This window comes from Astatotilapia calliptera, chromosome 7 (genome assembly GCF_964374335.1).
Source record: "Astatotilapia calliptera chromosome 7, fAstCal68.1, whole genome shotgun sequence".
NCBI lineage: Eukaryota > Metazoa > Chordata > Actinopteri > Cichliformes > Cichlidae > Astatotilapia > Astatotilapia calliptera.
Window position 1 is genome coordinate 4,790,714 of NC_137428.1, and position 266,237 is coordinate 5,056,950.

The window sequence follows — 266,237 nt, forward strand, 5'->3', positions numbered from 1 at the left end:
TTCGCTGTAGACCTGGTGATGCTGGTGTTTCAGATCTGAAGTGATTTGTCCTGCTTCCCTCGGCTTAAGTCTGACATGCTCACATGTCCTCATCTGCATATTCAAAGCCGTTCTAAGAAAAGTGGAAAAAAAATTATAAAACAAATATAAGGCAACAGGAAGTTTGAGGGGCTCACCGCCACTCTGATTGTGTGATAGAACAAGGTCAGACAAACCACTCATTCTGCAAAGCCTTTGCATTGTCTTTACATCATACATAGTCATAATGTTTCCACCATTAAACCTCTAATGTTGTTTCATAACTGTCACCAATAGTCCTTAATCATCACTTTCTGAGCCTTGCAGTGTGCAGGTTACAGTGATGGTCTGTGCGAGAATCATCAGGCAACGCATACAAGCATCTGCACACGAAATGTATTTAGAAATATGTTTTTTATTACTAAGCAGTTTTTTGTACAGTAACATAATAACATTTCTGAGATGCATGGAGTTTCAGCAACAAAGGTATTCTAGGTCAAATTTGACACAGGCAGGTCTGAGTGTTTCAGAAACTGCTGATCTGCTTTTTCCCACACAACCATCTCTGTGGTTTACAGAGAATTCTCAGAAAACATAAAATGTTCAGTGAGCAGCAGTTTTGTGGGAAAATATGCTTTAATTGATCCCGAAGGTCAGAACAAAATGGTCAAACTGTTTCAACTAATAGGAAAGCAACAGTTACTCAAAGGACCACTCGTTACATCGTAACCAATGTATGTAGAAGAGCATCTCTCGGTGCACCATATGTCAAAATAGATGAGTGAAAAGTTGTTCCCTGGTCTGATGAGTCTCAGTCTCTGCTGTGACAGTCAGATGGTAGGGTCAGAATTTGGTGTAAGCAGCATGTAAGCGTGGGACGAGAGAGAGCAGTGAGCACGGGGAGTGCAGAGACACAGGAGCAGAGAGCACTAAACAAGGACTTTTTGGGAAGAAGACACGGCACCGGAGACGAGGGAACTCACAGGGATTTATTGTTATGTAACTTTTGGCTCACTGTAAATAAACACACTGCTTTCTTTGCACCAAGTCTTGCGTTTGGGTTCAATTTCCCCCACATCCCCACGGTTGGCCAGCACCCACCGTGACATTTTGCTGTTTCTCTGGTTATTATCTCTGAATATCTTTTACCATTTTTACAGATTCAAAGAGTTGTTCAAATGAAAACAAGAGACTGAGAAACACTGGATGACAGTTTTTTTAAGATCTGTATTTAATGAGTTTATAAAGATCTTTTTACAGCTTTGAGCTTGAGGCAGCAGAGTAAAAAGCACTTTTGTATTATTATTTCTTTACAGTTCTTGCCCTGCACAAAACATACCTAACACACATCTGATCAGTCACATAAACGTCTAACAGTCTTTTCAGAGAACTTGCATACATTTTTTTGTTTATTTTTAAGCCAGTTTTATGAAAATACAAATACAAAGCGAAGCCATAAGGCCTTAAAAAAGCAGTCAATTATTAACTAAAGCTGATAGCTGACGATCTTGGTGGCGGCTAGCTGCTGCCTTCAGTGTTGTGGAGCCGATACATGTCCTGAGCCCACTGGAAGCTCTGAGTGTAGCAGATCTTTTTTCCTCTGACAGTGTGGACTCTGCAAAACATGCACACAAAAATCGTTTTATTCACACTGCTTTGATTGAGTTCTTGCAGACGGCCTGTCTAAACTTCACATATCCCTTTTTATACTTTATTCATGACCAGTCCTGTTTGAAAATATCAAACTTACATGTACGCCTTCTTGGGACAGGAGCTGTGCGTCTGGGTGATGAAGGACACCAACTTCACCGGTATTGCATTTATTTTAAAGTTGAAGCAGCAGGTTCCAGGAGCTGTGCTGAACTTTACGCCTTTCGCTGAGAGCAAGGTAAAAGACTAAAGTCAGTATCAACATGTCAGCTGTAAATTTTCAAGCAAATGCAAGGAGTCATAAAGATTAAACACTCACGGATGGCATCATAGCAGCAGGCTGCAAGCAGCAGCAGTCCCAGAGAGAAGCAGAGAGTCTTCATGATGCTGAGAGAGGAGGGATGAGGAGGATCTTCTTCGTCGTGTTTTTATCTGATATTGACCCATTTCCCCAAGCAGATGGGGAATACACTGACTCACAACCCAAATGCAGAATTGCAAGTCCTTGAGTACCCATCACTAGGCTCGGCTGGTTCTAAAATGATTTGCATGACATTGAGTGAAATTTGAGTATTTGATCCTTTACAGCCCAGCCACAATTCTGACTCCCACAGACTGGCTCTGTGCACATGTAGGAGAGGTCATGAGGTCAAGAGGTCTATATTAATGAATTTACTGGCTAATAGTGTGTGGCTATGGGCTGTGTCCTTATTCACCTGGCAGTCAAAGGCTATAATAATAATAACCTTATGCTCCTGTACAGTTTAAAGGGGGACCTGCTCACATGTCCTCATCTGCATATTCAAAGTCGTTCTAAGAAAAGTGGGGGGAAAATTATAAAACAAATATAAGGCAACAGGAAGTTTGAGGGGCTCACCGCCACTCTGATTGTGTGATAAAACAAGGTCAGCCAAACCACTCATTCAAGCCTTTGCATTGTCTTTACATCATTGTTAAGTCTAATTGTTGAATGTTGTCATTGTGGTTCTTAAATTTGTAAAGTCTTAGTTCAATCTATAGGATCAAGACATTCCTTTGTCTCTGACCACCTCTCCAGCCACTCTGTGCTGGGAGAGGTTTTATCACAGACACATCCCTTGTGAAGATTCTGTTTGATGTTTGGTAAGCTTCCTGCCCTTTGGATGTCTGTGAAGGTTCTCAGTCATCCAGGTCATCGTAGTCAAAGGAGCTTGCGAAGAAAAAGCGTCTGGACTTCTTTAAGTTGCTTGAAGACGTTTCACCTCTCATCCGAGAAGCTTCTTCAGTTCTAAGGGTCAAATGGTGGAGAGTCCCAGATTTAAACCTAGTGGGAGTATCCCTCCACAGAGGGACAAAAGGACCCCCTGATGATCCTCTAATCGCCTGAGCCAAGGTGTGAAACTGGGTGTGGGTCCCAATCAGCCAGAGTTTCGGGTGAGCTCATTGTGGATTGGGCTCAAAGATGGTCGCTCGTCGTTGAACAGAGGCGGTGGTTTACGACACCAACTGTCTGCCATCTATAATCCAGTTTTGAGTTCCCTCCCCAGACGCCTTAACGCCCACTCACATCCTGGGCCATCTGACTTCAGGAATTCGCATGATAAGGTGGGGCCAGGTTTCACAATGAGCTCACCCGAAACTCTGGCTGATTGGGACCCACACCCAGTTTCACACCTTGGCTCAGGGGATTAGAGGATCATCAGGGGGTCCTTTTGTCCCTCTGTGGAGGGATACTCCCACTAGGTTTAAATCTGGGACTCTCCACCATTTGACCTTAGAACTGAAGAAGCTTCTCGGATGAGAGGTGAAACGTCTTCAAGCAACTTAAAGAAGTCCAGACGCTTTTTTTGCAAGCTCCTTTGACCGCCCTTTCGATGGCTTCATTGTTTTCTGCATGGTGAAACATATATTGGGTGTGGGGGAGATTACCATTTTATGACTAAGGATGTTGTTAGAAACAGTTGGAAGTCACGCACACAGAGAGACACACATTCTCACACACTCACTCAAACACACACACACACACACACATTCTTGCACATGCATACACGTGCACACACACATACACACACATAGTGCCTTGCCTTTGTCACCAAGGGGGGTTTTACGGAGGGAGGTGCTTTTGCTGTGATGTGTACTGTAACAGTTTGTCAATAAAAAGGCTACGAGGACAGCTGCTCTTTGAAGGATTTGGGTTTGGAGTCAGGTGAGGAGCGTGAGCTCCAAGAGCTGGTTCTGACCCAAACTTCCCTCGTTAGCGAGTTAAAAAGCCGGTTGAAGATGTTCTGTCTTGTTTTCCGCTCTTCCTGAGGAATAAGTCTCTAAACTAGCGGGGCATGTGGAAACACAGACCCAACAATCATACATAGTCATAATGTTTCCACCATTAAACCTCTAATGTTGTTTCATAACTGTCACCAATAGTCCTTAATCATCACTTTCTGAGCCTTGCAGTGTGCAGGTTACAGTGATGGTCTGTGCGAGAATCATTAGGCAACGCATACAAGCATCTGCACACGAAATGTATTTAGAAATATGTTTTTTATTACTAAGCAGTTTTTTGTACAGTAACATAATAACATTTCTGAGATGCATGGGGTTTGAGCAACAAAGGCATTCTAGGTCAAATTTGACACGTACCGTATTTTTTTTTTTTTTTTTTTTTTTTTTTTTATTAATATTTTTGGATGGACAGAAACATTAATAAATAAATATACAACTGCAATAATCATACTGTCAGTTCTCTGTCCGTTTCTAAACAAACAAACAAACTAAGACAAGCAAACAAACAACACACTAACAAACAAAAAAAAAAAAAAAAAAAAAAAAAAATTACATAAATAAATAAATAAATAAAATAAATAAAACCCAGGAGAAACAAAATAATACACCGCCTCCTGGAAAACATCAGCAAAAACAAAAACAAATAAGGGTAAAACCCCCTGGTGCAAAAAAAAAAAAAAAAAAAAAAAAAAAGACAACAACCAAAATACCAATGACACATGAAATATCCCTCTAAGAGACCATTTATCATAATGTCTAAGAGACATTGTCAATGTACCGCAAAAAGGGACCCCAGACCTGCTCAAAAATATCTTCTCTTCCCTTCATTCTATACATAACCCGTTCATATGATGCCATCCTAGACGACACGTACCGTATTTTTAATCAAATTTAAAGACATGAAGTGTAAAAATGTTATTCTTTTCCTTTTTTGAGACCACAGTGATCTCGACCCCTAACCAAGAAACCACATCAAAGGATGGCCAGCCAGATGCCCACCCTGTGTCTGGTTGTCGGGGTTTATTCATGTTCACATAGCAGTATCATAATAAAATCCACCTCAAAATAAATAAAAAAAAATTTCATCTTTAATTTATCTCTCTATTTGTTTAGCAGCAATTTATTTGCAATATGTAAAATGTCTATTTAACTTGTGTCTTCTTTCCTGCCCTTTTTGTGCAACACCTTTTTCCCATTACTCATTAATCTCTTTAGTCTGTCTTGTTATAGTTGCACTCCAGCATGCCTGTGATTCTCATGTTTGCAGTTATTATTCTGTATATGGATATTTTACCTGATTTTTTACCTTACTTTTTTGTCAGGTCTTTGCTCTAATATTATCACCTGCTAATGTCTTGACCTGTGTCTTGGGTTAAAGATTTGGATTTTATTCTTTCTTGGTGTTTTATGTCCTGCATTTGGATTCTTTCTCTGTGGTTCATTATGCAAAGATGGTGGTTTTGATTCAAATAAACCCTTTGACAGTATTAACGTCTTAGAGGCTTCTTCTCCATTATCGGGGTCACTGGGGTGATGTGACCTGCTCCACTGCTCTATATAATTTGATTTCCTGAAAGGAAGCAGCAGAAGAGCATAAAAGCCAACTTCACCTGCTGGTTTAGGAAATTTTCAAGTCAATGCATTTAAGTAAGATGGCTTGCTGAAGTTCAAACTGAGCATCGGAAAGTTCACTTTAAAAACTTTGAAAGTGGCCTGGTTGTTGGTGTCAGGCAGGTCTGAGTGTTTCAGACACTGCTGATCTGCTTTTTCCCACACAACCGTCTCTGTGGTTTACTGAGAATTCTCAGAAAACATAAAATGTTCAGTGAGCAGCAGTTTTGTGGGAGAATATGCTTTAATTGATCCCGAAGGTCAGAACAAAATGGTCAAACTGCTTCAACTAATAGGAAAGCAACAGTTACTCAAAGGACCACTTGTTACATCGTAGCCAATGTATGTAGAAGAGCATCTCTCGGTGCACCATATGTCAAAATAGATGAGTGAAAAGTTGTTCCCTGGTCTGATGAGTCTCAGTCTCTGCTGTGACAGTCAGATGGTAGGGTCAGAATTTGGTGTAAGCAGCATGAAAGCATGGCTCCATCCTGCCTGATATCAATGGTTCAGGCTGCTGCTGGGGTAACAGTGTGGGGAATATTTTCTTGGCACACTTTGGGCCCCACTTTGGCTACTAACTGCCCATCTTTTAAACACCACAGCCTCCCTGAACATGGGATGTGGTGGAACAAATGAGTCATGGATCAGCTGTACATCATGGATGTGCAGCTGATCAACTGTGTGATGCTCTGTTGTCAACACGGACCAAATTGTCTGAGAAACGTTTATTGCAGTTTCCTAAATATATGACAGGAAAAATCACAGAAACTCTGAGAGCAAAAGTTGGTCCGAGTAGCATATAACTAATGAATATTAGAAATATCCTGTCTCAGAGTGACGCTGAAAAACTACTTCATGCATTTATTACTTCCAGGCTGGACGACTGTAATTCTTTATTATCAGGATGTCCAAAAAACTCCCTGAAAAGCCTTCAGTTAATCCAAAATGCTGCAGCAAGAGTCCTGACAGGGGCTAGAAAGAGAGAGCAGATTTCTCCTGTACTGGCTTCCCTTCACTCCCTGAGCCTGGGTCTGCTGTAGGTTTCTTCCTGTTAAAAGGGAATTTTTCCTTCCCACTGTTACACCTTGAGGAAACTCTTGTTGTGATTTGGTATTCTAACTAAAATGTAACTGATTTTTATCCATATTTTGTATATAGAACACCTTCTATTCATTTCCAGATTGATATTCCTAAAATCTGCTAGAGGACTTTGATTGAATCACGGTACAAAATGTCGTTTAGGAAGCATGAGCTTTTATTTCACAGAGACTACTTGTACACACACCTCGTTATCTGAAACCCTCTTCTTAAAAATGGTAAACACAGTCCCTTTATGTAGACTTTCAATATATATATGACAAATAAACCTTGTCTTACGTTACAAGTGTTATAAGCCGTTAACTGATTGAACTTTTTTAATTACGTAAGTGTAAAATTTTCTTCATCTTATAAGCGACCTAGATTGGGGTGGTGGGTGTTATTGTTGCCCAGCTGCTTGCAGTAAATTGTGTTTGAAGATTGAACCGATAATGCTGTGTGTTGCACTGCAGGTCTGCAGCCTGTGTTGATGCTATCAGTGAAGATTGAACTCTAGCCATCGCTGAGGGGTGGTCACACACACACACACAGACAACGGATGACTTAAGATAAGTACACGTTAACACAGAAACAAGCGCAAGAGCTAAAACCTCACAGATGTTATCACAACGACAGATCAGCTTGTGGTTTAACTACGTTCCGATAAATGCAGACTGGTGCAGGTCGTCTTTGTTCGTTTCAGATTAAATCCCCCTACATGCTTTCTAATGTGCTTACGAATGTCAGTGTACCCCAGAATTACACATGAGTCATGGCATACATGCCAGTAAAATGAGCTAATATAAATTTCCTAAAGGTGACTGCGAGGCCTGTGGCACACACCAGCAGTCACTGTTGGGTTCGTGATCTTTGTATCTTTCTTCAGCTGTTTTTAGTCCGTGGATTCAACGTAAAGATTTTACTTGGTGTCAAAACAAAAAAAATCCTCACAGGTGTAAAAATTACAGTTTCAGAAGCTGAAATGTACCGAAATAACTTCGAGTGCAATGTTTACAGTCGTGCCTAAAAAAATGGAGTAAACCTGATGAGGTTAGTAGATTTATATACTGTATATTGTATGGCATTATTAGACTAATACAGAAGCATTAATTGATTGATTCAACTGAATTTTGCTCCTTCAGGTAGAGCACGTTTTGATCATTTTGTATACAATTAAGGGATTTAGTCAGGTTGTGAGCAAAAATTTGGTCCCCGGTTGAATCAGCACATGCAACCATCTTTTCATAGAAGTTGCTCTCGCGTCTGCTGGTGAAACTACTCAAACCTGCTGAAACGTGGGCTTGTTTTAAAAATACACCAAGGCAGAAGTGGTGCTGCACCAACCTGTTTTAAAAGGTAATTCAGTTCTAGATTTTGCTGTTTCTCTGGTTATTATCTCTGAATATCTTTTACCATTTTTACAGATTCAAAGAGTTGTTCAAATGAAAACAAGAGACTGAGAAACACTGGATGACAGTTTTTTTAAGATCTGTATTTAATGAGATTATAAAGATCTTTTTACAGCTTTGAGCTTGAGGCAGCAGAGTAAAAAGCACTTTTGTATTATTATTTCTTTACAGTTCACAAAACATACCTAACACACATCTGATCAGTCACATAAACGTCTAACAGGCTTTTCAGAGAACTTGCATAAATTTTTTTGTTTATTTTTAAGCCAGTTTTATGAAAATACAAATACAAAGCGAAGCCATAAGGCCTTAAAAAAGCAGTCAATTATTAACTAAAGCTGATAGCTGACGATCTTGGTGGCGGCTAGCTGCTGCCTTCAGTGTTGTGGAGCCGATACATGTCCTGAGCCCACTGGAAGCTCTGAGTGTAGCAGATCTTTTTTCCTCTGACAGTGTGGACTCTGCAAAACATGCACACAAAAATCGTTTTATTCACACTGCTTTGATTGAGTTCTTGCAGACGGCCTGTCTAAACTTCACATATCCCTTTTTATACTTTATTCATGACCAGTCCTGTTTGAAAATATCAAACTTACATGTACGCCTTCTTGGGACAGGAGCTGTGCGTCTGGGTGATGAAGGACACCAACTTCACCGGTATTGCATTTATTTTAAAGTTGAAGCAGCAGGTTCCAGGAGCTGTGCTGAACTTTACGCCTTTCGCTGAGAGCAAGGTAAAAGACTAAAGTCAGTATCAACATGTCAGCTGTAAATTTTCAAACAAATGCAAGGAGTCATAAAGGAATAAACACTCACGGATGGCATCACAGCAGCAGGCTGCAAGCAGCAGCAGTCCCAGAGAGAAGCAGAGAGTCTTCATGATGCTGAGAGGAGGGATGAGGAGGATCTTCTTCGTCGTGTTTTATCTGATGTTGACCAGCCGTGCATCCAATATAAATCCTATGCCTTTTCTATCTCTGTGATGTCAACCTTTCCGCCCCAAACTCAGAAATCCCCGACACGAAAGCACACTCAAACCACCGCTCGTGCAACTGCGGAAGAAAGTTAGAGTAAGGGGACATTTGACAGATTAGAATCAGCGGAAGTGGGGGAGAGTGTAATCAGTGTTTATATCTGTACAGGTTACCTCTAGTTTACAGGTTCTTTTACGGGGTTTTAGTAGACAAAGGAAACTGATCACAATCATGCCTGACATTTTGTGTGTGGTTTTCACAAAATTAGTTGTGTTTCCCCAAGCACATGGGGAATAGACTGACTCACAACCCAAATGAGTACCCATCACTAGGCCCGGCTGGAGGTCAAAAAACTCCTGCTGCTTCTACCACAAAGCTTAAAATTTGAGATGTTTTATGCTTACCACAATTAGTCAGCATGTACTGATCTCACTGAACCTGATAAAAACTTACTTAACTGTAGTTGTACCAAATTTAGAGCTACACAAGTGAAAGTGGGGCAACTGACTGTTCCACTGAAATTCTGAGGAAAAAGAAAGAAAGAAAATTATTTGATTGCCGGCTAAATTTGTAGGTTTGCTCACTTGAAATGAAAAGTCTCTGATTTTTATGATAGTTTCATCTTAATGGAGAGAGACAATTAACTGAAAATAAAAAAAACACACACATCACAAAAAAGTTCTAAACTGGTTTGCATGACACTGAGAGAAATGTGAGTATTTGATCCTTTACAGCCCAGCCACAATTCTGACTCCCACAGACTGGCTCTGTGCACACGTGGGAGAGGTCATGAGGTCAAGAGGTCTATATTAATGAATTTACTGGCTAATAGTGAGTGGCTATGGGCTGTGTCCTTATTCACCTCTGTACAGTTTAAAGGGGATAGTTATGTAAAAAATCCCTTCATGGACAGATTTTGTGAATTTTGTTACCAAGCTTTAAACTTTATAATTTCTGCTGTAAAGGTGGTTATTTCTATTTGCAAGTCTTTGGAGGCTGAATCATAGAAACAAGCTTAGGTTATTACTCAGGGCAGTGCAGTCTGAATGAAGCATTGGCTTCATTTCCAGCTCCGGTGATTGTGCTGCTAGATACTGTTAACATTGCTGACATAGGGAGGGAAATATACGTTAAGGTTATGTACACAGAGCCTATAATATCGGCTAGAAATTAACTGCAGAACAAGAAACAGTAAATGAGGCTTCAGAGGTCAAATCTCTGTGTCATGGGAGCTGAATTTATTGTAATTGTGGATTAGACTGTCTCGGTCCTACAGGCAGAAATATTTGGTTTGGATTTCTACTTCAGTGATGTTGCCACAGAGAACTGGAAAAAACAACACTCGAGAGTTTTCTAAGAAACTGTGCTGTTTTTACTGTGCAGTTCCACCACATTTTCACTTTGTACTCTGTAGGCAGAGAGCTTTGAAGGTTTCATAACATGACTATTTTCAGATATAGAACTTCTTTTCTGTTGGGTAAACTAGCCCTCAAACCGTTCTATCTCCTTGTGTAAAAAGTCAAAGTTCAGGGTTTCTTAGCTAAAAAATTTCATCCAAGCGCTTACAAACAAAGAATAGCAGCTAAAGTTTCTGCCTCCTCCAGGGTGAACTACATTACAAGCACAACGTGACTCAGTTCTCCTCTCTATGCAAATGTTTCGTGGTGCAGACTGAAGTGATGGAGATTTCATGATGTTCCCAAGATCTTATCAGTGCTGCTTTTAGATGTGTACAAAACCCAGGTTACAGATGCACCCGTAACCTATTTAGATGCATTTCATGCACCTACTTTCAACCGTGCCAGTTTGCAAACCTCAATTTAAGAAACACGTGTTGCCATTAAACACATGCATGTGACACAAAAAACGTACTGTGAAAAAGAAAATGTATAGTGTTTTAATGACGTGTAGACAAAATACATACGCATCAACAGTTTGAAACCACTGTGTTCTATTTTCTTGTCCAGATATACAGCTAGCTGACGAACTTTGTTTGTTTTTTAAGATAAAAGAGTGACTTAAATGTCATTGCTTTCTGATGCATCACTTGTACTTATTATAGAAAGGGCAAAGGATTCTTAGAGGGAACCCCACAACAGAAAAGCAGAGGATGGATGAGTAAAATTCATCCAGTGCAGTGACAGAAGAGACTTACAAAAATGCACCTGAGGGTGTTCCCTGTTATGAAAGGTGTTTTTTGTATGTATGTATTATTCCTTTGAATGACAATGACTCCTCTGATTCCCTTATCAAATCTCATTGGCTCCGCTTTGATAGTCACCACCATCTCTTAGCAGCATATGAACCACATTACATTCATGCAACCTTTTGTGCAGATCAGAGAAGTTTCCCGCATTCAGATAATGCCTTTGTAAACGTCCTAATATGTCACATTGTGCACATTCACCTTCAACTGCTTTTATTGACACATTTTCATAACCAGCATACTTATAAATTCCAAAACAAAGGCCACAGCATGAAAACACCTTTACATTCACTGTCTGATGGCGTCGTTCAGCTTTGTGAAATGAAACTTTAATGAAGAATAAAGCAAAATAATACAAGGTGATACAAATGCTTATATAAATGGCATAGTGAAAGTAACTGATAAACCTGGATATATTGAAGCCAAACACACCTCAAAGCTTTGGAGAGCTGCTTAAAGAAAGCCTAAGAGTGCTGACTAAGATAAACTTTGCTTATCAAATGAGGCTCTTTGAGACACAGTCACATCAACCTGGCTCAACATGGCTTAAGGGGAGGTAGGCGGTGTGGAATACTATATGGCCAAACGTATGGGGTCACCTACACATTACACCTACAGGCCATGAAAACCCACATCCCAATTTTAATTCCAGAAGAGGAACTCTGGAGTTTCTTAGTCACCAAAACATTGGAGACTTTTTCAGCACTCTGTCTTTGCACTCACTAACCCTGCCATCTAACTTTATGTCGTCTGGCACTTCATGTGGTTCTTCAATGCTCCCATCTTACAGTAAGAGCACCTTCAGATGATTATGGGATATTAATGAGGGAAGACACTTTATCAACTGAGTTTTACATACTGGATTAACATAATTCCCAAATTATGAAGTTGATATTGTGATAATGTAAAAAAAAAATAAATGTTCTCTATATTCTGCAGCTGTAATTAAGCAGGTAAAGAATAAAGGGGTTAAAATTCCAGCAACAGTTTACAAAGTAACTTTAAATTGACACATTCCACAAAGTCACATTCCAATCTGCATATTTATTTATTTATTTAGGACAGTGCATGTTAATGAACATAAATGTAAAAAAAAATTACATGAATGTAAACATACCAGATTATAGCCAAGGGCTAATTTCCATCTGTTGTCCTTAAGCATAAAAATAGAAAAATATTGAAACCAGAACTTCACGGTCTCAAGATATCTGATAGAACAAGCCCAAACAATCAACTGTCTGTGTCTGTATGTTATTCATATTCCAATGTGTGATATGGCTCCTGCACTGTGTCCTGATAGAAAAAGCTACATTTCCTTTTCCCTCCCTCCAGGACGCCTACTGCACCCACCTCACCCAAAAAGCCCTCTGCATTACAGGTGACTCCACTCATACGTCCAACAACTTTTTCAGTTTGCTGCCATCGGGAAGGAGACTGAAGAGCCTCCGGGCTAGAACCAGCAGACTGAGAGACAGCTTCATACATCAGGCTGTCAGGATGCTGAATTCTCTCCCTGCTCTGTCCCTCTCAACTCTCATGAACTCCAGACCTGCATTCACCTCTTCCCCCTGAACCCCCCAGACATAAGAAACTCTGAACCTTCACCATCGCCCTTCACTGATTCCCTCACCACACTTGCACACAAATTCTTACCCACAAACACCCGGACTGTGTTGAACACTGTTGTTTATATAAGATTGTATTGATCTTTTTATCTTCCTGTTGTTTTAGTGTAACTCTGAGGGCCGTGGCTTGTGTATGATCTGTACATGTGGTTTTTGACAATAAAGCTGACTTTGACTTCTTCAGTACTTTAGTCTTGCTAGCTGAACAGAACTGGAGTGAGCAACAACAAAAAAGAGTAGTGCTTTTTTATGTTAAAAAAAAACGTTTTCAAAAAGTGGCAGGTAATTTCATATTTAACGTTTCAAAAAGCTCAACAAGTGACATTTTACATTTTACAGGTAATGAGCTAAAGTAGTGCATGATTCTAGTACATGATTAGAGAGTGTTGCATAACTTGAATAATTTTTCATTTTCATAGTTTGGGGTCTTTAATTCTTGGTGAATGTATTTGAGTTCAAAGTTCTGCTGAGGTTTCACTCTAAGTGAAGGGTCAACTTGTTTGTTTACTTTATAATCTGTTATATTGGTCTTCCTGTTAATCGTCATATTCAAGGCTCACCTTCAGGTAAAGTTGGCTTCCTGCATTTGGATCCTCATCCTTACTCTCCATCCGCCCTGAAAATTAACTGCTTAGGAATATTTCTGGTCAGAAGTAATTAGACAAACTAACTGTAAATATTAAGCTTCCCTTTAATCCTTTGAGGAAAATGTCTACCTGGACTCTAGAACCCATGCACATCAACAAATGCTGCGTTTCCTCCGTTCAGGTGCTCAGCTAGGCCATTACTGCAGCCACCTCCAGTTTCTACCTTAACCTCTCCTGAGTGTCCTTGTTAGACTTTCTATCACAAAGAAGATTTAAATTGAAAAATAAAACCTTTGATAGAATGAAAATGAAAAATAAAATACCTCAGTAGAGCTTCAAATTCATGATATTTTGCTTCTGAGCCCATTTCTGCTCCTCCTGACCTCACTGACTTCACACTCAAATTCAGTTCCCTGGGTTTATGCTGCAGACATCGGGGACAAGGAAGTGATATTTATAACACTGCAGTGCATTCATCATGGAGGAAAAGACACAGAAATTCAATTTAAATAAATGTAAGTAGCTTAAAAGGGTTATTTATTTTTTAAAACAAAGTCTGTGTACAGTCATATAAATTACTGGGTTATTTGTTTATAACCACGTACTGTATCAGATTAGTTTTTACAATAACAAATATCGAATTCCTTCATTATAATATGCTCGTGTATATTTCTCACTGTGTAAGAGATGGTCTGACTGGACCTACATGGAAAGGTCAACATTTGTCCGTCTGTGGTTTGGTTTTTCATTCCACAATCAGTTTCGAGGTGGGAGGAAATGAATGTAACTCACTGTTTGCGGTTGGAAACGTGCGCTGTGAGTGCACAGGAACTGTCTACAAAGTGTAAGTGTGGAAAAACATACATTTGAAGCATTGTCAGCAGAATCATTTCACACGTCACTGGTTTGCTGTCGGCTCTTGGAGCAAGTTACTTTACAAGGGAAAAAAAGAGCTTTTCACTATAGAGAAAAGCTTGAACTGACTATCGCCAAAATAACTTCACCCAAGTACAACAATTCCCTTTTAAATCCAGTCATACTGAACTGCTGAGGAGAAATAATTTAGAAACTTCAACTAATTTGCATTATTATCAACTTTATAAGCTACATCTTCACCATTTGCTGATTCAACATATGGGTTAAAGTGGAATTTGGTAGTTAGAGTAGCAGAAATCCCAAGTTCTGGTGTAGCAGGGCAGGGTGGACCTAAGGCTCCGTTAGAAATAGGTCCCATGATTTCTATGGTCTGCTGCTCCGAGGGGTGCTGCGTTTTATGGATTTGAACCATCAGGGTGGAGTTTAGCAAACAGCATCTGACTTTGAAGCTCGCTTACTTTGCACACAAATATGATTCTACACGATTTCTCCTTTGCAAGTTATACTTTTACTGCCATCGTTTCAATTCAGAGTTCTTTGTCTCTGCCCATTTTAAATTTCACTACTGTCGTGCTGAGGTGAGATGTAACAAAGTACAAATACTCTGTTACTGTGCTTGAGTTCAATTTTCAGGTATCAGTACTTTACTAGAGCATTTATTTTTCTGGCAACTTCTCCCTACATATATAAACAAAGATCTGGACTTTCTCCTCCTTACATTTTTAAAACAGGCTTCTTGCTTTTGGTTTAACACATTTAAGGGGAGTTATTGTTTCATGTTGCTGCAGGCCTTCAAATATCAGAAGATTTGGGCCTAAACAGTTTCATGTCAAAGGCAATCATGTTCCTGTATTAATCACCATGGTCAGGAGATAACATGCACTGGTGTTTTTCGTATTTCTGGCATCACCAGAACCAGTGCAGTTGCCCATAAGTGACGGATGCGGTACTAACTTTACGCAGAGGTGGAAAAAGATACGAAAGACAGAACAGGAAAGGAGGAGGAGAGGCTACACTTAAAGGTAAGGACTGCTCAGTAGTATCTGATCAACTGAAATTTTACATATATGTCCTCATGTTTTTATATTTTCATGTTTTATTTGGTCTTTACATGTGACATTTTTGTATGTTGTGAATCATGCTGAAAAACAAACTGGGGTATGCTAACTTTGTGTTATTTAAAGGTTGCACAAATATACTTTAGTGCAGGATAAACAGGTTGGTTTGCTGTGCTGTCATGGGTTTACACTACACTACACTACACTACACTACTGTGTGACTGGTGCACGGCAGCTGTGATGCTCATGGTCAGGTTACATCAAGTGTAGCACAGATTCATTAGCTGATGATGCTGAGATTCATTCCATTCATTCCACCTTCATACCAGCTTTATACTGTGTCTAGTATGAAGTTTTCTGAAAGTTACAAAGATGCTCGCCAAGCCTTACCTTTGAAAGCAATCTGCGACACCTACTGGTCATTTTTGTAACTACTCGTTGCATGTATGTCATAGAGCTTTATAATATTTAACAACAGAGTTGGCTGTCTGCAGGACATCAGAGAAATCACATAATAATTAAACGCTGTTCATATATATAGGTGTAGCTTAGATATTTTAAATGGAACCTCAACAATATCAATCAGACAACATACTAGAGACGAGCTCTGAGATCATATTAAGCTAAATATATACGACAGTTGTGTAACAGCAAAGATGTGGTACACTTCATAACTTCCAGGAAGGGAAAGCTTATTACAACCTTATTTACCAAAGTCAGCAACCGTCCGCGCGTTTACTCTGTTTTTACCGTAATATAAACACCTAATTTCACAAAAGCCGTTTTTACATCAACTAGTAGGAAAACAAATATGTAAATAATCATCGGTGGGTATTTAACTAAAAGAGTTCATCTACTATTTCTGGAGAATGGACGCAGTATCAGATTTTAACGCCCCACAGGAGCCGCACGGCAAAGATCAGATCGGGGCTCTTTATGAATATTTACGGTACTGCAATCGCTCGTTCCTCTGACGTCAGAAGACCCGCTGAAATTCAAAGTTAGAAGAAGAGAGCAAACAACGAGAGGACTGTTTCGTGGTTTCTGTTAGTTAAGGTTGTCCCGTGTAACACCTGTACTTTCTTACGGATATCTTCTCAGGTAAAAAAAAAAAAAAAAGGGGGGGAGCCATTTAGAAACAAAACATATAGAGACAAACTCGAGCTACCGGTCTAAGTTTCTGTTGATTAAGTTAACTAATTGGAAGCTAAACTAGCATTAACTTTAGATAGGTTAGCTTGAAAAGAGCTAGCCAAGCTGACCCAGGGTGTGGATGCGTTCAGCGTGCTAATCTAGTATGTTTTAGCGTGACAGGTTGTTCGGAGACGAGAAGAAAAACTTGGCGTAGATAACTAAGTTGTCGCTGTGTTAAGTAAATGCTTCAGTTTTCGCTGAAGAGCGATGCCAATCAGCCAGCAGTGTTTTTGTTTTTAAAAACGAGCCAAGCTGAAACGGGGCGTTTTCACGTTTAGTTTTAGCTGCGGTAATCTGTGTCATTAAATAATAGAACATTTTTAATTTTGCAAATGTATTTAACTTTGTTGTAGGCAGATAAATGTCACTGAGTTTACTGACCTGATTTTCGAAGCAGGCCTGGTCGGGAGTGAAGCTTGATGGCCATAGACAGGATAAAACTTGGTTATATGGCGGCTATTTGGAAAATCGGTAAAGGCATTAGTCACTGTTGAAATTACAAAGCTAGATTCAATCTGGCATGCAGTTATTTCTTTGGATTTTGATCAGTTTTTTTTTCTGATGTGGCTTGTTTCTATTGAGAAAGTAACTATTGCTAGCTGATACCGCTTTACTCTTTAGTAAATCTGTTCATGGTCTTCGAGTTTTATCTTCAAATCAGTGAAACTGACCTCTTAAAAATACTTATTCAGTGCTTGATGTTTTTGAAGCTCGATATGGAAGCAGGTGAGGAAAATGGCAACAATATGGGCTTGAAGAGACAGAGAGCACCGCTGTCGGATTCAGAGGACAATAACTGCTCAGCACCAGGTTTGTTTGTGGCTTAAACCAATGTCAAGGTTCCTTCTTCTTTATATTTACAAAATATACATATATTTACAAGAAGGAGTCCCTTATGCCTGTCGCCTATGTCTTACTGTGTCAGAGACCAATGACAGTCAGAAGAGGCGCCGTCTGGAAGCGGCCGGTCAGGAGAACCACTGCCCTGAAGCATCTTCCTCTGGACGCCGAGCAGAGCTTGAAACCAAACCCGACACACCAATAGTTCCCTCAGTCCGGTCACGAGTTCAACAGCTCACCCAGAGAAGAGATGGTAAATGACTGTTTTCTGCATACAAGTTCATGCATGCTGAATATGTGACAAAATACTTGACTGATCTGTACAGTACAGTTGTGACAAAACCTTCACAAAGGTGGAATTTATTGCACTACTGGCTTTGTTTGGGTAGCTAACAAACTTCTCTGTTTTTTGGCAGCATTTCAGGTAATGCTTCAGATAGCAGATCAAAAGTCAACTAGATTATTTACAAGCAAGATAAGACCTGCTGTCAAGATGTTGAGTAATTTCTGTTGAGCCCGAGTGACTGTGTGGGAGTTGGATCATTCCTGTAGTTTGTAACAAAGTGTGTTGTATTTTAGGAGGAGCTCCTCCTGCACAGCGGTGCCTCTCGGATCCAGGCGGGGACAGCAAGGGCCACAAAGAGCCTCTCCTTGGTGAGATTACATATGAGCACACCTTCAAAAACCTCTCTATCAACATCACCTGTTATTAACTAACTACAAACAATTTCAGTCTTAAAGACTGAAGCCTAAATAGATTGCTTACTGTAATGACTCCATTAATTAGAGTGTATTACAGAGGGACACAGACTGAAGTTCAGTCCTGACATTGGCCTTACTGCCCGTCCCTGAGTTTGCAACACCCAGCTGCTAAGTTCTAATCTAAAATAACACAACATGTGCAGTGACTGTATGTCAGTAGTGAACATGACAGGTGTTTCTTTTTATGATACATCTGGCTAACATGAGTTATGGAATGATTTAACTCAGAGTTAAATAATTTGTTTTTGAGCAGTAGCTGATTTCCAATCATCTGCTGTCATTTCCATTCATAAATATTTTCTTTTGTTACTTTATATTTAAAGCATTACTGTTATTTGCATTATATCTATGCAGTGTTATGGGAGGATGTGCATGACAAGCGTCTATTTCTCATGCACTATTTCTATTAAATTGGTCTTTAGTACCCCACCTTTGACTTAAACACTGTCTGAAATATTTTCCAGGTGAGGCAGAGTTCAATCAGCGGATGGAGCGATTCAAAATGGCCTCTTTCCAGAGTAGCCCCACCAACACCCCAAGCCCCGCCAACCAATACCCCCGGACACGCTCCAGCTTTGTATCAGTCATCCAACAAAAACTCCAGGGCTCAACTACACCCAGCTCAAAGCAGGTTTCTCGCATCCGCCAGGTTGGTTTAACAGCTTTAATCACTGAAATGCACATTCAACACTCCCATGTGCTGGTTCTTAAGGGGGGAGATTTGTTATTTCTGTTTGTTTATTTATTATTTAAATCTAATACTAAAAAAAACATAGAAAGAAATAATTTTTTTGTAATATTGAAATACTGGATAATTGATTATGCTTGTGATAAATGTCTAAAATCTGATATATTTTCACTGGTCAGGAGCGGGAGCATGAACTGAGTCAGGTGCCGTTTCAGCCCATCGCTGAGAACGCCTGGCTGAAACGGAGCAGCTCAGATTCCGCTTTAGCAGAGGTGAGTTTTCAGACCCTGACGTTTCACCTACAGAGCTCCGATAATAAACTGTCATAGTTTATTATCTGTTATTTTAAAATCGATGGGTAAATTAAAGCTTCGTGCTTGAATTGCCATCAAGTATAGCAGTGTGGATTAGTATCACAGCTGTGAAACAGTAAATAGTAATTGATGCACACAGTCAGTGTCAACAAGAATTCGGCACGTCCTGCTTTGACTAAAACTTTGTTCGGGTTTTAACTCGTTTTTGTGGATTATAGCTTTTGTAAACTGTACTTTTCATTTTTCACTGTTGGTTTTCATAGATTTTTTTAACATGACAGTTTATATAAACAGGAGAGGACTCCTTGTGGCCCTTCAGGTCCCTCCTCCAGTGTTCCTAGATCAAAAAGGAGAGTGCAGTGGCCTCCCACATGCCTCTGGGATGTGAGTCAGTAGTGTAAAACCCTGCGTTGTCTAGTCACCTGGTATTATGGGCCACATAGACTTGGGCAGAGATCAGTTGATTAAATATGTCTTGAAGCACTGCTGGAGACAGAATTTCATTCCTTACTCTGCACCTTCTTTTCTCTTCTATGGTTTTGGGGATGTTGGCTTGTCACTGCGGTAACAAAGGTCATGTTTGGTGTGCAGTGGTGGATTCATGCACTTCTTGTACATTTGAAGATTGTACAGACTTGCACTGTTCAGCATTATTGCACCCTGTCAATATTTTCTTGGTTCACTTTGTTTAGGGGCTGTTTTTTCTTCCTGTGAATTTTATATTTCATGATTTTTAATTTTTAGAATTCTTTTACAATTTTACTGTCCCTTAATTAAATTAATTTGTTTTTATCTGAACTTTTATTTCCTTTTGTATGTAGTCATCAACATAGTATCATTATAGTCAATAAAACTCCTTCTTATTCTTTAATCCTGTTGTTCTTGATCTTCTGGCAGGATCAAGGTGTCGCTGATGTGAAAGACGGTAGTTTCACTGAACCTCCGACGACAAATGCAGACAGCGCATCTCTTAATATGACAGGTAAGGCTTTGGGTGTCATTTAGATTTAAAATTGAAGCATATATTTTTCTATAATGTGAAACAAAAACAATTCTAATTAGTATTGGACTTCATATGCAACATCTGTATTGGGGCAAACGCATTCGAACAGCACTTATGTACCAGGGATGTAATCTCAGGCCACTTGCCATTTGTTCAATTTGTTTTCGTCTGACCTCATTTTTAAGGAGAAAAGTTTTACATTTCAGAATATTTTGTAAACTCTTGTGTCTGTTATGTAACCAATAATTAGGAATAATGCGACTAATAGAGCACGTTTGATTACATCTTGCAAATTTAATTAATAAAAAAATTTAATTGCAAGTTCATTTCGCATCTAAAATGGTATTTCTTTTCAGTATCAGTACAGATTTTGTGCTCTTTATATAAATGACTCAGTATGTTCAGTAACTGCTCTGAAGGTTTAACAAGTATAAAGCTATAAAAGGTGTGTAGTGATGAGATGCGAGACTCCTGTTTCTCAACAGGTGAGATGACATCCGGTCACTCTGAAGCTCCTGCAGCTTATTCAGAGACTGGAATGCAGAAACGGTGTGTTCTCAGTGAAGAACCCAGACAGACGCAAGAGGCTCTGTCTGCTAATGAAGAAGAGCAGCCAGGTCCCCAACAACCAGAGGGCCAAACTGTGTTAAAGCTTTCTTTTAGCGAGGATCACAGTTTCTTCAAAGCCCCCTCTGGTGAGGATCAGAACATGTCTGACTTAACTGCATCTAATGAGCAAAGCTTCTCAGAATTAACTCTTCCACATGAGTCAAACGTTAAGGAAACATCACAGGAGTCCACAGTAAGTGAACAGGGTAGCTCTGACATGCTGGCCTTTGAAGACGATGAAAAGATGGATAGTTCGTGCTGTAGTGACGGGGAGATTGAACCATCGACAGATGAGGAGTTAAGGATGTGGCGATATCCTCAAAGCACAGTGTGTATGGAGGAAGAATCCGCCATAGATGAAGTACACGAAGCATGTGTGAAGGACGTGCAAGGGGAATCATCCCAAATGAACAAAGAGAAAACAGATGAAAATGAACCCACTGACATCCAGGATGATGGTCCACGTTCTGATGTCTCTACTAAGACCGCTGGCTGTTCTGAAATACAAAAAGATGACAAATCCAAACCAGAAAGCTGTTTAGAAAACTCAATGAGAGGGAAGTGTACTTTAGACCGAGACAAAGAGAGCATGGAGTCATGTAAAGAAGGTAGTCAGGGTCTACTTACAGCAGATAGTGATGTTCTTACAATAAAACAAGAGCAGAAAGAAATGGAACTATGCAGTCACGATGATGATGCAGCTGAACAGTCAAAGGAAACCCAGACAGTCTGTATAAAAGAAGAGTCAGACAGCACATGCTCAGATGGAGGCAAACGAGCATTGCCTACTTCTTTTGAAAATGAACAAAATGAGCATGCGGGACTAGAGGGAAATCTAGAAGATGAGGCACAACCTGTGGTAAAGCCCAAGGGCGCATTAACAGAGGCTGATGGAGCTCAGACCTCAGCAGAGATCCAGCCATCTGATCACCTGGAGGTGGGGCAGGAATCTGTCGATGAAAGGGTGAATCTTGACGTTAGTCTGACAGAAGACACTCACAAGCGAGGAGAGAGCTCAAAGAAGGTTTCCTTTATTCTGGAGCCCGAGTTCATCAACAGCTCAGGGGTGTCTGACAACAATACCTCTACAGAAACCGCCCTGTCAGGTGAGGGCAGTGTGAGCACCTGAGGACACTTTAGGAGAGGTGGAAACTCACGGGTGAAAGTCTGTTGGACATGAGGTGCATGTTTTGAAAGATTATGGTATTGGTCCATGGTGCACAAATACACGGGTGGTTTTTGTCTAGATTGAACAATTACAATTATTTCATCAGAGCTGTGCTGAGAAGAACGTACGAAATGATTTGTTTGATGTCTAAAACACAGATTTGCTATTTGCACAGAAGCATTTGAAGTGTCAGAAAATGATTCAAAGTGATTTCATACATTTGTGATATTTTTCAGATACTGAAGTGAGCTTTCGTGAGGAGACCAACACTGGTGAAATTATCGATCAGATGTTCGAGGAGGTGCTCGAATATGCTGAAAGGATGGAAGGCCCTGAGGATCACGACAGTGGTATTGGGGCTTGCTCCGTCGAAAATGATAAGATGGAGACGGAGAAGGAAAAAAGTGAAGAAGAGGGAGAGGCCAAAGAGGAGAAGAGTGATGAGAGTGATAAGGTTGATGGCATCAGGGATGAGCTGCTCAACTTTCCTCCCACTGGCATCCTCTCTCCTCTCAGCAAGTCTGTAGAGGCTGTGGTCACCCCACTGGTAAGATTTATTCCAGTCTATAGAAGCTACACTCAGAAGCTGAAAGAGTTGGTGTCCTCCACTAGCAGACAGCATTAACGAGTGCCCTGTAAACAACACAACTTATGACATGTGTGCTAATGTTCCTACAACAGCGACTGGCCGCAAGCCAGGAGCCCATCCCTCCTTTGCTCCTGACACCAGAGGAAACTAGCGCCCATCCTGCTGAATCTGCTCCCCTGTACAGGTAATCACAGCAGTTACATGGTCATACACAAATACAGGTTATAATAAATCCCAGCTGTTATCTTTTCACAGTCAAACTGTTGCCAAACGTAAAGAGTAATAGTAATACATCCATCCATCCATCTATTCGCTTCCCCTTTTCAGGGTCGCGGGGGGGCGCTGGAGCCTATCCCAGCTGTCATAGGGCGAAAGGCGGGGTACACCCTGGACAGGTCGCCAGTCTGTCGCAGGGCCAACACACAGGGACAGACAACCATTCACACTCACATTCACACCTAGTGACAATTTGTATTATCCAATTAACCTATCCCCACAAGCTGCATGTCTTTGGACGGTGGGAGGAAGCCGGAGTACCCGGAGGGAACCCACGCAAACACGGGGAGAACATGCAAACTCCACACAGAAAGACCCCGGCCTGATGTTGGAATTGAACTCAGGACCTTCTTGCTGTGCGGCAACAGTGCTAACCACCGTGCCACCGTGCTGCACAAATGTAATAGTAATACATTTGTGTTCAAATTGTTTAAAAACCCAAATGTTCAGAGCTTTGAGATACTCCAAAAGATGCTTACAGAGTTGGCTCATAAAATATAAAGTGAGCTCTGAAGCTGTAAAGCAGGGGTGTCTAACTCCAGGCCTCGAGGGCCGGTGTCCTGCAGGTTTTAGATATCACCCTGGGTCAACACACCTGAATCACATGATTAAGGAAGTAATTTAGCCATTTAAATCAGCTGTGTTGGATCAAGGACACATCTAAAACCTGCAGGACACGGGCCCCCGAGGCCTGGAGTTTGACACCTGGGGTCCGTTCTTCGTACCTGGCTAAGTAAGTTAGCTGGATTTGATTGTTGACGATTTCGTGTGATCTTGGATCGTTCGGTTCCCCGAAGCTCATCCGGGACTTGCTGTCATAGCAACAAAGCGTAAACCTGCTCGGGAGCAGGCTCACTTTATGTAAACAAGATTAGATCGCGGCCACTCAGGTATGTCCGCTTCATTTATACGAAAGCAACAGCGATATTTTACCACTGTTTTACCATAAATAAATAACATCAATGTAACTAAAGTTAATGCAGCACTTGATCCTTTTATTGATTTCATACAGATACATACAGGTCATTTCCTAAAAAAAAGGGAAATATACTATTAATCATTCTATTTCATGTATTTGATTATTTCAGATGTAATTCACAGTTCAGAGTAGTAATAGTAAATTACTTCATGTAAGCAAGATGACCACGGCTATAAAAGCGAAGGTGGATTTGGGAAGCCTGTCGCAGCCATGTCCTGTCCGTATACGCGAGCAGCCCATTGCGGAAGGTGCAAGATTGATAAGGAGAGTCCTCAGAATTCAGCGTATATTGCGGGACAGACAGGATCCTTTAGCTCAGCGCGACAGTGTGCTCATTGAGAGATATCGATTTTCCCGTGAGGGTATTATTTACTTAACCAACTTGTTGACGAGGGGGTGCAGGACCACCACCTGTCTTTTTTTTTTTGCTCTGCCCTTTTCTTGGTTGCTGTTATAAACAAACAGATTATTTCAGGGTCTCTTTTCAAGAGACTAAAAGCAATATAAGTGATAAATATTACCATTCTGTAGAATTTTCTTATATTTCACTTTTACTTGTTCCCATGTTCTAGTGGGTCCTGTTGTGGCTCTAATGTGAAAGAGGATATAATGTAATATAATATAATAAATTTACCCTACCGCCTACTGGTGTTGGCCAGAGGGGCCGATGGCGCGATATTGGCAGCCTGGCTTCTGTCAGTCTGCCCCAGGGCAGCTGTGGCTACAACCGTAGCTGCCTCCACCAGTGTGTGAATGTGAGAGTGACTGAATAGTGGCATTGTAAAGCGCTTTGGGTGCCTTGAAAAGCGCTATATAAATCCAATCCATTATTATTATTATTAAATTACTTACAAGTTTAATTTGTCAGCAACTTTCTGCCAGCCCTCTCTCCTTGCTTTTGCAGCCTTTGCAGTGTTCCCTTGCGTTTTAATTAAACTCTGAAACTCCTGAAATCCCTCACTCAAGAGTTCTTGCTCTGCTGCCGAAAAATACTGAGCGCGCTCCTTCGACATTTTCGCCGACCAATCAAAGGGTTGCCGATCAATGTTTCTACTATCGATGCGTAGCCCCTGTTAAGCCACCCAGTGATCTCACATTACTTCATCCAGCTATACTAATCGTCAACAACAGGTGTGTTCGGAGAACCGGAATAGCGAGCTCAAAGTTAGCGCGATGATTTGATCTTGGATGTAGTAAGCGAGGTATGAAGAACGGACCCCTGTGCTGTAAAGGATAGAAGTTTTTGTTTGTTTGGTTTTTTTTTTACAGCCTTGGCAGTAGTCACTAATCTCCATACACCACTCTCTAGTTCCTCATAAAATGGGATAATTCCTCCAAGTTATTAAAACAGAAAAAAACTATCTGATCCAAATTCAGGATCATGAACATTTTATCAGTTTACAGCAGTTACACTGCAATAATATCATTATCAGATCTCACAGTGGGCTCATTTGCACAGTCTGAGGTCTGTTAGTAAAAACGACTGAGTCAGTCTGCACCAACACATGAGATTGTGCTCTTCAGCAGTCTGGTGGGGTTGTTGGTGCCTAATGTGTAACGAATCAAATCTACATGTTGTGCATGTTCAGAAAGCTCCATGATGCTTTACCCACACTGTTCTGTGAACTCTTGAACTGTGCCAGCACTCACACATTGTTTCTCAAACATTGTTTTCCTTATGTTAATGTTTGTTTGTTCTCTGGTTGTCAGCATCGATGCCTACCGCACACAAAGGCAGAGTAAGCTTCCCATCGTTCAGAGCGTCACTCCGGGGGTTCAGAGACGGGCTGAAGAGACGCCCAAGCCTCAACCGCCTGTCAACATCAAGGAGAAAATAACGGTGTGTAGTTTGCTTTGACTAGTTTAGAAAAACACTGATATTACGGAAGGCTAAGCTCAATATTGTCCAACAACTTACCTGTCCTGAAGTTTACACAGGGAGTAACAGAAATTTGAAGTCTTTCTCCATTTCAACAAATGGAGCAGGACTAAATCAGTAGAGCAATGAATTTAAAAAGCTGAAATTATGTTTAATTATGGAAACTCGACATTCATCTGGTCTAAATTTCAAGCATGTGGAATGTTTTAATGGAGACTTTTATGCAGAGGAACTTAATACTTTCGAACGTGATCGCCCCTCATAACACTCTTATGTTATTTGTATCTGGAACTGTAGTGCAACAAAATGTTTCTTAAAGAGTGAGAACCCCAAAAACTGTGGAACCTTTTGAATATATTACATGTATCAGTGATGCTCTGGGTTTGGTCGATTGTGTCCAGGCTCTTAATGAAGAAGCTGGGAAACTGCAGACTGTGATTAACCAGACGCTGCAGGCCCTGAACTGCTGTACGGATGAGGAGCACGGGCGAGGCTCACTGGAGGAGGCCGAAGCCGAGAAACTGCTGCTGGTCTCGTGTATGTAGACTGCAAGATTTTAAACCACCGCATCTTTGTTCAGCATAGAGTCAGGAATGCTTCTTCACATAAGCCACTTTCATTCCTGTCATCTAAGCTTCTTCTCTGCAGCCGTTATTGGTCATTCATTGGTCTTTAAGATTAGGAACCAGTCAAAACTGACAGTGTGATATCCACAACTGTCAATTCTTTGCTGATATGTTATAATATTTATCTATTTTGTCTTCCTTGCATTTATGATACATTTTCTGTTTCAGGTGAGAAGCGCTCTGCCCTGCTGGCTGAGGTGGCCAGACTGAAGGAGGAGAGGAGCTCAGAATCTGGAGAGGCAGCAGTGGAGGACAGTGAATCTATTTCCCAGCAGCCCTGCAGAGGCACTGTCAGCATCACAAACATCCAGCTGCCGCTCAAGGTGGAATATGTCTGCTCCTCACACAACCGTGCAGGTACCGCAGCTGAGAAGATTTCTGCCTTTGTTTGGTTTTTAATGGCTTCACTCTTAACATTCACGATGTTGTTTTTGTTTGTCATTTAGGTCGACCAAGTCACTACTTTTTTGTTCTTATCCGCTACGGACCCTGCAACATCGTCGCCACCCCTCTGGCCACAGCTGCAGATGCTCAGAACGGAGACACCATCTCCTTCCCCACATCTGTCACTATGTAAGCTGCATTTCATCAACTACTCTTAAACTGGAACAAATGTTTGTGGCCTTTGACCTTATGTGACGTTTCATGTTGCGGCTCTGAAACAGCATTTTGATTTCTCATTTTGTGACTCTACTAAGTGGTAATTGATATGCAAAGTATCCTAATGCATTGCATTGCTTCGTCTTAATGTTTCAGGAAGGATATTCGCTCATCCTTTGAAATTGATGTGGAAGTCTACAGCCTGGTCAGTCACAATCTATAGAGCTTCATTTTCTATGACTATTTACATTATACACGTTTTAAATCATTATAAACCTTTCATGTGCGTTAACTGTGAACTGGTGATGTTGCAGCCAGATGTGCTAATGTAATACACACATCTGTAGTGTATCTAATGGATTAGCTGAAGAGACTTGGTTGGATTGTTTGCTGCAGCATTGCAGGCATGTCTCTGTGGTATCTGATGGAAGGCTGTTGTAAGCTGGCGTGCTGTTAGTTGGCGATCCTGTAGGGAGAGGGGCCGTCCTGGAGTCCTCCCACCTAAATACAGAAGCCACTGTTTTTTCTTTATGTGACAGCTCATGAGATTTACTTCAGTTATAAGTTCTGAAGCCAGGGGAGACTAACTAATGCCTATCAGTAATCGGAGTGTAGTTGAACAGCTGTGGTCGTTCAGCATTAGCAGCAGGATTGTATAAGGCTCTGGTTAGGCTGCCCTTTGCTTGGGTGTGTGCTGGTTTTAAAGGCAGTTTAAGGTGTGCTGCATTAGGCCTAGTGATTTGTTTTTTAATGACCTTCTTACTGCTCAATATACCAAATGTGTAAAATATGTATTATTTTTGTGTTTGTGTTGATTTTAAATGTGGAGTGTTGTTGTCTAAAACTGAAATTACTTTATATTTTTATTATGTTGTTTTTCTGCCATCTAGTCCCAAACCTCAGCCAGTAACTGCACCATGGAGCGGGCCTCCACCAAGCCACGGGTAAGCTGGTCATTTCTGAGCTCACTGCATGTTTATATATACAATGTTTAAATTCATTAATGTTGCCTTCTCATGTGCAGGTCACTCCAAGAAAGCTTCTGAACACTCTCACGGTGAGGTTTCAGTTTTATTTTTCATCAAATCGTGGTTATACTTTGAGTTTTACTCTTATTTATTCATTTGTCTTATTTTCCAGCAGAGATCTAGCGTCAGTTCAACATGTAAGTTGTTTTATTTTGGTCACTAATTTATTTTATTTTGTCAGTGCATAAAGAGCAGCATGGTTACAGGTCTTCAAATGTCTTAAATGCATATTTATAACCAAAGGCCTTAAAATGTTTTATATTGGCTTCAGTTGGAGTATAGTTTCCATTTTCTTTAGTATTTCTTTAGCTGGATCCTAAATTTTATTTTCATGGAGTTCACTGTTAAGTCTTAGACTGAACTTGATTTTTAGCTGTAAGTGCATGCTTATTGGGGTGTATTATTATCTATGTTATTGTAGGGTCTTTATCTTACAATATAAAGTGCCTTATGTTTTGTTGTGATTTGGCGCAATATCAATAAACTTGACTTGAAGCATAAACACCCCGATGAGGCTTCAGTTCGTCCTGTTTCACTCTTTGAACAAACTGGCACAAAGATGGTTATAATGGTGGTTGGTGATATACTTCCAGCTCTAAGTGTTGCACATTAGTCATGTTTTTGCTTTTGCTCCTTCAGCTGCTGCTCCTCCTCTCATCACCCGTCGCTCCAGTAACTTTTGTCTGGTCGGCTCTCATAAGATCACGTTGGCCTCACTGGGACACAGCAAATTCCCCCTGGATAAGGTAAGATTGTGTCTGTTGCTGGGGTGAACACTGAGGAGGACTGTTGGTGAAAGCCTGTTCAACATTTTTACAAATATTTTATTATTCAGCAACTCTGGAACCTAGTGGAAATGTGAGTTTTGGTAAAGAGAAATAGGACTTGGCGATGGAAACTTGTCTTTGAAAGTTTGAGAAGTAAAAAATAAGATGAATACAAATGGAGCTTCTTTTGTCTGTGTAGTTGTGTAAATGTGAATTTGCTGATTGAGTGATGCAGCTGAATAAAAGCACTGTCTTTGGGATTTGCCGCTGCCTGAGAGGAAGAAGCACAGTGCTGCAAACACCACCCCGCATGCTTTCCCCCTTTTGATTTGTTATTACTCCACACATGCACGGGCCCACTGGTGATGTAACGTGTCTGTGTCCCTCCCCCTCTTTTCTTGCTTCTTTCACTCAGATGAAACTGGATGGCAAAGTCAGGAGGCTGCTGGGAGATGAATTTCAGGAAAAGGTTTCACTTTTTCACAATTCTGTCACCCCTCCACCTCTCTGAAAACTCACCTATTTCATAATTCATAAAAACCTTCGAGGGTTATTTGTAAATAACTTTGCTGTCACTTTAGATAAGAAAGAACTTGAACGAATCTCAGAAATTAAAGGCTATCCATTATGTTGCCATTTTGAATGTGAAACTTGTTCTTAAGGACATAAAGTGATCTCAACTCGCTGATACATATTACTGCATGTGTAGTCAGTGTACATGTTCTTACATTTCTCTCCTATATTCTTGATTCCTGCAGATTGAAATTATCTTTACTCCGTGGAAAACGGCAGCATTCGCTGTCGAAGTGACCACTGCCGGTCATCTGTTAGATTATGTGTAGAAAAGCATGTTGGGATGTATTTGAAATGCTGTTTTCTGTTACCACCATTTAAAATCCTGCCAGTCTGACACTGTGTGCCCCTCCCTGTCCTTTTCTGGCTTTAGGTGCCCTTTCTTTCCCCTCTAGAGGGCAACATCTACCTGCAGCTGGAGAGCAAGAGCCACTCTGACGTCCAGCACCAAGGCTTCCTGGTCAGGAATTTTATATATTTTTATATTAAAGAAAAACCTGAGTATGTCACAGAGAGATTTATCTTAGCAGGATATTTTCTTGGGTGTTTTACTTTATTCTTCCATTCTCACTCACACTCCGTCTGCCGCTCTGTAGCAGATGCAGCTGGTTCAGTGTCACGATGCTGAGCTCACAGAGGCTGCAGACCAGAACAAAAACTCCTGTTTCCAGCTGGCAGCTATGATTCATGTTAGCATAGGTGGAGACTTCCTGAAACTGTGCTTAAGCGCTTTGTCTGAAAATGAAAAAATTCTCTCATGCCATTTAACAACTAGTTTCTAAGCCAGCCACGCAGATGAATCACGAGTGTGATCTGGAAGCTTGAAGCCTTCGTTGCGTGAGCATCAGATAATTTGGACCAGTGAGTCAAATCAAAGACAAAGTGCCAGGCACACATTAATGTTCCAGATATCAAAGGGGAAAAATTTTGAAATTGAAGTCATGTCTCAGTTTCTTAAAGTCACATTGCAGGGAGTGCAGATCCTGCCTCAGCTAAATTTTACACACATCAAATCATTTTCCTCTAAATTTAAACGCCTGTTTTCACTGCATTGTTGCTGTGTTTGTGTTCCCAGACGATGTTCGAGTTGATCAGTGGGTATGGGGTCTGGCATCGCTGCTTTTTTGTCCTGGAGGAATGCAACCTGTACTACTGGAACTATCCAAATGACAGAGAAACAAAGGTATGAACGAGCAGGTTTATTACATAGATGTGAAATATGGAAGTTCCAGCCCATAAAAATCAAAAAGCATATCTGATTTAAATTTTGCCATCTCTTCAGTGTCATCTTCTTGTGCATGTCTGAGTAGCTTCTGGGGGTGGATGCTATTTTTAGGTTTCGCAGTGGAAGTTTATGACTGTGCTACTGCGATGCCTGCTTGCTGCAGTGTCAAAACTTTTAAACGGACTTTTCTGTTTTCAGCTCTAGCTCCAATCAGCAGTGGTTAGCACCCTGACATTTTAAATCTAAGAAACTGTTACATTAATAAAACGTGAATAATTAGTTTTAGGGACTGCTGTTTGTGGCTCTAACTAGCAAGGTAAGCAACTTAAATGTAAAAGTTGACCACCTGCACAGGCACTCATGAGAAGGCGACTCTGAAGGGCATACCCTGTAACTGGCCAAGTTTAATTGTTGCCATCAGTGACCTTAAATCGGTCTTTTGTGTTCAACTTCTAAGGAGGCAGAAGGCAGCATCTCTCTCTCCAGCTCACAGAGTCAGTGCGTCAGGCCTGTCAAGAGGGAGTTGTGTGCTCGACCTTTCACCTTTGAGCTGGTAAGCAGCGTATCGCAGCAGGAGCAAGACCTCAGCCAGGATGCCGCAGCCAAGTAAGTAGGAATTTAACGACCCCGACTCCCTGAAAATGAGGTCTTTGCTTGCACAAACAGACAGAAACATTAGAGCGAAGTGTTTAATGTGTTGTTGTCAGCCTACTTTCAGTGTGAATCACAGCTGCAAACGGACTTTTTCACTTTTATCCAGCAGGAAAAGCTCAGGTTTAACTGTCAGGACCTCTGTTCTGTGCATGATGGCTCGTTTTGCTTGCTTGTTGGAAAAATTAAGAGAATTAAGGCTTTGCTCACAAAATTGAGCTCATCTACTTTTCTCACTGATTAATTTTGTTTGACTGGTTTACACATTTAAGCCAGTCTATTCCACATTTGTTTACAGTGAGCATGACGCATGACGTTGCTCTTCTGGCTGCACCCAGCTAGTGATGTCACAGTGGGTGTTGTGTTTTTGACAGCTGATGGGAAACACCTTTCGGTGACACCACTCACTGGGTGGAGGCTGGACACTAATAGCTGCACACAAACTGACGAAGGCCTTTCCTGTTTCAGGTGTTGGTTTTCGGCAGACACCAAGCAGGAGAGGTTGGACTGGATGGAGAAGCTCAACCAGGCTCTTTTGGACTTTCACACGTGGAATCGAACCCAAACAGAGAGTCAGCAGGCAAACACGTCCAGCAGTGGGAACCTGAGGGAGAGTATACTGTAACACATCACTAAGACACCTGCTGGGATGTGCTTCAGGGTTTACTCTTCATCTCAGAGTGTTTGCCTCGCTGACATGTGTCTCGTTGATTTATCTTTGGGAGATTTTTTTTTTTTTCCTTGTATGTGTTTCTTTTTAACCTGAATCCAAACACTTTTGTTTGGTTCCCAAGTCACAGCTGTCTGAGTATTTACATTTTTTATATATATATATCTATGTTTTTGTGGCAATCAGCTGCTTCAGCCTCTGCTGGTAATAATAAAGGGCACTTTCAGTATCTGAGATGACTCTTGCCTTATACCCTCATATATGTTTCTGCTATAATTTGCATTTATTTGGATTCAGATTGTATTTTTTGTATCATTTAAATGGGAAGGCTAAAATTTATATAGAGACACTAATAAATATATACAGGTATAAATCTTTAACTGTAGTAATCTGGGATTTCGTGTTTGAAATGGACAGAAACACTAATAATTAAAACTGTAGAATTAATTTTGGCTGGTGTTGAATGGGAGTAAGTAATGTAAAATCTATTCTCGGCAGGCGTTCAGACCTCTCTACTGACAGATAATCATCTTGGGATTTTTCCAAAGAATTTGTGGAATTCTATGGAATATCTACAGGAGATGAAGTCTGTATATAATTAGTTTTAATATGATGTCGTGCTGAAAACCAGGGATGCACCAACATATATCATAATCAATCAAATACTGGTAAATCTGTAAGCATCTGTATTGGTCTTGTTCAAATATATCAGCCAATCTGCCTTTTAGTAAGAGCAGTAGCTGTTGTTTACCCTCCATATATCCATATGTTTGGATACAGTATGCATGCATTTCTCCTCCTGGCACACAAGAGGGAATAAATTAAATGAATCTAAATGATAAAATGTGTATAAATACCCTGAATGTCATCAGTTATCAGCCATGAAACTGCTAGTCAGTGCATCTGTTTTATTTCTAAAAGTGTCAGTCTTCTGCATTACAAGTGCAGATAAATAAAATCATATTTTACGTGTATTTCAGCTGGGGAGGCCCCTGACACGCTGTTGCAATGAATGCTGTCTGCCTGATGTTCTGCTATTGTCCATCTCTGTCACTTTATTCTAAATGTTGATGATGTGAACTCTCATTCTATGCACTTAATGGAAGCCAAACGGTAAAATAAATGAAGTATAACTGCTACAAAAGTGTTCTGACTGATGGGTTTAAATGATACAGACTGGGATTTTTAAACAAATGACCAATTATTAACAATAAACACCATTTTTCCTACTAATGCAAAAAATATTTGAAAGCCTGTGCACAGATCCCCAAAGGTTTTACTACAATTACTCGCCTGCTCATGTATTCATATAAAAGTAGCCGTTTCAGCCGTAAACCTGCTATACATGGGACGCTTAAGAGAATCTGGCAGGAAGGCTGCTCAGGTCAGGAATGTCATACAGGAAGTAGTCTAGAATTAGACTTCCTGTTCGTCCCACTGCTCCTCTGGGTGGAGGCGCCGCTGGGTGTTACGGTGCTCAAGGTGATGACAACAACAAGGGGCAGCGGGTCACGTGATTGAGCTTTCAGGACGGCCGTACGGCTGTGTCGGCAGCCTCATCCTCTGGGTGCAGGGCGGCGATGCATTATGCCTGCCAGAGCTTTGCTAGATTGTGGGGCAGGAATGTAGAACTGGTCTATTAGATCAGTACAGATGGAAGCCAGTTCATTATTCATTACAGCTATGTAAACATGCTCGAACGAAACCATTTCTGCTCGTTAAATTTGAAGTCTTACTAGAGAAATGTGAGTGCGTCAGAGGTTTGTTTTGCTTTTGTAGCCACAGTTTACACTTTGACCTTAAACACATCATAAAATATGCTCTTGAAGAAAGGACACCTATAAGGACAAACTCCCAGAATGTGTGTGATTGTGCCTGTTTAGCAGAGCCGGGTTTTAAACAATGTGTGTTGCAACTTTCTTGAGAACCACTCATCCAAACATGAATCAATTGAAGTAATTTCAGGCAGGAAGGTGTGATAGAAAATTTCTGTTCTGTAATTTCTGTAAAGGCAAAGATGAATAAAATGAAATGAAAACATGCCCAGCTCTCTTTGTGGGCACCATCCCTTCAAAGGCCTGTTTGAGGGTTCAAGTCTGGGTTTTAGGATTAAAGTTAGAATTAGGTTTAGGTTAAACTTACAGGTAAAAGGCTCAGGAATTATTCAGTGTCAAGCAGTCAACAGTTACTGTAGAAGAAAACAGTAACAGAGCCTGATTTACCCAAAATCTAAGAATTGGTGTCCCGGACACCTCAAAGTGCTCCACTGCAACAAGCCTACTAAGTTTAAAGTTGATTGGACAAATGAAACACAGTGCAATATACTCTTATTTTTATCTGTCCCCTCACTACATTTTTGGACTTTTACCCATCTTTTAAACTCCCACACCGTCTCAGCTGGTTTTACTGGCTGTGGACCTGAGGTGATGTGAGGCAGCACTCCTCAGCAAATGCTGTTAGACTCATTATGCTGCTGAAAATTTAATGACGCTTAAACCAGATGGTGTGCTGTGCTGTATCCATGCTGGTTGCGCATCATATACACTGTTGACTATAACTATAACTGAAGCATGTTCAAGGCAGCAATGTATTGCTTTGCAACCACGAGATGGTGACATATTTTCCTCCAGCAGACCGGAAAGCCTGAGGTGTAAAGGTCTCAGTAGTAATATCTGATTTCATCCTGCAGGGCCGCTGTGAGTTCATATAAGACTCTGCAGCAGAAGGAGCGACCAAGCATACAGCGACACAGACGGAGGAAGAAACACTTGACTGCACTGAGCCCTGCTGTCAGTGTGACAGGAGCAGGGAACGTCAGGTCAGCGGCCCTGTTGTCCTTATCAGTGTCGTCCCACCCTGACAGGAATACATTCTGCACAACATCCTGGTGCGTCATCCTCAGCTCTGTTCCTTACATGGCTCTGGAGGAAACGGTGCCTGTGTGGTAAAGATACAAGAGCTGATGGTGCCCAGAGTTGTCTGGGTAGTGTGCTTAAAGTAAGAGACAAAATGAAGCTTATAATGATACCTGTAATTTATCACATAAACTTCAGTTATTTTTTTAAAGCACCTTCCAGCTTATTGATATGGTTCATCCTAATTTCTCACCAACATAATAATATAAGCTGCCCGTGGGTCCACAAAAAAACTGCAACCCAAAATGAACTTCCTTTAGTAGTTACTTGAGGCTGGTTCCAAAAGTGAATCAGTCTCATGTTAAAATCCTAAACTTGCCCAATATAGGTAGGTCTATGGTCTGTGAATAACTTAATACTGGGTGAATTTAATAATGGTATTAAAGGTATGTGGATGTACACAAGGGGCTGTGAGCTGCATGTTGTCCTTAGCACTTAGCTACTTAGCACTATTAGCAAGTGGCTATGTGTTGCACTTTCTTTTGGTGCAGCGTGCTAAATTATAAACAGGCTGGTTCTTATATAGTGCTTTCCTACAATTTTGCACTTTTATATGACATCTTATTCACATAAGCATCGTTTTATCTATGCCTAATAAGATTCACACTCCAGCGAGCGCATCGGAGAACAACCTGGAGTCCAGCATCTTCCTCAAGGATGCTTTGGCATGCAGACTGGCAGCCAGGGTTTAAACCGCCACCTTGCCAGTTAGTAGGTGACCTGCTCTACCTTCTCAGCTACTAATACCCCGAACTAGCTAGCATTAGCCAATATTTACTACTCCACCTTCTCATGCAACTATGGTCTGTTCTGGCTCCAAAGAAGTCAATATGCTGGCAGCCAAAACACTAATGTTAAAGCTTCAAAGTTCCAAAGTAGTGGACAATATTGCAGGGACTACTGCTATCTTTTATATACAGTCTAGTAGCTAATGCAAAGATCTATGCTAACAAAACTTGTGAAAAATAATATGAAACCTACGCAGGTAGTGTTTCTAGAGATCATGCAACAATGGGATGGTGTTTTTAAAGACAAACTCTCTTTTAAAGATCTGGAAGAGTTATTAGTTTGTGAAGGTTCATTTTGCATTTTTCTGATCTCAGTCTGTCGACACCAGATATCACAAGTGAGCTGATTCTGACTGAAGCATTTATTTTAAAAAAAAGTCTTTTTGGCTTGAAATGGAACCAGCTTTTACTAAATGAAGCTGATGTTTAATAAATAAGACTTTAAAGTAAGTAAAGTGGCCTTTTGTTTTCCTCATTGAGCTCTTTTTGCAATCAGAGTTTTGCCTTCTGCTGGGCATCAGAAGTAATCCATTTAAATGTCTTCCTCACTGACTTCAAGTTTCAGGCCTGGTAGCCTTTTCCATCTTCTATATACAGCTATATTCACAATACAGCTGATTTACATATATATCTCCCCTTTTTTGTCAGCCAGCTGCATAAGGAAGCATTAAAAAGTGATTTTAGTTGTAGCTCATAAACACTGCACACCAGCTATCACTCATCTCACATCTCACCAGAGATTCAAAAGAAATCCAGTCAGTTTTCTGGGTATGTGCGATTTCAGCGAACCATCAAAGAGAAAGTTACACCCACACTGCTCCGGACCCTCGATGGGCTGAGGTGGGTCAATGGAATATTTTCAAAAGCTGAGCGAACACTGAAATACCGACCCAGTGGTGACAGATTTGCACACTCTGGAGGCCATTTGTGGAAAACTTTTATTTCGAGTAAGGAAAAAGATGCTCTAAAAGGGAAGCTACTGCTTTTTTGTCTTATTGTCTTTTCTTCATCCGTGTGAACCAAAAGCTCAGACTTCAGCTTGTTCTACTTTTGACTCTGTGTGATGTCATAGAGAATAGATATATCTAATGCGATCGTTAGACCTCATTAAACTTCAGGAAAGCTACTCTAGTAGATTCAAAACATTTCTCAAGTCCACAAAGAAATGTGGCTAAAAAAAACTTCACCTGGTGCAATCCACGTCTGATTCTTTGTTTGGAGATGCAGCTCTCACACATTAAACAGGCCACATCAGTCATTCTCAGCCTTTCTCAAAGTCCGTTTCAGTTTGGTTTGTTATTCGATCTGCAGAGCACCCGTGCCGAAATGCTAAACTCGCTTGAGGAAATCAGTAATGCAGCACCAAAAGATGATGGGAGACTGTGTTTGTGCTGGCTCCGGCCACGGGGCCACTTGGCACGCTCCTCGCTGTGTTGTGAAGAGGTCCGGGAAGCTTGGAGGCGTAAACAGGGCGGCGGGGTCAGAGGACTCAACTGGTCCGCAAATAAGCAAACTGTCCTCGGGGGCAGTAGCCGGTACTGGTGAGACAGCTGCAGAGGATCAGAGAGGGTCAATGACACGTGCTGTTTTTGTTGAGTGGAAATTTTCAACACATTTTGTTCCACAACAGTTTATCCAGAACTTGACTAAATCATCTGAGACACCTACAAAGTGCCTTCCAATACAACACTACTCATCAAGGACTCCATTACTTGTTGGCTCTGTTCTTTTCCACTGGGTTGTAAGATAATGACTTGTGCATTATACATTGTTTCTTCTGTTAAGTGGTTTCCCTTTGAGTCGAGGAGACTCTCAGACTCCTGGGGGGGGGGGTCCTCTGGAACACCAGGTCCATTCGCTGTGCCCCCCCACCCCCACCCCATGTGCCACCATCTGGATTGTTTTCCTGCTCTCCTCCCCTCGTCATCTTTCCCTTGTGATGCTTTCGCGTCACATGGGACATTTTTAAGATGCCATAACAAACAATCGTTTCAGTGTTGTGACTGAAGTGTACCATGGGATACAGTGTTATTTGATAACACATGGGTTAAGCAGCGATGTGTTTATAGGTGCGACATATCACCAACAGCTGGGTGAAGCAAAAACTCTAAGTACTGAAGTTTCAGTTAAATTTGTGCATTTATTCTTGATCTTGTTGTCTTGTTTTGTAGCTCTTATCCATTTCACGCAGTACCTCTTGGTGCCTGTTAAATCTAGAATTTAAAATCCTTAATTAACACAACTCTTGAATGATTAAGCCCCATCATATCCTAAAGACCTCATAGTTTGATAGTTTCAGACTGTCCACTTCTTTGAGGTTCAAAAAGTAGAATGGGTGGCAGAGACTTTGGGTATCAGTTGCTCCCAGTTGGGTTGAGGAAACAGACAGCCTCTGTAGTTTTAAGATGACATATCAAACTTTTCTTTCTGCCAAAGTTTTTGGTTATCGCTGGTACTTGTGCTGTGATCCACTTGTTAACTGATGATCTAATGATATGTTTCCAGGTCCAAATGATGGATGTGGCCATGGTTGAGTATATCCTCCTCTTAATTTAGTTCACTGAATTTTATTTATACAGCACCAAACCACAACAACAGTCGCCTCAAGGTGTGACTCGATGTTTCATGCTTTGCTCTCTTTTTATTAGGATAGTTCATGTGATTTGGTAGTGATGGCAGCAGCATGGTGGTGCAGTGGTTAGTGCTTTTGCCGCCCAGAAAGAAGGTCCTTGATTCAAATCCATTCTCTACCTGGGTTCTCTCCAGGTAATCCAGCTTTCTCCAACACTCCAAAGACATGCATGTTTGGCAAATTAATGATTCAGAATAACAGAGAGGAAATATCTGAAGCCCTCTCCTTTGTTCTTTGTCATGTAACGACATGATCAACAGTCCAGCTGATGTTTTGTTGTGAGCCACCGTGTTTCACCAAATGTTTTGAAATATTTTAAATTGTGCAAACATGGATTTGCCTCTATCATACTGCTCGCCATGAACTGCAGTCAGTTTAACTCATTAGATAAACTTCATAAGTCCTCCCAGTGTGCTTTGTGGGATCGTACCACTCGACATAAGACATCCTCCACCTTCTTTTCACTCCACATGTGTTTATATGTTGTTATTACTACCACTTTTACCATTATGTCTCCTGTATTGTCTCCTCACCCTGAACTCCCTGAGTCGAGTTCTGTTCGACGTCACTTCCTTTTAAAGGGGAGTTTTTCCTCCCCACTATTGGCAAGTGCTGCTCACGGGGAATCTTCTAATTACTGGGGTTCTCTCTAACATCATGGGGTCTTTACCTTTAAAAAAGTAAAAAAGGTATGACGGACTGTTGTAAAAATGAAATTCAATTCTTCTAGTTGAAAGAAAACGCTAATAATCAACTATTTATTTGCAATTGTTTTGTTGGCTATAAAACTAGAAACAATCACCTCTAACAGCATTTACCATCTTCTGCACAGGCTCCTGAAAGCAGCACATCACCCTATACCCTCCCTTTCTCCCCCTCCCTCCCCTCTCTTTCCACCCTCAGGCATTATTCTCTTCCTTTAACTCCCCCTCCTTTCCTGCCGGCCTCTCAGCAGAGGATGTGTCTGGAGAGAGAGTGTATGTGTGTGAGAGAGAGGAAAAGAGGAAAGCCTTCAGTAGAATGGATATGTGCCTCCTCTCCTCTTCCTCATCAGTGTCTTCCTTCACTGTCTTCCATCAGATCTGCGCCCTGGGCACCTTCAGCACCGGCCCTCAGGGGAAAAGGAGACTCGTCGGGTGGATGGGCGGCTAAAAACTGAACTCCAATGTCAGCTGGGGATCAGAAGAATGGTGGTGACAAACCAGAAGGTAATGGGACACACACACACACACACACACACACACACACACACACACACACACACACACACACACACACACTGCTTGACTGTGGCCAACACCCACTTCTTCTAAAGCCTCTTAACAGCTAGAACCAAAACAAAGCTGTGCGTGAGGCTGCACTCTTACTTCTCTGCGAGAGAAATGAATGAACACACCAGAGGAGTTTGCCTCACACTGATGGATTGATTTGTAGTGACTGATGAAATATTGAAGAAGCCAGTGCTTGTGAGATACAGGATTCTCCCTGTGTCCAGTGTTTCTGCTGGGGGGCGAGAAAACTACAGACTCTCCAACTGTGTTTGGGTATAAAAGTTTAATTTTCTCATGACGCAATTTCAAACCTGTGAATGTTCAAATATCCATTTCACGAGGGCTTTAAAGATCTTGTATAACTGAAAGCTCCACTGCAGCTGCTGAAGTGACCGTGTGCTGTTGTGTTTAATGTCAGAAATCTCAGATATGCTGAGAACAATGACCCACAAATGTAGATGTATGCAGCCACCCGCTACATGAAGTCTACATTTTGGAGCTCTAAGTTAGCTCGGTTAGCAAGCTCCTGGCATAAACTGAATGAGTGCACAGACACAGATACCTGCTATTTAGTTATGTTATGCTAAGTAATATAAAAAACTGCAAAAAACACAAAATGCTAGATTGAACTAAAGCAAAAGCTTCTTGGACACACTGTGGGTCATATTCCTTGTCACATAATTCCATTAAAATGGTCCAAACAGCACAAACCTGGTTGAGAGTTGAGAGTTGAGAGTTCCAGCTCAGGAAATTAGAAGAGGTGAGGCCAACCTAACAGTATCCAGTCTGGTGAGTGATTTAAAAAGAAATCACTCACCATACGGTTGTTATTAAGGGGAAAGTGCCTCTTCAGATAGAGGATTGGAGTCGATGTGGATTGAAAACACTGTAGCTTCTGCATCAGCATGTTTTTGTTGTTTGTACCTTCTTGGTTTTCTTATCACACATATATGATAAGAAACAGCATCTTTAGTTGCAGCCATCTGAAAATGTCAGCTAAATTGATCTCACTCCTTTCCACTTATATTTGACTTTTAGACCAACTACTGAACATTAAGTAGCAGCTTTAAACTCATCAGGATCTTCTCATATAAAATCAGCAGTAAATCATTTTCTGCAATCTTTGCAAAATCGTTATGAATCAGGTCTGTCTAATCGCCGTCGGCAGTTAACGATCATATTGTCCATTGTGCTGCAGATCTGTAACCTTTCAACCTCCAGAGTGCCAGAAAGCCAGGCGACCCAGCGCAGCACATTGCTGTCTGCTGAGTCACTAACCAGTACATTATTCCATTAAGACCAATTATGTTGTGTAATTCCAATTGAGGCAGTCATGTGACTAACTGTGTTCTAGCTGACTCACAGATGAGATATGATATCCTGCTTACCTGACAAGCACAACACAAAGAGTCTGGGCTATAAAATAGTCCCTCCATTGGGACAGGGAGAATTGTTTGACTGCGCAGCACTTCCCATTCCCGAATTGTTGGGTAACTCGGGATATGCTGGAAGCTATGTACATTTTTAGGCATTGTCTCTTTTTACTATATACAAGGAAGACAAGAATCCTGATTCTTGTCACTTCACTGAAGTCTTGGAATCACCTGATCTTTCACCCAAGAGACAGGGGGTCATGTGTATGATGCCATTTTTAGACTCGATAGAAGAGATATATTTCACAGAGGATGATAAATGTGGCAGGAGGGAAAAAGGAAGACCTCAGACAAGCTTTGTGGAATTAGTGAAGGAGGACATGTAGAGGAGGATGTCAGGGACATTGTGAGATGCAGGCAGATGATCTGCTGTGGCCCGTTCAGTGTTGTATTTATGTCTTGATGCATGCTCAATCATCCAGTAAGGAAATCCGCCCCCCAAAAAAGTTGATTCTGTTTATCTGGACGTAGCGTTTTGTGGGAGAAAAGTTTTGTCACTCATCTAAGTGACTTCTTCAGTCTCAGCTGACTGCAGGTTTCCCCAATCGAGGTGGCTCTTCTGTGTTGTGCCATCCGCTTCGCCAGAGATTGTTTGGGTTCCTCAATGTACAAATCCTGGCAATCCTCCTGGCACTTAACAGCGTACACTATGTTACTCTGTTTGTGTCGAGGGATTCGATCCTTGGGGTGGACCAATGGTCTTTGATCAGTGGTCATGGCAATTTGCCTATTAATGAAGAAACTGACCTCACAGCCCATTGTTCCTTCAGTGGTGCTGGTTTCAGTCATTGTGCAAATGTACTCGTTATAAAGTTTGGGAAACCTGCAGAGAGCTGAGACTGAAGAAGTCATTTGGATGAGTGACGAAACGTTTCTCCTACTGAAAACGCTACGTCCAGATGAACAGAGTCAACCTTTTGGGGGATGTTTTATCTATAATTTCTGAGGGTTGATATGAAGGTTTATCTGCAAAGTGTATTGACGATAACTATATTCTAGGAAAGTGTAAATAGGGGTTAGGTTTCTCTGTGTTGGTACTCAGTTTGTTAAATTGTATCTATTATTTATATTATTTCCTCTGTCTTCATTACATTTTGATTAATAAGGCTTTAAAGTCAAAGCTGTGTTAATGGTATAATAAGCGAAAGTTCACCAGCTCTCCAAAATAAAAATCTCATAAGAAGTCTGTATTTTTCCTCACTGAATGTAATGTTCTGTGGTGGGTAGCTCAATACTGAACATTCAGAGAAAATTATGGGAGAATATTTGGGGGCAGCTTTGGGAGCCGTAACAAAATCAGAGTGTACTTTTCTTGTGCTGGTAAATGAGAAAGCGATTAAAAAAAACATTAAGTGAGGCAATCCATAATCGCTCTTGACAGGCTGCTTCCCAGCTGGGAACAAATCTCATCACTGCACATTTCTGCACGAGCATTTCTCTGAAGCAGAGCTGCTGTGACAGAAATAATGACGCTGCCGAGGGAGTGAAACTTCTCTTCTAGCACATAATCGAGCCAATTCAAGCTCCTCTGTCATGGGAAAGGTTGTGACCAGCTTTCAAAACTTCCTTCAAATGATTTTAAACTGTGACATTTAGAATCACTCGTTCACTTGGAGCCCAGTTTGTCTAAATATGATCAAATACTGTTCCCTGTAGTAACGCAGCTAATCTCATGATGGTAATAGCCCTGAACTATAGTCACACCCAGTGAGTATAAGGCGTTTAACATGTTGTCTCTGCATTTCCGCTTGCACTTTAAAGTTTTCTTGTTTTGTGTGTTTATTCCTCTGTAAGAAACACACAAACAAACACACAGTTCTTTTGCTGTAAAGAACCGCGGGATACCAGAAGTATCTTGAGTGTTGCAGGGGAAAGTGTTTTTAAGTCAAACAGAAACCTTTGACGGTACACAGCTGCCTCTGTTGGTCTGATCAATATTAAAATGAGGACGTGAGCTCTGGTTTTCTGGGGGACAAAATATACTGTTTGATCCACTGCAAGCACAAGAAAGTTATCAGAGGTAAAAAAAAAAATAAATAAATAAATAAAATAAATGTTAAAATATGTCAGATTCCTTTTCCCTCAATCGATGAAGTTAAATGTTTATACAAGTTGAATATTTTAACTTTATGCTGTATTATTTGATTCTCAGCTGTTATATGGAATCAAGCATTTTCGTTTTGTTACTGAGTTTATTGGACTCTTTAGATGATGGGTCCACTGGATTGCTTTGCCAGGTGTGAAAACTGCAGTGAAGTCACTGAGTAAGTCGTTACTCACATGAATTAAATGTCTCACTCTCCCTTTTGTTGTGGTGCTAGCGTTACTGCGTAGGAGTGAAGTTGCCTTAAATGTTAAATATTGTTTTAATCAAACATTTTGTTTGAATCAAGAAGAAATAAAGTACATATTTTTTTGCCTTTCCACTGTGATCTCTATATTGTAGATGATTCAATATGGAAAACCTGAGGGAGTGATGTTTTTCACTTGAGTTTACGGTTGTACGGCTTGTGGCTCATGGACAGTTTCTGAATATGTTTTTTTACACTTAAAGGAAGGGAAGTATTTATGTACAAAGAAGAGCACCAGCTAGCATTATTTTTTCATATAGGTACTGTCCTTGAGCTAATTAATAAACTGTGTTAAAATATTACTATCAAACGGACTTATTACAATTTTTAAGGAAGGTGTAAAGAAAGGGAGGACAAGAGAGGTCCTTTTCGATCAGATGGAGAGCAGCTTTCACTTGGTCCCCCTTGTTGCTTCCCCCCTTGCTCTGCTGTGTGTCCGCTCCCCTTGACTGTGCTGACCTCCCATCTTTAATACCATGTGACCGAGCAGACTTTTATCATTTCCTTGATTTGGAAGGTGTGGGTAGGAAGCGGTGGCATGCGGTGAGTTTTGCAGTAAGGCGAACAGAGACTTGAGTAGTATCTGTCATGGTTAACTCTCAATATTAAAATATGAATGTTGTGTCATGATCCTGGTTTTTTGACCCTGCCCGTTGGCTTTTGGAATTTTTTTAGTTGCGGACTTTTTAATCCTTTATTTAATGCCCCTCTTTGTATCCCTCTTTGTACACTCTTGACCTTTGACTTTAGTGTGGTGTATGGGTAGCAGTTAGTATTTTACTTAGAGATCAGATTATACAGGGTTTTCCTTTGTTTTTTCTTAGCGTTCCCATTAGTGACTAGTTTGTATATTAGTGTCATTGTTTGGATGTTTGTTACTTCCTGTTTTATTTTGCTAGTCTCTTATCTCATGTGCATTTTGTTTAGTTTTATTTCCCCTTGTCTCATTAGATTCTGTTTTCCAACTCCATCATGTCATGTGGAGTGTTGGCAAACCAGCTGGTTAAATTAAATACTGTCAGACATTCTCATAGATACTTATTTAAAAGCACTGTTGACACTGCACCTAGTCAACTTGCCTATTTTATGGTCAGAGCTGCCTTCCCCTCTCTACCGTCGTCACAGCTTTTCTTGCTAATGTAAGAAGTTATTAACAACTTTTTTACTCTACATGACTCATGCTGGCCAAGGTGGTTAGCAAGACCAAACTCATCACTGATGCTAAATCACTAAAGCTCATTTAGTTGCTATTGCTAGCTGTGTTTCCATATGTAGTGCATGTCATAGCTGATCTCAGAGCAGTGAAGGCTGAGCCAGATTGTTTCACACACTCCCGTCCCGTCAGCGAAAAACCAGAGTTTATCCACCAGAAAAAAATCTGCTGTCTTCCACTTGCCCAGCTCCTGCATTGTTAATGGGAGATGAGCACAAAATTAGCACAAATAGATGAGAAGCTTTAAGATCAAAGTGAAAGGAAAAATCACTGTTTTTCAATTTGCATCTATTTTTAGATTTGATGAGGAAAGCACTGCTTGCCTTGCTTGCCCTGACAGGATAACAGTGGTAGGAAGTAATATTTATTCAAAAATAAAAGTTTGCAAAAGAAAAACAATAATTGTAAATACTTAAAAAACACAGAATTAAATGTTAAAATTACTCGCACTGTATGCATAGATTTATTGCCGTTGTATCAATCAAGCATTACCGAGTGAAAGTCATGTCAATGCAGCAACACACCCGACGTGTTGTTTCTTAGCTTTGTTATTCCAACATAGAGGTAAAAAATAAAACAGAATCTCAGTGGCTGAACTGAGATGGAAATAAAATGGAACAAATGTAGAACATCTTATTATAATAAAACATACATAATAGTTTAACTAACATCCATAATTTACTACTGCAAAGCTAGAACTTCTCTGACATGTCTAATGCAGTATAAGTTGGCGCGTGCAGATTAAAACAGATCAACATAATATAATAAACGGTGAACTTAAACCTTTGTTTGTGTTTTCTTGTCCTCTTAGAGAAATGTGCAACGACAACTCAGAACAAAATTATTCCCTGTGATGAAACATTTCTGATAGTGGTCATTTCCAGGATTATAATGCCCCCCACTGATAGGACATAAGGGCTCAATGCTTTGATGAGGATGAAAATGATATGAGAAAATGAAAATGAGATTCACTAAACACCTAAGGGAGATTTTGGAACATCAAAATACCAAATGAGGGGATATGTTTTGGAAGAGTGGTGTTCCTTCCCTCCTGTGGAGTCCTGAGACTTTGAGCTTTGAAGCTGTTCTAGTGACACAGGATGGCTCAGCAGCTTACTAACACGGCTCAGTTTTTTTTTTATATATAAAAATAAAATGTAATTTTTATTCTTTACATTTTACCCAAACATGAACTTAGAACTTAGTATTTTTAATATATCTTGTGCTAGAAGCAAGTAGTGGATAAAACACGCCTCTTTGCGGTGTGTGTGACACTGACTGTATATAAAAGATGTTTGTAGCTTTGAGGGCTGAAGTTAATTAAACCTGCATTCTATCTAATGGCCAACAGGGGGTGTTTCAAACACAACAGACTGGAACAGAACAGAAAGGCCAGGAGGAATCAACCTGCTGCTCACTTCCTCTATGACTTCAGTAAAAGAGTTTATCGTCTCAGTCACAAGTTTCAACACTGTGATGTTCATGGTGTAAATTACAGCTTGAAAAGACAATAAAACAGAGTATGCTTAAGGGCAGGCCTGCCTCTTTATGGGCGAGTTGCTTCACTATATCTCCCTGCCTGATATTTTCTTCTCTTTGTCTCTCAGACATGGTGCCACAGCCTGAGGTGTGGCCTGAGGTGGAGAGGGCAGAGTGTTTGGCCCGCGGCGCTGCCCTGAAGTGGGCGTCGGGTGTTTTCTGTCGGCCTGAACATCTGGAGCGACTCAGTCAATACAGGAAGAGAGAAAGTCAGAGGACAGCGTCCGTTCACACCAGACTGAAGGTGACAACACAGTCCACAAGTACGCATCAATGCACAATAATGGAGCAGTAGTTTAAAGCAGTTTAAATTATCCCAATAAGGCACATAAAAGAAACCTAATCTACTCTTCCTTATTTTCTGTTGCATACAGTGCTGCAAAAAATATTTGCCCCCTTCTTGATTTCTTTCTTTTTTTCTTATTCGTCACACTTAAATGTTTCAGGTCATCAAATAAGTTGTAATTATAGTTATAACCCAGTTCAACAGAAAATGTGTTTTTAAAGTAATGATTTTATTTACTGAGGTGAAAAAAGCTATCCAAAGCTACCTGCCCCTCTTCTTAAATCATGAATTAACTTTGATTTTTTATCTTGGAAAGCTGAGTTCAAGTTCCGTTGCCACACCCTGGACTGATTACCACCAGACCTGCCGACTCAAGAAATCACTTGAGATTTCAATGAACAGCACATCATTCTGCAATCTAAAGAGACAAGTGAGAAACAAAGTCACTGATGTCTATTAGTCTGGAAAAGAAAGATATTTCTAAGACTTTGGGACTCCACTGAATCATTATCAACACCACTTAGAACAGTGGTGTTGATAATTACCCTAAAAGTTCGTCGATGACTCATCCACGCGGTCACAAAAGAACCCAGAACAACATCAAAGACCTGCAGGCCTCACTTGTCTCGGTAGAGGTCAGAGTTCATGATTCTTCAGTAAGAGACGAGGAAAAAAATGGCATCCATAGAAAAGTTCCAAGGAGAAAACCACTGCTGACCAAAAATCACGAAAACCTTCAGGAGGGTTTTTAGTCCCGTTACATCCAATCACAAGAAAGATGGCATGTAGGGAGGTGGAAGGACAGAGGAAAAGTTTTGCTGTTTTTCCGTTTTTTGTAAATAGACCTAACATTAACACTGCAATCCCTTTCTTTCCAGTCCATGGTCCAGTCGTACCTGGAGGGAGTGGGCTGGGGTCTGGAGCAGCTCCGCGAGGCCCGGACTGAGCTGAGGGAAGTGTCACGTGATTTGAAGAAAGCTGGACTGGAGTCTGATCAAAACACAGAGGGGGGAAGATCTCTGGAGAGACTGAGAGAGGTGTCTGCAAACCACAGTCAGCTCCTCACTGCCGTTAGCAACCTGCCACGACTTTACTCCGGTGAGAAGCAGCTGTGTGGATGAAAGTAGGATCCCATGACGAAAGTGACTAACGTAGATGTCCCTGTCATCACGCTTTGCATACATACATGCATACATTTGCCTTAATCCTGTTATATGATGAGCAGATTATTATAACTGGTTTTAATTTGACATGAAAGGACTTTAAATCTAGAGATGACATCATTTTACACAGTTTTATGCTGGAACAGGATTTCAGGAAAACTATTTGAAAGCTGACACTAACACCATAAAACATTTACATTGATGCATTTTGGCAAATTTACTGTGACTTTGTTTGTTTCTGTGTGTTTTTGATTTGAAAACATATAAAAAAGGTGTCCCACTGCTCTAATGTGTATTTTAAGGATACTGAGTTTTCCATGCTGACGCCTTAAAAGCTTTAAAAGTGTGTGAATATGACATTTACGCTATTGCTGGTTGGAAAATCCCCTTATTTTTCTGCCTGATATTCAGAGGTATGTCTGCGTGCCTAAAAGAGGTGTTCTGATTGGCTGCCCTTTGCAGCCATGTTTAAATGGCAGGTGGGTGGGCCTTCTGATGTCACCGTCAGCTATGATGACCGTATTACGGGATATCCACTCATAATGACTTCATACAGAAACTATAGCGCAGTGTAAACCTTTTCATGTTTAATAATTCTTTTGGTAATTCTTATAGTTCCATGTAAACCACCTCCACATACTCTCTATTGCCCAGTGCGTAGCATGGTGATGGAGACAGAGCGCCTGGTGGAGTCCCGGCGGCTGTTGGAGGCCCATGCCAAGCTGATGGATCTGGAGTACTTGCAGGATGATATTCTATGGCAGCTCAACAAGGCCGCAGGAGGTGCACTCAGCACTGAAGACCAGGAAGTGGTGGCCAAATATTTCTCTGGAGTCCGGCACCTGGTCGATGCACTGGGTGAGGAACTCATTAAGATATGGGAAAATCTGTTCAAGCTCAACCATCATTTTTTGTTAAAGTTCCTCTCCTAGCAGCCTAACAACACATCACTGTTAATCAGATTTACATGTTTCTGTAAAAAAAAAAAAGACCATTCATTCATATAAGTTGCTTAAAGTTGTTGAGACATGGTTTTAAATAACTGACCTTCAGGCATTTGCAGCTGTAGCAACCAGTTTTGTTCTGGAAAGAAACCTTTAAAAAATCTTTATTGATAAAAGAAAACAAATGATAACATTCAGCGATATTTAGTATGCACCCAGGATATGCAATAAGCTTTACAGTTGACTTTTCTAAAGCAAGAATACATCAAAGAAGCATGTAGAAAAAGCAGTGTCATGGAAAGAGTGCCATTGGGTATTAGCAGCTTTAATAAAATCTTTAATCCCAGCTTCTGTGGTCCTGATGATGAAAGCACAAAGTCTGCTGGTTGAAACCTGATATCTTCATACTCCACATTCATCCTGGCGCTGCAGGGAAGGAGCTGTGGGCGGTGGTGAGCAGTGCTCTGGCTCTGGCCCGACAAAACCCCACGCCGTTTGTATCCGCTGTGAGGATTGTGGAGCGGGAGGAGGCGCTGGACCAAACTCTGCTGGAGGAGAGGGGAGGCGGCGGAGGCAACAGCAGGCCCCTACCCCCTGGACGACCTCGCTGCTGGAGAGCGTGCTTCTTCAAGGTCAGCGGCACCTGATACAAACACTGTTACCAAGTTTCTGCTTTTGAATATACAAATGTATGTCTCAGTTCACTCATACTCCCAGGTACTAGAGGAGGCGGTGGCGGCGCGGTTTCGCAGTGTTTCCTATCTGCACACACGTGGTCCGGGTCTGGCAGGTCACCTCTCTGCACTGCAGCACGGCATCATGGCCGACCTGGCCACCGTACGCCACCTGCTGGAGCACTGCGTCCCGCAACAATACAAGCTGACTGGAGCCTACTTGAGGGCCAGCCACCGCTGTTTACATGCCCACCTGACACAGGTCGGTGAAATGAACAATGCCACCTCATCATGAATACTACAGATCTGTCTTCTTCTGTCCAGGTCAGTGTTTTTTTAAACACCGACCACCATCACTGTCTACATGTAAGTGATATTTGTGGCCTAGGTTAGCAGCTGGGACCTGGAGAGCGGTGAAATCTTCGCTGTGCTCAACTGGGTGCTGCACATCTACAACAGGTGAGGCTCGTGATCAGAATCTGTATTTTATCCTTTCTCTGTTACCATAAAGTTTTTTAGAGTTTTTCAGGATATTTCTAAGCAGCAGTTTGGAAGATTTTAATCTTGAGCTAATCACAAGATTGGAAGAAAGAAGAAACAAGAGATACAAAACTTTTCTTTCAAATCTCTGTTTTGTTATTACTGTGAAGTTATGGACTTTTATTAGCATGAAACGCCACCCTTTGGCTGAACTCTGCAAACCCACGTTCAGCCATTAATGTCACAAGAAGCCGCGAGTTCATTAATACTTCATTACAATGACTATTAAAGCCACTAAAATCTGAACGTGGCAGTCTTGTTTTGGCAGCCCGGACATGATGGGTCATCCTGAGCTGGTGACGGAGATGGAGAGAGAAGAGCTGAGGCCTCTAATCTCCACAGAGGGACTCGAGCAGCTGCAGAGCAAATACGTGCAGAGTGTTCGGGTGAGCACTGGATACAGTCTGCATATACAGAAGACAGATGTTTTATATATTGAAACTGTCTGTGTTGTTGCATTAAGTACACATAGTCTGTGTGTGTGTGTGTGTGTGTGTGTGTGTGTGTGTGTGTGTGTGTGTGTGTGTGTGTGTGTGTGTGTGTGTGTGTGTGTGTGTCATTGCTGCTGTAGAAGAGTGTATCTGAATGGATGCACAAAGCTCTGCAGGTGGAGCTGCAGGACTGGCAGAGGGACCAGGAGCCAGATACAGACCATGAGGGCTTCTACCAAACAAGCCTGCCCACAATCATCACACAGGTAACCAGTGCTATAAAAACATCAGATAAATACAATCACAGATCCATGACGTGGAGCAAATTTTACACATTTGAAAGTTTCTTTAATAAACCTTTAAATGAGCATCTCACAATCCTCGCATGCAGCATGACTGTGGATTCTGTCCTGGTTTTGGAGCTGGATAATGTAATCACGTGATAATGTAATCACAATGATGATCTTCATCCCTGTCCACACCCTGCAGATTCTGTATGTAATGAAATTATGTGCTTCTTGGAAATGCACTGGCAGAAACAAAGATCTCACATTCTCTGCTATTAAACTTAGTTCAAGTTCCCCACTGAATGTAGAGTTGGTGTGGACTTCTCGGAGTGTTTTATATAACTATGCTGTGTATTTTGTGTGGATTTGTGTGTCACGGTGGTAGATGCTGGAGGAGAACGCCCGGGTGGCTCTGATGATCGGCGAGTCCCTGCGAGATCAGACTATACAGATGGGACTGTATGAGATGGAGAACCTCCTGAACAGGTGTGTGCGCATGGACGTTGTGTGTCTGTGCTCCTGAACATACTGCACCCAGCTTTTGCTTAGTATTTGCTCTTTAGACCAGGTTACACTGTTTGTAGACTTCAAGTCAGATCAAGTTTTATCATTTCCTTATTGCTGCTTTGTACACTCACCAGTCATTTCAGTAGATGCTCCTGTTTAACTGCTTATTAACAAACAATCACGAAAACAACTCAGTGGATTTAGACATACAAACATGGTCAAGGCGACCTGCTAAGGTTCAAACTGCTCTGAGACTTTCAGTCACATCAAACATCAAACATCCATCTCTAGGGTTTAAAGAAAATGGTCCAAAAAGAGAAAATGTCCCAGTTTCTCTAGAAGAGAATGCCTCAAAGTCAAAGCAGAATAGCCAGTGTGGTAGAAGGTTCAGGTTAATGACTCCACTTAACAGAGGTGAGGCCTAGCAAGCATGGATCAGCTCATGCCACCTCTGTCAGGATACCTTTCAGTCAGCATGGATATGCCCCTAAATCCAGTATCCAGCTGGATTCATTAGTCTGTTGGGGTTGACTCTTTTTTTGGAGCATGCCTCTAGTGGGAAGTTAGAAGAACTACAGTTTATGCTCTCCCTGCTGCATTTTTCAGCTCCGGAGGTTTCCTTTTGCAATAATTTTGTGAATCATTACATCTACTTTAACCTCCAGGTTTCGTGAAGCTCTGGTGGAATTCGGAAAGGAGCATCGCAGGGATCTGAGCAACAGCAAAAATAAGTTCTACCTCCACTATCTGCTGGCCTCCATCAGCAACTGCATCATCCTCAAGTAAGTTTGTAGTGGAAGATCAGTGCAGGTGTGGAAGTAAGTAGTCACCACACACAGGAGCTTCTGATTGATAAATGCTCCAGGACGTGCACACTCTCAGTGCTCTCATGTTGAATCGATCCATCATTTGATGGTGTGGGGTCACTTATTATTTCTTAATATCACTTTGAAAAAACTTAAATAGAAATGGAAGAATTCCACTGGGAAGTTCTGAAGCAAAGACATCCCAGTGCCTCTACATGCAGTAGTGGTTCCTTTGCATATTTTTAGACTTTGGACATAATCCCGATGCACAGGTTGAGTCCTGATCTTTATTATGAGTTTAGCTATAAGTCACACAACAGTTAGCCATTAATAATTAACTGTCGTAATGTAATTTTCTGCACACTGGCTTGGCTCTAAAGCCATGACAAAAGAGGAAGATACAGGGTGAAGGCCACTAAATACTAATTTATCTTGGTATCAAATTAAAAATAGACAAAGAAAAACCTAACTGTGAGGTGAGAATCATCAGTAATGATGACGTGTGTATCTGGACATGTTGAGTGGCACAAAGCAAAGATCTGTGTGAAAGAAAAGCCGCTGATGGTCTGAGGAAGGGTGGAGTTTAATTGAGGAAACACTCCAGTTGAGCTGATGTTCTGCTCCACCCATCGGCATGGAAACGTTATAAGCAAGCAAGCAGACCATCACAACATGAGGGTGTATGTCATGTGAGACACAGTGAATAGCTGCGCCTGTGAAACGGTATTTGCTCTAAATGTGATTAATTTCAGGAGCCTCGAAGCACCGCCTTTCAGTTTTCCAGAGATGAAGATCATGGCACGGAATCTGAGTGTCCTAAAAACAGCTTGTTTAGTGCCGTATGAGACAGCTGTAGTGACCTGCCAGATCGGTGCAGTGAACAGTTAGATCGATTTGAGGAGCAAAGATGTGTGTGGTCTCAGAGAGGATTAATCGTTGTTCACTGTCGGTGCAGGAAGTCCACGGAGAGCCTGCAGCAGCAGCAGTCGTCCCAGTCGGCAGGCCAGTTCACTCGCACTCCTCCTAACCCTCTGGCAGCTCTGGACCGGGCGGTGCGGCGGGCGTGCCGGCTTGTCATGGATCAGCTCTTGCTGGATTTGAAGCCTTTCCTCCCAGGCCTGCTCACCCGACCCTGGCTGGCTCAGGGAGACCCGACCCCCAAACTTTGCCGCGTCCTGGAGCGTCACCTGGAGCTGTACTTGCGCGTTCGGCCTCCCTGCCGGCAGGTATCAGATTCAGAGAGCGGTTTAGAAATGTACTGTGTGTGTCGAGGGTAAAGGTGGTCTAAAGGTACAGAACCTAATAACCGAAGAAAGTGTAAATAACCTCCAAAGACAGGAATAAGTCTCATAGTGCATATTTATTTTATACATTCTGTGTGTACAGCGTCTGCAGGAAGAGGCCCAGTGGCTGATGGTGGTGGAGTACGTCAGGGCTCTGATGCAGAAGAGGCTGGTGTGTCGTAGTGGCGAGGAGAGGAGGCAGCTCGCTCAGCAGATGCTTCAGGACGACCAGCTGTTCAGAGAAATCTTCCACAGCCTGGTGGGTATAAAGTACTATTACACAATATTATTACACATGATTCAGAAAACTGTACCAGGTTATGTAACACTGAACAATATCAGTATGTTAAGGTTTAGACTTTGTAGAAATATGAGTACTACATTACTCATACTACAATAAAATGTATTTTATTTAGGCCCGTGCTGGTCAATATTCAATTAATTTAACAGATTAACAAAATACACATGACATGTAACATTATAAAATGAACAAGGACATAAAAATGAAATGAAATGGAACAAAATCAAGTGATAGTTTGAAATAAAAATGAAATAATTAAAATAAGATTAACATAAAAAAAGAGACCAAATCAAAGGATGTAAAAGTAGAAAAGTAATCATGTGAATCATGAAATTACAAATGCATAATTAGATAAACATTGACGTGCAATTTAACTCATTTTTGAACATTTAAACAATATATGATGAATTTTTTTTTTAAATTGAATAATCTAAAGTATAATAAAACTAAAATATGACATAACATAAAGAAATTGAGAAAAAAATGGAAAAATGTAGAAATAAAAATATATAAATGAAACGAACAAAGTTAAAAAAAAGATGAAACGTGGGATTATAGCTTTATGAAATAAACACATTTTTAAAGCTATATTGTGAAATAGAAACGTAATATGAATTACTGCATGACAAAATTAAATACTTCTAATACTTTTATTGTTAACTACAAATTAATTAATAAATTCATTGGTAGAACAATTATTTTTAAAGAAGTGGTCAAATAAGTTTCTTTGATAATAACACGCTGAGTAGAAAAATCATACACAAGTATTTTATTTACTGATTTATTTATTTAACATTGAGCACTTTGGGGTATTCGTATACATATAGTTTGCCGTTGTACTGCATGAGAATCGTGTTTTCGTCTGCTGCGATGTCTTAACTGAATAATTTCCACAGAATATTCATACCTGTCCGTGCGCGATCACTCAAAGCCACACGTGCATCGATCTGTCTCAGCAGGAAGGTGAAGGGTCAGCACCTGAAGTGAACCCTTTGGCCTTACTCCCTGTCCTGGCCGAATTCATCCGCCTCAAAGACCCCAACATGCTCACACTGGAGGTGTCTGGACTTGCAGCCAAATATCCTGACATCAGGTAATCAGCACCTCCTCCACCCTAACTGCTGCTCATTCTGTAAGCTTGATGTGTAAAACAAATACTGCCAGTGTTGTTCAGAAGAAAGTTGTATTGTAGACGTCATACGTCAGCTTTCAGAAACACCGTCTTTAATAAAGCTGCCACAGCCCTGATTGTCTTTGGTTGTTCAGTGAGTGAAGAAACAACAAACAACAGAACAAATTCTTCCAAAGTGAGCAGACAAAACGGGATGTTTCAAGAAGTCTTTGGGTTGTTTCTGAGGTTTAATTCATCTCATAATCAGTCAGTCAGCACGTTTCAAAGGAGAAAAGCCTTTTTTATGATTGCACGCACCACAGGAGTAGGAAAATAACTTACCTGAACAAAGCTGCAAAACGAAAAACCCAGACTGAACAGAGCCATAACACGAACTCATATATAAAACAGAATGATCAAAAGCATAAACATTGTAGAAGGAAAAGCTAAAATCAAGTGACATTGTGAAAGAAAAGGTATCATCAAAGCGATGCCATACGATTTAAAATGATCTGGCTGTAACTCAGGAAGTAGAGCAGGTCATCTGCTAATCGCAAGGTTTGCGGGTCGATCCCTGCCCAAGCCAAATATCCTTGAGCAGGATACTTACCCCAAGCATCCATCGGAGCATGAATGTGTGTGAATGTTACATAGAAAGCACTTACATAGACCTAAGAGCTTGTGTGAATGAGGTGAGTTGTGTAAGGTGCTTTGAGTGCTGTGTAAGAACCAGTCCATTTCCTTTGGTGAATAATGTAGAAAAAGATTTTGTGTTTGTTCTCTCAGTGAGGAGCACGTGTCCGTGCTGCTGGAAATCCGAGGCGACGTCTCTCGGGACATCAAAGGGGCTGTACTGGATTTGCTGGAGCAGAGCGCTCCCCCTCTTCCCGTCGGATACCGACCCATCTTCACTGACATCCTGGTGCCTCCCTCCACCATGGCCTTCTGCCTGCCAACTGCCAAGTGTGCATAGCTGCAGGGGTTTCGTGTAAAAAGCAGGGAGCTCCTAAATAAACACTTAGAAACAGTGCTGAGCAGAGTCTCCAGCTCTCCTTATTTATTCAAGATCTCGGTGATGCACATGAATTTATTTCTCCTCCAGCTTACCAGGGGTTTGAGGTGGCGACTTGCTGGTCCAGGTCTAATATCAGCTGCGAGGCAGGGGTTGTTTTGTTTGCCTTAAGTCTTCTATACTTCCAGAAGTCGCTGTCAGAGTTTTCTGCAGTTTATACAACAGAGTTAACAGGACGTGGATGATTTTTAAAGTCCGGTAACAGGACTATTGTGCACTTCATACACTCTCTGTAGCCCCATTTGGATGGAATTTATTTCTCTTTGGCAGGTTGGGTGATTTTATTATCAGTCCACACCATATATGACTTATTTTTCTCTGGGGATTATATTATGATCAAAGTGAAAAAGTATTCAGCTTCAGGTAAGTAACCTGTTCTCTGAACTCTGTTTTCCACTTTCTCAAACTGTCACATTAACAGCGACCAGACGCCCTGTAGTTCTGTTATTTCTAAGCAAATGATAGAAGATAAATAAATGTGTTCATCTATTAACATTTATTTGTTTTTTATATTTTTCCTACCTGAATGTTCGTGTCCATTACAATGAGAGCGAATTACTAAAGGTAAAGAAATACAAACAGAGAAACTGAGCGACTGGGTAAAGCAAGAAGAAATCCTGAGATTAAAGTCATACAATTCTGAGAAACACACATGTATGATTTGTGGGGAAAAAATAATATCAACACAAGAAAGAAAAGGAAAACAGAATTTTTATGATGGGAAAAACATCTAATTTAACAATTTCCAAGTAAAATGTAGGTAAAATTTATATCTTTCAATTTGTTTAAATATCTTTAAAAGGAAATGTTAGAACACAAGCAACAGCTTTCCAGTCATTAAGAGAAACAACAAACTACGTTTCAAAAGGAGTTTAAATACTGTGATTTTCCCTTAACCTTCAATAGTCTCGATACGCTGTCATATTTTCACAGACTTTAAAAAGCTGTTGATGTTATTCGTGTCCAAATGGGACTTTTGGTTCAGGTTTAAAGTGACAAACAGCACAAACAGGCCTGCACGCTGCCTTCGTTCTTCTTCATTACCCACCATGTTACTGGTTAAACGTTATTTCTGCTTCCTGTCACTTTAAAGAGTCAGCGCTGAGCATTGCTTTGACCTGCATGAGTAAAATCTCACATCAGCATAAACGTTTCTATGTGAAACAAACAATCTGCCTGGATAAACTGCACCAAAGTTTTTTGATCATTTCTTTGTGAGAAAACATTTTTAAGACTCAAATTGCTGCATATTAGATATCTTTATATAAACTAAAAACTTCCTACTGAAAAAAAGACACTTTTAAACTTTTTTTGTGGAGATTTTCTTCTGATTTGAGGGAAGACAGAGGTTATGGGACAGATTTATGATATTGGTGGGCTTCAAACATAAAAATGCTTTGAGTTGAATTTAAATAAAATTGGCTGTGCAGCATGCGTATACACATTAATGCAGCGTGGGTGTTTGGCAGGGTTTGCTCCCCGCTGAGTCAAAGTTACTATGGTAAAATAGATAAAAGGTGTAGTAGAAATTCAGATAAAGCATAACTCTTATGTAATGTATATTGAAAACCAAAGCTTTCAAAATGAAAGAAAAAGACATGAAATAAAGAAATGATCATATAGAAAGTGGCATTATGAAAGAAAAGTGACAAAAAAATAAAAGATGAGAATGAAATTAAACTGAAAATAAGAAATATTAAATACGTGGTTGGATTATTAATAAAAATGAGACACTGATGAATCATTAAATATATAAGTGACATCAAATATAAAAATATGACATGAAACAATGGCATTATGCATTGAAATGTTAAAATTAAGGTGACATAAAAATGGATGATAAATTAGGAAAGTGCATACATTAAAAAAAAGAACAAATGAAAGTGTGTATAAGTTATAGTTTATTATTTAAAGATGAACGTGGTTTCTCTTTGAGATTTCCCAGCTGTGAACATCCCACCAGAGCAGCTGCTCTGTAATCACTCTGAAACTGTGTTTTCATTTCAAGCTTGCTGTTTGTACCAAATGTTGTTTATCTCATTTTTTTAGAAAGTATTTATTGTATTTATGTAACAAAGTCAACTGTTGTCTTTTGTTTGGTGTTTTGTTATTGGTTTTACATTTCTGGTTCAAAGCCTCTAAAGAGCATAAAGTCTGTTCCATAAGTGTTTTAATAAAGTCTTTATCAAGTAAACTTTGTATTTCTATTATTAAAAGCATAAGGCACATATTAAGTATGAAATCACTATCAATCAGCAGATGCAGTGTTATTTATTTATTATGTTCTTTACTTGGCATAAAGTATTTATTTATATCTTGAACTACTGCACTGTAAATGTGTTTGACTTTTATATATTTTGCTAGAGTGTCCTTTATCTTTCTTGCCTCTTAATTCTTCTTTACGGTGTGTGAGAGAAACAGCATTTCATTTTTGCTGGATGTCCTGTACACGCAGCAAACTGACAGTAAAAATCTTTGAATCTCGAGAGAATGATGAAACGTTATTTTGATAATGAAAGCAAGATTTAGGTGTGAATTTTAATTTTATTCATTCAGGTTTTTTTATTTGCAAAGGCTGTTTCTAGTAACTAATATAGTCACTTTTGAAATCATTTATATTTTTATTTTATGAATTATTATACTGTTTCTTCTTAATATTTTTTTAGCTGTTTAAATTCCTGCTGTCTACTATTTACAGTCTGTTTGGAGCACCCACACTTTCGTTGTACACGTACAATTTCTATTCTTTTCTATTCTGTTTTTTTCTTCTCATGTTTTTCTAATATTTTTATTGTCATTTTTATTTTCGTAATTTAGCTTTTCACAAGGCCGATTATCTTTTATAAATGTATTTAATAACCAACTCCTAAATTACAACTTCAATAACGACACAAATACCAAAAAAGAAAATATCAACGACGCAAAGCGTCACGTGACTCCGCCTACGTGACGTCACGTGGCAAGATGGCGGCTTCCTTTGGAGAAACGCTGCTGCTGTGATCGTGTTTACTTGCCTACTTGTAGAGAATATTCAGGTGAAACCAGCCGTCATTCAACCGCAGAGGGGTCCGAGTGTCGTGGCGGAGATGAAGACCTTCTGCGGGAGAGCCAACCCGACCACCGGGGCTTTAGACTGGGTGGAGGAGAGCGAGGAGTACGACTACCACCAGGAGATAGCCAGGTATGCTCAGGGCGTCCAGTGACCACAGATGTGGTTTACAGATGTCTTGCGTACCCTGAAAACAAAGATCCTTAGAAACACTGAAGATATTCGCCACTCTGTGATCCTGTATGGAAGTTCAGTAATGCCGGCAAAAGAAATTGTAACGTTTGTCATGAAAATTCTCAACTTAAACGTGTAAAAATGCACAATAAAGATAAGAATATGAGATATAAAAGCACAGATAATGATATGGAAACAAACTACAGATACAGTCTCACTCTACACTGCTGCTGATCAATAAAAGGTTTTGAAAAATCAACGTTAACTGAAGTGAAAAATATCATGGAAAAAATGGCCTAAAAAATGAGAATTGTAAAATAAAATTTAAAAAAAATTATATGTTTGTCTTTCTAAATCCAAATGTAAACAGAACATGAACATATTTTTTAAATTGTACATTCATTTTCTTATTTATCTTTTTCTTAACTTTCCTCTGTTTTAATTAAGCTCCTTTGACTGACTTTGTTATGGCACATGTTCTTTGTTGGTTATGTTTTCAAAAATGATGATTTTATACGTTTAAACTGCATTAGTGACTAATTTTTATCTTTTTCTTCTTTAATCAGTTTTTTTAAAATTTACAATGATCCTTCATCGGTTTATCTTTCAGGTCCTCCTATGCAGACATGCTGCACGATCACGACAGGGTAAGACCTGGAGAAAAAGTCCCTCAGAACTCTCAGAAGTGCTTTTATTATTACTAATAATAAACCCAAATAGATGGATAACACATATAACAAGTGTCGTGTTTGACAGCAGAAATAAAAGAACAACACCGCTAACATGTCTTCCACTGCAGAATAAGAAATACTATGAGGGCATCCGGGCTGCTGTAGCCAGAGTGAAGGCTCGCAGCGAGAGGGTCATCGTGCTGGACATCGGCACCGGAACTGGCCTCCTGTCGATGATGGCCATCACGGCCGGGGCTGACTTCTGTTACGCCGTGGAGGTGAACATCACTGATCGCTCTCCTTCAGCATGGATTCATTTCCCCCTTGTGGTGTTTTAATATCAGTTAATAACTTTGTGATGCTTCCCTGCAGGTTTTTAAGCCGATGGCCGAGGCGGCGCAGTGCATCGTGGAGAAGAACGGCTTCTCCGACAAAATCAAGATTATTAACAAACACTCCACAGACGTCACTGTGGGACCAGGTCAGACACGGCAGTACTGCATCAGGCTGTGTGTTAATGAATCTCAACTTCACAGCTCACCCTAAATCAATTAAATCTTCTGTCCATATATTAACTTACTAACATCACTCTTTTCTCCCAAACTGTAACGATTCACTCCAAGCACAAAACCAAACAAGCAGAGGACATTTAAAAAAACAGCATTCATTACTTACACAGCAGTGCATCTGTTTTCATAACCAGAACCCTGTTTTCCAGATGGAGACATGCAGGTGAAGGCCAACGTCCTGATCACAGAGCTGTTCGATACTGAGCTGATCGGTGAAGGAGCGCTGCCCAGCTACGAGCACGCCCACCAAAACCTGATGCAGGTGTGTGCTGTCACACTTTTCCTGCATTCGTCAGCAGCTTCCTCACAGCTGAAGGTTTGGACTGTTTCCGGTAGTTTTACTTTCCTTTTGCTGCCCCGCAGGAGCGCTGCGAGGCCGTCCCTCACCGGGCCACCGTCTACGCCCAGCTGGTAGAGTCGGAGCTTCTGTGGAGCTGGGCTCAGCTGCAGCCAGTTGAGGTGGAGGGGGCCAGGCTGGTCCCTCCGCCCGCAGTGGGCCGGTGTGCCGGAGCTCACGCGGTGTGTGACATCCAGCTGAGCCAGGTGTCTCCTGCCAGCTTCACCCCGCTGGGTCCCGTCTGCACCATGTTCACGTAAGAAAGGAGACACTTGCTCGTATGCATCTGCAGTTATTCACATCCCTCTCTGACTGTCATCCTTTCCTTTCAGCGTGGATTTTAGAAAACCTGTAAGCAGCGCCTTCCAGGCCCACTCCTCCCAGTTTGTGGCTCAGTCAAGCGGCCGGGCTCAGGCGGTTTTGTCCTGGTGGGACCTGGACATGGACCCCACTGGGTCCATAGTGTGCACCATGGCACCCAGCTGGACTTACCAAGAGCCAAAGATGGCCCCGGTGAGTTACTGCTCTGCTTGTGTTTAAGCAGCCAGTAGCATCAGACTACAGCAAGCTCTTTAACAGCTCAGGCAGCAGTGCCACAAATATTCTTAAATATCAGAGGGAACAACACTTCAGTGCACTCACTTTATATTCAGTGAAGATGCCAGCAAAAATCTGTGACATGATTCTTTGTGGTGTGTGCAGCATGGAGAAACAGTAGGAAAATGTGCCTGGCAGTCTTCATCTTTGCATGGATTTTGTACATAATAATGAAACTGCAGTAAAATCCACAACTGACAGGATAAAGAAGCCAGAACTGATATTTTTTAAAGCTAAAATATATGAAGGTATTTTCTTAGCTTTGCATAAACAGCTGAGGTTTGACTCACTGCGTTTAGTATGAGATAAGATAAACCTTCATTAGTCCCACACGTGGGACATTTTTTTTGGTCACGGCAAAAAGTAAGTCGATAAATCATCGGTCACTGTCGTGTCTTTCAGTGGCGCGACCACTGGATGCAGAGCGTGTACTTCCTGCCTGTGGAGAGCCAGGTGACAGAAGGAGAGGAGCTGAGCCTGATGGTCTGCCACGATGACTACAGTCTGTGGTACAGCCTGCAGCCTCGCAGGTACAGTTTGCTCAGACGCATGTATACGCTTTGAACAATTTATTTAAGAGACTTCTTGAATCTGTCTGCAGCTCAACAAGAAGACATCAGTGCGATTGTTCTCACTGAATATGAGTGAAAAGATTCATGTGAAAAGCTGCACCCTATGATTCAGCGGATGGTAGAACCACGTTTAACAGCAATAACTTGAATTATCAGACATTACTCACAAACATGTCCTCCTGGTTGGGAATTGTCACAAACTGGTCTGAATGTCGATTGTTTCAGCCAGCGGGGCTCACAGACTGAGGCTCCTCCCTCTCGGCCATGTTGCACCTGCCAGGCTCACCTGGTTTGGACTCGGCCGCGTTTCGGCGAACTTAACGACAGACGGCGTACGGAGAGCTACGTCAGCGCTCTGCGCAGCGTAAGTGGAGGCATCGAGGCCGCCTGTGTAAATTCATATATTCTCAAATACGACTGCGGTTTAACGAGCTGGGTGAACTTCAGGTGCTGAGAGAGGACAGCGTGTGTCTCAGCGTCAGTGACGGGAGTCTGCTTCCTGTGTTCGCTCACATGCTCGGAGCCAAGAAGGTACGCCGCTTTCACCTCACAGATACTGTCGCTCCGTGACATCATCAGCGTCACGCCTGTTTTCACTTCCCTGTGTTTCCTTTTCTACTCAGGTGTTCGGTTTGGAGAACTCCCAAATGTCTAAACAGGTTATTGATGAGGTAATCATTCAGATCATTCTCAGCGGTGATGCTTTGAAATGTTTCAGGCACTGTATGATTTTTATTCTTGTTTCATTTTGGTAAAAAGATGATAAAATGGTTTCATATAACCAAAACTGTGTCTTATCCTGCTTGTTACGTCCTGTATATCAACATGAAAGCATCTTTCTCTGCAGGTTTTGGAAGCCAACTCCATGAAAGGACGTGTTGAGCTGCTGGAGATCAGGCCGGAGCAGCTGACCAGTAATGATGTAGGAGGAGAACAGGTACCGTCGTCTTCCCGATGCAACCAGGAAGCATCTGAATGCAACACATTTAGACTCCTTTAGAAGGATGTACCTCAAAGCAGGATTAAAGGGTTGACAAGTTTAAAGTCTTGTGTTTTCTGTGTTGACCTGGCTAAATCACTGTGGTAACACATAACCTGGTCCAGTCCAGTCAAACTGGGAGCATCTATTAATCTGTTATGACAGAGAGGATTTTACGTCAGGAGTCCCACCCACATGAGTGCTAAGGAAACTGAAATGTGTGAGGTGATGTTGGCCTCTCCTGTGCAGATCTCCGTCCTGATGGGTGAACCGTACTTCAGCACCAGCCTCCTGCCGTGGCACTCCCTGTTCTTCTGGTACTGTCGCACCGCCCTGGCAGGTCTTCTGCGACCCGACGCCAGCATCCTGCCCCGCTCTGCCTCCCTTCACATGGTGGCTGTGGAGTTCCAGGTGAGGCCGTTATGATTGTTGTTATCATCTGTATACAGGGCGATCAAACGTTCCCAGAATGGGACCCATAAACCAAAAAATCTTCTCTTTGTGGAAATCAGCTTACACTTGTTTCTGCGATGATCCTTCAGACTTTACACTTTAACCAATCAAATAAATACTTAATCAATCTATCAGATGTTGGCTGCTTATGTGAATTCAGGTCATATTCAGTGGTTAATACTTATTAGTTTTAAGCATGAAGACTGTTCACAGATGAAGGCGCTGTTAAATGTTTCATCCAAATGGCAACAAACAAGTTGCTATTTTGTTTGTTTGTTTTTGTTTTGTTCACACCAGTGAGTGAAGGTGTTAAATACTCTGATCATTTTCTGCATCTCCATCTTTCAGTTCTACATGCTGTGAGATTCCTCTCACGTGGAGGGGAATGACTGTGATTTGAGATTCAGTTATTTTAGACGTATATCCAATTATTTAACCAAAAAAATAAACGCGTTGTTTCTGTCTTTGTCCGCCTGGTAGGATTTGTGGAGGATAAGAGCGCCGTGTGGAACCTGCGAGGGCTTCGATGTCACGCCCATGGATGAAATGGTCCAGGTAAAATGAGATGATTTCACTGGATGTTAAATGAGGTTTTGAATGAGTTATTTCTATTTTAATGGCAACACTGTAACATTTGGATCAGTAAAAAGCATTATCTTAAAAACTCATTAGAGATGATCTGTAGTCGTTTTTATTGAACTTTACCGTCAGGGTGCTCTGTGCTACTTCTATTTTGTGAGTTCTATTAGCTTTTGGGATTGAAGGTGTCAGGAATAAGACAAATACTCAAACAGAGACACCTCTAAATACTAGTTTGACCCTGAGAGAGGACTTTCATGTGCACAAGCTTGCTGAATCATTTCAAACTGCTGAACTTCAGCCTTCAAAAACTGAACAGAAAACATAATGAAAGCAAAGCAGTTAGTGACTAATGAGTGATTTGGGAGATTTCAATGCAGAATCAACAGTACAGTAAAATATTGTGTCATCTGCATATAAATGTACATACCAATTTGTGACGATGAAATAATGTAATAAAAATATATTACAAAAAGAAGTGGATCTACAAATGAGCCGTGTGAAACACCTTTAATTAATTTTTGGTATAAATTCGAAGCTCATTGACTCCTGCTGATCACAACTGTAACTATCTGTGTCCAAATAAATCCTTATGTCCCCTCAGCGCTCTCTGGATTTCCGCGAGTCCCGTGAGGCGGAGCCACACCCCCTGTGGGAGTATCCTTGTCGGGCTCTCACCCAGTCCACCGCCACCATGACCTTTGACTTCACACAGTGCCTCCCTCAGCAGCCAATCAGCAGCCAGGGCTTGCTGTCTTTCATTAGGTACAGTTACTTTAATCAGTGCCAGAACTAATTTGAGACATACATGTCAGTCTAATATGTCAGTTTTCTATCATTGTGGCTGTTGTGTTATTTGTCTTTTGTTTTCTGTAGTTTGTTTTGTCTCTTCTCTTTCTCCTGAGTCCCAAATGGTTGAAGCAGCAACTCCCTGAGCCTGGTTCTTCCTGTCAAAAGGGAGTTTTTCCTTCCCACCATCCAAATACTTGCTCGCGGGGGACGTCTGATTTTCGGGGTTTTCTCTCACCCCGTAGAGCTCCTTTTATTGTTGTGTTTTGATGCTGTTAAAATACTACTGTGAGGTTTGACGTTCATCTTCTGCTTCATAGAGTTGAGTCAGTAGCATATTTTCTATGTTAAACATGCTTTTCAGGGAAGGTCGTTGCCATGGTGTTGCATTGTGGATGGAGTACCACCTGACAGATGACATCACTGTCAGCGCAGGTCTCAACGGACCAATCAATGAGCAGGTATCTGCCTCAGTTTAGAGCTTCATTTCGTTACTAAATGACTCTTTCTTTAGGCAAGGCAAGTTTATTTGTATAGCACAATTCAACAACAAGGTGATTCAAAGTGCTTTACAGAGACATTAGAAACAAAAACAAATAAAAAGCACGATTTAAAATTGATTAAAACAAGCAAACAAACTGACTCTGGGAACTGATAAAAAACCGGATCCAGATGACCTGAGGGATCTGGAAGGTTCATACTGGGTCAGGAGGTCATTGATGTATTTTGGTCCTAAACCATTCAGAGCTTTATAGGCCAGCATCAGAACTTTAAAGTCTATCCTCTGACGGACAGGCAGCCAGTGTAAGGACCTCAGAGCTGGACTGATGTGGTCCACTTTTTTGGTCTTAGTGAGGACTCGAGCAGCAGAGTTCTGAATGAGCTAACACTTAATTGCTAACACAGTGTTGAAAGAGCCGCCACCACAGGGTGAGAGGAGAGGTACACCCTGGACAGGCTGCAGGACTAACACAGAGAGACAAACAACCATTTACACTCACGTTCATACTTATGGTTAATTTAGAATCACCACTAACTGCATGTCTTTGGGCTGTGGGAGGAACCACAGGGAGAACCTCTTATCCAGGCATTCGCCAGCACTACCAACAGATGTGTAGTTGTTATACAATTTTAGTCTTCTTTTGTAGTTGCAGTAGTTTAGAAGGAGACCGGGTGTCTGCACCCTCTTAACCCTCATCGGCTGCTTGTCAGTACTCCTGGTTGTTTCTAATGTCAACAGATTTTACCTGCTATTATTTGGTAGGGCTGTTTTGTTTCAATGAGAAGAACAGTGATTATGAGTGCATATACAATACTGTAAATGAAAAACAATTAAAGCAAAATAAGTTTAAAGAATCACTAAAGATTACTAAAAGTGGTCCTCGGTGGAGCGTTTCACTGGGAGTGTGAAGTTTGGGGACACAGTGGACTTGCTGGGTTTTACAGCAGATGTTTCTCCTGCAGGGCGACTGCGAGTGGAGTCGACACAGGAAGCAGGGAGTGTACTTCTTCGGGTCGCCGTGGGAGATCTCAGGTGACGGCAGGGCCGCGGTGTCCTACAGCTTCACCTTTGAACCCAGTTTAGGAGACATTAGGATGGACTTCAGTGTCACATCTCAGTGACGTCGAGCAATCACCGACTGAACAGCTCACTTTTTGCCAAACCTGACATTTAACATGTTTTGTTCTGACTGAATCTCCATGATTAACCATAATTCAGAGTGTGGAACATGAGAAGCTTAGTGAGGATGTCACCAGTTCTATTTTTTACTTTCTGAGATGATACAGCTGCGGGATATTTTGTATCAGCTGGACATTAAAAGTCTGTTTGAAGTCGTTTTTTTAATTCTCATTACAATAAAGGTTAGTACACAAAAACTTAGAAGAGATGTAGCAGCTGTCAGTCAGCAGGTTACAGTCTAGTAAAGCCAAATGTTGTTTTGAGAGACTATTTGATATTCAGGAAATTGTTTATAAAGTTGTTTTTTTAAATTGGCGTCAAGAGTTTTTGTGAAAGAAGTCATATTCTAAAACGAGTGTTTAAAGCTGCTGTTAAAGCAAGGGATTACATTTAGATCCTGGGCCACCTGCAGTCACAATACCAATAACCATTTCTTAAGTATTTAGTCACATGCAGTGAAATAAATGGGATATGTTTAAACATTGTAAGGCTGGTTTTAGTTTATTGCAATGAAACAAAGAGAGGCAACAACACTTCTTTGCCTTCCACATACAGACCCTTCATTTGAACGGTTTAAATGCGGTTTGGTTTCGATGTCAGCGTTCGTAAATCTTAAACAGCCACTCTGTTCTTCAGCTGTTAGCGATCAGGTGTAAATGGAAGTTAAATTCAAGGAATAAAGAAAGCATGTCAGCTTTTCAGTATGACCTAGAAAGCCTTCAGGTGAAGGCGCTCTCACTATAGACTTTGTAGTCAATGATGAATCATTTCTATTGAAGCTGCAATGATGGAAACTGCAATCTAGCTGACAGATTGAAAAAAACATTTCTGTATGGTGTAATTGCACTGATCATCTTGAGAGTTTACTTTATGTTTTAAATCTCATCACAGCAGGACTCAAACATTCTCAGTGCATATTTACTCCCGTGTGGATTATAAACAAAATGGATCAGCGAGGTGCCTCACTGATCCTCGGGGTTTAATCAGAGGGAATCGTGTCTACAGGGTTGGAAAAGAGAGGAATGTCACGTGTTGAGGTTTGAGCAGTGCGCGTTGCTGAAGTTGTGTTTCAAGCATCCGTCAGTGTTTTGTTGTCCAGAACGATTTTCTCTCCCGGCTTGAACGCCGGCATCCCCGCGTACGGGCAGCTGGCACATCGGAAAGCATCGCCAAGGTAACACTGCCACAAACAGAACAAAGATAATTATTATTTCTTTATTAGAATCAGAGGAGGGATGAGGAACCAATGCAGGCTTTTGAAAGTATACACTCACACTTCCACAGGCTGATTTTGGCAGGTCAGTCTTCTGTTTTCCTTTACTCTCCTGCTCCAGTTCTTCAGCTAGCCCACACGTGCTACACAAAGATACAGTACAGCATCACGTCACATGATGTCCTTCATGCTCATGCAAAAGTTTCAGATCGCCGCAAACTTCAGATTGCTCATAACACTGGATCTGTATGCTGTCAGTGAGAGCAGACGTCCTTAATGCGGACATCTCAAACATAAATTTTATAAGTCATGAAGCTGAAAATGAGCATGAGCCCAAAGGTTGTGCATGGGTAAATCGTGTAATATCTGGTTAAAAGTGCACTGACATTTCTGAAAGCTCGGATCTTGGTCTTAAATCTCTCCAAAATATGTGAGATTTAAACAAAACCTCACCAGTTCTTGCAGGCTTTCTTCTTCTTGTCGGCTCCTTCTCCACAGGCCGGAGCTTTAAGAGAAGCTGGATCAGGTTTTTTCAAGTCATCTTCATCCAGCAGAGCATCCGAGTCCATCAGATCCTACACAGAACATAAACACGACGGACAAGAAAAACATCAGTGTGTCATTTATGTGTTGCATTACTCCAGGTTTGAGAAACTGCAGAAAAATCAGCAATTCCCCACAAACTACATCGTGCTGAAATACATATATTTTTCTTTAAAAGAGGATTTCAGTCTGCCTAATAAACGGTCACGTGTGCGTGGTTCAGCGCTTCAGTCGGTGTACAAACTCACCACATCATCGTCGTTCATGTCGTTGGCTGACAGCGTCCACATTTTCACCGTGTTGGGATCCAGAGCAGGTTTCTCTGCTGAAATCACACATTTTAACCAACATTAGCTTCACAGCACAGACAGTCTGAGGAGCTCACAGACTCACTCGTCACTTATAATGATGCAAATGCAGCATTGTTAAAAAAAATATTAAAATAAAATGTTACTGTAGTGAGGACGACAGACAGCCCGAATAGGAAATGAAGTTTCGTCCTCCAAGTGGAAATTACATTATTCATAAAAATAAAAAATAAAAAAGAAGCGATCGCAGACAAACTGGATTATTGTGTCTGTATAAAGAGTCGAGAAAGTCACTCGTCTTCTGTTGATAGTCTTTAAAACGTGAAAACGTTTGGGGTTTTTTTTCCAAATTGGTCAGCAGATTCCTAACTTGATTGTTCTTGACTTCATAGTGGTACTTCTTGTTTCTTCAGTTGGATTTTCTTTCATTTTAAACTGAGCAGAACTCAGTTTATTAACATAAAGTATTCCTAATGCCCAGACAGTAACTTCTCCTTTGTTAGAGCCATAAACAAAGCCATAAATCTGTAATCTGTAAAATTACAGATTTATGTCCCTATCATCATCAACTCAAACCTCTCTACAAACTAAAGGGAATCTGGCATCTGTAGCCTATTATATTAGATCATAGTTGACAGAGACGGTGAGCTGTGGATTCAGAGACAACAGGAGAAAGAACAAAGCGTACTTATGAAGCCTACCTGGCTTGGCTGTCTTTTTCCCAAACGACAGTTTGATCTGGCTCGATGACCCCACCTCAAAGTCGGGTTTGGAGGCAGATACGCGGACTCGAGACAGGGAGTCTCCTTGGTAACCAGAGGCTGCCCTGAGGGAGCTCAGCGCTTCAGGACTGAGCTCTGCTTTGCTGATCTGAATGACGAGACAGCAAACTGATATAAGCATGGCACAAAATCAGGGGCTGGATCCAGCCTTGTGAATACGCCCAGCTGGGAGCATTTTTTTTTCCCCACCCGTGACGTGAAGACCCACAGAAATAACGTGTAGCAGCTAAATTCGCTGCTTAACTGATGGACCCACAGTGAACTGAGGATTCCTCCATGTTCATACTAACACTCTGGGATGTGCAGCACACTCAGAGCAGCAGTTATACTGTGCCCTCCCTTATTAGTCAGCACTGGTTAAGGTAGGATGTGGCGTCATGTCGGTGTAGCACTTTCCCTGTCCCTATTACACCTGTCCCTATTACACCGTTATTGGGCTGGGAAGAAAGTGGCAGTGTAGCGTTTTGCCCAAAGTTCACGTTTTTTTAATCTCAGCAAATTTAAAAAAATTAAATAAAACTAAAAAGGTATGCAGGTTTTAGGGAAAACCCTTGTGACATGTGCAGAGGAGGGATGGTGGATATATTGGACAAAGGATGTTGAATATGGACATGACAGAGGAGGATGGCAGGGATAGGATGCGATGGAGGCAGATGATGCTCCGTGTGAATGAGGAAGCAAAAATGACCATCAGGTCAAACTATTAACAATAATTAGACCTCCTCAGTAAGGGGATTCTCAGAAGCCAGCAACTGAAAGACCCATACCAACTTCTTTCTTCCAATCATGTTCCTCACTGTTCAAGCAGCTGGAGACTCAAAATCTGTTTACAGAGACAAGCTTCCAGGAATTTAAACCCAAAACTAACTTCACAACATGTCAACCGGTGCCTCAAGTGCTCCGATCAGCTGGTCTAAGTGGAATAATGTCCTGAAGATGCATGTTGCTGGAGTACACAGTTGCAGATGTTGGGGAAAACATCCCTCTACTCCACAGTGTGAACTAGGGCTGTGCGATATGACCAAAATCTCATATCCCGATATAAGACATCCATCATCCCGATAACGATATAAATCACAACATTTAAAATTTTCTGTAAATTCCATGAATCTCGGGCAGCTCGACTTGCATGAAGTGTTTTCAGCTGGGCGTTGTGTACCTGGAGTTATGACTTTTAGCCAATGCATGAAACTATACATTTTTAGACATAAGTTGTAACGGCCGCCGTTTTCTTTGTGAATATTTATTACACGGCGTGCTGCGGGGAAAAGCCTGTTCTAACGTTTGACTCTAAGGTTTATTTTTTAGCACCTGACGGCTCTTTTTTTGCTTCTCATCCGTAAATACTGCATACTCTTTCACAGGATTTTGTTTATTTTGAAAAGCCTCAACAGGATCTTGAGCTTTATTGTGAAAGGTTAATATGCAAAACAAACAAGCAGACGGCGGAGCCACGCCATTGTTTTACCATCGTGGTTGCTAACAGCAACGCGTAAAAACAGTCGCTTGTCCATCCGTAGTGTGGTCATATTAAATATAAAAGAAAGAGAAATTTAACAAATTAATATAACCACTACAGTGACCATCAAACGATGAAAAAAATATTGCCGTAAACATTTTATTTTGCCACACTGCAAAACAAACGATAGCGTAAAATGAAACGACAGACGTTTTTATATCGTCACCCGATATATATCGTTATATCGAACAGCCCTAGTGTGAACTACTCACCTCTGTTACTGACATAAAGCCGGACAGCTTCAGAGCCGACACCAGCTTCTCAGCTGTCCTCACACTTTGTCCTTCTGATTCTGTAACACAGATATACTCAGCACATTAAAACACATCGACACCGAGGATAAATACACCTAAACTGCTGTCGATAATGCGTTTCCACTGTAACAGTGCACACTTAGGCCACTCTTGTATCACGTGTCAAACAACAGTGTCCTTCACTCTCATTCAAAGTCACGTCAGTCATGCTGCTGAAGTGAGATAAACTTGATACCTGACACTTTGCATTGCCAGTGGTTACTATTTCACCTGTCATCCTTACCAGTCACCTGCCGGGACCGAGTAGCAGGCTCCAGAGAGCGGTCAGAGTAATGGTTTGTTGTTAATGTTGATCAATGGTCATGAGAATTTGCATAATTAAGATTAAGGAACTGACCTCCCAGCCCACTGTTCCTTCAGTGGGCTGGTTTCAGTCATTATGCAAATGTACCGTTTATAAGATTGGGGAAACCTGCAGTCAGCTGAGAGTGAAGAAGTCACTTGGATGAGTGATGAAACATTTCTCCAACAAAACGCTACGTCCAGATGAACAGAATCAACTTTTGGAGAGGTTAGAGTAATGCTGGAGCTCCTTAAAATGCCCCAGTTCCAGGGGCACAGGAACCTTTTCACAGCTCTTATGACTGCAGGAATTAGGTACTAGAAGATTTCTTGGAACCCTGTTTTTTGGGGTCTCTTAGCTCCTACTTCAGGAGGTGTTTAACCTTTTAATAACTGAACAGTGATTGGTTCAGATGTGAAAAAAATGCTATTGCAGGCCAAGCATATTTTTTAAAAATCCATGAAAGTAAAAAAACAAAAAAAAACAATGACAAAATGAATAACAGTGAAGTCCCAGTGTTATTAGGATTAAATGTAACAGGTCAAAAGGATTCCATGCTGGCTCAACAAAGGGCAGCGAAGGAATTCAGAGCAAAAATCTAGAAGCTCAAACAGGTTTACACACTAGATCACAGGGTCAAGAACACTCTGATCCAGACTCTCATGAGACTCTGTAACATCTCACCATCCCTCAGGAGGAGCTGCTAAGTGGGACATCTGGAGTATCTTTTTTATCTTCCAGCAGCAAATGGATGAATGGACTACTGTCTCTTACCTGTAACTGGTTCATCAAGGACCAGCTGCCCTCCAGGTTTGAGCACTCTGGCTATCTCTGCTAGAGTCTCTGAAGTGTGGATGGAGGAGCTGTCAGCCAGAAGGCAAGAGAGCACCCAGTTGAAGGTGGAGGCCGCGTGAGAGGCTGAGGAGAGGACAGGAGGAGACAATTAATGTGAAATACGCTATGTTCTGAACTGCAAACTAAAGTATTTCACAATGGAGCAGGGGTTCAAAGTGAGACGTAGGAGGTGGGTTAACCATAAGACCCAGTGTGCAGGTGCACTGGAAGAAAATGGATATTCTTTGTGAATTCGAGTTTCCTTTGTCTTAAAGTTCTATCGATTCAGAAATATTCATTTGCAAGTTTCATCAATAACCTCTTACAGGCAGATCTGTGTTCACCAGGTACATGAAGTGCATTTTAAATTCCCGCCACCTCAGAAAGCACCTCTCTTTAACAGCTGTTCTCCCGAGTAGTTAAGTAGCAGTTACGATAAGTACTGTAATTGTGACTATTTTTAGACATTTGCACACATGAACTCATGACAGAGATGCAGGGGAATTTAACGCGTGTTGATTGTGGTGATGATGACAGTCTACAGCTGCTGTTTCAGCAGTTTTCCTTAAGAGGTTAAGTCAGAGCATGTGTTAAAAAGAAATTATCAGGTGAACTTACACAGCAGCAGCCTGTCCATGTTCTCCACCGCCACTCTACCATCCGGACCAACGACCGCTCCCAGCTCCTCTGCGTACTGCTTCAGGGCCGTAGGTGTTGAAGGCTGAGCCCACACCAGCACCACTTTGTCTCCTGCTCTGATGCCAAGGTCTGCCATGATTCCCTGGAGGAAGTGAACTCAAGTTTTTATACCTGAAAGTGCAGCATCAAAGTTTGTGTGTTTAAAGGTGTAGGTAATGACTACTGAAGCATTCCATCCTTTTGCTGCTGTGGCCTCCACCATGACAACATAAATCCCACATGTACTTGCACAAAAACAAAAAAGTAAATTTTGTTGTTCTGGGAAAATCAACAGCAAGAACTCTTTCTTCCTGCTATCGTGTAGACTCTCTGACTCTGTAAACAGCAGCCGGGTCAAAGCTAAGCTGTTCATTAGAAACAAGCAGCAGTGGAAAAAATAATGAAAAGAAACTGCAGTTTTGGTGTCTGTGGAGGTTGTAAAATTTCAACCCAAGGTCTGTAACTTGATGAATCAGCCAGGCTGCAAGAAAGGCCAAACTGGCATGTCTGTAACATTAAGACACAACAGATTCATCCAGTGCTCAACTCCACTCCCACTTACAGAGTCTTGATTCTGTATTCTGCAGAAGCCTCTTTGGCAGCTGTTAAAGCTTCAAGTCTTTTGGAACATGGCTCCACTGGATTACAGTGGGGCAAAAAAGTATTTAGTCAGCCACCGATTGTGCAAGTTCCCCCCCCCCAAAATGATGACAGAGGTCAGTAATTTGCACCAGAGGTACACGTCAACTGTGAGAGACAGAATGTGAAGAAAAAATCCATGAATTCACATGGTAGGATTTGTAAAGAATTTATTCGTAAATCAGGGTGGCAAATAAGTATTTGGTCAATAACAAAAATACAACTCAATACTTTGTAACATAACCTTTGTTGGCAATAACAGAGGTCAAACGTTTACTATAGGTCTTTACCAGGTTTGCACACACAGTAGCTGGTATTTTGGCCCATTCCTCCATGCAGATCTTCTCGAGAGCAGTGATGTTTTGGGGCTGTCGCCGAGCAACACGGACTTTCAACTCCCGCCACAGATTTTCTATGGGGTTGAGGTCTGGAGACTGGCTAGGCCACTCCAGGACTTTCAAATGCTTCTTACGGAGCCACTCCTTTGTTGCCCGGGCGGTGTGTTTTGGATCATTGTCATGTTGGAAGACCCAGCCTCGTTTCATCTTCAAAGTTCTCACTGATGGAAGGAGGTTTTGGCTCAAAATCTCACGATACATGGCCCCATTCATTCTGTCCTTAACACGGATCAGTCGTCCTGTCCCCTTGGCAGAAAAACAGCCCCATAGCATGATGTTTCCACCCCCATGCTTCACAGTAGGTATGGTGTTCTTGGGATGCAACTCGGTATTCTTCGTCCTCCAAACACGACGAGTTGAGTTTATACCAAAAAGTTCTACTTTGGTTTCATCTGACCACATGACATTCTCCCAATCCTCTGCTGTATCATCCATGTGCTCTCTGGCAAACTTCAGACGGGCCTGGACATGCACTGGCTTCAGCAGCGGAACACGTCTGGCACTGCGGGATTTGATTCCCTGCCGTTTTAGTGTGTTACTGACAGTGTTGGGACTAACGCGTTATTAAGTAACGCGTTACAGTAACTACGTTATTATTGTGGTAACGAGCACGGTAACTAGTTATTATGCCAAAATCAGGAACGCGTTAGCCGTTACTGGGATTTAGATAGGGTCGTTACTCGTTACTTCGTGTGGTGGCTATCGCGGAGCTTCCACAGATTCAGTAACATTAGCAAGTGGTGGAGGCCAGCAGGTGGATGAAGGAAAAGGGACGCAGAAGGAAAAGAGACCCGAGGCGGCCGCCGGTCCAAGTGTGAACTGAACTTCAGGTAAGAAGTTATGACCTGCAGTCTCTCTGGGTCAGATATAAACCAAGTTTAGGTGGAGTTTATTTTCGTTATTCTGACTTTTTCCTTACTGCGTGCTAGCTAGCATGACGGAGTTTCTATACAGCTGGGTGGGTGCTATGTTACTGATGTTGAACTTTATTTTGTTCATAAGTTATTAGAGTTGCCAACCGTCCCGTCTGGTATTCAGAGAAAATATTACGCGTTTCTTATTGAGGTGAAAAGGAACAGTTTGTCCCGTAATTCAGCTACAATGAAAAAGGCACAAAGCTGGAATTATTCTGTGTCTTTGCTGCACAGCTGCCTCTTCTTCTTACATTCTTTCCCCTCCCTCTCCTGTTTCTACTTCAATCATGAAAACTGATCAATGATCAGCTGATCGGCTTTTCTCTCTTGTTTGTTTATCCCACTTTGCGCCGAAAGAGGAAACCAGCGGATGTCGCGCTAAACAACAGCAGCACGTTTAAGCTTGATCAGCTGTTGTTAGAATTTATTTAATATTAATTTCTAGTATCAGCTGATGTTTGCTGGAGCCACAGCTGTAAAGCTGCTGGTCATGATATCGGTTTGTATATCTGGTGAGAGGGAAACATGAAGATGAAACCAGGAGATGTCCTTACTGGATCATCAGAGCTGTGATGGAGAAACAGTTTTACCTTTTAGGTGACATGAATGAGTTGAAGGGAAGTTATGAACTGTTTCTGAGAGACAAATGACATCAGGATCCTTTTTTAGGTACAGTGGGGCAAAAAAGTATTTAGTCAGCCACCGATTGTGCAAGTTCCCCCCCAAAATGATGACAGAGGTCAGTAATTTGCACCAGAGGTACACGTCAACTGTGAGAGACAGAATGTGAAGAAAAAAAATCCATGAATCCACATGGTAGGATTTGTAAAGAATTTATTCGTAAATCAGGGTGGCAAATAAGTATTTGGTCAATAACAAAAATACAACTCAATACTTTGTAACATAACCTTTGTTGGCAATAACAGAGGTCAAACGTTTACTATAGGTCTTTACCAGGTTTGCACACACAGTAGCTGGTATTTTGGCCCATTCCTCCATGCAGATCTTCTCGAGAGCAGTGATGTTTTGGGGCTGTTGCCGAGCAACACGGACTTTCAACTCCCGCCACAGATTTTCTATGGGGTTGAGGTCTGGAGACTGGCTAGGCCACTCCAGGACTTTCAAATGCTTCTTACGGAGCCACTCCTTTGTTGCCCGGGCGGTGTGTTTTGGATCATTGTCATGTTGGAAGACCCAGCCTCGTTTCATCTTCAAAGTTCTCACTGATGGAAGGAGGTTTTGGCTCAAAATCTCACGATACATGGCCCCATTCATTCTGTCCTTAACACGGATCAGTCGTCCTGTCCCCTTGGCAGAAAAACAGCCCCATAGCATGATGTTTCCACCCCCATGCTTCACAGTAGGTATGGTGTTCTTGGGATGCAACTCAGTATTCTTCTTCCTCCAAACACGACGAGTTGAGTTTATACCAAAAAGTTCTACTTTGGTTTCATCTGACCACATGACATTCTCCCAATCCTCTGCTGTATCATCCATGTGCTCTCTGGCAAACTTCAGACGGGCCTGGACATGCACTGGCTTCAGCAGCGGAACACGTCTGGCACTGCGGGATTTGATTCCCTGCCGTTGTAGTGTGTTACTGATGGTGACCTTTGTTACTTTGGTCCCAGCTCTCTGCAGGTCATTCACCAGGTCCCCCCGTGTGATTCTGGGATCTTTGCTCACCGTTCTCATGATCATTTTGACCCCACGGGATGAGATCTTGCGTGGAGCCCCAGATCGTGGGAGATTATCAGTGGTCTTGTATGTCTTCCATTTTCTGATGATTGCTCCCAGTTGATTTTTTCACACCAAGCTGCTTGCCTATTGTAGATTCACTCTTCCCAGTCTGGTGCAGGTCTACAATACTTTTCCTGGTGTCCTTTGAGAGCACTTTGGTCTTGGCCATGGCGGAGTTTGGAGTCTGACTGTTTGAGGCTGTGGACAGGTGTCTTTTATACAGATGATGAGTTCAAACAGGTGCCATTCATACAGGTAACGAGTGGGGGACAGAAAAGCGTCTTACAGAAGACGTTACAGGTCTGTGAGAGCCAGAGATTTTCCATGTTTGAGGTGACCAAATACTCATTTGCCACCCTGATTTACGGATAAATTCTTTACAAATCCTACCATGTGCATTCATGGATTTTTTTTTCACATTCTGTCTCTCACAGTTGAAGTGTACCTCTGGTGCAAATTACTGACCTCTGTCATCATTTTAAGTGGGGGAACTTGCACAATCGGTGGCTGACTAAATACTTTTTTGCCCCACTGTAGCTGACAGCTGGTAACTGTGCAGGTGCGGATCTAGCAAAGTTTTGCCAGGGGGCCAGGTAGGGCATTAACAGGGAGAGGGGGGCACAAAGAAATACTTTTCTTTCTTATTCTCATTTAAAATGTCTAGCTTTTAAAAAATAATTATCTGAATCTTACAACAAACGATTGATAGATTGATGCATATATACCATCAGAACAGTGAACATCACTGTCACAACAGTGTTTATTTTCATTCAAAGGCTTTATGATTTTTCCTATAATGGTGGGCCGGTCTCTAGTCAAAATGCCCGGGCCAATTTTCTGTCCCAGTCCAGCCCTGTATGCAGCTCATCTGCAGTCTGGTGTTACCTACATCTTCCTATTCAGAAGGCAGAATTTCCGAGTTCTGAGTACAATCAAAGCACCACAACTGCAGTTTTTGTGTTGGATGTAAAAGGCGCACATGACGCCGTGACGTAGGCTAGAATCATGGCAGTAGTCAATGACGGTCCAGGCGTGGGACTTGTTTTGTGGAAATATGCACATTATCTTTTCCTTTCTATTGGTAGGTGGCACAGTGCACTTGTGGCAAGTAAGCAAGCTAGAAGACTGGCAAAGTTATGGAAGCAACACATTAACAAGAGAATTCTGAGTAAAACCAAAGTTACTTTCCCTAGTAACTAGTTACTTTGAAAGTAACGAGTAACTTGAAGTAACTGAGTTACTTTTGAGAGAACTAACTAGTAATGTAACTAAGTTACTATTTTAAAGTAACTTACCCAACACTGGTTACTGATGGTGACCTTTGTTACTTTGGTCCCAGCTCTCTGCAGGTCATTCACCAGGTCCCCCCGTGTGGTTCTGGGATCTTTGCTCACCGTTCTCATGATCATTTTGACCCCACGGGATGAGATCTTGCGTGGAGCCCCAGATCGTGGGAGATTATCAGTGGTCTTGTATGTCTTCCATTTTCTGATGATTGCTCCCACAGTTGATTTTTTCACACCAAGCTGCTTGCATATTGTAGATTCACTCTTCCCAGTCTGGTGCAGGTCTACAATACTTTTCCTGGTGTCCTTCGAGAGCTCTTTGGTCTTGGCCATGGCGGAGTTTGGAGTCTGACTGTTTGAGGCTGTGGACAGGTGTCTTTTATACAGATGATGAGTTCAAACAGGTGCCATTCATACAGGTAACGAGTGGGGGACAGAAAAGCGTCTTACAGAAGACGTTACAGGTCTGTGAGAGCCAGAGATTTTCCATGTTTGAGGTGACCAAATACTTATTTGCCAGAGGTGTGGACTCGAGTCACATGACTTGGACTCGAGTCAGACTCGAGTCATTAATTTTATGACTTTAGACTTGACTTGAAAAAATGTTCTAAGACTTGTGACTTGACTTGGACTTTTACACCAATGACTTGGGACTTGAATTGGACTTGAACCGGTTTACTTGAAAAGACTTGATATTTTACCCCAAATATAAAATTTAACATGCATATTATATAGAGATTGAAAATGTGATGTCATTCAGGGGTAAAACCGCAAAGGATTCTGGGAACTCGTGGCAAGAGGTACTAGCGCACGCAGGCTTTCAATTGAAATCAGTCACACAGCGATAAAAAGAAACACAAAAATGTCAAGAAGCTGTTGTATTATTAACTGCAATAGCCGGTCGCATGACAGCCACGGGAAGCCGACGGGTAAAGAGATCGGTTGTTATCGGATTACGACGTTGAAGAGAAATTGTTCGAGCCATGTTTCCGAAGTAACAAAGACGCGACGGATGGCCTGGATTGCAGCCATTCAAAGATCAAATATAACGTCCCAGAACCCTCCAGCTCACAGGTTAGTCTGCTCCAAGCATTTACACGAAGGTCAGTGTTTTTTAGTAGTTAATACGTCATTTTCATAACATAATTGGTGATATAGGTTACAAGCAAGTCTGGCGCTGAACAGAAATTGTCGCGTTATGCTCCTTTATTTATTGTGCATAAATAGTGAATTGTCCTGACACAATATTGCGTTTCGCCTCTGTTATTATGGTACATTGACAAAAACATATACTTTTATTCACAGGATAAAACAGGTTTTTGTATCACTAATTGCCCAGTGCGATTACAGCATACAATATTGTTGTCACTGCTACATTTCTGTGATGGGTACCAGAAATTATTTCCACTACTGACTAATTACCGTTGAGCTCAAAGGTCCTATTAATAAACGGTTAACGAATGTGTATTTATGACGACGATTTGTGAGACTGGTAAACTTATGATAGGTACGATGGTCTTTCGTTCTACACGGTGCATTTCAAGGTCCTGTACCCATCCGTCGGTAAACTGTACCTGGGCTTGTTGCAGTGACCTGAAGTTACTAAACTTCATGAGTGTATGCACTCACTCCAAGAACCGTATAATTATAAATATGCATATAAATATGCTACGATGAGATAGCTGACTTCATCTAACTAGCAAATGTTGTCCAGGCTACGTTGGTGATACAGTTTTTTTTAATATGTATGATATTTTTGTCATGCGATTTTAAAGCTGGTCCTACAACCGCATCCAAGAATAACATGCAGCTTATCTCAGAACTGTCGGTGAAAATTATTCTTGGAGCTAGGTTTAATTGAGCTGCATTTTATAGAGGTGCAATTTCACAATTTGTGTATATTTTCTAAGTTCACTATTTTGTCATGTGTTGAGAAAAACACAGATTTTAAAATTACATGGTCTAATATTTACATTTAGCATATAGCTGCAACATGCTTTTTTTCGGGGGGTTTTAAAGACTCGAAAGGACTTGAAATTCAAAGTTTAAGACTTGTGACTTGACTCGGACTTTTACACCAGTGACTTGAGACTCGACTCGGACTTGCCTGACATTACTTGAGACTTGACTTGAGACTTGAGGATAAAGACTTGAGACTTACTTGAGACTTGCAAAACAATGACTTGGTCCCACCTCTGTTATTTGCCACCCTGATTTACGGATAAATTCTTTACAAATCCTACCATGTGAATTCATGGATTTTTTTTTCACATTCTGTCTCTCACAGTTGAAGTGTACCTCTGGTGCAAATTACTGACCTCTGTCATCATTTTAAGTGGGGGAACTTGCACAATCGGTGGCTGACTAAATACTTTTTTGCCCCACTGTATGTGGGAATAGTTTTAAACTGCCATCTCTGTCTTTCCACATGTTCTGTGAGCTTTAAAGGTGTATTTACCAAAAGCACAGGTACCTCATATTGTGTTCAAGCACTCATACATGACACACCATCCTCTCAGACATGTAATTACTCAGCGGTAGATGATGTTGAGGAAGCTTTAGGGGATCTGTCCTGGGCCGCATACCTGCACTGTGAAACATGTCTGACATTTTTTGTATTGACTGTAACGTTTATTTTATTCATATCCTACAAAACATTTGAAGAACAGAAGCTGACCCAAAGTGCTTCAAAGATGGGCACAATATCATTCGAGATTTCCTAAAAACACAGTATCAATATACATGAAAGGCATGTTTTCTCACATTAACTAATTATTAGTTAAAGTAAAAATCACAGTAAAAATCAAATCAAAGGGGTATTTATACAAGTGTGAATCTTAATGTAAAGCTATTCTAATATAAACGTGGAAGTGCAAATGAGTGTAATAAAAAGCCTTTAAGATCCAATCAGAGCCAAATTACAAAATGTTATTCTAATGTTATCGTACAAAGGTCTAGAAGGTTCCCTGTCGCTCTGTAAGTGACAGTGAAGAGATGTGTTTAAAGTCTGCAAAACAGAAAAAACCGCTTACGTGACATACCAATAATTAGAGGTTTGTTCTTGACTCCGGTGTTTCAGGAGCTCCGAGGAGCAAACAACGTGACGCAGCACCGGCAGAGGCTCGTAATCAGCTCCTAACGACGGCGTGAACACCAAGCAGCTCCCGCTACACGGCTACCCGCAGTATCAAAGGCTTAACGTTTGTCTACTGCTCTCCTAAAAGGCCTCTGGTGGCAGAATTAACTAAAGAAACAAAACGTAAACCGAGCCTACACGAAGACTTGCCTGCTGTCCTGATGGCAGTTAAATTCAGCTACAGTTACGTCAGAGCGTGTTTCCGGTTCCTATTTTCAAAGTAAAGTATTTGAGCCTGGCCCACGGGCCCACAGGCTGTGTGAAGGTTCTTCATACATTATGTATACTTGACTTAATATAAATTAATTTAGACGCAATAGGTTTATGCTTACCTAATACAGGATGATCCAAAATATATTTTTCAAACCTTTTCATGGAAAAGTTTTTAACTATTAAATTTATTAAAATTACTTCTTTTTTTTGCACAATTCGATGGTCTTAGTTTTATTGTAATTTACAGGCGTGATTGAGTTTAAATGTATAAACACTGAAAAAGAGTGTTCGCGTTTGGGAAATTAAATGCTCTATATGTAAATTTTAGCTACAAGTTTATGATTACTGGGACACAGACGTGAAAAACGCACACACACAAACATACACACCTAATTCAGGCGTTTTATTTTGAAATGCTCTGACTGGATTTCCGCTGTGGGAGCGAGTTGCGCGGTGGTGACGCCGCTGTGAACAGCTGATATGGCGGCGTTGCTAAGAGGTCTGCGGGCTGGAAGGGCACTCCGTGGCCTGAGCAGCGGTAAGAAGGGGTCACTGCTGGTTTTGTGATTATACCGGAGAGCCGGGGACACGTTTTCCAGAACGCGTGTCTGTGTCTGCGTTATCAGCGCCTTTAGAACGAGCGTTTTATTAGCGTTAGCTGATCGCGCCAAAGGTGATCATGAAGGACGATATCAGCAACAGGGAACTGAGTGTAGCTCCAAAAACGGGGCTATTAGGAGGTTTGTAGTGTCCGGGTTGGCTCTGCCGGGCAGACCTCACAGGTGACTGCAGGGTAAACAGGTTCCTACACCGGGAGGGGGCGTGCTGTCTGCAGTTATACAAGCTGTCTGAGCGTTTCTAATGAAACCCCTAATTATAGCTCCCTTTTCCTCTTATCATTGCAAGTTCTGTGAAACACACATGTGCAGTCTCCTATTGAAGTGTATCTACGGTAAAGCTTCAGTATTTGTTGATTAGAGTTTGCAAAAAATGTACCAAACCGCACATTTTCCACTGAAATACACACTTAAACTATGAAAGCTATCAATCGTTTGATACCTAAACAGCCTAATTTATACTGAGTTAGTATAACAAATCAATTTTAAAATCCTCCCGTTGGAATACTGGGGTATTTTTTATAATTTGCCCACATTTTATTGGAATAATTTGATAGAAAAAAAAAAAAAAAAAAAAAAAAAAAAAATATATATATATATATATATATATATATATATATATAAAATAGTTAATGAATAAACGAATAAAGCTAAGTCCATATGTCCTACACTGACAGGTCACTTTATTAGGTGCTAGCACTGTGCTAGACGCCCTTTCTCCTTCAGAGGTGCTTTAGTTCTTCATGGCTCAGATTCAGCAAGGTGCTGGAAACTTTCCTCTGAGATTTTGGTCCATGTTGACATGAATGCATCACCCCGAGACTATAGATTTATCAGCTACACATATATGAATGTGTTCTACAACATCCCAAAGGACTGGTGACTGGAGGCCATTTGAGTACAGTGAACTCTTTTTATGTTCAAGAAACCAGTTTGAGATGATGTGACGTGTTCAACCTGCTGGAAGCAGCCATCGGAAGATGGTCATATGGAGATGGTCAGCAACAATACTCAGATAGGCTGTGGTGTTTGAATGGTGTTCAGCTGGTTTCAAGAAGCGTGCCAGGGAAATTCTCCCACCTTATTAAACCACCACCAGCCTGAACTGTTGAGACGAGGATCGACAGTCATCAGACCAGGCAACATTTTTCCAGTGTTGTGCGTTCAGAGATCTTCTTCTGCTTTTCACTGGATATTTTCTCTTTTCAGACCGTTCTCTGTAAACTAGAGATGGTTGTGTGGGGAAATTCCCAGCAGGTCATCAGTTTCTGAAATATTCTCTCACAACAACCATGGCGCTTTCAAAGTCATTTTTCCTCCCATTCTGATGCTCAGTGTAAACTTCAGCAGGTCATCTTGACCATGTCTATATGCCAGTATACACTGAATAGCTGACACATGATTGGCTGATTAGATATTTGCCTTAACAAGCAGCTGATGTAGTGACCAATGAGTGTAGTATAATAAGTATTTAGTGCAGCATTCTCACCAATATTTCTCTTAAGTGTAACAGATGGGGAAATAAAGTACTTCATACCATGTGATAAATTGTACAGGTTTCACTGAGCTTGAGTTTAATGTAAATGTGAGACTTTGTACTGTGGTTTGTCACATTTAATCCTTTTTCTAAAAGTTTGGTAAAAGTGTGAACAACAACAGCACACACTGGGAGGAAAGTGACAGGCGATAGAGATTCGATACAGCACGATTATTACGAGAAATAAACAAGTACACCGTATTAAAAATGAATCTGTGGAAGTAAATCCATATATTTGTATGCTCCAGTGGTGGCTGCACCAACAGCAACAAACCCTCAGTGCGGCAGTCTGAGACGAGGCTTCCGCTGTGCAGGGCTGAGGCTTCAGGATGAGTCCAAATCTGACAAGCCTCCCTCCTCAACCTCCTCATCCACCACCTACCATGAGCACTACCAGGCTCGCTCTGCTGAACAGGACACGGCGGCTTCTGCTTCCGATCCGGCAGTCGACCAGTCTACCGATCCAAACACCAGGTCAGTAATCGTTACATTAGTCACTTCTGTCATTCAACAGGGATTTTACAAGATGCTTTCTGATGTGGGAGAGCTACACTTGGTCTCACATTGCCGTTTGTCTTTGTGAAGTTACCAGGATCAGAGCGGGGAGCAAGATGAGGAGTATGAAACAGAGGAGCAGCTTCAGGCTCGAATCCTGACTGCCGCTCTGGAGTTTGTTCCTCTGCACGGCTGGTCGATGGAAGCTATCGCAGCTGGTGCTGAGGTGAGAGAGTAGTTCAAAGACTTTATCGTGTAGCCCTGTGTTCGTATGTAAGCTGCACCGTTAACGCTGTGGTTGTTGTGTCTGTACCAGAGTCTGGGTTTGTCTTCTGCTTCCACCGGTATGTTCGAGAAAGGATCCGGAGACCTGGTCCTACATTTCATCGCTCAGTGCAATGCGCAGCTGATGGAGATCCTGGCTGAACAGCACAATCAGGTCCAGCTGGGCCAGGCTGAGTATGTATACACAGCAGCTCACTTTGCAGTTCAGCTACACTATATTGTCACAAGTATTTGCTCTCTGCTTTCACAAACGTATGCACTTGATCATGACATTATCTAAAACCTTTTGGTGTGTTGAAGCATTAAGAGTTCCTTTCACTGGAACTAAGAGGCCGAGCCCAATTCCTGAAAAACATTCCCACACTATAATCCCTCCTACACCAAACTTTACACTTTGCCGGTTGCCAGGACAGCGGTACTTGTCAGTCTGCACTGTGCTAACCCAGACTCATCCATCCGATTGCTAGACATGTAATTCATCTTTCCAGAGAACACGTTTGAACTGCTCGAGAGTCCAGTGCCATTGTGCTTTACACTACTGCATCTGATGCTTTGCATTGTGCTTGGTGATCTAACGCTTGGATGCAGCTGCACGGCCATGGAAACATATTCAGTAATGCTCTCTGTGCACTGTTCTTGAGCTAATCTAAAGGCCACATGAAGTTTGGAGGTTTGCATTGACTGACAGCAGCCTACAGGCCTCTAGGGACTTGATTTTATTTATCTGTGGCCATGGAGGTGACTGGAACACCTGAATTCAATGATTTGGATGGATGAGTGAGTAGTTTAGGGAAAACTGTGCAGATTCAGCTTGAGCTCAGGTTTAATTCAGGTCGATTATTCACCTACGCTTTAGGCTGGAAAATAAAACACTCAGCGGGACAGGTAATATGAAAAAATGTGAGAGATGTAAAGACAGATTTCTCTTGCAGACCAAAGAAGACTGCAGATTTTATAAGAGACGCTGTAGAGACCAGACTGCGCATGTACATCCCCTACATCGAAACATGGCCACAGGTACAGCATGGAACACTGAGAATATGAGCTTCTGAGTGTGCTCACAGGTCAGGAAGCTTTACTTGATATTGTCTTCTCAGGCGATGAGCCTACTGCTGCTTCCCCACAACATCCCCGACAGCCTGAAGCACCTCTCCACGCTGATGGACGACATCTGGTACTACGCCGGAGACCGATCCACAGACGTGAGTGGATCCTGTCACCCTTCTTCTTCTTCTTCTTCTTCTCCTCCTCCTCATAGCTTCCTGTCCCCCTTTCATCACCACCCTCAAAATATCCGACCTGCCACCTCCCAGGTTACTGCCCCTATCGACACCTCACTTTGTCCTTGCTGGTACACTGAAAATACTTGTTTCTTATTAGCTGGCAGGTGCCACTTGAGCATTTATATAAAAACAGCGAATGATCGCTCCAGTCAGCAGATTATATCACAGATACTGTTTAACTAACAAAGAGAAAAAGAGGGCTAACGACCTTCTCATGAGTGATCGTTTTCCATTTTTTTATTGATACATTTGTAGTAATTGGTAATATTTGATTTGTTTCAGTAAAGGTGTAACCTCGGAAAACTATTGACACCTGCAGCCGTAACACAAACTCCAGTCGTGCTTAAATTTGCAGGCAATGCATGCTCTCACACTGTGTGCAAGGACAAAATCACCACTATCACATACGTATTGTCTAAGCTGTAGCTAACTAACCAGCCCCATGTTGGCTCTTGTTGTATTTACATTTAAGTTTGCATGTTGCGATAAATCGGTGCAATCATTTTCCTGGCAAAATCTAAAGAAATGAGTGGCAGTTCAAGGCTTTTGCACAGCACTGTTTTCTGGTGCAGTCTCCTGTGTGCTCTTCTTTAAAGCTGACCTTTTAGATTAGATTAGATAGAACTTTATTAATCCCTCGGGTGGGTTCCTCTGGGAAATTCGATTTCCAAAAAAGCACAGCACAGAAGTTACAGAGTTACAGAATATTATATATATATATATATATATATATATATATATATATATATATATACACACACACACACACACACACACACACACACACATATATATAAATACAGAGACAATATAAATAAAATATACGAAGGGGATAAATAGAATAAATAGGAATAAAAATACAAGTGAATTGCACATTTCAAGTATTGAGTCTATTGCACCGTTGACTATTTACAAAAGTATTGCACAAAAGGTATTGCACAGTGAGGTGAAGAGGCACTACAGCTTAGTTGTTTTATGTGCCACTGCATCCGTTTTACTTACTTTACTTTTGAGTTTACCTTGAAATAAATGTGGACTAGGAGTAAAACTGCAGGACTCATTTCTGTTGTAGATGAATTGGTACACAAAGCGTGCGGCGCTGACGGGCATCTACAACACCACAGAGCTGGTGATGATTCAGGATTCCTCTCCAGACTACCAGGACACCTGGGCCTTCCTCGATAACCGCATCCAAGATGTAGTCAACATGGCCACCACAGCCAAACAGGTAGAGAGTGAAACATTGTTAAAGACTCACTCCTGACTTCTTTTGAATGTTTTTGCAGAAGCACATCTTTAATCGCTTTGCAGCATCACCCAGCAACGATAATAACAAATAAATGACCTGAGATTTAGCGTTTTAAGAGAAATCATGTAAAAATGAGTCTTTATGTGACACCTGAACCTGTTCTTCAGCCATGTGTAAGCTGTATGTTCCACTTTGATGTGTAGGTGCAGTCAACAGGTGAAGCAGTGGTGCAGGGACTCATGGGAGCTGCTGTTACAGTGAGTCTTTTGTGTTATATTCACCATTTAAATTCACTCTTCTCATAACTTCTGCCACAGGATTAGCGGAGATACTTAAGTCTTCACCCTCTTCTTTGATCTGTGCTCTTAACTCTCACGTTCTTGAAGGAAACTGTGTTCATTAATGTCTGCACGCCTCTTTTTCACAGCTGAAGAACCTCACAGGATTGAACCAGAGAAGATGAAGCACCGATCCCGACCGTCCACATGATGAGCAGAACTCTGAAATATTGGACTATGGCTGTTAATAAACAATAGAAGGAGCAAATTTGTTTCTGATCACCTGCAGAAACTCTCACCCGCTGATCTTTTCACTCTCCTGCTCAGATCATTTTTTCCTTTGTACAGAAGGACACAGATCTGCAATTTAGTTGTTGAATCAAGTGAAAGTTCAATAAAATAGTAATTGTATATTTAACTTTTTTTTTTTTTTTTGGTTTGTCTTCAGTTGTGAAATCAGTTTCCCACTAAAGAACTACGTTTCAGGTCAAAGTCGCTATATTTTACTAGAGCGAAAACCCTGTGCCACCAGAATGATTTGAAATGTTCTGCAGTTAAAGTTTTGTATATAGAGACTTTAAAGTGTCTGATTTGGGACGTTTGCATTAATTGTAATTGGTCTAACTGTATTACAATGAAAAAGCAATTTTGAAACGTCAATACATTGTCTGTTAATGTCTTGGTTTGCCCACCAATCTAAACGCTTGAAATATTTGTTTTAGATTAATGTGAGACAATAAAGTTCTTGCCTGAAAAGGAATATGCAGATAATGTTTGCAAGCAAGTCAAACTTGAGAGTTTGTGCTTTTGTTTTGAAAAGGGAGCTACCGTCGTCTGTAACCCGGTGGTTAAAAGAAGACCCGCCTTCGAGCCTCTTTTGACCCAATCACTGTACGCGTTTACATCTCGAGGCCAATCAGCGCCTCGTAAATATTTCCGTGGAGGTCTTCAAGCAGAAGCAGCGGTAGTGTGAAGTGTGTTGATAGTGAAACGTCTAGTTTAGCTTCATTTAGCTTCAGTAATGCCGTATGCTAACCAGCCAACGGTAAAGATCACAGAGCTGACAGATGAAAATGTCAAGTTTGTCATCGAAAACACGGATTTGGCGTAAGTACGAGTATATTTTCCCTTGTGCAGTGTGTGAGGAGGACGAGGGCGGCCATTATTCTCAGCACCAAAACACACGCTGAGTAACAGTGTAAAGCTGCTTTCGTTTAACTCGTATAACTAATATTTAATATACAATATAATTATTATTTAAGTGTATGTTAAGCTAGCTGAATGTGGAAGTAAACGCAGGTGCTTCACATTAGTTAGGTCATGTTTTTAAATGGGTCTTTAGTCTACTGTGAATGAATTACCATTTAGGACAAAGTTTCATATACAAATAACCAATAAGTAAATACATAGGCTGTAAAAATAAAGAAATATAAGTAGAAGTCAAATGGGCTAGTTTACTGCACAGTAACATTTATTCCATTAGTTTTTTATATTTTCCAGCGTTGATTAAAATGTACATTTTTCTCTAATCTTTTTTTTTTTTTTTTTAAATAAGGAAATGAAAATTCCTAAAGATTAAAGTATTTTCCTGCCTTTCCTTTGTTAGATTACCAGGTTTAACTGGCAGTCTAACAACACACCAATTAAAGCTGAGGAAACTTCATTGGACACTATCTTAAAATTTAGTTTTCTTTGTCTTGCAATTCTGTAAAATGTGTTTTGTCTGATAATTAAAAGAAACATTTCATTGATTAGGCAATCAATCATAAAAAAAATCAGCTGTTTCTCGCTAGAAGAATATTTCCTTTCTTTAATTAGTCTCCTGATTATTTTCTCACTTCAGTGACTGTTTGGCCACAGCAGATCAGCTTTCCCTCTCTAACTTTGTCTCCATATTACTCAGTCTTCAATGTCCCTCATAATTCAAATCTAGCTATCCATCAATTCTAAGCTTGTCCATTATAGTCATTCCAGATAAAAATCTTAACGCCTCTGTGACATCACAACGTGAAAATGTGGAGTACAATTTTTTTTAATGTCTGAACAGTCCAAAATCTGAAAATACAGAGTTTGCTGATGTTATGACTAAGGAATGCCTCTTTGATTAAAAACAAAAAACAAAACTTTGATCAGTAATCAGCATCAGTAATAGTTTGGTATTTTGCTAGTTGACTTATTAATCATCGTTCATCGTTCGTCACTGGAAGCCCTTTTAAATGTTTGTATAATTCAGCCCTCTCAGTTGCAGATTTCAGGTGATCTTGGACTATTAGAATTCGTTCTATGAAGCACACATAAAAACCTGAAAGCACAGTCTGGAGTTTAAGGGGGACTTTAACGGTGTGTTATTCATCTGAAACCATTTTTTTTCTTCTTCTCTTTTTCAGGGTTGCAAACTCCCTCCGCCGTGTCTTTATGTCGGAGGTTCCTACAATAGGTACAGTAGCTTTGTGTGTGTGTGTGTCGTTGCTTAACATCGCCAAGTTCTGGTGGGGTCCTCTGTACAGTTATATAAGTAAACAGTCAAGTCTCAGCTGCTGTTATGATATGGAGAGCAAAACAAAACGGATATTGTGTTGGATAAAGTTGTGTAGCTTCACCAGAACTCTGGGGAAAGCGTTCAGTATCAAACCCACCTCTGCAAGCCTAAATGACTGACTTGCACTGCACTGCTTCATTTCCAGCCATCGACTGGATCCAGATCGACGCCAATTCGTCTGTACTGCACGATGAGTTTATCGCCCACAGAGTGGGTATGTATGAGAGCGTGTGTAATACCTGTGGTAGTGCGAGAGATCAAAGAAGGCTGCTGTAAAAACCTGAGTGTTTCCTGTATCTTCAGGGCTCATACCACTCACCAGCGACGACATCGTGGACAAAATGCAGTATTCCAGGGTAAGCAGACATTTGTAGCACAGCCAACCACAGTTTCAATTTATCCTTGTTTCTCCAACGTATTTTTAAAAGCTTATCTGTGTTGCCACGCTTGCTGTTCAGGGGACACCTCTCTCTTGTTTCCTGCAAAAACTCCTCCTGCCAGATTAGAGTGCCATTCCTGCTCGTGAGACTCAGAGATGCTGTTCCTAATTTTCAGACATTTGTGGTTTCTACACACGATTTGTCAGCTGCCTGTGACAACATAAACAGACTCAGACTGGTCATTAACCTGATGGTTCCCTGGTGTGAACGATACATGATATCAGATTGTGAACAAAGCCAAGAGCTTCCTAACTTTTGAATGCGGGCGCCGGCTTTAACACCACAACGTCAAATTCTCCTGCAGGACTGCACCTGTGAGGATTTCTGTCAGGAGTGCTCTGTGGAGCTCACCCTGGATGTTCGATGTAACGAGGACCAGACGCGTCACGTGACCTCGCGTGACCTGTTGTCTAACAACCCCAGAGTCATCCCGGTGAGGCTTTTCTCCTTTTTCTAGGATCGTTAGTTGACTGGAAGCAGAGGTGAAGTTGACTGTGGTGCATTGTGGTTTTCTAGGTGACTTCCAGGAGTCGAGACAACGATCCCAACGACTACGTCGAGCAAGATGGTAAAGCTGTATTCACGAGTACATACCGACTGCTGAGGTCTCTGCCTGGTGTCTGTTTTCACATCACTTCATAAATGTTTCTTGTGCTCTGATACCACGCAGACATTTTGCTGGTGAAGCTCCGTAAAGGTCAGGAACTTCGGCTCAGAGCTTACGCTAAGAAAGGTTTTGGGAAGGAACACGCCAAGTGGAACCCAACAGCGGGGGTCTCCTTCGAGTATGACCCCGACAATGCACTGAGACACACAGTTTATCCACGACCCGAGGAGTGGTAGGTTTTCCTCCCAGTTTGGCTCATCTAAAAACTACATTGTTAACGAATAATTATCATAAAAATACTGACACCCAATGCACTGATTCCCAGGCCGAAGAGCGAGTACTCAGAGATCGAAGAGGACGAGTTTCAGGCCCCTTACGACCCCAACGGGAAACCGGAACGGTTAGCAAAGAGCTTCATGATGTTTTCTCATCTTTATTATTCTGCCCACTGGGATTTGCATTACCTGACCTTAGCCAGAAGGATCTAGGTCTGTTTTGATCCCTGAAACCAAACAAGTTTCCTGAATTATTTGAATCGAACATTCACACTAGTGTTTCCCACTGCATGAAAATGTCCTGAGGCAAGCCTATGAGGAGTGTTGCATATTTCCACCCTAAATATTCACAAAGACATCAATACACAGGCTTTTGGAGATGGCCAGAATCTACTGTCAATAAAGAAGCATGAGATGGCTGTGATCGCTTACCTTCTCTTATTTTTGCTTGGTCTACCAAAACGAGCTTGAAATGAACTCCAGACACAAGCAAAGATTAGCACGTTCAGTACCGTGCATGTGTTTTAGGCTCTGAATGCAATCCAGGAAGTTTCAGACTAAATTCTGAAGTTGAATGACTTTGACTTTTATAAGGAAACTTTGCACGCAGCTCGGCTCACATTTCTCCCTGCACAGGTTCTATTACAACGTGGAGTCATGCGGCTCCCTGCGGCCAGAGACCATTGTCATGTCAGCGCTGGCTGTCCTGAAGAAGAAGCTGAGTGACCTCCAAACCCAGCTGAGCCACGAGATCCAGAACGACGTACTGATCATCAACTAAAGGACCTTCCTCCACACCAGCTTGATCTTCACATCCAGAAATGGCTTTGCTGTGTCCTCCCTGCAGGCTGGCAGGATCACTGAGATCTGATCCATTAAAATGTGGGTTGTGTTTTCTGCTCATAATAAATAAATTGAGTCTCAGTCACTAGAAATGTAAAATTCAATGAGTTTGCGAGATCATTGCTTAATTTGGAGTTTGAGCCAAATGCATATTGATCTTTTTTGCTGTCAGTGTAACACTTTAAACTGTTATTTTTCCTTAAATGTTCCTTTTTTAAATAAATATTTTCTAAAGGAAATTATCTTTTTTCATGAAGTGTCCTTATTTCAGTTTTTCTGGGCTTGTGATAACTAACCTGCATCTGCAGCCTGTGAATAAATATGTGGTTTTAATACCAGATTTAGCTGTTTTTAAAATGATATATTTAATCAAGGTTAAATGTAATTAATTAGGTCTAAAGAGTCGGAATATATAAGTGAAGGCGTACAGTTCTTTGGGTGCTGAGTGGATGAAGGGAAAAACGTATAACTTTTTTCATATAAATTGCATCAATTATTTCCTCAGTAATGATCGAAATGAGCAGTTTCAGTATTAACAGTTACACATTTAGTTATCTGACTTAAAACATAATGTTTGGTTGGCAGGAGTTTTCTTCAAGTCATTTGGGAGAAAACTCATTTGGGAACCCTGCTTTCTATTTCCCCGCTTTTTATTTTACACCTTTAAACTTAAATCAGTTGAAGGCTTTATTCCCAGACAACTCTTTGCTTTTTATGCACAAAGTTAATCGTTTGTTTACAATCCCTTTATGGTACAAAAGAAATGAATGTTTTAAAGCGTAACAATTTCTGTAAACATTGTTTTATGTAAAATGTTTATCTTATGAATCTATTAATACTTTAAATCTGCTGTTGTGACATTTACTGTGTGCAAAATATGAATTGGATACTGGAGGAACAATAAATGACATATGTATATAAACCACGGGCTTCCGTATAAGGCACCAAAATGACAATTAATCAATCAGACTACAGGCCTTTATTTTGGCATCTCAGAAATTAAAGTCTTTTTTACTTTAAGTGGGCTTTTATTTTGAATGTTTCACAATAAAAGGATCTCGTGGCTTCACACCGAATAGCACCTCCTCAGTCCTCAGAGGGCTCAGAGGTCAGAGAAGCTCTGTGTCGGGCAGTCAGCTGACAGGCGGCGGATGCTCTGAGATGTGGACCTGGTAGAAGGATGCTGCACGCGGAGGATGACGCGGTAGGACGTTTTTCTTTCGCTTCAGAAGGTCACACCGAGCTTCTTTAGGAAATGCGGAAATTAAAAGTTTGACTTGTTAGCACCCGGTGTTACAGTGGTTGTAAAACGAGTTGGTTAGACTGACTAATGTATTTCGGGCAGCTATTTCATTCGGCGTACATTTTATCGACAAGCAGCAACACAAAAATGTAACCTCTTGGCTTTTAAGCATAAGATGCCTGCGACAACGGGTCGTTTGAGGTAGAAAGGACATCTAAAGTCTAATTTCTCATGAACTAAATGGCTTAATAATAATTTGTATGCTTGCCGAATTTTCACAAATTGAACTTAAAGCTCGGGTAAAGGCTAAAACTTTATCTTACTTAATGTTCACCCGCGTATACAAGCGATAAAACACCAAAGTGGTAATCCACTACAGCGATTTGGTTGGAATTATTTTCTAAGATGCAGTTTGCATTTAAATGATCTGATGATGCGCTCGTATTTTCTGCACAACCTACAGCCTCATTGTCTCAACATGGCAAAGATTAGAAAGACAATAAATCATTGCAGAAATTTTTAACAAGTACAGTAAACAACTGTGCAAAATTCTGGAGTCAATCTTGTGTCAGAATTCAAAAACTTTGAGGAAACTGCACAGGATGGGTAGGTGTTAAGGGACATCCTGTCTCAATGAAGGGAAACAGGAAATCTGAAATTTTTGTATATAGAAGAGTTCAAAATAGAAGCCCGACAGTGAGTGTGTACAGCCATCTGTAAAGCACGTGGAGGCTCTGTCGTGGTTTGAGCTCCATTTCAGCCAGTCGTGTTGGAGAAAACTGATGGAAATGCAGAAATGTACAATTACATTAAAATCCACCATGGAATACCATCTGGAAATCATCTGATTGGGAAAGGTTTTTATTTTTTAGCATGACAGTGATCCCAAACACACTGCAAATGCAGGAAAGCATAACTGGATATAAAAAGCACCCATTGGAACAATATCAGCTGACCTCCTCAGAGCCCAGTTTTAGGATAGAATAGAACAGAAACTTTGATATTATTTAAGCAGTGTACGTAAATAGGAATTTGCGGAGTTTGGTCTACACTTTTTTTCTTGCATGAAATTCAGATAAAAATATGACACTATGTAATATTTATGTTTATTCTTTGATCATCTTAATATTTCAAATCAAATATCTAATAAGAGAATGTTATTTGTGAGAGTTAAATAAATCTGTTTTCTGACTCTTAAAGTGGACTCAAACATCTGTAACCTCCACCTCGGTGGACTGATCCTTGGAGTTAAAGATGGCTTCGATGAGGAAGAGGTTCTCCTCCTCCTCAGTCGAAGAAGACGGTATAAGCCTCTGTGATAGCACTTCCTTTTCTACATTTGATCTAACCAGTGAAGAAGAACACCCCTACGCATCTTTGCTCTGGTAAGCTCTCTGCTGCTTTCCTCATGTCTCCATGTGGCAGATGTATGACCTCACCAGCAGATGAAATGTTCACATATTTTACTCAAATAATAAAAAGCACAAATAAAAAATTATGAATGCATTGATTTATATACGTGTAAGGCATCATATAATAAAAACTCACAGAACCCATCAGACCTGGCTGTCATTGTGCAGAAATAACTGTTCAGGAGGATAGCGTGAAACGTAGATGAGGAATAATACTTGACATCTTGGTGAACAAGTAACGACACACGTTACAGCAGGCGTGGCCATCTAATTCTGAAGCTCTAATCTCACACACAGCTTCAAAAACCCTCTCCTACGTCTTAAAAGCTTCAAAAGAAGGTGATCGGTTGAACCATCTGTCTTCTTGGTCCAAAATGTGAACACTGGCATCCTTGAATCCTTGAACTTTGGTGGTGGATAACAACTACACCGACCTCTCTGACATTGTGTTTTCGTACCGTGTGGTCTTTGTGGCCCATTGTAGAGCCAAAACACCCTGTTTCATAACTACACAGAGATCATCCCGTTAAATACTTATTCAGCACCATCATTACAAAATTAACAGTTAATGAATAGTAAACCATCTTCAGACTCTTGAGTGTCACTTTTAATTTAAAATCCTCTGAATTTGGGCTAAAATATATTAAACACACAATCAGATGTAGACATGTTTAGTTTCTTTATATCCCAGGGCCTCGTATAACCAACAAAAAACCATCAGCTGAGTGGTTTTCCATTTGTTTACCACTGGAGGAGACCTGGAATGTTTTTGCGATGCAGTCATATTAGAGCTGACAGGATAATATTTACAGGAAAAAACAAAAAAAAATAAGCCTGATGAAGATGAAAATGTGTTTTTGTGCAGCTGCCACAGCATCCAAGACTCTCTGCTGAGCTCTAACAGCAGCTTTACCGGATACAGAGGCATCCTCAACTGGATCATCATCCTGCTGGTTAGTTTCTCAGCCCTGCCTTATCATTTGTGGAAATACATTTAAGATTTTGTTGAGTTATAAAAACGCTGTCATTCTGATTTTTAAGGTCCTGACTCATGCTCACCTGTTCTTGGAGAATTTCATACAGTGAGTATAAATGGCTTCTGTCCTTTTTTTGGTTTGAATTTTCAGATTTGGTGGACTTCACATCCATCTATAAAACAGACCCTTCACCTACAAACACACTTGCTTTTTTGTAAACCATTAAAGTTTCATGTTTAGTAAACCTCCCATGCTTTACTCCAGTGTAAAATCTATATGCTGGGACTCTGCGGGCACATTTAGTGGAAGAAAAGCACGAGCACTGCGCTTCACAACAGCACAACACACTCTGAATCTAGAAGACTTTTGGATGATAATTTGTGAGGAGAAACGCCACACTGAATGTGTCACATGAACATATTAAAACCTCTTGGTCTAAAAACCAAGAATTTCTATTCATTACAGTATTTTTTCCAGTTTAAATACATCCCTGCTCTCTGTTTACTGTTTACTAAAGCTTACTTTTTTCCTCTTCATAACAGACATGGATTTTTGATAGATGTCAAAAAGGTTTTGGGACATCTGATTGAGGACAACTGCAACTGGCCGTCAGTCATCCTCATTCTGGGTGAGAACCATTGGTATCCGTAGGACTGTGGCAGAGAAACAACACATCATGAATGATACAGAATTACTTTAGAGTAGAGAGAATAGGTGTCTCCAGCAGCACACTTGTTGTTGTGAATGAATAAATTTCTTATTTTCCCAGCTGCCAACACGTTTGCTCTGATAGCTTTGCTTCTGGAGAGGTCCCAGGAAAAGGTGAGAGCTTATTATTTTCTCTTTTAGATGTGAAAGGATGTATCTTTCCAGAGAGGGACTTTTTGACACAGAAAAAATAACAAATCTTTGTTTGTCAGGCAATGCTGTCTCTCTCCAACGCACATCGTTTACACCTTACTAATCTGGGGCTGCTGGTTCTATTTCCTCCTGCTGTCATCGTACACGAGCCTGCAATGTCAACAGGTAACTTCAAACCTGCATCATATTTACTGTAATCCAGACCGATAGATTTGAGTTCCCTTATAAAATACAGTCATTGGCCACTTCATTAAGTATACCAGGAAACAGATTCAGGTCAGATTTTGATCCATGTTGACATTCAGTTTAATCCAATTCAGTTTTATTTATATAGCACAAAATCAAAACAGTTGCCTCAAAGCACTTTATAAGCCACACAAAAATACAAATAAAACAGAGAAAACCCCAACAATCATTTGACCACTCTATGACCAAGTGCTTTGGCAACAGTGGGAAGGAAAACCTCCCTTTATTAGGAAGGAGACCTGTGGCAGAACCAAACCTGCCGTGACCGGTTTGGGTGAGGGGAGGGGATGACGTGACAGCATCGCACTGGTACTGCAGATTTGTTGGACTCCAGGACTTCCATGTGTATGTGTCTCATTGTCTGAAAAGCACGTTTATGCTTTGTCCACCAGGTGGAGCATTTTTCTCTCTCTTGTTCTTCACTATTCTGGGGATGAAGCTTTATTCCTACCAGGAAACAAATCGTTGGTATCGTCTGGCTCATTTAGGTATCTGTGCAACTCTAAACTTTTCATTGACCCCATCTCAGAAGAACAGCAGCTGCTGCAGCTTTTTGCTTCTGTTTTATTTTTAGAGAAAGATCAGAATGGACCTGCATCACAGAAACACCACAATGAGCATCCGACATTCAGAGGTAACAGCTGCTTCATTTCTTTATAGTGACTCAAAGTGATGTTTCAGCATTTTTAACTCTGTCTTTATTTTCTCAGAGCTCTATTATTTCCTCCTCGCCCCCACTCTCTGCTTCCAGAGGGGCTTCCCCTGCTGTCCTAACGTCCGCATTAATAAGCTGCTTCACAGACTGATAGAAATGGTGAGCTGAACACTGGTGTCATTATTTTTACACAGTATTGTTCTATGAGAGAGGAGAATAGAAAAAGTAAAAAGGATTAATAGCGCTGATATGGATGACTCAGTTTTCTCTTTACAAGTCTAGACTTGAGCGCTCCGTGGCGTTCTTCATCCTCTGTTGGCATGGTAACAAAACGAGCGCTAACAAACCTTTTTCTTGGATAGCTTCAGGCCCTTTAATCAGATTATCTTTGAACCTTTAACCAGAAGTATTGTATTTGTAATACTTTGACACTGCACAGGGGATTTTCTGTCCCCGCTAATGTCAGTGTGACTGCTCCTGATATAAATCCTTGTTGTTTCGTTATTTCTTTTTCATTTGATTGTATTGTAGTCTCTGCTGCTCCTTGTTCCTGTCTCCTCTGTCTTTTCTCCTGTTAAATTCTCTATTGTTGGAGAGAATTCGAAACGTAAGGACTTAGCTACTACATTTTAAAGTCCCGACATCTAAGATTTGTTTTGTATGCCACATTAAATCACGTGTTGAATATTTGTCTTTTTTTTTAATGTATTTTTTTTTCAACAAAATGTAAAATTATTGTGCACACACTACATGGGATAATTAAACATAATTTTCTGTTTTTAGGTGGTGGTTGTCCAGATCATGGTTGGCATTGTGCAGCAGGTACAGCAGATCGCTGAAGTCCTTTCTTTGTTATACAGTAGCTTAGTATCACTGCATTTATGTGCAGACCTTTCAGGGAGTCTGGCACTGCACGGCTGTGAGAGCATGTTTCACTCTGGAGGTTGATTTGGGGGGTATGTGTGAATTAGGAGCAGCACTGTAGCATTTACAGTCCACTCGTTGGACTCACGAGCCTTTGTGCACAGGGCGTCAAGCAGGCACTGGGCTATGACCTCGGGAGTTTAGAAAACTGCGTCATGACTCTTTATCGTGTTCCTCAACCCGTTCCTCATTGGTGTGGTTGGACATGCCGTGCCATTATTGCAGCATTATTTGAATCAAAGTGACTTCAGTGCATTTGATTCACCTCTCAGTGATTTTAATGTCCTGTCTATAAATGGGTAAAATCTTCAGCTGGTATTTCATGGAGTAGGGAGTCATGGAAATCGATGACTATTATCTTCAAGAACCAAGTTGAATTTCATGATTCTAGAATCCTTTGTTTCATTCTAGTGGATTGAACCCATCTTCCAGAGATCAGAAATCTCATTCTCTGTAAGTGAAACATGATCTTCTGAAGTGTGCTCATTAAAACAAGGGCAGCTCCCACCCTTGCTGAATCCACCCTTCTTTCTATTTGTATACTTTTATCCAGAGCATGGCCATCACTACGAGGGTGGAGCACCTCGTGGGGCTGGTGGTTAGTGATTTCTTTTGTCCTTGGTCCATGATACTTAGAGATAAGAGTTTGTATGTGTGGCATATTGGCATTGCTAACACATACTTTCTTGTCAGGCACCGACCCACTTCCTGTGGCTCCTCTTCTTCTTTTTGACTCATTCATACCTGAACTTCTGTGCAGAACTGCTGCGCTTTGGTGATCGCCATTTTTATGGAGACTGGTGGTCAGTTGTACAGAACATTTACTGTAATTTGTGTTAATTTTGCATCTCAGAAGTAATGCAGTTTATATTTTATCTACAGGAACGCTACAACTTTGATTGCTTTCTGGAAGAACTGGAATATTCCCTTTCAGAGGTGGTGTCACAGGTATTATCAACATTTTTTGGTCTGTGTGCTTGAATGTTTGACATGGGTTGTTTTTTTTGCTTACATGTTTTTCTTTTTATGCATAAAAAGACACATTTACACTCGTCTGGTGGAGAGGAATGTTTCCCCATCACATGCCGAGTTGCTGGTTTTCCTGATGTCTGCTGCGCTTTGTGAGGTACAGTCCACTCTTCTGGCATCTTTGGAAAGGAACTATCAATGCTTCCTTATCTCCTTTGGCACAGGATACATTGCACCCTTGCTTATGGCAGTATCTGATTCTTACCTTACTGGTCTACAGTATCATATTTAAGGTGCTAGAGGACCATCGTTGCAACTATAGAGTGTAAGGCTTGAATGTCAGGGCCTTGGCTTTATTGAATTTAGTCCCACAAATCTAGCATTTAATAAACGGGGAATCCAGCATAAGTTACAGCAATCTAATAACGTTCAGACTAAGTTTGTGCAGAACTGGCCAGAGACACTGTAAAGGTGAATCAACATCCAAGGGCCAACCCTGCTGGTCATTAACCAGAATGCAGGTTTAAGGAACTTCTGCATTTCTTCCCATTTCAGACCCAGAAGTTACCTCTGAACGATCTCATATACTCCAAGATTGCAGGTGACCTTTCAAGGACCAAACATTGATCTTTAGCCCCAGAAACTTTGGTTTGTGTCCCATGTGAAGCTAAAAGTAAATGTGGAACTATTTTAGACTCTCTGAACTCGTGTTTTCAGATTTAAAAATATCTGTTTTCACACTTTGGTTAAGTTTTCGCTGTAAAACTATTTCTGGCCTTTAGGATTCTTATGAACTGACTTTACATCAGTGACAGACGCTGAAAGACTTTTTTTAAACGGGTGACATTTCTTAAGATTAATATCAATGTTATTTTATTCTCATTCAGATTGTGCAATATTACTTAACAGTATGTTATTGAATGTTTGTTTCATTCCATTATACGCTGCTACTCTCTTTTTATTCATTGCACAATACTATGTCACTTTTTTTATAAGCACCTGCACTGATTGTTATGTTATTTATTTTACTGGAATAGTTATATCGTCACTTTGTTTGAATTGTTTGATATTATATTTGCATTATGCTATTGTATACTACTGTAAATTACTGTATCCTACCATTCTTATTGTATATTATTATATATCTTTATTCCTCTGTTCCTCTGTCTGGTAATTAAGTGAGATTTATGACCTTGTTTATAACCTACAAGCTGCATGAAACAGAGCAGTCAGTGTGAGATGAGTCTTTGTAGTCCATCAGTGGGACATTGTAGTTTCACCACAGCTGACCCACGTCAGTGACATCCACCGTCGCTTTATTAGGTAGTTTGGTTTCTGGAGTTGAGTCAGACTTCACATTTTTTCTTGACTTCGTGATTTTTTTCTCCCACTGGGGAAAAGGAAAAGAGATTAGAGATTAGGATTGAATTGCAGCCCACTTCTATACAATAAAATTAAGCTGGTACCTCTGGATAAACACCAGTACTAATGAGCCGTGATGGTTCTCTTCTCTCTCCTACACAGTATATGATTGCTCTGCCACTGCATAGCTGCCGTCTGTGGATCTTTCTCATGATGGTGTTTGAGGTGAGATTATTGCACTGGTGGCAGCTGCTGCTGTATGGGGATCCAACTTTATCATTCATGGATGAATTTTATGCTCTTTTATTTAACAGTGTTAACAAATGCAAAAAGGCTTTAAATGGAGACATAGATTACACACTGAAATCTTAGTCCTAATAATTAAACCTGATCCACTTTATTGTTTTTGGCCTTCCACACCTAACACAATGCACTGTGTTATTATAATCGGGGCGTGTCTTGAGCTGACACTATGTCTTCTTCTTGCAGCTCTTGGTCGCAGTATTCCTCCGAAACTATTTCCAGGGAAACTATGGCAACGGTTTAGTGTGGCTGTTCCTGCTGCTGGGCCCTCCTCTAGCTGTGGCCACTTACTTTCACGACCACTACGTCAGCCTCCGCGTTAACCGTCAGCATTGCCCGTCACAGTCACCACCAACATCAGAGCGGAGAGTTTTCCTGCAGCTTCACTGACTGAGTGAAGGCAGTCTAGCAGATATTCCTACACTTTTGCATTTATGACTGGGCTGAGAATTCATCTGTGAGGCAAAGCTGCACATGCCTGATGTTTCACTTCAGCAATACATATTATTCTGTGTACACCAAACCTGAGTTATGCTACTATGCATATACATCATGCTGATATTATTGGAATAAATGACTGTTTAAGGTTTCTTTATTTAAATTTGTACATTCGTGCTTTCTGAATGTGGACAGCAAAGTGAGGTGGTGACTCAGCTGCAATCAATTTGTAAAGCTCTTCCTGATGTGACCATTCCTGCTGTAATCAAAGTTGCTGCTAGGACGCCGCCACGTCAACGTGTGATTAAGAGGCCTTCATTTATATAAGTTCACCGAATCACAAGAACCGCAGACTGCCTCTTCTTATGTGCGTGTGCACAGAATCTGAAGCAGAAAGCGAAGTTCAACAGAAAGTTGTTACTTGTTATCTCCGACTGAGGTTTTAGGTTTTGTCGAGGCAGCTAACACAAAGAAAGACTGGCGCTGTTGAATTTTGTTTGCAGTATACCCCTCTGATCGTTACTTGTTCAGGCTATTGTTTTCAAATAAAGCCATCTGAGTTACTTAGCCTCATCTCCTCTCCTTGTCGTAGATCCTAGATGCATATTCCAACATTCCCATCAGGTTCCTCTTCTCTGGAGGTTCTTTTGTGGATTAACATTTGCCATCTGATAGGAATACAGCCTGTTCAACACTAAAATCACCTGCTCACTTGCTGCCTGCTGCTGGAGGACACAGTTACAAATTCCCACTTGCGCAGATACGTACTGCTCCCGTTAGCTGGTTCTCAAGACCTTTCAAATGCACTTACCATCTGTCATGAATGCAAGTGAAAGCAGGTGGACTCAAAGTGCAAACTTAAACAGTACAGGTTTAAACAGTTTGTTAATCAATCAGGATATTTACAGTCGAAGGAGGAGAGTGGGAGTTGGGGTAATGTACAGAAAATAAAATTTTCAAACTTATAACTTTTCATGCACTTTCAAGATATTGTTTTCAATTTTGGGAGACGGTAGATGCCAAAAACAGCTGAAGCTGATTTAATTTTGGTAAAAAATCGGGTCATGGTCAAGATCCCACCAAATGTAGAAAGTACTAAAAGCTTTATATTACCCACAATTTGTTAAGGATCGTCTTCAAACTTCATAACAACATACTAGGCCTTGGGGGACATGAGTACAAAGGTTGGCTAAGCATTTGACCTCGAACAAACTTCATACTTTTGCAGTAGGATTAGGGTTTTGTGTCTCCTCCTGGGATCAAACCAGGGATCATTCAGAGCTTAGATAAAGATGTAAACTACATAGAGATACACAGATTTGTTAAAAAGTAGGGGCATGCTTTCCTCATTCCATATTTTAATATTTTTTCATGGTTTGTAAGAAAGCAAGAGGCCGTATGTATGTGTGTGTATATATATATATATATATATATATATATATATATATATATATATATATATATATATATATATATATATATATATATATATATATTAAAGGTGATTTAAGGTAATTGTGTGGGCTGTTTATTATTGTTTACGACCCACAATCCTTTGTGCAATGAGAACGCTAGGTCACGTGATACTGTCACTGAGGCGGAAATGAAAGTTCACTAGCGACAGCGGCGGAGCACAGCTGAAAAAGGTACGTCCAGGATCACACATAAGCCTCAACTGTTATCGTGTCAATACGTGTACCATGGCATGAGGAGAGCAGTGAGGCTGTGGGTGAGGCTTTACTTGCTGTCAGGTGATTAGAACGGGTTTTATCCGCATGTCCTTTTATAAAATCCCACCAAGAAGCTCGCTGGCTAGCTATTAGCTTCTTTTAGGTAAGCTAGCTGAAGTTCGTTGAGTCAAAGCGGAAGTGTGTTGGCTTTTCTTTCGAAATAAATGCGACTAGAGTTCGACTGAAATATTCAGATTCTTAAAGATCAATGTATAAATTGTGAGTCTCTTAATACATTTGTGTTTTTCAATAGAAGAAGCTCACCTTCGACAGTTTCTACTTGCTGATAAAAGGATTAATTTGCTGTTTTATTGTCTCCGCACTCTCAACGCAAACAAACCCAAACAAAACAAAACAGGAGATTTTATTTTGCAAACGTGACCAGAAGCGTTAGCGTTTTGGTCTGCTCTCGTTGACGGTGATGCATACAAACCTTGATCACCTTCCGCGTTTGTATTATGTGCGCAGCAGCCAAAGGTATTTTATACGGCAGCGATAAAATAGTTTGTCAGGATCATTTAAACCTCTCTTGGTTCTTGAGAAGTTCAGACAGCTCACAGCGGCCAAGAAACGCTGCGCAGCATCCAGCTTCTTTCACAAGGTTGACGGAGGATGCTGTGCGCTTTTTGTTTTGGTAGCTCTCGTCTGTTTATCTGCAGCCTTGAGACAGACCTCAGGTGGATATTCTGGCAATCCAACACCCGGTTAGTCACTCTGACTCGGACCAGGTCACCTCTGGCTGGGTTTTGTCTTGGTTTCGGTTGCAGTGCCTGCAGCATGTCACCTTCAAAACGAGGGTCCCCTTCGCAGAGCAGTGTTAGAATCGGGGTTTTATTTTTAATTTTAATTCCTTGATGCATATAGTACAGATCAGTATAAGCACACCTTCAGAGCAGAGTCCAGCCTTAATCTGCATTGTATTTGCGGTGCTTTAAATTCAGCAGGGTGCTCTGACTTTGCTCAAGGTGATGTTGATGGGGTTTGATGAAAGTCATAGCTTTTACTTAATATTACAGGGAGAACAACTTCACGCCTTTAATGTAAATTCATTAGGACAGGCTACTCAGTACACCTTTAATCAGCTTTATATACCTTGTACTCCAGTGTTGTGATAAGTAGTTAGTGTCTTACAGATCACACAGAGTGTACAAAATAGTTCAGACAAGCTCCAACTTGGGGTAGGTAATCTCGCCTATAAATAATATAGTGATTCACCCTTTAATTTCCTGAGTGTTGTTAAAGCCCTTGCAATCTGCATGTACATGAAAACAATCCGGTTTAGTTACAATAGTGGAACAAGGTTTGTAATCACACCAGGGTAAGTGAACATTATTACAGCATCCATGAATTGTGCAAACATGTGCCTGTATAAGCTGTTCATTCATGATAATGATATGAGAGGACTCCTTACTGGGTCTGTGGATCTTCCCTCCTGATGTCTGAGTTCATATATATATTTAAATACAGCTGAATTCCCAGTGAATGCGCTCTGATTTAGTGTTTCTGGCAGTGTGATCAGAGTGGAGAACAAGTATGCACACTCAACCAGCAAGAGTCTAGATGTCTCACTCTATATTATTTTTGCATGAGTGGCCCTTTTGTATAGTTTTAAAGTGTCTTGTGGCTTCTGCCAGAATATAGTGTCCTACTGATTTCTGTTTGTGGCATAGAGGGGAATCTGAGTGTGTACATGTGCTTACAAAAAGCAGTTTCCCTAATCCCTAAACAGAGTGATAAAATGGGCTGCCTCAATTGAGATTCACCTCCACTATCTTGGACTGGAGCTGGAGACGGCAGGCCCTGTTTGCTCTGTAGGCTTGGTGAGCTGTAGGGTGTAGCTTGTGGTTAAAGTGGCCCTTCAGCAGATCTTTACAGCAGTAGAACTACCTTTGCCAGGTGGAGTTCAGGAGAGAGCAGCAGACCTGTAGCGAGAGATCCTTTTTGTGGGAACAGCTGAATGGCAGTGAAGTCTGAGCCAGTTAGTGGGGGAAGCGTTATACTAGAAAATGCTGAAACAAGTCGGTGTGTATGCTTGGGTGGTCATTAACATATCTGAGCTGACTGCTGAGTTAAGTATGTGTAACGTCTGTTTTTAAGTGTTTTAATGTGACCATAAAAATAATATAATAATAAAATAACTAAAGCAATAAATAAGCTTTTTGCTGTGTTAAGAGAAGGTGGATATTTGGCTGTGGAAATCATTGAGTCCTGCTTTTGACTTGAATCTAACGCCACAGTTTTTAAAGTAAACATCGGTCGGGCTCATTGGCCTTAATGTTTGCACAGCTGCTTTGAAACAAACTCCATTTGGATGTTTTCTTCCAGATGTTTTGGCATAAATTGTCATGTCTTGAGGAAAAACACCCGTTACTATCACCACCTGGTACCTGTTGCTGTGGGTGGGGTAGCGCCACCTGTGTTCTGCTGCTTCTTTATCCTGTTCATCCCGTGTCTCTCTCTGCTGCCGGTGAATGTAGTGATACGACCTCTCCAGTCATTTAAAAGACTCAGAATTCCCTTCTGCTTGTGGGAGTTTTGTAACTGTGCAGTTATAAGTGATGCGTGATTGCATGTCATGATGTTTTGCCCCGTTGAATTAGGTTATCCCAGCTAGCTTTCTCTCTAATGCTGCGAAATGTGCTTAGACAACGTCACTTCTCACTCCCCTGGAGTGAGTGTTTAAGGACTGGAGGTGCAGTGTGGTGGGAGTTTTATGCTTTTCTGTCTGAAGGAGGAGTTATGTTCTGCTGGTGATGTTAAAATAATATGAGACAACTTGCGTTGCTTTCAAGATTGTCGTTCAAGACACTGCACATAAATCAAGCTATGTCATCCACCTCTTGCTCCAGATTTACCATCTAATGCAGTAAAATTCTGCCTCCACCACAATATTTTTTGCATAGAAGAGCTGTATCACCCAACACACACCTGATTGGAAGGCAGTGACAGTATACTGTAATATTTTGTGTGTTTGTGATTGTGTTACAGAGCTGTGATGTCATGGCAGCTGCCAGCGTGAGCAGACCTGGCAGTGCCCAGACCACTGAGAAGTCTCAGTTGACCTTGAAAGGTAATTTTTTTTTCTACTTTATTGCTCACACAGACAAAATGTTGATACCGCAAACAGAAGTGTGGTACAGGTACTTCTGTTTTTTTTTTAATCTCTTTATCTGGCTATCCCTTCTCCAAGCATAAGACAATATGTTATTACCCATAAACATATTTCATAATGTGACTATGTCCTTTCTGTTTGAAGTAGTGCTGCTTTGGTTGTGAAACCATGAATGATGAGCTGCGACCAGCTTTGGAGGGGCCAGTTTAGTGACGCGGGGCTGTACTTGTTGTTGTGCAAACAAATATTTGGGGTTTTTTTAGCTTGCTGACTTGAGAAAAGCAGCGTTGGTCGCTACCTGACATAAACGTTGACTTATAAAGCGAGATAAAGGAGGATTTTCATTCTTAATGTAATGCAATATTATCTTCTTGCCAGGATTCAGTACAGAGATGAAGATCCAACTGCAAGATGGCAAAGTTAGGTCCAAAAAGTCCCCAACTTCATGTCAGTCCAGGGTTCAGCACAATGTAAACACAAAAGGCAAAAATTTAAACAGAGAAACACTCAAACAAACCACAAAGAGGAAAAACTTTACCTGGAAAACCGGAGATGTGCCCAGAGGTGTTAACTGCCAGAAGTACAAAGGTGACCTGGCAAGAAAGAAAGGGAAACTGGGGGTTTTACCTGTAGGTGTGTAGGTGTGTAATTCGCTGTTGGAGAAGAGGCGGAAATAGAAATAACTAAAGGTGAAGACAAACAGCTGTTAGAAAATAAAACAGGAAATGAGGGGAACAATCCAGACACCCTCAGGCTTCTCTCCTAGTTTAGTTTGTTTGACTGTTTGATAAAATGTAAAGACCAGGATCCGCAAAGTTTAAAGTTCACTTAGCTCACACCTTGGTTCGTTGGATGAATTTACCTTGCACTGCAGCATTTTCCCTCCGTGGTTTAAATAAATAATTTCAATCCATCCAGGCAGTTATGCAGTCTAACACCTCTCAGCTCATCAGCTGAACACCTACATCGCAGCTGGTGCATGCATCAATGTAAATGCCACATCTACTGATGGATTTTCATTTTCACAAATCCGATTTGCAATTGAAAATATCACATATTTAAAATCCTGATCTGTACTTGCGATAATCAAGGAAAATATAGATACGGTGCACTTTAACCTGCAGAATGACAGTGATCTCCCACAGATGGTGATGTTTTGTTAGTTTTATGCATTAACCCAGGAGAAACAGAGCCAAATGATGACCTGACACTAGCTTGGAGAATAGAGGAAGCCTTTTGCTTATAGATCATGTTCACTTGAGTGAATTTTATTAATTAACGGAGGAGTCAGGAAACAAAAAAGATTCACTATAGATGGCTGTGATAGACTTTTTATGTTCTTACGACTGAGGCAGCAGGAGGGCTCGCAGCTTCAGCAGAGCTGCAGGGGTTTTAATGCGACATTTAATGCGACTTTCAAATTGCACATAAAAGATTTTGATTTGAGGTTTTGGTGGTTTTTCACTGGAGGTTAAGGTGACCAGATGAGTGTGCTACCTACAACACAACACAAAGTGCCTGTTTGTGCCTGTTAATAAATATTGAACAAAAGACTGTGTCTCCACCACTGAGAAAAAGAAAACCCATCCGTAACTCGAACTTTCGAGTTAGCTTTGCTAATGAGAGCTGTTGTTTTGTCGTTACCTGTAAACAGATGGTGCAAATGCAAACTTAGGTAGTGACAGCATCAGTATGAACAAACTGGCGCCAGGTGTGTGAGCTTTGAATGGCTTCAGTGATAACTGCATGGATATGGAGTCACTGTGTTCATGTTGAACTGCTGGATAGCCGACACCTTCTGCCTTCTCCTTCTGGATAATAAAGAAATGACGTACCTCTGTAGAGCTTCCTGATTGGCAGATCTGAATCAAAATTTCAAGTCAGGCATAGCTTAGCATTTTTGTTTCTTTTTTTTACTGATTGAAACTAGCGTCCATGCATCAGATAACTCCACCTCTATAAATCTTTCTTTGTACTATGCTGTAATATTTTAACATGAAGCTATAAGGTGATTGACTCACTTTTTGTTTTTGCATGAATCACTTGAGTCTGCCGGGAATAAAATGAATTTTCTTGCCCCTTATCTTTAAAGAGACGAAAAAAAGTTCATCAGAACTTTTTTCCTTAATTATGTCTTTGAACTGCACCAGAGTCATAACCATAGGTTTGATCATATGAACACTGACTCACCTTTTTATTTACCGATCTGCTCTCAAAGGCTGTCTACCACTCCTCCACCTCTCCCACCTCCTCCCACATCCTCCCACACTGTTGAAACTTACTTCAGTTCTTCCATTTCTGGCACACCTCCCACCTCCCCGTGTCACTTCCTCCCTGTTTCTAGAGAACTTCACATGAGTCATGTTCTATTATGCCAGATGTTCAGAAGATCTGAGGTCATCAACATGTTGCTGCCAGTGTGGATCTGCTAAGGTCTCACTGCAAAGGAAAAAGTACAGATGGAAACCCCTCTGTCTTTTTTTTTTTTTTTAAATCTTAATCTGTCACATTTATTCTTTCAGTCGGTAGTCCTGATCAGAGGCCCTCTGCGACACGCTGCTAGTCAGCATGTTCTTCAGTTTGCAATCTTGTGATTTTGTGATTCAGTGTGAAGAAATCAGCTCCTCTGAGGACTGATACATGCGATAACAAGAGTCTCAGCAGGCCTGCAAGAATTCCAAGCCTCTGAGCTTGCCAATGTCCGGATGTACACTTTTACCCCACTCCAAATGAAAAAAAAAAAAAAAGAGAACAAAAAAGCTTGAAATCAGTGGATGCAAAAAGTTTCTTTACTTTCAAATATTCATTCTACCTTAAATGGAGCATAAGTAAACAGTGCAATGTTTTTTGTTTGTATTTTTTTTTTTTTAACATGAAGGCTTTATTGTGGTCAGTCAATTCTTTTTTCCCCCAAAATTAAATAAATTAAATACGTTTTATTAAATAAATAAAAATTAAATAAATGAAGGTGGTTTCCTTTCTTCCACTAGAGGGCAAAGTTTGTATTTGTCTGATACACTCCGTGTACTTCAAATCCATCCTGAACAGGCCGTGGCACACAGCGTGTAACAAAATACTCACAACAGCCAGTATACATGCAGGAGTACACACAGTCCAAGGAGTTTCTGTTAGGGTGTTGCAGTACGCTGTAACATTTGTCCAATTTACTGAACCACTTATTTAACTTTTAACTCCAGCACCGCTGAGAACCGTTCCAGGTGACCTAAAATGAACGGTAGTGTACACCACGCTGCTTCACATTATTACATAATAAATAGAAAACAATCTCATAAAAATCAGGATCCAGAATCCTATATGTACACATCGCCTCTTGGCAGCCATCTTAACACTCCTACAAAGACTTATTTGGCCAGTTATTTTGGAAGCATTGCTGCATTAGCTTTAGTTACCATGGTCACCCGGATGAAGAAACTGCATATATACAATCACCAGTCAGTCTGATTTAAAAAGAAGGGTGTTGCCTTGTATTACACAGTGACAATAAAAACACCACTGCACTCTACAGGAAGGGTCAGAGCCGTCTGTATTGTCCGGGGCCTTTTCTCATCTGTTGGACACGCTCTGGATTTTACACGAGTCTGTTGTGGCTAGTGCCATCCTCTATGCTGTTGCATGCTGGGACAGCAGGCTGAGGGTCACGGATGCTAACAGGCTCAATGAACTGATCCACAAGGGCAGTAACATTGTGGAGACGGAGATGGACTCCCTTAAGGTGTTGTCGGAGAGGCGGATGTTGTCCAAGAAAAGGACAATGCTGGACAATCCCGCTCACCCACTGTTGGCGAGTCACAGGAGCTGTTCAGTGAGGCCCAGATGTATCACCGAACGACACAGGAAGTCATTCCTGTTGTTCAGTTCCTCCATCTAATGCACAGCATACAGTGCACACACCCTAACGATCTGAACATCCTTTACAGAGGATGTCGGTATAGTAAGAAGGCCGTCTCAGTGTCATATTTAGTTTTTTGTAATGTACTGGAATATTTGTTTATTAGAACTATTATTATAATATTAGAACTATTTGTAAGCTATTTTGTTACATCTTGTAACTTTGCAATATATTTTATTATTTAATATAATTCAGGTAGTTGCTGTTCTTGCTGTCTTGGAGTAACTGTGACCACATAATTTCCGCAGGGATTGATAAAGTGTTCTGATTCTGAACTAAAATTCTTTAGTGTGATTAGACTGTCGTTTTCCACGTGAGGATCTGATCAGCTCCGACTCTTTCTTACCAGAGCTGCAGTCAGTTAAACCTCAATGAAAAAAGAAATGCTTCTCTTTTGTTAACATTTATTGTCCTTTGTTGCCATAAATGACAGCACTGCTGCACTGCTGGCAGAGGTTTTGTCACAACCACAGATGTGTTCTTCCACTACGATACATGCTTTATGCGTGTGTGTGTTTGCAGTGGTGTCGGCGAAGCCCCAGTCCCCAAAGCTGCCGAACCGGCACTCTCGGCTGAGCTCCTTCGTTGAGGTGACTGCAGACGGCCTCACCAGTGAAACCAAAAAAACAGGCAAACGTAGCGGGCACCTTGAGCTGCAGTGGAACGAAGACCTCACCCTGTGAGTGAGCACCACACACACTCGGACTCTCATGAGAGCCAGGGTTTTATTGTTAAAACAATTCAATAGAACATTAAATTAACTGCATGCATCTGACAGTGTTTGGACTGTACTGCTGTTGTGGTAGCGCTCTAACACAGATAAAATTTAATCGAGATTTTGTACTTGTTTCCCGTCAGCTTATTTAAAGCATTTTGTCTGAGGTAGAACTTGCGTACCGTCGCTAAAGGCGATGAAGAGCAGGATGCAATAATAAAATGCAGCTGCTGTAAGCAGAAGCATTTGTAGCTGATGTATTTTTCATGCCGTTTTGCAGTAATGTGACGCCACAGAGTCGTCTGGATCTAAAGCTGTGGAGCTGCCACACCCTGAGAAAGGAGCTACTGGGCAGCGCAACCATAGACCTGCTGGACACGCTGCGCTCGCACGATGGCAAGAGTAAGAAAAAAACGCACACAAACACCCACACACAGTTTGGAGTCACCATGCATGTCGAGCACAATTTCGCTGTACGTGTTTCTCTACCTTACTTAACAGAGGTTTGTGCGTTTTTCCTCGTTGTTTTTTTCCTGGCTATTTGATGATAAAAAAAAAATTCTTTTTAATAAATTTTCTCTATATTACTTTGAGTAAATAAAATTACCTAAAAATTGCACTTGGGCATTTTTATTACAGTCCTGGTGAATTTCCAAAGCCTCTTTGGAACTGTCAGAATTACTCTGATGATATGCAGCATACCCAAACAATGTTTGCTTTCGTGTAACCAAAATTATTAGCAGTATAAGGAATTTAAAGTCTGTATACAGGACATATACATTCATATACAGAAAGGTTCTGTGTCTTCCAGAGACTTCATCACATCATCATGTAAGCCACGACCAACCATCTATGAAGGAAATTCGAAAATATTGCTGTAAATACACGGCAGACACGGTCAGAGAGAGGCTGCTGAGACTAAAATGCCGACTCCAAATCCATGTGCATTAGTTAGATTAGATCAAATAACCTTAAAAATTACACGCAGTGGCCGAGGCCTTGCAAGGAATATATAGAATTTAAATTTTTCTTACTTTTCTTTGTAGCATTGGAAGTTCTGATAGTTACTTGTCAGTTATTTTAATCAGGCTGTTGCAGCTTATCTTAACCCACTTTGACAGAAGCTCACTATCCGGTTGTTCAGTGATGACGCGACGAATCCTACTTCCGGGCCTAAAGTAGTCTGCGTTTAATATGGCTTTTGTGTTGTTAACATGTTTAATGTTTTGTATTTTCTTCTATTTGATCTCAAAAAGCTCCTAAAACAGTCAGCGACCACTGTTGACCTCCCTCGGCTTTTATTACCGCTAATCATTTATTTAAGCTCAGTTTTTAAAACCTTACGATGTAACTACAGCCCAGCCCATGCAGCAGTATATGAATGACTAACCTCGTATTGTGGATGGATTATCTCAGTTGTTCTCCTGGCTGAAGTTTGACAGCATCCTGCCATGCGATTACATTTGTTCCTGACCACCGAGAACACTCACATTAACTTGGAAGTGGAAAAAAAGTTAGCTTGTTTATATTATGCTAACATAGCTGTGTCGCTAGCGGTCACGTAGCACATCATTATATACCAGCTAGCCCAACTTCAGTAACCCTACAAACGTCACTGCTGTTTAGTTTTCTGTCTTCATTTATGCTGGAAGTGATAGCAGAGCTGTACGTTTTAATTTGTTTCCAAAACCCCGCAGTCAGGACATGCTATATTGTATTTAGATAGAAGCTAGCGAGCTAACTCCCTGCTAACTTCTAACTCCGTTAAATGTCATAAATTCCGTTTTCATGGATGCCTGGATGTTAAACTCAATTGTTACACCTGGTAGAGCAGAACGCTGATCATTTTATTAAAGATGAAAGACTTTAGACAGTTTTTCAACTCTCAGTAATGCCATAGTGATCGTTTGATATATGGACCTGCAGCGGAGTTTAGACCCAGACACGGCTAGTGACGTCAGACTGAACAACCGGATACTAATAAAAAACTTTCTTTATCACCAGCAGATTTGGCAAAAAACTGAAAGTACTCAAGCTTACAGAATAAGTTGTTTCTTTTAAAGAACGATGTGCTAACTAACACCAAGGGTGCCAGAGCCTTGTTCACATGCTTGTGGTTTTCATCCACTCAGAGGCACTTAGTGAGGTAAGGCATGCAGATGTATAACTGGCGCAACACCTGAATTTTCTTTTTACTTTCAAAGTAAAAATGTGCATAACTGTTGTTAACAGTGCTGAGACAGAGAGTTTTATTTGATATTCACACTTAAACTGAACAGTAACACTGATTGGATGTCTCAAACCTTTTCAGTAGCCTCAGTGATGGTGGCACATTGCCAGCTAAGCTTAACTTAACTTTGTTATGAACTCCTCGGAAAAGATTTCAGTGTTCTGTAACTTTTGGCTTGATGGTTACTGCTAAATAACTCCTCTGTAAGCGTTTAATATTCTTTACCCTTGCATATTTGACTGAGTCAGACGAGTCTTAGAGTTATAAGACTGTAATGTAAGTATGTCTAAGATGGTGCCATACTGGATGGATCTTGCTTATCTTGATCTCTTATCCTGTATTGGGGTAGGTTGAGCACTAGGATGCAATGGCCTTAGGCGTCTCCTGCTTGAGCCTGCACATTCAAGCTGAAGAGAGTGAACTTCCCTTTGCTACTCATCTTAAAAGATGTACCCACTCTCTAACAAAAATATCAAAGGACACATTATTACAGACATTTTATATCTTATACATGGTCTTCTTAGATGTAATTGAACAAATGAAAATATTTATAAAAACATTTTTAGTTTAGGTGCTTTGTCGTGCTTTCATCTGTACAGAGAACTTTGTAGACAATTTTTAGGCAAAGTCTAATTTGGCATATGTGTTTGAGAGCCTGATAGACACTTGTTTACTGCCTACTTCCCATCCCGGTCTTTATCTTAAGTGTAGATGGTATTAAGCCTTCCTCCTGGAGAGTGTTGTGTGCTTGGCTACGTGTTCTGAAGACCTTTTACCGTAAAAAGGATCCTGTGATTATGCACCACGTTTCTCTTTTCTTTGGATGTCAGAGTCTTCATGTTGCCAAGCTCCTTATTGTGTCCACCGATGTTCCTGTTAAACTAGTGTTCCTGTTATATCCGATGGATTTATTTTTAAAGTCTGAGGATTAACGGTTTTTGAGTTGTACTTCAACTGCAGCTGTGTTTTGGATTCACAGCGACGGCTTCCAGATACGATGGAAGCTCTATTGACTATGTGTGCGTTAGCATATGCTACTTCCGGTGCGGAAACTCCTGTGGGGAGCTTTGTTTCCGGTGTCCTATTCGCGCCCTGTTTACGGTCCAAAGCAAGTTAAGCAAATGAATGAATCAAGCGGCGATTTACATTTGCCTGTTTAAATCATAAGACCAGTCACTATACAGAGATGTGCTTCTGAATGTGGACGATGTGTCTTCTGCTGCAGTGATGCAGTTCTGCTTGTGTTGAGTGATGTAAGCAACTGATCGATCTAAACGCTTTAAACGTCAAAATTGATCATTAGATTTTTTATGACACAACAGCGGTGAGTGTTCCCACCTTCTCCTCTTTGTAACTTAACGTGATCTTTCCGTTTTCGAGTTTTGGACATGATTTTGGAGTATATCTTCGCAGTAGCGATTGACCGCAAAGTAATGTACAACCCCACATCCGGTCTCAAACCAGGAAGTTAGCATTTTCTCGTGCACAGGGTCAATGATGAAGAAATGCCACACCTGTCCTTTAAAAAAGGGAGCGGTACATGCTCAAGAGCTTTAATTCTTAAAGCCTGAACCCTTCATCTAATTTAAAATGAAATAAAGCTGCAATATATAACTTTAACTTAAATATCTTAGAGAAACATTTAAAGCAGGATGTTTTTTTTCCTTCATCCCTAGCATCCTCCGCTGTCACACCAACCACTCTGCATGTCCTCCTTTCATACATCCATGAACTTCCTCTGAGATCTTTCTCTTTTTCTCCTCATGTCCAAACCATGTTAGTCTTACCTCTCTAACTGTGAAATGGTTTGAGCATTTAAAACCCCCCAAAACCAAAAACAAAGTGGATGTGAAAGCAAAGCCTCTGAGCCCAGCAGGAAGCTGTGGGCAGATTCAGTGCATACGTGCAGTGTGGAACTTAATCTGGCAGCTAGACGACTTACTTCATGTAAATACTGCAATTAAAAACAACTTTACACACTGGACGTGTGAGGGGATCAGTCAGATCTTCTGTATATCTGTTAACATGCAGAATATTTTCCAAGTGAAATGGGGGGCGACATCTTTGGAAAACAATCCTTTTGGTATTCGGTGACTTCACGCTGTTTTCCTCTGTTAGAGCAATAACAGAGGATATCCATTTTCCTTTGTCCCTCTGCCTTCTCAGTCACTCATCCCCTCTTTCTCTGTTTGTCTGTCATTCTTCCACCCTCTAGTGGAGAACGTCCAGCTGAGTCTGGTGCTGCAGACGGAGAACAAAGGCTCGGTTGTAGCAGGAGGCGAGCTCAACGTCTGTCTGGACGGCATGGTTGTTGATCTGGGCTCGCTGCCCAACGGCAGCACGGCAGCAGACAGTGAGTCCTGCCTTTATCTCTCAAGCACGTGCACACATACACAAGGGTAAAGGTAATCGCACAGAAATGACCTGAAAAGCACATCGCAAAGCAGTCACACCACAGATGTGAAGATTTGTCTCACAGCTGCAACGTGCACAATATAAAAATGAAATAACATGCAGCACATTCAAAGAAAGCTCTCAGTCAAACATGAAGCCTTGGAGAAGCACACAGAAGTGCATGGCAAAGCTTACACCGGTCAGACAAGCTATATTAAAGTGAACAAACACACAGTTTCCCACAGAAGCCCAGACAGCTTATTAGTACAGAATACACCGCAGTATTAAAGTTTTTCTCCTCCTCTCCCTCTTTCCCCTTGCTCTTTCTCTTTAATAATTTGTAGCACTGCCAGAAAGCAAACACACACACAGATATATCTGTACAGTGAGATGCTTGTGTGTCTCGCCGCCCTGGTAATGAGTGCTGGAAAAAGCCAAAGGGTTCAAAATAGTCTAAATCGCTTCTTCTTGCCCTCTTTGCTCTCAGGTTAAATACAGTTGCTGTTGACATGTTCTGTAGTGGAGTTTTTTTCGTCATGGTGACATGACAGCTTGTTGGTACATTGCTTATGTGGTGACACCGGTGACAGCCGAATGCTGTTTTAATCTAATGTTGATTGTTGTCTTTCATTTGTATTAGTTTTTAGATGGTCTACTGAGAATCAACAAATAAGTCTAAAGATACCCACATCTGTAAAGTTATCCAGATGTGGGTGTCGACAGGAATCAGATGAAACGTTAGGCAGATGCTTAACAGTCTTACTTTATTAAAAGTACTTTAACCACTGTTTATTAAAAACAGTGGGACTGGAAGCCTTCTATGTTTTGCTGGCCTACTTTGCCTCCTGCTCTACGCTGTGGCTGTACAGTAGCATGCCTTAACATTTTACTGTGTTTAGTCTTACTAAAGACAGCCGAGTAAAAGCTGACATTGTTTTCAGCCTTAAAGCAAGATTATTTTTTTATTCTCTCTCCCTCTCTCTTTTTAAAAATGTAAGTGTCCAAAAAGCACCTTTAACCTCAGTTAATTTAACTCTAATTATTTTTAGGGAGGTGATTCAAATTTCAAAGCTTCATAAATACTCTGTTTCCCGAAACCTTGTCCCAGCAACCCACAGTCACTGAGTTCTCTACGCGGCTGCCTAAACCTTTGGAAATTAAAATATTTGTTGGTTCCCACGCAGGAGAAGGCCTTAGGACAATAACAAACGTTTCCAGGGAGCCATAACCTCATTTCATAGTGCAATTAAAAATAGCAGGAATAGTGAAGGTGAGCCTTAAGGTTTGGTAGACTGATGCAACTTTGCATTTGATTTGTCTTTTTAATCCTAGAAACAGTTTAACTGCAAAAAGATTCAGCTTGAAATTTAAAGATTCAGCAGACTGTGGTGTGATGGTGGTGCAGTGTTCTGCTATGTAGCAACACTTTTACACCAAAAAAACAAGTAAACCTTTGCTGCAGGTTTGAAGCATGAATGTTGTGAATAACCTGAAAATAAATGCTTCAATAACTGAATTGCTTTAAATTATCGAATTGTTTTAAATTATTGTTGCTTTTTTTTTTATCGGAATTTGTTTAAGTATTGTAGACTTTAACCAGCAGACTCCATCCTTTGTCAGTAGGTGTGAGTAATCAATAACTAGTTGTTACTGATGTTTTGAACATCCTATACTGTGACATTTTTCACTTATTTCATTAGGAAATACCAGCGTGCATTAAATGGATGTTTGTTTTGTAGCGACAGCGAAGGCGTTTGCGCCCTCTTCACATTTTTGCAGTTTTATTAATTATATTAATGTTAGCAGTAATAGCACTGTACCTTTCCATGTCCTGTTATTTCCATGTAAAGTATTTAACCGCTTGTGTTTGTCATGTCTGAAATGCCATAATGTTGTTTTTTATGTTTATATTGATTATATTGTTTATAGTATAATCACCATCAGTCATTCAAGCTGTAATTCCAAGTAACGTCTATCATAGAACCAGGATCATTTTGATAACCTTTTAATGTGTTGACCAGAGGTGTTACACTTATTTTATCTAACAGGCAACACACACGTTTGCTCATGTTCTTTAGTCTTTAAATCTAAAGTGCGTTGTCAAAAGCGGCCATATTGGCTTTGGCGTAAATTATGGAGAAAAAGTCAGATTTGATGGTAATTTCATGTACATTTATATGAATGAAGATTTCATTAGCTTGACAAGTAGTTTGGCCTCCTCCTGCCTCCTTTACATGCAGTAATGTGACCTGACCTGGTCTCCTTTGCAGCAGTCAAAGTAAGGTCAGCATTTTACCTGTGATCTTTGATGTTTTCTGAGAGTACAATGCTGCTTCAGATATTTCTAAATATCTAGAAAATAGAATTTAATTAATCATTTTTTTCACTTATACAAGATATTTTTGCTTGAAATAAGTGAAAAAAAATCTGCCGATGGAACAAGTGATGTTTCTCCAGATCCAAGATGCACTAAAAACAAGTTCCCATATCTCACTGAAATGTCACTCTGTAGCTGATTGTGTCTTTTTTCCAGTGTGATGAGATATTTTGAATAGAAATTAGACAAATATACTTGGTAAGATTTTGAGTTTTTGCAGTGTAAACACCATAGCATTTCAGGATTCATCCTCACAACACATACGATGAACAGCTGGAGGTGTCTTAGTGTGCAAAGTCGTTTTTTTCCACTTAGAAAAAGAGCTGCTGTTGAAAGTCAGAGAAGCACTGACATGCCTCCGTGACTTTGACATGTTTTAACATCCTTCCAGTGGCACAGCAGGCCATGGGTAATGTCATGAAGGCTGTTAAATTGATGTTGTATCACACCTCTGCACCGGATTTTGACAGCTGCTGTCTTAATGTCTTGGAACACAATGCTTCCTGGTGCAAAACACAGTAAAAAGTCTAAAAATTGACCACCACCTCTGCCATTTTCACACTTTCCAAAGACAAGCAGAGGGCCTGGCCTCCAGGCCGTATATCTGACAAATGAAAGTGTCTGAAAAAGCAGCGGCAGAAGCGGCTACGCTCTTGTTAGTCTCAACAAATTTATTTTTATTGCCCTTGTGCCAGCTCGCTTCTGCCAAAAACATCTCCACGCTCTGTCCGCCTTCTGCCGTCACATTCCCAGTGACTCAGGCTTCTGCTCATTAGAAACTCTTATTTTTCACTGAGTGCACTTTGAGTTTTAGAAAGCGCTGGATCATCAGAAAATATTCTCTGTATTGCTTTTATCTGCTTTAACTGTATAAAGATAACAGTTTTGAAGAATTTGGATAAAGCATTTGTTATGCAGTGGCTAGCTTCAGGTGTATTGTGTCATACCTGATGACAGTTACTGTAAAGTTAGACTAGAGAGTATTTATTCATTTCACCAAAGTCGGTTGTTGTTTTTAGTAGAGAGTTTAGGTGATGTTTAAATAGTGTCCCAGTAGTCTGTCTGTCCGGCCAAGAATAACAAAACAAGAATATCGTTACACTTAAATCATGATATTAAAAGAATATATGACACTGTGTAACTGTGGCCTCAGTTGATATTTTATCTTCACATTCATGTATTGCTATTCCCAAACCAATATAAAATGATTCCATAGTTTGCCAGGAAGGATTTCAAACACTTCACACACTTATTGACTCTCAGTCAACAGAATTTTCCGCTCCCAAGCACTACACTAACATTTTGCCTTCCTTTATGGTTTGGAAGCAAAGACTGGGTCTATGTTTTTTTAAACAAATACGGTGTTCTTAATCTGCTCTTAAAGCCATAGCGAGGTTCCATGCATCCATCTCCTCTCTCTGTGCAACACACACACACAAGGCTTCATAGAGCGCCACACAGAGCCCGCAGTGTATCCTGCTGAATGAACACAGCCAGCAGTGAGGCCTGAGGCCTGCCACAGCATGGGCTGCGTAAATGTGTCTCTTTGTGACTGTTCAGATGTGAAGAGAGGTTAAGAGGAGGTGTGTGAGTGTGTGCATGCTGTTGTAACATATATCTCCCCGAGAGGGACAAGATGGAAAAACAAATCCTGTAAATGGGGCTTTTCTTTGATAATTAGATAATTGTTTGGATTTAAATGCACATAAGAATCATACACGTACATGTTTTTAAGTTGTAAGGACACAGTCGCCAAAGTCCCTGCTGTTTCTGCGGCAACTCTTTCCATATTTGCATGCCAGGACTTCATCACAGTTAGCACCAGATGAATAATTCCACTAAATCAGTGTGGACACAATGAATCTAATAGTTCACGAAAAAGGAAAAACATTGTCCGCTAATATTTTGTGGACTTATCTGTAATTTTCTGACTTTTAAAAGATAATTAAAATAAATTTCTGGTGCATTATTTGTTCTTTACAGTGTTTTTCCAACATCAACCCAGTTTCCAAAAAGGTTGGTGCTCTGTGTAAAATGTGGATCAAAGCAGAATGCAATCATCTGCAAATTCTATAAACCCTGAGTTTAATTGAAAATGGTACAAAAACAGCAATGAAACAATTCATCCATCCTTTTTTTGTTTTCTAACTGCCTCTCCAGTTCAGGGTCGTGGGGTGGGCTGGACGCTCTCCCAGCATTGATTCGCTCAAAATGCAAACAGTGTGGTTTTTTTCAGCACAGAAAAATAGATGCAGCGATATGTGTTGCAACAAAATGAACAAAAAATAAAACTAAAAAATCAAAGAGATGCAGAGAATCCTGAAGGGCGGTCAGCTTTGGTGTCCTCACGTGGAAGTGAAAATCACTGCTCAGGGCTCTGGAAACTGAAAATCATTATCAGACCGCATTGCTTGTTGGCACTTTTTTTTTTTTTTTTTTTACTCGAAATATTTTTATTAAGATATACATACAGTTTACAAAAAAAAAAATGGAAACATAAACACTGGTTGCATCGAAGGCAGAGCAGAACTCCTCATAGGTAAAGAAAGTTAACAGAACACCAAAACTCGGGAGGGCCGATTAATGTTGACAAAAACCTTTCCTTGCAAAGACTTCAAGACTAAGACACGACATGAGATCAGCAAGTCACTGAACATACTGTAGGTGGGCGGGGCAGCAGCCTTCCACCTCACCAAATTTTTGGTGAGGTGAGATTGGCATCATCAGACCCGCACCTATTACAGCGGGGGCCTAAGCCAGGATAAATCTTAGCTAATTTGGGTTTAGATAAGTGGACCTACGAAATACTTTAAATTGTAATAGGGAGCGCAGAGTGATGTGGAATTTACCAGAGAGGACTGAATCCCAAACTTCATCTGACACCCAACTCTTTTCCCCATGTGGATTTGAGGCCTTCAAAGGAAGCTGAAGTTTCACTGCAAAGTTTATTATAGCTTGTTGGCACTTTTGATACTACATGTGTATATGTAAGTTATGGAGCTGCTATCTAAAGCTAAAAGAAGGTCTTGCTTTTTTCTGCAAAGTCTCACTTAAACACGTTCGGCACATTTTCCAACAGCATAACTCTGTAATAAAGCAGTTTACTAAACTGCTCTGCAGACCCGTCGTCGATCGAAAACACTTTGTGCATAAAGAACAAGGAGTCTGCAAACTATCCCATAATGCCTTTTTAAACTATCCGCCTGGTGGCAAGCCCATGCTACAAGCGTCCGTCCGTTCCCGTTTGTGCTACAGACAAAATTCAGATTGTTTCCAAAAGAAGAAAAGACAGGCTTTACAGAGATATGCTGTTTGTCACGACAGCACAAAAGCTTCACAAGGTACTGTTGGCTGAACACAGGCACAAGAATCAGCTCGGCCTAGATTTTATCATGCGTGCTTCACATGACTGTAACTCCTTAACCTGCAGAGAAAGTTCAAATGGTTCCTGAAAGGTGAGAATTATTATGTAATTTTACAGCCCAAACAACCTAAACAACCTAAATGCAGTGTTGTCATATTCAAAATAAACAGAAAAAAAAATTGAATATCCAGATCTTTAACAGAGTACTTTGACTTTCTGGATAATCCTTTCATCCAGCAGCTAGAGCTGGCTGCAGAAAGGTTAGTGGGAACATCTCATTTTTACGCATAATTTTGTAAAGATTGAGTAGTTGTGATACAAAGCCAAGCTTGCATGCTGCTCTTTTGACTTTGATCTTCTCACCAAAGTCTTGGCGTGGAAGCGAGTGAGCGCGTTTATGGAAAAATGTGGAACCATGCTTTAAAGTAAGACCATTTTCTGGATATAAACGAATGAATGCAGTGAAAACGAGGCCCTCATAATGCAGTTAAACAAGCGTGCATCCGTAATTTGAGTGTGTGTGCAGGTCAAAGGTTGACGTACAACGAAAAGAGCCCTCCACCCCCCAGTTTTCTGTTATCTGCAGCCTCTCCACACACATAATCACCAACATCAGGAGCGCTTTTGTCTAATTTGTTGCAGAGAATTGCGTAATTGAGTCTCATTGCTTGCAGCTCAGTAGTACAATCGCCTTCTGTGATCCTGGAGCAGTGTGCATGGTAGCGAGAGTTGGGGGGGTTTCCTCTTCAAGCTTGCAGGGGCAGCGATGACAAAGTTGAATGCAAGTGTGTGTGTGTGTGTGTGTGTGTGTGTGTGTGTGTGTGTGTGTGTGTGTGTGTGTGTTTCAGGGGGAGGAGAGGCCTGAAGTGTGCCCTCCAGATCCTGGGTTTCAAGCTGAGGCACTTGACTTTGTGTGTGTTTTTTATGTTGTCCTGAGTGTCGATGCAGATGTGTGGGGGTTTTGTTGTTTTGTTTTGGGTTTTTTGCACTTGTGTGTGAGCGCACATGTGTTTTACATTCTGCAGAGTGTGTGTGCTCAGCCGTATGTGAGCTGCTTGAATATACAAAGTGCATAAAGGTGGGAGTGTGTTACTTCTGGTGATGTCAAGGGGCTCTGTGTTCTCAGTCTGAACGCAGCTCTGTTAGTTTGGGGGTTTGCTCACTTCCCCTGGCAGCTTTTCTGACACACACACACGCACGCATGTGGTGGGCTTCATAAACAAACCCTTATATTTCAACTTTTGGCAAACTTTGTAACTGTCAGATTCGTACATACACACTCCACATACTCACAGCTTCCTATCCCACAGAAGCAGGAGACACATGTAAACCGCAGCACAGACACCCTCAGATTATCCGACCCACTGACTAACACTGGTCAACACTGAGACGTCACGCTAGACTGTGTTAATTAACTGGCTAAATGTGCCAGAGTTGTGGAACTCATTAAGAGCGTGAGACAGAAATTCAGCCAAAAGTGTCACTGGCAGATGTATATATTGCGGTATAGCATGTATCCACAAGAAAATGTCCATGGATGAGACGTTACAGTCTGCAAAACGAGGGCAACTATGTGATGTGAAAATCCCAGTCACTGCCCAATGATGTCTATATATAGGGACTGATATTAAAGGGTGGTGTGGCCAACACTGAATAAACAGACTGGGAAAAAAATAAAGTGATTTCATAAATGCTTAGTTAAACACAAACTGCGCATTTTGGGCTGAGATAGATTTTGGTCGTCCGACCAGAGATATCGCTAGCCCCGGGACGTCGGGCCAGCGATTTTGCGAGCCCTGTTACTTGTTATGTAGAGTTTAGGCAGTGTAGGAATTTTAAGACCGATACCAGTACCGATATTTCATGGTTTTAAAAAGCCAATATTTGTTTTTGTAGTTACTCATAAATCCTAATATCACGATACAGGTTAAAAATAAGCTCCATTTGCAATGAAATTTTATGCAATGAAGACCTGTTACGATCATCATTACAAATAACAAATGGCCAGTTGATGACCGTCTCCCCGGTGCTTCATGTAGACCAGGGACATCAAACTTTGATAATTGGGCCTTGAAGCATGAAACTACATGATAAATGTGTAAAATTACAGAAAAGGTCCCTGTAGTCCTTTGCTAAAAACGTCCTTTAATTATATAATTAAACAAACATACATTTCTGTAGTAAATTGTGGAAAAACTGCAGCTTTTCTGTAATTTAATTGTTTATCTATTATTTAATTGCCTTGGAGTAGGATGTGTGGCAAATGAGGATATTAGGGTTGGTGTCTGTGTTTAAGTTCCACTCCTTCATATTTTGAAAGCTGTCCAGTGGGCGAAATTGGAGTCTTTGCTGGGCTGATTCTTGGCCCCGAACCTTATCTTTAATACCTCTGGTGTAGACCCTCATCTAAGTGTTGTCATAATCAGTTCATTTGTCGCCCTGGCTGCAAGTTGTGTGAATGTGTTCATTTTGTGTCGTTGTTAACATCAGTGAACACCTCTGGGCTCGGCCTCATCGACCTCTTTTATTGCAGTCTTAAATCAAAGGTGTTCTCTTTCACAGGGGCTAATCCGAGTGGACACTGAGGTTAAACAAGTAAGCCAAAGCTTCCAGTCTCTCCATAGCAGCTGTGTGACTGAAATGTGTGCCCTCTGTTATTTTCACTGAAGTTTAGATGTTGAGAAGGCATACCACCTCAGACAGACACACACCAGAGCAGTAATTGGACCATTACGCGGGATGGGGGATGATGAACTCAGTGAGCGGGCTATGACACAATGGTTTCTCCTCAAGACCACTGTTTATTTTTCTGTATGTCCACCAGGTCTGCTCACAAGAAGCTCTTTCATAGCTCTAAAATAGTGCTGTGTGTGTGTGTGTGTGTGTGTGTGTGTGTGTGTGTGTGTGTGTGTGTGTGAGTCAGTGAGACTTTACCTGTTTTCTTTACCTTAGATAGCGGGATATGTAAATGTGTAAACATGGATGCCATTTGAGGCTGTCGTGCCCACGGCACGAAGGAAGGTGGTGTGTAAAGGAGAAAGTGAGTGTTAATGAAAAGCGCGTTACAGGCCTGTGGCTTTCAGTCACAGTTGGGACTGTATAGTCCCTCACACCGCCAAGACCACATACCACTGCGCACACAAACCAGCACAGACTACTCGATACATACAAGCATGAATGGTCTCTATTAAACCGCCAACTGTGCTTCCACCACCACATGTGTCAGGTCTATATGTATGGTTTTCAGGGTTATTGTTTTATTTGTGCACACAAAGCCTCAGTATGAGCACTTTGTCATTTACTGTACAGTTCTGAGATGCAGGGACAGGTAACCACCGCAAATTTCATAGTGCGACGATAAATCTGTGTCTTAGAACAGCGGTCCCCAACCCCCGGTCCGTGAGTCGTTTGGTCCCGGCCGCGAGAGTTGAGGCTCAGGTGTGAAATGTATGGTTTTCAGGGTTTTTATCGGTTTTCAGCGTTATTTTGTTATCGTTTTTATCGTTTACTCGGTTTTCCTGGGTCTTTTCAAGTGTGTTATGAATAAATCTTCTTTTTTTCGGTACGGGTACTAGTTTTATTTTGTTGTATTTATCCGCGACACCTTAAAGGCCGGTCCGTAAAAATAATGTCGGGCATAAACCGGTCCGTGGCGCAAAAAAGGTTGGGGACCGCTGTCTTAGAAGACACTGGGACTGATAATGATGATGTTAGGGAAGCTGAACTTATTGCTTAGTGAGTTTGCTTCGAGTTTTTTAGCCAGGATTGTCAATACTTGCTTCAAAGTGTGATTTTTAAAAAGTTAATTTGTCTGAAAGTTTTTCGCCTGTTATCAGCGATGGTAACGAAGTGATAGGAAACATGGATTGTATTCGCAAGATGTATCTTCAGAGTCTGTAAAGCTAAGCTAATGTGAAGTCCCTTGATCTTGCATTCTTGATAATGGCCAGCAGGGGGCGACTCAAAGTCTTTCCTTTGTGAACAGTGCTTGGCTCTTTTACTGTGTGGTGTAAGTGAACACATCCTGATGGGTTTACGGTTTTATTCACTAGTTTAAGTTTTTATTGAATGCAACTTGATGTTTATTCTGCAAACTTTGCTCATAAAGGAGAATCACCACGTGGAATCATTCGCTAGTTATATATAGTTTACTAGCAACTAGGGCTGCTCGATTATGGCAAAAATGATAATCACGATTATTTTCACTGAAATTGAGATCACGATTATTTGACGATATTTATTTAACCCTTTAAGACCTACTATAGAACCAAGTCCACCAGAGCTTATATTATTTTTTTTACATGCTGTAGTGCCATTTGTGGGAGCATTTCAAGTTGCTATACATCAATACAACTGTTATAGCCCATATTTTAATAATATGTATGCATTAAGTCCATAGTAATTACATAAATTGCAAAAAAGTGCAATAAACTACAAAAAAAATTGAAAATCGCTTTTGTTTTGTTTACATATATTTCTACTTGGAGAAATTTAAGAGGTTTATCCCTCAAAACTTTAAATACAATAAAGTTGCAAAAAATAGTTTCCCACCACAGGAAATTTATTTTGAGTGTCTTCATAGTTTTATTTTGGAGATACAGCAATTTTTATATACTGCAGGAAAAACAAAAAAAATCCTATGATGCAAATTTGCAAAGAAAACAGCATGTGCATCATTTCACTGTGGGAAGTGTTACGAATAGCTGATAGGAACGGCAAAGCGTGTTTCTGGAATATTATGTTTTTGTTCCTGCAAGCGCTTTTTATGCAATTTTTGCAAAGCTATATGTGGAACGAAACCGTGACCGAGGACAAGCTGATGGCATCAGATGTAAGTACAACTCCTCCGGTTTCATATGCAAAACAAATTATTGCGCTAGCTTACACGGTTCAGGTTCTACAGGGATTTAAAAATAGTTACGCAAAACGGAGCGTGCTGCTCTGACCGGCTTTAAAGGGTTAACAATGACTTTAAAAAAATAATATAAAATAGTGTGCAACACCACTGAAGTTTTTTTTTTTTTTTAACTCTTTTCAACCAACGGCAGTCACTCTCCAAATAACTTCTGCTTAGCTTTCCGAGCTTCCCTCGGGTCCTCTTAATCAGCGGTCTCCAACCTTTTTTGCGCCACGGACGGTTTATGCCCCACGGACCGGTTTATACCCCACGGACCGGCCTTTAAGGTGTCGCGGATAAATGAGGGAGGGGCTAATAATCGGCTCAGTCATTTTTAATGATCGTTGAAAGCCCAGATCGTAATCGTGATTAAAATTCGATTAATTGAGCAGCCCTACTAGCAACTGAAGTTTTTTTTGAGCAGCAAATCAGTTGTGTATGTTCTATTTGTATAGTTTTATGATTATTGAGATAATTTCATCCAAAATCCATCCATCCATCCATCTTTTTTTTTTTTTTTTTTTTTTGTCCAGATCAAACATCTGAACCATTCAGAGGTTCATTTGAGTGATTTGCTGCCTGTTAGCACAACTGTCAGTCATAGACTCCTATCCATGTGCAGCCGTTATAAAGAAGACAAACAATGTTTTAGTGCCAGGTTGTAAACCTCTTTATTTAATTGCTGAAAATGGACATTTTCTCATACGAGTCCATGGGGATTGTCTCAAATTTAGAGCCAGCCTCCAGTGGCCATTGGAGGAACTGCAGGTTTTGATGATTATAGTATGTGTTTGCTTCATTTGGGCCCGGCCCTGAGGATTGTCACTTGGTCCAGATTGACAGATGTGAGCCCAGTTCTCACTATAGTGTATTTATTATGGAAAATATAACATTTCTAATTGTATATTTGACATTTTATGTCTGTGAAGGTTCTCAGTCATCCAGGTCATCATAGTCTAAGAAGCTTGGAAAGAAAAGTATCTGGACTTCTTTAAGTTTCCTTGAAGATGTTTCACCTCTCATCCGAGATGTTCGTTCACAGTGGACATAGATGGCTTCTTTTACTCCTCGTTCAAACCATCTGTCTTCTCTGTCCAAAATGTGAACATTGCGTCCTCGAAAGAGTGACCTCTGACCTTTAGATGCAGATGGACATTTTACACATTTTGGGAATTTTTTGTTTGCCCTAAAACCAAGTGTGATATTTCCTGCAGATAAACAGTGGTGTCTGAGGTTAAACCTTCTGTTTTACCTTGCAGAAATATTGCGTGAATTAAATAGTACACTAAATTAATTAATTTCACACATCCTTATTTTTAGTTTCAGAAACCTTGCACGTGCACTTGTTTGGCCCTGTGACTGTTTAGTGAATTAAACCAAACCTGACTCTACATCCTCCTCTTTTATTTCTTTATTGGACTGCATTGGGTTGCTATAGTAACAGGGCTGTCTACTGCAGGAGACAGAAACAGCCCGAACTGTCACTGTTTTGTCACAAGCTAAAGGAGACTTGACTAATTTTTATCTAGTCAAGGATTCACTGCTGAACTGTTACTGTGCTGGTAGGAGCGTGATATGGATGTGTCCGTGTGTATGTCTGTCCACTAATGATGTAATCGGTCTTTGTTGCAGAGATACTTCAGTCGGATAGACCCAACCTGAGGAGGACACAGAGCGAGGAGACTCCCAGTACAGCGGGATCACAGGCCAGGTCAGAAAACGCACACAAAGACACACACACACTGTGACTGTTTGGGATTTGGGTACAGTCCTCAACAATGCTTCAACAATATTTTAATGGAGTAAAACTATGGTTAACATCCAACTCATTGTGCCGTTACACATGTAACGGGGGATTCTGGGAAATAGCTCAGTTCAAGACTCTGAATCTTTTTCTACCAACATATGTGGTGGTTAGTTGTGGTTTTCTCCACACAAGAAAGGGGATCATTTATCCCCTTCCCAAAATTTTGCGTTTGCGTCACGGTGTAATAATTCCCACCATCTGGCATCTGCATAAAACGGACTTTGGGTTCCTGGATCTGCACAGTCATCTAGGGGAAATTTGATATTTTATTTTATTATTTTATTAGAGCACGTCGTGGGATATTGTTGTTTTGCTCTCCAGCTCCTGAAGAGCTTGGGGTGACACAGCAGGACAGATGGCCCAAAAGTCTGGGATTTCTTAATTGTCATAACTCCATGGCTGTCATAATGAACAGTGACATTTAGGCTCATAAAATTTCTGAATTATAACATGAAATATAACAAGATATACAAAAGGAGGTGCATACACTGTAGCCAGCTTTCATTAGAGCTTCTTTATGAGTTATGTGGGGAATACTGTAGACTGTACTGGCATCTCCTGCGGGATATATTGCATTAGATAAGCTAAAGTTATAGCTTATGTCTAAAACATTAAATAAAAAAAAATAAAAATCAGCTCATTTTTTCTAATAGGCAATAAAACTCCAAAGAGATTCACTTTTCTGGCATATCAGGCGAGCAAAACATCAAATACAAGTCATGATTATCTCCTGTTGAATAGCTGAACACCAGAATAATAGAGTGTATTTATAAAAGCCATCATTTCAGCATTATTCTGTCTTAATGTTTATTTCCATAAGTCAGATTTTTAAAAGACTTTGTGATTCTTTATAGCCTAACAAACCAAAAATGCCTTTTCAAAGAAAAAGAGGCTTCTTTAATCCCACCGCTTTAGAAAGTCTGCAGACGTTGTGGTACAGTAAGAACAATAATAATAAATACAATGCTAAACTTTCCAAACCCGTTTCTAAAAAACTGTTTATGAAAGTCATAAACCCCAGGCGTAATTGTAATCAAAATAAATGCAGAAAAGAGAAGAAAAGGGTCGAGTGGAGGAAGCCACTCGACTGAAGCACTTATGCAGAGTGCCAGCATGTTATCCCCCCCCCCCAAGTGTGGTTTCAGACGCAGCTCTCACTGGCTAGAATGGTAGCGAGATAATAAATAGTGGAGCAGGCTGCATTTATTTCCAAGCTTTGCTGCGGGAGTGCATGGGGTCAGATGGTATTTCCCTCTAAACACTGTGGGGGGGCATTAAGCACAGTTCAGCCAAGAGCCTAAACCGCTGCTGTCATGGCGAGGCAGTCAACATCTCTATACTGCATATGAAGAGATGCCACCAACAGACAAGATGAGAGGCTTCTTATGCTGTTCTCAAGTGTTCTCATTGCATGAACATGGTCATAAAAACATGCAGACGTGCACACTGCACTGTTAGTTCTCCTTATTGAGCTGCGTAAACAACTGAATCTAGAGATCGCCGTCCAAGCTCGGCCCCAGCATTCCTCAGTCCTGGGGGGGCAAGCCATCGTGCTTTTCTCTTTCTCGTCAGAAAAGCAAAGTTATATTTAGCGTTGGGGAAAATATGATAGTGTTCAGAGAGGAAAAGCAGCTGACACCTCTGCGTGTGTGGTTGAATTGTGAGTCGTCAAAACAAAGGATATAAAAGGACGAGGTGAATAAAGTAAGTGCAGATGTTGATATGTCTTCTTCTTTTCTTTCTCTGTTTTCAGGAGCAACAGGCACTCAGTGGGGGGTTCGCAGGGTGAGTCCTCGGGGGACTCCAGAGGGAGCTCTCTGACAAATGGGGATCTGAGTGAGGAGCAGATCCCCGGACCCGTTGCTCGCCGGCAGTCCTCTAAGAGTCACGGCAGCCCCGGAAACAGCGCAGGTAGGAAAGTCTGCTCACCTCGCCACGGTGTCACGCACAGTTTAAGAACACAGGCTTTTTACATTTACGTGGTTACACTGCTGAGGAAGCTTTTAAAAGGGAGCATCCAAGAAAATAACCACGTTACACCACGCTACAGCGAATGGTAGATGTGGCTAAGATAATATTTCAGCTGTTTATTTACAGAAATTTAATCAGCAGCTTTTATATATGCTTCGTATGGAAAATGGATTTTAAGCTTTACTTTGTCACAAATGAGAGAAATTTTGGACTTTAGGTCAGAAAAAGTAGAAACATAAAAGAGATAATGGGAATTCTTCACACTTTCTACCATTTTCTAGGTGATAAAAAAGAATTATGAGGAGATGAGCTGTAGTGAAAATAATCAAAAAGTTTTTATCCACTCCTAAATATGTCACATGACAATTTTAGATATGCGTAGTGTCACAGTTTTGAAAGACGTTCAACACACTAAACAAAATTAAACAAAATGATTCAATTAAGCAACTTATCGAGATGAGCAGGCTGAAAAATATGCTGAAAGGCTACTGCAGGGGCTTCAGTCAATAAAAACATTGTATGTGTGCATCCTTCGGTGATTTTCTCACAGGCAGATAGATTTTTGTTTATTTTGCAGCCTAAGGATCGCCCACTCATTTTCGGGAATTAGAAACACCTTCCAAGTGCAAATGCCAAACTTGAAGCTTGAAATTGTGTTACCGTCTAAAGATTGCCAAACTTAACATTTAATTTAAAGGTCATTGGAAGCGTTTAATGCCTTTATTTGACAGCACTGGTGGAGAGAAAGGAAATGTGGGAAAAGAGAGTAGCTGAGTAATATACAGCAGATGCTTCAGCTACTTGTAATCAACCAATCAAAAAAAACGTTTGTTTGTCTATCTTGGTCCCAAATCATCTCTCATGCAGCCATCAGTCCACTCACTCTTAAACCGTAATTTCTTAATTGACAGTAAGAACGCATCACATCATCTTCCCAGCTTTTCTTATGCTTCTTGTTGCCCGTGTCTTCTCTCAGATAAGGTTGAGCTGACGTCTAATGGACTGGAGAACAATCGCGGCGTGTCCCTACACACGCCTCCTCCATCTTCTCCTTCGGGCAGGTCTCCAGCTGCCAGCAGCAGCAGCAGTAGCCCCTCTCCTGGTCAGCAGGAAGCCCTGGGTCCAGCTGCCTCAGTGGAGCCCAGCTCCAACACCACCTCTAGCACAGAGCAGGCCAGCAACAGCACCACAGAGCCCACCACAGACTCACTCCCAGCAGGGTAAGAGCCAGTGTGTCACAGCATCTCATAGTCAGCCTGTAGTTTGAGCAGCAAACTATAAACGATACGAAAGACTGCCACAGAAACAACGAGAGGAATATTTATTGTTTAAGAAAATCTTAAACACACACTGCTGTATCTACATGTAAAAATGCTAGCACATTAAATGTTAAAAGTAAGCAGTGATTAATAATCTGTTATTGTGTATAGATAAACTTTGTATGGATGCTGGAGTAGGCCCGGATCTTTCGTGTAAACTGTGAATGCGTCATAAGTATTTAATTGTGAGAAAGTTGAGTCCTCCCATACTAAAACATTTCATTTCCTTTTCATTCCTCATCCTGTAATAAAATGAAGTCTGCCTTCTGTATATATTTTTGCTTCTTGTAGCTTACTTCACCTATTTCAGTTTTATTCGTTTTATTACCAGCACCATATTTGCCTCTGAAACTCTGAACCCAGTCAAATCTTCCAATAGTTTTGTAAGAATCTGCGTAGTGTGTGTATATTTGCAGTTTCAACCTAAAAGTGGGGATTCATTAATAGTTATCAGATGAATAAGCACAGAATGAGATGACTGCCACCAATATGTCAGAAAAGAATATTTTACTGATAGACTAAAATGGTGTTTCCAGTGTGAGTCGTGTGTTTACAGAGGTCGAGGTGAATGATTTTTTTTTATAGAGGATAAAACTTCAGCAACACTTGTTGAGTCAGTGCCCCTAAAAAGCTTAAGTGTGTGGATGGCTGCAGGTGAGCGAGATGCATTTAGAGGTTTATTACATTAAGGGACACTCCCTGACTACTTTAAAAACAAAACAAAAAAACTTAAGATGTATTTGGCAGTCCAAGAAAATCTTGGATATCTCGTTGCTGGAATGTATTCGGTGTGATAGTAAATGAATATTTGTGCGTGCTTGTCTCTTCTCTCTTTGTGCAGCTGGGAGCAGAGGGTGTTGCCTCATGGCAGAGTGTACTACGTTGACCACAACACCAAAACCACAACGTGGGAGAGACCACTGCCACCGGGGTGCGCCCGTAGCACTTTTAAATGTGTTTTCTCCATCAGTGCACTGGTTGTTTAGGGTTACGTAAAGTTAGGCTAATGCATGTGTCAACATTCCTTTCTGTAAACTAAAGGGCATTCAGTCATCACCTGTCTGAAAATAACCGTTTCCTCTGATATCTGTGGCCACTTTTTTTAGCTTCACCATCTGACAGTAACGTAACTGGGGAAAAGCAGGATCTGTCCTTAAATAACCATTTATGCCAGATTCAGATTAATGGTCTGACATTTGTGTCTATTTGGCTACATAGAGAGGAGGATTATGGTAATTACAGAAGATACAGAGGCCCACTTGTGTGCCGTCCTTGCCCAGTGGTAATGACACTTTGCGTAGGTTGAGAGCTGATTGTGTAAAAAGTTGGCTTGTCCGGGAAAAGGAACAACAGCGGAGTTCAGCATCTAGACAAAAAAACCCCCACTGAAGATAAACAAGTGTTCTGTTCCAGGTTGAAATCATGACGTACTGTTTCTGTTCCAGGCTTGCACGTCAGCATAGGTAGACAATAAAGGCGCAGTTTGATCTCATTGCTTTGCACCGAACGGTTGAGGACATTAGGTTCAAACTGGACTTGGTTGAAATGCCCTGTGCCACAATGATTTAGGCCGACGCCTAAATCATTCCTGAAACATCAAAGTCAAAATGACAAAAAAAAAAGAATGTTTTATCAAAGAAAAAAGTAAAACTTAAAGCAAAACTGGCCAAAAGAGAATGGAGTTTATTATGACTAAACAGCAGTGGAGTGTGTGAGTCAGCAGTGTCGACGATGGAAAAGCAAGCAGAGGTGTTGTGGGACAGAAGGAAATGAGAGACGCTTTATTGTTCTGAGGCCCTTGTGAAGCACATCAGCTGACTGGCTGCTAAAGTTGACAGCGTTCTGTTGAAACGAGCCAAAACAGCCTCTGAGTTGGTGGGAGGGGCATCTGACCCCTGTGAGCTCTGATTGCAGCAATTCCATTGAAGTGAACTTGCCACAAGAATTTCAGTTCTGGGTGGACTGTGACTTTAAAATTAAAGCTGAACATATAAAGTTCCCTCCCAGTCTTGGTTTCTGCCCGATCAAAGCTTCTTGTTTTATTAAGAGCACGTTATATGTTCTCTGGCATAAACACACACATTGCAGTGTAACTGTGCCTAACGCTGCAGCTTGATCGTAGTGTTTGTGTGCGGAGGCATCGTAACGAGAACACTGTTTCTCCCTCTTCTGGAGTACAGTGTTCTGCCAGAGTTCAGCCCATTTACCACATTTTTACTTGGAGTGAGTATTGATTGATTTTCAGAGCGTTTGACTGGGTGACAGAGAGAAAGAGAGGCTGTTTTTAGGAAAAGGTTGCCCCCCCCAAACCTCCACCTCAGATTTTCCATACAAGGAACGAGAGCGTGGGGGCCCAGAGAACAAAAGTCCTTTCTTCATGCCACATGTACTTCCATCCACCACTGTGCTGGCGGATGGCCGTTGTGGCCCTTCAGAGGATCAATTAGCAAGCTAATACCGCGCTAACGCTCCAGATGTACACATCAGGAGCTGTTTAGAGGTTGGGGTAGTTAGGCAATAGTGTTTTTTAAAGAAAGCAATCCAAAGCCAGACTGAGGAGAGCTTCTCACATTGTTCTTCATCATATCATTTGCAGGGTTTGTGAGCAGTAACACGTCACAAGCTCAAAAATTTCTTTAGACCAAACAGACTAAACTGAAAAGCTTTTGTTTATATCCAGTATAGCATTTCAAAACATCAAATGATTACATCTTGACTAAAATGGTTAGAGTTAAGAAGAAGTACAGCATGCCAGACCAAAGTGTAGCCGTGATTTCCACTTAAAAAGTCAGTCTGAAAAACTTAACAAAGCCTTAAGCAGTAATCAGATCTGCGGCTGTGTTACTGAGCAACAGTATTTTTTCTTTGACGCTAAACAAACCAGAGTTCAGATTGAAGCTATCATGACCGAGCCCGGCCTGAAGCTTTAATCTCATTCTGCCCTCCACGGGAAACCCATGTGAGATTACCTTTTCTGTCTTGTTTTTTGACTATCCACTCTTTGTTGGTTAACGATACACCTAAAGGTATAAATTCTTGCATTTTAATTCTGTTCAGTTTACTTCTTTTGAATTAAATTGTATTTATAATGTACAAAATCACAACAACAGTCATCTTAAAGTGCTACATCCCCCTATAAGCAAGCACTTGGCGACAATGGGAAAGAAAAACTCTCTTTTAGAAGAAACCTCCAGCAGGGAGGGGCGGCCATCTGTTGTGACCGTTTGGGGGTGAGGTGAGGAAGAAGGAACGAAGCCACGCTGTGGGAGAGAGACAGAGATGATTAATAATAACTAATGATTCAATACAAAGAGGTATATAAACACATTGTGAGTGAAGAAGAAACACAGTGCATCATGGGAAGCCCCCAGTAGCTTAGACGTATTTTGGCATAACTAAGGGAGGATTCAGGGGTCACCTGGTCCAGCCCCAACTATATGCTTTATCAAAATGTAAACTTTGAAGCCTAATCTTAAAAGTAGAGAGGGTGTCTTTCTTCCAGATCTATACTGGAAGCTGGTTCTCCAGATGTCTGTTTTTAAATATCCTAAAAATCACAAGTAAGCCTGCAGTCTGAGAGCAAAGTGCTCTAATTGATTGATACAGTACTATAAGGTCTTTGAGATATGACGCAGCCTGATTAGTCATCACCTTAAGTGATGAAAAGGATTTTCAATTTGGTTCTGGATTTAACAGGGAGCCAATGAAGAGAATCTAATATGGGAGAAATAAGGTTCCAAAAGAGGATGCATCAAGGTGGCATCCCAGTCCCATCCCAATGCCTGAACCACCAGCTTTGGCCTTTTGATATAAGGAGCAGCGGCTCCAGGCTGTCTGCACTCCTCACACTAACTCTGAGTCCACTCTACAGAAGAAATCATCTCAGCCGCTTGAAGATGCAACTAACTCTTTCTGCTTGGAGTATAACCCAAAATGGAATCGACACTGAATGCTCATATTGTTCACCTAATGTTTTTTTCATTATTACCTTTTTTTCCCACCAATAATTCAGCAGTTTAAGTAAGTCAAGCACAGACAGGAGACGGAGCTAATAAGTGTTGCTTTTGATTGACACGGTTATAAATAATGATTGAACTGTTCAAACAAAGCTCAACACTGCACTGTGTGATCTGAACATGGTGATGGGACTGTAGTCTACAAATTCCAGGAAATACACAGAGTAGATGGTTAATGACATGGTACCATAACTGGTACAGAGCGTCAGAGACAGATAGCCCAACTGAGGAGAGACTCAGACGGGCCTCTGTGGGCTCTGGGATTTTCCTCGGCTCCAGTAAATAACAAGCCAGCGCTAATATCAGAGAGGGAGCAGAGTTTTCTTGTGCATTTTAAAGAAAGCTCAGAGGCATCGTGGTCAGACAGACTGTCCCTCCACCAAATAACTCGCTGTGTTTGCAGTCATCCGTGTTACTGAAGTGTCCTTGAGAAAGAGACTTCTTTGCCGGGGCTGTCACATGATCCTCCTGGTTTGTCTGTGTTTACATTCATGCACTGCGTCACCCATTAGTATCATATAAAATATCATATCAAGTTCTTAGAGAGCTCAGCAGTGTTTTTAAATATTATATATGTAATAGTAATTTATCTAATTAAACACCTTATTGGATCGCTTGCTTTCATTGTATTTGTTACCATTTTTTAGTTACTAACTTTTGAACATGGGGCTGCTGTCTGGTTATTAGAACCAAAAAGCCTGACTTAAAAAAGAATTTGAACTGTACTTTTTCCCCCATCATTAACAATTTAACAAGTAGATGAAAAATTATTATTGTGGGCCGGCATTAAAACTAATTATTTCCACTTACCTTGACCTAACTATGCATGTTACTTTTCAAGAAGATTGTTTGTCCTGAGAAATGCGTAATGTGTGTCTTTGTCCTAAGATGTAACCAAGTCCAGGATCTTCTGTTGCATGTCTTTTATTTTCTTCCATCTCACTGTGAGCTTGTTCTGCTGGGCACTAAAGGCTTAAATACCCAACAGATGAAAATTATTACCATTTTGTGTTATATAAATATGCAGGCATCCAATAAAACATGATGCAGCAAGTAAACTCTTAGCCTCGGTTGGTAAACTAAATCTTCCATGCAGTTCTCCTCCTGCAGCCTGAATGTGAGTTTGCATATATGCTTCAGTGCAACAAAACTGAGCCTGTTTAGAGACTCAGGTTTGCAGCGAGTGGTCCTGGACTTTAGACAAACTGAAAGGCAGCGGCTCCAGTCATACTGATTCTGTGTGAGCCAGCTACACTGCTTGTATTATGCTGATTTCAATCAGTCGTTAAGTAGCAGTTGTGCTGTTCTCCAAATATATGAAAGGTAAAAAGAAAAAATGTAGCAAGACAAGAGTGGAGGTGTGGTGCTGCTGTGCACGACTATTTATTTTCTATCTGAGGCTGTCTGTGTGCATTTGGATTTTTTTTAAGCTAGTCTGTATCTGCAGTGAGTGTTTTTAGCCTTCGGAAGTCGATGCTGTTTTCTCTTTACCAAATTCTGTTGAACTTAAGTCAGAGATACAAGAATAGCAGCAGAGCAGCAGTCGGTCCTGGTGAGCCTGGGGAGCTGGTTTGTGTGTGTTGGGGAGGGGGGCTTTGTTCATGCGTTTGTCCTCTGTGGGTCTATTCTTTGTGTGTTTGTCTTTAAGTAGACTGTCACTATCTCAGTCCAAGTCCAGACCTCCTGTCTCAGGGGAAGAATAGCATGTACATAAACAACTGAGCACTCACATGAAGGACATGGTTAGTCTCAGTCAGAAACCTGACATATTCCATTGTTTTTACTCATCATGCGTAACGCCAGGCGTCGGCTTAAGGAGAATAAACTACTTGATATTTCAGGCTAAGCTAAAGTGATAACGTACTAAAACAAAATTCAGCTAGCTTCAGTCTCTGTCTCTTACAGCTGATTTTTAGGTGATTTACTGGAGCACTAATCCAAAGCAAGATTGAGACTTTGGAATAATCTTAAAACATCCTTAAAAAGGAAGCATTAAACAGTTTTCCATCGGAAACATTCCTTATGCCTGCCTCTTTTCCTTTCCTGAATCCTACTCTCTGTCTGCCTCCTCACTGTGTTTTCCTTCCTTTTCTCGTCTGTTTCTCTTTCCTCGTCTCCATAAATAAGTACCGTTGCTATCAGCAGCTTTTCGATGCAACCACCCACTCTTGAAGCGATTAATAAAATCTTGTTGAAAGGCACAGCGCCCGTTGCTGCCCCGACTAACCCTTTCTGCGTCCCCCCTTGCAGCTGGGAGAAACGAGTGGACCAGCGGGGCAGGTTCTACTATGTGGACCACAACACCAGAACCACCACGTGGCAGAGGCCTACAGCCGAGTCTGTGCGAAACTACCAGCAGTGGCAGAGCCAGCGCAGCCAGCTGCAGGGCGCCATGCACCAGTTCAGCCAGCGCTTCCTCTACCAGGTACCACAGGGTTTTAGTGGTTTCCAGCATGCAGTACACTGGCCTTTAAAGAGCTCAGTCAAAGATGTTTTTGAATACTTTAAAAATGTTGGAACAATTGGAAAGTAACCCCACTAGTAGCATATATCCATTTAAGCTACAGTGTTGCAAGTTGAGAACAAATAACCTTGGTGGTTAAAGCCCTTAAATGTTTACAACAGACTCTTGTTATCTCTCTGATGCATAAACCTATGTGGTGACAGCATTTCCAGATAACACCAAGCATCTACTTACATATTCTGGGTTATTTTTCTGGCAGTGTTGGTCAATGCTTTGAGCCAAACCATAAACGTGTGTCTGTCCATCCAACTCCTCATAAATCTATCTCAACAGCTGATCATCTGATCGCCTTTAAACTTGCTGGTTAAACTGTTTAGGACTTAAACGAAGTGCAGTGGTGAGCAGTTCTCATGTTTTGGCTAAAAGTTTTTTTTGAGTACTGCATGCGCCACTCTGTCCACAGGACAGGGTCCACACGCACACAGAGTTTACCGTATTCCCAGATTTCATAACCCTAAATTTACACAGTATTTAGGGCTTTGCAGGCATGTGTAGATACATATCCCCTTTTTAAACCTGGAAGTTTATTATTTCTTATTATGTGAATTGTTGCAACCAAAGATACCCAGGGTTAAATTCTTTATGAACATGCACTACACTAGTGAGGTTGCAAAAATCTCTGGGTCTCTTCCACGGTGTGTTTTGCCCTCGCTGAGCCCGATTCTTCCTGTTAAAAGGGAGTTTTTCCTTCCCGCTGTTGCTGAGTGCAAAATCCAAGGAGGTCATTTGGTTATTAGAGTTTTCTCTGTTTCATTGTAGGGCCTTTACTTTACAGTATAAACCACCTTGAGGCAAATGCTGTTGTAAATTTGCATTACATAAATACAACTGAAATGAATTGAAAAGTGGCTATAAATTGGTCAAGTGCTGAGACGAGAGGGAACGCGGTAATGTATCTTGGTATGTCTGAATCAAGCTATAAGGAACATTAATGTAATAGCCACCTAGTCTCAGTAAAGCTGTCTCTTTGTGTCGTTTAGACACAGCTATCCTCCCCCATTCTGGCGGGTTTGAAATTGAGGAAAATAAAGTTGGTTAAAAACACCAGACTTTTGAGGCGGAAGATTCCATGTTTTGGAAAAGCCGTCCTTCATTTAGACTGAGGAGACGGTGAAATTCTTGAATTTGGCACAAAACGTTTGCTTTGTTTAGATTTGGACATGACTGTCACGCAGGCACCACGAGACTAATGTCTGTATGATTTGAGTAAGTCGAGCAGTCTGAAGGCGTCGTCTGCGGGGGGTTAGGGATGATATTTGAGACTTGTTTATAGTATTTTTCCAGCGCAGCCAGTTGATGTTTGGCCGCACTTCTGACAATCACAATCTTCTCCATGAAGCAGCCAAGGTCAGATTGCAGCCAGACAGTAAAAACTTATGGGGCTAAAACAACAGAGCCTTCTCAATGGACCATTAGTAAAAAAACGCCTTAAAACTCTTATAGGCTTCTATAAAAACACCCCGCCCTGCACTCCCCGTGCTGGTGTTTCAGTTTTTATGAAATCTGTGTGTTCGTCTCAGTCTTTCTGTTTTACTCTGTCTGCTTGTGGCGGCTTATTTTATATGCTTCCAGCTGCCTGATTCCTTTGTCGTGTTTGTCGTCTTTGAAACAACCTTCACTTGTTTTTTATCATCTTGTCCTTTTTGCTCCAGTCATTTTTTAAATGCTCTCATCATCTTTCAGCTCTTTTATCCATCAGTGAGTCCCTCCCTTTTTACACTTGTTTCACTCATTGTTGATTTCACGATGGACAGTATCTGTTTGACATGATCTGAGTTTGAACTTGAAGGCAAAACATTTAATGGAAAACACTGTCAAAGTTAGCTTTGGTCTTCATTGTGGCTTGTATTTTTCCTGACTTCTTGTCTACACACGTTAATTACTTTGGACTGCTGCAGTTGTTAGGGATGCATTGATGTGTTATGTTGATCAGATCACTCTGAAATCTCCAAAAAGAATGGCACGATCTCCTCATTTGACTTTTATACATAGCACAGACGAAGCAACAGCAAACAGTAGGTAGGTTGGAGATACTTTCCAGCTGCTGCGTCAGCAGTTTTCCTTTGTTTCTATGTTTGCAGAAGTTTTCAACTAAACTGAAAACAGCAGCCAAGTGAACCTGCACAGTTAATCATCTCAAAAACGATCATTCATCTGTCAGCTTCTTACGATTACAAAGCATAATGTTGTTATCAGGTGTGCACTCGGAATGAGAGCAGAGAGAGGAGAAATTAGCATGATCATAAATTACAGCCTGTGTAGTAAAGGCTCTAATACTGAGCTGAAATGAGAGAAGTGCTTATAAAGAAGGCGAATTATTGTTTATTTGGTCCTGTTCTCAGGTGCTAATTTAATTTTAATTTAATTCATTTAACACTGATATTGGATTGATGTTCTCTATCAGCAGATATGCATAGACAGGGTGTCCGTATCAAATGGAAACAGTCCTCTTTTGATTACATCACCGGTCTTTCCTTTTATTTTACTTTTTTTCACATTCTCATATAAGATGAAAGCTGTATCAGTGTTTGTTATCTCGATCTGATACTGAATGCTGTCAGATTTATTCTCCACAATCCTGTTACAATGGTGGATGGCTGTATTATACATGGTCAAAGTCTATGTGAAAGTAATCCCTTTGGCTGAAAGCCGTGACTTTAGAACGAGGATATCCCTAAGACAGATGAGTCTTTTAATTATTTTTTTTTAAACAGAGCAGTGGATTTTAACATACCGTTTCTAAATATCTTATTTTTCTTTAGAAAGCATAAATTATTTAAATTTGCACACAACAACAGAATTATTTTGGGAAAAAAATCAGGATTATTAGACATTTTTATTGAACCACAGCACAAATCACTGCTGTCCAATGATGTGCTTTGACTTTGTAATGCTCAAAGCTTGTAAAATCAAGTTAAAGCCTGACACCTATTTTACACACAGTATAAAAACCTTTGAGCTGTCACTCGAGCACATCCTGCCAAAAACAAAACAGGGGGCGTGTGTAAGACTACAACAAACAACTTCAAGCTGTTATCCAGCAAAGAGGATACACGTCTGACTATTTAGCATCAGGGAGGCTAATAATTTAGTTTAATTTGATTAATATAGTTTTTTTGATTTTGTGAAATAATTTTATTTTAATGTAAAATAAAGTAAAATAATGAAAGCAGTGTTTGGAAAAGCTACGTTAAAAATCCTTGCACTGTTTAACAGTACTTGGAAAATCAAATTTTCATACAGGGGGTAAGAGTTTTGTCATCTGTATCAGTTGTAGCTATGGGGACAGAAGCCCCACCCACCTGCTCTTCATACTTTTTAATTGCGAGGGACGGCCAATCAGAAGAAAGGGTTAAAGGGAGGAGGAAATGCAGCTAGAATAGTTTGAAGCTCCAGTGTACGATAAATGAACATTATCAAAGATTATTCTCTGCCCAGGTAGAGTTCAAGAATAAATATTTAAAGGAGGAAATGAGCAGTGTTTTTCACGCAAACTAGTGAATTTAAAGGAGGATTCGTGGTCTGCTGATTATTTGATGGCGTCTGCGTCACCTGTTATCTTCAGCACAGACGTCCTCTTCGTCTTAGCTAATCAGTGCAACAGTGCAGTGTTTTGGCTTTTTAATTTGTGCACAAATTTTTGTATATTTTTTTTAATTAAATTTTTCTAATAAACCTCAAATTCACCTTTTCTCCCTGACCTTTGTCTTGTTGTGACATTTGAATTTCCCAGCAAAGTGTATGTCTGTGTCAACACGATCAGCATCTTCAATGAGGCATCGTCTGAGAACAGACCCCACTTCTTCACCCGAGCTTGGCCCCGATACTCGATGATGTGAAGAATATTTTCAATCAGGTCCTTGAGCAGACTAAGCAGAGGCTGACTAATGGCCAACTTAGCCCATATGTAAACATTTCCAGTGATGTCAGATTGTATAAGTAACGTAAAAATAGTTGAACAAACAAAAACAAAGTTATAAGCGGTGTCACTATTCATTCAGGTTTTTAATGTCCGCACAGAAAGGTTCAGTTCGAGCTGGAAACTTTTTCTTTCCTCGCCCCTCCCTTCCTCCCTCTCTCCTTCCAAGTGTGTGAGAAAACCCAAGAGTCAGGTCTGCCCTCCGTGTTGATAGTACACTGCTCTGTCTTGGAATGCCCACACTGCTGATAGCAGCGACTATTTATGGTCCCAGTGTGTGTGAACAAGGAACACACACACAAACTCTTCATAGTTTTCCTGTGAACACAGCCACATGTTCTGCTGCCTGGCTCACACTCTCACCATGACTCCTCCAAAGCTTTCTTCCATTTTTCCCCCCCAATTACATTTTTTTTTGTTTGTGGTGGAACTTTACTGGTAAATGTCCCATTAGTCAAGTTTGCAATATTGGTGATGATATTGTGATATGGAGCTATATGATCTTGCCATGCAGTCATGTGCTCCTCCTCTGTGTGTGTTGGTGCAGATGTGTTCACAGGGCTGTAATGTTGAGGTCAGGTGCCACATTTCTCCTCTGAAGCACATGACAACTAAAGAGAGCCAAGGGGCCAGTCGCCCTCTTAAATGGACCATGCCGCTGCAATGAGACTGTGCACACACTCAAAAACATGGACTGTCTAAAGCTCCATAAACACAGGCACCAAAGTAATCATGCACTGGGTGTTGTAAAGGAGTTGGACACTCGAGTACTGAAACTTTTCAGCTGCTTACTGATGGTTTTGTGTGTCTGCCTTTTTTTTTAGAGTGGGAGGTGAGACGATTTTGTTGGTAGTGACTATAGGACACACTTTGAACTAGAGCAGGGTGATATGGCCAAAAATATTTATCACGATATATATTTGAAAATTTGCGATAACGATATAACCGACGATATAATTGATGCGAGACAAAATACAACTCCACAACATTACTAGCGCAAAAAGACAACCTTCCATTTATTTTCACTTAAACAAGAAGCTGGTTTTTATGTACATTAAAGCTTTATAAAAATGTAACAGTGCAAATGCAAATTCCTTGCTGAAAGTTTAACCAAAAGGCATTTCCAGTAGAAATGGGCTGACATATCCTGAGCATAACCATGTATAATATCCACTGAAGTTAAAAAGAGGTGCTTTGCAACATTAAACTGCAGTGTGCAGTACGCATTTTTCGGACCATAAGGTGCACGGGATTATAAGGCACATTAAGCGAAACAAAGCAGTCAGATAAATCAAACTTTATTAAACTCATTCTTCTTGCTTCCTCCACTTCTGTACCATTGATTCATTAATGTTGAATTCTCTGGCAGCTGCTCTATTCCCATGTTGTTGCAGTATATTAATGACTAACCTCGTATTGTGGATGGATTATCTCAGTTGTTCTCCTGACTGAAGTTTGGTCCGTTTACAGCATCCTGCCATGCGATTGCATTTGTCTCTAACCATGAAGAACCTTCACGTTAACTTTTATAAGTGGAAAAGTGTTAGTGTTCGTCCTCCAGCTTCACTGTTTATGTTATGCTAACATAGCTGTGTCGCTAGCGATCACGTAGCACATCATTATATACCAGCTAGCCCAACTTCAGTAACCCTACAAACGTCACTGCTGTTTAGTTTCCTGTCTTCATTTATGTTGGACGTGATAGCAGAGCTGTACGTTTGATTTTTTTTCAGAAATCTCTCAGTCAGAACATGCAATATCATGCTTAGGTAACTAGCGAAACTAGCGAGCTAACTTCCGCTAGCTTCCTGCTAACTTCTAACTCCATTAAATGTAATAGCTTTTGTTTTCATGGATGCCTGGAAGTTAAACTTTATAGTTACACCTGGTAAAGCAGCAATGCTGATCGTTTTATTAAAGATGAAAGAATTTAGACAGTTTTTAACTCTAAGTGATGCTGCAGTGTTCGTTTGACCTGAAGCATACGGAGTTTAGGACCCAGATTACTCCCAGATTTAAGAGCATCTTAGTCCGACAAATATGACAATAACAACGGCCGCTTGCATGTTCTGCAAAAAAATGTGCTTTGTTGTGTATCTGACGGACAAACACCAAACCAGTTCCACATCACGGAAGTTGCACCATTTTTACAAACCAATTCTGGTTCATCTGTTTCACTCAACAATCGGCCATGTGCATATGAAAACAAAGGCACTGCGCATGCGCGTTTTACTCCCATTCTATCGCGATATGTCATTTTCCTATCGTTGCCTAACATTATACCGGTATTACCGTGAACGGTATAATATGGCCCAGCCCTACTTTGAACAGAATGCTTGAGATTTTAAGGTTAGCTGCTTTTGTGGTATCTGCCACTTGGGCTTTTTTTAACATCACATTACTGCACGGTATTGTGCAAAAGTGTTGAGAACATGGAAAATAGGTACAACGATTTAACATCTGCAAACATACATGGAGCTACAATATATATGTGTGAAAAATAAAGCCTGTACAACTGTAACAAGTTTCAAAGTCAATATTTGGTGTGACCCTCTTTATCCTTGAACAGTCTGACCTCTCTGAGGCAGCTTTCTTGTAATTTCTTGAAGTAGTCTTCAGGAATAGTGCTCCAAGGTTCTTGAAGGACATTGAAATTTCTTATTTGGATGTTGGCTGATTTTTTTTTTCTTAAATTCTCTGTGAGCATGATCCCACACTGCTTCAGTAACATTGAGGTCCGGGCTCTGGGGAGGCCAGCCCATGACTGAGTGTTCCACTGTGTGTCTTTCTACCGAGGTTTGCTTTAACAGCATTCACAGTGTGTTTGGGATTATTTTCATGCTATAAAATGAAAGTGATATTAATCTGAAGCTTTTCTAAATGATATAGCATGGCGGGTCAAAATCTGACTGTACCTTTCTGTGTTCACAATTCCACCAATTTTCACAACATCTCCAACACCGCTGGGTTAAACGCAGCCCCAATCCATGACAGAGCACCCACTGATCTTTACAGATGTTTTTGAACACACGGATGAAATCGGATGTCACTGTCCCCACATGCCAGGGCAGCGCAGTTCTGTAGTAGAAGAGTTGACGAGGAAGCGGTCCACCTTTGCCAGTTGGGTTGTAGAGGGCTGTCTTTTTCTAGCTCTCTTTACAGTGATGTGGAAAAAACAAACAGCTTTTAAACTTTCAGTTTTCAGTGAGATCTTAACATCGTTCAAACGGCAAAAAGTTTTGACTTGATGGTACAAGAGGATTCATCCCAACCAACCAAGAGTTTGCAACAAATGCAAAAAGATATTTTAAAAAATTGCTTTGTGAGTTTTTTAACTCGAATGTGAATATTTTGTGCACTTTTTATTATCGCATGACTGTAAAAAAAAAAAGATTGTATATCTCTTTGAGCAGATTTTTACCTTCGTGATATTTTAGCCACAAAGCAGTTAGGAGGGAAAATAACTGTCACATTAATGTGGAATGAAAATAATGATTGCAGCTGCAGTCCTCGCAGTGATAGAAGTTCCAAATGTGTGTTTGGCGAGTAATTGCTGCTCGTTAGAAGCCCCAGTGAGAGTAGCTCGCAGTCATTAACTGCTGTTTTCCGGCCCTCCCCCATTTCTGCCTTTCCTTTTTATTTACCTCTACTCTTTCCTTTAACCCCTCCCCAATCTTTCTGTCGCCTCTCCAGAATCCCCCCAATCTCCCGTTTCCCTCTCCAAAATCCCCGTTTTCTGCTTCGCCTCAAAAATATCTGTAGTTTTATCTCTACTCGTTTCAGATAACCTCCCCCTTTCTTACCCTCTTCATTCTCAGCTCTCACATCACTCATTCACTCGCTCCCCCTCACCTTCCCTCAGAGGCCTTCCTCCCTCCCTCATTTCCCCCTTGCCCTCTAACTTTTGGCCCTTTCTGGCTGCAACAAGGACTCCTTAACAGCTCTACCTGAATCAGCCCTGTGTTTTATCACTTGAACAGAAAACTCACACAGTCCACATGACTGGATGTGACGTCGACTTCTGTTTACACTCAGTTCGTCATAGAGCACTTTTATAACAGGAAAGGAACAATGAACAGAGCCTATAAAACTGCACTCATGCTGGTCTTTATATCATTGTGAATTTATTCATGGAAATTAGAAGATTTAAACCAATTAGGAACTTACTGTGTGCTGTCAAATCGAGTCTTTAAGCCCTCATGGCAGTTTTCATAAGAGCTAGTGCTGTATCCTTTCAATTTCCAAAGACATTTTGGCCAATAATCTCGTTCAGAAAAAGAAGTCTTCTCAGCTTGACAACATTGTTTAGAACTAGTAATAAAAAGTAATAAAGTAATGCACTTATTCACATCACTTATTCATCAGCAACAGTGTTTCACTTTCAAGCAGAAACGTTCTTGTTTTGCTGCTTTCCTTCATCGTTTGCGAAGTTAACGTGTGGTTGTAGACTTGACTAGACAACACAAATAGATGTGACATTATAGTAGGTTAGTGTGTAATATGCTTCATAATTTTTGGAATTTAAGTCAAGTTAAAAGTCAATTAATTGAGAAAATCATTCAAATATTTTTTGGGAAAATTGAAAATAATTAGTTTCCACACTATGTACACCATTTAAAATCACAGAGTGACAACAACGTGTTTGTATCTGTTACCTATAATAACGACAACACCTCAAGTCAGCCCTACATGTCTGCCATACATCACAGTATCAGTTTATTATTGTAGGGTCTTTACCATACAATATATAGTGCCTTGAGACAACTGGTGCTGTGATTTGGTGCGATAAGAATAGAGCTGAATTGAACTGAAGACTGTCCTTTAGAAGGAAAAGAGCAGCAAGTAAGTATAAATGTTTGTCCATTTCTGGCTGCTTCACGGGGCAGTAGCAGTTTAAGCTACCTAAACTACCAGACCTCCCAGACCTCCCTGTCCCTAGCCACCTTCTTCAGCTCTTCTTCAGGGGCACCACTGTCCGAAGCCTGGGTCCTGGCTCTACTCTGAGGTCTCCTTCTATTTGGTCATACCCAAAACACCTTAATTTGCTCTTTTCCATGTGGAGGAGTAGAACCTCTACTGTGAACCTCTGAGAATCCCTCCATGAATCACGCCTTTATTGTGTTAAAGGAGCTTTGGTGATGCCAGCAGGTGTCACTTTGCCCCTGGTAGAGTCTCCCAAGGCAGATTGGTCCCGGGTGAGGGGCTGGCCTAAGGTTGATTTAGAGTCAAAGTGACCTCTGAAACAATGGACCATGTTTATCAGGCCTACCCTGGATCCAGGCGTGGGGCAGGTGCTGGTTGGCGAGCCTCTGGGGCCCTCAGCCTGAATGAGCCACATAGGCCAGCCCTCCCGTGGATTGTTCAGCCGCAGTGTGGATCAGGAGGTAGTGAAAGGCAGAGGGCTTAAAACCGGCTCCCGGGACATGTTTCACATGTCTTTGTTTATTTGTTTGTTTATAATTCAGTTTTAATCAGTTATTAAGGTTTCCTGATGAGCTTTCCCTCGCTGTCTCCCAGTGAGTCTTTTCCTGTTTCAATACGGTAGGTTCTGTTCATTTGATTAACACCAAGAGTGATGGAGCAGTGAGTGTGGTCACAGTCATAGAGTCTGAAAAATATCAATATCCAGCAGTAGGTTATTGATAACATGGCAGTTTAGCCCCATTATTACACCTACCCATGGAAAGAATGACAAAAATATGTTCGAAAGTCAGTCAAGTTTAATGTGTTGCTCTTCAAATGTTGTAGTTCTTTTTTAGCATTTTAACTTCACTGTCAGATGTTCTTTGGCATATTGTTAATACATCACATAACACAGAAAATTACATTATAATCAATCCGAAAATCTTTCAGTACATCAAGAAAAAGAGTGGTTAATCATCACTTTTAGTTTAAGGTTGTAAAAGTATCTTTAAAAATCTCATATAGGTGTGCAGCTGTAAATTCACACAGCACCATAAACACTGGACAATTATGAGCCATTAATTTGTTTGAATGTGTTAGTTTCAAAGACCCACACAGATAAAGTGTCGACTGGCTCATGAACTCCCTGACCTCAGATTTTCCCGTCTCCAGCTGTGCACACACCATCCTCTCTGCTCTCTGCAGATGTGGAAAGCAAGCAACAAGTCCTCTTTGCAACCAAAATGTGACGAAGGATTTCACAGTGCAAAAGCATTTCAGTTTTGTTTTGTGTGTGTTTTTTTTTTTGTTTTTTTTTAACTTGCCTCTGAAGTGTTAAAAGCAACCAGCTGAAATTGCCATTTTCACCTGTGGTGCCTGGCCTTGAACGAGGCCTTTGTGGCGTATTTCTTCCAGGTCCATAATACCCAACCTTTATTTCACACTTTTGTGCCAGCACGCCGCTTTTCCCTCGCTTCCTCTCCCCTCCCTTGTTTTCTCAGCCTCCTTTTCTTTTCTTCCCTCCAGCCTCACTGCGTCTGGAAGCTGCTGAAGAGCTGAATGGTCAGAGCCAAGATGAAGTCATCGTGTCTTTATATCATTATATTCTCCTTTTACCTTTTTTAGTCACAGAAAACCCATAAGGGTGGGGCGCCGGGGCATAGATTGGCTGTCGATGGGAACAACACACACACACACACACACACACACACACACACACACACACACACACACACACACACACACACACACACACACACACACACACACCCTTTAACCCTGCTATGTGCCCACTCTTGCTCCTCCAGCAGGCCCAGTCCTTTCCATCCCAGTTCCCTCACTGTTTCCATGACACAGCTTCTTTAAATGGGCACAGTCACATTTTTTGGAGGGAGGGGGGGCGGGATGGTGTTTAAGGTGATGCTGACATTCGGTGGATAGTACTCCACTTTATGGTTACTCAGGAAATAATCATTGCTTGTGTGGTGCAATATGTCTATGTGGGGAAAAAAAATCTTTGAAGGTTCACCAGCTTTCATTTGGAAAATGCTGGTTTGCCACCTTCCCTTCATAGCCAACAGAAGACAACAAAGACTACCTGTGCTGTCTAAACCCGCCCCTTAATAAACCAGTGCTCAGCCTGTTTTCTAAGAGTGTAAATTAGGTTATTTATTGCAGCTACAACTGTCCAGTTGCAGGTTTTTGAGGAACTGCTCATCCAAACATGAATGAGTGATTTGAATCATTTGACACAGGAAACCAAAGACATAATGCAATATCATGTTTGAGTTGAGAGGTTTCGTGTTAGAAATAGGCTCGGGCTCCACATTTAATTCGGTTCAATTTGCACTTGGCGGCAGCAGGAAGAAAAAACTCCCTTTTAACAGGAAGAACCTCCGACAGGAGCAGACTCAGGGAGGGGCGGGGCATCTGCTGCGACTGGTTGAAGTTCAGGGAACTGAGAGAAAAGACACACTATTATAATCACTAAACTTAGGGGTAAGAGGTTGAATCCAAACAATCCAAATCATTGATAGTTTGTCCCCTTTATAACTATTGTGTGCTGGGATGATGTAAAGTTAATGGTGTGGCGGCTGTAATTAACTGGTGGGCTGCCCAACTGCAATAGTTGGAACTGGAGCATTTGTTTAGGTGGCTTGCTAGTTGGCACAGACCTTAAAGAGGTTTGTGCTTCTGTTTTTGTGGTAGTTCATTTATTAGCACCCACACAGTCAACTTAGAATCATGCAAATGCAACAACTTAGCAAAATGCTAACATTAAGGCTTCAACCTGTATAAAGTCGCCGCGTCCATCTTTTATATACAGTCCCTGGTTTGTGTGTCATCTCTCCACACATGTTGGAGCAGAAACACAAAGTGTTTTTACCCAAAATATGACAGTGGGCCTCATGGCACTGCACATACTCACTCACGTCCTCAGCAACACACCCAGCAAGTTTGGCAGAGTGTCGATCAGAAAGGTCGTGAATCCGCCTAAAAGTTTTTCTAATTGATTTCGGGGGGGTTTTCTCCCAAGCGGAGCTTTTTATGGCTAAATAGCAGCGTTTTTATTTACAGCAGCACCACAACATGTTGTCATGAGAATGAGGAGCACTCTGCTTGGTGGTGCAGGGAATGTTGTTGAAGCTGCTTGCGACACACCTAAATCGTCCCTTTTGATAAAAATCTTCTGCTAACTCCTAACAAGCATCTTTTCAGCTGCTTTTCCACTCATGCTAATATATTCCTGTATATGTGTGTGTGTGTGTGTGTGTGTGTGTGTGTGTGTTCCCCCATAAGAACATACACTGACTGACTGTTTGTCATGGACAAACTTTCCACACCATGGCGCACACATGTTCTTTTTTTTTTTTTTCATTTTCAGTGTGTATGTGTGTGTATGAGTACAGGCTGAGTAAACCCCACAGTGGTTTCCAGGCCCAGGGTGAATAAAGGTGCCTTTTGTCAGGCGTGGGGTGGGTGGGGGCCAGGGAGGTGGGTGGTGTCCAGTCTGGAACAAGCATGAATGTTCCCTCAGTTCCCTCAGACATCGCACTTCCCTGCCTACTTTCACAGCAGCGCTAGAAGAGAGCGAGAGAAAGGAGGCGGTGGTGGAGGAGGAGGACCTCTGGGTGGGGTAGGGAGGAGGTGAGCGGGAAGCTGGTGGGGGGGTGGGGCTTGCATCCAGCCAGTGAGCTCATTGGAACAGCGTTGTTGTTTTATCCTCCTACCGAGCGTGTAGTTTTTGGAAGGCATACGAGCCGCCGGCCGGCCAGCTCTCTCAGTCGCCCCTCAGTGCTGAGGCAGAGAGGAGCTACCCCACTACCCCGTCCTCATCCACCTTTTCTCCCCATAACCCACACATACACCCTCACTTAGCCACAGATATCGCTGAGGGAGGGAGGTCGAGCAGAGACTTGGTTGCGACAGTTAGGAGCACCTGTATGAGTTTTTCTCAGTTTTTCTTCACCCACCTGAGCTCTGATTGGTTTATTCACAACATGTTGTGTGTTTTTGTTTTCCACAACTTTTTTGCGATGGTGGCGACGAGGACCGAGAGAAAACCGGAGCAAAAGCAAGCTATGAGAGGAGACACTTAAAGGTGTCCTAACCGGATTTGTTTTCTCTCTGTGTTCCCCCCCCCTCAGCCATCCGGTGCTCCGGTGGAAAATGACCCTCTGGGCCCGCTGCCTCCTGGATGGGGTGAGTTCATCTAACGCACGCACACATGCACACACTTCTGCGACTGTTAACAAACTCCAGGCAAAGACGAGAATATTCTAAAATCGTCTCCAGGTGTGCTAGATTTACAGCCTGTTTGAAAAGAGTGATTCTGCCTCCCTCACCGGTCCTGCAGGTAGGTTTGGCGACACTCAAACTACCTGACGTGAACCTTCGATTTAATGGTTCAAAATGCGCTTTCCTTATGTGTGTGCAGCTGTTAGGTGGAGGTGTTGGAAAACAGTTGCTGCACGGTGAAATTTTCCCTCCCTTTTACAGATCTCAAAGCACATTTTTGGAGATTTCAAACCTTTCTTCTGGTTCTGTGGCTATTACATTTGTCCTGAATCACTGACCTGTGAGCCAGCCAACTGTTAATTGATTGATAAATCCCTCCACTGATGGTGATTTTCATTCCCGTGTAGAAAAGCTGGATAAAGTGTCTCATGGTTTCTTTTCAGCGCTCTACTCATTTATCACTGTACGCTTTCCTTTTGCTCTGAAATCCACAAATTACAGAGGGCTGCGTTATTGATGGGGCTCTTCATCATCCACCGCTGCCCCAAAAGAGCAATGTAACCGGAGCCACGGCGAATTGTCCCCCGCACATTCATTCATAAACGAACACTGCTGGCGGCTCCCGGCCCGCCAACATTTTCACAGACTTCATCACAGCCGTGTTCTCTCCAAAAATAAAAAATAAAAACCCCCAGCTTTCTGCCCGTGATGCCTTTTCAACATGTTGCGGTACCTCAAAACCTCAATTACATCGCTGGCTCTGATTTGCTTCTCGGGTGCGCTTTTTTTTTTTTTTTTTTCTCATCTGCGGTTGCTCCGATTTGAAAAAGAGAAAGATGGGAGATGGAGGAGAAAAGAAGGGAAAGTGGCAAGTGGGGTGGTTATAGTAAAGTGGGGGGTGGAGTGAGTAGGAGTTGCAATGCGAGCACTACTGTTTCTGAACCCTCCACACACTCCTGTTAATGAGAAAAAGATGTCAGACCAGCGGCGGGAGGAGGAGGATGGGGCACCAGTGTACACTCTCTGCTGTATGTCTGTGGTCACTCTGACACACACACACACACACACATATTTTGCTTTACCCCGGTGAGGTATTTGGATCACCCCACAGCGAAATGCCACAAAGACTCGCTGCTTTTCTCTCATAGCGGCGAGATTTTTTTCTTCTTCTCCTCTCGGTCAGGTGATCCCTCTGATCCCGTCGAGTGTGGAGTTTTCCAAGAACCTCTGAGCCCACTGAGCATGCTCCTTCTGCCCCATTTGTCTCCACAGAGAAGCGTCAGGACAATGGCAGGGTGTATTTCGTCAACCACAACACACGGACGACGCAGTGGGATGATCCTCGGACCCAAGGGTGAGACAGCGAGCTGGAAAATATCTCTGTGTGCGTGCATGTGTTGGCCTGCTTGTTAGGTGGCGTGCCGCTTTGGGTGTTTGCTCATACTCAAGACGTGGTAGTCATGCACAGTTTAGTATGACAACACAGTGACTCATCTACATTATGATATAAACACGAGTAGAGTATTATCCCCGAGAGGAACATTTATTTCACAGCCTGACATAAGTTAAAAAAAAGCAGCTTTACCTCACATTATGTTGGACACAGGTCTGATGCGCTGTTGGTCATCTCGCTCACTTTCCTGATTTTCCTCTCGTCTCACCCATACTAGTTGACCCGCTGACATTTCAGAGTTTGAGCCTTCTTTGCATCTTCTTCTGGAGATTCAGTTGCTCTCCTCGGTGTGTTAGATACACCTTTGTTGCCATTCTAGATCTTTTCTAGAATCCTAAAAGCATGATTTTCTTCTTGTAAATTATTCATTTTTTAGCATGCAGCCAACTGATTATTTTCCCCTTCCCCTTTTATAGAGTCTTTGATTCAAATTTTCAGGCTAGCCAAGCAAAGCAAAAACACGTTAAAAAGACAACGTTTACGAAAAGGTGAAAAGCTGTGTTGTTCTTCTTAATTTTCATCCAAATTGGTTTGAAAAGTGAAAAACGCTGTTCCCCCTCTGCATTTCTGCAAATTCCTCGGACAACAGACAGATTTAAAAGCAGGCACTTCTTAGTAAGTAAAGTTTATTTATGTAGCACTTTTTAAGACAGGAATCTATTACAAAGCTGTATTAGCATCGTCACCTCTTACTGTGAGGTGGTGATGCCACTGTGTTAGCCTAGCATCCGGGAACACGATAGAAAGGAAACAGATTCACAGGCAGATCAGGGCGACTGCTATGAAATTTATTGTGATTAAAAAATATAGAGCATGTAAGAAAAGAAAAAAAAAAGTGGCCATAATGCGTTGGAGTGCATGGATTTGGTGAGAGACTCAGTCAGAACTACACAAAAGCATACAAAAAGAACAATTACTCAGATTAATATCACACTGCTGACACCATTTATACATCCGTATTTAATTTTAAATGATCAGGTTTTCCGTCAGTATCGTTGCACTCCTTAATAAGTGTGTGTGTGTCTGTGTAAAGTTGAAACCATTTCACAACTAAATAAAAGATCAATCAAATATCGCATTGAACAAATAAAAAAATACACTTTGTATTTTTTAAACACGGGGTGCTAAACTTTAACCTAAACACAACCTTGACCGTGACAAAAGTTTAGAGTTTTAGACCTCGGATCAACACAGTAGGTTTAAATAGAGCGACTAAAGCATCAGGGAAAGAAAACTGCTTTTCACCTTAAAGCCAAACATGCTGCTTCTGTGTCCTCTAAGCGTTCTTGTGGTTTGAAGCCACCTGAATAATCAAACCTACCATTGCCATGCTCATAGGAGGTAAACTCCACTGTGGCACACCGGCGCAGGCTTTCTGGTTTTAGCACGAGTTGGCAGGGGAAGGTATGTCAGTTTCATCCCCCGAGACGGGGCCCCTCGAGCCGGGACCGCGCTCACTGCCCTCTCCCCTGTTGCAGGATGATCAAGGAGCACCCCCTGCCCCCGGGCTGGGAGATGAAGTACACCGCCGAGGGAGTCCGATATTTCGTGGACCACAACTCGCGCACCACCACCTTTAAAGACCCTCGACCTGGGTTTGAGTCAGGGTAAATATTCTCTCAGCCCTTTCCTCCCAAAGCTGTCACAGGCCGAGGCAAAGACTTCCTAATTAAATGATCATTCGACACTTTCTCCAAAATATTTAAGTGATTTTTGCCTCGGCCTGACATAACTGCATTGAAAATATTAAGTCACACAAGCCGCTCGTTTGGTGAAAACCTGAAAATAATCTTTTTTCTAAACTCCATCATCTTTGCTGTTCCTTTTTATCCATTACCTTTCCTTTCTCTCCTGTTTTGAATATTTCTTTGAGTCAGAGAGAATCAGTGTCACAGAGGATCTCAGAAAACTCACACACACACACACACTGCTCTTCCCCTCAGCCTGTGAGTGTTTGCTTTGCCTTGAAGCAGTCTCAAATCCCAGAATGTGCAGATGTGCGACAACACATCCACTGCAGACTGCGCTGGCATCTGTGTGGGTGTTTGTGCTTTTCTGTGTTTCTGCATGCAAGTGTGTATTTGCTTGTGTGGTCAGTGCTGAAGACGTGTGTGTGTGTGTGTGTGTGTGCATCGGCGAGCTGCTTTTCATGCAGATATTTGCACGTATTTTTAGGCTGCTATTTCACAGAGGCCTCCTTCACTGTTTTCTTACACTGGATCCTGCAGGAGTGTGCGTCCGCGGCCAGCGCTCTGCTGCTGCGGTCGCCATTTCCTAACCCAAACCGAGATGTGCCTGGCAGCTCGGCAAGCACAGACCCGACGCATTAGAGGCCTCCTTCTTCTTCACTCCCCCCCAAATCATCTGTCTAACTCTACTTCTGCTTCTCAGCCTCTGTGCTGCTGACAAGGCAGATATCCACTGTGTGTGCGTGTGCGCATACAGTGGGTTGGTGGAGCTTATACTAACACAGCTGCGGGGCCAGGCTCACCTCTGTCTTTGCGACTCAGACACTCGAGGGCTGTAGAGCTGATGCAAATTAAGTATTCCTCAAAAGAGGACGCCAAATTTCTGTTGGTCAGCTGACCTTTAGAGTTCTGTTGAAACTTGTAAAATTGACCAACTTTCTCTGTTTTCTGTGTGTGTGTGTCTGTGTGTGTGCGCGTGCAGGTCACGGCAGGGCGGTTCACCAGGCGCTTACGACCGCAGCTTCAGGTGGAAATACCACCAGTTCCGTTTCCTGTGCCATGTAAGTGTTAAATAGAGTCTGTAGCCACAATAAAACTCCCCACTTTGCTCACCTTGATTATTGCAGTCTGGATCTGTTCACCCAGAGAAGGAAAAAAAAGCATAATTCACTCTAAGACTGGAAAAGTGTGGCCAAAAAATATATTTTCTGTTTTCTGGACGACTTGGTTTTCAGGCAGTTATTTCCTCTCTACATAAACTCAAGACAAAACATCACTTTCTTTATTAAAACTGCACACCTTTCCTCACGAGCTACAGCAGTATAGGGCCAAACTAGAGAGAAACTATCGTTTTACACATCACAAGCATTATTGCATAGACCGTTTAGACTGATTGGGAGTTGAAGGCTACATCTGCTTGTGCACATTCTAATACTGTAGAAAGAAAACCTGTGAGATCCTGATAATAAGGGAAAAATGTCAGTTTGTGGCGTTAGAGTGCTGCCACTTTCAGTCATTACCGTCATAGAAGCGCAGCTGTTTACTGGTGCAAGCCTTTGAACAGGAGAACAGAGTGCACGTTCAGAATTGGAGAGTATTTCAAAAACGGCAAGATTTTTTTGGTTTTAGCCTCATATAAAATCTTCGAGTCTTTGACATTCTTAACGCAAAGTTGGACTTTCAGGAGGCTTTTATTTTGTAGTAGACACGGCTTTAGGAGCATTCACATGTTAGCGGCATGTGAACCAAACCAAACTGATTGGCAAGCGCTTTATATCTGTCAAGTGACATTTCCACTGTGACTGAACTCAGACTGAGCTAAGCTAAGCCACATGATGTCATTGTGGTTACGGGGAGGTCTTAGAGGGGGAGGCATCCATGGATCCACAGACAGCTTCAGATACCGTCTCGAAAAAAGAGAAAATCTCAGGTTGCATATGTAGGCATCGTTACCAGTTTGTTTATACTTATGGTGTCTGGAAAAATCTTATTACTAGCTTCTATTTAAGCCCCCTGGATGAACTGGAGTTAGTTGGTATGCTCCAGCATCAAGCTCTTCCCATCTGTCCTGTCAGTCTTCATTTAATCTCAGTGTTCTGATTCATACTCAAGAAGATTTGATGAAGATGCCATAGCTTTATTTTAAATGTATTTGCCATTTTGTTAAAAATCTTTAAAAGTTGAACTATGTGTGTCTGTGAGCCATAGTGTTCTTCACTTTTTGCCGCTTTTTATCCTCCGTATACTTCACACCCAGCAGCCTGAGACTAAAAAGAGAAACATCAGTAATGAGATGGTACAGATCAAGCAGTGACGTGCTCTGTAAACGCTGTACCTGTTTTAAATGCTGACACATGTGAATTGTAGAAAGGGATTAGGATTGGGATTACAGAAATATCCCGAGGTTTTCTTCTCGCCTTGATGGTGGTGTTCTTTTTTTTCTTTTTGTAATGTGCAGTCTAATGCCTTACCCAGCCACGTGAAGATCTCTGTGTCCAGACAGACGCTGTTTGAAGACTCGTTTCAGCAGGTCAGAGACGGATGAAACACACTTGTTATTTTTTTTTGTTCTTCTAGTTTACATAATGGTAACATTTAATAACTACATCTTATCTTATCTCTGCTTTGCATTGGTGCTTTATGTTATATAGAAAAACACTGTGATAAGGAATAAAGGGTTTCTGTGTGGTGAATTTTTTGAGGGCTTTTAATTTGAAAGAGCTTCTTGTATCAGGAGAATCATTTAGTTACTTTAGAAGCGAGTCTAGGAATGGCTGAAAGTGAGGCCACTTCTTGGACACCATCAACGTCTAAATAACGTGCTTTGTCATCAGATCATGAACGTGAAGCCATACGATCTTCGTCGCCGGCTCTACATCATTATGAGAGGGGAGGAGGGGCTGGACTACGGTGGCATCGCCAGGTGAGAGCAGCCTAAAACTCTTTCCTGCAGCTTCTCTTTACATCTTCAAATTCTGTCATTTTATATGGGTTTGTTAAGCTTGTTATGTAATCCAGGGGTTTTTAACGTTGGTGATGGTGTATTTCGTCTGTTCCTGCTGCTTCTCAATCTTTGCACCAGCTTCCTGTTGGGTAAAAAAGCAACGGAAAAACCAGTGGTGTTTAAATGACTGCTTTTCAAAACTTGCGATTCTCTGAAAATCTTTGTTTTCTGCATTGTTCTTCCCCCAGCTTCATTGTTTTATTTTAAAAATTGTCCTCTACAATCTTTTTGTAAGTAAAGTGAGAAAGAAATTTTGTTTTTAAGGTCAATTTCCTGCAAGATAGGGCATCGTTACAGTTTCCATCCTGACCTGATGGTGGTAGCGTTGTCACCGTTATGATGCCTAAACCTAGACACAGTGATACCGATGTGTGTCTTTCCAGCCTGTAGATGCAGTAACACAATGGCGCAGATTTTAATCTGTTGTTTTTGTCTGAAATTGTTACAGCAACATCATTTTGATATAAAACTGCCTTTTCTGCCTTCTAGAAGTGCAGACGTGTGTGATAGTGTTGGGTTACTTGTTGCTCTCTCTCTCACCCTCTCACAACATTGCTGTCCTCCTCCATCTCTCCATCCGTCCATCACACGTGTCCATGCTGCCCGCTGCGTCTGCTGTCACTCAGGTCTTCCTCTCTGTACATGTTGTTATTTTTCCTCATTTTGTTCTCTTTGGTTTTGCATTGTGTCTCTGTCTCCGGTGTCACGTCAGTGGTTTTACCCTATGGTAGGTGACATCATGCTGTTCTACCACAGGGTAGAACCACGGACGGGATGTTGGGAGGTGTCTGCGTCCGTCAGTCCATACACCCTCCTCCCTAATATTCCCAAAGGGGAGAGGGCAGGGGCCTTGGGAGTGCTTGGTTCTGGTGCTGCAGCTGGTGGAGGGGGCCCTCATTCTCTCTAACGTGCATCCTTCCACAGTCTGTTTGTGTCTTTTTATTTAGTTCTACCTGGCTGTATTTATCCTAAATGTTATATGTTTTGTCTCCATGTAATTCATGTGTCAGATTTGGCTTGTAGGATGTGTTTATAACTATAAATGTACTTTCTATTCCCATCTAAACCACTTCAGAGTCATAAGAAAAATCTTCTTTTTCAGTTAAAAGAATTGATTTAGATTAATAACTGGTCAGCGAGATCCATTATCAGAAATGAACATCATCTTAAGGATCAGCAGAATAAAGAGAATTAAACCCAACCTTATTTGGTCTTCTATTTGATTTACACGAGGCATCGATGAGCTTAAAGAAATCATCGTGTCTACAGGACATCAGTATTAAGCCGTGCCAGTGGACTTTATGTTTGGCAGTAATTTTAGAGTTGAGCTTGGCAACACCTTGTAATTGGTTCCTGTCTTTTTGACAAGAAGATTAAAAGCAGCAAATGAGTGAAAAATGAAGACGCTGGAAGTTTAGGATGATAAATGTCGTAATTATATGCTGCCAATGAAAAAAAGCACCTCGTTCTCGTGTGGGAGAAATGCTTTTTCATTTTCCTGCTTTTCTTATAAACTCCCTGTGATCATGTGCTCTTCTGTTGACTGTACAGCTAGTATAGAATGTGTTTTGGGGTTTTTAAAATAAAATAATAGTTTTGAGGTGTTTAATTTCAGTGTTGTATGTTACTGTTAGGTCCCTGCAGGATGACAGCCTTGTGTCTTCCTCTCGTGCATTCACGTCCTCTTCTCCTCTTCCACAGGGAGTGGTTCTTCCTGCTGTCCCATGAAGTCCTGAATCCCATGTACTGCCTGTTTGAGTATGCTGGCAAGAACAACTACTGTCTGCAGATCAACCCAGCATCCTCCATAAACCCCGACCACCTCACGTACTTTCGCTTCATCGGTCGCTTCATCGCTATGGTGAGCTGTATTGAAATCGCACAAAAACACAGTTCTTTTGTTACATCTGAGCCATTTTTTTTCACTTGATCGCCACATACGGCAACATTGTATCCAGATGTGTTTAAAGTGAAACCTCAGTTTAATAAACTGAAGCGACGCTCACGTTGGGAAAGCCAAAATGCAGATGTGATGTAGTTGAGACATTCCTCTATCGTGTTGCGATCTTAGTAATATTGTTACTTTAGCAGCAAAAATGGATTTCACCGCACGTATGTAGGCTTTGTGTGTTTAACTAACCTTTGTGATTAGATGACTGCATTTCTAATCTTTGGTTAGCTAGTTTTGCTCACTGATATCACATATTTTGGATTTTTCCTGAAAGTGCGTCACATAAAAGTCATTCCACAGGCTGTCAGCCGGGAAAGCTCTCGCTCAGAGCAGGTTTCATTTTGAAGTAGTTTGAAGCATTCATGCACGGCATTCTGGGGTCAACTCAAAAAAATTTGTAGGTCCCAAAGCCGTCACCCTCCACCTTCCCCTCCATCTGCTACCCCACCCCTCACCCACACCATGACTTCACTGCCGCACCCAGCCCACACCCGGCAGCAGCTGCCTATATTTAGCCCTAAACTGCACATTGCTGACTTTCCTCACAAAGATCGTTGTCTCTACCCACTCCCAGCTCCCAAAGCCTCTCTGACTTTATTTCTCGTGTCTTTTCCTTACCTGCTTTGCTCTCACTTCGGTCACCCTCTGCTCTGCTTCCACAGATGCGGTGGGTCAGCAGGACAGGATAGTCTGTGACTGAGTCAGTGAGCGTCTGTGTTGTTCTTGGCTCATCGTAGCTCTGAACTCTCACAGGGTTTTTAACATTAAACAGCTCCGTCTGACTGAGTGTGCTCTCTCTGAAAACACACACACACACACGAAGGAAAGATTAAGATGTGGTTTGGAGCCGTTTGTGGTCGCTGCACATGTTTATGTCCACGTCTGAGTCTTAATGATTTGCGTTGTTCTTGTGGCTGCAGTGATTTCAGAAATAAAAGCCCCATTCATTTTTTCTGCAAGTGTGATTGGCTGTTAAAGCGTTTCTAACACTTGAATGAGCTCAAAACGGCCCCCGTGTGAATCATCAGCATGGCGCGCGTCCGAGATGAAAATATGTGTAATTTGTCGGGCGTTAATTTGAAACATGTGCAACCAGAGTCCATAAAAAAACACTAATATCGCAGAATTACAGCAGGCCAAAAATAACCTCCCTCTGTCTCTGCTTTGTTACATCCAGGAACTCAAACTTGCGCTATCATCAGCCTAACCCAATTACATTTTATGAAATGTGAGCGGTGAACACCAGGTGGCGTCTCTTATTGTGGTTTCTAATGTAATAAATCCTCCCTGCAGGCTTTGTATCATGGAAAGTTCATCGACACCGGCTTCACGCTGCCTTTCTACAAGCGAATGCTGGACAAGAAACCCACTCTCAAAGACCTGGAGTCGATAGACCCGGAGTTTTATAACTCCATCATGTGGGTCAAGTAAGTAATGCAGTTATGATTCCTCTGAATCTGTGCGCTCTGGCCACCTTATGCTCACAAGGGTAGAGGTTGGCATGTGAGTTAGTTAGTTTTAACTAATAAAAGAAATGAACAGTAGGAGTCCAGGTGAATAGGTCATACTAAGCCAGTTATATCCAAACAACAGAAACCTGGATGCAGGAAGTCTGAAAGTCTTAAAATGCCTCCCAAACCACATTGATATATCAAGTAATTGTTAAATGACTTTTAGTTGACAAACCAGCTAAAAGCTTAGCTGATAAGACTCTGAGATGCTGCTCTGTTACATGTGCTGCTGACAGTGCTGATCACAAACAGTGGAGTAGGAGCGCCCTCAGCTGGACAGACTACAAAATTTATCAGACCACCACCTAATGTGAGGTTTTACTCTAAATTAGGGATGTCAAGGTCATTTTACATCGAGGGCCACATACAGCCCACTTTGATCTGAAGTTGACTGAACAAGTGAAACTCTGTCAGTGTAAAGAAGTTTCAGTACAAATTTAATCCCTGAGATGTCTTGTTATAAGATTAGGAAGTGCAATTTCAACAATACGCCTCAGTTTCTCTACACGATAAATGTGTAAAATTACAGAAAAGGTTCTGGCAGCTGCCCAGCCTGTCCCGTATCTGTAAAACATGAAGTTTTTGTTGATTCACAGCCACTTTTATTCAATTTTATTAAGATACATTTCTAAACATGGTGAACAGAAGCATGTTTATCTGTTGCTACTTTGAGTGATAATGACTCTCAGCAGGAAAATACAGGTAAAAAATTTATGCCCGCCTTTACATTTTCTAAAGGTATCCAGTGGGCCAAATTGCAGTTTTTGCCAGGCCAATTTTGGCCTCTGGGCCTTATGTTTGACACCCCTTCTCTAAATTAACAGTATTAGTAAATACATAAAAAAAATTTTTTATATTTCTGATATTTTTATATTTTATGTATGAACTGCCACATAAAGGAGTTGGTGTCGCAGTTTGTTCCAAGAAGGCTGCTGGATTTAGGTCAGTCTTGCAGGCGACACAGAGAGGACGAGGTGCTAATGTTTTTAGTTTCATTATGTGTGCGTCTGTGTTTTCAGAGAGAACAACCTGGAGGAGTGCGGTGTGGAGCTCTATTTTGCACAGGACATGGAGATCCTCGGGAAGGTTTCCACTCACCAGCTGAAGGACGACGGGGAGAACGAGCTGGTCACCGAGGAGAACAAGGAGGAGTACATCAGGTCAGTAAGCAGAAATGGGGACAGTTGGGCTGATGAAGACGGATGAGCGTAGGAGAAACAAGGTCTGTGGTGGAGAGCAAACCATAAAAAGCAGCCTCTTTGTTCACGCAGCCTGCTGACAGACTGGAGGTTCACCCGCGGGGTGGAGGAGCAAACCAAAGCCTTCCTGGACGGCTTCAACGAGGTGGTGCCTCTGGAGTGGCTTCGCTACTTTGACGAGAAGGAGCTGGAGGTGAGGAAGACTTGTATTTATTGGTGTTTAGGCTTAAAATGTCATGAATCCAGCTGTTAGCAGCTCGTTTTACTTGTGTGTGTCTCCCAGCAAAAATCACACCACGTGAAAACGATGCTTCGTGTTTTGCCTGATCGCACCATAATGCCACTCATTTGCGCCCCAGGGTTCCACTGAGGATTTAAAGTCACACGGATCAGGATCCGTGTGACACTGATATTTTGTGAATTCAGTGAAAGCCTGAGGCAGTTTAATCTCACACCATGTACTCAAATAAAGTTATTTGAGTGTAAATGTCTCAACCTTTTACACCATTAGCTTTTCTTTGAGGGATGGACCTCCCTGCACCCTTATTGAGCCGTTTTGACACCTCTTTAGAGATCAGTAAAGACGTGGTGTGACGACCATCAGAATAGTTTCCTGGGTTTTCCCCAATCATAGCTTTAGTGAGCTGTATAGGCACAGACCCTCGCTGACCTCATATGCAAACATTTTTTCTGGAAGCAGACCTAAAACAACAGAACTCAGAAAAGAGGAACAGAAGGGAAAGAGTTCATGAGCCAAGAGAAAAACCCCCAAAACAAGCTGGTGGGGGGTAAGCTTGGACTTTTTTTTCTTTCTTTTTCTTTTTTTTGAAAAGTCTGAAATCTCATCCGACTTGAGCTGCAGGAGCCCCGTTTATCAGGAGGAAATGTGAGAATTTGGGCTGTAATCAGTAAAGTTTTATAAAGGACGTCAGGGTTCTGTACCACCACATGCAAAAATGTCTTTGAGCACACAGAGTGAAGTCACATGTGAGTAGTTTAAACTCCAAATTTTAAAGTAACCCCCCCGTCTTTGTCCTTTTTGCAGCTGATGCTTTGTGGGATGCAGGAGATCGATTTGGCCGACTGGCAGAAGAACACCATCTACAGACATTACACCAAGAACAGCAAGCAGATCCACTGGTTCTGGCAGGTATGGGCCTGTAAACACACACACCTACCACACTGATGCTCCTAGGAAAGCGCTGACCTGAGCGTTTTTTCTGCAGGTGGTGAAAGAGATGGACAATGAGAAGAGAATCCGTCTGCTTCAGTTTGTAACGGGAACCTGTCGGCTGCCCGTCGGAGGGTTCTCCGAGCTCATAGGTACTGACTGCGTTTACAGGGACAGGAGTGTCCTGGTTATGAGGATTCTCCTGGTTTTAATACTGTTGTAAATAGATCTCTGCCTTTGCATGGAGGGACCTGTGATGTTTACAGACACTAACAGGAAATTCTCAAGCAATTGTAAGGAAATTGAGCAGACATTTAGCTCCAAACCAAAGTGCTGAAACAAAAGCTTTTCCATGCTGCTCTGGGAGCTGGAAATCCCAGAGCATTTTCATAAGATATAATAAAATTACTCACTTTCTTAATCATCTTCAGTTTGAGTTTCTGCTATGCGAGTCGGCAGCATTCAGCTTCCTGTTCAGGGTTTGAGTTTTGTTTGTGTGTGTGTGTGTCCTGCAGGAAGTAATGGTCCCCAGAAGTTCTGCATAGACAAAGTGGGGAAGGAGACTTGGCTTCCAAGAAGCCACACATGGTAAGATGCTGCCTCATGTTCTGCTTCTCCGAATCATCCATTTATTCATCGTCTCCCGCTGATCTTATTTAGGGTCGAGGGGGCGGAGCCTGTTCAAGCTGTTATAGGGTAAAAAGCAAGGTGTTTATTGAAGCGCTCCTCTGAAAAACTTAAAAATAGCCTAAGACTAGCAAGGTTACAAACGAGAAGGACAGCTTTACAAACCTCACAGCGGATCACCTGCCTCCATCACCCTATCCCAACATCCTCCTCTGTCACATCAGTCCCTGCATGTCCTCTTTCCCTCCCACCTGGCAGCTCCCTCTTCCACATCCTGTCTTCAGTATATCCACTATCCATCCTCTGCACTCGTCTCTCTAACTTTGTCTCAGCCTGAGCTTTTCCTCTGATGTACTCGTTTCTAATCCCGCCCACTTAGCTCACTCCCAATGAAATTCTGAACATATTCAGCTCGGCCTCCTGTTATTTTGTCATCATAGCAGCTCTCGCAACAATCTTATGAACCTATCCTTCTGTCATAAATCACCCCTGACACCCATCTCCACCCTGCCTGCACTTTCTTCTTCACCTCTCTCTACTTAAATCACTTTCCTTAGATTACAGTCTTTTCACAGTACAGAGAGCTGCCGCTCTGAGGCTAAAATGAATGTACAAAAAGACATCTGATAGACAGATCAGCAGATTTAACTAAACGTCTTAAAGTGGACTCATTTCACTCAACTTCCAGCTCCAGGTTTTTATTCTGGGACTCTACTAGAGCAGCTTTGCATAATTTAGAATCCTTCTTCATGTTGTAGATGGTCTCTGTGCAGTCCCTCAGGTCATCGTCTGTCTGAAACGAGCAGCTATTCCTGATAAATTCACTTTTTTAAAGCCACATAGTATTCAGAACCTCCCTGACAAGAGTCACATTTTTTATGCATGTTTTACCATCTCAGGACCGCCCCTCTGTCACCTTCACCTCCTGGATTAGTATCAGGAGAAGACGCTTGTATCTTAGCTGTAACGCTTCTGCTACATTTCGAAGGGAATTCTCGTTTTAAAGGAGAAAGAAAAAGACAGTTGAAATTTAAGGACGTGGATTCGGACAGGATTTCAGCTACAAAAGTAATTTCAGCTAAAAATACACATGATCTAAAATGAATTAAAGCCACTGAGCAGGGCAGGTAGGATTTAAAACGGTTACTACAGGGGGGAAAAATAAAAATCAGGATTTCACTTCCTCTGTTTGAGCTGTGAGCAGCCTGGGAGCGTTTAAAAAAATAGATAAATGTCACCCTGAAGTTCCATCTGTAAATCCACGCTGAGGTGTAACTCTGTCTCCTCCTCCTCAGCTTCAATCGTCTGGATCTGCCTCCCTACCGAAGCCTGGAACAGCTCCGAGAGAAGCTCCTGTTCGCCATCGAGGAGACGGAGGGATTTGGACAGGAGTGAGACGAGGAGGCAGAGACGGACGACACTTAAATCGACGAATAGTTTTTTGTTATTGGTCTTATTTTGCGTTTGTTTGTTCATCACAGGGCTGAGGAGTCACCTGTCAGCTAAACAAGCCCTCCCTGGGCGAGGATCATGTTAGTGAGCTAGTGAGCTGAATCATGGGATCAGGCTTGAGGCACAGGAACACAGAAGAGTGAATGCTTACGTGTGTGTGTGTGTGTGGGTGGGTGTGTGTGTGGTTGCTCATGTTAATGCCATTGTGTATTTGCATATAAATGGTGTGTATGTGTGTGGATTAAACAGGATGACCACTCCCCCACCTCCTTACTCACTGCTTAGAACCGCACCAAAACCAGACGACATGATAGTTTTAATGTCAGCAGCGACTCACAGCGACAGCACAGCTACCCGCAAATGCAGTACAACATATCTACCAGAGAGACGTACATTTTAAGCATATTAAAGCAGCGAGACGGCAGCGTGTGAGCGGAAGCTGTTATCGTGAACTAGTGCGCCTCTGTTACAGAGGTCAGAGAGATGAGATGCGATTTTATTTTTTCTGTTGATTGTGAAATTCAGTCGATTTCTCCTGTATATAACTCAAATAAATGAGATTTCAGTCATAAGATGTTTGGGTGAGGCTTTCTTTTTAAAATGCTTAATCCAGTGTGAGTGACGTAGGTTCAGCATTAATTGGTTTACTGTGCCGTGCAAACAATTCGAGCCACCCTTTGTTTCTTTATTATCAGACTTTCTTTTTTAAAGTGCTCTTGAGCAATCGTTCTGCAGGCTTTCTGAAGGTTTTTCACAGCTTTTCTTTGGACACTGGCGGCTTTTTCACTTGAACCTGATCATTTCTTTTGTTTGTTAAGCTACTTGACACCAAACTCTGAGTCATTCAAGAATAAAAAGGCACCAAACTCAACCAGTACCAGACAACTTGGCAAAGAAACATTTTAAATGGTATCTTTAGGCACTTTGGTACTAGGAGCATTTCGCAAAGACACATAATTTGTTCCCATTTCTTTTGTTGAATTTATGAAAAATATCAACGATAACACAGTTTGACAAACACAAGCAAACACTATCAGTCATGGAGTGACCTCTCCAGAGCTCGGATCTCAATATTATTGAAGCAGTGTGAGATCATTCTGATAGAGGACGGAACAAAAAGGCAGCCGGCTTTCAAACAGGAGCTTTAAATGTCCTTCAAGGAGCTCAGAGAGCTACTCCTGAAGAGTGCTTAAAGAAATGACATGAAAGCAGCCTCAGAGTTCAATCTATGGTGAAGTGTAAAGGTGGTCATCCCAAATATTGACTTTCAGGCCCCTTAGAATTGTACAGAATTGTACTGTTTTTGCCTTATATACTGTATTTCCAGTTGTAAATATGTTTGCACCCATGAGGGGCGGCTTGAGACTTTTGCACAGAAATTACATAATGACTTACAATCATTAAAGTGTATATAACTTCTTTACAGAGGAAAATTCAAATGATGATGGAGGTTAGCAATGTCCAGATGTCAGATTTGAACTTCACAATAACAATACTGTACTGTTGAAGAAAGATGAAATGATAACCTTACTCAAAATGTATTTTTATGTGTGGTTTATGATTAATTCCCCAAAATAGAATATTTATAAAAACATGCTTTGCATAGAAAAATTCACCATGTCACAATTGCTGTCGTGATTGCCATCATTACTGTGTTTAAAAAAATAATCAACGATATTATTGAAATGTTTAGGGAAAATTTAAAAAAACGAACCATCTCTGTAGCTTTGTTTGTGGTTTTTGTTTTAAAAAAAATCAGATAATAAAAAATATTTTAAAGGTGTTTTACACTGATTATCAAGGGTAGCGGTGTCACCTTTTTACTGACAAGTTTCCTGAGACGGCTTGAGGAATGTTGACATATGTTATTTCACTGTCTTTGTAGGGGGGATTACACTCTGCCTGGGCCCCCCAGTTAGAGCTCAGCCCGAAGCAGTTTGAGGTTTGGCCGACTGGGTCACAATAATTGAAAATGCATGTTTGGATGTAACCATGCACGCAAACTTTGAGTGAATCTTCACTCTCAGTCTCCCATTGGCCGTCCAGTTTGTGGCTCTGGGCACAACAGATTATGTCTACAGCGGTGGAAAGACAATAAATTTAGTGAGTACGCTGGAGAGGTTTACTTAATCAGCCCACTGGACACAGGCAAGAGGTAAGGATGAGGTGGTTTGGTGACGTACAGAAGAGGGTTGGTGGATGTATTGACATAGGGTGCTGAAGAGAGGACTTTTATTGTGAAAGTACCGCTTCCTTTGCTGGGACCGGAAGTAACTTCTCGTTCTCATTCGCCGGAAGTGCACCGGAGTTAGTCGCAGTTCTAAATGAAAATGCCACCTTTGTAGTGTTCGGATGACACCGGGACATTAACGGTGAATTTAATCATATCTGAAATGCCTACTGGTGCTCACATCCGCCTTCCCCGTCGCTTTAATGTGGTGAGCGCGGATGAAGTCGCCAAGTTGTGCTACGAGCGTTTCAGTCAGCTTCCCCGCAGAGGGAAGCCTGAGCCGGGCAGAGAGTGGACCCTGCTGGCCGCTGTGCTCCAGATCACCCGCGGAGCTGACTCTCATTCAGGTTGTTCGGCAGGATGGACCAGTCCACTGTTCTGAAACCCCGGTTTCATTCATTTTTTCCCCATTTCTATCAAACGTCAGTGCTAAAAAGACATTTAAAGTTTTCTGAAGATGGGGAAAAGGCTTTAAATTATTCTAAATTATGTCCATAATGTATATTTCAGCGGACCTGTAGACACTGATATGAGTGAGGTATAGTGATGCGATATTTTTCTTTTTCCATCACAGTTGCTATGGAGGTTGTTTCTCTGGGAACTGGGACCAAATGTATTGGACAGACCGCCATGAGTCCCACAGGTGTGTGCAGATGGACGTTTTGTGTCTCAGATGCTGAAAGTGTCGATTGTGCAAACCAAATTTTGTTTTCCTTTTTAATTCAGGTGATGTACTTAACGACAGCCACGCAGAGGTCATTGCCAGGAGGGGATGTATCAGGTGTGTGTATGAACCCACCTGTGTCACTGCAGGCTGTTTGACTGTGCTGATTGCTTTATGTATATGTATGCGTTTTTATTTGCAGGTACCTGATCCAGGAGCTGCACGGGGCTGTGAGCGGTCGGGGCAGCTCTGTGTTTTGTGCAGCAGATGAGCGAGGAAAGTGGAAGCTTCGGCCCAGAGTTTCCTTCCTCCTTTTTACCAGCCACACTCCCTGTGAGTGTCAGCACACAGGACAGCGACAATAACGAATACAGTTACACACAGCAGAAAGTAGATGGAAAGAAATCAAACCAGATCTGTGTTGCTCACACAGAGAGTGGCTAGGTTATCAGCTGTAGTTACTGTGAGTTAATGTGAGGTAGTTTGGTAACTTACCCAGTTTAGATTTATTCTGTTTTTTGATTACATAACCCATTCTAGCAGAGTGTAATGAAGGTCTTTATAAATGATAACATGTAATAACTCCTGTTTGTGCCAGAGATGCAAACAAATAGCCTGAAAAGTCTTTCAGCTCTTGAGCTTTGATGCAGAGTTGATATGGCAACAGTTAAATATTCACCACTGATAACATTTAACATCCGCTTATTAAGCAGTAAACCTAAATATTAGTCAGCAGCGGCATTGTTAGCCCATAAATAATAAAGATGCATTTCTGATAAGGATTGTTAATGTTTAACTCTCCAACCTCTTTATGGTAAAATTAGTTCCATGAGATGATGAATAATTGAGGACTTGACATGATTATTCTTGTTTGTGAAGGAAGTCAGTCCAGCCTTTTCATGCAGAGAACAGGGATCATTTGTGATAAAGCACATTGCGCTATAACTGAGACCGGCACAGTTCTGTGGGAACAAAGAGAGAAAGTAATTCTCAAATCATCGTTGCTCACCTGCTCAATCATGTCTGATTTACACGAAACTTTTATGGTCCAAAGTTTGGACACCTGTAATGATTGCTGTGAAACGTTGAGAAAGCACCGAGTTTTTTAAATGGACTGACAATGAGGTGAAGTTGTTGCTGCGAGTAACGCAAAAGTACAAAGTTGCAAAAGCGAGTGAGAATTAAAGAATTTGAAGAAAAGCTCTCTGGAGCATGTACGGACTGATATTAAGCTTTAATAGGGCTGTCAAAAGTTTTCGCTGTCCACACTGCGACACATAAAGCACCGTTTTCAAATTACGCGTTTTCGAGAGCGTTTTCAAAACGCTGCATTTTCCATGAGCGAGAACGCCGTCTCAGTGTGGACGGGAGGCCAAAACGGAGAGAAAATGATGCGTTTTCAAACTAAAACGCATTAGTGTGGACGTAGCCTTACATTGTAGTATTTGTTATTAGCTGTGAGGCATTTGCAGGCGTTTTCTTTTTTGTTGTCTTTCAGACATATGCATTCTACCTTTAACCATACCTTTATCTATCTTGGCTTTAATCATGCAGAAGTGTGCCCTCATGCCATTTGTTTGTCCGATCTGAAACCAGGTGGCGACGCCTCCATCATCCCCATGACTGACAGCCAGCCTCAGCCCTGCCCTCCTGTCACATCAGTAAAGGGCCATGAACAGACTGATGGAGGAGGAGACCTGAAAAGGAAAGCAGAGGAATCCGGCGAGGAGCGAATCTCTAAGCAGCCTCATCTGGAGGAGACGGCAGAGACAAAGGAAGAGGACAGAGGAGACACAGAACAGCGTGGATCGCTGAACTTTAACAAAACATCGGAAACATCCTCACAAACCAGTAGCTCTGCAGTCTTGGCTCAAACTGATGGCACTGGCCTGCATCATCAGGTCTCAGACATTCACAGAACAGGGGCCAAGTGTGTACCGGGTGGCCCAGCTGACCCTCTGCAGCCTGGGGTGGGGTATCACAGTCCGGGCGTTCTCCGGGTAAAGCCCGGCAGAGGAGAGCCAACTCTCTCCCTCTCCTGCAGCGACAAGATGGCCCGCTGGGGGGTGCTGGGCTTCCAGGGTGCACTGCTGTCCCATTACCTACAGGAGGCGCTGTACTTCAGCACCATGGTGGTGGGAAAGTGTCCATATGACCAAGAAGTCATGCAGAGAGCTTTGGTCACAAGGTAATGCTGAACCGGCTGCTTTATATTTTTATTAGTCATGCGCTGTGAAAACTTCACCTAAACAGATACAGAGCCAGTAATCACAACTCGTGATAATAATAAACACCAAATAGAGATATTGAAGGTTTATGTAACAGTTCCAGTCATGACCAGCATGTCAAGGACCCTCCTTGATGTAAAACAACGTTAGGTTCAATTAGAGTAAGCTAAATGCAGCAGATATTAATGAAAGTGAAATGAGTGCAATGACTTCACAGTTCAGTTTGGTTTCTGCCAGAAAAACGACCTGTTTGCAAACAGTTGCCTTTCAATGAACGAAGACACGTCCTCTCCACCAACTCCTGAGAGAAAAAACTGCTAAATGGTGAACTTAATTCTTCAGCTATTTTGCCAACTATCTAAATCATTGAATTCAGGTGTTCTAGTCACTACATGTGGCCTTCAGATTAGCTCAAGAACAGTTTGCAGAGAGCTTCATGGAGTGGGTATCTATGGTGGAGTAGCTGCATCCAAGCCTTACGTCACCAAGTGCAATGCAAAGCATCGGTGCTGTAAAGCATGAGGCCACTGGACTCCGGAACAATGTTGCATGTTCATGCTACCCTGTCTGTAAATGCGACAGACAAGTCTGGGTTTGGCAGTTGCCAGGACAACGGTACCTGTCTGACTGAATTGTGCCATGTGTAAAGTTTGGTGGAGGGCGGCGGTTATGGTGTGGAGTTGTTCTGGAGGAATTGGGCTCGGCCCCTGAATGCCTCAGCACACCAAGACTGTTCCTGTTTGGGGATGGCCTCTTCCTTCTCCAACACGGCTGCGCACCAGTGCACAAAGCAAGGTGCATAGAGACATGGATGAGCTAGTTTGGTGTGGAAGAACTTGACTGGCCTGCACAGAATCCTAACCTCAGCCTGACAGAACCCCTTTGGAGCGAATTAGAGTGGAGACCGTGAGCGAAGCCTTGTTGTTTTAAGCAGAAGAGACGAGCTGTTCATCCTTTTGTCTCCTGGGAGACGAGCCTTACAGAAGATTGGATCAAAGAGTTCACATTTGGAATTTTTTTTGGGGGGTTTTCTCTACTCATTTTGTCATGTTTGATTATAAATTGAAGAGGATCTGGATTTCTGTTGTTTTCCTGCTAGATTACAGCTTCCAACGAATTCCACTGATGTCCTGCAGCTGATAACTTTGAGCAGATTTGGATTTCCCCTGTATTCCTCTGGGGTTATTTATGTCAACACGAAACAGAGATAAGTGCATCGTCTCACCTGGATGTGCTCATTATTTGGTCAATCTCTCTCAAAATCAAACAAAACCAGCACTAGCTTAGAGAAGTTTATTGGATACGTATGATTCAAGAGATTTTTTTGGCTCTAGTTCGCTCCTGCTAAATTGCTTTGGTAAAACATCCTGCATTCAAAAAGTCTAAAAGGTGGTGTTAGGTAATATATATATAATCTTAAATGCTTTTATGCTGATTATTATTGGTTTATATAAGAGAGGCCCAGACTTCAGTGTAAAACTAGGTTACAGGCTGACCAGAAACTGCATGTTTTTTGTAGAATATGAGGAACCGACAGAGTGGGACTAAGACAGGTTGCCCTGGCAACAGACCTTAGAAAGGGGAAGTTATTGCAAGCTGCACAAGAAGTTTTAGTGCACAGGCATATTAATAAATCAGACACAGAAAAGAGGAACTGAATAGAAGAAGTTTTGTGTGTAATGAAACTGTATGTGACGTCGAGAGGTACATAAATAACCTGGCTTCCTGTTTTCTGCTTGAGACTGGCTGATGTGAGCAGGCGTTTCTGTGTGTGCTCAGTCTCCATATCCCGGGATATGTAAGATTAAAGATCATTTTTTAAAGTAAAAGACCACTTTTGAGCCGTGTCTTTTTGGCCCTAAGAATCAAAAGAACCGTTTTTAACAGTGGACACTTCCTTTTTAACCTTGTGTGAAACCTCAAAGGTAAAAATCTGCATTTAATTAGAACGTCACTCAGTGGGTTCTTACATGTTACTTTAACCTTAAAAATGAACAGATCCTTGGGGCTTAATTTTCCAAGCTACTGCATTTAAACCAGTCAGTTACCAAGTACACAGATTTAGAGGAGAGCTGCTGGTAATGGGTGTGGCTGAAGAGGAAGCGGGCTTAGCCACCCTGGCAAGCACACCTTCAGGATCAGCATCGGGAGGGCTGAGTACCAGTTTGAGCTGGGTGAGTCTCCTCCCTTCCTCCATCTAAGCTGTGTTTGCCTACTGGGTAATGCTCATGGGATTCAGAGATTAGGGCTTTTAAACAGAGCCAGTTCCAGACCTTCCTGTATTTGGGATTCCTGGTCAAAAATTCCCACTAACACACTCCTACATTCCCAGAAATGTTGAAGCTGGTATAGTTGCAAAGGGTGGGCCAGCATCATATTAAGCCCCATGGATTAAGAATGGGATGTCACTCAAGTTCATATGCACGTGAAAGCAGACGAGCAAATACTTAAGACAGCATAGTGTTCTTGTTGCAGTGTGCATGTTGGACAGGCACCAACTGGTGCTGGTTTAAAAACCACTTCCTTGGGCCGTATAACCAGGATATCTTTCCTTTATCTGCCTTCTGACAGCCTAACATCTGTAATCGGGCTAAGTGGTTACATCAAGGTAGCTGTCAGTTTGTGTGATTATCACTTATTTACACAGACAATGAACTCTTTCACCCATGAAGATAATGCATTTTGACGCCTCAGTATGCAACAATAAAGAACTGCTTTGATATCACTTTAATCATGTGGGAATTTTCTAGCTGCTAAATTCTGTGGAATTTAGTGGAACACCTGCAGCACTGCAGGTGTTAGGCAGTGAATAGTCTTCATCAAATCAGACCACACTCAATTAAATGCAGTGCTTCTGTGCTGTCAGGTGCGCCTGTGTATCGGACCTCCCTGCCGGTTTCGCCGTACGTCCGCCCGAGCTGCTCCAGGCCACGTTGGAGTTTCCTTTCAGCCAAGCCCAAACTGAGCTCCAGCACCAGGCCGGCCAGGGCCGCATCTCCCCCTGTGGGGCAGGTAGGACTGTCCACGTATTCTGCAAATTATTTGTAAGTGCCAAAAAACTAGATGTCAACACTTGACATCAACCATGGACTATCCCTAATATAGTCATCTCAAAGAAGCCACACCCACCTGCAGCTTAGACCTTCTGTTTGTGAGGATCACCCAATCGGGAAATTGCTTTAGTTCCTCCACTTGCTTTAGTGGAGGAACTGAGCATGAGATGAGAAAGGATTTCAGATCAAGAGTATCTGCTAGACTCAGGGTGTCTGCCTCGCTGCAGGCCTCTCTCAGTTTAGGTCCAGTTTGCAGCTGTCTCTTTCTGTTAATGGTATCAGTTTTTTAATAATAATAATAATAATGTATACTTTATTGATCCCCGTGGGGAAATTCCTCTCTGCATTTAACCCATTCACTCAGTGAAGCAGTTTTTACGGTTTCAATTAAAGTTTTAATTGTGTTTAAACTGCTCCAGCACTGAGCTGCAATCTCGGCGTGTATCTGAGGTTTGCTCCCTGTGTTTCAGCCATCAGCTGGTGTAACGTAACAGAGCAGCCACTAGATGTCACCGCTAACGGCTACAAACACGGAGTCACCAAGAAGGCCCTGGGAACAGCAAAAGCCAGGTAGAACCAATCCACTGTCATCATACATGAGTACCATGTGAGTTTGCTGTGTTCTCAAACATCCCGGCGTGCTTCTCTGATTTCAGGTCTCTTCTGTGCAAATCAGAGCTTTTTCATTCCTTCTTGTCTTTGGTGTCGGCCACCGATCCCTCGGCTCTCCCCGACTCTCTCAGGTAACAAACAATTGGCTCTTTCAGAAACTCGCTGCAGCTTTTGAAAACGCTCCAACGAGAGCTGCAATATTTGAAGAACAGTGCAGCTTCTCTCAGTTTGTGCAACTCTCATTCACATAAAACTACGTGCACCAATCACTAAGGAAATGTTCACATCACTGTGAAATGTTCATTACTGGAAATCGTGTTATGCAATCTGACTGTTACGCTCGTATTAAACAGGTGGGGTTGGTTTGAATTCCTCAGTCTTAGATTTCCAGCCTGCTGTGGGTTAAAATGTTGTGTGTGCACTTTTTCAGACTTGTGTGCTATGCTGCTGCTGATTGGCTTCATGTTTACTGATCACTTTATGAAGTTATCAGGTGATTTTTGATTTTTTTTGTATTAAGCTTTCGTATTAAGGCTTCATCAAGCAGTGACCTTTAGCTTGCACTGGAGCAAGTTGTAATCGAGTCTGAAGTGACTGAGCTCAGAGTTAGCAGCTTCTCCAAATCTAAGGCCATGTGGATCTCACATGCACCAGGTTAGGTGGAGAAGGATGCTGTGTTCTGTTCCTTACCTCACTTTTGGCCATGAGTTCCGGGTAGCGGCTGGACTTCGGCAGGTTTCGGGCTCTCCTTTAGAGATGAGCTGAGGATGTGGTGTCCAGCTGTGAGGAGATTAAAGGGCCAATCCAGGACATGCTGGAGGTACTGTTTCTCTCGGCTGGTGCCTTTGTTCTGCTCTCATTTTGTTACCTGTTAAACTATGGATAAAACCACCACCGTGGTGCAGTCATGCCAGGCTGTTGCCAAATAAAGGACTGTCCAAGGCTGCTGCGGTTTCATGTTGCACTCGACAGGAATCTGTAAGGTTTTTTTCTGTGAAAATTGGTCCTTGCAGTTGAATCCCTGGCTGTGTACTTATATTAAGTCTGTCACACGGCTACTTTGTTTTCATCGTCTTTGTTTTTGGAGATCCTGTCACATAGTGTGCTGTGCTACATTTATGTGGAAGACTGGCTTCAGGATGACAGTAGGTCTCCTGAAAATGAATCTGAGAAAATGAAACTCTGATGACTAACAATGGAGGACAAAGGTCCTTGTGTTTGTCAGAAAACCTGATACGGCCCACACACAACAGACATATTGTAAACACTCAGCTCAGCACAATGACAGGACTTAATGACAAAGGTACGTCCGAGGAGGAGAAACGGCAGACGAAGGAGGAAGTTGCAGCTGAGGGAAATCAATCGTTAATCTGCCTTTTGAGAGCCAGTCCTGATCACTTTATCTACAAGATGTTCTTCTTTACTACAGTGGCTCAAGTAACCACGGTAACCAGCAGATATTTGAACAATCTGTTTCTCCTATCTAACACACAGTAATCCACTTTCTCCCTTTGAATGATGTATTTTGAATCTTTATTACAGAACTTAAACTTCAGCTCATTTTACGTGCTAACAGGTTGTAGCAGCAATCTGCACGAACAGTTTCAGCCAATGGGGTTTTTTTGTACTTCTGTAGTGGTTTAAAAGTAACTTAGAGTAATAATTTTTGCTTCTTGCTTTACATCGAGGATTTTCTTTTCTTACATGTGTCCAGGAAAGCAGAGCTGCAGACCTACTGGGACTACAAGCAGGCCTCCCAGTCGTACCAGCAGGCCTGGCAGCAGCTGCGCAGTCAGGCATTCCCTCTGTGGCCGCGCAGTGACAGAAACCTCCTCCTCTTCCACTGACAACTCACTCTCGACAGGCTTGATGACAAAGCAGCTTTGTTGTAGGAGAAACTCAGAGGTCAAGGGTCGCCCAAGGTTTGACCTTGTGAAACTCGGATTTCAAACATGCTGCAGAGAACAGAAAGGATTGCGGCACCCTTTTAATGAAAGGACAAGCTTGGCTTCTTTAATTTGCGCTGTCTTTTTCCTCTCTTCCTGTGTGTGTGTTGGCTCAGCTGGTCTGCAGTGCAGGTTTGCCTCAGCAGGACGCTCTGCGCTGTCACGCTGTTTGAAACTGTTGGTAATGCAGCACACACGATGGCTTATTTTCACAGTGCATGTCGTGGCTCCAGCTGCCTGGTGTTCTTAAAAGCGCACAGCCATTTATACCTGCACAGGAAAACACAGCCTCCAGTCTCACTCCTAGTTTGAATGCGTCCTGCACTAAAAACATGAAGATACTCCTGAAGTCCCAGACTATGTCAAAATTTGGAATCAAAGGAATTGCTTTAGTTGGTTTATCAGGTTGAACTGGCAAATTCTGGGAAAAGCTTTCTAATTTCATCGTAAGGAAACGACCAGCAGTTACTTTCTGGCAGTGGTTTGAACCCTGCAAAAACGTTTTCGCACCAGTTTGTTAACTCGGCCTGTGTAGGACACATTGTTGTGAAGAAAAAGGTAAAGCTGCACATTTCTGCACAAACAGTTAGGTCGTTCATTCAGGACCACGGTGCAGGGACAGAGGATCAGTTCAGTTGGTGATGTGGCTCAGCTGATTCCTGCTATTTCCTCTCTGCTAATGACAAACAGCACATGGTGGCTTATGTCCAGGATGCCCTCAATTTTCTCATTCTCATTCTTCAGCGATTTTGAGCTGTTTTCGTCACATCCATCGTAGAGATGCAGAGAACTGGGCTGCAGACATCTGATTACATCAGTGCAAGCTCGTCTGTAGCTCAGGGGAAAAATAACCACAGGTCGTGGCATATGGCTGCCTCTCCCTGCACCTGGTTTCTTCCTGGTAAAAGAGAGTTTTTCCTTCCCACTGTCACCAAGTGCTTGCTCATAGAAAGCTGTGTGTTTTCTCTGTATTATTATAGAGTCTTTACCTTTCAATATAAAGCACCTCATTGTGTTTTGTGTGCTGTATTAATAAAATTGAATTAAATTCTTTATATTGTTTTTTTAAATATATGGATAGTTGCATAAATAAACCTGAGGTTAATGCAAGTTTTCGGTTGGATTTTTTTTCCCTTGGCATGAGGGGATTCATTGTAGTTCTTTTCCATTAGAGAGAAAGCTGATGTTTCCAGAACTGCACAATTCAATAATCAGATGAATAAAAGCACTACAAGCCAAGGGAAAACAATATCAATCATATTTTAGATTCAAGAGAATCTTTTAACAGCTTCATAATTTTAGTCTGTGAGCGTTGGACTAATACAGAAAAAGCAGAGTTTTATATTTGAAGTATTGATTCAGCCCATGAGGTCCGATTAAACAGACCTTACAGGAAAACTGAACCAGGGGCAAACGCTCACTTCTTTAGACACACCTTGACCCCTTTTGCCTTCAGAGGTGCCTTAATTCTGTGTGGCATTAATTCGACAAGGTGCTGGAAACATTTCCTGAAGAAAACCACCCACAGTCACTTAAATCACCCATTCTGATGCCCAGATTAAACTTCAACGGGTCATCTTGACCCTAAATGCACAGTTTCTGCCACGTGAGTGGCTGATTAAGCCAGTAAATGTATCTGGCAGTAGTTAGACTTTAAAGGGTCCATGGCCACGGCCGACTTCGATATCACTGAACCTGAAGAACATGAATATCTGTCACAGATAATGTGGCACACAGTATTTGACAAATATTAGGATAATTTATTTATAAACTCTGACTCAGTAGATTAATGATCACTTCTGTGTATCTATGTGTGAATCTATTCCACTGTGATGTTTCCCAGTTGGAGCTTCGACTTCCAGAGATGCTCCAAATGATTTCAAGAGAATAACTCATGTTATCAGCAAAGACTATGGATTTATTAGAAAGACCAGGGGCTTGAGGGAAATAAATGAGGTGATGCATTTTAAGAGCAACAGTATTTAAAACTGTCCCCTTTAAAAAGAAGTGAGCTTGAACTCTGCTGTAAAGGCGTCGGATTGAAAACTTCATGCTTTTCCAGTAGATTAAGTCTGAAAGGTGAGGGCTAATGAAGTTAATCTACGTTGATGCATTATAAGACATAAAGTATAAAAAAAACTAGGAAATGTCAGCTTTTGCTGCATGGAGCATTTTTGTGTTACATCTTTTTACAAGCCTGTCAACACGATCAGTGCTCATCATTAAATCTCTAGGTTTTTATTAAAGTGGACGATTCTGCCTTTAATTGTGCGCCTCTTCCTCGGACCCCCTTACATCATCATGTAGTGTTTATGTGTATGAAGCATTAAAAATAGGGACACAGCTGTGAAACTCTACAGTGCGACCACCAAGTCAAAGACCACACCGTAAATTTTACATTAGTTTTTATTGGTCAGGTCTTCCAGCTACCTTCCCTTTATCAGATATCTAAAATTTATTTATGTCTTTAAGATATGTTTTATATTCATACAACACTGATGAAATAAGAATTACCAATGCATATTACACAACATCAGACAGTGAACCAGCTTTGTGGAGCGCAGACATGAAAACTGCAACGAGGTCAAATGATGGGTGGAAACCAGCACCAGAAACTACAGGTGCAACTAAAAGTTCAGCCTCAGAGTCATCCATAGACGCTCTGCAGTGGGCGGACAGGTGTAACTTTCAGGTGTGCAAAATGAAGCCAGTGCGAGTCTTAAACCTGCCAGCAGGAGGCATCTCCTCCGGCCATAAGTCTGTGTGTATGAAACGTCATCCTTTGGCTCCATTGGTCTTTGAATTTGTTAAACTTTTTAAATACAAGTTTATTATCTCAGTTACAAGCTTGAAGTCATATTGAATGCAACGTGAGAGCTGAGAGATGAAAAGGCTGTGAATGCTTTGCAGACAAACAACACTTTACTTGAAGTTAATGACAAAGCACGGCGCGTCATTTCTAAACGCAGGTTTCGCTCCAGCCATGTTTGCAAGCCTATAAAGCCAAAAATAGAGTGGGACCTCCGTGTTTATTAACCCGATAGTTCTCCCGTTGTTTTAAAATTCATATTTAAATCTCATGACACATTCAGAAAAGATTCTGTTGAATTGTAAGTTTTTCAATCACTTTATGGTGATTGTTTTGTCACATTTTTCATTTTTTAATGCTGTTTTTTTAATCCTTGCCCCTATAAATATAGTTTTACTTACTTAATTACTTTTTTTAAGTAAAGACCTGAATACATCCTTCAGCCCTGGTTTTAAGTGTGTTTTCTGAGTAGCCAAGAAGTTTCCGTTTTAATGACGATTTCATCCTTTTGGCTCTTTACTGTCCATTTTTTGAGCTCCCTAAAGTGAAATGGTGCAATGCACTGAAGTGTAAATCCCAGTTATCACAGCTCATTAATAACACAAAAGACACAGCAGGACTCGCGCAAAACAATTTAATTACAGATCTGTGAATATTCAATTCCCAATCACATTTCATGAGGGATGAGGTTTCCCAGAAATAAAAATCGCAAATAAATAGTGAGCTCTTTATTATTGTGGTTAATGAGCCCATAATTAAATGTTAAACAGGATTTAAACATAAACGTTCACACGAGTTTAATACAATTCAAATAGCTTTACTTTTTAATTAAATGTCACACAAGGACTCGGCTGCACCCCAAGACACAGGTAGTAAAAATAAAACACTGAATGCTAAAATTTAAATATTGGATTAGAAAAAGAAAAAAGAGAGAAGTTCACCCACAGCTGTGAACTGCAGTCACCTCCCGGCCGCTCACGCTTGCGCACGCTGGCTAAGACGGTAACGCGACACTCCGGTCATCCATGTTGCACGGTGACAGACCAGCACATGTGCAAATCTGAGTGTGCAGTGACAACAAAGTTGGCAGGAACATGAAACTCTCAGTGCTAAATATACACCGCAGCTGAGTGTGAGCAGCTTTAATTTCCCGCTCAACCATAAATCGATGGTTTTTCAACGTGATTGTTGTCACCTTGTCAACTAGAAATAGATCAACAACCAACGATGACAGAACAACAGTGAATCAATGTTATTTCAATGTCAGTGTCAGGTTTCATCGGTATTTCAATGTTGTTTCAACATTGGTTTTGTGTTGACATTTCCATCCTGACGATTCTGATGGTTCAGATGGAAAATCAACATCTGTTCAGTGTCTCCTTGCTATCTGGGTGCGGTCAATATGTTTGACTTGTACCATTACATCATTTATATTTAGCTAAACTCATTCACAGGTTATTATGAATCAGGGGGAATCAGAAGACTGTTGGAATATTTTATTAGTGCTGTCAGTGTAATATTCATAGAATAACTCCCACTGAACATTTCAGAACTTAATGGGTTTGAACAGAAATGTTACATTTTTAAAAGTTCAGTGAATTAATAATAATAAATAACGAGGCTTCGGTTGTTTGTGTCTCTAAATTGAGGAAATATTCATTAAGGTTTTATTAATTATAAGGTTGTTTTGTCATTAATTGTATTTTGTTTATATGTTGTTGTTTTTTCTGACGGTATTTTAAAACTTCAAGTAAAGTGTTGGATTTTTTGAAGCAGTTCAATGAATTCGTGTTTATCCAGCACAACATCCTGTGCCGAGAGACTACCGTCGGGCTGGGGCAGTCTCGGTAACATCCCGAGGAGTGGCGCCGGCTAACATTCACGTGCTTATGATCAACCTTCAAGCCTATCCTGGGCCTTCTAACGAGTATCTTTTGTCTTGTGGTGAACATTTCATACATGATATGATGAGCAATACAAAGAATGCGGGTAAGTATTCTAGTCACAGGATTACTGCGTCTCTTTCTCACTTCCACTGAACATAAATATCTGTGACAACAAATAAAATGGAGCATGACTGTGTCACATAATGATTGGTTTGTGCATGCGTGTGTGTGTGTGTGTGTGTTTATTAACAGTGCCAGGATGATGAATGGTATCTGAAGTGGCTTTAATGTACATGACTGTTATTCAGATTCGCGGCAGTGTTAAAGATAATTCTCTCAGTAACTGGCCTTGAAATGGAGATCATGATAAAGTTCAGCGTTTGTTTGTTTGTTTGTTTGTTTTTTACATCATCCAAGCATCTGGGGAAAAAAGTTTGTTTATTGTAGCAAACTCGCATCATAAATGAGCAGTTTTAAGTATCAAAAGCTGATCAGAAATGCGAGTGCCAAATGTGTAGGTGCGTTACCTGTGTAACACATGTAAAGGCCAATTTCTGAAGCACTATGCACCAGTATATGTTAAGCCCTAATGTGTCGGTGTGTTTGGGGTTTTGTGTGTGTGTGTGTGTGTGTGTGTGTGTGTGTGTGTGCAAGCGTGTGAGAGAGAAACTAGTAATCAGTTATGCATTAACCCTGTGCTGTATAAAAGGCCTTGTAACCAAAGGTGTTTTCTCCGCTGTAGGCCACGTACAGAAAGCCGTCCTCGTCCTTCTCCTTGTCGTACAGCTGGCCCATCGTCAGACTGAAACACAGTAAAAACCGAATAGTTAGATGATGCACAAAACAGAGTCAGTCATGTCTACAGGCTTTACCTAAAGACAGATTCGACACCATTGCATTACTGCGCCGAGTGTTTATGCCACCTTCATCTTTTTGTTTTGAGAGGTCATGAGTGTGAGCTTCTGAATAACATGCTGGAAGACGGCTATCGGATATCCTGGTTTCTGACTCATATCATGACCATAATTATTAAATTAAATTTAGGTTTTACTCAGTATCACTTCAAACTACTTTGAGTTAGCCCATTAAGTAATCAGGAACGTGAAGTCGCAGAGCAAAGAACCTCAGGAGTCGCCCCCTGCTGGCAATTAAAACAAATGCATATTGTGGAATAGATTCACTTTTAGGCCAACACCGTATAAAAAAAAGGCCTGGGCAACAAACACATTACACCGACAGAAGCTCCTCGGCCTTGGAAACCCGTATCATTAAGCTCCTGGTGCACAGTTAATGTGCTGATGCCACAGGACTGAAATTCAATGAGACTGAAAACCGGATTCAGAAGCTGAGCCTGAGGTGTGGCCCAATACTACTAGCTATGTGCATTCTTTATATACAGTGCACAGATATATCAAAATCCTTCTTGAAGCAACTCTCACCACTCTATAGTGACCTTGGTAATTCCACCCAGCAGTTATTTGGGCAGCTCCACCCTTTAAATGGAGGAACAGATATAAAAGTAATTTGAAACTGTAATCTAAGTACCAGGATTTAACTGCATGTACTGAGATTTTGTAGACACAAGTTGATATGTGATGATAACTTGTCTGTGGTTTTGGGCATTTGACAATCATTCTAGCAAATGTTCCTCCTCAGGGTTCATGCGGGAGATCTGTGGATAGACCCACTGCCAACCCAAAAGGGCAAACCTGCTATGGGCTAGCCTAGTTTAACCCTCAAGGCCCAGATCGTGGTTTTCTGTGGGGAACCAATGATGGGTTTGCCTGCAGAAAACCTGCACTTTTCACACTGTTCAAAGTTAAACTGCAGAAGCAGAACTGCAGACCGTGTGCCTTTAAAAGTAAAAGTTAGCTGCAGCGTTTACTTTAAAGGTGGGAACTGCGTCGATTTTACAACAACAACAACTAGTAATTACTGAGAATTACCTGGGAAATCTGCCAACCAGTCTAGCATTGCACATTTCCTTAGCAACCAGTGGTTATGTCATGTCAAATATGACAAAGACCTGAGCAATGTTAAGCCCTACTGTGTCGGTGTGTCTAAATTTCATTAGACTCACTGTCAAATCTGATAAAAACTACAGGCCGTCTGTTTAACACCTTCAATGGGAGGTTGAGAGCTCAGCGATTACAGCCAGATGCATGTTTTTGCAACATGAACATGAACATTCCTCACAACAGCTGATTTACGTGTGGAATAAATTCCTCATAAAAAATGAATTTAAGTTTTAAAAATAAAAAAGAGCCGCTAGTGGTTCTTCCTTCTGGTTCCATTTATCAAAGCTGTGGACTGTAGGAGCTGTGCTTCTGAAACATCTTTGACATCCTCTTGCTAAACAACTACTTGGAGCAACCACATCAGTAGAGACGATGCCAAAAAACGTTGTCCCAGAGCCAGTCTTTTTTGTGGAACTGGTTCTAGATTTGGCTCCAGCATTATTGCTTTGTTAGTGAAGAGGTGGCATACGTGCTGTGGCTAGACTTTAATAAGGAGAGCAGTATCAGCGTGCTACAAAGCACTCAGAAGCAGATTCCTTTGATAAGCCGCCTCTCTCTGATCCCATCCCGTCCCGCCTCCACCAGTCAGAGCAGATGGCTGCACCTACTTGTTTCTGATGGACACTTCTTCCTGTTAACAGGGAGTTTGCCCTCCCCACTTTTGTCAACTGCTTCCTGATAGGGTCCCTTGGGATTGCTGGGGTTTCTTTCTAATAATGCAGGGTTTTAGCCTCACAATATGAAGCACAATGAAGTGACTTTTGTTAGAAATTGGTGCTATATAAGTAAAACCGGATTTAATTGAATAAACGACGAATAGATCAGAGACTTTCATGCTGCCTTATGAAAGAAAGTACAGGAGCATAAAGAGCATAAAACAGCTTCTTCCCATCGACCATCAGGCTACTCAACACTCACACCTAGAAAACTGCTGATCCCTGTGCAATATCTACCTTAAGTGCAAAGCACTATAGTAAAAATAATATATGGTGGAGAGTGATGTGTCATGATTTATAAGATGAATCATCATGAACATAATTCAATGACCACTAACAATTACGGTGGACAATAACACGTCCACGTTAAGTTGCGCTGATGAACTGAATTATTTAACATTAGCTTCACCACTACGTGAGCTACCTGGATATTCTTTGCCTCTCTGAAAGGACTGTGACAGCGAGCTCTGTCTGTCTGGGTCAATTTGAGGAATTTACATACACATTACCTCCTCTCTTCATTTCTTGTGCTTTTTCATGGTCTTTTATGGTTGATGGTGTAGCCACAGAAGAGAATTTTCTTCGAATACATACAGTATCACTGTTTTTAGTATTTACAGCTGTTTAGTGCCGGTAGGACACGTGACCCAAGGGCAACTAAACACAGGACAGCAAAGTGTCCAAAGAGGAGCAGTGTTTACACAGACATGACTTCTTTCTGGTGAATGGGAGCAACGCACAGAACTTAGAGGAGAGAAACAAAGTATCGATGCTATCGCACTAATATTGCTCCAATACCAATACCAGCGCTAGTATCGATACTACCGATATTTGGATCGATCCACCCTTGACGCCCCCACCCCTTCTATAATATTCACCTACCTCTATTATTTCCATCTATTCCACTGTTTACCCATACCATTGATAAAGCTGCTAACATTAGGATTAGCCCCTATGTACTTGGTGTTTTAAATTATGATAATATATTACTCTTTTATTCTTGTTCATGTTTGTCTGTATACACCAAGTTCAGCTGTGCTTCCAGTTTCTTTGTTTACTTAACCTTACAACAACCATGAAGCTTATTCCATCTTAAAACTGGTGAAAGTTTTGATTGAGGTGAAAGTGTAGCTTCAGACTCAAATGGAGCTGGATAAGAAATACTTCTACATACGATCCTGCTCATCAGTTACACAAGATGAATGGTTAAACACATTTTAGGTAACACACAGTGCGCACATTACAGCTTTGATAACGTCAGGCTGTTGATCCAGGGTAAAATGTGGCTAACAGATTTTAAACATAATTATTTTTATGTATTTATTGCAGAAATTTTGCTGTAACTATGTAATGAATTCTGGCGATGTGGCCAAAAACCACTAAACTCGAATCAGTTAATTCTTGGTTCCCAGGAGACATCTGAGTGAGGAGAACAGATGCTAAAAAAATCAACGTAACTCACATTTCTTTCTTAAGCTACAACTACAGAGTACAATTCATGCAATTCAAAGTAAATATTAACAATATACAGCATAAATATTTATTTCAAAGGTATTGTTAAACTCAAAAAAAGTTCAAATCATCTAACACATTTACATTCAATAAAATTATCGAGAAGAATGAGTTGGCACAAGGTTTTTTGGTCTCTGTGGTGCACACTCATGAGTTTGACCTTTAAATCTACTGACTTGCTGCAGAACGCAGCGCACTCTCACCTGGACTGGGGGACCGTTTTGTCAACGAAGAGGAAGATGGCTTTCTCTGAAGGCAGCTGGATGCGTTTCCTGATGATCCACATGAACTGGGCCACAGTGATGTCAGAGGGCACCAGGTACTTCCTCTTATCTATGTCCACTATCTGAGAGCCAGAAACCTTCTCCACTATCACCTGGAGTGCACACATTAACAGACAAATGCATTCTTACACACTGTGGTCATGCTGTGTGTGGGCCACAAATCTCCCAATACTGTAGCAAACACCTGCACTCCCTATCTGAAAGCTTCTGGCTGACCATTAAGCTTAGCCTTACAATAATGTCTGTGAGTGAAGTTGTAAGAACATATGTCACCAGTAAGCCCTCAGCAGCAAGGTACTTGTAAGGTTTTAAGGTGCGTCACAATCCATGGCTGATAGTCCTTCTTCTATCCACGCATGTTTTTATTGCATTTGCAATTTTCACTGGCTGAATGCAACACCAAACGTCACAGAGCCATAACTGTGGCCCATCCCAGCTGCCATAGTGCGAGAGGTAGAGTGTGCCCAGGTTGTCGCTGCGTCTGTGACGCACAACATCATTAAAGGATTCAGACAAAGGAGGGAAAATCCCACTGCACAAGGGACAAGGCTGAAAACTAATTTTAAATTTTGATCTCTGGGGTCCTCATGTTCTACTGCATTAGAGACAGACATTGCTCTCTATAGTAATCACTGCATGGGCTTAGGAATACATTAGTAAACCATGGTCAATGGAAAAAATAGACAAACTGAACAGACCTAGGCACTCTGCTGGGGTCTAACTTAATTAAGACAGACTGAGGAGAAATGGAAAGTTGTCCTGTGGTCATTTTCTGCCCGGATAGGCAGAAGAAAATGGATGGTGGTCTGGTCAATCAGAATCTCAAATTCTTTATGGAAACCGTGAATGTTGCATCCTCCAGGCTAAAGATGAGAAGGACCATCCTTCTTGCTACGGGCCTACAGCTCTGCTTATTTAAACAATGCCAGAGGACTGCACATTTACCCAATCCTGATGTGAATTTAGCAGGTTTTGGGTGACTGCCCTCCCCCACAACTCACCGGTACTCTGTCAGGATATTTGTTGCGTATTTTGGCTGACTCCACACATCGGTGCTCTGAAGGAGAGACAGGAAACAAACAGGAAGTCAGAGATTAAAGGGCTGAGCGAGGCCTCTTGGGATTCCTCTGGCCTTTCAAGCCAAGGCTAGTCAGATATATCGGCTCAAATGCACATTCAAGCACAGCATTAAGGTTGGCTGCAGTTTACGCAGACAGAGCGGCGGATGCCTTCTAACATCAACTCACAGTGTGATCATGTGTGTTAAAGTGGACACTTAAAGGCATTACTGTCACAGATCAGTAGTAAGTCACATCAGCAGCTTTTATTAAGTGATTATTATATCAGGAGGAGGAAAGAGCATCTATTGGAGGAAAGACTGCATGCAGCAGGGAAAACAATGAACAGAGGTCAGAGAGGATGAGGTGATGGGTGAGAAGATGTGTGCTTCATTTAGGTGCACACTTTCATTAGCCCAGTTAAGAGGCCTACTTTTGCTGTGTGTTTCTTTAAAAAGGAACTTCGAGATTATCTGAAGAGAGTATGGAGACAAAGGCTGAGGAGCAAAGCCGTTCCAGCAATCTAAATTTGGAGAGAACTTTACACCAAACTCAGTTCCAAATTCTGGCACATTATTAATAAACATAATAACACTTACACTGTTTGTGTTAGGTGTTACCAGCTCTGAATCACTGAGGAAGCCCTCTTCAGTACCCATTTAAGTTATAAGGCCTAGTTAAATAGACCCTGGAGGGGGTTACCCAGCAGCATGAACCAACACAAAAAGTTGTAGCCCTACTGCATACAGCCGAATTTGCCACAACAGTCCCTGACAGCCCTTAATCATGTTATTACCACAGGGTTTTAAGTAGTGATTACATATAGGCAAAGCAACATTAAATTGTGGGATTTTTAAATGCATTTTGGTTAAGAACATGCATGCAGTGGAAAAACACATTTCGGGGTAGGATTGATTGGATGCATCAGGGATATGAAAGGTGAGCCGGATTTTGACAGCGGTCATAACACTTGCAAGAATAATCTTAGCATTAGTTGCTAGCCATGCAGCATCAGCCATCATGGATTTATATGCTGAGGCAAGCAATACATTTCTACACCTATATGGGATGAGATGGCAACAATGGATGCGGAGAAAAAGACAGAACGGAGGGTGCGTGACATGACAAGATCTCTCGTTTCATAACAATCCAAACCCCTTTACCGAGGGAATGGTCCTCTTTAAACATCCATTTCATCTTTGCTGGATCCCCGCACTGACGCGTGACGGCAGGGTCGAAAGGCGGGCTTCTGAATCTGCGGATAATGTCCAAAAATCCAGACAAAAGCGGTCAAAACAAAACGTCAACAACCCCGCTGAGCCAGGAGCTTTCAGCTGTCCGTCTATCAGGGAGGTGACGTCACTGTCTGACACAGGGGAGGTGCTGATGGTTTTGGTGCTGCCTTCAAGTGCTCTCAGTCCAGCTACGAATGCAAGGGTGTCAACCATAAGGTCCGGGGGCCATCTTCGGCCGGGCAAAGAGTGTAATCAGGCACATTGGGGGGTTTTGGAAAATGTGAAAGATGACAAATATTGGACTTTTAACTGTATTTTCATACCTTTTACAGCTTTTCCCACCTCATAGCCATTCATAACAAAGTAATTAAGTAACAAATAAGCAATTAAATGATGCTCTACTAGAGCAATTTATTGATTTGCAAAAAGTCCACAGACAAAAAATTAAAAAAAAAATTAACAACTAAAACTTTCTGTTATATAATTACAGAACAGTCTAGGCAATGAGATAGCAGAATTGCTTCTCTAATTTTACACATGTATTTTTTTTTTTACAACATAAGCCCAGAATCATTAAGGCTGGTGTTACTTTTTCACTAACTACAGTACAAAAACGTTATCATGTAGAAAAACCGATTTGGACTGTAAATGTGCAGTTAAACCTCTGGTCAATGACAATAAGCAGAGTTTCACTCATCTGGCCCACTTAAGATCAAAGTGGTCTGCATGTGGGCCACAATGTAAAATGAATTTGACATCGGTGTTAATGCATAATGAACCCATCCAACCATCCATAATAATAATAATAATAATAATAATAATAATAATAATAATAATAATAATAATAATAATAATAATAATAACAAACACAAAATTATCTTTAATGATGATTTATTTTCTATTGTGTACAATTATATATTATGTAGCAATTAATATCTTATTTTAAGATGAAAACTACCACACAGAATTTCATTATGTGACTGCATAGTGAAAAATAAAGAATATTTAGATTGGCATGTAAAGGGAAAATGCAAAATGAACAGAAAGTGATAGAAAAAACCCAACAGACACGTGTTTGCAGACATACCCAACTGAAAACATAGGCAAATACAGGAAGTGGCCTGAAACGGGTGCAAATTGACGAGATGCAAAAAGACACAAAGTAAGAGACACAAAACCTCCTCAAAGAGAAACTAAAAAATAATCAGAGACCCCCCTATCCTCAAAAAGATTGAAAAAAAAAACCCGCAAACAACTTGAAACAGACACAAAAAGGGCCGCAAAGCGAAGCAAACTGATGAAAACGGTGATGAAATTATTCAAAAGTCAAAATTACAAGAAATAAATGCACAATAACCACAAAAATATAGAATCCCTGCCTGTAATGCGTTTCTGCTTCTGTACACGTTTTGTGTGTGTGTGTGTGTGTGTGTGTGTGTGTGTGTGTGTATGTGCTCCTCACCGTGCTGGTATCGCGTGAATGCAGCACAAACGCGAACACTGGCAGCCATGGTAACCGCCAGACGCTAAGCTAGGAAGGAACATGGCGCGGTACTTGGTGCTAACATAAATAGCATGTTAATTCGCTGTGTTTTTGACCAGTGCCCTACTAGACTCACTTCATTACGGAAGCGGTTAGATGACTAAGGGATAATTTGTGGTTGCTTAGCATTTTATTGTCGGTTTGCCCACGCTGATCCTCCGAGGGCTTTCCGTCGGTTTAGCATCTTTGCTATCTGGAAGACTGAGCTGTTTATACCTCCAGCACACTTATGGCTTTCTATGAGGTGTACTCTCACCCGGCTTTGATTCGGTACAAAACGAGCGTGTGCACGAAAGCCACGCTGTTCCTGGTTGTGGTTCTGTGCCTCACCTACATCCCGCCTCTGCTGGTTGCTTACAGGAGCCAAGGTACATTTACGGTCCAGAAACTCTACATGCGCTCTAAAAACTACACCCTTTAACAGCAACACATGCCACGCTAATAGAAGCAAAATATTTGTTTGCACGTCACTCATGGAAAAACACCCGGGTTGCGCCACGCCATGGAATTTTCATAGATAGATTTTGCTGGTAAGGCAAAATCCAGTGGCACTTCCTCTATTCTCCCAAGTCTGCTAGGTATCAAAGCATGGGACAAGCCATGAAGTTTTAAATTACATTTATAAAACTCCCGATTGAAGCTTTTATACACCTATTAAGATTCATTTTGCACTATCAGACTTCATTTATCTCTGTCAGGAATCACAGGCTCCCTGTTTCTCTTATTGCTCTCGTATGACTGTGAAACATGTTAAAACGCTTAATTCATGTCTGCTTTAAACAGAAAACACATAGAAAGCATTGTACGTGGTTGTTTGATTGGCAGTAATTATTTTCACGTTTATTATTACAACTGATAAACAAGTGGTTGGTGGTGTCCATGTGTAAAATGACAACAGAGTTGAAAACAGAAGCCTTCAGTGACATCATCAAGCTGCTTCTGTTTTCTAAATGAGGATAATTTAAGAAATGTATTTTAGTATTATTTTCACTGACTTTGAATACAGCATGGTTGTTGGAGCCAGACCAGCTGTTTTGGGTCTTTCAGAAACTGCTGATTTACCGGAATTTACTGGGATTTCCCCACACAAAAATCTCAACTCCAGTCTCTTGACCTCCAAGGAGTGGTCCAGCAATTCATTTATTTATTTATTTATTTCAAATAGGTGCTAGTCTGATTTATTTTGCATATGTCTGTAATTACACCAAGTAAGTAGTTGTAGAAAACTGAACAGTTTGAGTGGTACAAATACATGCTCCTTGTTCTCAAACTTGTTTTTAATTTTAGGTTTTTGGATAAAAAGGAGCACTTATGAGGAACAGCCAGTTGTGAGATTCCAGTATCAGACTCTGCTTGTTGCAGCAACCAGTACTAGGGGAGAATATGTCGCCTGGAGCACCTTCCCCCAACTTAACAACATGCTAGGAGCCAACCTCCGGATTCCTGCTGTCACTGTAAGAATGTGTTCACAACACGCCACTCAAATCAGCACGGTGCTTATGTTCTCTGGTAACAAACTACAGCAGAATCGATCCTGTTTTAATAGAAGACATGATATTTAAGTAATGAACTAAAGCACTGTGTTCACAGTTGAGTTTTTTGAGCAGATGACTGGATTGGATTAGATGAGATTAGACAGGTGATTAGAGTTTATGCTGAAATCAGAATTTAGAAGTAAGAAACTTGGCCGTGGTGTAAGCTTCATTTTCATGCTCATTCTGTGTATTTGTGAATGGTGCTTGTGACCAAAGTAGCTGTTAGTGAGTGCATCAGTGTTTTTCATCAGTAGGACCCAAGCAGCAACTTATGGGGCTGAGAAATGAACATGCAGTTCCCCTGATTCCCTTTTGGGGCCTTCTCAAAGAGTAAGGGAGTCTCCATAGACTCCCATTTAGTGCTGTGGGGAGTTTTTGTCAATGTCACAAGGTTGCTGTTGAATTTCGTTTATGTGGCTGAGCCGTTAGCTTGCTTTGAATTAGGAGGCAGCTTTGTTAAGGCGAGTGTGTCCAGTGAAGCAATGTTTTTCAGGTGGGCCAGTTAAATGTAAATTTTGCTCGTTTATCTCAGGATGGTGGTGCATGAGATGCAGCTTCTTGTTCTTGTTTTTAGTGATTATTAAATTTATTTAATACAATATCAATATTTGGTGTCCCCACGTTGATACAAAACTGCCTCACAAAATCAGTCAGTATAGAATAGCTGCAGATTTAGGCATTTATGTATTGGTTTAATATTTTTCAGCTCCAATACGAACTTGTAATAAATGTACAAAAACATTAGGTAAGTCTGCATTGTACCATCACAAAAGTACCGAAAGGCCTCACATGGCAATTACTTTAATTTTCTTATTTCATACAATAATTAATGATTTCACTGTGTGTAATACATTAGAAATGTCAATTATGTTATTTTTCCTTGTAGTCCAGTTGCTCAGTGAGCAGTTTGAGTTTACTGTCATTGAAAAGCTGGAAAACGTATTAAGTAGCGAGCCCTGGTTTAAAAAAGTGTCCGTTCCTGCATAATAAACATCATGTTTGTACTGAACAGTGGACAGATATGATTTTTTTTACTTTTAATAACAGTAGAGTCTGCTTTGTTCTTCTGTGACTGCACTTTGCAGGTGAGAGAAGAGGACCAGAACCAGGATGGGAAACTGGACCTCCTGGTCTTTCAGCTGCAGCTTCCTCTGAAACCCAATGAGCAGGTGTACAGCATTCAGCTGCTGCTCACCTTCAGCTACCAGCTCTTTGTATGTATCCCACAGCATTACCCACTCGCACAGACACTCCATGAATCTGTTAAGCTAGTTAGTGCAAATTAAAGGTTGCACATTGGGCCATAAATAACATGGTTCACCACTAAAGATGCTCCAAAAAGGCACCAACAGCAATAAGATGGCCAAGAGGTCCACGTTACTGACTTTAGATAGTTTAGGTTTGACCTTTCCTCCGTAGGAAACACCTTTTCATCAGACAAGGCTTTCTACTAACTTTAAACCTGAGAAGGAGCCATAAAAAGTTTATTTCTTTCACTTATGAAACTAATGTTATGAAACGTGATAAAACTTGTGAGGTAATGGTGGGGCTGGAGCTAAGAGGCACAGATCACCACGTGATTTTTATCAGTTTTAGTAGCTTTGGGGATTTTTTAAAAGCCTTTTAAGCAGTTTTAAATGTCAATATTTCTCTCACTCTGCCTGCTAAAAATAGAATTAAAGCTGCAAGCAGCGACGAGAGGGCCCCCGCACCCTGGCGTATATCCAGGTGCGCTGCGGGCATAGGTGTCCATGCTGGACACCTATGCCCACTAGGTGGCGATGGAGAATACCATCTAAAGATCTCTGAAGCATATCAGACGTTGAACCACAAGTGAAGACGGGAAATAACCTACTGTGTATTTCCTGTCTCCACTAGGTGGCGCCATAAGTGTGACCTAATATTGGCACACAGATGTCTCTAGACTCGCATCGAAGCTGTGAAGTTTGGGACATACTGGACGATGTTTAGCTGAGATTTGACAATGTCGTGTCCTGTGGCGAATGAGTGAAAATTAGCGTGCCGCCAGGACCACGCCTTTTCGTGAAAATTCAAAAGCTTTGCAATTTAACATCACCGAAGCCTTTAGATTGTACTCACCAAAGCTCATGTAGATCTGATAAAAACCCTAGGAGGAGTTAGCTAACGTACGAGGCCTGAAAATGGACGAAATTGCCGCAAAATTCCACTTTAAATTAAAAATGGCTGACTTCCTGTTAGGTTTAGGTCAATGGGCCCCGGGACTTTTTGTTTGTCTCATGTTATACATGTTTACCAAATTTGACTCATGTAGCTCAGCTATGTGTCTGTAGTACTTCTTAATAGCCAGCATCGGTGGCGCTCTAGAGCCATTTTGAAACGCTAAATCGGTAAAATATGTAGATTTTATGTAAATTTTCAGCAGAACTGAGGCGTATGCACAATTTCACGAGTTTTTGAGCCTCAAATAGGCGATTCATTTGCCTGAATATTGATAAACAACAAAGCAGATACAATAACCTTCACACTTTTAGTGTTTGGGCCCCAATTATTACATGTGTAAACACATTTTTTCAGACAGGTAATAAATATTACCTGTTTAATAACAGGTATTTCAAAGTGCTGTAAATAATAAAATGTGGCCTTCAGTGTGACAGCACCAAAGTAGGGCCTTCAGGACCGTCTACGGCTGGTGGTTCAGCTAAAGCAGAGCGTAATATTTGTTGTTGTTGTTTTCCCAGCGGATGTCCACCGTGGTGATGCAGAGTCTGGCATACATGCAGCACTCCTCTTCTGTCCCCGGAGCTAAGCTGTTCATCAGCGGAGACCTGAGGCTGCAGCAGAGAACGCCTTTGCCTCACAGGGGGCTCTACAATATTTATAATGTAAGAGGACACGGGATCACCACCTTTTTCTCTCGCTACACCCTTTAGAGTAGATGAGTGCTTTGCTACCACATTCTGAGCCTGGAGCGGAGCAGAAAGGCACTTTTAAGATCTGATATCCAAAAGCTTCGTGCTTCAGTGGTTAGCGTCATTGTAGTATGCATGTGTTTGGTTTGCTAACAATGTTTGCTAATGTTAAATTAAACACACCAACCACATCCCAAGTGTCTTGCTTTACAAGAAGGGTCATTCACAGCAGAACAGTAGCTTCTTATCTTTTCTGTCTTCTGTAAAGGCGTGTATTTGTTAAGCACTCACTACCACTGTAACAGCCCACTAAACGCGCTTTTAAACTGGGTGTATGCATGATGGTGTCAGAGAGGCACCTGCCCAAATTTGTATCCATATGGTGTCATTTTTTAGAATATGTGTGACTTAGACATCCACAGCAAATGTAACTCCACATAAAACAAAACAAATCTGCATAAAATACTCCTGAAGTATTAATCTAAAGTTTACTTCAATATCAGAGTAATTCAGCTAGTGATTTTAGCCATCGCAATAACCCCGTATAAAAATATATTTGCAGTACACCATGCATCTTTGCTGTGTCAGTGTTAATACATGCTATGGGGGATGATTATACGTTAATGTGCTGTTTTCTCTTCCTCCGCGTTGATGCTAAGGTGTCGGTGATCGATGGCTCCAGCCCTTTTGCGAGCGCGTATGACCTCGAGAATATAATCAGGAGCTACCAGAACAGAAACTGTGAGTTGACAAAGGCGCTGCTCTTGTTCGGTTTAATGTAAATTTAGTCAAATTTTGCAAGTGTGTATTTTTTTTTTCCTGCCACAGTGACCACAGTGCTGTCCTGCCCAATCCCCGTGTGGACTATAGGACGAGCTGCTGCTGCTCCCTTTGAGTTTAAAGCTGAAATCCGCTACCCTGTGGAGGTCATCAGATATCCTTTTGATAAATACATTAAAATGGACATGTTTGTTTTCACATAGAGTAACCTTCAAATAAATATATCTTTGAATACTTTCTATGGATAAGGTTTATTTAAGGTGGGACGCTGCAGACAAAGCATGTTTTTTTCATGGACTGTTCAATTTTGAGCTTCCGAGGTATTTTATATAGTCTTGTCAGTCCTCTGACATGCTTTTGAGATGGTAATACAAAGGAAATGTCCAGAACAAACACTGAGGTGCTTGTTTTACACCTCTGGTAATGCACATGTATGTAAATTACTGTCATTTCCCAATACAAAACTTTAACAGTCATTTTCTTACACTCTGACATACTCTTCTACGTCATTTGCATACACCAGAGTTTCCTGTTTTATTCCTGCCTGTATCGTGATGCTTTGTATGGCCTTTTTGGCTATAGAATATGGATTTCATTGTGTATTTTCTGATTCATGAAGCGATAAAGAGAGATCTCAAACACTACCTCTATAAAAACCTTGAACTCATTTGGGGTGATCCTTCATTTGGACATTTGTGAAACCTCGTAATGTAAAAAATGATTATAAATAATTTAAGTAAACTTTCTGTCAGTATATGTTAGCTCCATGTCTCCAGAAGCCCAGAAACATTTCATAATAAAAAAGAGGTTTATGATAAATTTTATCTCATGTAAGTAGGCTTTTATTGGACATGTTTTCCACAGCAGTACTGTGCATGCATAAAACTAGGAAGGTAAAGGGAGGCTGTAGCAGCAAACCTCTGAATGTTTATTCTCTGAAAAATCAAATATTATTTCATCTTTACTCAATCAGGCGTCACATAGCTTTGTTGTTCAAAGCACTGTAAAATAATTCTGCAAAATCACTGCATCAGAAAAAGTAAGTAAAATGAATGTGGTGAGTTAGAATAACATGCAGTAGCTTAATTAACTAAGTGCTTTAATTTAGCTGGTAATTCAGCTCCGTTTGCATGATATTAACATTTTATGTCAGGAGACTGGGATGTCGTTTTCTTTGTCCCATTCAGTGCTTTACTTATTCACATGCTAAACTTTGCTATGAAGTTTTGGGTGAAAGAAAAGTCAGGTAAAATTAAGAAACTTGTAAAACATGAGTACAGAAAATTTAGAGCAGGGATGTTAAAATCATTAAAGTGACTTAAGTGACTTAAAGACTTGAAGAACTTTTTTGTCATTGTAGTTATACAACAAAATCTGTTTGGTAGCTCACAGAGGCCAGCAGCAATAAAACAAGAAACAGCATAGTAACATAATACAGTCACATTATACAGTGGGCCACATAATAATGGACTGGATTTTATATAGCGCTTTTCAAGGCACCCAAAGTGCTTTACAATACCACTATTCATTCACTCTCACATTCATACACTGGTGGAGGCAGCTACAGTTGTAGCCACAGCTGCCCTGGGGCAGACTGACAGAAGCGAGGCTGCCATATCGTGCCATCGGCCCCTCTCCAACCCACGCTCAGCCCACGCTCCAACGTTAAGTGGGCCAGAGGTGTTAGACTCCCCTTTCTGTCACTGTACAGAGGTTTAACTGCACATTTAATCCTGGAGATGTCTTAATATAAGAATAAGAAGTGCAAATACAACATTACATTTACGTCATTTTTCTGCACAGTAGAGAAACAGATGTGTAAAAGTTAAAAGAAAAAGTTCTGGTAGTTCATTGTTCTAACATGTAATTATCCTGAAAAAAAACCTCTGTCATTTAATTGTTTGTGTATTTTATTTAATTCATTTGGTGTAGTGTGAATGACCTTAAAAAAGGTCATTAGTAGTAGCAGAAGCTGTAAACCGTGCCAAAATACAGTTAAAAATTAAAAATGTGTGCCGGTGCATTCACATCTGCCAAAGCAGTCCAGAGGCCCAGACTGGAGTCTTTGTTGGGCTGATTCTGATTCTAATGTTTGACACCCCTGATTTTGGGGTGTGGTGTCTAATTTTTGTCATTGTTTCTGCCTTGACTTCTCCCTCCACCTATCGCCCCGGCTTCTGGGAAACCATCAAATTTGCCTGGATTCAATATGTCAGCATCCTCCTCATCTTCCTCTGGGTCTTTGAACGCATCCAGAGATTTGTTTTCCAGAACCAGGTTCTGACAACTGTCCCAGTCCCAGTGGGAAAACCTCACATGTCATGATGGTAGTGCTTCAACCTCCTTATGCAGCCTGCCCACAATCTTCTTTTTCCTTGTTCTTCTTTGAACTTCTTTCTGCTGTTGCCTCTCATGTGTTAACTCAGGTTTACAGTTAGCAGTAAGTGCTGCCCCATCATCGTCCAGAAAACCTGTTTTGGTGATCTGAAACACATTCACACATTAGGACCAGGCAGCATCCTCGCAACATCAGTACAACCAGCACCCATGCTGCACATTCAATTTTAAAACTGCTTTGATATTTGTTAGAAAGCAGAATCAGTCTGTCTTTTGTTGCATGCAGGAACTTAAAAAACAAAAAGTAGTGTCTGAAAGGTTAGACACGTTCGAGGTTCCTTCTTTTGTGCAGAGACAACAGTGCACGTAGCGCTGATTGACCTGTGCTGGCACAACTCAACAGCTGCCTCTATACGATAAAGCGCACTGAAGTTATACGACTCACAGATGTCCCGTTATCTCGAACATCCATGGGCGTGGCAGTGTTGAAAACAAACTGTCTGCTGTAGTTAGGAATTTGTAGTTGGCAGTTTGGAGATATTTTTTGTGAGAAACAGGAGTTTCTGTATGAATGAAATCCCATGTAGCAAATCTTTAAGATTTTAAAATTTTATTGCTTTTTTCTTTACCACCTGAGGAGCAATGAAGCAACCTCCTCTAATAAAGCTGAATAGTTGTTTCTCTGAAAAGTGGATCTTTTTCTTTCTGCTGCTGTTTTCTAGCAACTGTTTAGGAAATATGAGAAGAGTTTGTGCTATTGTGTGAGTGTATGTGGCAGAATCAGTCTTTTGTGTTGTGGCATAATGGATAATAAATATTTTTTACAGTTTTAACTATGTGTGTCTGCTTTAACCATAACATGTGTGTGATGATTTCCTAAGAAATGAAAACTAAAACCTGTTTTTTTTTTTTTAAGTATTCAGACTTTTTCTGAAGCAACCTGTTGTTTTTTAATGTTTTGTGACTTTTTCACGAAGCCATAACCCCAACTCACAACAATATTTATCTTAAGACACTTTATATCATAGGGTTAATAACCAATGAGCTAATGATCTCCTGTGTGAAAGCACTTCAAAGGAGTTCACAACAACCGAGCTAATGGAGGGCTGCAAGTAACCAGAGATCATAAATGTGCAATCCTAGCATGTGAAATACCAGAAGGAACTAAGTGTGAGAAAATGAGATAATGTTAATCATGAGGTTCAAAAGAATTAATGGTTAACCGATCCTATCATCAGAATATTTAGACAGAGCAAATGGCCAACACAGCTCGAACTGGCTGAAGGATGATTCTCTCCCTGTCTTGGAGTTGTCACAGCCCTAATCCTCAAGATTAGGACAGAAGAATTTTTCTTTGTGTGTTAGGAAGCATTCCTGGTGGTGCAAAAACCAGTTTCTCATTAACATTTACTCTTGGAAATAAAAAGGTGACAAGCATTTCATGTTTTATTACACGTCCTTTAAGCTTTGGTGCTTGGAGGAGAAGCAGTGTGTGTGTTGCTGGTTGGCTTGACCGATGTTTTTGTAGCAGTCCAAGCTCCTCTGTGTCTCTCCCCTTTTGGCCATTCAGGGCTTTGCACAAACAGCAGATGTTTTTATTCAGTGTGCGTACAACATGGACAGCCAGCAGACTGTGAGCAGAGTGGTTTAGAATGGCCAACTTCACTTTCAAGCCTTTTAATATGTCACCAAGTTCTCACTGTTAATTGCAAAATTCATGAAACACCCCCCATTTTTTTATTTGTTGATAAGATAATGGGAAATTGGAGCAGCGATTTATTGATACATCTGCAAACATACATGGAAATACAGATTATAAGGCAAAAATAGAGTCTGTATAAATCTAAGTTTGAAAGTCAATATTTAGTATGACAACTTTTTAAACCAATTATATAGATAGTTTGGCTTCTTGACAGCATTGAGAGAATTCCTGATCAGGCTTCAGTAAACAGTAGATGAATTGGATCAATTGACCTCTGATTACCTCTGTCTCTGATGTCTGTTATCCCCATTTTTTTTAAGGACAACATTTTCAGATAACCCTTGTGCACTTGTCCGGGTTCCTTAAAACTTTTAATGATACAGGTGCAGAAACACTGTTGTTATTTTGGGCATTTTTCATAGATTTAACTAAATAAAAGGCAACAAATGATGTTTTCTGAGATACACTGCTAGTAACAAAATGCCTAAAGATACAATTTAAAATTGGTCCTTTGCTAAGTTGTCTGTTATGTGTAGTAACCACACTGGTTTCTACACACACTGATTTCTACACACTGGAAACCACACTGGTTTCCACACATCAAGAGACTGAGCTAGGAGCCTTTTGATGGTTGAATGATTTACAGATCGGTGTTCAGTGGATTTAAAAAAGTATTTCCTGAATGCTTAACTTAAGAACACTTTTACACATTACAGGAAAATCTGGCCCATTGGGAACAAAATATGCAGAAACAAAGGGTGGCTCGAGACATTTGCACAGTACTGTATCTTTCACACTATTAGCAGGCTCTGTAGTTACTTCATTTTGACTTTGGGCGTATAGGCTGCAGTACTGCACTCTCTTCCTCCCTGTGACTCATCCACCAGGGAGAAGTTTTTTAATGTGTGCATGTGTGTTTATGTGGTTCTGTGCCTGTACCAGAGCATTAGCTCATTTAAACCAATCAGTCAAAGTTTGTGCTGGACGAAACGATTTAGTAACACCCAAGCAGCTCAGCAACTTCATCTCAGAAAGATCATGTCTTAACCATTCTGTGGGTACTACCTTTTATTCGTTCTCAAGGTCAGATTATCTGAACATATAAGTCTTGGCTCACTTCCTGTTGATGTCATTATCTTTATCATAAACGTGCTGCATGCTCTTAAACAAGAAAAGAAAAGGTGTTTTATTATCAACTAAACTTTACCCAAGAGACACAGAAAGGACACGCTGCTGCTATATTTGGTTAATGTTTCATATTAGTCAATTAGATTCATTATTATAAGGATGTTTTTGCATCACCACAACAGCACAAACATAAAGTAGAATATGTGACTGGAATATTATACCTGACGATCCTAACTTAAAGCCTTAAAAAAATCAAATGGGTGCGTTTTTCTGACTAGGATGCCTGTTTAGCTTAAGAGAGGTGGACTGCTGTCCTCACAGCCTCACAATTTTTGCTCTTTATTATTTCATTCATTATGCTGATGATTTGTGACTTTCTATGCACTGACAAAGTACAGGAACATATTTAAAGGAAGACGTTAGCAAAGAAAAGTGGGATAGTCAAGGAGATGAAGAAAGTTGGCAGGAATGCTGAGAGGGTAGGTGTACGGCAAAGAGAGAGGGTGCCAAAGGATAAAGGCTTATGGGCATTACATGTGAGGCTGGGCACTGAGGAAAGGACGAGGCAGCACAGACACTGAGCTGGAAAGGATGTGTACTGAGTTAGGGTGGTTTCGGATAGAGATCATAATGTACTAACAAATGAAGAGAGTGTGCTGAGAAGATGGAAGGAGTACTCTGAGGAGCTAATGAATGATGAAAATGAGAAAGAGAGGAGGATGGATGGAGGAAAGTGAGTCAGGAAGTGCAGATTTCACATATTACACTATGAAGAGTGGAAAGGTGGTTCAGATGGCATGTCTGTGAAATATGAAGATCTTTAGGAGAGATGGCTTCTTTTAAACAGATTGATTAACATAATTTTGGTCAGAGGATTCCTGAAGAATAGAGAAATCCAATTTCAAGTTCAAGGGTGACGTGCAGAGCTGCAGTAACTTTGGAGAGATAGGGTAGAGTCCCAAGAGAGGAACTGCGGTGCTGCATGAGGAAGTCAAGACTGACAGAGAAGTCTGTAAGGACGGACCTGTAGGAAGAAAACGCACAAGTGTTGAGGCATGCAGTAGGAGTGACAGATGGATTCAAGGTCGGGGTGGAAGTACATCAGGGATCGGCTCTGAGCATCTTCTTGTTTGGAGTGGTGATGGACAAGGTAAATTTAAAATACCTGGGATCGACCAGCCAAAGCAACAGACAGTGCACGCAAGCGGTGATGAAGAGTGTTGGGTGATTTGTAACAGAAGAGGTGGTAGTGAGGCTGGTATGAGGTAGGGTTTGGAGACAGTGGTACTAACACAAAGACAGGAGTGGAGCTGAAGATGTTAAGATGGGAGTGATCAGGAGGGAGATTAGAAATGAGCACATCAGAAGGAAAGTTCAGGTTGAATGCTTTGGAGACAAAGTAAGTGAGGCTGGGATGGTTTGCACATGTGCAGAAGAGGAATAGCTGATTGGGCAAATGATGTTAAGTATGGAGCTGCCAGGTCAGACAAAAAACGGGAAAATCCAAAGCAGGTTAATGGATGCAATGAAGGAGGATGTGTAAGGGTTGGTATGAGAGAGGAGGATCGTAGCGCTAGATTGAGATAGAGGCAGATGGTCCAGAATGGCGACCCCTAAAGGGAGAAGCTGAAATTAAGAAGTTTTGTTTCTACCTTAACTTTAATTTAATCTATAATTTCTGGCTTTGTGCTTCAATATTGCAATCTGTTATTTTGCTTTTTATAAAGAGTCAACATAAATAAAGTTAGTATTGTGATCTTATTAGTAACAGTAGCTTAGTGTTTCTACAACCCTGTTAAATGCAATCTGTTTCCATGGGCGTATATGCAGCATCTTGTGGGAATCTCACCAATAGATGTTGAAATTACTAAGGATGGGCCAACAGGTCCATTCACAAAACAGGGTCGTAGACCATTGTTTTTTGGGAATGCAGGGACAAAGTAACAAAGAGCCATATAACCAATAACAGTGCTGGCTCACTTCAAACTGGAAGTCTCCTGTTTGAATGAAAGAGCACTCTTTTTAACACCTTATTGCAACTGTTACAACTAATTCCACATCATTGCCCAAAGTCCCTCCTCCGCCTCCATCCAGCTCTTACTGGTCACCAAAAAGCTTTTCTTTCAGCTGCAGAGAGAAGGAAAACAGGATATGAGTCTGGGTCTTACAGGAAACAGGTGCATCCCTTGTTTGCATCTCTTTTTTCAGTGTTTCATTGCTTTTCCCAAGTTCCACTTTATTTTGCTCTAGAGACAGAGCATCAACATACAGATTTCTAATTCTTCATCCCAATGAAAACAATGCCAAAATAATCTCAAAGTTTTATGAAAACACTCCCAGCTATTAAAGTTTTATTATAATCAAGAAGAGAACATGTGGCAAATTTTGCTTATTTTTCACATTTTTGCTTTTTTTTTTTTAAATTATTTTTATGTTATTACCATTTTTGTCAGAGCAGCAAAGTAAGAACTTCTGCTTCACTAAATGCCACAAGAAAGGAAGACACTGTGACAGCTGGCATAGCGTGAGAGGCCTATGACCGGTTGCCAGTGTGCTGCAGGGCTTGCAAAGAGAAACAGACAACCATTCACTCCTAAGGCCAGTATAAAGCAGCCAACTGACCTAACCAACACACATGTCTCTGGGAGGAAGAATGAGAACCTGGAGAAAATTCATGCATGCACAGGGAGAATGTGCAGAGTCATAAAGGTCCCCAGCCTGGAAGTGCAGCCTGTGCAGTGAGGCAACATTGGTGCCATTAAGGTACCAAGCAAGTTATTTTCATTATCAAAAGGAGGAAGTGGGGAATTAAAAATCAAAATCATTTGAAATGTGCAAATTTGCTATGATTTTCACTTTCTGTCTAGGTGATTTTTGTCATTATTTATGCTGTTAAAGTGGTGGATGTTCATGTTAAACATAACCACCAGACTGCTTTAAACAATCGGTTTTAGACAGTTTTTGTTGAAAGGGAGTAATGAGCTGAAAATGTACTAAAGTACCAAATCTGAAGAATCTACCTGGTTGGTTGGCAACAGGCAGGGTTTGAAGGTAAGCTCAATTTAGAAAGCAAACAAACAAAAAAACAAAAATGCAGGCATATTTGTTTTGGTTTTATTTTTTAAATATTGTATTCCTGTTCACACATGTGTGCAGTGTTGGTTTAGCATAATGATTATGATCGACTCAGTGCTTTTATTTGGTTGACTTCCATTTGCAAACATTTCTGTCTTCTCAGGGTTTCTGAAAGGTTATGTAAGCATGAATCCTGTTAATGGATTCTTATTGCAATGGAAATATTGCTGTATTGTATACAGCTAACTCTGTGCTGCAAAAAAGCACACCAGAGACCTGTATTTGCGAGCAGGATATGGACTTAGTGAGGTTAATTTAGGTTAAACCCTGGTTTTCAGTGTTCCAAAGGTACTTTACTCTCTGCCATGGTAACTTTGACCTAGATCTTGCCAATAATATTCTTTTCACATGAACATGCTCATAGCTCATAGGGTGACTGGAAAATTCTACTAGTAGTTCTACACAAGCCCAGGGGAAGAAGAGGTTGGTTTGTGAGTCTGGAGGTGTGGGACAATCCAGATAGTTTGCCCGAAAAAGAAAACACAGAATTTTCCATCATTTCATAAAAACGAATAAAAAATCTGGAACATGTTACTCATGACAATTTAAAAAAAAAATAAATCCAAGAATGCATATCAAAATATAGGCTCACCAACAGTAGATTTCTTAAATATCAGCAAATGATGAACAGCATAGAGAAAAGATTTAATCCCTGGCAACCAGAGATGGGCAGTAACGCGTTATCCGATTACTTTTTCGAGTAACGAGTAAAGTAAGGGATTACTATTGCAAAAACGGTAATTAGATTACCGTTACTTTCCCGTAGGAACGCTGCGTTACTGCGTTACTAAAACCGTGAATTTTTGCGAGAATGTCTCATGACAATGAAGTTAGCAAGTGCCACGTTCGTGACAACAGCTGTGTGCAGATCAACAGTGAATAATATATTGAGTGCAGAGAGAGTATGAGCGTGCAGCGTTTAAAGCGTGGAAGTACTGACCTTACTTTGAGTTTGATTCCATAAAAAGTGACAAAAACATTAGCGTCCGCTGTGCGTGGGAAGAAAACTTCTTTTTACAGCGAAAGAAACCCCTAAACCTCCGAGCAAGCACCGAGTAGCTATGACGTAATGGGAAACTCACAGAGAAACTCGCGGATTCTTCCACACCGCTGCAGCACACCTGCACCAGGGTAAACCTCCGCCTACCCTGCTCCTGCTTTACAGGTGAAAATAGAGCAACAGGACTGCTAGTATTTGATTTTATTTATTTTCTGCTGTGTTTTACTTGCATCTGTTTGAAAGACTGAGTGTAAACACAAAAAAAAATTATTTTATGTGCTGGAATGTGCAGAAAATAGGTTTAAATGTTAAACTAATTTCTTCCAGTCAGAGAATGTTGCATATAATTACATTTTTGCTTGATGCATAAAGTTAAAAGATTAAAACTAATAAAACAAGTTTTAAAAAGAGACTTTTCCATTTGATTACATTTTGTATGATGGATTACGTAGAAAAAGTAGAATTGGGCTGAAAGATCTATCGCTTTATCACCTATTCAGGTTGTAAATCGTGTTTTTAAAAAGTAACTAAGTAACTAAGTAATTAATTACTTTTGAAAATAAGTAATCAGTAAAGTAATGGGATTACTTTTTGGGGGAAGTAATCAGTAATTAGTTACTGGTTACTTTTTTCAAGTAACTTGACCAACACTGCTGGCAACTGAACTCAGAAATGCCCACACAGGTAACAGAATTTTTAAATTGTTGAACCCCTAAATTATTAGCAACTTAAAGTCTAGTCACCTTCATTCCAAACTCCTTAGGCTATTTATAGAAATAATGATGGACATGAATAAATAAACAGATAAAAGAAAAACACAAACAAGAGAAGCATATAGACAATTTATGGAGCTCATCTTGGAAAAGCAAATATGTTTGGCACAATAATGCAAACCAGACATCACAAACTGCCAGGGTTTAAAAAAAACCCAGCCGGTTTCAGATTAGCTAATGACAAGTCAGCTATATTGCTGTAGTAAATATTAACATAGCTCTACATGTTGAATTACTATTATGTCCAAGTTAAGAGACATATATGTCGTGTTAAGTTGTGTGTGGCAGGCAGAGTTGCAAACTTCTATGCAGACTCACAGCAAATTACTGTAAATTCCAGTTACAGCAACTTTCATGTAAATTCAAGTGAGGCAGGATATTTTTACTGCAAATGTATTTACAGTAATGTAAATACTTTGGGTTGGCAATAACATACTGGCATTCATTTGCCAGCAACCTGTGTACTGTCCTCAGTGTTTTCCATGCTTCCAGAAAAACAATGCACAGTATTTTCTAGTATTCATTTGTTGTTTTACACGATATTATCACAATCTGGGCAATCAAAACAATATGTGAAACATAACTTTACCCCACCAAGTAGCAATGGTACAGTATACATTAAAAGTGATTCAGAAACTGTAGCTTAAGATAAAGCACAGAATCAGTGACTTCTTTACTGGACACGCAAAGAATTCACAAAAGCTCAGTGATCCGAACCTGTAAAATCTATGTACCTTGTTACGGATTCAAATATTGGGGATGGATACAAGAGGAAAAACCAAAAGAACAACACTGGTCGGGCCGGGTTGAGTCAAACAATGATTTTAATGGTCACACGCGTGGGAGATGGACACTGTATGCAGACAGCATCAGATCTCAAAATGGTGGAGCATTGATCAACCTCTTATAGCATCTAGTGGCCCCCACCTAATCATAAAAGCCTAAACATTCACATGCTTTCTCTCACAAAGTGCCTAAGCTACGACCTTGGCTCCCTGTTTATCTGCTCCTGCTGAGATGGGGCAGAAAACTCCTGTATGTTCTGTTCTCTTCTTATCAGACAAATAAGGCGATGACTTTCTGCGAACAGTATTTCTTATCAGGTATACCCCAATAATCATCTGCACTTCCGGTTGAGTGAACGCTGGCGCGACTGGCTGCCGCTACTCACCGGCCGCCACTCACCACTATCGCTAACGCTACTGAACTCTGGACTTCTGGACTTTTGTCCTACTCCTGTTTCTAAGGCCCACCGGTGTCCCTACCCGGCTGTTCCTGTCCATGATGTGGCCTTTCAGGATCTATGTACTCTCAGTGTGGGTCTGGATCCTTATGTCATCGATCTACCGACTCGGCACTGGACTTCATCAATATACAGCTGATGAGCTCTTCCGGCTCCGCTTCTCTTTAGCTGCTCCGCCGTTGGCTGCTCTTCATTTCCACACGGACATTGCCTTCCTCCCTCGTCGAAAGTACGTACATCGAGGCTCCCGTCGGTATTTCCATCAGGATAATTCCAAACCAATTCAGTCCTTCTGGTCCACCTCTGGTCGCTCTCAACGGAACCCCTGCAGGTCTATTGACCACAATGTTCTGACTAGTCTGCCTAGGTCGGCTAACACTCTCATCCAGTCCGACAGTATTTCTGTCAACTTTGGCCTGCTTAATATCCGTTCGCTTACGAACAAAGGACATCTCATCCAGGATCTCCTAACAGACCGTAAGTTTGACTTTTTCTGCTTGACTGAGACATGGCAACAGCCCAATGACTTTTCGCAACTCAACGACTCCACCCCCCCGGGGTTTGTTTACACCTGCCAACCTCGCGAGTCCGGCCGTGGTGGTGGCCTCGCGATAATCTATCGCGAGAACTGGAAAGTCTCGCCGCTGTCCGCCCCTACGTACAGCTCCTTTGAATCTGTTGTCTGTCAACTTTCAGGACCTACCCCAACTGTAATAGCTGTCATCTACCGCCCCCCAAAATTTAATTCTGTTTTTATCAGTGACTTTGCCGATCTGCTGACCAATCTAGCTACTGTCTCCCCTAATATAATATTGCTGGGTGACTTTAACGTTCACGTGGATAACTGCGACCATCCCCTTACCAAGGACCTTCTATCCTGCCTTGATAGCTTCAGCCTTAAACAATACATAAACTTCCCTACCCACATTAAGGGCCACACTTTGGACCTAATCTGCTGTTCTGGACTTACCCCCTCCATCTGTAGAGCTGACGAACTGCTAATTTCGGACCATCTACTTCTCTCCTTTAATGTTCACATGACCCTCTCTGTAATTAACAATCCCCGTATTATCTCTTTCCGGAATATCAAGAATATAAATCTTGATATCCTTTCCTCTGCTTTTTCTAGCTGCTTGTCTTCTAACAACTTAGCTATTCAAGAGGACCTGGTACTTTTTTATAATCATAGCCTTAGTAGTATTTTAAATTCCCTGGCTCCACAAAAAACCAGAACTGTACTTTTTTCTCGCTCTGCACCCTGGTACACCCCTGAACTCCGGCTACTGAAAGCTAAAGGCCGACAGCTTGAACGTCTCTATAAGAAAACTGGCCTTACTATTCATAAGGATATGTTTAATAACCACGTTCTGTTTTACCAGGAATGTATTAGTCAAACCAAATCTGCTTATTACTCTGCTATTGTCTGCTCAAGTGAGAACTCTACCAAGACCCTTTTCTCACTATTCAACTCTTTTAACAGGCCACCTGATTCTCTCCCTGCTCATCTCTATTCATCTAACTTCTGTGATGCTCTAATGCTATTCTTTATTGATAAAATTCATAAAATACACTTAGACCTGGACCCTAATGCTCAATGTAGCTTCTCTGTCCTAACTTCTCCCCCTTCTCACTTCCTCTCTTTTTTTCAACTTCCATCCTTAGCTGATATTGCTGATCTCATCCATAAATCAAAGCCTTCTACCTGCCAGCTCGATCCTATCCCCACTGTCCTCGTCAAAGCCTGCTTACTCCCTCTCCTTCCCCTCATATCTGCTATTATTCACTCTTCACTCACCACTGGAACTGTTCCTGCTTCCTTCAAAGTTGCTGCTATTACCCCAATTCTGAAAAAAACTGGTCTAGATCCCAACAACTTTAATAATTTTCGTCCTATCTCCAATCTACCATTTCTCTCAAAAATCCTTGAAAGAATAGTTGCTTCACAAGTCCATCTTCACCTAACTGATAATAACCTTTACGAACAGTTCCAGTCTGGCTTTCGTCCTCTACATAGCACTGAAACTGCTCTTATAAAAATAACAAACGACCTTCTTATAGCAGCTGATTCTGGTCTCCTCTCCATCCTTATCCTTCTTGATCTGAGTGCAGCTTTTGACACCATCTCTCATCCCATTCTCCTTAGCAGATTAGCTTCTATTGGTCTCTCTCACACTCCACTAGCCTGGTTTAAATCATACCTATCTGACCGCACTCAGTTCATTCAATTAAAATCCTTCACTTCTCAGCTTTCTCCTTTATCCACTGGGGTGCCCCAGGGATCTGTCCTCGGGCCCCTTCTTTTCATCATCTACCTTCTTCCACTCGGACATATTTTTCGTAAATATAATATTCAGTTCCACTGCTACGCCGATGACACCCAGCTCTATCTCTCTACCAAACCTGACTCTACTCTTCCTCCACCCTCCCTCATCCTCTGTCTAGCTGAACTTAATTCTTGGTTCTCCTCCAACTTTCTTAAACTCAACAGCAATAAATCGGAACTTCTTCTGGTTGGCACTAAACGACTGCTATCCAGAATTAACAATTTCTCTCTCACCATCAATAACTCGCTGGTCCCTATCTCTCCCTCTGTGAAAAGCTTGGGTGTCATTCTCGATAGCACATTATCCTTTAACTCACATATCAATAATATTACACGTGCAGCATATTTCCAACTCCGTAACATTAATCGCCTCCGCCCCTTCCTCACACCTCACGCCACTGCCATTCTCATCCATAATCTTGTTATCTCTAGAATTGACTACTGCAACTCATTATTATTTGGCCTTACACAAAAATCTATCAACAAGCTCCAACGTGTCCAGAACTCTGCTGCCCGTATTATTACTAGGACTTCTTCTACCCACCACATCTCCCCAATCCTGAAGCAACTTCACTGGCTCCCGGTCAAATTTCGCATCCATTTTAAAATAATTCTGTATACATTCAAGGCTATTCATTCTCTCTCTCCACCGTACCTCTCTGACTTATTACAGATGAAGCTCCCATCCCGCTGCCTCAGATCTTCATCTTCTCTTTCTCTCTCTGTTCCCTCTGCTCGTCTGATCACAATGGGAGGGAGGGCCTTTAGCTGCTCTGCCCCTCGACTTTGGAATTCCCTACCCCCGGACCTCAGAAATATTAGTTCATTCTCTCTTTTTAAGTCCACCCTCAAAACTCATCTGTTTAAAATTGCCTATTCTTAAATTTCTGTATGTTTTAACTTTTATCTTCTATTTTTATCATTGTGTATGTTTCCAGTTTTTATCTGTTGTACAGTGTCCTTGGGTGCTTTGAAAGGCGCTATTTAAATAAAATGTATTATTATTATTATTATAACTCAGCAGTATAATGCATCATAAAACAATATCATTCATTCACAATAAATCAGCAGTCTAATGTAATGCAAATCAGTTTAACAAATGCAATAGTTATCACCTTCTTCTAATTCAGGAGAATAATGCAAACCAAAACTACAGAATAATTCACAATCTTTAATTAGGGGTCTAACATGGCATAAAATAATATTATAATCCAACAACCTGCAAAACAAAAGGATGGTGAAACCTATAAGGTGCAACAAGCACAGATGCTGGACGAAACAGATGCTGCTTTACTGTGTGATGGTCCTGAGTCTGCCGACTCAGTGTTTTGTGTTTCTTTATGCTTTTGTTTATCCTGAGTATGTATTCTGTTTTGATTTACTGTTTGTTAGGTTTCTGTTCTGTGCTTACCCTGGTCCCACTTCTGTGCTCTGTCTGTCTATGCTGTCACACTGTCTGTTTGTGAATCTGTCTGTTTAGTTAGTTCAGTGTCTTGTCTGGTTCTGTGTCTGAGTTTCCTGTTTTATTCTGAAGGTCCCTGTCTCGTGTGAGTGTGTTCAATTTACGTTTCCCCTGTCCCGTCACCTCTGACTTCTTCCAGGTGTGTTGCCCTCCTGTCTCTCATCCCCTGATTACTGCTGTGTGTATTTAAGCCCTGTGTGTTCTCCTGCCTGTTGTTGGTTCGTCTGCGTTCCACAGTGTCCTTTTCCCTGTCTGTGGCTCTCTGCCACTCTCCCCATTTCGTATGTTCTCAGGTTTGCTCTTTAGTTTTTCCAGTTTAGGTTTCTTTACTTCCCTGTCATCCCTCACTGCTTGTTTGCCACTACACCACCCTGTAAATAAACATCAGTCATCCCCTGATTGCTGCTGTGTGTATTTAAGCCCTGTGTGTTCTCCTGCCTGTTGGCACAATGCTCAACGACACCTTGGTTAAGTCCCTTATCAAAACGGAGGATGGACACTTGAAATTGTAGCCTGTTAGAAAAGTTATGATGAGGGGCCCTTGCAGACAGTGAGACATTGTAATGAAAACTTAAAACCCCCACATTAATGCAATGCGAGCTCAGTTGAATTATTCAGTAGTCTCCCACTGAAAACGCTACGTCCAGATGAACAGAATCAATATTTGGAGATTCAGTAGAGTTCAGCAGCTTCGTGCTTCTGCAGCCATGATGATAACCAGCATAACTGGGGAGGACACTGAGCCGATGAGCCAGTGCAGAGGAGGACCCCTCATTTATCTACCCGTCAGCTTGTGCAGCTAGTTTTAAAGCTTGACTGTACTGAAAATAGCAAAAACAAATAGGATGGAAATGTTCTGACGACAATGTCAACTTTCCTCACGCGTCCTTGAGTTTAGATCTAGTTTTGATCTAGTGTCTCTCCTGTTTGCAAAGTTATTTTTGAATAGAAAAGTGACTTGAAAGTGTATTTGCCAAAAACTGGACAAATGGACATCTGTTTTTGGTCTACATCTTTTGATTTATTCAAGCTACCGTAATAAGCCCTAAAGTGAGCTCAAACGGAGACATCTGTGCCTTTCCAATGATACCTCATGTTTTTGGGTCGCCTCTACACTCAGAAAAATTATGGTTCTTAAATGGTTCTTCAGATGTCTTCATGGTTCTTTAAAGAACCATCATACGTCAAAGAACCTTTTTATTTTGTGGATGGTTCTTCAGCTATTACAAATGGTTCTTTAAAGAACAAAAGGTTCTTCATCCTTAGCAATCTAAGTTTGATGGTGTAAATGGCATAAATATTTATTCACTATAATGAGGCTGTGAATTATACTGTGTGTTTTCTTTGTGTGCATGTGTGTGCGAAGGGGGAGGGCGGGATACCTGGCAATTACCCTTTAAGAGAAGATGGTAGGAAACTGAATATTCAAATAAAAGTTAGAAATATTTGCAAACAGTAGACACAATACACACATTCAAATACTGTACTTTAGTTTTAAATTTTAATAAAGCATTACTATTTTCTACTCCAAGGCATTACTTTTGAGATTATCAGAGGTGGGACCAAGTCATTGTTTTGCAAGTCTCAAGTAAGTCTCAAGTCTTTATCCTCAAGTCTCAAGTCAAGTCTCAAGTAATGTCAGGCAAGTCAGAGTCGAGTCTCAAGTCACTGGTGTAAAAGTCCGAGTCAAGTCACAAGTCTGAAACTTTGAATTTCAAGTCCTTTCGAGTCTTTAAAAAAAACAAACGAAAAAATAATGTTGCAGTTATGCTAAATGTAAATATTAGACCATGTAATTTTAAAATCTGTGTTTTTCTCAACACATACAAAATAGTGAACTTAGAAAATATACACAAATTGTGAAATTGCACCTCTTTAAAATGCAGCTCAATTAAACCTAGCTCCAAGAATAATTTTCACCGACAGTTCTGAGATAAGCTGCATGTTATTCTTGGATGCGGTTGTAGGACCGGCTTTAAAATCGCATGACAAAAATATCATACACATTAAAAAAAACTGTATCACCAACGTAGCCTGGACAACATTTGCTAGTTAGATGAAGTCAGCTATCTCATCTTAGCATATTTATATGCATATTTATAATCATACGGTTCTTGGAGTGAGTGCATACACTCATGAAGTTTAGTAACTTCAGGTCACTGCAACAAGCCCAGGTACAGTTTACCGACGGATGGGTGCAGGACCTTGAAATGCACCGTGTAGAACGAAAGACCATCGTACGTATCATAAGTTTACCAGTCTCACAAATCGTCGTCATAAATACACATTCGTTAACCGTTTATTAATAGGACCTTTGAGCTCAACGGTAATTAATTAGTAGTGGAAATAATTTCTGGTACCCATCACAGAAATGTAGCAGTGACAATAATACTGTATGCTGTAATCGTACTGGGCAATTAGTGATACAAAAAACCTGTTTTATCCTGTGAATAAAAGTATGTGTTTTTGTCAGTGTACCATAATAACAGAAGCGAAACACAATATTGTGTCAGGATAATTTACTATTTATGCACAATAAACAAAGGAGCATAGCGCGACAATTTCTGTTCAGCGCCAGACTTGCTTGTAACCTATATCACCAATTATGTTAAGAAAAATGACGCATTAACTACAACAGCAGACTGACCTTTGTGTAAATGCTTGGAGCAGACTAACCTGTGAGCTGGAGGGTTCTGGGACGTTATATTTGATCTTTGAATGGCTGCGATCCAGGCCATCCGTCGCGTCTTTGTTACTTCGGAAACATGGCTCGAACAATTTCTCTTCAACGACGTAATCCGATAACAACCGATCTCTTTACCCGTCGGCTTCCCGTGGCTGTCATGCGACCGGCTATTGCAGTTAATAATACAACAGCTTCTTGACATTTTTGTGTTTCTTTTTATCGCTGTGTGACTGATTTTAATTGAAAGCCTGCGTGCGCTAGTACCGCTTGCCACGAGTTCCCAGAATCCTTTGCGGTTCTACCCGTGAATGACGTCACATTTTCAATCTCCATATAATATGCATGTTAAATTTTATATTTGGGGTAAAATATCAAGTCTTTTCAAGTAAACCGGTTCAAGTCCAATTCAAGTCCCAAGTCATTGGTGTAAAAGTCCAAGTCAAGTCACAAGTCTTAGAACATTTTTTCAAGTCAAGTCTAAAGTCATAAAATTAATGACTCGAGTCTGACTCGAGTCCAAGTCATGTGACTCGAGTCCACACCTCTGGAGATTATTATATATTTTTGAAAATATAGCATAATGATAATACTAGTTATTGTAAACTTTACAAACCACCTAGCAGTATGTAAAGTCAAATTATAAAATACAAGTGAATAACAATTGCAGAACAGAATGTCAGTGTCCCTACCCGGCTGTTCCTGTCCATGATGTGGCCTTTCAGGATCTATGTACTCTCAGTGTGGGTCTGGATCCTTATGTCATCGATCTACCGACTCGGCACTGGACTTCATCAATATACAGCTGATGAGCTCTTCCGGCTCCGCTTCTCTTTAGCTGCTCCGCCGTTGGCTGCTCTTCATTTCCACACGGACATTGCCTTCCTCCCTCGTCGAAAGTACGTACATCGAGGCTCCCGTCGGTATTTCCATCAGGATAATTCCAAACCAATTCAGTCCTTCTGGTCCACCTCTGGTCGCTCTCAACGGAACCCCTGCAGGTCTATTGACCACAATGTTCTGACTAGTCTGCCTAGGTCGGCTAACACTCTCATCCAGTCCGACAGTATTTCTGTCAACTTTGGCCTGCTTAATATCCGTTCGCTTACAAACAAAGGACATCTCATCCAGGATCTCCTAAGTTTGACTTTTTCTGCTTGACTGAGACATGGCAACAGCCCAGTGACTTTTCGCAACTCAACGACTCCACCCCCCCGGGGTTTGTTTACACCTGCCAACCTCGCGAGTCCGGCCGTGGTGGTGGCCTCGCGATAATCTATCGCAAGAACTGGAAAGTCTCGCCGCTGTCCGCCCCTACGTACAGCTCCTTTGAATCTGTTGTCTGTCAACTTTCAGGACCTACCCCAACTGTAATAGCTGTCATCTACCGCCCCCCAAAATTTAATTCTGTTTTTATCAGTGGCTTTGCCGATCTGCTGACCAATCTAGCTACTGTCTCCCCTAATATAATATTGCTGGGTGACTTTAACGTTCACGTGGATAACTGCGACCATCCCCTTACCAAGGACCTTCTATCCTGCCTTGATAGTTTCAGCCTTAAACAATACATAAACTTCCCTACCCACATTAAGGGCCACACTTTGGACCTAGTCTGCTGTTCTGGACTTACCCCCTCCATCTGTAGAGCTGACGAACTGCTAATTTCGGACCATCTACTTCTCTCCTTTAATGTTCACATGACCCTCTCTGTAATTAACAATCCCCGTATTATCTCTTTCCGGAATATCAAGAATATAAATCTTGATATCCTTTCCTCTGCTTTTTCTAGCTGCTTGTCTTCTAACAACTTAGCTATTCAAGAGGACCTGGTACTTTTTTATAATCATAGCCTTAGTAGTATTTTAAATTCCCTGGCTCCACAAAAAACCAGAACTGTACTTTTTTCTCGCTCTGCACCCTGGTACACCCCTGAACTCCGGCTACTGAAAGCTAAAGGCCGACAGCTTGAACGTCTCTATAAGAAAACTGGCCTTACTATTCATAAGGATATGTTTAATAACCACGTTCTGTTTTACCAGGAATGTATTAGTCAAACCAAATCTGCTTATTACTCTGCTATTGTCTGCTCAAGTGAGAACTCTACCAAGACCCTTTTCTCACTATTCAACTCTTTTAACAGGCCACCTGATTCTCTCCCTGCTCATCTCTATTCATCTAACTTCTGTGATGCTCTAATGCTATTCTTTATTGATAAAATTCATAAAATACACTTAGACCTGGACCCTAATGCTCAATGTAGCTTCTCTGTCCTAACTTCTCCCCCTTCTCACTTCCTCTCTTTTTTTCAACTTCCATCCTTAGCTGATATTGCTGATCTCATCCATAAATCAAAGCCTTCTACCTGCCAGCTCGATCCTATCCCCACTGTCCTCGTCAAAGCCTGCTTACTCCCTCTCCTTCCCCTCATATCTGCTATTATTCACTCTTCACTCACCACTGGAACTGTTCCTGCTTCCTTCAAAGTTGCTGCTATTACCCCAATTCTGAAAAAAACTGGTCTAGATCCCAACAACTTTAATAATTTTCGTCCTATCTCCAATCTACCATTTCTCTCAAAAATCCTTGAAAGAATAGTTGCTTCACAAGTCCATCTTCACCTAACTGATAATAACCTTTACGAACAGTTCCAGTCTGGCTTTCGTCCTCTACATAGCACTGAAACTGCTCTTATAAAAATAACAAACGACCTTCTTGTAGCAGCTGATTCTGGTCTCCTCTCCATCCTTATCCTTCTTGATCTGAGTGCAGCTTTTGACACCATCTCTCATCCCATTCTCCTTAGCAGATTAGCTTCTATTGGTCTCTCTCACACTCCACTAGCCTGGTTTAAATCATACCTATCTGACCGCACTCAGTTCATTCAATTAAAATCCTTCACTTCTCAGCTTTCTCCTTTATCCACTGGGGTGCCCCAGGGATCTGTCCTCGGGCCCCTTCTTTTCATCATCTACCTTCTTCCACTCGGACATATTTTTCGTAAATATAATATTCAGTTCCACTGCTACGCCGATGACACCCAGCTCTATCTCTCTACCAAACCTGACTCTACTCTTCCTCCACCCTCCCTCATCCTCTGTCTAGCTGAACTTAATTCTTGGTTCTCCTCCAACTTTCTTAAACTCAACAGCAATAAATCGGAACTTCTTCTGGTTGGCACTAAACGACTGCTATCCAGAATTAACAATTTCTCTCTCACCATCAATAACTCGCTGGTCCCTATCTCTCCCTCTGTGAAAAGCTTGGGTGTCATTCTCGATAGCACATTATCCTTTAACTCACATATCAATAATATTACACGTGCAGCATATTTCCAACTCCGTAACATTAATCGCCTCCGCCCCTTCCTCACACCTCACGCCACTGCCATTCTCATCCATAATCTTGTTATCTCTAGAATTGACTACTGCAACTCATTATTATTTGGCCTTACACAAAAATCTATCAACAAGCTCCAACGTGTCCAGAACTCTGCTGCCCGTATTATTACTAGGACTTCTTCTACCCACCACATCTCCCCAATCCTGAAGCAACTTCACTGGCTCCCGGTCAAATTTCGCATCCATTTTAAAATAATTCTGTATACATTCAAGGCTATTCATTCTCTCTCTCCACCGTACCTCTCTGACTTATTACAGATGAAGCTCCCATCCCGCTGCCTCAGATCTTCATCTTCTCTTTCTCTCTCTGTTCCCTCTGCTCGTCTGATCACAATGGGAGGGAGGGCCTTTAGCTGCTCTGCCCCTCGACTTTGGAATTCCCTACCCCCGGACCTCAGAAATATTAGTTCATTCTCTCTTTTTAAGTCCACCCTCAAAACTCATCTGTTTAAAATTGCCTATTCTTAAATTTCTGTATGTTTTAACTTTTATCTTCTATTTTTATCATTGTGTATGTTTCCAGTTTTTATCTGTTGTACAGTGTCCTTGGGTGCTTTGAAAGGCGCTATTTAAATAAAATGTATTATTATTATTATTATAACTCAGCAGTATAATGCATCATAAAACAATATCATTCATTCACAATAAATCAGCAGTCTAATGTAATGCAAATCAGTTTAACAAATGCAATAGTTATCACCTTCTTCTAATTCAGGAGAATAATGCAAACCAAAACTACAGAATAATTCACAATCTTTAATTAGGGGTCTAACATGGCATAAAATAATATTATAATCCAACAACCTGCAAAACAAAAGGATGGTGAAACCTATAAGGTGCAACAAGCACAGATGCTGGACGAAACAGATGCTGCTTTACTGTGTGATGGTCCTGAGTCTGCCGACTCAGTGTTTTGTGTTTCTTTATGCTTTTGTTTATCCTGAGTATGTATTCTGTTTTGATTTACTGTTTGTTAGGTTTCTGTTCTGTGCTTACCCTGGTCCCACTTCTGTGTTCTGTCTGTCTATGCTGTCACACTGTCTGTTTGTGAATCTGTCTGTTTAGTTAGTTCAGTGTCTTGTCTGGTTCTGTGTCTGAGTTTCCTGTTTTATTCTGAAGGTCCCTGTCTCGTGTGAGTGTGTTCAGTTTACGTTTCCCCTGTCCCGTCACCTCTGACTTCTTCCAGGTGTGTTGCCCTCCTGTCTCTCATCCCCTGATTACTGCTGTGTGTATTTAAGCCCTGTGTGTTCTCCTGCCTGTTGTTGGTTCGTCTGTGTTCCACAGTGTCCTTTTCCCTGTCTGTGGCTCTCTGCCACTCTCCCCATTTTGTATGTTCTCAGGTTTGCTCTTTAGTTTTTCCAGTTTAGGTTTCTTTACTTCCCTGTCATCCCTCACTGCTTGTTTGCCACTACACCACCCTGTAAATAAACATCAGTCATCCCCTGATTGCTGCTGTGTGTATTTAAGCCCTGTGTGTTCTCCTGCCTGTTGGCACAATGCTCAACGACACCTTGGTTAAGTCCCTTATCAAAACGGAGGATGGACACTTGAAATTGTAGCCTGTTAGAAAAGTTATGATGAGGGGCCCTTGCAGACAGTGAGACATTGTAATGAAAACTTAAAACCCCCACATTAATGCAATGCGAGCTCAGTTGAATTATTCAGTAGTCTCCCACTGAAAACGCTACGTCCAGATGAACAGAATCAATATTTGGAGATTCAGTAGAGTTCAGCAGCTTCGTGCTTCTGCAGCCATGATGATAACCAGCATAACTGGGGAGGACACTGAGCCGATGAGCCAGTGCAGAGGAGGAGCCCTCATTTATCTTTGAAAGTAAAGAGAGGCTACCCGTCAGCTTGTGTAGCTAGTTTCAAAGCTTGACTGTACTGAAAATAGCAAAAACAAATAGGATGGAAATGTTCTGACGACAATGTCAACTTTCCTCACGCGTCCTTGAGTTTAGATCTAGTTTTGATCTAGTGTCTCTCCTGTTTGCAAAGTTATTTTTGAATAGAAAAGTGACTTGAAAGTGTGTATTTGCCAAAAACTGGACAAATGGACATCTGTTTTTGGTCTACATCTTTTGATTTATTCAAGCTACTGTAATAAGCCCTAAAGTGAGCTCAAACGGGGACATCTGTGCCTTTCCAATGATACCTCATGTTTTTGAGTCGCCTCTACGTTCAAATAGGCAGGGCATCACAAAAAACGTTAAACTGGAAGATACTTGTTTGCTGGTTCTCGGGAGGATATGTGAAATATATGTCAAATGTATCCCTCGTGAATGATATCAAAATCTCGTTCACATTAAAAATGTCTTTTTAAAGCGTAATCTGACCAAGAGGACAGCACAAATATAACAATATAAAACATAACAATAGTTCTGTAAACATGTTTTCAGTGGCCAAAAAAGATCGGATGGGTTAAAATGTAAGTACAATAAACACAGAGTTATAAAGGTAGTGGCTGCATTGCAGCTGGTAACGGAGATAAAACACTGGGACTGGACCACAGGGCAGTTAACATCTGTAGCCTACTGCACCACACACAAGAATAAATGTTGGGAAGGATGTCTGCCATCGATGCGCCGTAAATGTCGCCTTTATAACTGTTCCGTTACACCCATCCACGCACCCACCCACCTTCCACCACTCTCCTATCTCTGTGACCAGCAGCCCCCGCCCAGCCCTCTGCCAGCCCGTCAGCCCTGCACTGCCACCGGCCACGTCTCAAAACTGCGCCTTGTGCACGGCCACTACAAGAAAGTTCTCCGAGCAGCTGGTGACCGAGGGCGGCGGAGGAGAGGAGAGTTCAGAGGACTGTGGACCGGCTCCGTTGTCAGACAGCGCGACCGACAACAAAATAAAAGGTGAGACTTTTTTCTTTCTCTTTGGTGGAATAAGAGGTAAAAAAAAAAAAAAAAGACGAATAAACTACAACCCGCTCGCTTCTCTACGGTTACGACCCTCTTTTCTGCCCATCTTGGCGATTCTTTTACAACCATGTCAATAAATTCGTCTTTAAGACCGAGCAACGCAACAATGTAACGAAACTCCAAAGATCAGAATCCGTGACCACCCAGGTAGGCGCAGGGGACTCCATTACCCCCCGTTTATCCCCTCAGAGTTAGTTTGGTCTGTGCCGTTACACAGTCTTCTGTAATGTGATTACAAGTGCCAGCTACAAGCCTCTTCGGCCGTTTTTATTCTGTACAATATTTACCAGATTCCACGGGGTTCATTTGAAGGCAGTGAATGAATGAAGTAATTAAAAGCTGCCAATATTCATGTCGCGTTTGTGCTTCACAGACAGACATTATACGGGCCACACGCTGAGCAGCAGTCTAAAATGTGAGACTCTATCTGTCGTACAGATGAATATATAGCTATATTTTTTTTTTCAAAAACATCAGGTGTAAAGCTATTAAATTTGTCACACTGCCTTTCATTTAAAATTTTTCTCTTCCCCCCAATTTTGAAACAGAATTTGACATAATGTTTATATATATATATAAAAGAAAGAATGGTGATGGGTACTCCTGAGACTGAGTGTTTGAACTAACTGTAAACTTATAGAGGTAATATGAGGAAGCCTGCTCTGCTCAAGTGCCCGTGTCAATCATCCTTAAATGTGGGCTTTCCTCTATAGCGTTTCCAGTGGGTAGTTGATAAGATTACTTCAGCTGATCTGCAAACACACAAATCGCTATTCAATGGAAGAGATAACAATAATAATAGTAAGTGGATTAAGAGCACTTTGTGATAGTGACAGTGTAGAAATCCACAGCAAAAATATAAAGTTACCAAATAATGTCTGAAAAAAAAAAAGATGCATCCCAGCTGACTGGTGCATGGGTACCACTGACCATTACTTATGTGTGCTTTCGTATTAGTGTTAAACTGGTTAAATATTCAAAGGGAGTGGAGATAAAAGACAAAGCAGTATTGATAACACGAAAGGGGGAATCAGTAACGGCCAAGAACAAAGCAAACCAAGAACACTGGCTTTGTTATTACGTTGTTCGTACTCTAAAGGAAACTACAATTTAATTTTTGAGAAACACATCAAGGGACTGTGACATCAGAGGAAATACTGGATGTGTCTATGAGTGTTTCAGGTTATGAGAAGAAATATGAGTCATAATGTCAAAGGTGTTTCTGACGGAGGATAGCTGAGAGACTGTTTCTATATAAGCACATGCTTAAGGAACATTTACAGAAAATAAACAAATTTTATGAGCTGATTTATTTATGATTTAGTTCAGTTCATTTCATTTTTATTTCAAACGTGAATTCACAATCATTACAAAATATCATTCCATTCTTTTGTTTGAAACGGAGTAGGCAGAAGTATACACTTATTAGTCCCTACCGCCTCAAATTTTACCTCTCATTGATTTCATTTTGTTTTAGCCTTAAATTAAACAAACAACATATGAAGCAAAAGTAAATCAAAACAAACAAACAAACAAACAAAACAAATAAACAAGCCCCACCACAGTATAGTTACTTTCATATAAATAAGGACTGAGTGGCAACGTTTGCAGATTCACAAATGATGAGACAAACAAACTAAAACACTATTACGAACAACATTACCGCCCTGGGTTTACCCCGTTTTCTTCATTCTTATATTTGTTAAAAATCAGTTTTTTATATTTCACTTTAAACTGGTTTATGTTGTTACTTTCTTTAATTTCTTCTGTTAGACTGTTCCATAATTTAACTCCTGCTATTGAGATAGACATTTTTAAAAGTTGTTCTAACACTTTGTATTTTAAAATTCCATTTCCCTCTTTTGCGAACACTTTATTTCTTTCTTTTCTATCTTATTTGCGCTGTTTTAAACGCCACCAAGTCTTGAAATTTAATAGCTTGCAAAAAATTGGTGGCTGGTGATTTGCTGAATATCAGCATTTATAACAGCTGATAAATGTAAATGCAAAAAGAAAGAAGAGGTGGAAAGAAAACACACATGAATCATGTTTTCAGTGTCAATGTTTGTTTCAGGTCTGCTTACAGAAGAAAACGACCAGGTCTTTACTGCACCCTGCTGTCAGAGCAGGGGAAGGAGACTGGTGTAATAGGAGGCAGGTGAAATGAGAGATTATTTTAATATTAACCAAGATTATCAACACTTTATGTTACAGTGAGTATAGTAAAAGCCTCCCAACATGTGTTAAAGTAAACAGAGCGAGAGAGAAACCAACAAAGAAAGCACTGTTGTTGGAGATTTTCAGTTGAGTCACCCCACTTGGCAACGCTTTGATAAGCAGTAAAAACCACTTCAAATATGTAAAGCTGTTGATGCAGTATGCTTGGAATACCTCCCGACTGTTGAACCTGTGCTGCCAGCTTCCTCCATGCTATATTAGCTGTGCTGCTGGTAACAGGAGCAACGCTTCTGCTATGTAGAGTTATAAATGCAGAGCAACAATGAACTGAATAGGACTGAACCTGTGTCCAGTATCAGATTGTGCATCCATAGAAGGTGAACGCAGAGTTTCATAGGAGAAAACCCCCATAAAATATCCAAATATACATTTTTGAAAGTACAGACAGGGACAACGGGCACTTTTCACGGTTTTTAACATTTGGCTTCATTTTAGCTGTTTGCACTTAAGAAGTTTACTCTTTTCCACGATTGGCTGATGGGCCAAGAGCACCCACAAACTCTCCTTCTCCTGGGAACAAACTAGGGATCTTTTGCTTGTTTGGCCAATGTGTGAACAACTACGTCAAAACTGAGCAAATGTTTATTTTTACTTTTCAGAAACAAGTACGGTTCAGGTTCACAAAGACTACAGAGTATGTGATAGGCCAGCTTGAAAGGCTCATTGATTTTGTTTATACACATATCGGCTCAAATCTTTTGTCATATGTTTAAGAAGCTTTTTAGAGTTGGATCTGTACACTTACAAGATACAGAGTGGTCTAAAGAGCACTCTGCAGCTCTTATATGCATTCCATTACCAACTACAAACATCAGAAAGTACAATTAAAGAATGGCCACCTTCAGGCAGACTTCATGAACAAAGCGAGTGATTTAATTTAAGTGGATTGTTGAGGTTTGGCTGACTCTGTGGTTTATTTATCCACTGATCAAGCAGCTGCAAGACACCCCGAAACAACCCTGAGAGCCTGTGTTCTTTCATGCACACAGAGCTGAGCAGGACGAGCAGCGAGTGTTTTCGAGTAGCCGCTTTGTCAGAAATGATAATCACAAGGAAAGGTTGCAGCTGGCGCAGCTCGCCATGCAGGTGCAATAATGTATGCTTCTTAGCAGACGAATATCTGGATCTCTTCGGTGTTGCAGCGCTGTAGTTCACGGTGCTGCTTGCCAGCACTGTTCTCCTCACAAAGACAGCAAAGTGTCTCCTGCACTTGGACTCACCACGTCTCTGCTGGCAAACAGAAAGAGACGCATCTGTTCCCAGACTCAGTCTCACTGCAAACAAACAGTGCACGAGCAGCTGCACGCAAGGCGTCGCACAATGTCTGCACACAAGACGCTGCAGATCCATGTTTACACAAGGTGCGTGTGTATAATATCACACAGTCATAAATTATATAAATCCAGATGAAGATTGGGGTATTAAAAGCATTTACCTTTTGTTTACTTCTCCATTGTTCAGTGTGCTGTCTAATCTGTTCAAGACATAAACAGGAGAGAAAGTCTTAACATGTCAGCACCTTCATGAGTAATTAAATCTAAGAGGCGGGGTAATACCTAATGTCAAGTATGTTCTTCATGCAGCCTGATCAGGGCACTGCATTCAGATCAATTTAAAGGCTGCGTGTGCAGGCTGCTGGGATTAGTTAGTGCTAGGGAACTGTGGCAACGTTTACAGTAATGAACTGTGCTGAACTTTTGCTCAACTGTGAGGTGCACATGGTTGAACCTCACAGTTGAGCATACATTTGAGACTGTCAAAAAAATGTCTGCTCAAAAATGTTTTAGCCACTTACTTTAGCACTTGTACTGAGCATGCATGTCTTTTACAAAGAACCAGAAGCAGTCAACCATCAAGCTCAGATTACACTGTCCCCGGTATCAGTTTTCCAACATTTTATTTGATCTTTTATCTTTTTCCACGCTCATCATTGACTTTGCCCAGGTTTGGGTGAACAAAAGTGCATCTTCAGTGACATTTTGCACTCGTTAGCTGATGTGATTTTAGCAAAATTCTCTGCTCTGTGATTCCAAAGTAAATTTTGGACAACCTGCACTAATGCTTCCCAGGCTACTGATTCACTTGGCTCCGGTTTCCATTCAAACTCATCGTCAAGTATCAGTTCACAGATTTTAGAACCAACAAAAAGACCTTCATTAATTTTGGGCTTACTTTTCTGCAGAGCACACTTACTTTCTTTAATTTTATAATGAGTCGCTGTTTCTGTCCAGTCCAGCTGTCCAATACTTGGAACATAACTAAAAAAACGGGAACTTGCAAGACGAAAACAGATTTAAAATCAGTAAATGAAATTTGTCAAAGCACAGGTGAAAGAATCCCAGCAGCAAAATGCCAGTGTCATTTATCATCCTCTTGTATGGAATCATATTTATAAACTTCATTTGACTAGTGCCCTGGTCAGCTGATTCGTCTCCCTACAAACAAAACAGTTCTACTGAAGTCACAGTACAAAAGAATTTGACAATTTTGAGAATAATCTTTTTTTCCCACTGCGCCATCACACCTGATCTGCTCCACCAACACACTTGTAGCTTCATATGTGGTTTGTCCCGCTTTAGTTTCTGTGATCCCAAACTTAAGACAGATTGCCATCGCTCCTTTAATTGTGGGTTGAGAAATTCATCTCCAGTATAAATGTTCTTTATATTTCTAACAGAAATGATGTTGATCTTGGGCGGCATTCTGCAGGCTTGTCCCTGTTTATCCACTGTGTCTGTGACACTGCAGGCTCATGTTAGCATTTCAAATTAAAGGGCAGATTACAGCCTCAGGCAGTTTTGCATGTGATGGATCCATGTCACCTTATGTCTGAGTGCACAGTGCTTGCTGTTTTCAGCAGTTAAATATCATTTAACAGCATCTTTGTTAGAGAGGGTTGAAAGCCAATCGGGATTTTCGTTTTTTTGACGATTCAGCACTTCAGTCTTACAATGCTAAATTGTGCAGCATCACTTTTTCAGCTGAGCAGCCTGTTGAAATTTAAGAGAGTACAAAGTGATCTGAAACTTGACATTACCTGGCATTATTGCCTCTACATCAGATCTGCGCCCACATGCAAGTATGTGGACGCGCATTACAGTTTAAGCAAGACATTCATCCAGATATTTTAGTATTTAGTGATAGCTCAGTTAGAAAATAATACAATAAAATCCTGCCTTTCAGTACAAGTGAGTAAATATGGTTTGAAAGATTTCTTTTGCCAGTTGTCACAAGTTGTTAATTTTAAGATTTTTTTTCTGCATTTATCTGAAAGTTTAAGAGGAAGGTTACTCAACAGGTAAGGGGTTCTTATAGGGAAAGGATCAGCAGCTAACAAGACTGTAACTTTCTCAGGTTTCATCTTCTGTTATTAGCTAAATGTCGAGCTTAGCGTGTGTTTTTCGGTGGATGAATAAGTGCTTGTCTGAAAATATTTGAGGATTGAATCTTTGACTGATACTTTCATGCACCAGGGGGGGCTGGAGCCTATCCCAGCTGTCATAGGGTTGAGAGGTAGGGCATACCCTGGAATCTGAAAGAGGGCTGACACAGAGAGACACACAGCAATTCATACCTATGGGAAATTTGGAATCACTAATTAATAATTAAATAATTAAATACTAATTCCCACGAACTTTGGACTGTGTGAGGAAGCCAGAGTACCCAGAGAAGACTCACACAAACATTGACAAAATATGCAAACTCCACACAGAAAGGCCCCAGATTCACGAGTCAAACTCAGGCCCTTCTATCTGTGAGTAGCAGGTGGCTAAATGCCCTGACACCTGATAGTTTCAATAAATGAAATAGATTTTTTAAATATATCACCAAATCCCAGCAACAATCACCTCGAGGCAATTTGTATGTAAGGTAATGACTCTACATTGATACAGAGGGAAATTCCCAATAGTCAGACGACCCAGAGAAACAGAGAGAGCAGGAATACAGTGGCGTGATTAATACCTGTGTAAAGTTTCAGTGGTTAATGTGTGAGAGTGAATGAATAGTGGCATTGTAAAGCGCTTTGGGTGCCTTGAAAAGCGCTAAATCCAATCCATTATTATTATTATTATTAATGTGTGATGTTTAGGTCTGATTTTTTCACCATGTTCAAAATCAGCCCATGTGATTCAAAATGTTTAAGAAGGGTGGTTCACATCAGTTACCAACTAACTAGGTAGTTATTGCCACACTAGGATTTCACTATCACTGTTTCACTATCTCGAGGGTCAAAAGTTGATTAGCTCGTGTCCCAGCCTGTTCAGACATCTTATGACATACTACCATGATTTGCTTTATCATCAGGGATCTTGCTCTTCTTCCTTCTTCCTGCACTCGGCGAAAGAAGAATGCTGCCAGTATTTTCAACTGTCATCAGGTGACAGCATTCCTGTCATAAGCCGCCGGTGAGGTGACACGCCTCACATGTTAGCATGTTGCGTGACATTGGAACATTAGGGGAGAGATCAGAGTTTTGTATTGGGTTGGTTTAAAAGTATCTAAAAAGTATCAATAGAAAGTATCGCATTTAAAAGTGGCCAAAAGTCATAACTTTACTAAAACCATCTCATATGCAATGAAGTAACAATAAAACTGGTCCCTTTATTTTCTATGAAAACACATTTAATGTAAATGAACTTTTTTTTTCTTCAATCCTTAAAAATGTACACTGAACAGCTACATAAAGGCCGCTTGCTACAGTGGCATGATGCAGGAAAAATCATTCAGTGAAGCCGTGCCAGTGTTTGCAGTTTTCTCTCTGCACTAACCCGAGCTCTCTCTGCATTCCAAACCAGCATGAAGTTCTCCTGCAGCAACGAGGGACACAAAGTCCAACAAATGTCTCAAAATCCACCAATTAAGATGCAATCATGCTTCTAACTTGTTCTCTGGATGACAGCTTTGCTTGTAAATGTCACTGAATTCTCAGCACAGTCTTTGTTTTTAACATGTTTAGTCCAGTGGAAATGCTTCAAAGATTTCAAGATAGGCAGGAAAAAGCACAAAAGTCATTTCCATATTCTGTCAGGTCTCTCATATATGAAAATTAATCTTGTATATGAAGATTGCCCTGCAAAATTGGTTAAATTGACAAATATTGTAGAACACATCATAAATAAATAATAATAATAAAAAGCAAGCAGAATGGGAGGTGGTTCTTTGGGATTCATGTGATTTTGTAATGGAAACTGAGTCACTTAAAATAGACTGTGACGATGGATGTATGCTCGTGCGTATATGTAGAAAGAATGAGGTAAAAATGCACTGAGCTAATTACAAACACAGAAGTACAACAGGAAAAATTTGCAAGAGCGTTTTGCAATCTTATCTGCTTATCTGTTTTATCTGCACTGAAAATGAAGGTGCGAACATGAATGGGTAAAAATAAACCTGAAAAGGTAATGAATGATTCAAATACCTTTTCACAGTTTTTGCTGAGATTGTGCCGGAAGGTCTGACTGTGCTGTGTGTAGCACGTGACTTTGTCAGGTACAGTCAGTGCATGATGTGTTCCAAGTGTGAGGAGTGTATCTATCAAATGAACCTATCTTTGGTTTATTAGCTGTCAGTACACTTAATAATATTAGCAACACATTATTTACAAAGTTAGATATAAACATTATATGGGCTATAACAGATATAAGCTAGTGACTTAGTCTGACTGGCTGAGTGTCATTTGAATCCTTTTAAATTGTTGAAACTTGCTCAGCTTGTAATTTGACGCACTGACATTAGCCATAATCTTTGCAGACATCTCTATAAAATGTCTAAGGTGAGACTTTAGATGAAAACAAAACTGTAATAGAATAAGAACGCAATGGATTTCTAAGTAGTGCTCTTAAAGGATATTGCTCCACTTCTTTGACCTGAGTTCACTCTGCACTAGTTTATTGTTAGGTTCTTCATCTATGTAAAATGTTTCTTTACTCAGGGATTATGGGCTTAAAGCTCATTAAATCATCATTTCAGTATCTCGGATTATGTTTTGTCAGACACATGATAAAAGTATTTAAAATTGACTTAAACCATATTTACAAACTTATTTGCCAAGAATTTCAGCACGTGTGGTGTGGCAGGGAGGCGATCACATTGTTGCACTGCTGGGGTGCCAGGTCAGGCCAGTCACACACAGTAATGATGTTTTTGAGCTGTGGGCAGGTGCTATGTCATGTTGGAAAAGGGAAGCAGCATGTCCATAAAGCTTGTCAGGAGATATAAGCATGAAGTGTTCACACATCTCCTGGGAAATGCTGTGTTGGCTTTGGACTCGATGAAACACAGCAGACCAACCACCACCACCAACATAGAGGACATAGTATCTCAAACCATTCAAAAACCTGGACTCCTGTACCTAGGCGATATGAACCTGAAATGAAATACAAAAATCTTTGTACAGGATGTCGATGATCATTTGGGTAACTGTTGCATCGGCAGTTGTCCCCATGATTGTGGTTTTAGTGCTAAAATAGACTGAGAAATACACGCCATTCATATGCAAACTTTGAATTAAATATGCTAACACTTTGAGATAATAGATTTCTGATTTTCATGAGCCATAATCATCAAAATTAAAACAGTTTAAAATACTTCCACTATACATGTAATTTTTTTTAGCATTTAAAGCTGCACAAGGCCTCATTTACTGGAGCAAGTATAACTAGTCTCTAAGTAAAATTAATCTAATTTATTTATTATTTGAGCTTTTCATCAGATAAAAAAACTGATAACAAAAGTCATATTTTCTTAATCAATGTTGTGTCACTATTAATGTCCCAAAGTCAGCTAATTTATAAGAGCGTATGGGCTCTCTCTTCTTGACACATGCTTGATAATAATTTGCAAGAGATTTTGAGTGCTGCATAAACATGATTGTCAAATCTTGAATATGAATTTCTCTCTCTCTGTCTGTCTTGCTTTTTCATGCAGCAAAGATAAACACCTCAACACAGGACCAAAGAGAGGATTCAAACAAAGGACGACTGTCTGACAGCAGCTCACAGCCACGATGCCGCGCTACAGAGTGAACTGCAGCACCATGATGTTTCTGGTGATTTTACAGGGGGCAGGAGTAGTGCTGTTCTTTAGCTGGTACACCCAACTCAGCCCCTGTGACCCACAACCCTCCAACGCCAAAGTCCATGTTCTGCTGCTGTCATCGTGGAGATCAGGCTCATCCTTCCTGGGCCAGGTGTTCAGTCAGCACCCGTCTGTCTTCTATCTTATGGAGCCCAGTTGGCATGTGTGGACCAAACTGCAGAAAAACGGTGCAAGGGCGCTTCGAATGGCAGTGAGGGATCTCTTACGGAGCGTGTTCCAGTGTGACTTCTCAGTGATGGAGTCCTACCTTCCAGAGTACCCCAATGTGTCGTCTTTGTTTATGTGGAGTCACAGTCGAGCTCTGTGCTCGCCACCAATCTGTTCTCTTACGCCACGTAATCAGTTCAGCAACCAGACTCTGTGCCTAGAGAAATGTGGTGCTGAGGGATTGCAGGGGGTAGAGCAGGCGTGTGACTCTTACTCTCACGTGGTGTACAAAGATGTGCGGCTCTTTGAACTGGAATCACTTTATCCACTTTTGCAGGACTCGAACTTAAATCTCCGCATCATCCACCTGGTCCGAGACCCACGGGCAGTTGTGCGGTCTAGGGAAGAGTCAGCCAAGGCCTTTATGAGTGATAACGCAATCGTCTTGGAACAGAAACGCATTAAGGAAGCAGAGGTACAGTATCAGGTCATGCAGGAGATTTGTCGCAGCCATGTGCGTATCAACGAGAGGGCGGTCCTGAAGCCCCCTCCGTTTCTAAAAGGCCGCTACAAATTGGTTCGCTACGAGGACATGGCACGCAATCCACTCGAGGAGATCAATGCCATGTATCAGTTTGTAGGTCTGGAGATGACCACAGAGCTGGCCACATGGATCTACAAGGTGACCCACGGAAAAGGCAAAGGCTCTATTAAAGAGGCCTTCAAGATTACGTCGAGGAGCGCTACCAACGTCTCCCAGGCTTGGCGCACCATGCTGCCATACAACAAGGTCAGACGAATCCAGGAAGTGTGTAAAGGGGCCATGTCGTTGCTCGGGTACAGGACGGTGAACAGTGAAAAGGAACAGAAGAGGCTTGACATAGATCTCCTGGTGCCACGGGAACCCTATCAGTTCAGCTGGTTGCCTGATAAAACACAGCACCCTAACAACAATTAGAACTGGAATGACAAAGACTTGTTAAAACAGGAATAAAAACAGACTTTTTAAAGAATGGACTACTCAAAGGACCGGATAACGGTACCACCCTGCCCTGGTTCTCCTGGTTTGGAGGCCGAAGTGGGGACACCAATAATACCAAAACTGAAACCATTAACTCTGGGGTAAACCAAGGTCAAAAGCAAGAAATCAAACTAATCAAAACTAGGTCTGGTGTCAGCTGCTGTCAGGGGATGTATGGAGACACAGTTTTTGAAGTGGCCAGTTGACAGTGGGGGCCAATCAGCAGATGCCATTTTGAAGCCAGCCCAAAACAGCTCACCCAATCAGACAAGGGACATGTATAGTCTCTTAAAGGCACAGACCACACACAAAAACAGTCCACAGACTCACTGACAAAACAATTTATGACAAAACGATGTAACATAACCAAAATCCTGATTTATGATGTGCCACATTAAACACACAGAGCCGGCCATTGGCCGTTGCATGCCACATTGTTTTAAGCATATGCATCAAACCATTGTCTCCTGAAGGCTTGATTCATGATGATGATGATGCTATTTGATGCTTTCTAGTGGCTACTCTTGCTCTTCAAATCCCTTATGTGCACCTCAAGGACAACCAAGACGCATAGAACAAATAAATACAAATGTTTCCTATGCAAAGTCTTTAATGGTGCAACACGATGCATAAATACTGACCAGCCTCCAAGTATCACCAGCACCTGATGTGTTAACGCACTAACAGCACTTAGAACTGAAGGGCTAGTCATTTGGCACCTCACATACTTTTCTCATGCTGATAGTGTGAGAAAAGTTAAGAAGCTGCAGAGAGCCGTGAGAAAATGCATTAGCACAATGAAACGCACCTACCCTCTCTTAGCAATGTGCATGTTATTAATACGGTACAACCAGGAAACTCACTAACTGGACTCAAGCTTAATTCATCCCGCAGTAAAAAGTAATGGGCGGAAATCACCAGACACCCTGCAGTATAAAAAAACAGGTATTGACAAAAAATCATGTTTTTTTTGCTCCAAAATGAGTCAAGCACGCCAACGCTGTTACTAAAACCTGCCATAAATGTTGCTTTAAGATGGAGTCAGTCTCCTGTTACTCTGCAAATGAATGTCTGACACATCAAAATATATTGATGTAACTGACAAAAGCCTCACAGCATGGGATAGATTATCTGTTCCTTCTCAGACCTGCTCTCAGCTCAGAACTAACAGCGTTATTTTGCATCCTGGCTCCATTTAAGTGCCTGAGAATTTAAACATTATTTTTTTTGCTCCCACTTGAAACTCCTCACTTCCACAGTGTATTGTAGCTATGAAGGTATACATTCATGAAGGAGTGGAATTAACATGTTTACTTAAACTGAATAAAAGTGCTCAGTGTCATTATTTACATTTGTTTACGGGATCTGTCTGTTTTATTGATTAATACTTGATTACACTGAAATGTCTTTTAATGAGTAGCAAATGTTAAATCACGTTGATTTATATCTTTACAGTAAGAGAAAAAGGATAAATGAACTACTGTTAATCGTGTTTAGGGTGCTTTGTAGTAAAAAATGTACATTAATTTTTTTTAATGCATAAAAAATTGTCATGGGTTTTTTTTTTTAAAGATGGACTTCAGCTATAACTTGGTGTGAGTTTTGTGTTTCATATATGACTTAGTGTTCTGATTGAAACAATATCTTCACTTGTACATTTTTGGAAACTTGCTATGAAGTACAGAAGTGTTTTACATCATGGAGTAAAATACATAACAAAATATTGTTTATTTGAGATGATATGTACTCTGATTTAAGGTTTATTTCATCAATGGGAACTTTAAATGGGTTATTCTACTCATTAAAACACTGGTTAGAATCTCTTTTGCACTGGTTTGGGTCTCTTTTCCATAAGCAAAGATAAAATCTTAAATACACAGACTCAAGATCTCAAAAGGAAACTAGTGCTCTCCAGTTTGAAGGGATGGGCGGTCCAGCAAGCTCAAAGCAGAGCAAAGAGTAGTGGAAAAATTAGAGGCATATTTTGACGTGAAACTGAACATGCGTTGGAGAATACCACCACTAATCATGTGACCATAGAGCCCTGTACTAGGAAGCATGTTCTCAGAAGAGTAAAGAATAAAAATAGTACCGTTCACAATACATAAACAACATAGTTAAAATAAAAGGTCACAGCCGGACACTGTCAGGGCCTAACATTTACTGTGAGATGCAAAAATTTACACATGGGTTACTCTGTTTCAAAACAGCCAACGTTCAGAACATTTGCTGTTCGACTGTCTCTGTTTTACGTTCATGGTAGAAAATGTGAAATGGCTGTTTAAAATATTAAAAACAATTTCAAGCTGTCCTGGAAAGTTGCATATTTGAGCACAAATAATTAAAATAACTTTCTTATTTATTTAATATTTCATTACAATACAAAATTAAGGATATAGAATACTTTTCAACAAGAAAATGGCATTTATTGTAAATAAAATGCCATTTTCATTCACTTGTTGATTCTAGTAACCATGGCAGGTTATCTTTGACAGTCTTTGAGATATTCATGTTCAATCATTGTAGAAGATTTCACTATGCAAAAAAGGCCTGAAAGCGGCTCAGAAGACCCTTGAAAAACATATGGATCTGAGAGTATTTGATTTTGCAAGATTGTGCAAGAGAATGTGAGAATGCTAGTTGAATAAATGTACATTTCACCATATTGTTGTTCACATAGGAATCTACCTAATGTGTGTGGTCTTCGTCATAGCAATGCTGACGAGGGTCCTGTGACATAATTAGTATGTGACATGAATGCTACAACAAAGGTGGATGTCGAGGCAACGATGTAACTGTTGCTCAGTCTGTGGTTTTTTGTGAGACTGGATGAACAGAGCATTGTTTTTGTAGCCATTTTCCTCGTTGCTGGATTTCAGAAATAGCAGCTTTGATTTTTGTGAATAACCCACTGAGTGATACCACTGACCAGCCAATTGGTGGCACGCACTCTGGGTATGATGTCATATTTTAGTACCTGCTTGAATTGCTTGGAACCCCAGCTGAGCAGTTACTATTCTGTTATATATAACTGGTCTGCAAGATAATTTCATATGTCAGCTATAAATGACCCTTTGGTATTTGCATGTAACTGGCCTGCATGATATGCCCATGGAAGTAAAGTCCCACATGGATTCTCAGCAGGGCTGAAGATTTGGCTCCCACATACAGTTCAGTATTGAATATTACATAAAATAAACTCTATAAAAAGTGTCTTTGAATGGCAGATATGCAGAAATGTGTGCACTTCGCAAAGAGCCATGGCTTAGTGTCCGAGAGTCTAAATGAGTCTCACGGGCCTGAAAGTGCACTAGAAGCTAATTATAATTACAATTTATAATTCTTAACTTTGATCTGATGCTCACCACAAACAGACACCAGCAGAAATTTTGGACTTTGGACAGCAAATTTCAGGACAATTATGACATAATCTTTCAGAAAACGAGCTTAACAATGCCAAGTCACTTAAAATATTAATTGACTCAGATGACTCTCTGATTCTGAGAATCAACTTTGCTGCCCTTTGAAATCATTGGAGGATAACAGCACTGTGGTTGCAGATAAGTATTTCTAATAATCGCCAAACTGCCTATAATTATTATTTTTTATTATTTTAATTATTTGGTCTTTTGCAGAATGATACCTAGACTACCTAGACCTTTGTCATATCAGACAAAGAAAAGCAGATGTTGATAAGTCAGCATATCTGCTTGTAAAATAGCTGAAATAATTAAGTGATTATCAAAACATGCATTGTCTTCCACCAATCATCCCTCTTGATAAAAGACAGCACATTAAATGTTGTTACAGAAAGTATAACCGGTATAATGGGAAGCTTCAGAAAGTCAGGGGTGTTGAGTGTTTAAGTGTGTGCGGGTTGCAAAAACAATGAAAAACCTGTCAAATCCTCTCTTACAGTGACACGCAGCTTGTTCTGCTACATGCTCTTGTTTGGTGACGTACCACAAACTTGGACAGTCTTTCCAGTTGTTTTGCAATTTCGATGTGAGCTCATGCTTTATGGAACGCCAGTATGGAACGCCAGGACTGCCATAATGAATTAATTAAATACACCATTAAATAATTAATTAAATGTGGCAATAATTAATTAAAATTGGAATTAATTAATTAAATAAATAGTTATGACACATGTAATTAATTAATTATTGACACATTTAATTAATTATTTATGTATTTCACATTTTAATTAATTATTGACACATTTAATTAATTATTGACACATTTAATTAATTATTTAATGATATATTTATTTATTTCATTTTGGCAGTCCTGACGCCTGGCTCTCGTCATGAAATAATTTTATCTGTCAGCCTCACCCATCAAACTCAGGGGGCGGGGTTAACGCTGCCCATGCAGCTTCTCTAACATTTGATTGGTTGCCGTGCAAAGTAAGTCAAAACAGGTCGATCCTAGATAATCGATTGCTTGTGTAGACTTGGGGCAGCCAGTTATCCCAGAATGCAGATCAAATCACAGGCCGTTTTTCTGTCACCAGCTACACTTTTAACAGTGTTTTAGCCGCGAATGTCGCGCCGTATGTCTGGTCAGGTTGTCAACATAGAACATGTTTGCAAAAGTGCTCAGATGTTTTCAGAGATTTCACTAGCTCTGCTAACAGTTAGCATGCAGAGCGCACAGAGGGGGTACATTAACCGGTTTGTTTACATATTCCACTCTCCGTGTTCCACATGTTGCATTCGCAGATTCTCATTTTCACCGAACGATCGTCTCTTTCCGCCTGGTCTTGTGTCTCTGTGCTTCTGTAACATAAAGAACGAGCTGACATTTTTCTCACGAAACCAGCGATCAGCTCAGCAGACCCTCAGTTTACCTGCATGCATCCTCCTCCTCATCTGTCAGCTGTTTAACACCTGCTGCTAATTCAAGAAACACGCCTAGTTACCTGGTGATAGTCACAGTTTAACTGCACAAGATAAGTAAATATAGTATTTTCCCCGAGCGCAGAGCTGCTGGAGCTTGTTTCCTTACAGAGCACTTTATAGGCGAACAGCTTCATCAGCGGCTGATGTCCAATCACCGGCACACAGCTTTCAAACCTCAGCTGAGTTTTAGCTCTCAGTGGTTAAACGCTGGACTTCATTCACTCAGGTTCTGTCTGTCGGGTCACGTTTACTTCGCTGTTTTATTTACAACTGAGCAAATCGGTTTGGCTGAGGTTAAAGTTACGTTTCATAACTGCATAGTTTTACAGACGTTTAATGGTTCACTGGCACATGTGTTAGACTGAACTATCATCTAAATATCATCTGTTTTTTAATAGTTATTCAACTGTATTCTAAGCACCAGCTGTCTGTTAGAATGTGATTTTTTTTCTCTCTCTGTTGGCAGAGGTATAAAAATGCGCAGGAAAATCTGACGTGCATGGCAAACTTCACCGACGATATTTAGGGAGGAATAAACACACATCAAACATAAATGAACCATTTGCCTGTCTCCATAATTGAGAGCATTTTCTCTTCTTATGTCAACACTCTCTCTCTCTCTCTCTCTTTTTTTTTTTTTTTTTTTTTTTTTTGCTTTTTCGGTCATGTTATGTTTACCTGTCAAAGGCTTGTTACAAACTATGAAACACATTGTGCAGACTTCTGGATGTTAGAAGAAAACGAATACTGCTCATGAATGAGACTAAAGGCAGGAAGGTGTCCTTTAAAACTAAACATGTTAATAGGACCTCCCTGTTTATATCATAGTTTATGATATAGCACGTGTATTTCAGTAATAGCCTGCTGAGGCCACTATACGTGCTGGCCTCATATCAAATGTGAAGGCAGACTGAGTCTATGTTTGACGTTTGTTTATATCTAATCTTCCTTTTCAAACATTTAAACAGCAGCGAGTCTGCAGCTGAGGGAATACAAATTCAAATTGTCGGAACAGGTTTGCTCGTTTCTTGGATTCATTTGGTGATTTATTAAATGTATAACTGTGTGGTGGGGCGTGGTCTGCGGTGCCGTGCAGGGAGGGCGGACGCACCTGCACGGCATCCTTAATCACGCCCGCCTAGTTAAAAACACGGGGACTGAGGGGTTTGGGGGTGTTGTGGTGTGGTGAGATGTAAATAAAGATGACTCTGAACGTTGCTCCGTGGTCCCGCCGTGTCTTATTCACGCCACATTGGTGCCGAAACCCAGGAGGCAGCACGGCGGGTCCATATCGGAGCCAGGGAATGGAGGAGCTGGCCCAGAGGGTGGCCGAAATGGCGGCCGCCCAGCGGGAGCAGGCGGCGGAGGTGCGTCGCCAGCAGGAAGAGCTGCAGGACCAGTCCGAGCGGCACCTGGAAAGGATTGGGGAGCTGGCGGCGCTGCTCTGGGCCTGGGCGCCACCCCCACAGGTGTGTCCCGAGGACAGTGAAGCGGTGGAGGAGCCGCGTGAGGCACCTCAGCAGCCGGAGGTGGCAGACGAGGCGCGCGGGGATCTGCGCCTGCCGGAGGAGGGGGAACAGCCAGGTGAAGGGCTGCTCCTGCCGGGAGTGGTGGATGAGCCGCTCCAACCGGAGGCGGCAGACGAGGTGCGCGAGGGTCTGCGCCGGTTGGAGAAAGAGGAGCTGCACGAGGGGCTGCTCGAGCCGGGAGTGGCGGCGGAGGGAGCAGTAGTGACGGAGGAGTCGCGCTATGGGCTGCTCCAGCAGGGAGCGACAGCGGTGACGGAGGGGCCGCGCAAGGAGCTGGAGGTCCCAGTGCCAGGGGAGCTTGCTCGAGTGGAACTGGCGAGCGAGGCGGGCGCCACGCTTGAGATCGCCGTGCTCGCCAGACCGGCCTCACCACCACCAGAGGCCTGTACACGCCACACCTCTGCCCAGCCACCTGTGAGCTGGGGCTCACGCTTGTGCCGGCCGCGCCGGGTGCACCTGTCACGTGTCCGACTTCCGAACCAGCTTTGCCTGCGCCGCTGGATTCGCGGGCGGCCGCCTGAACTCGCACCTCCCCGTCGCTTGGCCGGGGCCTGGGGGTGCCAGCTGTCCGGGCTGACTCCCTCTCCCACTGGCGGTGGGGGAGTAGGTTCGGCCGGATGGCTCCCCGGCCTCAATCGGGCGATGGGGGTATGTGGTGGGGCGTGGTCTGCGGTGCCGTGCAGGGAGGGCGGACGCACCTGCACGGCATCCTTAATCACGCCCGCCTAGTTAAAAACACGGGGACTGAGGGGTTTGGGGGTGTTGTGGTGTGGTGAGATGTAAATAAAGATGACTCTGAACGTTGCTCCGTGGTCCCGCCGTGTCTTATTCACGCCACAAACTGTTATTCTAATCTGCTGCTGAGTCTCTTACACTTTTCTTTATGCTGTATATTTTCACGTCTCTGGAATAGTTGGCAGTTAGATAGTCAGCTGGGAAACTTTGTGTTAACTCATGGAGCTGAGGATATCGTGGATATGCTGACCTCGCTGCGTGGTGTACAGAGCGAGGTCAGCATGATTAATATTCACAATAAAAATATTAGCCGAACATCATGAAGTCTGTATGTGTTTCATAGTGTCGAACAACCTTCGTACAGTTAAAGCCAGCAGTTACTACATGACGGAAACACCAACGTTATCTCTTTTATGTGTTTATACACAGGTCATGCTGATTACTGAACAAAAACCCAAAGATCAGATGTTAAACAGATTTATTTGCTCTCTCTCCTCCTTAAACATGTTTTTAATGTTAGTTATAATTCAGAATTGGCGACTGAAACACGTAGGACACATAAGAACATCAGGAAATAAAACACCGATAAATATAACCTCAGTAAAAGAAGTCAGCGGGGGTTACTACAGCTGTGTACCGGGGCCTGCGCTTTGTCGGTGGGATTGCTTGCGAGGCGAGCGGGTCTATCCCACGCTTTGCCGTGAGACTGGGACGACATCTCCGAAATCATCGAAACACTTTTGCAAAGAGGCTGTATCTTGACAAACCGACCAGACACATGAAGATTAAACCACTACATTCTCGGCTAAAAAAATATTAAAACGGTATTTGGTAACACACAAACAGGGTTTTTCAAAGCTCAGTTCTGTTAGCTTCCACATGCCGGTTGTGTGCTAGAAACAATGGCCACCAGGCCAAAGCAATGGTTTTGACTCGATCAGCGTTAACCCCGCCCCCTGAGTTTGATGGGTGAGGCTGACAGATAAAATTATTTCATGATGAGAGCCAGGCGTCAGGACTGCCAAAATGAAATAAATAAATATATCATTAAATAATTAATTAAATGTGTCAATAATTAATTAAATGTGTCAATAATTAATTAAAATGTGAAATACATAAATAATTAATTAAATATGTCAATAATTAATTAATTAAATGTGTCAATAATTAATTAAAACGTGAAATACATAAATAATTAATTAAATGTGTCAATAATTAATTAATTACATATATCATAACTATTTATTTAATTAATTAATTCCAATTTTAATTAATTATTGCCACATTTAATTAATTATTTAATGGTGTATTTAATTAATTCATTATGGCAGTCCTGGCGTTCCATAGACTTACGCGCTCTAAGAATCAGTGTCCCACTGTGTCATGCTATCACGACTGCTGCAGATGCACTAGATATTGTTAAATTAATAGTTAACCTGACCTTGGTTCTTACTGCAGTAAGCCTTGATGTGGGTATTTACGTTTTCGTGATCAGACTGTATGACAGAACTGTATGGCTGTTGTACTCACTGCTGTACCTTTCTCAACTTCCTCCATGCATATTGACAACTATTTCAATCATAAATTTCACATTTGGATGCATCACTCCATCAGACCTGTTGTCACTGATTTTTGAGTCCAGTTCTTTTGGCATCCCTCAGCCTTTCGTCCCTGTTCCACACAGTGACCGTTCGAGTGAAATCATTTCTGATGATGCGTCAGTGAAAAGTAGATGAATCAACCGAAGGGCCAGACACATCACTCAGGTCTGGCATCTAGATTTCTTCCCCCTGTGTCTTAAGGACTTAAAGACTACTAGGTGTCTTCTGTAGACAGGTTTTCTGCTATTAGCTCTTACTTGTTCAGTGTGTTTAAGAAAGCCAGTACTTGTCCTTAACTGTAAAATCAATAAAAAGTAGTAAGGTGTCCAAAGCAGCGGTTTCCAGCATATGTCGGATACATTTACATCCGTAAATGTTTGGAAAGTGACATGAAGTTGTGACTTTACTTCGTACACCATCACTGTGAATTTGAAATCAAACGATATGTTATTGAAGTCAGTTTCCACTCAAAAGTAATCGTACAAACTATGATTTAAGGCACAACAAAGAAGGGAAAAAAGTGTTTGTACATATGTTATGTGCTCCTGTTACGTGGGGTGGCTTTAGCTCAGGAGGTAGAGAAGGTAATCTACTGACTGGAACGTTGGCAGTTTGATCCGTTAGCTGCTTTGATCTATATGCCAAATATCATTGAGCAAGATCCTTTTAAGAGTAAAACAATTGAACACAAACAGACAATTCCTGGAAGTAGAAACACTGGCATAGAATAAATGTGTCATTCACTGTAATGACACACTGTGAGAGAATGAAGTGTGCTAGCTACTATTGCTACTACTATTTCACTTTGTAAAATGAGTCAATCAAAAATTGTATAGGCCTAATGACAGCAATAAATATTGAAATGGATCCCTGTCTGTTTTTAAGAACCTTGACAGCGTCACACTGTAAAAGGATGATGAGGTTTTCTTAACAGAGGATATCACTGGGATGCCATGGTTTGCTTGAGTCACTAATAAACATATCGTATTCTTATTTTCATGCTTTCTCTGAATATCCAGTCTACAAAGCTGTATCCACTAAGAGAGAACCTGGAATATGTGTTTCGTTTTGCAATATAATAAAAGAATTTCCCTAATACCCACATTCATGGGACTATATGTTTCTGTGCAATTTACTGATGTTCCCTATGCAGTCAATCATGAAGTTACTGTATGGAAAGCAAGACAGTAAATACATTCAATGACTGCATGTGAGTGTGTTTTAGTGTGTCTGTGTGTGCGAGATGTTGCTCTGAAAACATGAAGGAGTGAAGCCATTCGTCACAGGTTCCCAAAGACGAGCAAAAGTTTCAATGATAAAACATTTGGATTTGGTAGACAGACAGCCGCTCTATTTTTAAGATTAGGCTTAAAACTTCTCTTTTAATAAAGCTTAGAGTTAAGGCTGGATCAGGTGGCCCTCAATCCTTCCTTGGCATCATGGGCTGTCCTGTCCCCTCCCTGATGGACAGTTGTTCAAGTTCAAGTTCAAGTTCAAGTTCAACTTTATTGTCACTTCAACCATATACAGTTTAAAAATACACAGTGAGGCGAAACAACGTTCCTCCAGGAACCAAGGTGCTACAAGACAAGTTAGTGCAAAAAAAATAATAATATATAATATATCTAGTAATAATATTGTGCAAAAGAGCATTTACAGGTTGGTGTGTGCGATGGTTTGGTGGTGTAGGTCAGTGTGTTTGCGCTTTGTGTTGGTTAGTCAGTCCAGTCTCAATGTTTTGAGGTATTTGAGTTAAGCTGAGTGATAATGTTGGTGTATGTGTGTGTGTGCGTGTTTATCAGTCAGTCCCTTTTTGCTGAGGAGACGGATGGCTTGTGGAAAAAAGCTGTTGCACAGTCTGGATGTGCGTGCCCGAATGCTTCGGTACCTTTTTCCAGATGGCAGGAGTGTAAAGAGTGTGTGAGAGGGGTGTGTCCGATCACAATGCTGGTGGCTTTGCGAATGCAGCGTGTGGTGTAGATGTCCTCAATAGAGGGTAGAGAGACCCCGATGATCTTCTCTGCTGTTCCCAATATCCGCTGTAGGGTCTTGCGGTCTGATATGGCACAGCTCCCAAACCAGACAGTGATGCAGCCGCTCAGGATGCTCTCAATAGTTCCTCTATAGAAGGTGGTCAGGATCGGTGGTGGAAGCCGGGCCTTTCTCAGTCTTCTCAGAAAGAAGAGACGCTGTTGGGCTTTCTTGTGCAGGGAGCTGGTGTTGAGGGACCAGCCGAGGTCCTTCTCCAGGTGTACGCCCAGGAATTTGGTGCTGTCAACGATCTCCACAGAGGAGCCGTTGATGCTCAGCGGTGAGTGGTCGCCTCGTGTCCTCCTAAAGTCAACAACCATCTCTTTTGTCTTGTCAACATTCAGAGACAGGTTGTTGTCCTTACACCAGTCCGTTAGTCTCTGCACTTCCTCTCTGTACGCTGACTCGTCGTTCTTGCTAATGAGACCCACCACGGTCGTGTCATCAGCGAATTTAATGATGTGATTTGAACTGTGTGTTGCTACACAGTCATGAGTCAGCAGTGTGAACAGCAGAGGACTGAGCACACAGCCTTGTGGGGCCCCAGTGCTCAGTGTGGTGGTGCTGGAGGTGCAGTTCCCGATCCGTACTGACTGAGGCCTTCCGGTCAGAAAGTCCAGGATCCAGTTGCAGAGGGAGGTGTTCAGGCCTAACAGGCTCAGCTTTCCGATCAGTTGTTGGGGGATGATCGTGTTAAATGCTGACCTGAAATCTATGTACAGCATTCGGACGTGTGAGTCCTTCTTGTCCAAGTGTGTCAGGGCAAGATGGAGTGCAGTGGAGATGGCGTCGTCCGTTGAGCGGTTATGGCGGTATGCAAATTGCATTGGGTCCAGTGAGGGGGGCAGCAGGGTCTTGATGTGTCTCATGACGAGCCGTTCGAAGCACTTCATGATGGTGGGTGTAAGTGCGATAGGGCGGTAGTCATTGAGACAGGACACAGAAGACTTCTTGGGCACGGGGACGATGGTGGTGGCCTTGAAGCACGTGGGGACAACGGCACTGCTCAGAGAGATGTTGAAGATGTCGGTGAGAACATTTGCCAGCTGATCAGCACATTCTCTGAGCTCTCTGCCTGGGATGTTGTCTGGTCCAGCAGCTTTACGTATTAATCCTGCTGCCTCACCAGAGCAACAAACACTATCAAGGACAGCTCCCACCCTGGTGTTGACCTGTTCAACCTGCTTCACCCAATCCAAGGACCTCCCTCTATACACACACTAAACTACCATAACTACTGTGCAATACTTAATTAATGGTAAATATATAACACTTTTTTCCCGATGTTTGAATATTTGTTATTTTTGAATACTGTTCATCTGTATATAGTGCTGCATAACTATGGACTTCACTCTTCTTTCTTTCTAACATGTCTGCGGTACGGGTATACCACGTTTACAGGTACGGGTATACCATTGTATATGTTTATAGTGACAATAAAAAGCATTCTATTCTATTCTATTTACTCTGCAATAGGTCAAGGCTGCTGGGGGATTTCCATGACGCATTGTTTCTTTACTCACCTTTTTCACTCGCTGCGTGTTTTTACGCCTCTCTTTACGCATTTAATCATTGGTTATTCACCTCTGCCTCTCTTTCACCGTATCTTTGTCCTGTTTTCATCCACTCACCCCCAACGGCAGTAAGTGGCATTTTTGCTGGTCTAGTTCATAAGATCTGCTGCAGACCTCGGAGAAAATAATAATCATCGCTTATAAGAACTCACAAATGTCACCGAGTTCCTTAAGGGAAATTGCCAGAATTCTCGGAATGGACGTGAAAGTACAAAGAAATGGGGGGGAGGAAAATATAAATATATATATATATATATATTTGTTTTTTTGTGTTATCGTGGCTGCTACGTTTGCATGTCCAATGTCTTGTTTTGCGTGTGTGTGTGTGTGTGTGTGTGTGTGTGTGTGTGTGTGTGTGTGTGTGTGTGTGTGTGTGTGTGTGTGTGTGTGTGTGTGTGTGTAATGTCTTACTCATATTGTTAAATAACGAACAGGATTCACAAGGTTATATATAAATTAAAGACATTACCCGTTCTTTATCTTTATGACTTGTAGGCTATCTTTATGATATTGTACCTACAATTTAATCAATCCAGCCCTTTAGGCCAGTTAAAATATCTTTTTAACTCTTGAGCATATATAAAAGTTGCTGTGTTAAAAACTGATGCAGCCAGAATGTTGTTTGTAGCTCAAGATGAATTGATACCATTCGTGAGTGAGGCATTAGACACTTTTCATATATTATAATTCAACAAACAAGTATTTTACAGGTACGGGCAATCGCTTTTTGGGAACATCCGAAATTACTGTTTGGCAGATGATCATATTTTGGCACACCAGAAGATATAAAACACAGACAGAACCACAAGATAATTAACACATAAAGAGCAAATGTCTTAAACGATGTCGGCATTTGGGTAAATGTAAATTACGGCTTTTTAACAGTTCTGTTCCAGCTTTCGAACATCCCCCAGCTGACCTGTTATGCCGGAAGGTGAAGATAGCATCGGCTGTGGCAGTCCCCTGCCACACCGTCAACTCTGTGCATGCAAGACTCCGCCCAAAATCTCCGCTTTTTACACGCCCGGGGACTAAAGAAAATAATTATCCGAGCAGCAGCATTTGACAGAGGAAGCGGAGAAGGAGAGGAGAGCTCCCCTGGGATACTCAAAGGACTGTGGACACGCTCTGTTCTGCGATGCTACGGTAGATTCTACAGCCCAGAATACTGGATAAACTTTAATTCCAACTGGGTACTGGGTAGCAGACCTTTGTGGTAAAACCACACACACACACACACACACACACACACACACACACACACACACACACACACACACACACACACACACACAGTGAGAGACAAACAAGGGAAACAGAAGGAGTATGCAAGATTTTTTAAGCTAAAATTCTGTGCTGATGAAATGACCCTTACAAAAAGTATCACTGGTTAATGTTTGCCGTTTCGGTTTAGTTTCTCCACCATATACAAAATTGTATCATGTGATTTAAAATGTTTAAGAAGGTGGTTCACAACCAGTGGCATGCCAGGTTTTCCAGCAAAGACAGGATTTGCAAACAAATTGGTATTTTATAAAAAATAATTAATATTATTTGTGTATTTTTTATGCAGCAAAAGAGACACGGCTTAAGACAAGATTGAAGAGAGAAGAATTCGCACAAAGCACCACTGACTGGACAGCAGCTCACAGCCATAATGTTGCGCTACAGAGTGAACCACAACACCATGAAGTTCCAAGTGATCCTATGTGGGGCAGCATTGTTGCTGGTCAGCGGCTGGTACATGCAGCTCAGCCTCTATGACCCACAACCCTCCAATGACAAAGTCCACGTTCTATTGTTGTCATCATGGAGATCAGGCTCATCCTTCCTGGGCCAGGTATTCAGTCAGCACCCGTCTGTCTTCTATCTTATGGAGCCTGGCTGGCATGTGTGGACCCAGCTGAGGCAAAATGGTGCACGGGCACTTCGAATGGCCTTGAGGGATCTCTTACGGAGCCTGTTCCAGTGTGACTTCTCAGTGATGGAGTCCTACCTTCCAGAGAACCAGAAAGAGTTGTTTATGTGGAGTCACAGTCGAGCTCTGTGCTCACCCCCGGTCTGTCCTCTCATGCCACGTAATCAGCTCAGCAACAAGACACACTGCCAACAGAATTGTAAACCTCGGGACCTGAAGATTGTAGAGCAGGTGTGTGGCTTTTACTCTCATGTGGTGTACAAGGAAGTGCGCATCTTTGAGCTAGAATCCCTCTACCCACTATTGCTGGACCCAAACTTAAATCTCCGCATCATCCACCTGGTCCGAGACCCACGGGGAGTGATGCGGTCTAAGGAAAAGGTAGCTGAATACTTAGCGAGTGATAACGCGATCGTCTTGGAGCAGAAACCCATCAATGAAGCAGAGGTACAGTATCAGGTCATGCAGGAGATCTGTCGAAGCCACTTGCGTATCAATAAGAGGGCGGTCCTGAAGCCTCCTCCGTTTCTAAAAGGCCGCTACAAACTGGTTCGCTACGAGGATGTGACGCGCAACCCAGTCAAGGAGATCAAATCCTTGTATCAGTTTGTAGGTCTGGAGATGACCACACAGCTGGCCACATGGATCTACCAGGTGACCCACGGAAAAGGCAAAGGCTCCATTAAAGAGGCTTTTGACATCACATCGCGAAGCGCCACTGACATCTCTCAGGCTTGGCGCACCATGCTGCCACACAACACGGTCAAACGAGTACAGGAAGTGTGTGAAGAGGCCATGTCTTATCTCGGGTACACGATGGTAAACAGTGAAATAGAGCAGAAGAATCTCTACGTAGATCTGCTGGTACCACAAGAACAGCTCAGCTGGTCACCTGATAAAACACAGCACATGGACAACAGTTACAACAAGAATGACAAAGACTTTCTGACAGATGGACCGCACAAAAAACTACATTAGGGTACGACTATTAAAAACAGAGAACACTGTCATAATGTCCATTTTTAAAGCACGGACACTGTAAGAAGACTGAAATGTGAAAAGGCAGCACAGTATTCTGTTAATGTACATTTAGTGTTTGCGTGCCACGATCACATGACTTTTCCTGAAGTGTCTCTATAAGTAGACAAAACTTATAGTTATTTATTTATTCATTGCTGCAAAAAGAGATTGTAAAGTACACCAACCAACCTGCCATAAATGTTGCTCATCTGATATCAGTCTGAAAACAAATGAGTCAAGTTCACAGTTATACATCTTTTAATACAGCAACCAACTCTGAGAAATTAATGAAAATCAAATATCTCTTGCTGTCTGCACAGACAGAATAACATCACATATAAACATCATAGAACATTTAATCTGTGATGGTACATTTAGGCTTGACGTTGAAATGACTTGAATGAGTAGCAAATGTTAAATCATGTTGATTTATCTCTTCAGAGTAAGAGAAAGTGGGTAAATTAACTACTATTAATTGTGTTTAGGGTGATATCTGGGAAAATGTTGATAGTGATTTTTTTGAGCACATGAAAAATTGCCAAACACTTACACTAAAGATGGACTTCAGTCACAACTTTGTGAGAGTTTTGGTTTTCCTAAATGACTGAGTGTTCTGAATAAAACAATATCTTCACTTGTACATTTTTGGAAATTTGCTATATTTTGCAATATTTTACATGATAAGCACTCAAATTTGAGGTTTATTCAATCAATGGAAACTTTAAATGGCTTATTCTACTCATTAAAACACTGGTTTTGAATCTCTTTTGCACTGGTTTGGGTCTCTTTTGTATCAGCAGAGTTGAGGTTTTAAATACACACACATAAGATCACAGCACTCTCCATTTCAGAGAGACTTAAATGGACAGGTAGTTCATGAAGCTCACAGTACACTGAAAAAAAGGCCATGTTGGATTGCCTTGATTCAATAGTGGACATTGGTTGCACACAAATGTTTTGCTTTGGCAGAAACTTAAACAACTGAGTTAAATCAACACAACTTTTTCATATTCAATAAACCTGTGCATTTTGTGTTCATAAAACGCGATTGAAACATGTTTAGATGAAGTAAGTTGAGCTCTTGGAATATTTTAATCCTTCACAATTTTGTCATTTTATTTCAACAGTATTCAATAACTTTTACCCCAATACTACTTGGTCACTTAAATACTACATGTTGTCTTCATATTACATAATGTTCAACAAAGTGTAGATCCTGGTTACCATAAAAATTGAATGGGTCTTCAACAATCCTTCTATTTTTATCCTGGTTGCAGGGGGGCTGGGAAATAACCCTGAAGCAATAGGTTACAAGGCAGGGTACACCCTGGATAGCTCACCAGTCTATCACATAGAAACAAACAACCATTTGCACTTACATTCACAGGTAATTTAGAATCACCAGTTAACCCTAATAACTGCATGACTTTTAATTGTGGGAGGAAACCAGAATACCCAGAGAGAAACCACTGCAAACTAGCCAGAATGTAGATTTGAACCCAGGACCTTCTTACTGTGAAGCAACAGCACTAACCACCATGCCAACAATCTAGGAAACACAGGAAAGCTATGATTTCCTGTATTTGATGCAGATTTTTTTTTTTTGTCCTTGACAGGTTAATCCACAATAAATAGCAATAGCATGCACGTGGTGTGTGTGTAGTTGTCTGCCTCTTTTAACTCCAGTGATTTTCCTGCAGTTTGAGATCTCGTTCGATCTTGTGAATTTTATGAGTTCAGCAACTAACCACTCTTACTAGACTGTATCATGTCATCTCAACAAGAACAAATTAAGTTGTTGAATTTCGTACAGATCCTTCATGATTTAATTACGTTCATAGAAACACGAAATTATTGCGTTCAAATTACAAGTTAGACTTTTTTAATGTAACAACCACCCAATTTACTTTTTCGGTATACCAGAAAAAGTAGAGGTGGCTGCTCGACTTGACTGACATGGATGCCTACCTGCTCTAATTAAATGGGTTGAAGAAAATAGTCATGCTGTGAGTGAGACAATGCAACGACGACAAAGGGCTACGCACTATATTGCGCGAAAACATTTTGAATGACCGTCCCATTACATTAATTGATGATCGCAACAAATATCCCACTTACGCCAAATCATTCTTTTACTGAAAGGAAAACCAGTTCTCCCACCAGGAGTTTTCAAAAGGATTGAGCAATATCTAAGAAGATGGAAACAAATTCAATAATTGGGCCATCTCTTCTGGAAAAGATGGACTTGAGAATATTTGCCATTGTTGCAAGAAAGGCAAGAATGGAACAAAGAAAGAAAAAGCCTTTCATCTGGAGACGATGTTGCGTAGTTCATCCCAAAGCACCACGTTGTCCCCACATTCCTTTGAAAAGTGCTTGAGGTGTATCCTGACAAAGGAGGACTCGTTTGATCTGGGGTCTAAAAAACTAAGACAAGGATCGTTGAAAGGCTCTTGACCAAAATTCGGCACCTTTTTGAAGTCAATACAAATTACGATGATTAATTTGCAAAAGGTTTCGTTCTTTCTTCGTTAAGTATTTGATGCCTTCGTAATTATTGAAGTAATGGCTCTGTTATTTTTGTGAAATGTGAAATTGTTATGTGCTCTGCCAAAGAACAATTAGGGGCCGGTGTGTTAGAGCCATTTCATGTTTTTGGTGTTATTGCAACTTGTCAGCACAAGAGGGAGTAGTAACGCTACTTGCCACTTTATCATGACAGACTTTGCTGTAGACAGGTTTGCTGCTTTTGGCGTCACTTGTCATGTTTCCTCATATGTATCACACACTACAGCAAAATATGGCTCATCTATTAATCCTTACCGTGAAAAAAGAAAAACAAATTTAATGGAGTTACAGGAATATGCATGCTTGTCTTAGAAAGCCAGTACTTGTCATATACTGTAAAATCTATGTATATCTGTAGTAAGTTGTCCAAAGTGGGTGTTTCTAACATATGCAGGATACAGTTACATGCACAAGTGTTTAGACAGTGACATAATTATTGTAATTTTACTTCTGTACGCCATCACTATGGATTTTAAACTAAAGAATCCACTTGTGATTGAAACACAGACTTTCAGATAAAGGTGTTTAACAAAAGTATTGCATTAACTGATTCTGAATTTCAGCAACTTTTAACCTACATTCTCAGAGTCTCAAAAGTAATGATACAAAGTATCACTCAAGACAAAACAAAGAAGGTTTGGATTGAATAAATATGTTTCTATTATCAGGGGTGGCTGAAGCGCTGTAGCTCAGGACATAGCGCATGTTATCTACTGATTAGAACGTTGGCGGTTTGTTTGCTGGCTGCCCTTGGGCATGATGCTTCCCATACTGAAGAGTGAAACAACTGAACACAAGGCAGTTATTAGTATAGAATAAATGTCAGTCAGTACAGCGACTCACTGTGAGAGAATGAGGTTTACTGTAGAGTAATGTGTGCTATTATTAGTTATCTGGGAAGGTTTTTCCACTGCAGTAAAATATCTTTCTATACTGTGTGAAAGACTTGTCTGTGATTCTATATCTGAGCTTTTTGTTTCTATTTCACTTTGTAAGATGAATCAGTCAGAAACTGTTCCTGACTATTGGCAGCAATAAATAATGACAAGTACTCCTGTGTATTTTAGTCTATTGTTAGGAACCTTGTTGACTTCACATTTTAAGGGGGTGATAAGCAGCTTTTCTCATCAAAGGATAATTTGCATTGTAGTACCATCCACTGGCTGAGTCACTAATAAGTATCATCTTGTCATCCTTCCTCATCTTTGTTAGCTCGATATTCAGTGAAACTAAGGAAGAACCTGGAATAGTTGTTTAGTTTTGGAATACAATAAAACTACTTTTTTAATACTCATTGGACTGTAAATGCAACAGAAATAATCTTTCCTAACACACAGCAAAAAAAAACTAAACAAACAAACTTGGAAATACCATGCAAGGGATTTCCTTTCTGTCTTTTCTTTTACCCATTTTTTCTGTTTGAGCAGTTTACTGATGTTCCCTTAATATAGCATATGCATAATTTATTGGGTATTTTATTCACACCAGTTTAAGATTTGAGTAAAAAATGTTGTAAGATTTAGAGCTTTAATTTTACTCATGGTCTAGGGCTAAGGTTTTACGGTTCACGTTGGAATTAGGGGGGTAAGAAGAGAAAAATAGAAACACAGAAAGAAAGGAAGAAGAAACACAAGGGTAAAAAAAAAAAGATTTATGAAGTGGGGCAAATTCTTGCAACACCACAGTCGCTGGATGATCTGCTAAGAATATGCTTTAATGCAGGAACAAATAACAAGCTTATGTTTCAACTAGGGTGCCTTCCTCTCTTTTGTGCTCGCGTTTATTAACATTTTTGCCAACCTAGGACTGTCTTGTCAAGGAGGGGGCCACTGGGGTGGTCAGCAAACTTGGTAGCGCCCCTGTGCAGAAGAACAACACAAGACATTATTTAGAATCAGAATCAGAATCAGAATGGGTTTTATTGCCAAATGTTGAGCAGGTTTACAACATTAGGATATTGCTGCATGAGATCATGAGCCTTCCCAGTAACTATGTTAATGCGCCATGTGTGTAAATCTGTTCTTTTTTTAAATGGCGCATTGCAACATTCAGGCATTAATCTAACACACTAACATGGATTTATCAACGGCTGTATTTTCAGACATTTCAAGTTTCAAGACGTGAGTCTAACCATTGTATGGTCATCTTGATGCATGCTCTATCATCCAGGTAAGTAAATCTCCGAAAGTTGATTCTGTTCATCTGGATGTAGCGTTTTCTGTGGGAGAAACGTTTTTCCTGTGCAAGGCTCCAGATGCCTTCATTGTGAAGCAACTCCAGTCCGCCGACAGGTCTCGCACGCAACAGCTGCTGCTCCGACGTGCTAAGGTCACTAGCTGGGTTACGCCATGTCGGACGTTCTGTGAGGCGCTTTTGTGATATTTAATTGATTTTTTATTTCTCGCCGATATCTGATCCAGTAATTTAGGTCAGGATCGGACCGATACTGGATACTGTATATAGGATCAGCCCATCTTTCACCCAGACTGCAGGAAAGCCCCCCAATCACTAGATCATACCAGAATGAAGACAGGTCTGAATTTGCTCATTGTGTTTCTGAAAGACGTTTTTGACTTTTATAAAATCATTGAAATGCACGACAGAAACAATCCCATTTTTAACAAAAGTACTGCATTAACTGCTTTATGATCAGATGTTTTGAGGCCTCAGACATAATGATCATGTCTGGAGAGATGTTTTTACAATGTACTGTGGGAACTTTAGCCGTTTACCCAGGTCAGCCTGTAGCTGCCAATCAGAGGCTGTGTTGAGGAGGCCAATTGTACAGACTAGGATTCAAGAATACGCTGAACCAGCACACTGAAGACAGCATAGATGGTTTGCACTAGATCTTCATATGTATTTTTTGTAAGTACGACAGAGAGAGTATGACAGAGATATGCTAATTGTTGGATGAATAATGATCCACACAGTCAATGTTCCCCATGATTTTAGATAACAAATGGTTGTCTGTCTCTGTGTTAGCCCTCCGACAGACCTGTACTCCGCTTTTCACCCTGTGACAGGCTTCAGCCTCCCACCGGTGACCTTGAATTGGATAAGCGGAAGAAGATGGATGGATGCCATGTTTTTTGTACTACAAATCAAACATTAAATAACAGTCATCTCATGATTTTCTTCAATATAGATACACCATAAATAATAGTAATAATAATAACACACACAAAGTTAAAAAGTAGCACTTTTTGAAGGAAAATTCCACAAGAGACTCGTGTCTAAATAATGTACCAAATTACTGTAATCATAAACCACCTACACAGAAAAATAGTACACCCACCACAGCACAGCAAACTAACCTGTTTATTCAGCACTGAACCGGTTTTCCTGCAACCTCGGAATATCACAAGCAACTATAAAGCTCAGTTTGTTTTGCAGGGTGTTTAACAAAAGGGAAAAAAAACATAACTGCATATCATACAGATCAAATATCTGATTTACAAAATGAGCAACTGATGTGTAATATTTAACTTTACAGTTTATTTAATGCTCTTGAGCAGTCCTTACCTTTAAATACAACCTGTCTTGTTCCTCTCCTGTTACATGGAGTAGAAGGTAGCCGAGAGATATTTGTGCAGAAATGTGGGAAGTAAAAAGTTGCCAGAAAAAGAAATGCTCAAGTAAAGTATAGATACCTGGAAATTCTGCTTAAGTACAGTAATGGAGTATTTGCCCTTTGTTACTTCCCACCTCTGGCTTTGGCATCTCTACGGGCGGTATTCCGGCACGGACAGTGAGAAATACATGTTGATTTGTTTTACTTGAGCTTGTTGGTCTGTATGTATGAATTTGCTGGAAAGTGTTGCAAAGGCTTTTTAAAATTGTATTTTATTTTCACGAGTTCATCAAAAGCTTATTGACAAAGAATGTTTCATTTGAGTGGAGGGAAAACATTTGAGTGAAGGACATTTTCCTTCAAAAAATATTGTGGATTGTTTTATAAAGTTTAATAAAATATGAATTATTTTCATCAAACTCTTGAATTTGGATATCATTTCCAAAAATTCACTAATTCAGATATTTCCCACCAGAAGTGACGCATCAAAACTTCTAGATGTGATCGACTAAAGTCTCCCAACATGGGTTAGTTTACCTGCCCTTTCTTAGACCAGCACTAAGCTCTTAATTGCATTGCATCCTGGCTCCATTTAAGTGTCTGAGGCTCTTAAATTGCTCTTAAAGTGCCCTTTGTGCAACACAAACATGTAATTTCTGTCTGTCAAGACACCAGCATTAATGAAATGTGTCAGTCAGTGTAATGATTCATTATGACAGAATAACAAGTACAGAATAACTCATTATTACATGTTTGCATTCTGTTTCTATTTCACTCTGTAAGACAAGTCAGTCAGAAACTGTATAGGAATAAGAAGGAAGATAAGATTAATTGATAGCTGTATTTACAGACATTTCACTTTTATTTGTTACACATTCAATAGAGCAAAGTCCCTCACTCTGTGCACACTTCGGTGAAAAAGAAGCTCGGTTCAGTTCATTTGTGCTCTGTTTTATGAAAATCCCAGTATTATTCTGGGACCTGAAGCACACAGTGTTGCAGACACGTGAATTCTATAATTTGTTTGAATATAGTCCAGACATTCATTTTCCTCCCTTTGGTAGTACTTTTTTTCTTTTTTGAGGTGACAGGGATTAGATATGGCACTTCTTACAGGTGACTCTTATTACCGGTTAAGATGTTATTTTTAAAGTTGAACTTCTTTTGTTATAAGTAAAAAACAGCGTTAATTCTGCAACAGTGTGAACAAAGCCAATTAATAATGCTGTCAATAAATATGCAGTAAAACATCCATCTATCCATTCGCTTCCGCTTATCCTTTTCAGGGTCGCGGGGGGCGCTGGAGCCTATCCCAGCTGTAAGAGGTGGGGTTCACCCTGGACAGAGGCAGGGCTAACACATAGACATAGACAACCATTCGCGCTCACATTCACTCCCGCATTCACACCTATGGGCAATTTAGAGTTTCCAGTTAACCTATCTCCACTAAGTGGATGTCTTTGGACTGTGGAAGGAAGCCAGAGTTCCTGGAGAGAACCCACACAAACACGGGGAGAACATGCAAACTCCACACAGAAAAACCTCTGCCTGCAGTAAAACATAATAGTATAAATGAAAATACAATCAGAGAATCAGAAAGGGTTTTATTGCCAAATGTTGAGCAGGTTTACAACATTAGGAAATTGCTGCGGTGCTTCAGTGCAAACATACTGTCATAAATTACGCTTAAATAGACATGAAAAAATAAAAATAAGAATAAGAATTAAAAGTGCTACGTAGAAAGATATATACATGAGTGCAGGTGGTGATCAGTGCCAAACATGGAATGATGCAGTGAACACAGCGTAGGGTCATGTGTTAGTGGTGGGAACAGTCGTACGTTTATTGTTCATGTGTCCAACAGCAGAGGGGAAGAAACTGTTCTTATGGCGAGAGGTTCTGGTGCGAATGGACCGGAGCCTCCTGCCTGAGGGGAGCAGGTCAAACAGACTGTGTCCAGGGTGAGAAGGGTCAGCTGAGATCCGAGCTGCACGCCCCAGTGTCCTGGAGGTGTACAGGTCCTGCAGAGATGGGAGTCTGCAGCCAATCACCTTCTCAGCAGAGCGCACAACACGCTGCAGTCTCTGTTTGTCCCTGATAGTGGCTCCAGCGTACCACACGGTGATGGAGGAGGTGAGGATGGACTCGATGATTGCAGTGTAGAATGGACTACTTGCACTAGGGCATGTGACGTATTTCCGTTTCCAAATACTACCGCTTGGGCGTTTCCGGTATGTTTGTTTATCTGTCGGTAGCTATGCTAATGTCCCTTCAGAATGAGTATAAAAAGGAAAGTATTTAAAACAGAACATTTTCAAAAACAGGAGAAGAAATACTCCGAGCATTGCTGTGTCTTATTTTGTTCGGCTTCAGCCAAATTTAACGGCATACTAAGTTTTCATGGCTTTCCGACCCATTCCGACTTGAGAAGACAATGGCTGGTAAACATACGCCGGGATCATTTCACGATTACCTCTCACACCAGGCTCTGCTGCAGACACTTTGCCAGTGATCAACTCATAGAGCCAACAACCCTCGATGGTCGAAGGCGGCTTATTAAAGGTGCTGTACCAACACTTTTTGAGTGGAATGGCTATAAAGTTGAACCACCGCGGCGTAGTGTTTGGGAGAGAACGGAGCGACGCCCTGAACTAGTACGTCTTACAAGAGATCATGACTACTGCTCAGTCCCCGAGCCGTCTGCATTGGACATACAGTATCTGCATCAGCTGCAGAAGACCTGTTCAAAGACGTGGAGACTCTGAGGAAGGAAATACAGGAGTTACGTGTCCAGCGAGAATTTGGGTTACAGCTTTTTGCTGGCTCCAACACTGACATCCGATTCTATACCAGGTACACCTAAGTTCTATTCAAGCTAACTGTTTAAAATATACCAAGGTCACCATCAGTTAAATTTCAAGTGTTTCCAGTCTGTTACGTTTCGGTGTTGTCAGTGTGTTGTTTTCTGTTATGCGTTTCCTGTTTTACTTTGAAAGTCTGTGTTATCTTAGTGTTTTCAGATTACGTTTCCCTGTCTCGTCAGTTCTGAGTTGCCCCAGCTGTGTTTCCCTCTTGTTGTCCATTTTCCTGATTGCTCCCTCTAGGTATTTAAACCCTGTGTTTCAGTGTGTCATGGTCGCGATCTCCCCCGTGTTGTAAATAGTTTGGTGTTTTGTTGTAAATAAATAGTTTGTTTTAAATAGCTGTAAATAGATTTGTCGATACTTTCGTTTTGGGATTTTGGTGGTGAGCTTTAGTGGGGGGTTTTTTTGTGTGTTTTTTTTTTTCTTTATTTTTACTTTTTTCGTGTTGCACTCCGGTTGCCTAGGCCGGGGTGTAACAAGTCTTAATGAAACACAATAGAAATTTACTTTTTCTCTGCTGACTGTACGTTTCATGTAGATGCTTTAGTATTTAAACGATATCCTAATGCTACAGATAAAATACAACACCAAATAGACTCTTAATCAGACTATTTTATACAGCATACCATTAGCATATTTGTCACAGTTTATTTTATGCCAATGTTGGATGTTAATTAATGATTGACACGATGTATGTCTCTCTCGTGAATAGATTTCCAAGCTATGCTCATTTGATGGCATTTTGGTTTTTGATTGAGCCTTGCAGCTATAAAATGATCCGGGTTTCAAGAGCCAAGTCAGCTGCCAATCGGAACGAAGAAGTGTTGACACCTGCACGCACATCAACGGTAGGTTATGGGTTTGTTGGTAGTTAGAACTAGAGGTGTAATGTTATTGTATTTATGTACAATAACATTACATAATGTACAATAGCATACATACACAGGTGTATGTATGCTAGACTCAGTATCCTACATACATACACCTGTGTACTACAGCACCTCATTGTTTACCCCATGGTACAGTATGGTATGCATAACCATTACAAAACATTTAGCCAAGAAAAGCATAATTTTACTAGTTCATAGCTTAAGGAGTAACATTTTCCCTTTTGTTTTCACCTTCCAGAGGCAGCTGCTACAGCCAATTGACGAGTTTTTTCCTTTTCCTGGTTTTCCTGTCAGTTGGTTTGAAGGAGCGGGACCTGGCACACCGATTTAACATACACCAGTCCACAGTTAGCCGCATTATTGCAACATGGACTTCTTAGCTGACAATACTTAATTACAGAACTGGTACTTGAGTGCTGATAGTTGAGTTTAAGTTACTGATAATTCAAATTCATTGTAAATGTTGAATGTTAATACTTTTTAATTATACTACTATATTACTATTCAGATTCAACAAAATTGTTTATCAAAATTATAAAGTAAATCACTAAATCGTTTTAAAATCATAAGTGACTTTGTGCTTTTGTAACATCAAAAATACCATTTGTCATTTTCTTCATTCAGTTGTGTTATTGTCTAAATGTATATCAGTATGCTAGGCATGGAGTTTTAAATACCATGTAAATAAGTTCTACACAAATTCAATGTTTTGTGTGTTTTTAAAAAATAAAATTGATGCCATTGCTTAAATAACAGTTTATTGATTTCACATAAAAGTAACATGTAACAACAAAATAATTCATGAAATACATTGCAAATAAAACATCAGTTATTTTGTTCCAGCAAGCCTGAAGGATCTGTTTTTCTTTTTGCTATGTTTTCACTGTTCATTTTTCCAAACACAGGTATCTTGGCATATATATGTAAAAAAAGAAATAGTCTGCCTTTCCTCTGGTTGCATTGTGCACATCTGTATCCATGTATATTGTTTGCACTAGGTAGTCCTCTTGTGCCCACACAAAGTCACACCACTACATCCCACTGATGAGCAGTTGAACAACAACTAAACTAAAAGGTGTAAAACAGTGGTGCATGTGTTGTTTTTGTATGTATACCGAGCTTCATACTAACTGCACGCACACACCAATCTCTGCTCCGATTCCACTTTATTTCGTCTACTTCTCCATTTTCTCTGGAGCTTCTTGCTCGTCAGTGAATTACACACATTGCAGCGACACAGTGCCATCTAGTGGCTGATACAAACATAGGTCAACATGCTACATCTCCCTTCTTAAAAAAAAAAAAAAACACAACTCAGGCTTGTAAAATTTCTAAGGCAACTGAAATTACAGGAATAACATCCTGAGCACATCCATTGATAACATAGCATTCGACTCAATACTGGCTATATCACAAACATAATAAACAGATGCATTTAGTGACATCATTGGAACAACAAACATATAAACAGCCCTTTTTTTTTTTTCTAGGGCAGCGATCCGCCTGCACCCTTTACAATATTACAGGTCCAAGACCTGTCTTGGTTTGGTAACACGCCCATAACGAGTCGTGTATCCAGGTGTTGTAATGTCTTTATCAGGGGGCTCCACAGGCGGGGGCTGAGATACCACAGGGCTGTCATCGCTGATGCCTGTTGGTTGAATGAACTCCTCACCTCCTACGCTGTTCCTGCTTCTGCGGAGGTGTCGGCGGTTACGCCGGTAAACTTGTCCTGTATCTGTGGTTATGTTGTAGCTTCTGGACGTGTCGGCACAACTTGTGACCACAGCTGGCTTCCAGGAACCGTCTTGTTGCCGGAACCGGACCGGTGTGCCAGGACATAGTTGAGGCAGAGGTCGGGCGGCTTTGTTGAAATAAGTCTGCTGGCGCTGCTGGCAGACCTCTCTCCTCTCACGCACTGTTTGCTGGCAAACTACTTGGGGTTCCAGCTGTTTTGGTGTTGCAGGGAGGATGGAGCGAAGTCTCCGGCTCATGAGTAGTTGTGCAGGCGACTTTAAGTTGTCCACGGGGGTGTTCCGGTATTCTAATAGGCTCAAGTAGGGATCCTTATGTTCCGCTTTGGCCTTGTCCAGAAGTTTCTTTGCTGTCTGGACTGTTTTCTCGGCTAGACCATTGCTCTGTGGGTAATGGGGACTAGTAGTGGTGTGGGTGAAACTCCATGACTTTGCGAACTGTTGAAACTTACTCGAAGCATAGCACGGACCGTTATCACTAATCACCGACTCTGGAATACCATGCCTAGCCATGGCTGACTTTAGTTTGTGGATCACTGCTTCTGCAGTGCAGCTGCGCAGTCTTTCCAACTCGAAGAATCTACTGTAGTAATCTACCACGATGATGTAGTCTTCCGAGTTCCAAGTGAACAGATCGGTGGCTATGACCTGCCACGGTCGTTCTGGTATTGCATGTGACAACAGGGGTTCCTTGGGGTTAGCAGCTTGTCTCTCCTGGCATGTGCTGCAGGCTCCGACTGCTTCCTCAATCTGCTTTCCCATGCCTGGCCAAAACAGAAGGTCTCTGGCTCTGTTTTTGCTCTTTTCTATACCCATATGGCTGGAATGAATCCGCTCTATCATGTCCTTTCTGAGCCTTTTTGGGATGATCATTTTCTCTCCTTTAAACATGATCCCGTCTATCAGTGAGATCTCATCCCTGTGGTTCCAAAACTCCTGGATGTCAGGCGGACATTGAGACCGTTTATCAGGCCATCCACTCAATGTGGTCCGTCTCAGGCTGTTGAGCTGAGGATCTTGGGCTGTTTCGTTTCTTATCTCTGAGAGTCTCTGATCACTGACAGGCATGTTGCTGAGGACTGAGTGGATCTGCGCATCCATCCCGTCACATAGTGATTTGTCGTGAAACTCTATGGATTTCCGGGAGAGCGTGTCGGCTACCGGGATGTCTTTCCCTGGCTTGTGGATGATGCTGATGTCGTACTTTTGCAGCTGTATTATCATCCTCTGTAGCCGTGGTGGTGCTGATGCTAGTGTTTTTTTGAGTATGGACTCAAGTGGCTTGTGGTCCGACTCAATGGTCACATGTCGACCGTACATGTACTCGTGGAACCGCTTGCAACCAAAGAGAACAGCATACAGCTCTTTTTCTATTTGGGCATAGTTCTGCTCAGTGCTGTTAAGTGACTTGGATGCGTAGGCAACTGGCTTGCCGTCCTGCAGCATCACAGCACCGAGGCCACTTTTGGATGCATCGACCTGGAGTCGTAGCGCTTTCTTGGGGTCGAAGAAGGAGAGAACTGGGCCTGGTTCTTTAGTGATCAGCTCCTTCATTCGTTGAAAGGCTCTGTCATGGTTCTTGTCCCATACAAACTCACTGTCCTGCTTTAACAGCTGGCGGAGCGGAGCATTTATCTCTGACAGGTGTGGGGCAAATCTTGCTAGATAATTAACCATCCCCAGCACTGTTTCCAATTCTGCCCTGTTCTGTGGGGGCGCCATGTCTTGGACTGCTTTTACTTTTTGTGGATCTGGTTTCAGTCCTTCGTGTGACAATGTGTGACCGAAGTAACTGACCTCTTTGACGCAGATGGTGCACTTGTCAGGGTTCAGTTTTACACCTCTCTCCCTGCTGCGCTGCAGCATGGCCCTCAGATTGTCGTCATGCTCCTGTTTGGTTTCTCCGAAGACCAGTACGTCGTCCACAATGGCTGCCACGCCCCTCAGGCCCTCGTAGGTCTCGTCCACGCGTCGCTGGAACTCATCCTGAGCTGAGATTATGCCGAATGGCAACCTGAGGAAGCGGTACCTGCCAAACACAGTATTAAATGTGGTTAACAGAGATGATTCGTGGCTTAGCTTAATGGCCCAGTAGCCTGATCTGGCGTCCAAAACACTGAAATACTTGGCCCCAGCAAGTTTTGTGGTGACATCCTCCAAGGTGGGTAGAGGGTAATGGGGTCTTTGTATAGCCTTGTTGAGGGGTCTGGGGTCCAGACATACTCTGAGTCTGCCTGTCTTGGGTTTTTCCACGACAACAAGTGCATTCACCCAGTCCGTAGGATCTGTGACCTTGCATATGATTTGGTTCCTTTCCATGTTGTCGAGCTCGTCTTTGAGTCGGGCTCGCAGAGCAATGGGAATCCGACGAGGTGGGCTGACTGTGGGTGCAACGTCTGGATTTACATGGAAACTGCATTCACCAGGAAATTCTCCTATCCCTTTGAATACGTCTGCATATTCGTCTAGTATTGCCTGTGAACTGTTGGTTGTCTTGCCTCTTTCCTCCGTCACTGCCATCACGATCCTTACCAGGTTAAGGTCACGGCAAGCTTTCATTGCTAATACAGGTGGGGCGCTTGTGTTAACAACATGGAATTCCAACGTGCAGGTCTTGTCTTTGTGTTTGCATTTTAACTGGCATTTTCCTTCCACGCTGAGTGAGTGTCCCCCATAATCTGTGAGCTTGTGTGTGACAGGCTTCAGTGTCACGTGTGGGAAGAGTGTCTGGAACATGTTGGCTGGAATTGTGTTTGCTTGCGCCCCAGTGTCAACTTTAAACCTCACTGTCTGTGGGGGGGAACCAAGCTGCATGTCTGCATATGCTTGCTCATCCTTTCTTCCTTCATTTTCTATGGTGATGCTATCAATGTAGAAACAGTCTTGGTCCTCATCTGTGTCCTTAGTTGTCGTTTCTATGTTCTCTCTCACAGTGTGTACTGATTTGAGGTGGGTTTTTGTCTGCGAAGGGAGTCTTGACCTGCATGCTCTTGCAAAATGGTTCATTTTCTTGCATTTTGCACATTGCTTCCCTTTTGCTGGGCAGATGTCTTTATTACTGTGTTGTCCGGCACAATAGCTGCACGTTTTTAGTGTTGCATTAGCGTGTTCTTTTGGTCTCACGCTTCTTGTTTGATATTCTTGTCTGTGCGATTTCCTGCCGATGGCGTGCACAGTTTCTTGGCCCCTGGAGTGACCCATAGTTTTTAGCTGCTGCTTTGCTAGCTCGTGTGATCGTGCTATATCTATAGCTTTCTCTAGCGTGAGCTCTGCGCCTTGGCTGAGTAGCTTTTCTCGGACGTGTGGCGAGTTAGTTGCAAATACAATGCGATCCCTGACCATTTCATCTGTATTTGGGTACCCACAGTCTTTAGCAAGTAGTTTCAGTTCCGTAATAAACTGTTCAAATGTCTCATTTTCACCCTGCATCTTTTCATGAAACTTATATCGGGCGTAGATTGGGTTAGCTTTCGGTATGATGTAATCAGTGTACTTATCGTAGTACGTCTGAAGCTTTCGGGAGTCGTCTGCGGTGAGCGTCCACGTGTTGTAGACGTCCCGTCCTTTCTCACCGACCCATAGAAGAAGGTAGCTGCATTTCTCTGCCTCCTCCTTCCCCCGAAGAGGACCAGCGAACATTAGCTCGGCGCGCTGCTTGAAACGCCGCCATGCCTCGGGCAGGTTGCTGGAGTCCCAATCCATACGCGGTGTGGGAACGCCGTAAGCCTCCATGTCTGCGCTGTCCGACGGCGAGGGAATGCGTAGAATCCGCTACTCTGACACCATGTGTTGTTTTTGTATGTATACCGAGCTTCATACTAACTGCACGCACACACCAATCTCTGCTCCGATTCCACTTTATTTCGTCTACTTCTCCATTTTCTGTGGAGCTTCTTGCTCGCCAGTGAATTACACACATTGCAGCGACACAGTGCCATCTAGTGGCTGATACAAACATAGGTCAACATGCTACAGTGCATAAGTTAGAGACTGGGATATATATGTACATGACTGAGTTAGCCGTCTTCAGAAAGTGTAATGTTGTATGTAAATTAATACCTATTGTGACTAGAGCTGGGCGATAGAACGATAACGATATGTATCGCGATATAACTTTTACTCGATAGAGAAATTAAGCTATCGCGATAGACCTCGCCGCTCTTGTCCTCTTAAAAAAAAAAAAAAAAAAAAAGGTCAGCCAATCTAAATTAAGTAGCGCAGAGCCGAACCAATCACAGCCGCAGCGTCACGTCGCGTGACTTGTTACGTACAGCACAAGTGCCAAGCCGCACGTGTGTTTGTTTGGGAAGCAGCCAGCGGGTAATGGAGCCAGCGCGTAATGGAGGAAATGAGTGTGCCGACTAGAAAAATCAACCGAGCGTGACCGAAGAGAAAACAGATGATGGTTCCAATCCCGGAGAGATTGTCGAACGGAAGAGCCAAAGAAGTTCCGTAGTGTGAAGGTATTTCGGCTATTTCAAGTCTGACAAAAAACAGAGTAGCGTGCACTGTAAATTGTGCCGAAAGCAAGTCTGGAAATACAATAAACTGGTGCATGCGTCACACTGTGCGCCACGTTATTGTTTCGGTGAAATGAATTTCTACAATACTGTTACTGTTAATTCTACTCTCTGCAGTGTTTAAATGCTTACATATACACACAGTTACTGTCCCTCCACACATACGACTCGGTTCTGCTTCTATGCCGCAGCTTTGTTTACTTTTTCCCACTGAGGCTTCTAGACTTCTGATTGGCCAACATTTCTGCACGGTTAGGAATCTAGCGCCACCTGCTGCTTTGACATGTTCATAGCAGCGTTTTCCTTCATTTCTGCCTTTATGTGTGGACGGGATTATTTTTTAAAACGAAAACGGAAAATCTCCGTTTTCAAAAATACCCGTGTACGTGTGGACGTAGCCTCAGTCTCTGACTGGAAGCGCTAATTCGTCATTCGGCTTTTGTCAGACTAAAGTAACTGTTAAAACTGTTTGAAAAGCTAAGCTATACAACAAGGAGAGATTGAGAATTTCCTTTTAGTTCTCAGTTTATTTGATATTGACAAAAGTTAGTCAGTTTTGTCTGTTCTTCTGTAAAACAAACTAAGATTTATTTTTAGAATTAATATTTTGTTTCTAAGTGGAATTGACAATTTAGTAGTCTGTTTCGTTTGTTCTGTTTTGAAACTTAAACGCTTTAGCGGCTGCCTTTTGTGTAGTTTGCAATATTTGCCTTTATTTATCTGAAAAAGTCTCATGTTCCTTAAGTACATCTACCCTTTTGAACTTATTATGGGAAATAAATATTTAGATAAAAACAAGCTGCTGATTATTTCACATTTTACTTGTGAGCAACGGCACATTTAAATCTTACAAATATAGTTATTTGGCTTATATCGTGATAGATATCGTTATCGCCTGAAATGAAAAAAACATATCGTGATATGAAAAAATCTCATATCGCCCAGCTCTAATTGTGACACATGTATGTATGAACAAATAGCAACATGAAACCAAATTTTACAAATCTAATTACCGTACTCCAGTCTGGGCCATCCTATTTGGTACCGGCTTAGTGAAGATCATGGAGTTGATGGGTCCTGGCTTCACACCCTAACAGAAGACACATTTACTATGGATGGTGTTGCTGTTCATATGCAAACATGGACTAATTCAAAAACTTTAACCTCATTTAAATTATCACTGTCCGTGGCTTGTGCCATTGCTTTTCAGATTCCGTGCAGCTATGCACAGGGGGGACAACCGGCACGCTGAGTTGTGAGTAGTGTGCTGTTTGGAAGAGCAGTGCCACTGTGTGATTGCACATAACAGCGCCTGCCACACAGGAGCACTGACTATGTGTCAGTATCACCAGCGATGAATCCAGAAGCTTAATCTACGAAGAAAGAACAAAAATTTAAAAATGTAACATCTTCATGGAAGAGCTGAACAGGAACATAGTTCAGTGTTATGGTTACTGACCCCTACAGGCTTACCCTCCTGAATGCTTAGTGTTTCCTTCTCTCCCTATTAAAACAACTTAACCATCCTTGATAACTGTAATAACTTTGATTGTGTATATTTGCAGTATTAACTTGGTGTCAAATGTTTCTGATCACCCAAACACATGATTTAACTATCTGACTAGTCAAATTAGGAGTGATAAAGCAGGGAGACAAGGAAAACATTCAAGCTGATGGGCCTTTAGGAATGAACTTAACTAATGCTTGTGAAGAAGAACTAATGCAGAAGGGCTGATGGCGCAGGGCAGCTTGTAGCTTGAATGTGGTGGATGACTGGGTATGTAAAGTGCTTTGGGGTCCCTAGGGGGGACTTAGTAAAAGCGCTATACAAATACAGGCTATTTACCACAGGCATCCAGTATCCGTAGTTTCAGGTGCTGCTCATCTTGTATAGACAATTGCCAAAGATAAAAGTCTAAGGGGGTCAGATCGGGAGACCTTGGGGCCCATTCAACTGGCCCACGACGACCAATCCACTTTCCAAGAAACTGTTCATCTAGGAATGCTCGGACCTGGCACCCATAATGTGGTGGTGCACCAGCTTGCTGGAAAAACTCAGGGAACGTGCCAGCTTCAGTGCATAAAGAGGGAAACACATCATCATGTAGATGAAGCATGGACCCACTATCGTTGTACCCCATATACCACACCAAACCATCACTTTTTTGTTCCAACAGTCTTGGAGGGATCCATCCAGTGTGGGTTAGTGTCAGACCAATAGCGGGAGTTTTGTTTGTTAACTTCACCATTCACATAAAAGTTCGCCTCATCACTGAACAAAATCTTCTGCATGAACTGAGGGTCCTGTTCCAGTTTTTGTTTTGCCCATTCTGCAAATTCTGTGTGCTGATCTGGGTCATCCTCGTTGAGATACTGCAGTAGCTGGAGTTTGTAAGGGTGCCATTTGTGAGTAACTAATATCCACCGAAGGGATGTTCGACTAATGCCACTCTCCAGTGACATGCGGCGAGTGCTACGCTGAGGGCTCTTGCTGAATGAAGCTAGGACAGCCACTGATGTTTCTTCATTAGTGACAGTTTTCTTGCGTCCACATTTTGGCAAATCCAACACTGAACCAGTTTAACAAAACTTAGCAAGCAGTTTGCTAACTGTAGCATGGGAGATGGGTGGTCTCGTAGGCTGTCTTGCATTGAAATCTGCTGCAATGACCCGGTTACTGCGTTCACCAGATATCAACACAATTTCGATCCGCTCCTCACGTGTTAACCTCTTTGACATGTCAATAGCTGTCAACAAAGAGAAACTTGTAAATAACTCATGAAAGAATAAAGTTACGTTGAAACCGAGCACACCATTGTTTTTCTTGTGACATTACCAATAAGTTTGATGTGTCACATGGCCCTCTTCCTATTGAAAAAACAGAAGTTGTATCCAAGATGGCCGACTTCTAAATGGCCACAATGGTCACCACCCATCTTGAGGAGTTTGCTCCCTCACATATACTAATGTGCCACAAACAGGACTTTAATATCACCAACCATTCCCGTGTTATTACGGTGTATCCATATAAATGGCCCACCCTGTACAGTTTCCCTATACAGATATAATTCTAACTAAATTAAAGCTCATAAATTGTTTACTCTCTTTTCAGACGTAAGAGTTGAATGCATCATAGCTGGAGTTCATTTCTTATCTAGCTTTTTCATTTCAATATTTTTTACTGTCCTTATTGTTAGTAGCAGTAGTAATAGTGGTACTATTAGTATTTTCCATTCAATTCACCTTCTTCAGACAGGCTTGGAGTTGTGACCAAAGAAAACCAGGATCAATCTATTTCTACAGGTCATGTGAGGAATTAAAAACAAAATCTTTTTATTCACTGATTCTTTTCTTTCTTTTCCTGTGTGACAAATTTAGGCCTTCCTTCTTTACCCTTTAGTACTTCCCTCATCAGCCCCTTTCCTCATTCTTCACCTGGTTAGAGGTTGATAAGCAATTCCTGGCTAACGTCAGGGGCTTTCCTGTTCCATAATAATTGGTGTTGGCCCTGTATACTTCAGTGGCCTTTGTTTGTTGTCCTTTTGGTTGAGCCCTTGTGGCTGTGGGTTTTTCTTGTGTGCCGTGGTTTGTGATCCCTTTGGTAATCACTTGCTGTGTGGTGGGTGAGTCCTGGGATTGGGGAAAGACCTGTAAATTATAGATTGCTTACTAAAGACTAGGTTGGAATGTATATAAGTACATTTAATGACAACTTATAATAAACCTGCTTTCAAATAAAGATTTTGTGTTTTAAAGTATCTGGTTGTTTGACCATTGTTGTCCTCTGAACACCGGACCAAACCAGTTTGACAGAGATCTTTTTGGAATATCTTATCAATGCGGATCTTCACCAAACTTTATGGCTTTTTCACTTGGACCAACCTCCACTAATTATAGGAACCAATCACAGCTGAGCATCTACCCACAAAAGTAATTGTACAAATATGATTCAAGGCACAGGAGGACCGGGTGCGGGGGGGTGCACATATTTTGTGGTTGTCATTGTGAAGAGTCAAACATCTGAGCACAAGCAGGAATGATCAAGTATTAAAAACACCAGGACAGATTACGTCACTGTTTTATTTTTTAGTGTCCTGACTCGATTTGAGATAAAGTGTGGAACAATGCGTGTTATTCATTACATGTTAGTGAAAACTTGCTGTGTTTTCTGTTTTTATTTTACTTTGTAAGACGAGTCAGTCAGAAACTAAATGAGACTAATGACAGCAATAAATGTTGCTATACACTCCTGTGTGTTTGAGTCTGTTACTAAGAAGTTTGATGGCTTCACACTGTGAGAGGATGATAAGGGTGTCTCATTAGCCTTTAACGTACATTGCAGCGCCATCTGCTGGCTGAGTCACTAATAAATATAATTTTTATTTTGTATTCTTTTTCTGAATATCCAGTTAGCAAAGCTATATTCATTTAGAAAGAACCTGAAATATGTGCACAGATGTGCAATAAAATAAAACAACTTTCTTGATACCCACATGTAGTGACTTCCACAGTCGCTAGAGGCCGGGGATGAAGCCTGCCTATTTGCCTGACGCGCTGTCAACTTTACGCAATAATGCGAGAGGTGGAATTGTTTGCTTGTTTATTAAAGTGCTTTGAGAGTTTACAGAGTAATGTCATCGGATCCCAATCCAGACTCTTACAACGTCACAGGCTCTAATATAACGAAGCGAAACATGTTGTGCAGCGGTCAACAAAAACTACGGCTACCCAGCCCTCCTCTCTGTCAAAATCAAAACCAGTGAATGACAGACTGACAACGCCCATTTATGTCACCGCTAGCACCCACGTGACTCCCATAACAACCAAACAAATAAAAACCCAGTGATCATCAGAATTCAATACATTCAATTATGGCTCCTACACCCACACTCACTCGACCATAAATGCAACAGAAATTATTTTTACTACAGAGCAGCAGTTAAAAGAAAAAAAGGCTGGAAACACCTGCTGAGTCAAGAGATTGTCTGTCTTTCATTTTTTTTTTAAACAAAGTGCAGTGCCCATTTTTTCTGGTCTCTCCAATTTACTGATGTTTAAATGTGTTGTTTGCAGGCAATCATAAAGTTACTGTTTGGACAAGAGGGCAGCTCTAAGGATGTGCTCTTTGATAGCATGTGTGTGTCTGCAAGACGTGGCTGTGCAATTATCATGAGTGAGTCAAGTTATTTTTCACCAGAAACCAAAGACAACAAAAGTAATTTAATTGAATACAAACAAATAATATACCATGTACTTGTATCTTTATGCAAACTGGTCATTTTTGTCGTATTCCTGTTATACGGTTAATGTTAAAATTAGGGGGTAAATAAAGAAACATAGGTGAACACTCCTGTCGCTGACAGGTGAACACCCATGGCACTGATGGGTGTCTCACATGGGAAACAGGTATGTCCTGTCGGTGAAAAGTAACATTGTCAAAGAAAGAAGTTATAAATAGTCTCACAGAGAATGTTAGGAGTGATTCCCTCAAGCGTTTTTCTTGGCAGCAGGGTTTAATAAGTCTAGGGGGGGAAAGGAGCCGTGCTGCCTCAGTAGCATAGTACAGTGGAGCGTGTGCGATGGGTGTTCCTTGATGGACAGCAGTTCGCTCAAACATCTCCAGATTCTGGCCAGTGATGGTTCCAGTTTCATGAATCTGTTTGCTGATCCTGCTGGTACTCTGCCACTGATGCTAATGTAGCAATGACCCTCATTCCTTTCAGCTGACATATCTTTGAATCTCAGTCATTCATGCATTTTAGTGAAATGCTACCAAACCCTTGAGACCAACTCCAAATATTTTATCAGCTTAATCTGTCACAACATAATGAAGAAACAAGCCTCAACCGGTCAAATATTTATCAAATTACTTTTATGCTTCTGAAAATGACAGACTATAAAATACAGCTGTAATTCCTAACCAGGTAATGCAATACTTTTTAAATAACCTTCAATTAAAGCTGCACTTCAGTCATGATATAATATATGGCTCGCCAATGATTTATTAATACTCCCCTACATGCTGTATACATAGAAATGCTGTTAAAAGAAAGGGGAAGTCCATAAGCACAACTCAAACTCATTTCAAATCTACAGTTTCCCTATACAGATGTCATTCTGATTAAATTTGAGCTCATAAAATTGTTTATAAAATGTTTACTCTCTTTTCAGACATAAGATTCAAATGCATCTTAGCTGGAGTTCATTTCTTATCTAGCTTTATTATTTCTATATTTATTACTGTCATTATTGTTATCAGTAGCAGGTTGGAAGGTTTATAAGGACATTTAATGATAACATTTAATAAACATGCTATCAAATAAAGATTTTGTGTTTTAAAGCATTTGTTTTTTTTATCATTGTTGTTCTCAGAACACTGCACCAAACCAGTTGGGCAAAGATGGTTGATAAAGATCTTACTGGAGTATCGTATCTATCTTATGACTGATTCTTTTCTTTCTTTTCCTGTGTGACAAATTTAGGCCTTCCTTCTTTACCCTTTAGTACTTCCCTCATCAGCCCCTTTCCTCATTCTTCACCTGGTTAGAGGTTGATAAGCAATTCCTGGCTAACGTCAGGGGCTTTCCTGTTCCATAATAATTGGTGTTGGCCCTGTATACTTCAGTGGCCTTTGTTTGTTGTCCTTTTGGTTGAGCCCTTGTGGCTGTGGGTTTTTCTTGTGTGCCGTGGTTTGTGATCCCTTTGGTAATCACTTGCTGTGTGGTGGGTGAGTCCTGGGATTTGGGAAAGACCTGTAAATTATAGATTGCTTACTAAAGACTAGGTTGGAATGTATATAAGTACATTTAATGACAACTTATAATAAACCTGCTTTCAAATAAAGATTTTGTGTTTTAAAGTATCTGGTTGTTTGACCATTGTTGTCCTCTGAACACCGGACCAAACCAGTTTGACAGAGATCTTTTTGGAATATCTTATCAATGCGGATCTTCACCAAACTTTATGGCTTTTTCACTTGGACCAACCTCCACTAATTATAGGAACCAATCACAGCTGAGCATCTACCCACAAAAGTAATTGTACAAATATGATTCAAGGCACAGGAGGACCGGGTGCGGGGGGGTGCACATATTTTGTGGTTGTCATTGTGAAGAGTCAAACATCTGAGCACAAGCAGGAATGATCAAGTATTAAAAACACCAGGACAGATTACGTCACTGTTTTATTTTTTAGTGTCCTGACTCGATTTGAGATAA

General features: G+C 41.3%; 15 protein-coding genes and 1 long non-coding RNA gene across 39 annotated transcripts in view; 11 read left to right on the plus strand and 5 right to left on the minus strand.

Annotated features, from left to right (window-relative positions):
* Window positions 1-69, minus strand: part of LOC145429924 (uncharacterized) — a 2,279-nt gene extending 2,210 nt beyond the window's left edge. Inside the window, exon 1 of the long non-coding RNA XR_013910267.1 lies at window positions 1-69. This exon is cut by the window's left edge and continues 71 nt beyond it. This is a non-coding gene — a long non-coding RNA (uncharacterized LOC145429924).
* Window positions 70-1,225: 1,156 nt separating this feature from the next.
* LOC113027495 (monocyte chemotactic protein 1B-like) lies at window positions 1,226-2,285 on the minus strand. Its single transcript, XM_026177113.2, has 3 exons — window positions 1,988-2,285; window positions 1,769-1,895; window positions 1,226-1,633 (listed from the first exon to the last, which is right to left on the minus strand). The coding sequence occupies exons 1-3, from the start codon at window positions 2,049-2,051 to the stop codon at window positions 1,537-1,539; spliced, it is 288 nt and encodes a 95-aa protein (XP_026032898.2). The 5' UTR covers window positions 2,052-2,285; the 3' UTR covers window positions 1,226-1,536.
* Window positions 2,286-8,092: 5,807 nt separating this feature from the next.
* On the minus strand, window positions 8,093-9,091 carry LOC113025141 (monocyte chemotactic protein 1B-like). The gene is made up of 3 exons (XM_026172603.2): window positions 8,847-9,091; window positions 8,627-8,753; window positions 8,093-8,491 (listed from the first exon to the last, which is right to left on the minus strand). The coding sequence occupies exons 1-3, from the start codon at window positions 8,908-8,910 to the stop codon at window positions 8,395-8,397; spliced, it is 288 nt and encodes a 95-aa protein (XP_026028388.1). The 5' UTR covers window positions 8,911-9,091; the 3' UTR covers window positions 8,093-8,394.
* A 7,229-nt stretch (window positions 9,092-16,320) lies between these two features.
* anln2 (anillin, actin binding protein 2) lies at window positions 16,321-32,941 on the plus strand. Of its 8 annotated transcripts, none has more exons than XM_026172598.2 (25): window positions 16,321-16,457; window positions 17,261-17,360; window positions 17,476-17,643; window positions 17,970-18,044; window positions 18,617-18,801; window positions 19,020-19,112; window positions 19,449-19,538; window positions 20,052-20,136; window positions 20,643-21,872; window positions 22,171-22,481; window positions 22,616-22,707; window positions 25,489-25,618; window positions 26,059-26,194; window positions 26,452-26,640; window positions 26,730-26,856; window positions 27,040-27,088; window positions 27,774-27,827; window positions 27,908-27,940; window positions 28,027-28,048; window positions 28,551-28,657; window positions 29,094-29,147; window positions 29,625-29,711; window positions 30,327-30,434; window positions 30,934-31,082; window positions 31,596-32,941. In XM_026172598.2, exons 2-25 carry the CDS (start codon window positions 17,267-17,269, stop codon window positions 31,750-31,752), a joined length of 3,825 nt encoding a protein of 1,274 aa, XP_026028383.2. In that variant the 5' UTR covers window positions 16,321-16,457; window positions 17,261-17,266; the 3' UTR covers window positions 31,753-32,941. The 8 variants fall into 8 exon arrangements, with proteins under 8 accessions (XP_026028383.2, XP_080160184.1, XP_080160181.1 ...); XM_080304058.1 differs by having other exon boundaries at window positions 20,643-20,852; XM_080304055.1 differs by having other exon boundaries at window positions 18,626-18,801.
* Window positions 32,942-39,125: 6,184 nt separating this feature from the next.
* exoc3l1 (exocyst complex component 3-like 1) lies at window positions 39,126-55,306 on the plus strand. 5 transcript variants are annotated; one of them, XM_026172606.2, is made up of 15 exons: window positions 39,126-39,340; window positions 46,008-46,183; window positions 47,104-47,323; window positions 48,043-48,246; window positions 48,765-48,964; window positions 49,050-49,268; window positions 49,395-49,465; window positions 49,815-49,932; window positions 50,118-50,243; window positions 50,650-50,750; window positions 51,437-51,553; window positions 52,533-52,803; window positions 52,964-53,119; window positions 54,058-54,254; window positions 55,059-55,306. In XM_026172606.2, exons 1-15 carry the CDS (start codon window positions 39,298-39,300, stop codon window positions 55,243-55,245), a joined length of 2,406 nt encoding a protein of 801 aa, XP_026028391.1. In that variant the 5' UTR covers window positions 39,126-39,297; the 3' UTR covers window positions 55,246-55,306. The 5 variants fall into 5 exon arrangements, with proteins under 5 accessions (XP_026028391.1, XP_026028392.1, XP_026028393.1 ...); XM_026172607.2 differs by having other exon boundaries at window positions 54,118-54,254; XM_026172608.2 differs by having other exon boundaries at window positions 54,121-54,254.
* Window positions 55,307-58,279: 2,973 nt separating this feature from the next.
* prmt7 (protein arginine methyltransferase 7) lies at window positions 58,280-66,282 on the plus strand. Of its 2 annotated transcripts, XM_026172611.2 has the most exons (17): window positions 58,281-58,525; window positions 59,178-59,214; window positions 59,367-59,516; window positions 59,611-59,719; window positions 59,957-60,069; window positions 60,171-60,400; window positions 60,477-60,657; window positions 61,144-61,271; window positions 61,539-61,677; window positions 61,761-61,844; window positions 61,937-61,984; window positions 62,161-62,250; window positions 62,542-62,703; window positions 63,226-63,300; window positions 63,929-64,089; window positions 64,478-64,574; window positions 65,578-66,282. In XM_026172611.2, the coding sequence occupies exons 1-17, from the start codon at window positions 58,431-58,433 to the stop codon at window positions 65,734-65,736; spliced, it is 2,058 nt and encodes a 685-aa protein (XP_026028396.2). In that variant the 5' UTR covers window positions 58,281-58,430; the 3' UTR covers window positions 65,737-66,282. The 2 variants fall into 2 exon arrangements, with proteins under 2 accessions (XP_026028397.2, XP_026028396.2); XM_026172612.2 differs by lacking the exons at window positions 64,478-64,574; window positions 65,578-66,282 and adding an exon at window positions 64,206-64,471 and having other exon boundaries at window positions 58,280-58,525.
* Window positions 66,280-80,586, minus strand: ciapin1 (cytokine induced apoptosis inhibitor 1). 3 transcript variants are annotated; one of them, XM_080304064.1, is made up of 10 exons: window positions 80,287-80,585; window positions 77,255-77,607; window positions 72,209-72,371; window positions 71,531-71,674; window positions 70,372-70,451; window positions 68,560-68,728; window positions 67,799-67,875; window positions 67,461-67,582; window positions 67,069-67,150; window positions 66,280-66,974 (listed from the first exon to the last, which is right to left on the minus strand). In XM_080304064.1, the coding sequence occupies exons 2-10, from the start codon at window positions 77,576-77,578 to the stop codon at window positions 66,864-66,866; spliced, it is 1,272 nt and encodes a 423-aa protein (XP_080160190.1). In that variant the 5' UTR covers window positions 77,579-77,607; window positions 80,287-80,585; the 3' UTR covers window positions 66,280-66,863. The 3 variants fall into 3 exon arrangements, with proteins under 3 accessions (XP_080160190.1, XP_026028398.1, XP_080160191.1); XM_026172613.2 differs by lacking the exon at window positions 77,255-77,607 and having other exon boundaries at window positions 80,287-80,586; XM_080304065.1 differs by lacking the exon at window positions 77,255-77,607 and having other exon boundaries at window positions 72,209-72,400; window positions 80,287-80,574.
* A 403-nt stretch (window positions 80,587-80,989) lies between these two features.
* On the plus strand, window positions 80,990-87,128 carry coq9 (coenzyme Q9 homolog (S. cerevisiae)). The gene is made up of 9 exons (XM_026172614.2): window positions 80,990-81,132; window positions 82,997-83,222; window positions 83,334-83,469; window positions 83,560-83,702; window positions 84,461-84,545; window positions 84,626-84,730; window positions 85,884-86,039; window positions 86,264-86,317; window positions 86,488-87,128. The coding sequence occupies exons 1-9, from the start codon at window positions 81,075-81,077 to the stop codon at window positions 86,521-86,523; spliced, it is 999 nt and encodes a 332-aa protein (XP_026028399.2). The 5' UTR covers window positions 80,990-81,074; the 3' UTR covers window positions 86,524-87,128.
* Window positions 87,129-87,210: 82 nt separating this feature from the next.
* polr2c (RNA polymerase II subunit C) lies at window positions 87,211-91,284 on the plus strand. Its single transcript, XM_026172615.2, has 9 exons — window positions 87,211-87,445; window positions 88,726-88,775; window positions 89,023-89,091; window positions 89,181-89,233; window positions 89,622-89,750; window positions 89,834-89,885; window positions 89,988-90,156; window positions 90,250-90,324; window positions 90,836-91,284. Exons 1-9 carry the CDS (start codon window positions 87,360-87,362, stop codon window positions 90,978-90,980), a joined length of 828 nt encoding a protein of 275 aa, XP_026028400.1. The 5' UTR covers window positions 87,211-87,359; the 3' UTR covers window positions 90,981-91,284.
* An 826-nt stretch (window positions 91,285-92,110) lies between these two features.
* LOC113025148 (diacylglycerol O-acyltransferase 1-like) lies at window positions 92,111-100,995 on the plus strand. The gene is made up of 18 exons (XM_026172616.2): window positions 92,111-92,246; window positions 93,486-93,670; window positions 94,563-94,650; window positions 94,739-94,779; window positions 95,217-95,302; window positions 95,444-95,496; window positions 95,595-95,700; window positions 96,174-96,269; window positions 96,356-96,415; window positions 96,492-96,595; window positions 97,220-97,258; window positions 97,772-97,813; window positions 97,914-97,958; window positions 98,054-98,163; window positions 98,243-98,308; window positions 98,399-98,486; window positions 99,854-99,916; window positions 100,181-100,995. Exons 2-18 carry the CDS (start codon window positions 93,540-93,542, stop codon window positions 100,382-100,384), a joined length of 1,422 nt encoding a protein of 473 aa, XP_026028401.2. The 5' UTR covers window positions 92,111-92,246; window positions 93,486-93,539; the 3' UTR covers window positions 100,385-100,995.
* A 970-nt stretch (window positions 100,996-101,965) lies between these two features.
* Window positions 101,966-164,486, plus strand: wwp2 (WW domain containing E3 ubiquitin protein ligase 2). 7 transcript variants are annotated; one of them, XM_026172618.2, is made up of 24 exons: window positions 101,966-102,078; window positions 105,151-105,232; window positions 109,707-109,863; window positions 110,180-110,301; window positions 114,345-114,482; window positions 126,794-126,872; window positions 128,722-128,879; window positions 129,916-130,159; window positions 131,100-131,189; window positions 136,525-136,699; window positions 149,768-149,822; window positions 151,131-151,212; window positions 152,790-152,918; window positions 153,982-154,060; window positions 155,458-155,529; window positions 155,834-155,922; window positions 157,705-157,864; window positions 159,248-159,381; window positions 160,485-160,625; window positions 160,737-160,857; window positions 161,710-161,814; window positions 161,891-161,987; window positions 162,351-162,423; window positions 163,758-164,486. In XM_026172618.2, exons 2-24 carry the CDS (start codon window positions 105,163-105,165, stop codon window positions 163,855-163,857), a joined length of 2,670 nt encoding a protein of 889 aa, XP_026028403.1. In that variant the 5' UTR covers window positions 101,966-102,078; window positions 105,151-105,162; the 3' UTR covers window positions 163,858-164,486. The 7 variants fall into 7 exon arrangements, with proteins under 7 accessions (XP_026028403.1, XP_026028405.1, XP_080160193.1 ...); XM_026172620.2 differs by lacking the exon at window positions 101,966-102,078 and adding an exon at window positions 102,117-102,183; XM_080304067.1 differs by lacking the exon at window positions 101,966-102,078 and adding an exon at window positions 102,123-102,161.
* Window positions 164,487-166,167: 1,681 nt separating this feature from the next.
* On the plus strand, window positions 166,168-175,757 carry adat1 (adenosine deaminase tRNA specific 1). Of its 2 annotated transcripts, none has more exons than XM_026172623.2 (9): window positions 166,168-166,491; window positions 166,719-166,787; window positions 166,871-166,925; window positions 167,011-167,141; window positions 168,405-168,996; window positions 171,903-172,048; window positions 172,560-172,659; window positions 172,746-172,832; window positions 174,416-175,757. In XM_026172623.2, the coding sequence occupies exons 1-9, from the start codon at window positions 166,308-166,310 to the stop codon at window positions 174,546-174,548; spliced, it is 1,497 nt and encodes a 498-aa protein (XP_026028408.1). In that variant the 5' UTR covers window positions 166,168-166,307; the 3' UTR covers window positions 174,549-175,757. The 2 variants fall into 2 exon arrangements, with proteins under 2 accessions (XP_026028408.1, XP_080160197.1); XM_080304071.1 differs by having other exon boundaries at window positions 166,439-166,566.
* A 2,319-nt stretch (window positions 175,758-178,076) lies between these two features.
* On the minus strand, window positions 178,077-186,303 carry gabarapl2 (GABA(A) receptor-associated protein like 2). Its single transcript, XM_026172625.2, has 4 exons — window positions 186,094-186,303; window positions 184,874-184,929; window positions 183,792-183,964; window positions 178,077-180,144 (listed from the first exon to the last, which is right to left on the minus strand). Exons 1-4 carry the CDS (start codon window positions 186,125-186,127, stop codon window positions 180,030-180,032), a joined length of 378 nt encoding a protein of 125 aa, XP_026028410.1. The 5' UTR covers window positions 186,128-186,303; the 3' UTR covers window positions 178,077-180,029.
* Window positions 186,304-187,652: 1,349 nt separating this feature from the next.
* On the plus strand, window positions 187,653-196,084 carry tmem231 (transmembrane protein 231). Of its 2 annotated transcripts, none has more exons than XM_026172628.2 (7): window positions 187,653-188,076; window positions 188,996-189,162; window positions 190,329-190,457; window positions 191,964-192,107; window positions 192,794-192,875; window positions 192,963-193,068; window positions 195,077-196,084. In XM_026172628.2, the coding sequence occupies exons 1-7, from the start codon at window positions 187,938-187,940 to the stop codon at window positions 195,237-195,239; spliced, it is 930 nt and encodes a 309-aa protein (XP_026028413.1). In that variant the 5' UTR covers window positions 187,653-187,937; the 3' UTR covers window positions 195,240-196,084. The 2 variants fall into 2 exon arrangements, with proteins under 2 accessions (XP_026028413.1, XP_080160198.1); XM_080304072.1 differs by having other exon boundaries at window positions 192,963-193,060; window positions 195,131-196,084.
* Window positions 196,085-199,109: 3,025 nt separating this feature from the next.
* Window positions 199,110-229,361, plus strand: LOC113025153 (carbohydrate sulfotransferase 6-like). Its single transcript, XM_026172626.2, has 3 exons — window positions 199,110-199,231; window positions 216,775-216,968; window positions 226,200-229,361. The coding sequence occupies exon 3, from the start codon at window positions 226,279-226,281 to the stop codon at window positions 227,473-227,475; it is 1,197 nt and encodes a 398-aa protein (XP_026028411.1). The 5' UTR covers window positions 199,110-199,231; window positions 216,775-216,968; window positions 226,200-226,278; the 3' UTR covers window positions 227,476-229,361.
* Window positions 229,362-240,939: 11,578 nt separating this feature from the next.
* Window positions 240,940-243,615, plus strand: LOC113027228 (carbohydrate sulfotransferase 6-like). 2 transcript variants are annotated; one of them, XM_026176849.2, is made up of 2 exons: window positions 240,940-241,128; window positions 241,486-243,615. In XM_026176849.2, exon 2 carries the CDS (start codon window positions 241,570-241,572, stop codon window positions 242,806-242,808), a length of 1,239 nt encoding a protein of 412 aa, XP_026032634.1. In that variant the 5' UTR covers window positions 240,940-241,128; window positions 241,486-241,569; the 3' UTR covers window positions 242,809-243,615. The 2 variants fall into 2 exon arrangements, with proteins under 2 accessions (XP_026032634.1, XP_080160200.1); XM_080304074.1 differs by having other exon boundaries at window positions 240,946-241,058.
* Window positions 243,616-266,237: the final 22,622 nt, after the last annotated feature.

Excerpts from the sequence above, each read along its gene's own strand:
- coq9 (XM_026172614.2), top strand. The coding sequence starts at position 81,075 with ATGGCGGCGTTGCTAAGAGGTCTGCGGGCTGGAAGGGCACTCCGTGGC. Across the intron at positions 86,040-86,263 it reads TGGCCACCACAGCCAAACAG|GTGCAGTCAACAGGTGAAGC; the intron begins GTAGAGAGTGAA and ends TTTGATGTGTAG. Across the intron at positions 86,318-86,487 it reads TCATGGGAGCTGCTGTTACA|CTGAAGAACCTCACAGGATT; the intron begins GTGAGTCTTTTG and ends TCTTTTTCACAG.
- anln2 (XM_026172598.2), top strand. The coding sequence starts at position 17,267 with ATGGAAGCAGGTGAGGAAAATGGCAACAATATGGGCTTGAAGAGACAG. Across the intron at positions 18,802-19,019 it reads AGGTTTCTCGCATCCGCCAG|GAGCGGGAGCATGAACTGAG; the intron begins GTTGGTTTAACA and ends TTCACTGGTCAG. Across the intron at positions 28,049-28,550 it reads ATCTAGCGTCAGTTCAACAT|CTGCTGCTCCTCCTCTCATC; the intron begins GTAAGTTGTTTT and ends TTGCTCCTTCAG.
- LOC113025141 (XM_026172603.2), bottom strand. The coding sequence starts at position 8,910 with ATGAAGACTCTCTGCTTCTCTCTGGGACTGCTGCTGCTTGCAGCCTGC. Across the intron at positions 8,754-8,846 it reads CTGCTGCTGTGATGCCATCC|CGAAAGGCGTAAAGTTCAGC; the intron begins GTGAGTGTTTAT and ends CCTTGCTCTCAG. Across the intron at positions 8,492-8,626 it reads TGTCCCAAGAAGGCGTACAT|AGTCCACACTGTCAGAGGAA; the intron begins GTAAGTTTGATA and ends CATGTTTTGCAG.
- gabarapl2 (XM_026172625.2), bottom strand. The coding sequence starts at position 186,127 with ATGAAATGGATGTTTAAAGAGGACCATTCCCTCG. Across the intron at positions 183,965-184,873 it reads AATATCCTGACAGAGTACCG|GTGATAGTGGAGAAGGTTTC; the intron begins GTGAGTTGTGGG and ends TGTGCACTCCAG. Across the intron at positions 180,145-183,791 it reads AAAACGGTCCCCCAGTCCAG|TCTGACGATGGGCCAGCTGT; the intron begins GTGAGAGTGCGC and ends ACTGTGTTTCAG.
- ciapin1 (XM_080304064.1), bottom strand. The coding sequence starts at position 77,578 with ATGGCCAAGACCAAAGAGCTCTCGAAGGACACCAGGAAAAGTATTGTA. Across the intron at positions 71,675-72,208 it reads CATGGACAGGCTGCTGCTGT|CCTCTCACGCGGCCTCCACC; the intron begins GTAAGTTCACCT and ends TCCTCTCCTCAG. Across the intron at positions 66,975-67,068 it reads CAAAATCAGCCTGTGGAAGT|TGTTACCTTGGCGATGCTTT; the intron begins GTGAGTGTATAC and ends TGTTTGTGGCAG.
- LOC113025153 (XM_026172626.2), top strand. The coding sequence starts at position 226,279 with ATGCCGCGCTACAGAGTGAACTGCAGCACCATGATGTTTCTGGTGATT.
- LOC113027228 (XM_026176849.2), top strand. The coding sequence starts at position 241,570 with ATGTTGCGCTACAGAGTGAACCACAACACCATGAAGTTCCAAGTGATC.
- tmem231 (XM_026172628.2), top strand. The coding sequence starts at position 187,938 with ATGGCTTTCTATGAGGTGTACTCTCACCCGGCTTTGATTCGGTACAAA. Across the intron at positions 188,077-188,995 it reads GGTTGCTTACAGGAGCCAAG|GTTTTTGGATAAAAAGGAGC; the intron begins GTACATTTACGG and ends TTTTAATTTTAG. Across the intron at positions 189,163-190,328 it reads TCCGGATTCCTGCTGTCACT|GTGAGAGAAGAGGACCAGAA; the intron begins GTAAGAATGTGT and ends TGCACTTTGCAG.
- wwp2 (XM_080304067.1), top strand. The coding sequence starts at position 102,138 with ATGAGGAGAGCAGTGAGGCTGTGG. Across the intron at positions 109,864-110,179 it reads TGGAACGAAGACCTCACCCT|TAATGTGACGCCACAGAGTC; the intron begins GTGAGTGAGCAC and ends GCCGTTTTGCAG. Across the intron at positions 128,880-129,915 it reads CAGCCCCGGAAACAGCGCAG|ATAAGGTTGAGCTGACGTCT; the intron begins GTAGGAAAGTCT and ends GTCTTCTCTCAG.
- prmt7 (XM_026172611.2), top strand. The coding sequence starts at position 58,431 with ATGAAGACCTTCTGCGGGAGAGCCAACCCGACCACCGGGGCTTTAGAC. Across the intron at positions 61,845-61,936 it reads ACATGCTCGGAGCCAAGAAG|GTGTTCGGTTTGGAGAACTC; the intron begins GTACGCCGCTTT and ends TTTTCTACTCAG. Across the intron at positions 62,704-63,225 it reads TGGTGGCTGTGGAGTTCCAG|GATTTGTGGAGGATAAGAGC; the intron begins GTGAGGCCGTTA and ends TCCGCCTGGTAG.
- LOC113025148 (XM_026172616.2), top strand. The coding sequence starts at position 93,540 with ATGGCTTCGATGAGGAAGAGGTTCTCCTCCTCCTCAGTCGAAGAAGAC. Across the intron at positions 96,416-96,491 it reads TGAGCATCCGACATTCAGAG|AGCTCTATTATTTCCTCCTC; the intron begins GTAACAGCTGCT and ends TTATTTTCTCAG. Across the intron at positions 97,259-97,771 it reads TGGTTGGCATTGTGCAGCAG|TGGATTGAACCCATCTTCCA; the intron begins GTACAGCAGATC and ends GTTTCATTCTAG.
- adat1 (XM_026172623.2), top strand. The coding sequence starts at position 166,308 with ATGCCTACTGGTGCTCACATCCGCCTTCCCCGTCGCTTTAATGTGGTG. Across the intron at positions 166,788-166,870 it reads GACCGCCATGAGTCCCACAG|GTGATGTACTTAACGACAGC; the intron begins GTGTGTGCAGAT and ends TTTTTAATTCAG. Across the intron at positions 172,660-172,745 it reads CTGGGAACAGCAAAAGCCAG|GTCTCTTCTGTGCAAATCAG; the intron begins GTAGAACCAATC and ends CTCTGATTTCAG.
- LOC113027495 (XM_026177113.2), bottom strand. The coding sequence starts at position 2,051 with ATGAAGACTCTCTGCTTCTCTCTGGGACTGCTGCTGCTTGCAGCCTGC. Across the intron at positions 1,896-1,987 it reads CTGCTGCTATGATGCCATCC|CGAAAGGCGTAAAGTTCAGC; the intron begins GTGAGTGTTTAA and ends CCTTGCTCTCAG. Across the intron at positions 1,634-1,768 it reads TGTCCCAAGAAGGCGTACAT|AGTCCACACTGTCAGAGGAA; the intron begins GTAAGTTTGATA and ends CATGTTTTGCAG.
- polr2c (XM_026172615.2), top strand. The coding sequence starts at position 87,360 with ATGCCGTATGCTAACCAGCCAACGGTAAAGATCACAGAGCTGACAGAT. Across the intron at positions 89,751-89,833 it reads ACAACCCCAGAGTCATCCCG|GTGACTTCCAGGAGTCGAGA; the intron begins GTGAGGCTTTTC and ends GTGGTTTTCTAG. Across the intron at positions 90,157-90,249 it reads TATCCACGACCCGAGGAGTG|GCCGAAGAGCGAGTACTCAG; the intron begins GTAGGTTTTCCT and ends ACTGATTCCCAG.
- exoc3l1 (XM_026172606.2), top strand. The coding sequence starts at position 39,298 with ATGTCAGCTGGGGATCAGAAGAATGGTGGTGACAAACCAGAAG. Across the intron at positions 49,269-49,394 it reads TACATGCCCACCTGACACAG|GTTAGCAGCTGGGACCTGGA; the intron begins GTCGGTGAAATG and ends TTTGTGGCCTAG. Across the intron at positions 50,751-51,436 it reads ATGGAGAACCTCCTGAACAG|GTTTCGTGAAGCTCTGGTGG; the intron begins GTGTGTGCGCAT and ends TTTAACCTCCAG.